General features: G+C 49.1%; 11 protein-coding genes and 1 pseudogene across 26 annotated transcripts; 6 read left to right on the top strand and 6 right to left on the bottom strand.

Annotated features, from left to right (window-relative positions):
• The first annotated feature begins 302 nt into the window (after positions 1 to 302).
• On the top strand, positions 303 to 24,245 carry KLHL22 (kelch like family member 22). The gene is made up of 6 exons (XM_016204337.2): positions 303 to 559; positions 4,137 to 4,302; positions 7,997 to 8,715; positions 14,201 to 14,393; positions 20,198 to 20,431; positions 23,278 to 24,245. Exons 1-6 carry the CDS (start codon positions 333 to 335, stop codon positions 23,638 to 23,640), a joined length of 1,902 nt encoding a protein of 633 aa, XP_016059823.2. The 5' UTR covers positions 303 to 332; the 3' UTR covers positions 23,641 to 24,245.
• Positions 24,246 to 28,008: 3,763 nt separating this feature from the next.
• On the top strand, positions 28,009 to 38,487 carry SCARF2 (scavenger receptor class F member 2). The gene is made up of 11 exons (XM_087828756.1): positions 28,009 to 28,184; positions 32,668 to 32,726; positions 32,832 to 32,933; positions 33,152 to 33,671; positions 33,782 to 34,000; positions 34,133 to 34,261; positions 34,819 to 34,922; positions 34,999 to 35,116; positions 35,338 to 35,453; positions 36,672 to 36,824; positions 37,580 to 38,487. Exons 1-11 carry the CDS (start codon positions 28,024 to 28,026, stop codon positions 38,485 to 38,487), a joined length of 2,589 nt encoding a protein of 862 aa, XP_087684882.1. The 5' UTR covers positions 28,009 to 28,023.
• A 10,103-nt stretch (positions 38,488 to 48,590) lies between these two features.
• ZNF74 (zinc finger protein 74) lies at positions 48,591 to 61,081 on the bottom strand. Of its 4 annotated transcripts, none has more exons than XM_016204340.2 (5): positions 60,894 to 61,081; positions 59,126 to 59,211; positions 57,222 to 57,348; positions 56,652 to 56,747; positions 48,591 to 54,970 (listed from the first exon to the last, which is right to left on the bottom strand). In XM_016204340.2, the coding sequence occupies exons 1-5, from the start codon at positions 61,039 to 61,041 to the stop codon at positions 53,304 to 53,306; spliced, it is 2,124 nt and encodes a 707-aa protein (XP_016059826.2). In that variant the 5' UTR covers positions 61,042 to 61,081; the 3' UTR covers positions 48,591 to 53,303. The 4 variants fall into 4 exon arrangements, with proteins under 4 accessions (XP_016059826.2, XP_016059827.2, XP_016059828.2 ...); XM_016204341.2 differs by lacking the exon at positions 60,894 to 61,081 and adding an exon at positions 59,608 to 60,169 and having other exon boundaries at positions 56,652 to 56,750; XM_016204342.2 differs by lacking the exon at positions 60,894 to 61,081 and adding an exon at positions 59,608 to 60,169.
• Positions 61,082 to 63,216: 2,135 nt separating this feature from the next.
• FAM246C (family with sequence similarity 246 member C) lies at positions 63,217 to 63,953 on the top strand. Its single transcript, XM_087828470.1, has one exon. The coding sequence runs from the start codon at positions 63,217 to 63,219 to the stop codon at positions 63,907 to 63,909; it is 693 nt and encodes a 230-aa protein (XP_087684596.1). The 3' UTR covers positions 63,910 to 63,953.
• Positions 63,954 to 65,326: 1,373 nt separating this feature from the next.
• Positions 65,327 to 118,614, bottom strand: DGCR2 (DiGeorge syndrome critical region gene 2). Of its 5 annotated transcripts, none has more exons than XM_087828466.1 (10): positions 118,233 to 118,614; positions 100,109 to 100,231; positions 88,045 to 88,170; positions 86,740 to 86,959; positions 84,554 to 84,630; positions 81,808 to 81,984; positions 76,718 to 76,921; positions 70,774 to 70,926; positions 69,635 to 69,871; positions 65,327 to 68,218 (listed from the first exon to the last, which is right to left on the bottom strand). In XM_087828466.1, the coding sequence occupies exons 1-10, from the start codon at positions 118,309 to 118,311 to the stop codon at positions 67,962 to 67,964; spliced, it is 1,653 nt and encodes a 550-aa protein (XP_087684592.1). In that variant the 5' UTR covers positions 118,312 to 118,614; the 3' UTR covers positions 65,327 to 67,961. The 5 variants fall into 5 exon arrangements, with proteins under 5 accessions (XP_087684592.1, XP_087684593.1, XP_087684594.1 ...); XM_087828467.1 differs by having other exon boundaries at positions 86,740 to 86,950; XM_087828468.1 differs by lacking the exon at positions 100,109 to 100,231.
• Positions 94,179 to 94,697, top strand: LOC107530553 (U1 small nuclear ribonucleoprotein C pseudogene; annotated as a pseudogene).
• A 3,577-nt stretch (positions 118,615 to 122,191) lies between the features above and the next one.
• Positions 122,192 to 123,301, top strand: TSSK1B (testis specific serine kinase 1B). The gene has a single exon (XM_016204265.2). The coding sequence runs from the start codon at positions 122,192 to 122,194 to the stop codon at positions 123,299 to 123,301; it is 1,110 nt and encodes a 369-aa protein (XP_016059751.1).
• A 4,660-nt stretch (positions 123,302 to 127,961) lies between these two features.
• Positions 127,962 to 129,053, top strand: TSSK2 (testis specific serine kinase 2). The gene has a single exon (XM_016204266.2). It carries the CDS (start codon positions 127,962 to 127,964, stop codon positions 129,051 to 129,053), a length of 1,092 nt encoding a protein of 363 aa, XP_016059752.1.
• Positions 129,054 to 130,929: 1,876 nt separating this feature from the next.
• ESS2 (ess-2 spliceosome associated protein) lies at positions 130,930 to 141,236 on the bottom strand. The gene is made up of 10 exons (XM_016204267.2): positions 141,098 to 141,236; positions 139,526 to 139,694; positions 139,332 to 139,433; positions 137,313 to 137,482; positions 137,082 to 137,199; positions 136,638 to 136,771; positions 135,725 to 135,827; positions 134,370 to 134,479; positions 131,989 to 132,104; positions 130,930 to 131,483 (listed from the first exon to the last, which is right to left on the bottom strand). The coding sequence occupies exons 1-10, from the start codon at positions 141,230 to 141,232 to the stop codon at positions 131,204 to 131,206; spliced, it is 1,437 nt and encodes a 478-aa protein (XP_016059753.1). The 5' UTR covers positions 141,233 to 141,236; the 3' UTR covers positions 130,930 to 131,203.
• A 3,171-nt stretch (positions 141,237 to 144,407) lies between these two features.
• Positions 144,408 to 145,807, bottom strand: GSC2 (goosecoid homeobox 2). The gene is made up of 3 exons (XM_087828600.1): positions 145,411 to 145,807; positions 145,056 to 145,309; positions 144,408 to 144,512 (listed from the first exon to the last, which is right to left on the bottom strand). The coding sequence occupies exons 1-3, from the start codon at positions 145,652 to 145,654 to the stop codon at positions 144,408 to 144,410; spliced, it is 603 nt and encodes a 200-aa protein (XP_087684726.1). The 5' UTR covers positions 145,655 to 145,807.
• Positions 145,808 to 155,341: 9,534 nt separating this feature from the next.
• SLC25A1 (solute carrier family 25 member 1) lies at positions 155,342 to 174,520 on the bottom strand. 5 transcript variants are annotated; one of them, XM_087828357.1, is made up of 14 exons: positions 174,442 to 174,520; positions 169,421 to 169,617; positions 168,462 to 168,619; positions 167,926 to 167,983; positions 162,720 to 162,949; positions 158,384 to 158,892; positions 157,996 to 158,103; positions 157,816 to 157,915; positions 157,591 to 157,729; positions 157,006 to 157,090; positions 156,734 to 156,838; positions 156,448 to 156,563; positions 156,293 to 156,366; positions 155,342 to 156,070 (listed from the first exon to the last, which is right to left on the bottom strand). In XM_087828357.1, exons 6-14 carry the CDS (start codon positions 158,469 to 158,471, stop codon positions 155,956 to 155,958), a joined length of 930 nt encoding a protein of 309 aa, XP_087684483.1. In that variant the 5' UTR covers positions 158,472 to 158,892; positions 162,720 to 162,949; positions 167,926 to 167,983; positions 168,462 to 168,619; positions 169,421 to 169,617; positions 174,442 to 174,520; the 3' UTR covers positions 155,342 to 155,955. The 5 variants fall into 5 exon arrangements, with proteins under 5 accessions (XP_087684483.1, XP_087684479.1, XP_087684481.1 ...); XM_087828353.1 differs by lacking the exon at positions 167,926 to 167,983; XM_087828355.1 differs by lacking the exon at positions 167,926 to 167,983 and having other exon boundaries at positions 158,384 to 158,785.
• A 4,797-nt stretch (positions 174,521 to 179,317) lies between these two features.
• On the bottom strand, positions 179,318 to 252,421 carry HIRA (histone cell cycle regulator). Of its 5 annotated transcripts, XM_016204349.2 has the most exons (25): positions 252,302 to 252,421; positions 234,163 to 234,225; positions 232,269 to 232,379; positions 230,931 to 231,021; positions 229,524 to 229,618; positions 221,907 to 222,002; positions 220,499 to 220,659; positions 219,241 to 219,408; positions 217,395 to 217,508; positions 215,419 to 215,489; positions 214,632 to 214,737; positions 212,395 to 212,610; positions 210,956 to 211,041; positions 204,931 to 205,128; positions 202,260 to 202,421; positions 198,129 to 198,333; positions 197,636 to 197,740; positions 195,857 to 196,005; positions 194,726 to 194,887; positions 194,069 to 194,127; positions 193,574 to 193,679; positions 192,147 to 192,269; positions 191,520 to 191,683; positions 189,301 to 189,389; positions 179,979 to 180,177 (listed from the first exon to the last, which is right to left on the bottom strand). In XM_016204349.2, the coding sequence occupies exons 1-25, from the start codon at positions 252,336 to 252,338 to the stop codon at positions 180,061 to 180,063; spliced, it is 3,054 nt and encodes a 1,017-aa protein (XP_016059835.2). In that variant the 5' UTR covers positions 252,339 to 252,421; the 3' UTR covers positions 179,979 to 180,060. The 5 variants fall into 5 exon arrangements, with proteins under 5 accessions (XP_016059834.2, XP_016059836.2, XP_016059838.2 ...); XM_016204348.2 differs by lacking the exon at positions 189,301 to 189,389 and having other exon boundaries at positions 179,318 to 180,177; XM_016204350.2 differs by lacking the exons at positions 189,301 to 189,389; positions 232,269 to 232,379; positions 234,163 to 234,225; positions 252,302 to 252,421 and adding an exon at positions 232,060 to 232,215 and having other exon boundaries at positions 179,318 to 180,177.
• Positions 252,422 to 253,076: the final 655 nt, after the last annotated feature.

Raw genomic sequence — 253,076 nt, 5'->3', positions numbered from 1 at the left:
CAGTCTGTCACCAGAACCCTTCTGTTTTACATGGATGCTGAAGGAGATAGAGAGGGATGAAGACTCTTGGCGATAAAGGGACACAGGTCATCATAAAAGGTCCCAAGTTTGGATAAGTGGTGGGAAGGAAGAGGGAATTAGAATTTTTGAGACCACAGGGAAAGCACAGGTAAGCTGGAGGCAGGAACAGGAGCTCAGTGAACAGCAGATGCTACTGGGAGCAGAGCTAGCCAGTTGTACATGGTATGGTGTTGCCTTCCTGGCTCATTCCCCATTCCCTCTTGTCTTGTCAGCTGACGGCCAAGGTGGTGAGGTCTGGTGTGGTGGTCAGAATGGCAGAGGAGCAAGAGTTCACCCAGCTGTGCAAGTTGCCCGCACAGCCCTCACACCCACACTGTGTCAACAACACTTACCGAAGTGCACAGCATTCCCAGGCCCTGCTCCGGGGGCTACTGGCTCTTCGGGACAGTGGCATCCTCTTTGATGTAGTCCTGGTGGTAGAGGGGAGACACATCGAAGCCCATCGCATCCTGCTGGCTGCTTCCTGTGATTACTTCAGGTGAGTTTCATACACATGTTCTTATAAGTAAAATAACAGGTAATCCCGGCTCCACTGGGCAGATGTTTTGGCACTGCCATGAATGGCTGGGAGGGACCAATCAGTACCTGCCAGGTGCCCCCTTCACCCTGAGCTGCTCTACTGCTTGTTTGGGGACTTGGTCTACAACAGGAGAGAAAGAAGGGGTCTTAGGGTTTGTTTTTCAGCCTTTTGTCTGTCTCTAAGGCATATTCTCTTTTCTTTTGAAGAGGATAAGCTTGGCTTTACTTGTAATATTACACTTTATAAAATGACTTTCCTACTATAAATACAATATTTTGTATAAAATAGATTTTCTTTCTACTTTACTCTGGCTTCCCAACATTTCATTTTGAAAAATTTCAAATCTGTGGGAAAGTTGAAAGAATAGTATTATGAACACCTGAATACCAGTTGTTAACATTTTGCTGTATTTGCTTTCTCTCTGCACATACACACACACATACTTTTTAAAAAGACATTGTGGCACTTTATCTCAGTCTTTCAGTGCCACATCTCTCCCCACTCCCCTCCCCATGGTGTTCTTGTAATACAGGCTGGAAGCTCACACATGAGCCCTGGTCACTTCTCAGGACCTGTGGTCCCTGTGGGCTGATGCTCAACCACTGAGCAATACCAGCCGAGGAGATTCTTTCTTAAGGTGATAAAATATGCCAGAGTCAATCCAAGTACCCACATCTTGTTTCAGGGGTGGGGGTCAGTGTCCCAGCATGGGCATCCCCACTGTTGTGGAAACATTAGGCCCACAATAGCACAGTCCTGGAAATTCCAGAAGACCCATTCAGACTGCCCCAAAAAGTGAGTCAAAGTACCTTGGAGTATGGGAAATCATCCTGAGAGACTGCATGTAGAGTAGAATGTCTAGAAATAACTGTGATGTACGTGTGTCAGGTCTATAGGGGGATGACCTGCAAGACCTCCAAAGAGACCCAGAGGCGAGCTTGATAGAGACAGACCCACTGTGTCCATTACAGAGATCCCGGGTCTCTCTATGTCAACCTAGATATTTAGTGTGTTGCCAGTAAAAATTCCAAGAGGATTTATTGGGGGAATCGCACAAACTGATTCTAAAGTCCAAATTTAAAACAAGCAATGGCCAGTTTTAGGTTCGATCTCTAGTCAGGGCCCATATAAGAAGCAACCAATGAATGCGTAAATAAGTGGAACAACAAATCCATGCTTCTCTCCCTACCTTCCTCTCTCTCTCCAAAAAAACAAAACAAAACAAGTTAAAACAGTGGTCAGTAAATTGTGGAAAACAAAGGTAATGAAAAGAGACTGGCCCTACCTATATTAATATATATTATAAAGTCAAAAGATTTGAGGTAGAAGTAAGAAATTCAACTCATCCAAAAAAGAGTGCTAAAAATTGACAAGACAGTATCTAATAGAAAATAGGCAAAGAATCTAGACTATTCAGAAGAGAATATAGAAATGGCTCTTAAACATTTGGTGAGATTATCTGTCCCATTGGTTATAAGATTTCTCCCTTGTAAGGTTGGTAACGTATGGGCAGTACTATCAAAGCAAAAATGTATATAAAGCCTTTGTCTCAGCAATTGCTTCAGTAGGAATTAATCCTTGCAGTTACATAAACAAAATGTTGTGGGGATAGGGCTATCCATTGGGTGAAAAAATGGAAGATTGGAAGTAACCCAAGCCCTAGCCTGTTTAGAGCTTAGTGGTTAGAGCTCAGCCTGCAGACTGAAGGGTCCCGGGTTTGATTCCGGCCAAGGGCACCTACATATCGGCTGTAGGCTTGATCCCCAGCCCCTGGTCAGGGTGCGTGAAGCAACCAATGGATGTCTCTCCCTCCCTCCCTACCTCTCTCTTGCTCTCTCTCTCTCTCTCTCTCTCTCTTCTTCCATTCTCTCTGAAAAGCAGTGGAAAAAATATCCTTCGGTGAAGATTATAAAAAAGGTAACCCAAGTGCACCCCAGCAGGAATGGGTTAAATCAATTATGGTAGCCTTTACAGGGAGAGGGGAAGCACTATGTATAACAATAAGGATCCATTTCCAAGGTGTATTAAGTCAAAACAGTGTAGATATGTGGACTTCCTCTGGTGATAGTGCTGCCCTGGGGAGGGGAACTGATGGCTTGGAGCAGAGGAGGGAGGGAGGCTTTCACCCTTTCATATATTTTAAGTTTTGTACTATGTATATGTATTAATCTAGTTGAAAAATAAACAAACTAAAAATAGCTACTCTATCATCTTCATGTTACTATCATATTTTAGTCCTGATTCCTTCCCTGACCACCAGCCTCTTCTCTCTCAACACCTAATTAACTCTCCACTGGGATGCCTCATGATCACATCACACTGATAGTACCATAATAGGACTCCCACTGTCTTCTCTGACCCTGTTCCTCTCAAGTCCCCATCTACCCAACTGGCTGCACCATAACCCCAACCAAGGCCTGATTCTTCCTGTGCTCTGCTAGATCCAGTCTGTCAGCATGTTCTCTCCAATCCTCTCCAGTGTAGTTTAAACTATAGCTCTCTAGCCACGTGGCCCTTGCCAGGCCTGGAGGAACCTTCCCACCTCTCCTCTAGCCCTTCCACTCTGGCCAATAGCACCTGAATTTGAAGAGTCAGTCAGCTCATGCCATCCTCCTGCATTAAGTTCCTCAACAGTATCTCATTATGCTTGGATTTAAATCCAAACTCTACCCTGTCCTGGGGATAGCAGGACCTCGCCCTGTGACTTATTTCCAGTTCACTTCCTCTTTGCCCTGGCTGCCTTGTGTGCCAAGCTTGTCCTTGCCCGGGGCTGGGGTTTTTATTTCCACCTGGAACACTACCCTGGTTGATGAGGTGCTGCCTAGACTCATTTCAGGTCCTCAGAGTGGACCCTCCCTGCCCCCATTGCTCTCCACCTGCTCTACTTTCCCAACCATGCTCTCCTCAATCAGATGCCCTGTTGAGTTCCTTTCCAGCATTCTCACAATCTGAAATACCTTGTTTCTTTCTTTTTTTTTCTTTTCCTTAAGTTGATCTGAGAAGTAGGGAGAGAGAGAGAGAGAAAACTCCGTGATGAATGAGAATCACCGATCGGCTGCCCCCTGCATGCCCCCTACTGAGGACCAACCCTGCAACCTGGGCATGTGCCCTGACCAGGACTAGAACCATGACCTCCTGGTTCATGGGTTGACGCTCAACTGCCGAGCCATGCTCGACCAGGCCCATTCATTCATTTTCATAATGTGCTCTGACCTGCTGCTGTGATCCAGGAAGTGTACTTAGTGGATGCAGCAGAAGGAAAGCTAGACATTGTCTCTGCCCCAGGAGACTCATGTGTAATTCTCTGGGGCACATGAAATCGGACACAGGGCAATTTCTAGGATGGTTGCCCAAACTTGGTAAGGAGCTTGTGGATGCCTTTTGTGGTGTGACTCAGTGCTCAGAGTGAGCCAGTGTCCTGTTGCACACTGATGCTGGGTCAGCCCTCTCCTTGCTCCAGATGCTCATGCTCTTTGCCTCCTGGGCTGGTGTCCTGATTAGTATAACTCCGCTGTCTTGTTTCTTCACTTTGCAGAGGAATGTTTGCTGGGGGATTGAAGGAAATGGAGCAGGAAGAGGTCCTAATCCACGGTGTGTCCTACAATGCCATGTGCCAAATCCTGCATTTCATTTATACTTCTGAGCTGGAGCTCAGCCTGAGCAATGTCCAGGAGACGCTGGTTGCTGCCTGTCAGCTTCAGGTGAGGCTTACCTCATTGGAGCAAGGCGGACACCCATACATAGGTATGGTTTCCTTGGGTGCCTGCAGGGAAGAGGTGTGAGGGTCACCAGGCAGGTGAGGACATGAGGCAGTAAGAGAGAGTGTGGAGCGAGGTGGAGGCTCCTGGGTAGTGCTTGGCTTGGCCAGCTCTGGGCACTGGAGCAGAGCTCTTCTGAAAGTCTCCAGGTCTAGGTTCTTCCTCTGCCATTGCCCTCTGCTTTTCTGCTGGTTCCTTTCCCTCTTCCTTGGTCTCCCTGCCACTGAAAAGGTCCCGCATGTAAACAAGTGGCCGAAGCTGAGCCTGTGACATCCTGTGGGTGCTGGCATCTGGCAAAGCTGAGCTTCCCCAAGTGTGGCTGCTTAGGCCCTGTCTGCCCATCCTCTCCACTTGGTCTTGTTGATCTCTGAAACTGCTTTCCCCTTTGTTGTTGAAATTTATTTATTTATTTATTTATTTATTTTTATTTATTTAATATATCTTTATTGATTTCAGATAGAGGAAGGGAGAGGGAGGGAGAGAGAGATAGAAACATCAATGATGAGAGAGTAGTCATTGATTGGCTGCCTCTACACTTCCCCAGCTGGGGATCCAGCCCACAACCTGGGTATGTGCCCTTACCGGGAATCAAACCAGGATGTCCTAGATCCTAGATCAACACTCAGCTGCTGAGCCACGCCCTGCCAGGCTGGTATTGAACTTTAAATACTTTTTTTCCTACAGCATTCAAAAAGTTTTCTGAGGCTTTGATAATGTCACTTATATTTTGGAAGACTGCACTGACTCTTGGCAATGTTGGTGTAGTTAAATAGGCTGGGCCTGCACATGCCTTTGCTCTTATTAAGAGCTGTCCATCAGACAGCCTGATTGGACTTGAAAGATATCTCTTCCCACATTTCTTGAAAGTGAAGTGAAATGCTACACTGAATTCATTATCCTGACCTTTTTTCGGGTTAGAGCACATTTGGGGCAGTCAGAAAAAACTCAAGTCATAGGAAAACCAACTTGTTGAGGGCATCTGAAGGCCCTACCCTGCGCTCCTTGTGTCATTACCCTCAGAGTGGTGAGTGGGAGGTACTGAACTCCTTGTTTGTTGGGTTGGTTTGAGTAAGGCTCTCCTGGCTATACCTGATGGGTAGGTGGAGTTGATCCCGGATGGCCTTTATGATGGAAGAATTTCCCCACCTTCTTTTATTCATAGGCCTCTTCTGTTCCCACATCCTGTTCATTGTTGCTTTGGGAACCGTATTCTAGTTCTTGCAACACCTAAGTTCCGTATTCAGCTTTCCACCCAGGGACTCACTATCAGCATTGTCTCCTCCTCACTGCGTGCTCCTCTCCCCGTTTCCCTGATCTCCGTCCCATGACCATTCTTCCAGAGCCTCCATGGCTCCTTGAGCCCTTCTATCTTCATTCCCTGTGTCCAAGTTTGGACTACTCATCCTTGTAAATATTACCTTTAGCTAGCTACCTCTGTTCTCTGTTACCCTGTCCTCATCTTTGTCCTGGCCTCCACCTCTCCATTTTCCAGCAGATCCCTGCCTTTTCTTTGAATCCATTATGTACACCGATACCAAACCGTCCTCCAAAACACCACTTTCCCTCTCCCTCCCATCAGCTTAGAGATCTGCCATCTCCCCAAGTCAGTTACAGCAGAGGTTTGGTCAGTGTTCCTTAGTGCCCCCGAGGCCATTCCTGGGGATGGCATGGGAGAGGGATCCCCAACTTCACCTTGAGCAACCCAGCTTTGTTTTTATTTTTATTTTTAATATATTGGTCTTCTGTGCAATGATGTTTTCAAAGCAAGTTTTACTTGGTATAACAGTTCCAAGTCCATAGGCCCATCAAATCATGTTTGTTCGTGTAGCCACTAGCTGTTGGTGGCTTGCCCCCACCCTACCCCCATGCGCTGTACCCTGTGTCTGAATTCCAGCAAGACCACCCCCACTGAGTCACCCCCAGCCAATGGGTTCCCTCCTCTGAGCCCTTCATGGGGCTCTTACATGGGGAGGGCCTGAGGTGATTGCTCTGAGATTCCGCCTGGCTGAGGGCCTGTTGCTCTGACAACGAGGATGGGAAGGAGAAGGCAACACAGTCTTTGTGTAGGAGGCTTTGATTCTCCAGGAGCTACTTCTCCAGGCCCACTGAGGGCAGTTTGCTTTCATCTTCTACCCAGAACCTGGTCCTCGATGTCCTCCCCATGACAAATCAGAAGTGGTAATTTTGGAAGAAGAAGCAAAGCTGAAGTGTGGGCTAAGAGAGAAAGTGATGGTTGAGTGAAGGATTTTGAGACCTAACAAAGCACTCTGGGGACTTTTCATGTGGGGAAATACCTGCCTGGAACTTTGCAGGTATTTCCATTCAGTCCTTAATATCACCTGGCAAGTACTAAATGCCTTGAATCAGACCAAATAAAAGTAAAACAATTTTAAACATTTATTTTAAGCTTCAGTGCCAGCAGAATTACTCTCTGTGCACTGGCCAATTTGTTGATGATGCTGGAAAAATGAGGTAGTCCTGTTTTTAGAGAAATTCCCAAATCCTGTTTTCCTAAAGAATTTAGCAGTACCTGGGCGGCTTTTCCTAGAGCCCTTCCTTCTGTCTCCTTTATTCTGTCATGCTTTGGTTATCTAATCTCAGGATGCCCTTTAACCCTGTGGCCCAGTTCTCACTTCCCACCTAAGTATTGTGCTCTCTTTTGCCCTCCTTCCAACCCACTGTACACAGTTGGGAAAGGGAAGGTGTAGGCTGGCTGGGAGCTCCCTTGATAATGAGTTGAGCAGGGCTCTGCCCAGTCAGGATGGCTTTCAGCTTCTTAAGAACTCTGGGTCAGGTTCCTAGGATGAGTGCTAGGTGGGTGTTTGCCCTGCTGGTAATTCTTTATTTTTAAATTGATTTTTTAGAGGAAGGGAGAGAGAAAGAAACATTGATGTGAGAGCAACAACATCGATTGGCTGCCTCCTGCATGCCCCCTACTGGGGATCGAGCCTGCAACTCGGACATGTGCCTTACTAGGAATTGAACTGACAACCTTTCAGTACACAGGATGATGCTGAACCAACTGAGCCACACCTTCCAGGGCCTGCTGGTGGTTCTTAGTGTGTGGGTACTTTGGGGCCTTTTTCCTGGGGCAGGTTTCCTTGGCCTGAGGCTTCAGCTAGGCTTCCAGTTGTGAGGGTTGTGGCAGGAGAAAGTAGCTGAGTGTCTTCTAGAGCTGGGGGTCCAGGTGGAGGTCCCAGGTGCATTTCAAACCAGGGACAGCCAACATGGTGGCCATTGTGCAGCTTCCAGCTTCTCTGGAGATCCAGTACTTTTTATCTAAAAGGCAACTGACATATATCAGGGTTCTACTCTGTGCAGGGAGTTACTGTGCATGATGTTATTTGTAATTATTCCTCTCCACTTTATCCCTATTTTATAGATGAGGAAACAGGCTCAACAAGGTTAAGAGCATTCCTTCTGAGTCAGGATTTAAACCCAGTCTATCTACAGTGAACCCCAGTTGTCTCTAGTGTTGGGGAAAGCGGCTGCACCAGTCTCTGCTCCAGGGAAGGTTGGCAATGGTTGAGGGGGGACCTGCTCAAAGGACAGCCACATAAGGCATGTAACCACCATCACTGTCTTCTGCGCCCAGACACCATTTCCCAGGCTTGAGTGGGTCTTGTTTTCTTCACAGATCCCAGAAATCATCCATTTCTGCTGTGATTTCCTCATGTCCTGGGTGGATGAGGAGAACATCCTTGATGTCTACCGGCTGGCAGAGCTATTTGACTTGAGCCGTCTGACCAAGCAGCTGGACACCTACATCCTCAAAAACTTTGTGGCCTTCTCAAGGACTGACAAGTACCGCCAGCTTCCGCTGGAGAAGGTCTATTCTCTCCTCAGCAGCAATCGCCTGGAGGTCTCCTGCGAGACCGAGGTGTATGAGGGTGCTCTGCTCTACCATTACACCCTTGAGCAGGTGCAGGCAGACCAGATTTCACTGCAGGAGCCCCCCAAGCTCCTTGAGACAGTGCGATTTCCCCTAATGGAACCTGAGGTCCTCCAACGGCTACATGACAAGCTGGACCCCAGCCCACTGAGAGACACAGTGGCCAATGCTCTCATGTACCACCAGAACGAGAGCCTGCAGCCCAGCCTACAGAGCCCACAGACGGAGCTGCGGTCGGACTTCCAATGTGTGGTGGGCTTTGGGGGCATTCACTCCACACCATCCACTGTTCTCAGTGACCAGGCCAAGTACCTGAACCCCCTGCTGGGAGAGTGGAAGCACTTCACCGCCTCCCTGGCCCCCCGGATGTCCAACCAGGGCATCGCAGTGCTCAACAACTTTGTGTACCTGATTGGAGGGGACAACAATGTCCAGGGATTCCGTGCTGAGTCCCGATGCTGGAGGTAAGAAGGGGCCTCTGGCTGTATCTCCATCTGTGGGTGATGCTGTAGTGTAGGAATCATGGTCTCAGAGGGCTGGTTATGGAGTGGGTTCTGCATGGACACATCACCATGGTCCAAGGCGGTCAGTCTTTAATATTAATCTTGTGCTTGGGGTACCCCTGTTTTGTGGAATAAATTTCAGGTTAATTTGGAGAATGCAGATGGCAGTGACGTAAGGAAAAGGGGACCTGGATTGCTTTCTTTCGCTCTTGTCCCCTTCTCAGAAGCATACTCACCTCAGACCAAACCCTGCTGTCTTGTCAGTGAGGGGCTGGGTTGTGACTTTGCACTTGTCTGAGCACAGGGGAGGGGAGCCTGTGGCAGGAAGGCTGGTTGGGCCTCAGAAAGAGGGGACCTAAGAGCTGGGAGCACTGGACTGGCAGTTAATCCTTCTGTCTTGCCCTCTCTTGAACTTTGACATGTGTCGTCCCAGCTTCCCTTTGCCTGCCTGCTTTGCCCTTCTGACCACAAGCCAGTGGTGGAGCATGGCTTCCTGTTGCTGCTGCTCCCTCAAGTTTCCTCAGCCCAGGGGAAGAGGAAAGGCCGACAGGCATCACTGAGCCTCATGCCAAATCCCTGCCCCTACCCCTACCCTTCACCCTGTTGTCAGCCATGTGCTGGGCATGAGGTCCCAGAGGAGACAGTTTTCTGAGAGGGGTTTTGTGGGTTGCAGTGGTCTACAGGAGGCTTTAGCTCTGTCAGTCTATGAGGCCTTGATTCCACAAATCCATTTCTTTGAGCAGAGGAAGGGAAGTAGGGCAAATCCCCATGGCCTCAGCTGACATTAGGTTTCCAGGGCCCTGTCCACTGTACTTTGATTTCTTGGGATTTGGTGCCTGTGGGAAATTTCCACCCCGCACAAACTGAAAGATGGTACTGCAGAGAGAGAGAAAGAGTTCCAACTGCTTCTGGAATCTGTGAGCTAGATGCAGACCAAGTTCATGTCCATGATTTTATCTTCTGGGGTAAGGGTGGGAGTCGGGTCTGTCCTGGCTATGCTTCTCAGAAGCATGGTAACCAGGACTGAGGAGGAGGTGACCATTTCTCAGCCACCTCTGATCTCTTGGCCCCAAGAAGTAATAACCTTTGTTAAACTGATGAGATCTAACGCCAGGAAACAATACTTTCACTCATACCAAATGCTTTCGCCAGTGGGTGTGGCAGCACCAGGTTCAAGCCTCCCTCTAGCTAAACCTTGAAGTTTCATTTTGGGGAGTTCAGTTTCCCAGTTGGAGATCCAAGGCCAGATTTCCCTGCTGAGGAACCCACAGACCTGTAAAGCAGATGTCTCTGGCCCTCAGCACATGGTAGGGTGGTTGGTTGCGTGCCTGCAGGGAGGCTACAGGGTGATAGGATGCTGCTGGCCCATAATCTGCCCTGTTATATGCAGTTTCACACAAGACTGGTCTAAATTCCCCTTTCTTGAACATGTGCTGTAAGACCCAAGCTGGACTCTGGAAAATGCTAATATCAGCCCCTGTGATTGACAACTACAGCCTCAAACTTTACTCAGGAAGTTGGGTCACTGGCAGTTGGGTTTGTGAGACTGGCCTGGTGGGAGCAGGCATCACTGAGGGCCTGGGGTTCAGAGCATCTGGCAAGGTGGCAGGGAGGGCTCCGAGGTCTGCCATCTCTACAGAGCGAATATTTCCTTAATCTTCCAGAGGATTCTTAAAGCTGCCAGATGGAAGATGGATCTTAATTTCAGTGTAATAAGAGTTTGATTCTCTTCCCTTTCCCCTTCCATACTTCACCAGCCTTAGAACCCATAGGCTCTCAGAATCTTCGGAAACAAGATTTTGCAGTGAATTAGGGTTTTCATTTTAAGGAGCTAGGGACTTACCAGGTTATATCTTAAAGCGTTGGTACAGAAAACTATATAAAAAGTTACCTCTTTTGGAGCAAATTGTATTTGCCTCCAAGATACCACTGTTTCTCTTTTCTTTCTTTGATTGCATCTATGTTAGCTACCTTCTGTGTTTGCACCTTTTCCATAGCTACAGCTCTGGGCTACTGAAAACTGACTGCATGCCTTACCTGGTAGTAGCTGGTCTCATGTTGCTACATGCCCTGACCCTACTTATAATAATAACTTGTCTTTTTCCTTGGGCATTCCCATGACTATTAATCTTTTAAAGTATATTTCAAAAAATGTTTTAATTGTAATGGACTTTATTAATAGTCATAAGAATGCTTAAGTCATGGAAATACTGAAGGAAAAAGGTGTACTAAATTTAGCGAGGACCCCAGAACATATTTGCACCAACTTCTGAATTTGCAGTTGGATGATCCACAATCTGCATTAAAGTGATTAAAACTGATTATATCCTTATATGCAATAATAAAGCTTATTTTTATTTGAAAAAGAATATTACTTGGGGATTTATTCTGACAAAGTGGAAAATTAATCCAATAAAGAGGAAAATGTGGAATATAGGACACAGTGGGAAGATAAGAAATCAGTGAAACTGTGGTTATCTTTAAATTATTGATTTGTGGTGTATGTCTGTGTGTGTTTCCTTAAATCTGAAACCACAAATCTTAGTGAACTCTGCCTAGGAAGCTGTGAGGGCAGGAGACCAGAAGGAAGGAAGCAGAAGCATCTGGAGGGTCTTGTCTCACTCTAGTGGAAGATGCTGACTTGTGCTTGACTCCCAGTTGGGAAGAAGAGGATGTGAGGGTGATATGGCTGTGACATCTGTCACCCCATTTCTCACCAGGGTTGATTTGGCTGATCTGGCTGGCTAGGCGGGGGTCCCCTTCCTCCCCCACTGCTCCATGTGCATCCCTCCAGAAGCTGCACGCTCAGTCGAAGAGGAAAATAAGTAAATACTTAAACAAATAAATAAAATTTTAAAAATAGAGAAGAAAAACCAAGTACATGAATGAGTGTCATGCACAGGAAAGGCAGTGGAAGGCACTATCCTAGACAGTTGGTGGGGACTCTGAATGGTGTACCCTGGACTGGAATGGCTGCCTGTTCCCAGCCCGACCTTCACCTGGCTGTGCCTCTGATCATTCATGTCTCAGATGTCACCTTCTTGGGAGGTCCTTCTTCATCTCCGCAAGAGAGCTTTGTTCTCCCCAGATCCCACTACCAGGTGGGTCACTCTCCTTACTTTATTATTACTATTTTTTGTGGTACCTTCATTATATTGAGCACTTGCTCACTCTGTTCTCTTCAGCTTGCTTCCCATTCTAATGGAAAGCAGGACCCAGTTTCCCCCTGTATCCCCAGCGCTGAGCACTGTGCCTGGTCCATGTTGGGTGGCCAATACATATCTGTAAAGTGAAGGAATGATTTCACTGCTGGTGCTCTTACTCCTTTATTAATTTATTCAGCAGACCCTGCATGATCTGTCCTGATCAGGTCCTACCCTGAGGTCTAGGAATACAGCCGTGAACCTTCGTCCTTTACAAACTTCCCTCGGGTTAACAAGGATCCTTTTTATATATGTTGTCCTTTATGATCCTTCATGATAGCTTTTCTTTTTTTTTTTTTTTTTTTTTTTAATTTGTCATTTTTGTTAAAAGTATTACAGATGTCTCCTTATGATAGCTTTTCTAGGCAGATGACCACCCCATTGGACAGGTACGGAAACTGAGTGAACACCAAGAGTAAAACTGATGCCTGGATGCGTCCAGCTAGACGGGCAGAGCTAGGATTCAGTGCTGCATCTGTGTGTGACCCAGGTGCATGTTCTGTTTCTCCTGGTAGCCCTGACTCCTGAAACAGCTTGTTTCCTGGAATTCCTGGCTGTCGGGGAGGGGCTAGCCAAATGACATGGGTAGAAAGAAGCGGCTGCAGAACGTGTCTGATTTGTGCTTTGGGGCAAAGGAAGCTTCTAATCTCTTCACCAACCAGCATATGACAGGCCAAAGAAAACTTTATTCACTCTTCTGAACCACTTGAAGTTTGGAGTTGGTTTTCCTATGTAGAAATAAAAACACTTATCTGGAAGAGGCTATATCTATGCATTGGCCGTTGAGCAAGGAGGCTTCAAGTGCAGGTGCCTGGGTGGATGGATGCCCAGGGAAAAGGCCCAGATGCTGGTCAGGGAAAGAGTGGGCTTTTGGCCTCAGGCTCACGGAGCCCTGGCCTCTTGAGGTTCTGTGGTCATCTGTATTCACCCAAGCAGCACACCTATCTGGGTGCCCCACATGGGCTCTGCAGGGCTCCAGTCCTGGGGCATGGAAAGAAGGGGTAGAGGCAATAGGAGGCCCCTTGGAAGTGGGGCAAGCCCGGGACAGGCTGTGGGTGCTGAGAAGTTGGGTATGGACTTGGGCTGTGAAGGACCTGGGTTATAGTGATTAGGATTTTGGAGAGTGAGCAGGAGCTTTGCTGGTGAGGATGGGTCAGTGGATAGAGGGCACATGGGATTCCTTTAGGACAGGTGAATAGCCAGCTGGAGATGGCTAGGAGGCAGTTTCAGTGTAGGTCCAAGATGCAGAAGAATGCAAGGGTTATAGTTGGTTGTTTTGGAATGGCTGAGCTCACCGGGGTTGAGAATTCAAAGCCCTTTGAAGGTAGAAGAGTGGGTGGGGTGGGCTTTGCGCAGGAGTGCTGCATGAAGCTGCTGCTTGGGGCCTAGACTTTTTTATAAAGGTTGATGGAGAAGGAAGGAGGGAGCAGGGCTGTGAGTTGGGGACAGCTGCATCTTCAGTGAAAAGGGTGTGAAAATGTCAGGAGAGCAAGTTATGGTAACAGGTAACAGTGCTCACATAGTGCTGGAGTTCAGCAGTAGCTCAGTAGAGGTTGGCTTTTTCTCCCAGTTGGCCCAGCAGTGCTCCTCCAGGCCAGGCTGACTCCTCCAGCTTCATGGGAGTGCCTGGAATCCCAGAGGATCCCACCCTTATGGTACCCACAGTCTAGTGTGGGAGATAGCACCCTGACTCTTGCAGAGAGGGAGACTTTGAGAAGTGGAGAGAGCACCCCAGCTGGGGAGGCTGGGAAAGCATGAGGTACATGAAGAGATGAAGTGGGCTGTGATGAAGGTGTGAGCACGTGTGGGCACTGTGCACATGGCAGGCTTGAGCAAATCACCCATGAGGGAGTGTTGGTGTTGGCTAGAGGCTGGGAGGCTGTTATGTCCGTCTATAATTTCATGGTCATCCTGAATGAATGGGGGCAGGTCTGTAGCGACCATGGGGTGAGGCAAGTGAGATGGAGGTGGCTGTAAGAACAGCTGTTGGGCAGCCTAGGGTGGATAGTGAAGTGGGCTAGAAACCACACCAGAGGTTACACCTGGAAGGGACTAGCTTCCTGGGCAGAAACCCAGGAGGCTTCTGACCACACCTCCTAGCTGTGTAGCAGCCTCCTGCCAGGGCTGTGAGTGGGTGTGTGCTAGTATATGGAGGCAGCTAGGGAGAGGGTTCAAGGGACATGGGCGGAGCAGGAGGTGCTGTCTCACCTGTCATTGATATACTGTCCTCATGTCCCTTAAAGGTACGACCCACGGCACAACCGCTGGTTCCAGATCCAGTCCCTGCAGCAGGAGCATGCCGACCTGTGTGTATGTGTTGTGGGCGGGTACATCTACGCTGTGGCTGGCCGTGACTACCACAATGACCTGAATGCTGTGGAGCGCTATGACCCTGCCACGAACTCCTGGGCCTATGTGGCCCCGCTCAAGAGGGAGGTAAAGAAGCCCCTCCAAGAGGGATTTTTCCCCACCTGCTTTCCTTTCTGGGGTGTATAGAGTGAGCCGAAGACCAGGCCAGGGAATCAGTGAGCAGAGTCCACGTCCCTCCAAAGACCCTGCACTGAGAGCAGAATGGAGGACCACTGAGGTTCTGCCAGCTGCCTGGGGAGAGCCTCATCAAGTGTCCAGACCTCATTCCCTAGAATTTCACCCCCTTCTTGGTCTTACCACTTTGGCCCCAGGAAGCTGTTTTAACTCTGAAGTTTAAATGTAGACAGAAACCTACCCCTCATCTCATCTGTCCTTTAGCACAGCTGAGATGAGCTAGGATGTGTTCAAAGATCTTAAAGAGAGATGAAGCCTCACTCTTCTCCCCTATAGGTCCCCTGGAGGGTGGGGCCTTTAAAACACCAAAAACACTTGAGATCTTATATTTTTCATGTTTGTTTAGATCATGTGCCTCCTACATAGTACCTTGGATTGTTCCAATTTGGAGATGTTTAAACTTAGGTTCATTGTGCAAAGGCAAAACTTTAGGGAGGTCCCTCTTTTGTCCTTTGGCTTTGGGGTACTTGGACTCTGGCCCCCAAACCAGATATGAGATCCCAGGGCAAGGAAGAGGCTTCCTGATTCCCCATGTCCCAGGTCTAAGCCTCTCATAGCAGGGCATGCACCCTGTTAATACCAACATTGTCATTTTCAGAGTACCTGTTACATACCTTTGGGGATCCCTGAGCACTTCAGGAGCAGGGGATGGCATGGGGAATGTGTGGGGCTCTGCCTTGGGCTCTGCTGAGCTAGCTCTGAGAGCTCTCCTGCCTTTCTGAACCTCTTTCCACACATCCCCTCTTTATCTCTCACCCTTCCCCAGTCCCGTAGGGCCTTAGGCTTTGACCCTTGGGAGCTAGGGGCCTCCCTGATGAGTCCAGATCTACTCCAAGGCCGGGGTCTCCCACCGTAGTTCCTTTCAGGCAGGTAAAGCTGGCATGCTCCTTGCTCCTCGGCTTCTTTGGGGAAGGGAGCACCTCTAGAAGGATACTCCCTATTCCCATTCTGGAGAAAGCAGATTTTGCACGGGAAATATCAGGACTCCTTGAGACTTGGTCGATGAGGGTGAACTCCTGAATTCTGCTCTGGAAGGCTGGGAGATGAGAGTGAGAGGGCCTCTTCCTGGGTGTGTGGGGGAGGGGCCTGAGGGGGGAAATCTTTGTTTGGGAAGCTGCAGTTCTCCAGTGTGGCCACAGAGGGGCAGCCTTGGCCTTCACTCAGCTTCTCCCTGACTGCTAATGTTCCTTCCTTCCTTTATACATTCATTCATTCATTCAGCAACTATTTATTTATTTATTTTTAATATGTCTTTATTGATTTCAGAGAGAGGAAGGGAGAGGGGGAGAGAGAGAGAGAGACAGAAACATCAATGATGAGAGAGTCATTGATCAGCTACCTCCTGCATGCCCCCCAACTGGGGATCGAGCCTGCAACCCGAGCGTGTTCCCTGACTAGGAATCTAACCATGATCTTCTGGATCGTGGGTTTACACTCAACCGCTGAGCCACACCAGCTGGGCCAGCAACTATTTATTAAGCACCTACCCTATTCCAAGACCTGGGGATGCACTGGGGACAAGAAATGACAAAGGTTTCCCCCATGATATTTACAGACTAACAGGAGAAACCACTCTTAACTACTAAACAAATCTGTAAAATAACTGCCAACTGTGGTAATTGCAATGAGGAAATTAGAAGAGGATTGAGCTAAACAGGGCCCAGGGAGGGGCTTTGGCAGGACAAATCTAGATAGACTGTATGGGGAAGGTCCATTTGAGGAGATGTCAGACTGAGGGAGGAAGGACCTTCTAGGCCAGGAGAGAACTTCACACTTACCCTGAAAAAGGCGAAGTGTGGGAGTGCTTGTGAAGAGAAGAGGGTTTCGAGAAGCAGGAGCAAGGACAGGAGTTCTGTGCTAGGGTGGAGGCTGTTGGAGAAAGAAAGAGATGGATGGATTTGAGGTATAGTTTGGAGGTAAACCGACCAGACTGTTGGAAACAAATAAGTAGCACACTTCTAAATAACCCAGCCCGGCTGGGCGTGGCTCAGCGGTTGAGCGTTGACCTGGGATCCAGGCGATCGGGGTTCGATTCCTGGTCAGGGCACATGCCCAGGTTGTGGGCTTGATCAATGACTCTCTCATCATTGATGTTTCTATCTCTCTCTCTCCCTCTCCTTTCCTCTCTCTGAAATCAATAAAGATCTATTTTAAAATAAATAAATAAATAAATAACCCATAGTTCAAAGGGGAATAATAAAAATACCTTGAGCTGAATGAAATGAAAAGACATGTCAAGATTTGTTGCGCCTAGCTGAAGTTCTGCCAGGAAATTTTGTAGCACTAAGAGCATACATTAGAGGGGGTGGGGGTGTCTCAAATCAATAATCTAAACTTCTACCTCAAAGACCTGGAAAAAGAAGAGCAAAATATACCCAAATCAGAAGAAAGAAAATAATAAAAAGAGCAGAAATTGGTGAAATTAGAAGTGGATAAACAGAGAAAATCAACCAAAGAACTGTTTTGGTTCCCCCCTACACACACACACACACAAGATCAATAAAATTGACAAACTTCTAGCAAGACTGACCGAAAAAAAGAGAAGGCATAATTTAAAATATCAAGAATGAAATTGGGCATTCCATCAAACCCTGCAGACATCAAAAGGGGTTATTACAAGCAACTCTACGCATGTAAATTTAACAACTTAGATGAAATGGACCAGTTCCTTAAACTTCAATCTCTTCAACTTGCACAATACAAAACAGATAAATTGAATAGCTCTGTACCTGTTGAGGAATGTCTAGACCGAGGTGATTTACATTTAAAGAAAAGTTGGCACCAGTTCTGCATGATTTGCCCTGCAGAAAATAGAGGAGGAGAGAATATGTCCCAATTCATCTTATGAAATTCAGTTATTTTAATTCACCATATTAAAATCATATGTCATATGGTCATAACAGTCATTGAAGAAAAAAAACACATTTGATAATAGGTATCCTTTCATGATCAAACTCAAAAAATAAGAATGGAGATGAATTTCCTCAACTTGATGAAGAGCATCTACAAAAATTCTGTCGATAACAGACTTAATGGTAAAAGACTGATTTGAGTGCTTTCCTCTAAGGTAGGGAACAGGATAAGGTGTCTGCTCTCACCACTCTTAATTCAACATAGTCCTAGAAGTTCTAGCTAGTGAAATAAGGCAACAAAAGAAAATAAAGGCATGCAAATTGAAAAGTAAGAAATAGCCCTGGCTGGTGTGGCTCAGTTGGTTGGGCATCATCCTGTGCACCACAGAAGGTTGCCCATTTGATTCACGGTCAGGGCACATGCCCAGCTTGTGGGCTCTATCCCTGGTAGGGGGCATGCAGGAGGCAGCCAATCGATATTTCACTATCACATTGATGTTTCTCTCTCTCTCCCTTCCTCTCGAAAAATCAATTTTAAAATCTTTAAAATAAATGAATAAGAAATAAAACTGACTCTGCAGGTGACAAATTGCCAAAAATCTGAAGCAATCTACCTGCTTAAAAAAGTCCAAACATAGCCCAGCCAGGCGTGGCTCAGCGGTTGAGCGTAGACCTAGGATCCAGGAGATTATGGTTCAATTCCTGATCAGGTCACATGCCTGGGTTGTGGGCTCAATCCCCAGTTGGGGGCGAACAGGAGGTAGCCTATCAGTGACGACTCTATCATCATTGATGTTTCTCTTCCTCTCCCTTCCTCTCTCTGAAATCAATAAAGATATATTTTTTAAAAAAAAGTTTACTTCTACCTACCACAAGACCCAGCAGTTGGCATTCTGGGCATTTACCCCGGAGAAACAAAAACTTCTCTGTACACAAATACTTATAGCAGCTTTATTGGTAATAGCCAGTAACTGGAAACATCAGCGGTCCTTCAACTGGTGAATCGCTAAGCAAACTGGCTGATACTGAGCATGGAGTACTACTTAGAAAGGAATAAACTATGAATACAAGGAGCAACATGGGTGAACCCGGTCTAGCATAGAAAGCCAATCTCAAAAGGTTATATGCTACATGACTCCATTCATATAGCACTTCTCAAATGACAAAGTGGGGGGTAGATTTGTGGTTGCCAGGGGTTTAGAAGAGGAATCAGGGCTGAAAGGCAGTGGGTGTGACTAAACAGGCAATAGGAGGGATCCTAGTGAAGATGGAGATGTCCTGTGTTTAACTGTGTCAATACCAGCATCCTGCTAATGATGTTATGCTATAGCTATACAAGCTCTTACCACTGGGGACTCTGAGTGGAGGGTTCATGGGGCCTGTATTATTTCTTATAAAGACATGTAAATCTACACTTACACATCAGAATGGAGTTTAACCTAAACCCACAAAACCTCCCTAGTCCTCCACCATTGATGGGCAAAGACCTGCCTACTGCTCTGTCCCCTGCTTTCTACTCTGCCTACCTCTCCAGCCACTTGCTGTGCCACCGTACAGCCTGAGTATTAGTGACTGTCCCTGGGCCAAACCCTGGAACCTCCACACCGTGTGGAGCTCCTCTCCCCTGAAACACACAGTGCCCTGCCTTGGGGCCCACCGGCACAGCAGGAGGGCCTTGCAGGTGGTAGGCATGGGATAGGAGGTCCTTGGGCAGTATGCACTAGCATGAGGGGTGCCTGTGGTGGGGGCTGGCTGGGTACCAGGGCACAATAGAAAGCACATGAAAGGCTGAGGGCCAAAATCAAAGGCAGGGTGGTGTATTCTCTTCCACACAAACCCATAACAAAAAATGACTCTTTAGGGAAAAAAATGTGTTTATTGATTTTTAGAGAGAGAGAAACATGGATCAGCTGCCTCCTTCACACCCCTGACCAGGGATCAAGCCTACAACCCGGGCATGTGCCCCAATTGAAAATCAAACCAGCAATGTCCTGGTGCATGGGTTGATGCTCAACCACTGAGACACACTGGCTGGGCTAAAAATTACCCTTTGTGTTTTATTATTTTATTATTATTATTATTGTTATTATCATTATTATTATTATTATTATTACTATTTTAAATCTTCACCTGAGGATATACTTACTGATTTTAGGGAAAGGGGAAGGGAGAGAGAGAAACATCAGTGTGAGAGAGAACACCGATTGGTTGCCTTTCATACACGCCCCACGGGGATGGAACCTGCAGCCTAAGTATGTACCCTGACTGGGAATCGGACCCACAACCTTTGGTATACAGGACAATGTTCCAACCAACTGAGCCACACTGGCCAGGGCTTGGTGTTTGATTTTTTTTTTTACTTTTTCATCTCACTTTTTGCTCACTGTATCAGATATTATTTGCAAGCAAATATTTCGAAAGTGGGTTCAGCAGACTTGGAGGATTGGCTGGCCATTGGGAATGGAGGAAGCGATGGAGGCAGGCAACCAAGGGTGGATCAAGGGTACCCAGAACTGCTGTCCCTTCTCTTATGATGCTTCACTTTTCTTTGTGATTCCCAATGTGGATTTCTCCTTTAAGGGCAAGGGAAAGACAGATTCCATTCTTCCCTGGGGAAGCTCAAGTTCTGTAGAATCATTCCCCATTAGGAAAATGTCAGGGTTAGGTAAATCCCACAAAAATCCAGGGAGCTTCTTGTCAGAAGGTGAAGAGAAAGTCACTGAAGTCAGGAAGTGTCAGGCAGTTGTGGGGATGAGTGGCCTTGGCAAGGGCTGCTGGCTGCCCTCCCTCACTGCTCTTTTGCCTCCTCCCCACCTGCCCCTGTTCTCTTGGTGGCCCACATAGGTGTATGCCCATGCTGGCGCCACACTGGAGGGGAAGATGTACATTACCTGCGGCCGCAGAGGGGAGGACTATCTAAGGGAGACGCACTGCTATGACCCGGACAGCAACACCTGGAACACTCTGGCTGATGGGCCCGTGCGGCGGGCCTGGCACGGCATGGCTACTCTCCTGGACAAGCTGTACGTGATCGGGGGTAGCAACAATGATGCTGGCTACAGGAGGGATGTGCACCAGGTAAGTGGGGCCGGGCTGCCTTGCACACTTATTGTTATTCTGCCTCTTCCAATTGTTATGAATGAAAAACTAACATGTGCCCCTTTTTAATTTTTTATTTTATTTTTTTAAAGCAGTTACAGGTTCACATAAAAAAAATTTTAATTATTTTATTTTTCAGTTTGGTTCACAACAAAATTGAACAAACTAGATACAGCACAGAGGATTTTTAGAGCAATGAAAATACTTTGTATGAAATTATAATGATGGATACATGTCATTACACATTTGCCCAAACCCATAAAATGTGCAATACCAAGAGTTAGCCCTAAGGTAAACTATGGATTTGGGGTGATTTTATATCAGTATAGATTCATCAGTTGTAACAAATGTATCACATGTAGGAGTTGTTGATCCTGGGGGGAGTGGTGAATGTGTGGGAACAGGGAGTATATGGGAAATCTCTGTACCTTCTCAATTTTTGTTGTAAACCTAAAACTGCTCTAAAAAATAAATTGTTTTAAAAAATTGAACGGAAAGTACAGAGATTTTCCATATACCTCCATTGCCCTACATGCTCACTATGGACATCCCCTACCAGAGTGGGACATTTAGTGCAGTTGATGAACCCACAGTGACCATCATTGTCATCCTGAATCCGCAGTTTACATCAGGGTTCACTCTTGGTGGTGTACATTCTGTGAGTTTGGACAAATGTCTAATGACATGTGTCCACCATTATAGTACCGTGCAGAATAGTTTCACTTTTTATTATTATTAAAACTTTATAAAGTTAATATAACCACATTGCAGAGCCTTTAAATAATGGAGAAGGGTGAAGAAAAACACTCATAATCTAGCCCTATGCCACTATTTTTTTGATTCTTCTACCTATGCATGATTTCCATCCAATTATAGTTAAAGAACTTCTCATTTTGCTTCTGGATAAAGTTCATCGTGAGTGTTTTCCAGTTAATATTTGATCTCCATAGCCATAGCCACCCCTCACCCCTACCCCAGTGGCTATGCAGAATTCTGTCAGACTGGTGTGTCATTTGGGTTGGTATAAGTTTTAACTGTTCCAAATGACATATTTAGCTTATGGAGTTTTTTCAGGTATTTTGGATTATTTCCTCAGGCTAGAACAGTGGTTCTCAAAGTATGGTCCCTAGACAAGTAGCATTCATATCACCTTAGAACTCATTAGAAATGCAGGTTCTCAGGCCCCACCCCAGATGCACTGAGGAAGCTCTGGGGGTGGAGTGCAGCAATCTCTTTTTTTTTTTTAATCCTCACCTGAGGATTATTTTTTTCCATTGCTTTTCAAAGAGAGTGGAAGGGGGAGAGAGAGAGAGAAACATTGATGCAAGAGAGACACATTGATTGGTTGTCTTCTGCACTTGCCCTGTCCAGGGCTGGGGATCAAGCCAGCAACCGAAGTGTATGCCCTTGGCTGGAATCAAACCCGGGAACCTTCAGTCCACAGGCCAACACTCTAACCACGGAGCCAAACTGGCTAGGGTAGCAATCTGTGTTTTAACCACACCCCCCACCCCCAGTGGTGAGACCCATTGGACTCTAGTGTATTAGTTTCCTATTGCTGCCATGACAATTTACCACAAATTTAGCAATTTAAACAACATAAGTGTATTCTGACAGTTCTGTAGGTCATGAGTCCACATGGGTCACACCCGGATAAAATCCAGGTGTTGTCAGGGCACCTCTCCTTTATAGAGGCCCTAGGGGATAATCCATGCCCTTGTTCACTCAGGGTATTGGCAGATTCAGTTTTTTATGGTTGTAGGACTGAAGTCCCTGTTTCCTTGCTGGCTGTCAGCTAAAGGCCCTTTTTGGCTTCTAGAGACCTCTGCATTTCCTGGCACAGGGCCACTTCATCTTCAAAGCCAACAATGGCAGGTTATCCTTCTCATCCCTCCTGTCAAGCCTTCCCTTCTGCTTTCAAGGGCTTGTGCAACTAAGTGGTTCCATCCAGACAACCCAGGATAACCCCCCATCTCAGTGTTCATACCCTTAATCACATCTGCAAAGTCCCTTTTGTTATCTCAAGTAACACAAGTTCTAGAAATTAGGACATGGCCTTTGTAGGGCCAGTACTCTGCCTACCCCAGCTGGAGAACCAAAGCTGATTATTAAGTCAAAAAGGTAAGATTTGTATGGCTCTTAATACATATTGCCAAATTGCTTTTATCCTGGCTTGTCAGACAACTGCACACCAGTATAGCTTCACTATACCTTCACCAGCATGGATTTGGGTTTGGGTTATGGTTGCTGATTAATAGTTGACAATTATTCCTGATCATTTATTTTGCATTTCTTGAGTTACTAGTAGTTTGAACATTTTTCCATGTATTTGTTTACTGTTTGTGGTAATTTTGAAAACAAGAGAACATTGATGGTCATTAGTCAGCAAGTAGCTACTTCCACATTTTATTTGCGCTTTCACCTGGTGTAGGGTGCTGTTGGGGGAGGGGGGGGTAAAGATACTCCATGGGAACTGTGACCTCAGTCATTTTCAGTCTTATGGAGGGGAGAGAACCAGTACCACCAAACCATGGAAAATAATAGCATGCTAACTGGAAGACGCCCACACACCTGGGGGCCACAGGCTGACTGAGGGCCCTGGAGATGGAACAGAGTGTCAGCCTGGCCCTTAGACAGAATGTTTCAACACTAGCCCTGAGCCCTTCCTCCATGGGGGCAGGGTTTGCCCATAGCCCCACATGTCCTTCAGCTTTGGTTCAAATCCAGGGCCTGGCTGAGAGTGCTGCCCAGCCCAGCTGGTCTAGGCCAGGATGGCAGCCCCATCCCAGCAGGTGATCAGCTTTACTCCGGCCTTGACTTTGCAGGTGGCCTGCTACAGCTGCACATCTGGGCAGTGGTCATCTGTCTGCCCACTCCCAGCGGGGCATGGTGAGCCTGGCATTGCTGTGCTGGACAACAGGATCTATGTGCTGGGCGGCCGCTCACACAACCGTGGCAGCCGCACGGGCTACGTGCACATCTATGACGTGGAGAAAGACTGCTGGGAAGAGGGGCCCCAACTGGACAACTCCATCTCGGGCCTGGCAGCCTGTGTGCTCACCCTGCCCCGTTCCCTGCTCCTTGAGCCGTCCCGAGGGACCCCTGACCACCAGGCCGACGCGGACTTTGCCTCTGAGGTGATGAGTGTATCTGACTGGGAGGAGTTTGACAACTCCAGTGAAGACTAGGGCTCTGGGGCTCATGTCAGCAGGAAGGTAAGGGTGGCAGGAGCTCTGAGGGCAGCCCAGGTCAGAGCACTTTACCCTAGGCGTGAGACCCTTCTTTCTGGTACCCCCACTAGCTGGCTCCTGCCACCCTTCCTTCACGCCAGCCTATCTGCCAGCTTGCAGCAGGCATTTGTGGCGCTCTGTAGATCTCAGCTATGGATCACCATGTAGGGGGAAGTGCTCGAGAAGGCTCTGGTTCCCTGAAGGGGCTTACTAGGCCCACTGCTCCTTAGCTCAGACAATGTGTGCTGTCACCAGCTGTCTTGGACTCCCTGGTTCTGGTCCCTGCTGGGCTGAGAAGGTGTCCTTCTCCAAGGGGAACTGGGGACTGGCACCTGGGTGAAGGGGCTTAGGCATATTGAGCCCCCTCCTGTGGGCAGGGGTGGGGTGGGCCCCTTGCCTACCCAGCAGCCAGGGGCTTAAGCAATTGAGAGCTCCCAAGGGCTGGAGAGAGAGCAGAGATGCATAAGGTTGCTTGAGACTGGTTCTAGTGATAAGATCCCCTACGCTGGGCTTTTCTGACCCCATGTTGTTGATAAATGAAATAAATCATCTTACAAAAGGTATGAATTGTTCCTGTGGCCATGGCCTCAATTCCTTTCACAGCCTGTCCGAGGCTGCAGCACCGGGAAGCAGGGGTTCCCTTCCAGGGTGAAAGTTGCTGGGAGTACAGCTCTGGTGTGGGATTCAAGGCCAGAGCTGCTGCGTGGCAGTGGGAGGCCAAAACCCTGTCTCAAAGGCAAGAGCATAGTACACTCACCAGCTAGAAGGATGTTACCTGGAGACCCACCCCAGTCAGTGACAGGTGGTCACCTGGCCTGTTGGAGTACCTTCTTTGGAAAGAAGCTCCTCTCTGAACAGTTGGCAATATTTGGGTCCCAAGTAAAGCTCATCCTGAGGTTCAGGAAGGGGACTCCAGCACCTGGGGAGAAAGGCCCTGTCAGGATGGGCTCTTCCCTACTTCCTGGATCTGAGTGTGTGGCAGGAGAGGGAAGCTGCACGTCCTACAGGTTCACCAGGTGAGTTAACTTACCACATCAGCTCCCTGGTGCAGTGGCTAGAACCTCTCCAGGCCACCAACTTTGCCTCTACACATCAGAGCTTCCACCTGAACATGCTCCTCTCCTGCCTGCTGCAGGTTCTGCACCAGCAAACTTCTACCACAGGCCTCCCTACCAGCACCGCCCTGCAGATGATCTGTGACTTCTTAAGACTGTCCTCTCCCAGTCAGCTGGGCAGATCATGTCTGAGTCTTCTCTCTGTTACTTGGTGCCTTGCCCAGAGCCTTCTCTAACAGGCATCATGTCATGGATGGGAGGGGAGCAGAGAGAGGCAGTGTGAGCTACTTGGTGGGAGGAAGGGGTGGGGAGAGGGACAGGAAATCAGTTGCTTTGGGTTCTCCTTTCTGATGCCTTAAGGACTTGGGGGTGTGGGAGTTGCTTCCTGCTCCTCAGGGCCATGCATGTCTCTTGGAGCCGGGTACTTGTGAAGAAACATGCTCCCATTTCCTAACCATGTGACATCATCATTCCCACTTCAGGGTGGAAAGCTCAGTGTTGACCCTGGTAGGTCACTTCCAATAGGACAGGATGGCCACATTCTCCAGTGTCTTCTCCCCTGTTCCTGAGGGTAAAGTGTGAGAACATGGGCTCAGAGTAGGGAACCATCACTTCCTGTCTGCCACCACCTTGCAGACCAGGCTAGCAGTTTCTGCAGACCCCAAGCTTGGTGCTGTCTCCCCACCCAGAGACATCAAGGCTTGGCCATAACTTTACAAGAGACCTCTGGTCTGCAGGGGAGGAGGGAAGGGTCTTTGATGTTGTGAGCATGGGCTGGGGTAGCCTTGGAAGGAATTCTGAAAGCTGGGCAGCAACCTCGTCCTGCCACTGCAGCCTTGAGGCCCAGCCTGACATCTGTGGCCACACCTCCCACCACTTCCTGCCCCTGGGCCTCAGCGGTGCAGGCTCCCAGGCCCTGCGTTCATGCCTTCATTTGGCTTGTTGCTCATCCCTTTCTGCCTGCAAAATCCTCACCCTTTGAAGTTGACCTCCAGGAAGCCATCCTGGCCAGAGCTGGTCAGCTTGGGCTCTAGGCTCCCACAGTTTGCCTGTATGGTGGTCTTTGGGTGCCAGGGAACCCACAGCTTCCTCATCCTGGCGTTCACCTGGCACCAGGCCAGGCAGATGGATGATCATTCACTCTACCTGCACTTCTGAGTCTCCAGATAGCGGTGTGGTAGTGTCTAGGACAGATATGGGCCCTACCTTTGACACCAGATCTCGCCATCAACTGTGAGATGGCTGCAGTGGCGCACATGCAGAGGCTGTGGGTCTGAGAAAGAAGGCTGGGACAGTCCTTGTCCTGCGGGGGTGGGGGGGGAGACAGCCAGATAGAAGATTGGAAAGACTACTCTGGTTGGTACATAGATGGGGGTGGGTTGAGATTTGAGGCGTTGAGGAGTGGAGGCATTGTCCAGTGGTGTCTTTCACAGGTGGGGGTTTGGGGGTAAGGAGCAGTTGTGGGGGAAAGGGAAAGAAGGTGATGGAGTTTGACGTGCTTGTTCATGAATTCAGTCCAGCTGGGTGAGTGTTTCCAGCCCTGGGATCTGTGCCTCTAAAGCCAGGAGCAGGGCTGCCATGGGCTGCTGGGCAGTCACTGCAGCCACATAGACCTCTGCTGGCCTCTGTTGGTGGCAGCCAATGGGGGCCTCCATGGGAGGGGCCCTGGCACTGGGAGGACACTGCTGAGGTGAGGGCCATGCCCAGGAGGAGCTGCCCAGAACTGGTTTGGCCTGTTTACTTGTCTCCAAGAAGTGTTTGCATTCGTGATCACAGGGGGCAGGGGCTTGACTTCCCCTTCCAGTCCACCCAACTGTTACCAGCAAGACTGAGTGAGGGGCCCTAACCTCTGAAGCTCCCTACCCTGCGGCTTCCTATTCCAGCCTCCGCCAGCCTGCCCTGGTGATGTCCTCAGGCTTGGGCCTTTCAGTGGCCCTTGTTCCAAGCTGCCTCTTCCAGTCCCACCTTCCATCCTGACAGGTCTCCACATAACTAAGGAAAGATACCACTCCTCCCTCTTCAGGGGGTCTGTGTACAGCCTGCTTCCCAAGAGAAGGCAGGTATCCTCTTCCTGCTCAGGGCCTCCTGTCAACTCTTAAGTCCTCAAAACACATGATCGTCTTTACTGGGACCTGACTGATCCCCTTGTTCCATCTTCAGGCCTGCCCAACTACCTTGTTCCATGGGCCCTGGGGTTGGATCTGCCATCCCCCAAAACACCCAGCACCCCTCTGCTTTCCAGGTCCAGAGTTCCTCTTCCTTCCACTCCCCCTAGGCCCTGTTCCTCTCAATCTTGTTTCCCTTCCTCCTTACCTGCTACCCTGCTCCTGACCTGTCACCCCCTGCCCTCCTGATGCAGGAGTTCTCTTCAGCCTAATTCCTCCCTCTGGACTTTTCCCTCCGGTTATCCAGCAACCTTCTCAAGCAGAATCGCTCTCCCAGTCTACCTAGACCCTTTTCAACCCCTGATAAGGATTGCAGGGTCTCTGTCCTGGAGTTTTCCCACCAGCTTCCTAGGCCTTTACTCCCACATTCTGTGGGAGCCCATGGCTGGGCCATTCTACCTTCTGCCATCCCTCCAATCCATCCCTACAGAGATCCCCCGTCCAGGCCTCTGGTCCAGATCGAGTCTCTCAGGCCTCAGGCATCCTGCTCTGTCCACTGCAGGCTTTGCATTAAGCGTGCAGAAGGAGCTGACCACCGAGCTGGGCACCACAGGGCTTCAGGGAGTGAGGGTAGGGGGCCAGTGTAGCAGAGGCGGGCTTGCGGCCTTGACCTGGGTCGTCTGCGGGACACCCTCCCCTGGTCGATTTCAAGGCTCTGGGAGCTAGGCAGGGGCTTTGGTGCGTCGCGCCCTTGTCTCCCATCTCTCTTCCCGCCCTGGGCCTGGCCGCACAGTGAGCTCGCAGGGGTGGCTTCTCCAGAAGATCCGGTGAGGGAAATACGGGGGGACTGGGGATCCCTCGCGCTGGCCCCCGCTGCCCCACCCTCCCCCAACGCTGGGCGGGCCCCCTCCAAGTTCGCCCCAAGTTTGAGAGCAGCCGCGTGGGGGCGGGGGCCGCTCGGAGGGGCGGTGGCGCGGCCGGAGGGTGGGGTCTGGCGCGCGGGGCGGGCGCTGCCGCCTGGCCGGCCGCGGCTGGCCCGGGATCAGGGAGCCGATGTGGAATTTCCTGCCCGGCCCGGCGCCCCTCCTGCCGCCCCCCGCCCGGCCGCGCACTCCGCTTCCGGCCGCTCTCGCTGCGGCCGCACCCGCGCCCGCGCCCGCCCCGCGCCTGCCCCGCGCCGCATGGAGGGCGCAGGGCCCCGGGGGGCCGGGCCGGCGCGGCGCCGGGGAGCCGGGGGGCCGCTGCTGCCGCCCTTGCTGTTGCTGCTGCTCTGGTTGCTGCCGGGCCCCGCGGCGCCCCAGGAGCTGAACCCGCGCGGCCGCAACGTGTGCCGTGCGCCCGGGTAGGAGCCCGGCCTGGCTGGGGGAGGGGGGCCGAGGAGGACGCTCGGGGCCAGGGGAGATGGGATGCCCGGCCGTGAGGGGGGGGCATCCGGGACCTCCCTACGCCAAAAGCGCCGGCCCCTTCAGCCACCCTCGCTGACGCCGGCTCCGCTCCAGGCCGAGACCGGGCGCCGGGCCACGACGGAGCATCCGAGGATACCCCGACGAGAAGTCAGCCGAGGGGAGAACGGAGTGCAGTGGGCGCCAGGAGGGGTGACACACGGTGTCCGAGATTTCAGACCTAGAAAAAGGGACCCTTGGGCCGGGTTGTGAAGGCCGTAGGAAGAAGTGGGGCAGGGCATTCCAAACTGATGCAGTGGTCTGTGCAAAGGCCCGCGGCACGAGTGTGACTCAGTTAGAAAGAGGGAGATGAGGGTCGCGGGAGATGGAGCTGCGCTGCGGGGAGGTAGGAGCCGGGGAGGTCTCCAGGCGGTCGGGACTCGGAAGGACCCGTCTGTTTCTTAGAGCGGGCGCGGTTGGGAGAAGGCTGGTGATAGACGGGAGCACCGAGGAGCCTGCGCTCAGAGTGAACCTGAAGCGGGAATGGAAAGGACCCCCGGCGTGCACCGGGGTCGAGAGGATGTGGACCTCCCGGGTGGGGATACTGGGGCGCCCACGAGGAGCCGGCTGGGGAAGCCAGTGTGGGACAGGCCCTGCCGAAGGGCGGCTGGCCCAGGACCTTGCGCGGAGGGCGAAGATCAGAGGACAGGATGCTAGGATTGGTCACAGGGTTTGGAGGACCTGGGTGGGCCAGTCAGAGGCCACGGCGGGGTCAAGGGCATCTCCGCGCAGGGGCCCGGAGAGGGCGTGTGGGGGTGCCTGGGCGCGTGTGGGGAGGCAGCGTGCGGGCGCGAAGCTGGAGAAGCCGCCGCGGGGATCCCGGCTGGGTCCCGTCGGGGCGCCCTGGGCCGCAGAGCCCAGGGAGGCCGCGTCCGGGGGCTTGGCGGTCGCCCTAGACAAGGGGCTGTGAGGGGGCCGCGCGGGGTTTCCGAGCTTGGATCCCGAGGCGCGCAGACCCCTCCCCGCTGCGAGCCCCGCCTCCGGGGCGGGGGCCGGCCTGGCCCGCCATCTGCTTCGCATCGACGCCGACACAGCCTCCGGGGCCTCCCCGGCCCCAGGAATGCAGGGGTGGTGGCGGGCGGGGCCCTGCTGGAGAGGGGGAGGGCGCGATCGCCGGGGGCCCTGCCTATCTGCCTCTGCAGTTCTTCCCCTGGGGGTCGGTGCTGGGGGAACCGGTGGCAGGCTGGAGCTGTCGGAAGCCTGAGCCTTTCGCTCCCGCTCCCCGTTGCCCTGAGACCTCCCCCTTAGGCGGCCTTTTCTAGTAGCCAAGAGCCTGGGTTTGGGTTTCAGATCCTGTTGCTACTTCTCTCCCCGACCTCTGTGGCCCTGGGCAAGTCGGTTCACCTCTCTGGGCCGGTTTCCGCTTCGGTCAAATGGGATTGGTGGTAGAAAGTCCCTACCTCATGGAGTGGAGGGGGTGACTTCGGTCATGTGCGGAGCTGGTTCATGGGAAGGACAGCTACTTTGGCCACTGCCCACCTGGGGTCTGGGCTACCTCTTGTTATCCCCCCAAGACTCTTACCAGTTTTTCCCTTTCCCCAGAGGTAGGAGGACCAGGGGAAGGGAGCAAACGCCCAGCCAGCAAAATCCCATGCAACTCATGTGTGCCAAGCCTATAGCTGGTGCAGGGATACAACACCCCTGTCCTGGTGGTGGAGGAAGCTTACAGCAAGTCCTTTGACATCTAGCAAGTGCTGGGGAATGCTCTTTCCTTTAGGGTGATCTGGGACACCCACTGAGATGTGATAAGTGGACAGAGGCCCACAGGAGAGGAAGCAGAGCCCTGAGGTGTCTCGGGTGAGGCCCTGAGTGCAGAAGGCCTGCTGGAAGGCCCACGGGGACTGGACAGAGTGAGGGTGGATAACCACAGAGGGGTCTGCCCACTGCTCTGAGGACTTGGATTTTTTGTCTGAGGACCATGGGAATCCCCAAGGGCTTTGCACAGAGGAGGGATGGGATCTGACAAGGGTTGGCTGTCAGGTGACAGAGGAACTGGGGGCAGAAGGCGGAGCCAGTTAGGGAGTCAGGAGAAATCAGGAAGAGCAGGGCTGGGGCAGAGCAGGGGAAAAGCGGCCTGTCCCATCCTAGATCTAGTTTGAGTGGCAGAGCCAATGGATGTGGTGTGTGCTGTGAGAGGGCAGAGTCAGGGGCATCTCTGGGGATTCAGCCTCCCAGCCTGGAAGGACAGGGCTTCCCTGAGATGGGGGGAGGCTAGGAGTTCAGTATTAGGAGGGCCCCCTGGAGGGCTCTGAGACATTGTCAGCGTCTTGATGGGACCCAGTGAGCTTTCAGAGAGGAGAGAAGGGGTGTCCAAGGAGACAGGAGAACTGGCAGGTATGGCAGCCTGAAGCCTGCTCAGGCTGAAGAATGAGCTAAAGTCTTGGCTGAGCTCTTAGTTTGTGCAAATGCTTGAGACATCTTGGCTTAATCTTCCTGCCAAGCCCATGGGCTCCATTCTACAGATAAGGTGCCTACAGCTCAGAGAGGTTAAATTCTATGCCCAAGGTCACACAGCAGGTGGCAGATGCAGGCATTAAATCCAGCTTACTGGGGCCCTAAAACTAAGCTCCTAACCACAGAACCCTGTGGCCAGGCAGAAGGTGGTCTTTGCTCCCAGGACCATCCCAGCAGGACATCTGGCAAGGCTGCCTGCAGGAGGACACCAGCAGAGGCTCTCCTCCCAGAGACTTGGGTTCAGAACTGGCAGAAGAGGGAGAGAGTGACGGACCTACAAACCTGGATCTTCCTTTAGATGGGCACCAGGAGCCCTGGGGAAGGCCTTGGGGAGGGGGAGGTTAAGACAATGAGGGACAGGAGAAGCCAGGCCTTTGTGTCCCCTGTCTTAGGTTTCCAGTTCTATTTGTGGAAAATAACCTGGGCACCATTCCTTCACTGTGAGATTTTTACGGGTCCTGTTCCCCAGGTCCTACATCTTTGGCCCCAGGAAGAGTCAAGCTCTTTGCGTGGGGTGAGGCCGCATCCAGGGTGTGCTGATGTCCTTGAGCTGGGGAATGGTTGGGAGCATCTTCTGAGGGGTGTGATGTGGGGCAGCTGCAGCCTTTCCCTTCCCAGACTGGCCTACTCTCCCAAGGTCCTTAGGGCCCCTCCCAACCTCTTCCCACCACCACATCCAGGTTCAGATCCTTCTGGAGAAGCACACTGTTTTTCTCTAGAATGTGAATGACTGCTGTGCGCCTTTAGGATTTGGATGAAGTTCTTCTAGTTTGTTGTTTTTTAAAAAATATGTCTTTATTGATCTCAGAGAGAGAGAGGGAGAGAGAGAGATAGAAACATCAATGATGAGAGAGCCGTTGATCGGCTGCCTCCTGCACGCCCCTAACTGGGGATCAAGCCCACAATCTGGGCATGTGCCCTGACCAGGAATCGAACTGTGACCTGGATCCTAGGTCCACAGATGCTCAACCGCTGAGCCATGCCCAGCCAGGTAAAGTTCTTGTAGGTTTGATGGTACCCTACGAACCTGTGCCTGAGCATCTGTTCCTTCTAAACCTCCTTTGCCCCCCAAATGTGGTCACACCCCATTTCAGCCATTGTGCACCCTCTCCAGTGGTTATGGCTTCACTCAGGCAGGGCCTCCAAACCTTCCTGCCTACATACCTCATTAGCCCATGTTTTGGATGCTGTACTAACCCAAAATGTGACAATTATAAATTATTTGCCTCCTACTGAGATGACATCATGTACCTTGTAAAGCCAAATAAAATTTAACAAGATTTTAAAAACATATAATAGATGCTTTAATATCTCCTTCCTCTACCTCAAGTCTTGCCCTGGTGCTCTGGAGACCTCACAGTTTTACTTCCTTACTCTTGTGGAGGACTCCCCAGGTGTGCCCTGCCCCTCTAGAAGGCACCTCACCCGAGTGGCCACCTCACTGTGTTCACACTCATCTCACCCAGAGGCTGCATATCTGCCTTGGCACTTAACTTCAACTGGCCATCCACGATGCCATGCTTGAGCAGGTCCCAGAGGTCTAGGGACCTCTCCCCAGCCCCTACCTCACTACTGTCCCTCCTGAAACAGGTAGGGTCTCTTTCTCAAGCCTAGTGGATGGGGGAGGAAGGTACAGGGAGTTAAGTGGGATGGGGAGAATGGGGAGCCTCCTTGTAGAGAGGACTGGGAAGTTCTTAGAAGTTACGTCTTTTGGTGGTCTGCCCTCTGCCACCTCCCAGTATCAGATGCTGGAGGGCTGGAATTTGTGTCTTATTTCCTGAGACTTTCCCAAACCTAGAATCTACAACAGTACCTGGCCCGGATACAAAGCAGGGCCCTGATAACCACCTCCCCAGGGCAGAGAGGACGTTGCAGGGAAGCCCCAGCAAAAGAGGGTATTGGGGCTCAGGCTCCTCTCTCTGCCTGCAGCTCCCAGGAGCCCACATGCTGTGCTGGCTGGAGGCAGCAGGGGGACGAGTGTGGGATCGGTGAGTGGGACATCTTGGGGACCCGGGCAGTGGGTTGGGGTGCGGAGAGGAGGGAACAGCGTGGGGGCTGGGCGCGCTGCAGCTCGGGGCCCCTCTCTTCCGCAGCGGTGTGCGAAGGCAACTCCACATGCTCCGAGAACGAGGTGTGCGTGCGGCCGGGCGAGTGCCGCTGCCGGCATGGCTACTTCGGAGCCAACTGCGACACCAGTGAGCGCGGAGCTCGGGCTCTGGGCAGTGGGGCTGGATACTGGAGAGATGGGCGGGGCCTGGGGGAGGGGCGGGGGCTGATCCGACGACCCGCCGGAGCTTGCGAAGCCGGTTCCCAGAAGCGGGGATGGGGTGGGGCTGGGACCGGGACAGGTTCAGGACGGGTCCCGGCTCCCTCGTGAGTGCCCTGGCCTCCCACTCTCCGCTCGCCCCTGTAGAGTGCCCGCGCCAGTTCTGGGGACCCGACTGTAAGGAGCTGTGTATCTGCCACCCGCATGGGCAGTGCGAGGACGTGACCGGCCAGTGTACGTGTCACGCGCGGCGCTGGGGAGCACGCTGCGAGCACGCGTGCCAGTGCCAGCACGGCGCGTGCCACCCGCGGAGCGGCGCGTGTCGCTGCGAGCCTGGCTGGTGGGGCGCCCAGTGTTCCAGCGCGTGCTACTGCAGCGCCACGTCGCGCTGCGACCCACAGACGGGCGCGTGCCTGTGCCACGCAGGCTGGTGGGGCCGCAGCTGCAACAATCAGTGCGCCTGCAACACGTCGCCTTGCGAGCAGCAGAGCGGCCGCTGCCAGTGCCGTGAGCGAACCTTCGGCGCGCGCTGCGAAAGCTACTGTCAGTGCTTCCACGGCCGCTGCCACCCCGTGGACGGCAGGTGCGCCTGCGAGCCGGGCTACCGCGGCAAGTACTGCCGGGAGCCGTGCCCTGCCGGCTTCTACGGCCTGGGCTGTCGCCGCCGGTAAGCGCGGGCCCCCGGCCCGGGAGGGGCGAGGAGGAAGGGCGGGCCTCCGGAGGGGGCGGGGGTTAGGCGGCTCCGGGTCCCGCCCTAGTCTCCCGCCCCTTCCTCAGATGCGGTCAGTGCAAGGGCCAGCAGCCATGCACCGTGGCGGACGGCCGCTGTCTGACCTGCGAGCCGGGCTGGAACGGCACCAAGTGCGACCAGCCGTGCACCACCGGCTTCTACGGCGAGGGCTGCAGCCACCGCTGCCCGCCCTGTCGCGATGGGCACGCCTGCAACCATGTCACTGGCAAGTGCACGCGCTGCAACGCGGGCTGGATCGGCGACCGGTGAGCAGCCTGTGCGGGAATCGGTCCCAGTCCCGCGGCCCCCCAGCCCCGCCTCCCCCATACTCTCTGTGGTACAGTGGGCTTGGCTTCCTTGGCTCCCACTTCCGCTGACGCTCCTCCCCGCGTTCCCAGGTGCGAGACCAAGTGCAGCAATGGCACTTATGGCGAGGACTGCGCATTCGTGTGCGCCGACTGCGGCAACGGCCACTGCGACTTCCAGTCGGGGAGATGCCTGTGTAGCCCTGGCGTCCACGGGCCCCAGTGAGTCCCCGAGAACCTAAAGGGAGTTGGGGGATACGAACCCGACACAGGGCTCCAGCCAGACCCCAAGTGCTATGTTGGTGGGACCAAGGCTTGACCCTTCAGCTTTGGCCCGCTTACCTTCGCTAAGGAGTGACAACAGGCTCTTTGGGCAACAGGCTCCTGGTGTGGAGCCTGCTCTTTGAGCCTGTGGTCAGTGGCCTCCTAAGGACTGCAGGACTGAGGTGACCCCGAATGGTGTAGAGCGAGCAGGAACCTCCACTGACAGCCAAGGGTCAGATCTGGCAGCCCCTCTTCCCACCCACACAAGAATCAGCCCAAGAGATGGGCACTGCGGCCCGTTGACCACTGGCCGGTCCCCCAGGCCCCTTCCCGTTGGTGTGCACCCACACATTCATTTCTAAAACACTGATCGCTGGGTGGGTGCCGGGAGGTGGAGGTGGGCATCAGTTCCTAGCGAATGGAGCTCCTGAACCGGGGTTGGCCGGCCGCGGGGGCGAGGCAGGGAGGCATCACGGAGGGTCGCTGTGGCCTCCCCTGAGCCTGCGCCTCCGTAGCTGTAACCTGACGTGCCCGCCGGGGCTCCACGGCGTGGATTGCGCCCAGGCTTGCAGCTGCCACGAAGACTCGTGCGACCCGGTCACTGGCGCCTGCCGCCTGGGTGAGTTGGGGATCGGGGAGTCCGGCTGAGGTATGCAGGGGATGCCGGCACCCTCGCTGAACCTAACACTCCACAGAGACCAACCAGCGCAAGGGCGTGATGGGTGCGGGCGCACTGCTCGCCCTGCTCCTGGGTCTGCTGCTCTCGCTGCTCGGCTGTTGCTGCGCTTGTCGCGGCAAGGACCCCGCGCGCAGGTGAGGCCCCACAGGTCCGGCTCTCCCCTGGGCTCCGGGCCCACCCTGTCACTGGCGCTGGGGGACCTTTCCCCACCAGCCCCGCCCTGGAGCGTGGCCCTGCCCTCTCTTTTGCTCAGGCCCCTCCCTTTCTGCTAAGGCTCTGCGGGAGACGGGACCTCCCTCTCCAGGCCCCTCCCCTCCCAGGCCCCGCCCCTCACCCAGGCCCCCGCCCCCCGCAGGGAGCTCTCCCTTGGCAGGAAAAAGGCGCCACAACGACTGTGCGGGCGGTTCAGCCGCATCAGCATGAAGCTGCCCCGGATCCCGCTCCGCAGGCAGAAGCTACCCAAGGTCGTAGGTAAAGATGCCGGCGCAGGGTCTCTGGGGGAACTCCTCGTCACGCAAGAGGCTGCTGGGAAATGGGTGTGAAAGTGTTGGTGCGGGGCAAATGCTGGGCCTTGAATGTTGGTGGGAGTGGGAGTGGAGAGGTTCGGCCTCAGGGGAGAGAGGGGATGCTGACACCGGCGAGCCCGGGGAGGAAGGTAGGAGGCCTAGGTGTGCAGGCAGGTGTGGGGCGTGTGTGGGAGGCCCTGGGCCCTGATTCTGTGTGAATGATTGTATCTGGGGTGCGGTGAAGGTGTGTGGACATCTAGGTCGGATAGGACCCCCCCCCCCCCCCAGTCTGTAGGAGGATAGCTAAGGCCTGGTGTGTTCACCTGGAGTTGCAGGTCAACTGTGGGGCACCTGTGCAAGGGAATTGCTGGCACCAGTTGACAGGAGGGCAGTCCTGCCTGGACTTCCTGCATTGCCCTGGAGCCTCCACCATACCAGAGGACGGGGGGGTGGGGGGGTGGGGGGTGCGTGCATGTGTGTGTGTGTGTGTTCTACTTCTCTCCATCTGCATTGACATACCAGGGTGGACTCTCTCTCTCTCTCCCACTTGTTTTCAAAGATGAGAGTGGAGAGGGAGACTCAGTCTTCTGGGAGGTAAAGGAAACAGCTGAGAAACCCCTTGTCCCACCCAGCAGAGTGAGATCTTTGGACACAGGTGTAGGGGACAGGTCCCACAACCCATCTGTGAAATGGGGGACAGCCAGCCAGCCTGTGGGATTCCTCCATTGCAGGGTCTGCATCTGTGGGGGCCATGCCTGGGGGTGCAGCCTGCTGAGATGGACTGAGCCAAAGGCAGCCTTGTACATTTGGGCTAAAAAAATGCTCCAAAGCTCCCTGTGTCCCATGAGGCAGGTTCTGAAGCCTGGCTTGGAGAAGACTCTGGCGGCCTGTCCCAGCCAGGTGTTCTCTCCTGCCTTATCTCTTTTCCCCACACTTCAGCCCAAACTTTTTCAGCTTTCCGGCTGCACACACTAGTTTTGCCCCTTTGAATATGTTCACTTTTCCTGGTTCACCACTACCCATTCTCCAGTCCTGGCCTAGTGTCACTGCCTGTTGAATTGCCGGTCCCACCCACAGTCTTAGGGTAGTGCTGGTGCTCCGTCATTTATGGCAGGAGGGCTATGGAAGGTGCAGGCTGGGGCAGGGCAGGGCCCCTGGCAGTTGTACCTCCTTCCTTCCCCAGTGGCCCATCACGACCTGGACAACACACTCAACTGCAGCTTCCTGGAGCCACCATCAGGGCTGGAGCAACCCTCACCATCATGGTCCTCACGGGCCTCTTTCTCTTCCTTTGACACCACGGACGAAGGCCCCGTGTACTGTGTGCCCCATGAGGGTGAGTACATGCTGCTTAAGCCTTGTGCCAGCCCCATGAAATGTTCCGGTTTAAAAGATCTCTATGCTCTGGAGTGTAGGCAGCATGGAGAGGGTGTGGTGATGCTGTTAACTGGGGGGCTGGACTCCCAGCTGAGGCTGCAGAGTGGGGGTTCTGTGCTGTCCAATGGGGAGGGTCTGGGGAGGTGGGTGGGCTCTCCTTTCTCTAACCACAGCCCAGGTTCATTCCTGGGGTACAGACCAGGCAGAGGGAAGGTTCTGACCCTGAGTAGGAAGTGGCAGAGTTGACAGGAGAGGTCTACAGGATATGGGTACACACCTGTGCCCACAAGCAGTAGAGAAGGAGCCTGACTGGCTAAGATTCTGGCTTCTTTCCTTCCCAGGCCATGCGCCTGGCCTGAGCCTCAGAAGCCCTATCTCTTAAAGAAGGGTAATTAATTCCCTTGCAGGTGTCAAAGGGTTACTTTTGATGACGGTGGCCTCCCGGCTGGGGATGGTGGTGGGGGAGGGGTTCGAGGCCGGGCTGAGGTTGGTTGGGGCTTTCCCTGGGAATGTGCTTTCCACCCCCCAGCACTCAGCCACAGCTCTGGGGCTAATGGGGCTCTGGATTTGTGGTTAATGCTGTAGATGCGCCAGCGAGGGCAGGAGGAGGGAGGGAGGGAGGGGGAGGGAGGAGGAAAGGTGAAGGGTTTCTACTGGAGCTAGACGGCCCGCGCACTTTCTGTTTGCGGTGACCATCGGCTCTTCCTTTGTCAGAGGCGGCGACTGAGAGCCGAGACCCTGAAGTTCCCGCTGCCCCTGCAGAGGCGCAGGCTTCATCCCCGGCGCTGGTGACCCCGCTGGCGTCGTCAGAGGAGGCGACGCCCCTCCCCGCGTCCTCTGACAGCGAGCGGTCCGCGTCGAGCGTGGACGGGCCTAGCGGGGCGCTGTATGCACGCGTGGCCCGGCGAGAGGCCCGGCCGGCCCGGGCCCCGGGAGAGGCTGGAGGCCTGTCGCTTTCGCCATCGCCAGAGCGCAAGAAACCGCCGCCACCCGACCCCGCCACCAAGCCCAAGGTGTCTTGGATCCACAGCAAGCACGGCGCCGCTGGCGCTGCCCGTGCGCCTTCACCACCACTCCTGGGCCTTGAGGTGGCGCCCAGCCCCAGCAAGAGGAAACGGACGCCCAGCGACACATCCCCTCGGCCAGAGGTGCCCAGCAGCCCCCGGACCCAGGACCCGACGCCACGGCCCCCGGGGCTGGCCGAGGAGGAGCCAGCCCTCGCCGCGCCCTCACCACCTCGAGCTCGGGCGCGGGGCCGCGGCCCTGGCTTCTCGGAGCCCACGGACACCAGCGGTCCCCCGCGCAGCGCGCCCGAGGCCGCTTCCATGCTGGCCGCCGAGCTGCGCGACAAGACTCGCAGCCTGAGCCGCGCCGAGGGGACCGCGGGCACACAGGGTCCCCGGGAGAAGCCGGCGCCGCCGCAGAAGGCCAAGCGCTCCGTGCTGCCCTCGTCGCCCGCCTGCACGCCCCCCGCGCCGGAGGCCCCAGGTCCCGATAAGGCGGTGGCCGGCGCCCCCGTGCCCGACACGCCCCGGAAGAAGACTCCCATCCAGAAGCCACCTCGCAAGAAGAGCCGGGAAGCGGCGGGCGAGCTGGGCCGGGCGGGCGCGCCCACCCTGTAGCCGCCGGCGGCCCGGCCGCGCCCGCAGCTTACGCGGCTTCGCAGCGCTGCTTGCCACGCCGAGCCCGCGCCGCCCGGCGTCTCCCGCGGCGGCCTCGCGGGAGCCGAAGCCTCGCGGGAACGGAGGGAGCCTGCGTCTCATTGGCGCAGACCCCTGGCGGCGGCTCCCATTGGTCAAGGCCCGACCGGCGCTTAGCTGGCGACTCCCTTCGCATTGGCCGAGTTCCGTAAGCTCAGGCCCGCCCGGGTCTCCGAGGCCCGACCCCGGGTTCTGCCCGGAGACCCCTCCCGCTGGCCCCGCGTGCCCTGGGCTGGCCTGCCTGCTCCCGGCCGAGGCCAGAAGCACTTCTGCCCCGTCTGCCTCTCGCTGCCAGGGCCTGGCGCCTCTGGCTGGAGGCTCCTTTCCTTTACTGCAGCCCCAGGCTATTTCCCCTGGCTGGGCTCCGGGGTATCTCGGCGACCTGAGCCTGGGGAGGAGGGCTGGTCTCTGCTCCCCAGGAGTCTCAGCACCCGGGGCTCAATTCCTCCCACCCGCCCCTCCCTGCTCCCCCTGCCCCAGCCCTCCCAGCCTTGGCCCCTTAGCTGTCAGCTGGTTTTGATGGCCTCCCACCGCACCACACACTGCTGGGAATCCCAGGGGCACTCCAGTAGCCTGAGGAGACATATTTATAGGCCCCCAACCGGGCTGCTCCCACCTCATCCGGGTGCCCCAGGATGGGCTCCTCCCGGCAGGGGCTTGGCCAAAGCTTTCTTAATAAAGTGCCTTTCTCCCCTCTGTGCCCTGACTGTTTCCTATCTGTGGAGGCACCCCCCCCCCAAATTGTGTGTTACCTCTTCCAGGGGGCACTCATCCCCCCTGGATCCCTCAACCTAAGCAGAGCCTGGGAGTCCAAGTGTGGGTCTCCCACGGCCACATTGGAAGAGGGTTGTGTCCATCTGCCCATCATTCGTTTATCTAGTTAATTTCGCACCCACCTTGGCCCACCCGGTCCTGGACTGGCTGCCCAGCATGGAGAATGGGTCGGAACAAATCGAGTGGAGTCCTTCGACTATGAGGAGTGGGTGGGTGGGGCTGCATCTGACCTGTGCTTTCCCCGCTGGCCACTGTTGTTAAACTTGGGGGCTCCTAGCTGTTTGGTGTGGGTAGTAGGTCAGGTCAGAGGCTGGGGCCAGGGGGCAGTGGGCCACGGGCACAGCCTCCAGCCTGGCCTCATTTGGCACAAACAAGACTGCCTGGCACTGCACAGAGCCCCGCTGTCCGCCTCAATGGGCTCCTTGTCCTCGGCCGGAAGCTCTCACCCGCCAGTCCTCGGGTGGTGGGGGTAGAGGGAGGGAAGTGGGCCTGGCTCAGAGCCCTGGCTGGCCTCCAAGGCAGCCCCCTACTCTGGCCTGGCCTATCTCACAGTTTGTCCCCCAGTGTCCACTGCTCTGGCCTTCGGGCAGGCCTCCCAAGTGACCTTCCTGAGCCATATTTTTCTGTGGTGCCCACTGTCCTCCATTTATCTGGGCTCCTATCTCCCTGCCTCTGCCTAGTGGGCCTCTTCCCCATCTTTTGATGCCTAGCACTTTTGATCAGGAGATTCTGCCAGGGTTCTCCAAACATCTCCCACCCCCAACCTGCAGACCATGGCACCACATGAGTCTGACCAATGCTGGCACCTCAGGGATCTCACCTGGCAACTCTCTGGCCTTCTGGCAGGATACCACATTGAGGTCAACTTCAGTGACCCATACAGGGACATCTGAGTGGAGATGGCCTCATGCCACGGATGGGACATCTGGCAGGGCCTGCATGAACACAGTCCCTGCTTCTGGCCTGTTTAGGCAGCACATGAGCTCCATATCTCCAGGACACGCTGCTTCCCTCGGGCCAGCTGGGTATCTTCACATCCACGGCCCTGCGGCTGGCTGGCCTCTGATTCATCTGTGCTTGAGGCCATGCTAGCTGCTGGGACTGAGAACACTGGTTCAAAGTCTGCCAGGAGGGACAGATGCCTAGCTGGGCCCAGTGAGGGCAGGGCAGTGACTGAGGGGGTGGGGGTGGGCAGTGCAGTGGCTCAGGCCACACTCTTACTGTACCCCCCCTCCAGCACCACCACTCATCACACTGTGCCTCCTGACCCCTCACCCCTAGTTACCTCTAACTCTCCCTCTACCCTCAGCCTGGACTAGTAGTGGTCACATCAACTAGGCCTTTCCTGGGATCTCTCCTCCCTCTGCTCTGGGAGACTTCCAGATGTCCCAGTGTCCCAGATCCCAACCATCAGGAACCCCTCTGTGTGGGTGCCTCCCAGAAGATAAGGGACATTTCCTGAACTTTCAGCTGCCAACCTTTGCTGTTTGCCTCTGTGTGGGTCAGATGCTGTGGCCTGGAGGCCAAGCAGGACCTAGGCTAAGAAGACCAGGATGATCCTGGTGGCCATCTGGGTTAGGACCTGCTGGGACCCCTCAAAACCCCCCTGTCCCACATGCACTCCCTCCCCACCCCCTCGGGCCTGCAGCAGTGCCAGCTCCCAGTGCAGGCGCCACAGAAGAGAACCGCGGCTGCTGGAACCTCTGTTGCCATGGGGACCGGGACCACAGGACCCACATCTGGTAGCGATTGAGGAGGAAAAATTATGAGTCGTGGAAAACGCAAATATTTTTTGTAGCAGAGCACAAAGGAGCGGGAGGAATGTGGGACTGGAGAAGGCCTGAGCCCGGCCAGGTTCCAAACAGGAACACAGCACACACACACAGTTACACACACACGCACCGCCAGACTCACAGAAACTCTGAAAGAGACACCGCAACACAGTAACATGCCACCAGCTCCACAGAAACACCGAGACTGACACACTCACTACAACATATACCCACACACACAACCAGACCCAAAGAAACACTCCCTCTCTGCCACAAACACACAATCCACCACACACAGAAACACCCACCAACACATCCTGCAACTCTGCACACACGCACCAAAAGGACCGAACACCAGGAGAGATGTGCGCTGCAGTGAACACACATGTACAGCCGGCCCACAGGAGGAGGAGGCATTCTCATCCCACAAGACACACACAGCCCAGATGATGGATGCACAGAAGAGAAGAAACACAAAGACAGACACACAAAGAAGCACACACATCCCAGGACAAACAGAAACAGGAACAGATAGCCCGCCTGCAACAGCCACGCATAGCCCACCAGACCCAGCTAAATGCCGAGACAGGCCCTCACCCTGACACGCACACGCACACACACCGCACACTCCACTAGAAACACAGAGGAGTTCTACGCGTGCCCTGCACATGCGCAGGCGCACCTCCAGACATGCAGAGCAGCAAGACAGACACCCACGGTGGAAGCACACACGCAACCCACCGAGCACTCAGAAGCTGACGGTACTGAGATTTCCCTGAGCCCGTGCTCAGGAGAAGCGGTGATGGTTGAGTGACCCTGCACGCTCTGGGCTGAGACCCCGCTGGGCTGACGGCCACCTGGCCCCCGCTCTTCCGTAGGACGCCCTTGTTTACCTGTCTCTAGAGAAACCCAAGCCCTTCCTTTCCTTGCAGACATTCCTAGTTAGTGAACTTTCTTCCTGTTGCTGTAGTCTGAATAAAATCACCTCCCTAAATGTCTGCCTTGTTTCCCCCATGGTTCTGGGGCCCCCACTTGGCATGGACTGAATGTTGCCTCTGGGTCCCCATTCATTCCCTCTAGGTAGTGGGCCCCTGGCAGGCCTCCTGTGCGACTCCTGACTGTGGGCCTGGGCCCCCCAGGCGGCCCCACTCTGGTCCTGCGCTCCGGGCTCTCGTTCATCATTACACGGTTAGAATAGGATTTTCATTCTTTTCTGAGGACTTGTTGATTTTTGGTACCAGGCTTTCTCGGTTTCGTGATCTGACTGATTGGTCGTGTATCTGTTAGTCTTGTTTGTTTGTTTGTCTGTTTTGAACTTGAGTCTGTTAAGAGTTTATATCTGCTGGGAAAAAGATGATTTGGAGACTTGGCCAGGGAGTGAAAAGAGTTGTGCTGTTAGAAAGTTTCCCTAAGAGCTGTCAGAGGGGCTGTAATATGAACAGGTAAGCGAGTGGGTGCTTGTGACTTGTCCGACGGTTGGTTCACTTTGGTGAAGCTCCTGGGAGGGCAGTGGTATAAGGGTTGGGGTTAGGAGAGCGGAGGTCTGCGAAGCTGAGAGCCAGGCTTAAAAGACAGGTGAGCGTGGGGCCCACGAGGAGGAAGAGGAGGGTGAGTGGGAGAGGAAGAGAAAGTCTAGGTGGAGGTGACATCTGATGGGGTGCAGTGGGGCGTGGACCGGGGATGATCGCACCTGGGACCATCATCAGGGACAGTCCATCTTCTGGTGAGATCCAGGTGCAGGGCTGAGGTCACCCGGTTTAGTCAAGAAGTTGGTTAGTTCTACAATAGCTAATATGTGGAAGCAACCCAGCGTCCCTTAACCAGAATGTAGTACATCCATACAATGGAATATTATGCAGCCTTAAAAAGGAAGGAAATTCCGCCCTGGCCAGTGTGTGGCTTAGTTGCTCGGATGTTGTCCTGTGCACCAAAGTGTTGCCAGTTTCATTCCCAGTCAGGGCACATGCCCAGGTTGTGGGTTCGGTCCCCGGTCAGGGTGCGTATGGGAGGCAACCAATTGATGTGTCTCTCTTAGAGAGGTGTTTCTCTCCCTCCCTCTCCCTTCCTCTTTCTCTAAGGAAATCAATAAAAAACTGAAAAAAAAAAAAAAAAGAAAATTCTGACACATGCTACAACATGGATGAACCTTGAGGATATTATGCTAAATAAAACAATTACGTTACAAATGGATATTGTATGATCCCACTTATATGAGATACTGAAAGTAGTCAAAATCATAGAGACAGAAAGTAGGATGGTGGTTGCCAGGGGCTGGGGGGAGGGGAGGACGGGCCGCAGTCCTTTCAGTTTTACAAAGTGAAAGACGTTATGGGGATAGATGTTGTGATGGCTGCACAGGAGCATGAACGCATTTACTACCACTGAACTGCACACTTAAAATGGCTAAGATGGTAAATTTTCTGCTACGTGTAGTTTAACACAACTACAACAACAAAAAGAAGTTGGTTAGAGGGAGGTCAGTAGCCACATTCGGTCTGTAATGACCTTGGGCTGACTACTGGACCTGGAGGCAGTCCCGGGTCCAGGAGTCATGGAAATGTAGTCTGTAGTCGTGGAGTGACAGCGAGGGGCACGGGGGCAATAGAGAAGGTCACTGTAGGGGATTTGATCTTCCCAACGGTGCCTGTTGTATACATCCTCATGTGAGACATTCCAGTGGCTTGTTTTTCCCACTTCAAATTAAATGTTAAATGTTCAACCTATTTGTGAAAGTGAGTAGTCAGATATTAACGAAAATGTCAATTGATATGCCTGAGAGTATTATTGGTAGGGCTCAACGGATTCGATTTAACAGTAATTTCTTGCAATTATAGAACTTTTAGTCAGGAGTTCAAGGATGCCTGAAATTATGTAAAATCAGATGCTCAGCTTTTTGGCCTTCCAAGGCCAAGGTCAAAGCTAAGTGGCAGAATACAGTTTAATAGGACGACAGAGAACAAACTTTAGCCCTTCAGTTTTCATTATACCATAATGAAAGTTCATATTTTCTCTGTCAATTTTTTTTGAAAGTGTTCTCCTTTTCACCTTCATTTACTTTATTTTAAAAAAAATAGATTTCATTTTTTTAGAACAGTTTTTGGTTCATAGCAAAATTGAACAGAAAGTACAGAGGGGCCCCATATACTCCCTGCCTCCCATCACAGCTTCCCCCACTATCAACATCCCCCGGTAAGTGGGACATTTGTTATAATCGATGAACCCACAGTGACACATGATAATCACCCAAAATCCATAGTTTACCTTAGGGTGCACTCTTGGCGTTGTACATTCTGTGGGTTTGGACAAGTGTGTAATGAAATGTGTCCACCATTATAGTATCGTACAGACCAGTTTCACTGCCCTGAAAATCCTCTCTGCTGAATATTCATCCCTCCTTTCCCACTAACCCCTGGCAACCACTGATCTTTTTACTGTCCCCATAGTTTTGCATTTTTCAGAATGTCATATAGTTGGAATCATACAATATGTAGGTTTTTCAGATTGGCTTAATTCACTTAGTAATACGCACTTAGGCTTCTTCCATGTCTTTTCATGGCTTGAGAGCTCATTTCTTTTTTCTTTTTTTAATATGTCTTTATTGATTTCAGAGAGAGGAAGGGAGAGGAGGAGAGAGTGAGAAACATCAATGATGAGAGGGTCATCAATGGGCTGTTTCCTGCACGCCCCCTATTGGGGATCGAGCCCAAAACCCGGGCGTGTGCCCTGACCGGGATAGAACTGCCATCACCTGGATCCTAGGTCGATGCTCAGCTGCTGAGCCACGCGGGCAGGGCGGTAGCTCGTAGCTCATTTCTTTTTAGCACTGAGTAACATTCCGTTGTCGCGATGTACCACAGTTCACTATCCACTCACCTCCTGGACACCTTGGTTACTTCCAGTGGCTTTTTATTAATGGTCTGACATGCGTTTTGAGAGATGAGGTGTGAGCATGGATGACCAGTCCTAACAGTGGGCATTCTGAGTCATGTGCTGCCTTCTGGGGCGGGCTCCCTGGTGTATTTAGAAGAGTCTGCAGAGCTGCCTTCTACGCCGCGGAGCAGTTTGCCCCCCAGGTAGGAGTGGGACAATGGTGCCATCTAGTGGTTAGCTGTGGCAGCACAGCGAAAGCCCGAATCAGCATGGACGGCAGCCCAGCTGAGACAGGCTCTCCTGTTGTCAATACATAATTTAAAAAAATCACAACGTGCCCTAGCTGGTTTGGCTCAGTGGTTAGAGTGTTGGCCCGCAGACTGAAGGGCCCCGGGTTTGATCCCACCCAAGGGTGTATACCTCGGTTGCAGGTTCAATCCCCGGCCCCGCTCAGGGCTTGCGAAGCAGCCAATCAATGAGTCTCTCTCACATTGATGTTTCTCTCTCTCCCTCTCCCTCTCTCTCTCTTCCTTCCACTCTCTCTGAAAAGCAGTGGGAAAAAATATCCGCAGGTGAAGAGTAAAAAAAAACAAGTCACAATGTCCCAATAAGGGGTGAATTGAAATAATGTCAGATTTTGTTTTTGATGTTTGATCACTGAGAGTGGTCAAGTCCTACTTTCCTTCTGCCTCACAAGGCACTCCCATTGCACCTGTGGAACTTCAAACCTGGGACCCCAGCCCTCATCTGAGAATGTGTCCTAATCCCACCCCAGGCCAGTATGAAGGCCTGACAGGAGCCGCTTTTGTCCACCTGCTCTTCTCACTGAGTCCCTTGTGTGATTAACAAGCTTCTTTCAGATATTCTTGTTGCGTGGAATGTCATCAGAACCGAGTCCATCGCATTTTCATGGGTGACCACAAAACAATTGCCAAACACTTGGGGTGGTCCAGGCTGGGACTGCCGTCTTCTGAGATCTTTCTTTTCTTGCTCTTGCTCACGGAGTAGGAGCCTCGGCTTGTGGTGAGTGAATTGGTCCCCCGCTTCCTGGATGAGCTTGCCTGTCGCACTGAGCTGTGTTCCACCCTCTGGTCCCTCCTGAGCCTGTTATGAATTTACCAGCTGAGTCACTTGATTGGGGCCTCCCTGATCAGCATAATGCTTCAGGGGAAGGTCTCAGTCTGTGAGTGCTGGTTGTGTGTCTCAACCGGGAGTGATCTCCATTCTATAGGGCCCTCAGGGGAAAGCTGATACCCTGTGCAACACAGGACCATTGGGTGGTGGCTGTGTGGTGTGAAGACCACCAGCAGCCAGGTAACATGCTCAGGTCCATACTTAAGAAGAGATGGCTCATTGGGCCCCTCCGAGGCCTAAGGCCTTTGCAGTTGCTGCTGCCCCCCAAGCCTGTGCTATTTCAAGATTCTAATTCTCAGCATAAGTAAAAATGTGCAAGGTGTCTGGTGGCACCAATACTTAGAAAAAAATGGCCCTAAATGTTTTCCACTGGGCCCTCCTCAAGGGCAGAGGGCACATGGGCAGGAAATGACTCAGCAGGACTGGGTTGCTCAAACCCCACACATTCCTAAGGCAGGCCTGCTTTTAAGTCACCTTTGAGCTTCTGGATTGTTCTACCGGCAAGAACGTTTTTGTGCCTGAGGCCTGTGCAGATTTGAATCTGTATCCTTTCAGGGTAATAGACTGTACCTGTTTCTGAGTCCCGTGAGTCCTAGTGAATCATCAAGCCTGAGGTGGTTTGGGGACCCTGATGCACTATAAGGTGATGGGGATCACTACAAGCCAGACCAGTGGTGACTATGGGTCCTCTGCCGTGCTGCTGCAGATAAACATGCTAAAGGAAGCGTTAGATGGGCCATGTACAGAAACCCAGGTGCAGAAACTCACCAGGGCAGGAAGCCCCTGATGCCTAGCAAGGGGCAAAACTGGGAACACAGCCCTGGCCAGTTTGGCTCAGTGGTTAGAGCATCAGCCCATGGACTGAAGCGTCCTGGGTTTGATTCCGGCCAAGGGCGCCTACCCTGGTTGCAGGCTCATCCCCCGCCCTGGACATGCGTGGGAGGCAGCCAATCGATGTGTCTCTCTCACATGGATGTTGCTCTCTCTCTCTGAAAAGCAATGGAAAAAATATCCTCCAGTGAGGATTAAAAAACAACAAACAGACAAAAAAACTGGAAAAACAAGAACTTTGTCCCCAGGGTAACCTTTCCTCCCCCCACATATTGCTGGTCATGCTAGCAGTTTAGACCCCCTACACATTTCTTCCCTAAAGATAACATTTAGGTCTCAGTTTTGTTTCAGCTGCAGGCCCAGAAAAGCAGCAAAACTAGACAAGCGGCACCATGGCTGCCTCAGGACCAGCTCCACTGACTAATGACCCCCTGCCCGGCACCGACCCCCCCCATCAGTAGAGACTATGATCCTGAAAGAGCGCACCTGGAGAGCTCATGAATATCCTATTGAGACCCTCCCCTGAGACCTCCCCTAAGATCTCCACCTGCAAGAAAGAGCTAAATATGCTCAGCTGGTGTGGCTCAGCAGTTGAGCGTCGACCTAGGATCCAGGAGATCAAGGTTTGATTCCTGGTCGGGGCACATGCCCAGGGCTATGGGCTCGGTCCCCAGTAGGGGACAAGCAGGAGGCAGCCAATCAATGACTCTCTCATCATTGATGTTTTTCTCTCTCTCTCTCCCTCTCCCTTCCTCTCTCTCTGAAATCAATAAAAATATATTTTTAAAAAAAGAGAGAGAAACATGCTCAGGCAAGACCCAGAGCCATCTCCTCCCCCCTTCTTCCCTCCGAGGGGACCCCACAAGTCTTGCAACCAGGGGAGCAGTGGGCAGCAGCAGCCAGTCCTGGGCTCGCCCCCTGAGGCCCCCTCCTCTCTCCGAGTTCCTAGCGAGCCAAAGCAGCCTGGCCTCGGCTCTCCTGTTGCTGCATCTGTGCTCTTCCTGGTCTCACTGTCCCAAGTATACTTTTGCTGCCATCATGGATTCAGTGCTGTGTAGCCCTTCCCTTTAGTATTCCCCCCATTCCCTTTCCTTAAATAAATTCAATTTTCCTTTATTCACCATCTGAGATGGTATCTAGCCTGCCCACGCACCACCAACCTGAACCTTTCAGACAGGAAAAACTCGTTCGGGAGCAAGTATCATAGGAAGAGAGGAAGAGTGACAGGCCCTGTATGTTACTGGTCAAAGTGGAAATTGCTTATTGTACTGATTACAAGAGCAGTAAGTATCTGTCGTTTCCATGATTCAGAGATGAAGTCAGTCCTAACCCATCATCTAGAAAGCAACAGCATCTAGTGCATTTCCTCGCGGGTGCCCCATATAAGGGGATCCTCCCGGCCACCATGCCATGTTCTGGGGGAGGCCTCCCACCTCATTTATTTTATTTTTTGAGTAAGCAGGAGGACAATCCTATTGATGAAGCCCCACGTCTAAGGAGTTGGCTTCACCCTTCCGCCTGGGTACAGTCACAGGTGATTTATTTTCAGGCCAAGCCAGAGTGAAATCTTGGGTTCACTGTTGGGCAGTTCTGCTTTTTGCACCCCAAGCTCTAGGAAAGACAGTCCACACGAGTAAACAATGCACCATTGCTAAATGGGGTTTATTCCAATAATACAAAGATGATAGGTTAGAAAATCTCTTTATAAATCCAACTGTATCTCCACAAGGAAGGAAACCCATATAATCATTTCTGAGGTATGCCAAGAAAGTTTGGTCAAATTCAGCATCGAATCCTGATTTTTCAAAGTCTTAGCAGCCCTGGCCGGGTAGCTCAGTTGGTTAGAGCATCATCCTGATATGCCAAGGTTGCGGGTTCGATCCCTGGTCAGGGCATATATAAGAATCAACCAACGAATGCATAAGTAAGTGGAACAACAAATAGATATTTCTCTCTCCCTCCCCCTCTTCCTCTCTCTAAAATCAGTAAGTAAGCCCTGGCTGGTGCGGCTCAGTTAGTTGGGCAGCATCCCGGGCACCGGGGCTGGTTCGATCTCCAGTCAGGGCCCATGCCCAGGGTTTTCGGCTTTACCCCAGCCGGGGGCGTGCAGGAGGCAGCTGATTGATGTTCCGCTCTCATAATGATGCCTCTCTCCCTCTCCCTTCCTTTCTCTCTAAAAAAATCTTAATAAATTTTTAAAAAGTCTTAGCAAACTAGGCCTATACAGATAATTCATTAATGTGATAGACAAGCAGTCATGGCCAAGGGCTGGTATTTTCCTAAGAGTGGAATACTAGCCGTCTCCCTTCAAGTCAGAAGAAAGGCCCGATGCTGTACCAGTGAGGAGCGAAACAACTGTGAGGAGTGACAAATGGACTGAAGCTGTTTGTTTTCTTACAGAGCAAGAGCTCAGGGAGTCGAATGTCGGTGGCTGAAACAGCTGCTCAAAAATTTCATCCAAGGCCTAGGGTCCTAATATTTTTCCATTCCACTGTGTGTGGCTTTTGTTCCCAATTGTCTCATGGTTGCAAGATGGCTATGACACCCCTGGGGACTGCATCCGAGTTCCAGCCGGGAAGAAGGGAGGGAGGAAGGAACAACATTCCTATTAGGAAAGCAAAGACTTTTTAAAAATCTCTGGCAGGTCTGCACTTGAGCTTCATGGGTCAGAACTGAGCCGCATGCCCACCTCTGCTACAACTGAGTCTTAGAGGCCGAAGTGTTCTGAGATGGACACGCATCTGCCACAGATGACCACTGCCAACAACACTGAGTGATGCTCTGAAGTGCTGGCCAATATGAGTGGGGTTTTTTCTTAAAGGTTTTATTTTAAAAAATGATTTTAAAGAGAGAGACAAAGAAACACCATTTGTTGTGCCATTTACTTATGCATTTTTGGCTGATTCCTGTATGTGCCCTGACCGGGGATCGAACCTGCAACCTTGGTGTATCAGGATGACACTCTAACCTACTGAGCTACCGAGCCAGAGCCCAATGTGGGTTTTAAAAAGAAATTAAATAAAAGGCTATCTATATGGAAAGGAGAGGCAAGCTTTTTATTTCCAACTGATATGACTGTTTACCTATAAAACCCAATAAACTAAGAAGCTGTGAGAGACCTTAGAATAACTCAGTATAGTTGATAGGTATAAAACAAATCACAAGAAGATATATATACAATCCACAGTGGTCCTATATATCTTATAACAGAAAAATCCAATTTACAAAACCCACGAAATCAGAATGAACTAAAGAATAAATGTAAGAACATTTATGAAAAAAACTATAAAAGTTTCCTGATGATTAGAGGTAGGTTTGAATGAACAGTTATCTACCACATTCTTGGATGCGAAGATTTAATATAACATGGAACTTAATTTTTCACAAACTAATAAAAATCCCTATGAGATATGCAGGGGAATGAAGAAGTTAAGTTCTGGAAAAATGATTCCTGGTCCACCTGGAAGAACAGATAAAACAACAAGAATTTTTTTAAAACTACAGAAAATGTGGGCCTGGTTTCACCATATGTTGAAGTGAATATGGAGCTACGACAATAGGGAAGACAGCTGTATAAACAGTGAGGAATGCAACTCAAGGACGATGCAGGGACCTTGAATTTTACACCCCAAATAGATGGAGGATTTAAGAGTTAAATATAGCCTGGCCCACATGGCTCAGCGGTTGAGCATGGACCTAGGATCCAGGAGATCACGGTTCGATTCCTGGTCAGGGTACATGCCCGGGTTGCGGGCTCGATCCCCAGCAGGGGGCGTGCAGGAGGCAGCCGATCAATGACTCATCGTTGATGTTTCTCTCTCTCCCTCTCCCTTCCTCTCTCTGAAATCAATAAAGACATATATGTATTTTTTAAAGTGAGAAGATAATGCCAAGTGTTGGCAAAGGTGTGGAGAAGCTGGCCCTCTCAGGACCCTTGTGAGAGTATAAACTGCGACTGTCGCAGACGCTGGATCCACCCTGGAACCAACGGCTTTGCAAAGTTAGTGATCTCCGCTCCTAACTCCACTTCTAAGAACTTATTCTGAGGAAATATTCAAAGATGGGCATACAGGTACAGATAATCTTGATGTTCAACAATAAAGGAACAGATAAATCATGATACAACTATAAGACAGAAAATGATGAAGCTATCAATGTTTTTGAAAATATTTTATAGTATGGAAATGTGCATCACAAAATGTTAAATGGAAAGGATAACAGGGACATGCTAAGTATGGATCAAGTTTGTTTTTAAAGAAAAAGCACATGTTCACATGTGCACAAAAACAAACTGGAAGGAAACGCATCTCCAGGTAACGGACCCATGAACTAACACTGAGGCCATTTTTATTCTTAGAACTTTCTGATTCCCCCCCCCCCAGATTTCTTCAATACATCTGTATTATTCATATAATCAGAAAAGAAAGTTTATATGCAAATAAAAGAAAAACACCAAGATTCCAATAGGAAGAAGGCCAAAGGGTAGAATCAAGTAATTTTCAGGAAGAAAGACTAATAAAAATGTGTTCAATATTCAGTCTCATTAGTTATCAAAGTAGCGAAGTAAAGCAACAGTGCCACTCAGCTGAGCCCATCAACAGCACTGCAGGGCACAGAGTAGACATGGGCTTCACGACCCATAAAGATGGTTTGATTTTCTTTTAAAGTAAAAAGGAAAATTAGGATGACAATAATGAATGAAGCCTAGAATATATGTCTTTTCCCAATGTAGTTGTGAAATAGAACTTTTCCTATTTGTCACGGAGAAAGGGCCCGTGACTGCCATGATGTGGCCCTGGGGACTGCATGAATGCCAGGCCAACTCACAGACACTCGGAAAGAAAGCAATGGAACAGCAGGTACCCAGGTTGACTGCTGTGTTGTCACCATGTCCTGAACCAAGACCATCCGGACATCCACTCTGAACAGTGCCTGCGTCCAGGAGACGGGGGTGCAAGGGGTGTTCCTACGTGACAGCGCTGCTGATCGGTTTCTTCATAACGGAACAGTATTACTTTGCAAACACACAACCGAAAACATACTGAGAGGATTCCTTAAGCTATTCATTTCCTTTATCTCAAAGTTTTCACTTCTAGAAACCTACTCTAAGAAAATGCTAAAGAAGTATAATGCAAAAGATGTCCATGAAGAATGATTTATAATAGTGAAAAACCTGGAAATAACCTTAACATCCAACAAAAGAATATCTAAGAGAATATGCTTCCAACTAGAGTTATGACTCCAAAAACAGTGCAGTCACTTGGGAAAAAGTTCTCTGCAGGTAAGTGGGGAAGAAAGATTAAAATGATATCTACTGTGTTTAAAGTGATGTAAAAATGCATTATGAAAAAAAGCAGAAGTAATGTATCAAAGTGCAAAATGCAGTTTTATTAAGAATTATGGGTGTTTTCTCTCCTTTATTCCACATTTTCTGAAATGTGGTTATTTTGTCTCCATAATTTAAAAAGTATACGAAAAAGCATTTCATAAACTATAGCACTCTATACAAATGTAAAGTATTATCACTGAGAAGGCATCTTGTACTTGCTTAGAACTGAGTAGAAATAACATTAATTCCAGATGAATGCGGTCCTCCTGTTCCTGCAGGGAGCCTGGGGACGGTCTCGGTGGTGGGGCTTCTCCCTCGGGCTTGCACTGATGAGCTGAACTACACGGTGGGTGGGGAGGCCCTGCAGGCAGCGCCAGCTTGAGGTGAAGGTGCGCTCGCAGACACGTCTATCCCAACACTGCACCCATCTTCCCAGGAGGCACTGGGCACCGCCTGTGTGCTCGCAGTCTTCCACCACGGACCAGGTGGCCAGGCGTGAGGCTAGAATGTCAGGACCTGGCTACTGTGATGCTGGTCTGTGCTTCTGTGACGTCTGTGCCGCCTCTAACAAATGACTCTGCAGTAGAGCCACTTAAGTGAGGTGAGTCCAGGAAATCCACATTTTCCCAAACTCCCACCATCCAAGATTATTTTCCCCTCCAGGAATATAATAGTGTTTGCTTGGAGGTAAAACTGTTCATAGTTCTGGTTTTTAAAAAAATTCATATTATGCTAAACGTAACAGTTCACAGATGAAATTCTTGATGGGAATTATGCCAGGAGCCTGAGAACACAATGACTGACATACCTTTTTATCTGCAGGAGAGATCTATCCCCCTGGTCAGTGACTTCCAAACTCATCAAAGGAAACAGGACCATGGGATATCCTCAAATGGCCCTCAACTCTACTCTCCTACAGTGTATCCCTTCCCGGGGAGGGGAGGACCACTAATAAGAGGGCGCACCTACACGCCACTGTGCTTTCCCACTTCACCCTGGGGAAGAAGCCAGATGACAAACACACCACGTTAATTTCCAGGTTTGCTGCCCAGAGGGAAGTTCCTGCTGGCTGAGGGCTGAACCACACACAGGAGCTTTGCCATATCCAGGGAGTTTATGGGGTCCACACTGCTCACACTCGCATCCAGCAGGCTGCTGGGAACATAGTACGTGCTCAGCAAATGCTTGTTGAACTGGATGGCAAAGGGCTTTTCTTCACTGTGTATTCTCTGGTGCTCAGTGAGGTGGGCGCTCCAGTTGAACATTTCGCCACATTCGTTACATTTAAAGGATTTCTCCCTGGAGTGGATTTTCTGATGTTTAATGAGACAGTGGTTCTGGCTGAACGCTTTGCCACACTGGCTGCATTTATAGGGCTTCTCTCCAGTGTGGATCCGCTGATGCACGATGAGGGAAGAGTGGCAGCTGAAGGCCTTCCAGCACCGACTGCAGTCAAACGGCTTCTCCCCTGTGTGGACCCTCTGGTGCACAATGAGGTAGGAGTGGGAGTTGAAGGCTTTCCCACACTCGTTGCACTTGAAGGGCTTCTCGCCGCTGTGGATCCGCTGGTGCACGACCAGGTAGGAGTGGCAGCTGAAGCCCTTTCCGCAATCGCCGCACTTGAAGGGCTTCTCTCCCGTGTGAATCCTCTGGTGCAGAGTGAGGCGTGAGCGGTTATTGAAGGCCTTCGCACAGTCGCCGCATTTAAATGGCTTGTCTCCGTTGTGGATTTTCTCGTGCACGGTCAGGGACGAGTGGCAAGTGAAGGCCTTCCCGCACTCGTCACACTTGTACGGCTTCTCTCCCGTGTGGATTCTGTGGTGCCGTGTCAGGTGCGTCCTCTGGTTGAAGGCCTTCCCACACTCGCTGCATTTGTAGGGCTTCTCCCCGGTGTGGACCCGGAGGTGCATGTTCAGCAGCGAGCTGCAGCTGAAGGCCTTCTCGCAGGCATTGCACTTGTAGGGCCTCTCGCCGGTGTGGATCCTGTGGTGCACATTCAGTGAAGAGTGGCAGCTGAAGGCTTTCCCACACTCGCCACAGAGGAAGGGCTTCTCCCCGGTGTGGATTCTCTGGTGCTCGATGAGGTTGGTCCTCCAGGTGAAGGCCTTGCCACACTCGTTACACCTGTAGGCCTTCTCCCGTGCGTGCCATCGCTGGTGCAGGGTGAGGGACGAGCTCTGGTGGAAGGCTTTCCCACACTGGCCACACACGAAGAGACCCTCCCCGGCACCAGCATCCTGACGCCTGTTCGCGGGTGGAGGTTTTCCGTGTTCACTGGACTTGTAATTGTTTCTCCCTGCGCACATTCTCTGGGGCTGGGTTACAGCCTCCCTGGACTGGAAATTCTCAGTGTGTCCGTGAGGGGACTCTCCCTCTGTAGAAATGACAGTTCCTTTGCTCTGCTGGGCAGAGAGGGTGCACCTGAGGGGCAAAGCCTCCTCAGACGCCTCATGTTCCTGCCAGTGCTCCTCTGTGGAAACCTCCCCACAGCCAGTGGGCGAGCACCTCCAGAGCACAGCCTCACCTCTCGACAGAGCAGCCACTGGGCCCTCCCAGGCCCACCCATTGCCTGGACCGGGGCTGTGGAAACCAGACCTCGCCAGCCCCTCCACAATCAACTCCTGTGATGGCTCTTCTTTGTAGACGCCCTGCTGCTGACACAAATCCTCCTTCATCTCAGGCCTGGGCTCCCATTCTGGAAGAAGCGGAAATACAATCTTCTGTGAGCAGGCGGAGGCGTGGCACTGGGATTCAGACTTGAGATCCGACCCAGAGGTGCAGGTAAGCAAAGAAAAGAGAGCCGAGACTAACAGAGCGAGGGAGCTCGAAAGCAGAGATGGAGAGGGGTGCATGCAGGGTGAGACAGGCAAACAAGCTGCAAGAAGGCAAGAGGAGAAAGAAACAGGGCAAGGAGCCCCTGAAGGGAATTCCGAAAAGAGCTAGGGGGCCAAGGGCTCATGGATCCCATTCACTTAGGAAGCAACTACTGAGAGACTGCGGCGTGTCAGAACTGGGCCGGTGCTGGCCGGGATAAATACAAGTCCAAAAATAATAATTACATTTAAAATGCCCTGCCCCCTGCCCTAGCTGGTTTGGCTCAGCGGTTAGAGCACCAGCCCATGGACGGAAGGGCCCCAGGTTGGATTCCAGCCGAGGGGATGTGCCTCAGCTGCAGGCTCCATCCCCGGCCCAGTCGAGGGGCATGGGGGAGGCAACCAGTCGATGTGTGTCTCTCATATCACTGTCTCTCTCTCACTCCCTTCTACTTTCTCTGAAAAAGCAATGGAAAAAATATCCTTGGGTGAGGATTGAAAAAAAAGAAATTTATAAAATGTCCCGCCCAGGCCAGGTTGGTTAGAGTGTTGTCTCTGGTTTGATCTCTGGTGAGAACACATACAAGAAGCAACCCATGAATGCATAAATAAGTGGAACAACAAATCAATGTTTCTCTCTCTCTCAAGCTAATAAATAAATTTTTAAAAAGAGACTAATTTACTTCATACTCTATAAAAAAAGAAAAGAAAAAAATTAAAATGTCCCTTGTTCCGAGGGGGAAAAAACTCCCCACTCCACCTCTCTTTAGCATTTCCTTTAGAACACTTGAACCGGTAGGTGCATTCTCTGTCCCTGAGATGTACACACATCTCTTTAAAAGCTAAGTAAGCCTGTCTGGCGTGGCTCAGTGGTTAATCTATAATCCAGAAGATCGAGGTTAGATTCCCAGTCAGAGCACATGCCCCGGGTTGTGGGGTCGATCCCCAGTAAGGGGCGTGCAGGGGGCAGCTGATCAATGATTCTCTCATCATTGATGTTTCTCTCTCTCCCCCTCTCGCTTCCTCTCTCAAATCAGTAAAGACATATTTAAAAGCTAAATAAGCCTCCGCCAGCTTCACATCCCAGAAGGGACGTCTTCCTTGGAGCCGCCTCTCTGAATTGTCTCTCTGTCTCTCCCCACCCCCGGGCTGACTCTGCTCTTTTCTCAATGAGCAAAGCCCTGACCTCAGTTCCACATAGTCCCACCCCGTCCTGATTAATTTTTCTTGTTGCCATCTGACGGTTGCCTCTAGTTAAATAAATACAGAAATAATTTCTATACATGTAGAAATTACTTCTGTCTCCTGCCAACAGAAGGCAGATGTCTTTGCCCATTTTCCTGCTGTATTCCCAGCACAGTTTCTGGCCCACAGCCAGAGCTCAATGTGTGTGTTGAAGGAAGGGAAGAGGGAAGGTTCTAGAAGGGGCACTGAGCAGGCGCAGATGGAGCTAGGGCAGTGGGCTGCGGAAGGAAACCAGCTGTGATGGGAGGGCCACACAGGGTGGTGGGAGGGGTGTTGGGAGCCGGGGTCGCACATCCTTCCACTGCGTCCCCCTCTCACCTGGATGAGCCATTCCAGGGACTCCTCTGGGCACCTGCCATGGTTCTTCACCTCGTTCCAGATGGGAGATCACATCTGGCTTACAGACAGGAGGCCCTGCTTGTGGGAACAAAGCGGCATGGCTCTGTGTGCTGTGGCATTCCAGAACCAGCCAATAGAACAGGACAGTCCCCAGAACAGCATGAGCTGGCACTGAGAGGTATGTGCTATTCCCAAGGATGAGGGTCTCAGAATCAGAGCCCAAATTAAGGCATGCATTCTGAGGTATCCATGGATTTGGACCCCACCCCCACCACGGTCTCCCTTGGAAAGCTCCAGGGCAGGCTGGGCTTCCAGGACCCCATCCACCCCCTCCCTCCCATTCTGGCTCGCCTTGTGTCCAGTCACACCTCCAGGCAAGGATGCCAGTGGCACCGCAGAGCTCTGCCACAAGGGCCTGGGCACAGAGACCACACCTCCATACCCTGCTGAGCCCAGCACCAGGGCTGACGCTGAAGGCAGACTCAGTAATACCTACGGCGTGGCAGAATGCCCAGACCGCAGACTCCAAGCCTCGGGGAACCATCTTACCCAGGGCAAGAAGGTTCTGGTAGTTCTCCAGCATCACGTCCCGGTATAGGGCCCTCTGAGGAGAGTCCAGCTGGCCCCACTCCTCCTGGGTGAAGTCTATGGCCACATCCTTGAAAGTCACCGATTCCTGGGATGACATGCACGTTCTCAGTCATCCAGGATGGGAGCGATTCCGATTGCATTCATGCTTCCGAGGGAGTTAAGGGTTAGCCTCAGTGACCTTCTCCCAAGCGTAGATGCCATCTGTTTTACCGCACCAGGTGCACACCACAGATGGACCAGGAATCACCATTTAGACCTGGCCTTCTGAACCTGAAGGCCCGACTAACTGGGCAGCCCATGTGCACATGCCGTGATGGACAGAAAGCCGCGGTGGTAAGTGCTGGGTAAGATGCTATGCTTACCAGGGTCAAGAATGTCAAACTTAGAGAAAGTGAAAGAATAGCACAAAAACCCCAGAAACCCTGTTCAAAGCTCACCACTGCACAAGGACCTGACCTTAGGCAGAAAGCCATGATTACACCCTAAGGAAGGAAACCCTGCACTCATCAGCAAGTTCTGTGCCTAAGAGGACAAAGGAACCATTCCATGTCCCTCCTGCCTGCCCTTCATTCCTTCTCCCTGGAACTCCTGCTCCCCTGCCCTCCTCCAGGCCTGAGTCCTGGGCCATCCCACCCCCTCCAATGCTGGTCACTGACTGCAGGATAGCCCCTTCACCCACTTGGTCACTTTAGTTCCAAGTGTCACAAATGCCCCAAATGACTCCACTTGTACTCCTGCTCTCAAATCCTAGGCTCTTCTGCTGTTTGGGGTTCCCCACCCCCTCCAGAACCTCCAGGCTGTCACCCCCAACAGTCTCCACACAATCACAGAGCCATCATCACAACCAATAAATTTAATATTGATACCATATGACCTAAGATACAATCCATTTTCATATTTCTTCAATTGTCCCAAACTGCCTTTGATGGAATTTTTGGATCTGTGATGCATCAAGGGTCATGTATTGCATTTGCTTGTCATGTCTCTTGAGTGTTTTACAGAATTATAGAGCATTCTAACTCATTACAGAAGCTGGGTACATCTCACAATATGTGTTTAACAGCTATTTCTATCTGTCTGTAATCAGACTTCATCTCTTTCAAGTGGGAGATTAACAGAATCACAAAAACCTAAAAAAGTCAATCCTCCAGACCTATTCACTACCCCACAATCTCCTTAAAACCATATCCTTCTAAAGATTATGATGAGTATGGATAGTTTAGGTGGTAAACAAAACCCCAAGTCTGTAAAAGGAGGGATTTGGGCCCTGCTTAGCTGCAGAAGTGGCCCCAGGGCCAATTCCTTACTGAGCCCCCAGATCCTCTAAAACTCCAGGTTTTACATGAAGGACCCATGTCAGGGACCCAGTACAGAGGAAAAGCGCACAGGGACGTACCCCCTACCATCACTCTTACCCCAGCACTGCAACACAGCCCTTCCTTTAGCTGTTCCATACCAGATTCCATGCCAGAAAACTGCCCCAAACAAGGACTAACCCCCACCAACATCACCTGGGTCTTCATGTGGAGATGAGCAAAGTGATCACATGTGACCTACTTGCTGGAGATCCACTAAGACCACTCTTCAGAGCTCCTGGCACAGTGTAGGCATACAGGTCCTGGGCAACTGAACAACCGGTTGGAATGAATTGGGCTGGAGGGGACACTCATCTTGAGGGCACCCCTGGGGCACCACCTGGAGCTGATCGCACACCCAGAGCTTTCTGAGGACGGGAGAGCAGGCCCCCAGATGGGGCGTCCTTGGATGACTGAAGATCCTGGGCACGGGAAGGAAGTTGCCAACCCTCTTCATAAAAAAACAAACAAACAGATGCTCAGAAAGAAGAAAAGACAGCCACTCACCTCAGACCTGGCTTCCGGGAGACCCTGACCCCATTGAGCCTCTGGATTCTCTTTGAGAGGAAAAGCAGGGTCCTGGGAGGACAGAGCTGGGAAGGAAAAATGAGTAATGGGGGAGCTGTTCAGCCATAGCCCCCAGGTGCACTGACTGAGCTAAAAAATCACTGCACCCCTGGAACCCGGGAGAACCAGGGGAGTCAGGAGCCGCCCCCGCAGATGGGGTGGAGAGCCAGCCCCAATATCTGGCACAATCTGGTACAGCATCAGGGGTTAATTCTGCCACTCAGTGTCAGACACTCCAACTAAAAAGGAAAAACAATGCCATTCCCTTCCTCTCATCAACATGTTGGAGACAGTGGGATCAAATGGTTGTGCACGGTAAAGAGGCAGGAAGCCTGGCTGTGCTGGTGCTGCGGGCAACTAGCCTGACCTCTCTGAGCGTCTCAACTGCAAACCCAGACCCACTGACTGAAAACCAATTGTACCTGTCTCCCGGGGCTTCGGGGCAGGGGTCTCCATGGTGGCCCTTGGCAGCGTCCCCCGGAGGCGTGGGCAGCTCTGCAGCCACCTGGCCCAGAGGAGCGGGTCCTGCTCCTGGGGCTCAGGGACAGCGGCCTGTGGGGGAGCCCCGCGGGGTCGCACACGCACTGCCGGCTGCACCGTCACACCGGCCCCGCGCCTCGCCGAGGTCGGGGCCAGGCAGACTCAGCAGGAGCCCCGCACCCCCGGCTGTGCTCACAGCCCATCGCCGCGCCACTCGCAACCGGTCACACACTCCTGCCCCGACCGCGCGCGGGGCCAGGCAGGCCTGAGATTCAGCCGCCCGGAGCCAACGGGCGCGGAGCGCGGCTGGCAGACAGGCCCCGGGGCGGACGGACAGATGGCCCGACTGGCCGACGGATACGCGAGCGAGCCCACCGGCTTCCCACAAAAGGACAACGGCCACCACAAAGGAGCAGCCTGGCGGCGCCGTGGAAAAGTGCGCCTGCGTGGACAGGACGCAAACTACTGCTCCCCAGAGGCTTTGTACCGAGCAGGCAGTGTACTCCATTTCCCAGAGGGCGTCAGGGCACCAGGGCTGGCTCTTCTGACGTCCGAGACCGGACCGGCGTGTAGCACAGCCTTCTGGGAAATGTAGTTCTGGGCCAGACCCCGCCTCCCCCGCGCGCGCTAAGGTGGTGAGTGGGCCGTCAATGGGTTTTCCAGGGGCCTGTCTAAGGACCCTGCCCCTTCTGGAGAGAGGTACTTGGGGGACCCCCCTGGGGGGAAAGAGAGGGGGAGGAGGAGGTAAAGTTCCAGGTCTTCTCTCAGACCAAGTGACTCTCTCTCTCCCCCCCTTCCTCTCTCTTTCTAAAATCAATAAATACAAATGTAAAAGCCAGGCCATCTGCAGACAGTCCAGACAGCAGAGCCTTCCAGAGTAAACAGACCTGCCCTTTAGGTCACAGGCCTCCCCCTGCCACGCACATCCTCTCAGCCTCTGTCACCTCTGCTGCCTTTATCATCTCCTGGTGCCAGTCTCATCCTGGGATCTGAGAGGCAGAAAAACTGAGGTGAGGCAACAGGAGTTGCCAGAGGTGGGACAGGAAGAACTAACTCAGAACAGAATCTTGAGTAATAGCTCGAGTCAGACCTTCTGGCTTAGTTGGCTGAGGCCCTGCTATATGTCCTGCACTTTGGGGACCCAAAGGGCACAATAGCCTTCCCTTCCTAAGAGTCCAGTGCCCAGGGTCCAGGCCCTAGCCAATCCCACCTCATTCCATTCGCTCACCCTCCAAAGGTCCAGCCAGTCCAGTTTCTGGAGTGAGCACCACAGTTGTCTTATCAGTGGAAGTGGAGTTCTTGGGGTTCCTCGAGGAAATGAATTGCCTGGGTCCCCCATGGGAGGATAGGGTTTTGTGGAAAGCATTACTGATCATGTAAAATTAAAGAGATTCCCCTCCAAGGTCCCATCTGTGCCCCTCCTGGCACTCATAGCCACATCTGCTGGTCTCCCACAGCCACATCTGCTGCTCAGCAAATCTGGAGTCTCTCCCCAGCCCTCTCCCCACACTTCCGGCTTCCTTGTTGACTTCTCCTGGGAATCTTAGGGGTCTCCTTTATTTCACAGAAGAGAAGTAAATTTGAGCTCAGAGAGGGCAGAGCCCACAGGTCACAGCCTGGATCCCACAGGCTGGGGAGGGAATCCAGGGCTTTTTTGTCAGTAGTATTTTAATTACTCAGGGAGGGGGCAGTGGATGGTTAATGAGGCTCAAGGGATCAGCAGAACCAGATGCTGGAGGTCCCAGCAGACCAGGTGAGTCAGCAGGAATGGGGCCACCTGAGGGGTTGACAAAAGGCCAAGTTCTCACCTCCCCTGCACCTTTCAGGCAGACAAGCTGCAATAAACAAATGAGTGAATGAATGAACTAACAAAAAGGGGACCCAGGCCTCTTTACAGTGGCTGGGTCCAGATCTGCCAGCGAACAGGGTCCACAGCAACCGCCCCCCCCCCCCCCATACATGAAGTTGCATAGAGGCTAGGCCCCTATGGGCCCTGGGATCCCAGTCCAGCCTGGATCCACGCCAGGCCCTCTCTTCACAATTTGCTGGGGAGGCCCCATGGCACCCAGAGTCCTAACTAGCCCCTAGGGTGCAGTGAGAACAACATGCTGCGTGGGGATGCTGCCTTCCAGAGGGACCCACAGTGCACTGTCCATGGCCCTGCAATGGGCAGCACTGCACGCGTGAGGGCACCAGGCACTGGAGTGAGAACGGACCAGGTGCAGTGGTGAGGGGCTCTCAAAGAAGGTGGCTGGGACAGGAAAGGCAGCAGGGATGGCCATAAGGGCCTCAAATGCCAGGTGGAGGAAGTACACAGGCCACCCTGGGTGGGTGGGGAAGGGGGTGAGGAGGCCCGTCCCACAGAGGACCGTCAGCCCTAGACTCCTTCACCCAGCTACTCCTTCACCCAACATTCAGCATGATTAGCACCACTGAGCACCATGAGATCCAGCCCTGTGCTCAGGAACCCTTCTGTGGATCCAGGTGGACAGAACAGAAAGCCATTTAAACTGACTGAGAGGTGCTGTGGGGAGGCGCCTGAGTTACCTGGTTGGTGTGGGGTGGTCAAGGCAGGCTGCCATGCAAAAGTGGGATTAATGAGATTGGCCAGGCACGTGCGGGGGAGAGGACATTCCAGGCAGGAGAAGGGGCCTAAGCAAAGGCCCAAAGGGGTGGAGAAGGTTGTTGGGTTAGAGGAGGTTTAAAAAGATGTGGCCACAGCTGGAGTGGCTCAGTGGTTGAGCATCCATCCATGAATCAAGAGGTCCCCAGTTCATTCTGTCAGGGCCCAGGCCCAGGCCCAGGTTGCAGCTGGGTCCCCAGTAGGGGGTGTGCAGGAGGCAGCTGATCTATGATTCTCTCTCTCCCTTTCCCTTCCTCTTTCGAAAAAATCATATTTTTAAAAAAATGTGGCCAAACTGTGAGATGGGCTGTGACCTCCATCGCCTCCTGAGGGCAGGGCACAGCAGAGCAATGGAGACCCCTTAAGAGTTTGAACGGAAGTGTCCATGACAAGGATGGATTCCTGCAGCTGTGTGTGGGCTGTGGGGGACAGAGTAGGGAGATAGTAGTGGCCTGGACTACGATATGGAAGGAGGTGGCTCTAGCCAGAGAGGAGGGCTGCTGGGTCCATGGCCACACCTGGTTTCCCCTGACTATGATGCAGAGGACGTGAGCTCTGTTTCTAACTCTGGTCTCAACACCTGGGCTTCTGCAACCATTGCTCTACGCCCTGTCACCTCTGCCCAGAAGCTGGTACAAGCCCTTTGTTGGGACCCACCAACAGAGTGTCCCCGCCGGCAATTCCAGCACACTGAAGCGTGCGGGGTGCCCCGCCCCCAGCCTCCTGCGGCCCCGCCACTCGGGTCTCCGCCTTGCCAGGGTTCTCCCGGCCCCAGGCAGGATCCCTCGCGGCCTCGGATGTTCCCACAGCTGTCCCCGTGGCCCTCTCCACTGCGCGTTGCCCGGGCCCCAGCAGTCGCTAGGCTGCGCACTGGGGCTCCCAGCCAAGCCTGGCGCGGGTGGGGCTGGCGGTGGCGGCCACAGTGCGCATGGCGGCGGAGTCCGGGCGCCCGTGGGCGCAGGTTCGCAGCGCGTACGGTGCGAGCGAGGCCCTGCGGCGCGGAGTGGGCCGCTCGCGGGACCCCGGGCTTCAGCCCAATGGGCCGGGCCCTGAAGAAACCCGCGGCCCGGGGCGCCTGGCTCGCCTGCGGGGCCAGCTCCGGGCTGAGGCGGGGGCGCGGACCGACGCTCCCCGGCTGCTGCGGCTGGTGGAGCGTGCGGGGGCAGCGGCGGGGGCAGGAGAGGTTGGGGCCGGGGAGCGGGCGGACACGCGCAGCCGAGGCTCTGTGTGCTCGGTGTGCGGGGAGCCACGCGCCGGGGCCACCTACCCAGCCGGCGTCCTGGAGGTGAGCGAGCGGCGGCTGCAGGAGGGCCTGGCGGCCGTGCGTGCGGAGCTGGGAGCAGGGCTCGAGGCGCTGCGCATAGAGCTGCGGGCTGAACTGGACGCCCTGCGGGCGCTGCTACCGCCGCCGCTTCCTGCCCGCCGCGAGCCCCGCGCCGCGCCCCGCGGCCCGGCCCTGCTGCGGGCACTCGGCACTGTGAACGCCCTGGCCGCGGTCACCAGGCCCACCGACGACGCCTCGGACGGCCCCGCCAACGGCGGCGCGACCCGGGCCCCTGTCCGGAAGAACCTCAAGAAGACGCCGGTGCCCCCTGGGGCCCCTCAGGGCGGTGGGGATTGAGGGCTGCCACCGAGGGTGGGCCAGGAGCAGTGCTGGAGGCCCCACTGGCCTGAGGGGCGAACCGACAGATCTGCCCCCTCCTGGACCTGGCTCCGAGAGGAAGGGCCCTCCGACGCTGCCCGCTGGCCCTCCGGTATTGGGGTGCGGCGGCTGGGATGGCACAGTGCAGCCAGCGATAACTTCTGGATGCTGAGTCTGGGCTAGAGGAGGTGTAGAGCCCCTTTTGGCCTTAGAGCTGGGGACGATTTGGTCCTGGGGTATGTCAGCCTTCCGGGAGAGCCAAGAGCTTGCAGCAGGTGGGACTCCTTGGCTAGGAGGAGGGGGTTGAAGGGTGTTGTTTTTGTTTTGTTTTGTTTTTAAGGGTCTTGGGGAAGAGGCCGGGCCTTTATTCACTGGGATAAACACTGTGACTCACACACCAGCCAGCAAACACCAGGGACACATGGGCTGCTTGGACACTGTCATCTGGACGCAGTACCGCTCAGATCAGTCACCCAGATATACAAGCACATTCCACAGGACACAACTGCACAGCAGCCTGACTCTAGCCAGCTTCAGTCTGACTACTGACCACCAGACCCAGCCTCCCATAGGACAGCGTGGCCTGTGTGCATCCCCTCTGGTCAGCAGCCACACCTGCACTATTAGCTTCACCTTGGACAGTGACAGCCCTTCACTTAGCCTCACCACAGGGAGTCACCTGGGTGCCAGTGTCTCTTCAGAAAGTGTCATGGATACCCAGACTCCACAGCCTAACCTCCCAGAGTGTCACCAGGCTGCTGTTTGACCAGCTCTCCCCGTCACCAAGACCCACCCACCCAGGGCAGCCTGCAGTGGAACTGAAACCACCTCCTGGCCTCCAGGAAACATTACATGGAATCTTCATGTTAACCACTCACAGTGACCTGAGTTCGGTGCCAGCTCATTTTAGAAATAAAATGTGTAATCTTAGGCTTTAGCAGGTGGTGGTGTTTTGTTTTATTGTATTTATTTAATCCTCACCCGAGGATATGTTTTTATTGATTTTTAGAGACAAACATTGATCTGTTGCCTTCCATATGCTCCCAAATAGGAGATTGAGCCAGCAACCTAGGTATGTGCCCTGACAGGGCATGAAGCCCACAACCTTTTGGAACAGGACCACGCTCCAACCAGCGAGCCACCTGGCCAGGGCAGGTGGTAATTTTAGAATCCGCTAGTTTTTCCATTTGACCAGGGATTCAGACATAATGTGTAGGTTGGGAGTGGGGGTGACCTCTCCCTTTGAGATCTGGATGGAGCTCTGAGACTGGCTCTGGTAGAGTAGTGGAGGGTGGCTCAGGGGTTTCCCCCTTGTATGAATAGGCACATAAAGGCCCCAACTTGGCCAGAGCCTCCCACCCCCAACATGGGTCACACAAAGGACTGACTATGCCTCTTCCAGAACACAAATTTATTTGGCATTTGGATGAAATGGTTCTCACAGCATCTTAAGGATTAGTGTCAACCCAATCAAAAATAAACCCAAACTAAAAACCCTTAGTAAAAGGAAAACACAAAAAACAGGCGTTGAGACAATGTACAGATTTGACTCCCACCTCCTCCAGGCAGGTCAGGTCCCAGGGGAGGAGGCCTCCCAAGACCTTGGCCTGTCCCTCTGAAGGCCCCATGTGTATGGGATGGGGAGCCCTCCTCTCACAGGAACACAAGTGTCTCAGCCAGGGTTGGACCATGGAGCACACTCAGATCTTACAAAGGGTGGTGACTGGTCAGGAGACCAAGGTCAGGGGGCCGACCGTAACTTTCTCCTCAATGCCCTCAAAACAGCCTTCAAGCAGAGCTTAGCTCCTGGAGACACTGCGCAGCAGCCAGCCTACTGCCCAGCCCAAGGATGCCAGTGGGATGAACACACTTGGACAGACCCCCGGACAGCCAGAAGCAGGCCCATCCTCTGCAGGCCCCATGATCTGATTCAGGCCACCCTCTCCTTAGTACCTCCTGCGTGCCTGTTCCCAGCAGTCCTTTGGTTGGCAAAAGAAGTCCCCCAGCCCCACACATCTAATGCCAGCCACTGCCCTGTACACACAATTTGAGGCCTGAGCCAGAAACACTGGGATAGGGAGACCCTGTGTTGTCGGGGCCAGAACCTACAGGGCTCCACGGGGGTGGTCATTTCAAAGCAGGCCTGCTCAGGACCCTACCCCAACACCAACAAGGCCTGTGACTGTTGCTGTGGAACTTGGCTGCCCTGTGCCCAGCATGCACTGGAGGCACCACACGCTTCCTGCTTTGTTTTTAGCAGCCAGCACGGGGCACATGTGCCCAGGATGCCATTCTCAAAGTAGCAATCTTTTGGCAAGGGGAGCACACACTCTGCCTCTGCAGGCCAAACCCAAGGACAGGCTGTGCAGTGACAAAACACACACCTCTGGCAGTCTTGTGGGGCAACTCAACAACTTCAGTTTCCAACTGCAGTGTGAAAATATGCCTAGAATTGGACTGTGCCTCCGAAGTCTGTCACCAGAACACCATGGAAGCACCCACTTCAAGTCAGCTCTCCCCCTGCTGCATGCTGGTATAGAAACATTGAAAGGGGGACCAGGAGCCAGGCTCTGCATTCTCAGAAGAGGCACAGACCCAGCCATGCTTCAGTGCCACCCAAAAGGCCATATTGGCCCAGGAAATTGAAGACTGAGTTCCCATGTACCAACACCACCACCTGCAAACACATGGACATATACGTACATACGTACGTACATACGTACACACACACACACACACACAGACACAGGCACACAAAAAAGATCTAGACATTGAACGTAGAAAAGATATGGATGTGCTAAAAAATCGCACAGAACCCGCTTAATCTCCAAACCTCAGAAATGCTAAAAGCCTGGTGTCAGGAGACAAGACCACTGCCCAGGAGTAGGCAACAGGGTCCCTCAGTCAAAAGGCCCCTGGGCAGGGTACCCAGCACCCTGTGCTGCTAAGGAGGACAGGAAGGTGGCATGCAGCCACCAGGCACTCGGCTCTAGTGGTGGTGATGTGCAAGAAGTGGACTTTCAGGAGGTGGACAAAGCCCAGGATGTTAATTTCAGCCCCCCCACCCCAAAGAAACAACCCTTTATGGCACAATAAAAGGAGGTGAGGGCAGGCCAGGCCCAGGTGCAAATTCAACAGGAGGGGGGACTCCAGAGGGTAATAGAGAGGAGCCGGCTTAGCCCCCAAGCCCCAGAGGATGACCCAGGGCCGGGACACTCATGCATGGCTAAGGGCCTCAACCCAGCTCCAGAGCTGCCTCCTGGGGGGGCCATGCACAGCAATGTTAGGAAGAAATCCAACGGACTAGGGATAGGGCTTTCTGGCAAAGAACTGGACTTCGCAAAGCCCAGCTGGAAAGTGTGGAGAGTTCAACCTTCAAGGTCCCCTTCTCAGGGCCTTGGGTACCAGAGCTCCAGATCAGCCTCCAGCCTGGACAGGATCACCCTCAATGTTCAAGCTGGACCTGTGGGGGGGCCATCCCCAGAGTAGCCATTGTAGCAACCTTCTAGGCCATCTGCCCTGAAGCAGACCCATTGCCCAGAGAATCCTGACAGTCCACAAACACTGGTGCCCAGAAGTGCCTTCCTGAGCAGTTGCCAGTGAGGTGCACCTGGCAGCTCTGGGGCTTGGGGGTGGGGTGGCAGGCTCCTCTGGATATGCTGCCATGAGCAAGCCACCAAAGCCTGGTGTGGTTTGGCCTTCACCCAGGCCCACAGTGGCTTCTTTGTTCCCTATTTCTGAAACGTGTGGTATAAACAAACTTTGTCATTCTTCTGTCATTTAAAAACAAAAAGACAGTGACCCAAAGCTATACATGTTTTTGAAGCCCTCAAGGAGACTCGGTCCAGGTGCTCGCTCCCTTGGGAGGCTCGTGCAGTCTAAACGCACATGCACACCTTCAGAATTGTGCAGCAGTGCAGCTGAGTCCAGGCTCACATAGGGGCCGGCCCTTCAAGTCTCCACGGGAATCAGAGTTTCCTTGACAGCAAACAGGTGCTCCATGCCCCTTGGGGCCCTGGGCTGGGCATCCTCTACACCACGGTATTGAGGGAACTGCGGCTGTGGCAACCGCCCCCTGGGAGTGCCTCTGTGGCTGAGGGGGTTCCGCTGCGGGCAGGGTCGGGGGGCACAAGAAGGGTGCTGCTGCTGTTCGCTGAGTCTTCCAGGTCTGCCAGGGAGACTCCTGCGGCAGGCAGAGGCTGCTCCAGGCACCGGGGCGATGCACCTTCACTGTCACCATCCCCTGGGGTCGGCGGGCTGGCCTCTGCTGGCTCAAAAGCATCGTCGTCTATAGAAGGAGAAAGAGGGCTGTCAGGGGGGGTAGTAGGCCTGGCACAAGGGTAGGGGGTAGGGAGACAGAACAGGGGGATGTTTCTCTTGCCTGAATACTCCCACCAAAGCTGGGGCTCTGCTGTGCTCACCCCTCACCCTCACCACGGTTGCAGCTGTGGTGGTGCAGGGGGACAGTAATGAGCAAGCTCCAGCGTAGGATTGGGGTACACACTTTGACAGAGTCAGAACAAAGGTAGGGGATGAGGACACCCTCAGACTCAGTGGGGGCTGAATCAGGGCCCACCCGACATTAGGGCATTACTGGGATGCAGGTGGAGAGGCGGAACAGTGTTCACAACCCCAGATCAGGAGCTCCAGCTGGAACTTTTGGGACAAGAGCATGAAAGTGAGAGACAGGGCCAGAGCAGGCAGCCCAGCAAACTGCACAGGGCGCTGCAGAAGGCTCGGGTCTGAGAGCTGCTCTGTGGCAGCGCACTCTTTTGTGACTGCTCCCTATCACTACAGGCTTTCAGCTCAGGGCCCAGGGCCTAGTATGTGCCCCTCTCCTGGCTGACTCCCCACTGCCCCAGCAGTTCCGCTGCCCTGCCCAGGGATCATTTGCTCCGCTGCAGCCTGGTCCATGAAGGTGCATCCCTAGTAGGAAGCTTGTTCTACCCTGGTCCCCTTGGCAGCAGGTGGCAACAATCTGTCCCTAGGGCCGGGGTCAAATCCAAATTTCTGCTCACACAGACCAGGAGCAGTACTAGCTGACCAAATGGATGAATGGGACAAAGGACACAGCAGTGCCGGCCTCATGACGCTACCCTGCTGTGCTGTGTATGCAAAGAGTCAACGGGGGTGGGGGCACAGGCACTGCCTGCAATGTACAGCAGGGGTATGCATGTGTGTTACAGGGGGGAAAGGATGGGAAATCTGCACTACACACCAGGGACAGGGATGAGCCAGGCAATGGGCAAGGCACCTGCAATTCCTTCTTTGCTACACAGCCCTGGGAGGAACATACTCAGGTAACTGGTCTAACATCACAGAGGCAATGTTTTCTTCCCGTGTCACAAAGCTGCCTCAGGACATGAGGGAATGTCACAGTGGTGTCTCTTCAGCTCACCACACGTGCATGTCTTTACATCCCAGCAGTTGGCTCTGGGCCAGTCCTGTCCCCATGACTGCCAATACCCGATTCCCATCTGTTTGCTAATAGGTGTTCCCAGGAGGGAGGCAAGGAGCAGCACCCTGGGAAGAGTCTGTCCACCAACAGGTGGCAGTTCCACCTCAAAGGGAAAACCAGAGATAGTAATAGGAGGCTAGGAAGTGGAATTCACAGCCCAGTGCACTGGGGAGGACCCCTGGGCCTCTGGCCCTGCAGGCCAGGTGGTTGGTCACAGGTTGCTCCCTCTCCCTGTGGGGGAAGCACCTGCAGGGTCGTAGAACACACTGTCGGGGTTGATGGAGGCCTCATAGGGTGGTGGTGGGTCATCAGGCTGGTCAATGTCTGGGTACTTGTATGCAGTGTAGGGGGGCGGAGGGTCATGGAAGTGGAAAGTCCCGCCTTCTCCATCATCAGAAAGGTGTAGTGGCGTGAGGCCTGTGCCGAACCCATCTGGACCATAATCAAAGCCGGGGATCCTCCGGCCAAGGTTGAAGTGATGCACTAGACAATGGAAGTGAGAAACAGGCAACAACAGGGTCATGTCACTGGAAGACGCACTGCTCAGCTCCTGAGCCCCGCCTCCCCCAGGCCGGGGGTGCCAGACATTCCAACTGTCACACTTCTGAAACTCAACCAGCACCACCACAGTCACCCACGTGTGCTCCAGCCCTTGCCACACCCCTCCAGCTCTAACATGTTTTTGGGTGTCTAGCCCACAATGGCCTTGTAGTTCCACCCACCCTGTATCTCAGTGAGAACTGAGGAAGGTCTTGTTGGCCCATACTGATGGGGGGACTTCACACCTGACCTGGGCTCTCTGGGGGGCACCAAAGGCCCCTAACTGAAGCTGGTGAGGTCCCTTAGCATTCTTGCTACCTTGACTCTGAATCATCTTCTGCCTGCCTGCACCTGTCCTACCCCACCCCACACAAGACTGGGGAGCCCTGGTTTGTTCACTGAGACAAGGAGTGATTTCAGCTCTATTGGGGGCATAGGCCACTGGAGGCAAATTGGACTGAGGAGGGTGAGCTGTACTTCCTAAGTTGCCTTATGACCACGGGCATTTGATGCTCCTCCTATCAGGAGGCCCACACTCATGGCCTGGGCCATTCTGCTTCAAAAGGCAAAGGGAACCCAGGGTCAGCTGGCACTGGAGGTATACCCTTTCTCCACGGGCCCATGATCTCTGATTTTGGGTACTGCGAAGAGGTCTAGTGTCACAGGTGTGCACAAAGCCCAGAAGCAGGTAGGTGGGTGGGATAGGGACATCTTTCAGTGCCCTCCATCATGTCCTCCATTTCCTTCCTGCCCCTTCTTGCTTCCTGTATCCCCATTCCCTCTGGGGACACAGCCAGGGGTAGGCCTGCACTGTAGCTGTCATAGGCAGGGGCTGGGGCACTCACGGTTTGCTCCAATCAGGGACTCAATGCGCTCCCGGCGCCTCTGGCGTAGCCGGTGGACCATGAAAAGCAGCAGGGACAGGATGAGAAAGGAGGAGATGCAGCTAACAATGAGACGCATCCCACTGGCCATGGAGTCGAACAGGCTATTCCCGTCTGTTAGAGGAGAAGGGAAGAAACCCGCTGCTCTTAGAAAAGGAGGTCTGGACCCCAGGTGCTCAGTGCTATGAGAAGGCCATGGCCCTCCACCACACAACTATGTGGACGAGGCAACTTAGTTCCCGATACAATCTTACGATGGCAGAAAGCAAGCTGAAAAATAAAGAATACTGTAATACCACCACAGAAGAGCAGTTGATGGGTCAGGAAAAAAACTTTATTGATTTCAGAGACAGGAAGGGGGAGAGAGATAGAAACATCAATGATGAGAGTCACTGATCAGCAGGCTACTGGGGATAGAGCCCACAATCTGGGCATGTACCCTCATCAGGAATGAAACCACGAGCTCCTGCTTCATAGGTTGAAGCTCAACCACTGAGCCACGCTGGCCAGGCTTCTTCTTAAAGAAAAGACCCTTTAACATTTCTTGTAATACTCATTTGGTAGTGGTGAACTCCTTTAGCTTTTTCTTTTCTGGGAAGTTTCTTATCCTTTGATTCTAAATGATAGCTTTGCTGGGTAACCTTGGCTGTAGGTCCTTGCTTTTCATCACTTTGAATATTTCTTGCCAGTCCCTTCTGGCCTACAAAGTTTCTGTTGAGAAATCAGCTGACAGTCTTATAGGAGCTCCCTTGTAGGTAGTAACTAAATGCTTTCCTCTTGCTGCTTTTAAGGTTCTCTTTGTCTTTAAACTTTGGCATTTTAATTATGATGTGTCTTGGTGTGGGCCTCTTTGGGTTCCTCCTTTGGGACTTTCTGTGTTTCCTGGACTTTTGTGTCTTTTTCACTCATCAGGTTAGGAAAGTTTTCCACCATTTTTTCAAATAGGCATTTAATTCCTTGTTCCCTCCCTCTCTTTCTCTCTCTCTCCTCCCTCCTCCTGGCACCCCCATGTTGCAAATATTGGTATGCTTGAAGTTGTCCCAGAGGTTCCTTAAACTATCCTCATTTTTTGGATTGTTTTCTTTCTGCTTTTCTGATTGGGCATTTTCTGCTTCCAAATCACTGATTTGACCCTCTGCTTCATCTACTCTACTTTTGGTTCCCGGTAATGTATGCTTCATTTCAGTTTTTGTACTCTGTTTTTCCGACTGGTTCTTTTTTGTGTTCTATCTCCATTTTTATGCTTCCTATCTCTATGTGAGAGTTCTCACTAAGTTCATCTACTCTTCCTCTAAGTTTGTTGAACATCTTTATAATCAGTGTTTTGAGCTCTGCATCTGGTAGGTTACCTGTCTCCATTTTGTTCTGTTCTTTTTCTGGAGTTTTGTTCTGTTCTTTCATTTGGGATGTTTCTTTGTCTCCTCATTTTGGCTGCCTCTCTGTGTTTGTATGTATTAGGTAGAGATGCTAGGTCTCCCCGTCTTGGTCAAGCAGCCTCATATAGTAGATGTGCTGCAGGGCACAGTGGTGCAGCCTCCCTGCCCCCCAAGTGGGGTACTCCAGGTGCGCCCCTAGCCCCATGTGGGCTGTGTGCACTTTCCTGCTGTAGTTGAGCCTTGACTGCTGTTGACACGTCAATGGGAGGGATTTATCCCCGGGCTGATCGGCTGTGAGGACTGGCCAAAACCACAGTAGAGGAATTGCTGTGCAGGGGCCCACCCCATGGAGCAGGACTCAAATGTGCAGTTCGTGGAGGTGGTTGGGTGGTGCTCTGGCTGAGGCTACCCCTATTGGATGTGCTGGCTATGGGGCTTCCAGGAAGTTGCAGGCCAAGGTCAGCCTGTGCCCTGCCCAGAGCCACCCAGCATGAACTACAAAATGATCTGCAAATGGTTACTACTTATGATGGGCCTAGAGGTGCCTGTGAGGGGCCAAGGTGGGAACCGAGGCCAGCTGCTGCTAGTGCTGGACTTGGGGCTGCTTAGCAAGATGTTTGAGGCATGCTGAAGCCAGATGCTGCTTGCTTGGAGTTTGTGGACCTTTGAGATTTTAGGAAAATCCACAGCATGAGCCAAAACAGGCCGTTTGTATGGAAAAGCTACTGGAAATGGCTTAGGTGGGCCCACAAGTTGGGTAGGGAATGGATCTCGGGGCATCACTAGGGTGGAGTGAACAGTGTTAGGTTGATGGAGGCTCAGACATGGCACTGGTCTGCTGGCTCTGTTGGGAGGGGGTTAGGGCAGGGCATAGCACTTCTGCCTGGTAGAAAGCTGCTCCTCCAGCCCCCACACCAAAGCCAGTCAACTCAGTTTGTTCCTAGTGCCTTTTGAGCCACTGCCCCAGTGCTGGAGCTCAGAGCAAGTAAGTCCAAGTAAGTCTGTGTGAGTCCTTTAAGAGGAATGCCTGGGATTCGAGAAGCCCGCCATCTCACTCAGCCATAATCCCCAGCTAGAAGGTTTGGAGACTTCTCTTCCTGGCAAAGGAACCCTGGGTTGGGGAGCCCGGTGTGGGTCTGGGACCCCTCATTTCTTGAGGGGACCTCTGAAGCTGAGATATCCCAATTTTTAACCATCACACGTGGGTGTGGGAACAGTCCATTTAGCACCTCTGCTCCTCCTACCAGTCTTGAAGTGGCTTCTTTATATCCTTAGTTATAAGCCTTCTCTCTAATGGTTGTTCTATAGTTTAGTTGTAATTTTGATGTTCTGGGAGGATGGAAGTACTGCATTTACTTACTCTGCAGTCTTCACTGGAAGCCCCTGAATGGTAGTTTGTTTTCTTATTGAGTTTTTAGAGTTCTTTATGTACTCTGAACACAAGACTCTTTGTCTGATTTGTGTTTTCCAAATACTTTTTCTTAGACGGTGGCTTATCTTTTCATGTCCTTAAGTTTCTGTCTCTAAAAAAGCAGAAATTTTTAATTTTAATGAAGTCTAATTTATCAGTTTTTCTTTTGTGAGTCATGCTTTTGATGTCCTATCTAAAAGTGTTGCCTGTGTACCTTTGTCAGATAGTTGACCATGTAAGTGAAGAAATATTTCTAGACTCTTTATTGTCCCACCGATCTATATGCCATTCTTTTGTGAATACCACAGTTTTGATTACTACAACTGCAAATCAGGTACCATAAAGCCAACTTTGTTCTTTTTAAAAACTGTTTTGGTATTCTAATTCCTTTGTCTTTCCACATGAATTTCAGAATCAGCTTTTCTTTTTTTTCCCCCTTTTTTAATATATCTTTATTGATTTCAGAGAGAGGAAGGGAGAGGGAGAGATAGAGATAGAAACATCAATGATGAGTCATTGATCAGCTGCAGCCCGAAACCCAGGAATGTGCTCTGACCATGAATTGAGCCCCGATCGATCTCCTGGATCCTAGGTCGATGCTCAACCGCTGAGCCATGCCTGGCTGGGCCAGAATCAGCTTTTCAATGTCTACAAAAAGTATGCTGGAATTTTGGTTACTAAATCTATAGATGATTTAGGGAGAATTCACCTCCTACTGATATTGACCATGGATATCTCTCCTTTTACTTATACCTTTGATTTTGTTCATCAGTGTATTATCATTTGTATTATACAGATAGTGCACATATTTTGTAAGATTTAGACCAAAGTATTTCAAAATTTGGTGCTATTTTAAATAGTACTCTTCTTAAAATTTCAATTTCCCACTGTTCATAGGTACTACAGGGTGGGGCAAAATTAGGTTTACAGTTGTTTGTATGGAAAATAATATATTAATAAATAATAATATAAGAATAAACCCTGTGGCCCGGCCGGACATGGCTCAGCCGTTGAACATTAACCTAGGATCCAGGAGATTGAGTTTCAGTTCCCGGTCAGGGCACATGCCCAGGTCGTGGGCTCGATCTCCAGTCGGGGGGGGTGCAGGAGGCAACTGATCAATGACAACTCTCTCATCATTGATGTTTCTCTCTCTCTCCCGCTCCCTTCCCCTCTCTGAAATCAATAAAGATATATTAAAATAAATAAACCCTGTGTTTGTGTACTCACGACTGTAAACCTACTTTTCCCCACCCGTACATATCAATACAATTAATTTTTTTAGTATCTTTTTAAATTGATTTCAGAGAGAGGAAGGGAGAGAGAAACATCAATGATGAGAAAGTCACTGATCAGCTGCCACCTGCATGCCTGCCCCCCTCCACTGGGGATTGAGCTCACAAACCAGGCATGTGCCCTGAGCGGGAATCGAACCATGATCTCCTGTATCATAGGTCGATGCTCAATCACTGAGCCATGCCAGCCAGGCTACAATGGATTTTTTATATTGACCCATCTGGACACCCTGCTAAACACACTTATTAGTTTCATGTAGATCCTCTGGAGTTTTCCATGCAGACAATCATGTTGTCTACAAAGAGAGATGACTTCACTTATTCCTTTCTGGTCTGGATGCCTTTTCATTTTCTGGTACTGCCCTTGATACCTTGTATAACAGTGAACAGAGTTGTGATAGCAGACACTCTTGCCTTGTTAAAAGGGACACTTTCCAAGTGTCTCCAGTTTTGGTGGCAGTATCTCTATCCCTGAGGCAGTGTGGGCACTTCCCAAGAGAAGGCATTGGACCTGGGAGGCTATAGTGAGCCTGCAGAAGCAAGGCTGAAGCAGGGAAAGGGACAGGGAAAGGCTCTGGCTAAGCTGCTCTGGCTACACAGGAGAGTGGCCTGCAGCAGTTCTGTGACCACCCAGTTGTCCTGAAGGCCCTGATCTCCTGAGAAGTCCGCAGAGCTGGGTGGGCTCCATAGGCCACACATGCCTGAAACTGGTTATCCTTGTATACACCTGGTCATTCATGGCCTCTGCACTATCTGCAGCAAACTGTGCACCTTATTGATTATGGGACACGTGCCAGAACATTCCCTTCTGCTGAACCTTAGGTAGCCTCTGACACTGCTCTGTCCTCTTGCTAGCAGCCTTCCTGGTGTACAAAACAATGACAACTCTCCACTCTGGAACAGTTCTTCTTGTTGTGGCCCTCATGTGCCAGTTCCAGTTCCCACTAGCACTAGGCAAACCAGCCTCTCTTCCGTGGGGGCCCCAGGGAATGGAGACAGCCACCATGTTCCACCCAAGCTGCTTTTCTGCAGGGTCTATGAGTCTGGGGCCTTTCACAAATCTCTGCCCATGTCACTCTCATACTGTGGCAGCCAAGAAAGAAAAGAAATTCATGCTTTTGATTTACATTTCTCCTGAGATCATGAATTCACACAGAGATGCCAACTGTACTAGTGTGGAGAACCATGAAGTTTGATGCATTCTAATGGTCCTATAGAGCAGGAGCCCCACCTGCTGGTGTTTTTTGAAAGTAGAAGGAATGCTACCCAGAAACTACATAGTGCCCACATGCAAAGCGCCATCTAGTGGGATGTTTTATAAAACTGAGGTTAATATTTAATCTTTTTCTTAAAGATTCTACAAATTAATGACTGTAACTAATGAAAATTGGTATTACCCACCACATCAACATACTCAGAAAACAGGAAGTGCTCAAAAGGAGACGTAAGTTGGAAGTCTTGCCCTTAGTCTTAAAGGAGAGGAGGACAGGTCTAAAGCCATAAGTTAAGTTGATCTGTGAATATACAGCCATACTCAAGTTCATCAGTAAATGATACCTGTTACCCAAGAGCTGAAATAAGCCAACCTGAGAGGTAGCAGTTAAGGAGGCAAGGTTGTGAGAGACACATGCTCATTAGAGTATTTGCCCATCAAAGCCTGTGAGACAGTTCTGTGGGCAAATGCTGCCATCACTGCTATGTCATGCTACGCCACATGACATAGCAGAGATGTCTCACAAGTCCCTGCCACCGAGGAAACAATGGGCCATGTAGTCTCTGATCCCGAATGGGGAGGCTTACTTGAGACCCACCATCTGTCTCACCTGGGTCCAGACACATGAACTTGCAGCACTCTTTGGGGTCCTTTCTGTACTGCTGGCAGCCCTGGGGCCGTTCGCAGAGGGCAGCCACGCACATCTCCGGCTCTCCGCCATGGCAGGTGCAGCTCAGGCATGGGTCATCTCCTTTGGGGGTGAAGTAGAACCCTTCATCCACCACGTTGTCCTTGATGTCAACACATGTTTGACCTGCAATAGGCGCACATAAACACAAACTGTTACCAGCAGAACCAGCCCTGACTCTCCACAAACATAATGACAGAGGAACTGAAAAGATCAACCTGAGAGTCCTCCTGCTAGTGGCTGTTCAAGAGAGGTCACTACAGCACTGTTAGGACAAAACACACCTGGCTAGGGCACACCTAGCCACGAGCCTGGACAGCTGGGACAGAGAATGTCAGATTCCAGGGGAAAGTCCATGGAAGTGTCTGCTTTTAAGGTGCCTAAGCAGTTTACTTTTGAGAGTTCCTCAATTCTAAGATGCACCTGTTGCATGTATTAACCATTTTAAAATCAGAATGTATTTGGAATAAGTCTCCCAAGAAGCTGCTGGTACTGCTTAGGTCCATTCAGTCCTTTACTGAGACACGCACAGTAAACTCTGTGCAGAGATGACCTGGGATTAGAAGAGGAATGATCGTGGCTAGAACCAGAAGTGAGCTGAGAACTCAGAGCCTTAAGCTGGCAGACATTACAGATGCCTGGGAAAGAGACTAGAGATAAGGGAGAAGTGGTCTCCAAAGGGAAGCATGCTCACTGAAAGATAAAGGGCCATGAAAAGGAAGTCAGCTCCTGTCTCTAAATAGGCTAGGAATGTCTACAACTCTTCAGAAATTCAACAACCACTGGGCTGTGCCTCACTTAGGATTGGAGTCAAATTTATATGACTCATGTGAGTCAGGAACTTCCAGGGCAAGAAATTCACAAAAAATTATTCTTTGCTAGAACAGAGAAGAAAAGAAAGAGGAGAAATGAGAGTACTGAGAGCAAAATGGGACACATTAAATGTACCAACATACACGAAATAGGAGGACCAACAGGAGAAGCGAGGGGAAGAAGCAGTTAAAAATATCTGGAGACAATGGCTAAAGACTTCTCAAATTCATCTAAAACTTACATCTGGGAAGTGTAACAAACTCCAACAGGATCACTGCAAAGAGCTAACAGAGCAGACACACACCACAGTAAAAATAATGAAAGACACCCAGCCAGGCGTGACTCAGCGGTTGAGCATTGACCTTGGATCCAGGCAATCGGGGTTCAAATCCTGGGCAGGGCACATGCCCGGGTTGTGGGCTTGATCAATGGCTCTCTCATCATTGATGTTTCTCCCTCTCTCTCTCTCTCTCTCCCTGTCTTTTCCTCTCTCTGAAATCATCAATAAAGATACATTAAAACAAAAACAAAATGATGACAGTCAAAGACAATGGGAAAATCTTAAAAATAACTAAGCAAAAAATGACTTGTTACTTATATAAGGAAACCCCAATAAGATTAACAGCTGACTTCTCAGCAGATAAAACAGAAGCCAAAGGAAGTGAGATAACATATTCAAAGTGTGTAAAGAAAAAAAACTGTCAACCAAGGAGCCTATATCCGTCAAGGTTATGTTTTAAAGAGTGAAGATAAAATACTTTCCCAGATAAACAAACACTAAGAGAACTTGTTGCTTTCAGACTCACCTTACAAGAAACACCAAAGGAAGTTCTTAAGGCTAAAAGGAAGTGACCCTCAGGGAGTATTGTGAATCCATACTCAAAACCAAAAAGCAACAGAAAAGGTAATTATGTAATTATAAAAGACAGTATAAATGAGTATTTTTTCTCCTTTATTTTCTTATCTTATTTAAAAATCAATTGCATCAAATAGTATGCATATAAAATAGTATTCAGCCTATAACATACAGAAATGTATACACATAATATATTTGTTAATAACAGCACAAAGAAGGTATATGCAAGCACAGGTGTATTAGGCTGAAGAAATGACTGCAAATGATAAAGTAATTACATCATTATATTGTTGGACTTGTAATACTAAGAGATCTAATGTGTCCAATAATAATATCACAAAAGAGCGAAAGGGAATAAAGGTATATAGAAGTAACATTTCCACATATCACTGCAATTAACCCAGTATAAATCTGAAGCTGATTAGAGTAAGATGTGTATGGCAAGATGTATATGTACACGGAATTAAATAGTGGTAATGGCTGCACGTGTCTGTGAATATATTAAAAAGCATTGAATGGTACGCTTAAATGGGTGAATTATACGCTTTGTGAATTATATCTCAATAAAGCTATTTCAAAAAGAGATAATGTCTGAGATTTTCCCATAATTAAACACACAAATCTCCAGGTATCCTAAAAGGATAAATAAATTGCTAGATGTGATAAAGCCTCAGTGTATCAACAAAGAAAAACTCTCAAAAGCAATGAGACAAAGATTACCTACTATTCTGTGTTCTTTTAGGTAAAGGTTAGTTGTGGCCACAGGAGAGACTCAAGAAAACAAAGTTTATTATAGGTCCTAGAGAGACAGTCACCACATACCCAGAGGGTCACACTGGAGGAGCACCAAGGGCACGGTTCAACCAAGTGGGTGGGAGCTGAGAGAGAAACAGAAACAATGAGAGAGAGAGAGAGAGGGAGGGAGGGAGGGAGGGAGGGAGGGAGGGAGGGAGAGGGAGAGAGAGAAAGAGCAAGCACATGCATGTACGAGAACCTGAAGCAAGTGCCTTTATCTGGGATCAGGGTGGAGTACACAACAATGGCAAAAGGGGATTTCAATGGAGCACTTGAATGTTACTAGGTCACAGTCAAGTGAAGGCAAGAAGGGGAACTTATGGCAAAAGCCAACCATATCACACTAGTACACATGGCCAGCCACTTGGGGGGAGTGCTCATAGCCTGTTTGTGGAGCAGGAAGGTATAAAGTTTTAAAATTTATAATACACCTACAAACCAAGGAAAGGCATATGAAAGTTCAGAGCAAGGAATAAACAGAAACAATAAAATATCTTCAAAATCTTGAGAAAAAGTAACTGTCAACAAACAAATCTATACCCAGCTAAACTAGCATTCAGGAAAAGAGGTAAAATATAGTTGATCATTAAACATCAAGGAGGTTAGGGGCACTGACTTGCTGCCCAGTAGAAAATCCATGTGTAGCTTAAGTTGGGCCTCCATATGTGTGGACTCCCAACTGTGGATGAAAACTATAGTCCATGTGTAAGTAGAACCATGAAGTCTAAACCCATGTTGTTCAAGGGTTAACTGTACAGGTTTTTCATACAGAGACAAAAGGGTATTGTACTAACTCATCTCAAGGAGCTCCTGAAGAATGCATTTGAGACATAAAACTGAACCCAAAAGGAAGAAGTGGGATACAAGAAGAATAAGCAAAAAACTGATAAACACGAGGGGAAATCTAAATAAATGACTTCATAAAACAAGTGATCCATTTGAGTGATGTGAAACAAAACAAAACTAAAATCCTGGACAACAATTATGTAAGTCAGAATCTGGAGAACTACTGGAGCTAAAACAATTTAAGGTCCTGGTATTAATCAGAAGGAAGTCAGACACACTATCTTTAGATTTGGGGGGGGGGGGGGGGGGGGGGGGAGAATCAATTATGCCCTTTAAAAAAATGAAAGAGTAACTACTAAAAGGATAGATATATATAATTTCTGAACTAGTATATAAGAAAAAAAGAAATACAGAAAAGTTGACTAATCCTTGATAGGAATAAGGAAAAGGAACTAAATCGGTATTAATAATCTATACCCAAGATCTATGCATACACACACGTGGGCATGCATGCATGCACACCCACATCTTAGCTTTGTTCACTGAGGTGTGGTAAAAGCAATGAGCATAGCTAGTGTGTAGGTCGTCCCTTGGAGAAAAAGGCTAATTCCAGAGAGTACAAGATGAACCTGGAAAAGCTCAAAGAACGATAGGGACATGTCAAAGGGAAAACTTAGAACTCAAAGGAGAAACGGACAATTTCACAATTCTATTTGTGGACTTCAACACCTCCCTTTCAACAAGCAAGAGAACTCCTAGACATAAGAACACTGGCAAAGATATAGACTATTTGAACACCACAATCAATCAACAGTATCTAATTCTCTCTCTCTCTCCCTCTCTCTCTCTCCCCCCTCCCCCCACACACACACAGTTGCTCTCACTCTTTCTCTTCCCAATCAACAGCAGAAGCCACATTTTTCTGAAGCATCCATGGAACATTTGCCAAGACAGACAGTAACCTGGAGGCATAAAACGTATCTCAACAAATTTAAAATAACTTATCACACAGAAGTTATTCTCTGACCATAAAGGAATCAAACTAGAAATCAATCAACCGATTAACAGGAAAATCTCTAAGCAGATGGAAATGGAATGAAAACCCACCTTGCTTCATAGGCTGCATCTGGGCATGACTCCATCCTCCACCTATGGCAGAGGAAACTAGGGGAGGCAAGGGAGCCCTCCCACAGTGCAACCCCCAAAGCTGGAGGGAAAATACCTTGATGTGGAATGTGGGTAAGAGAGCCGGCAGAGAGACACGTGACTGAAGAGGGGGAGCGATCCGGATAGGACAGAGAAGCAGAGTGAAGGGTCTTACAGAGACCGCAGAGAGGACGGGGAGGTGACCAAAGGAATCAGAGGCTCCTAGACACCACAATATCTGGCAAGTCCTGTCACCATTCCCATTTAGTCTCCTGACAACACCCAGGTGGGGAGGGCAGAAATTATCATCTCTATCCTGGGAAAAGAGAAATGAGGGCCAGAAATGTCAATTGCTGCCCAGGTCAAAGAACTAAGCAGCAGGCCAGCCAGGCTCACACCAGCCTTGGATCCCAGCCCAGGCTCTAGCCCTTACCTCCAAGGCACCTGTGCACCTTCAGAGTAAAGTGTGAGCCAGGCACAGTGTACCTGCTGCCCACTATAAAACAGGTAAGTCCACTCAAAGTCGACATCAAGGTCCGGAAATTAGAAAGCCACTTTCTCACAAGAAGCACCATTCTTGCAGCTCATTAAAGGAGTCATGTTCAAGGTGGCTTACTTCTTTTACAAAGAAATGAAGACTTCTCGTAGCAGTTCTCAGCATGCCAGCTGTGCAGGTCGTGGTTGCGGAGGGTGGGGAAGTGGAAGCACTGGAGCTGGGCGCAGAACACATTGTCACTTTCAGACATGGCTGAGGCGAAGATAGGGTCTGGGGGCAGGAACACCTCTGAGGATCCTGTAGGTGAAACAAAAGGGAAGGTTGGCCATTACAACATAATGTCAACATCCTAACCATGTGCAGTCTTCACAGGGACCAAGGCCTCCCCCTAAACTGGACCATCAATCAAAGAGCTCATAGACCATCAAGTGGAGCTGTATTGCAGTTATGGCATTCATTCACAACCTCTCTTAGCTCCACTGAGTGCAGGTTTCAGTACCAGGCTGAGGGTGTCATGCTCCTGTGGAGCCAGGGAGGCAAGCACATGAACAAATCATACTGGGCTGAGAGTCAGAGGATCACGCTTAGCAGGGGATGTTTAAAGGTAGAGCAACTACAAGAAGAGCGAAGCATGGGTTATAACATAATAATGAATATGTATGAGTTCAAAGGAAGAAAATGAATAAATAAATAGGGGAGAGGAAGGGAAAGCTCTCTCTTACAACAGAATATTGACTGGTAAATAGAGAAGGCCTGGAGAAGGAGCCCACTGCACCTGCTACAAATGTATAATTTAGGCAGAAACGTGGCTCCCACACCCACCAGGAGTATCAGCTGGCCTGGTGAACTCCTGGAAAGTGCTGGGTCCCTGGGACCCACTCCCAGCTCCAGGGAGACTCTGTCATCCACTCAGCTACTGCCTTCCAAGCTGGGAATCAGGCAATCAGAGACCATGCTACCCTTGCAGCCCAGGGTGGGAGTGCAGGGGTGTTGAGGGAGGGGGCCATGAGCCTCTAAGCCTCTTTTCTAAGTCCTAAGAATCTAACAGTCTCCTGATCATTCTCCCTTGAAATTTAATAAATATTGGCAAGCCATAATCCTGTGAACAGGCACTTGGGGTACACTGGGCAACAACTTGCCTTGTAGAGCTGACATTTGGGGGGGTGTAAATGGTAGAGACAGATGCTGAACAACAGAATAAGTATACATGTTGGAAGGTCATTGCTGCTACAGCAAAAAGAAAGCTGGAGCATAGAGGTGAAGGAATGCATCGAAAAAGAGAATGGAGGAAGAGGGGTACACTGACATTCCTGACACTGCTTGGGTTGGGGGTCTCACACCATCCACAGGCATGCTGCTTTGCTAGGACTGAAGGGACCCACATCTAGCTATAGTCATGGCTAAGATTTATTACAACAATGTAGCAAGATACACCAGAAGCAAGGGAAGGGACAGCTCAGGTAGAGTCTGGAAAAATACAGGCCAGGCTTCCCCAGCACTCATCTTCCAGGCAGGAAGGTGCCATGGAGTGGGCCGATGCCAACAGTACTGCAACACATTTCTGCTCAGAAAAGCCTGGATACCAACCTCTGGTTCACCGCAATACCAGACTTGCCAAGAGAAGCAGGTGTTTACCATAAATCCCCATTTGTGCAGTGCAGGCACCCTGGCACAGCAGGCTCCACTTAATTCCCATGTCGGTCCCAGACGCTAGCCAGGGACAGCCTAGCTATGCTGCCTTCTGCAATGCACTGGAATGGGAAGCCCTGAACCGGGAAGCAGTGGCTCAGAGAGGGCTTCAGTGGGAACAAAGGTGACCCATGGGAAGAATAGGTGAGAAGAGCAGGCATCCCTGTGGCTGAAGAGGAGGGCCAGGAGTGGTGGAAGGGAAGGCAGAAGGAAAGGGCACTGCAGGCCTCAGTGAGGACAGTGTCTTTGTGGGAGGAGAGTCACTAACAGCCAGAGGCAGAGGAGTAAAGCACCCTCGGTCAGCCATGTGAGGAGACTGAGGTGGGTGAGAGTGGGAGCAAGGAGATCAGGCTGGTAGCAGTGGCTGCAGTAATTTCGGTGAGTGACGACAGATCTGGCAACAAGTGACGAGATTCTAGACATGTCTGATAAGGCATGAGGAAAGAGAGAAGTCAGGGAGGACCCATATGTCTCTGGCTTGGGAATTAAAATATTCCTTTATTTTAATTCTATCTGCCTGACAGCTTTCCTTCAAGTTTGGGTTTCTGAACTTCTCTGTCCTAGAAAACTTGTCCCTCCCTCCCTGGCTCATGCCAGCTGCACATTTTGTATGCTCATTTTGATGCGCTAAAGTCCTTACCTGTAAAATGAGGATGGCTGGTCTAGAAATCTGGCAAAGTAAGAAGCAACCATGGGTTCCAGAAAAGGTCCTAGCCTGGAAGAGGGGCCTGCCCATGGGGTGCCTGACCGTCATCACAGCCCTCCCTGTGATGTGGGGCCCATTCCTATCCATGTACCTGCATCAGGTAGCCCTACAAGCCAGACACCACTGATGAGAGGGGGTCAGGGGAGGAGAGGAGACCCTAGCAATATACCCCTATTCTGGATGGTATACCTTGAATTCAAATTCAATAACTCTTCTGAAAAATCAGAAAGGCTTATCTTTTTTAAAATTTAATTTACTGATTTTTAGAGAGAGGAAGGGGGAGAGGGAGAGTGGGAGGGGGAGGGGAGGAGAAAGGGAGAGAGAAAGAGGAGCATGGATTTGTTCCACTTATTCATGCATTCACTGGTTGATTCTTGTATGTGCCCTGACTGAGGAATGAATGTGCAACCTTGGCATACAGGGACAAATCTAACCAACTGAACTACATGGCCAGGGCTCAGAAAGGCTTACCTTTGAATGCTACCTCCCAGTGGCCTTCTAAGGAGCGGTTCCGGCCAGTGACGACATACTGGTAGCCAACCCACAACCTGCAAGAGGGCAGAAATGCAGGGGACTTCAGCATGGCAGCAGGGAAGCAGTCACTGATTGTGCATGAGTATATTTTGAACTTCTAAAGTACTAATGATTTTTTAAAGTTTTTGATAATTTTAATAAAATTCTAAACAATAAATTCACAGATCAGAAAAAATTTTCTCTTGAGTGATTCTTGCCAAGGCTGCTCTTATTAGTTGATCCAATAAAGCTTTCATATTCTAAGCAAGACCAACCTTATTTGGGGTGGACACAGGAGCTCTGTGAATACAACTCTGAATACACTAAAGGCCCAGAAGAGTACCCTCTCTAAAGGAGTGAATTTTATAGTATGTGAATTAATCTCAATAAAAACTAAACCTGTTTAAGTATACACTACAGTGGTGGGTAAAAGCATGCTCATGGCCTCTAGCTGGGTTACCTGCTCAGAGCCAGCTTGCCAGAGCCTGCAGCTGCTTCCGAGAATACAAGTCACAGCACTGAGCGGTCTGTGCACTCAGATCACAGCCACCTGTTCAGTGTGCGTCCCTCACCCAAGACTTCTAGCCCAGCCCTGGAGATGCCTTCAGCAGGTACACTGCCACCAGGGGAGCCCTGGCATGGTGCTACTCTGCCCCTTCAGCCTACTGCCATGTACACGCCCGCCCACCTTGAGGAGACAGGGTACTTCCCCACCCGATGGGCTGAGCCCTCTTGCTTTTCCATGAACTTATAACCACCCTGTGAGCTGGGAGTTAGTTTTCTCACTTTGTAGCTGCAGAAGAAAAAAAAGCACTATCTCATGATTTGTCAATGTCATGGGGTATGATGATAGAGCCCAAACCCAGCTCTAGTCTTAAAATGAAGGCTCTCTGGCCCAGCCGGCGAGGCTCAGTGGTTGAGCATCAACCTATGATCCATGAAATCCCAGTTGATTCCCAGTCAGGGCACATGCCTGGGTTGCGGCCTCATCCTCAGTAGGGGGTGTGCAGGAGGCGGCCAATCAATGACTCTCTCATCATTGATGTTTCTCTCTCCCTCCCTCTCTCTGAAATCAATAAAATATCAATATATTTTTTAATAGATATATTTTTAAAAATGAAGGCTCTCCACCTGGCATGGTCATCTTCTTCCTATGGCAGCATGGCAGCCTGTGCCATCGCTGGGAGTGAGGGCTATCTGGTGACCTCTGCAATTCATACTCCTGCCCCCAGTAGTGTGGATGGGGCAGCACAAGGCCACACACCACAGGTCACAGCACATGCTTGCCCCCAGAACCCGGGGCTGGGAGATGCTGGCAGTTGGCCAGTTTCTACACTTTCTCCTCAATGCTACAGAGACTGGGAGGTCAAGAACCAGGCTCTGGAGCCAGATTGCATGGGTTGGAACACAGGCACACCCCAGCTATTGTGTACCCACGGTCACATGCTTGCCCGCCTAGGCCTCAGTCTTCTTCCCCACTGGCTTCCTGTGGTTTCTTGGAGGACTGAATGAGTGAGCCCATTGAAAGCACCTGAGCAGAGGGCCTGGCAGAGCCCACGTTCTCAGAAGGAACTACCACCCATCTGTGCACCCCTTGTGCTGGGCCCAGAAAGGCTCACAGTGAGCAGCCCCTCCTGATGTGGGCTGGATCCCCTTGCAGGTCAGCAGCTGCAGCTGAACTTACAGAGGAGGGACAACAAAATGGACTGGTCCAAGGTGGCAGCCCATCTCTGCCCTTATAGGAGAACCCACCTTGCCTGACCGGCATGGCTCAGTGGATGAGCATCAATCTATGACACAGGAGATTGTGGTTCGATTCCCTGTCAGGGCACATGCCCGGTTGTGGGCTCGATCCCCAGTAGAGGGCGTGCAGGAGGCAGTGATCAATGACTCTCGTCACTGATGTTTCTATTGCTCTCTCCCTCTCCCTTCCTCTAAAATCAATAAAAACATATTAAAAAAAAAAAAAAGGACGCACCTCATCTCAATGCCCACTCTAAACCCCTGAATCTCTATTTCCAGTGCTCTTTTCCAAAATGCTGGCTGCTGGCTATACCTTAGGACTGCCACAGTGGCCAAGAGGCTATGTGCTTAGTGGGCACTGGCCTGACCCCCAGGCCCCTGGGTCCCCATCCAGGACTCACTTGTGCTGGTCCTGCCAAGCAAAACTCCGCTCTGGCTGGTCCCATTCCTGGGCCAGGACAAAGCGCAGCTCCTGGTCAGTGGAGAAGGTGGCGAGGGAACCATTGACACGCTGGCAGGTCTGTGCAGCGTCCCAGTAGTTCTCCCCGCTCAGGTAGACCCTGTAGCAGCTGGCCGTTCCTTCATAGTGGTGCCACCCTGTCGGGCACTTCCCTAGGAAACATGAAGGACAGAAGGGGAGTTGTCCCCCCAAATTAGGATCCTCAATCCAAAACAAAATTATCTATGCTACTCAGAAATCACCCTAGAGAAATGGGGAAACTGAAGTTCAAGAGGAAAAGCTCTGCTACAAAGACCACGTACTTTGTGGAATATTCAAGTTTAAGATACAGATGCAACCTAAAGTACAAGTATATTCAGTGATTCCTCCCATTTCTATTAGGTCTTTAATTTACTTGGCAGTAAAGACTGGCTGCTGAATTCTTTCAATAAAGTGATGTTCATTCTCCGATTGTTTGGTTAACAAGATGGCAGAACTGCCCACGCCAGCTTACTGCAAGGCCTGGTAGGAGTGGGCAAGGAGGCTCCCTGCGCACTCTGTCCTGCCCAAATGCTGGCTCTCTGGCCACCCTGCCAGCAAGCCTGCAGCTTCCTGAGCCTACTCCTCCACTATCCTTCTCTCTTCACATGGGTGATGGCCAGTACTACCCTAAAACAGAAGCACAGGTGATCATAGCTGGAATTGTTGCACCCACTGAGATTGTGGGACCAACTCCTACCTCCTAAAGATGTGAATATAAGGCCCAGGTGGTTCCATGGTGGGCAGAAGCCAAGTAGCCAGCTGAAGTCAGAGTCTCCATTAGATGAGCTGGGCCAGATATCTCCTTGCCAGGTGGACCTGCCCCAAGGGTCGGCAAGACTCTGTACCATATGGCTGGCTTTAGGTAAGGGCAACCACCTGTTCTACAGGATCTATAACCTTCAAATACCTACCTCCTAACTAAGAGTACACTGATGAAGAGTAACACTTTTTTACAAAGCCAGTTAATGAAATGCAATTTTCTAATGCATCTACATCTTGTGGAACAGGTAAAACTTCTTAAAAACTGATGCTTGTGTTTTTATTATTCAGAACATGTGTGTAACTTATGAACAATGCAACTGAGATTACATGAGGGGAAAGATACCCTGAAGGGCTGTTTTAAAAAACACACTGCACCCCTTACACAGCCAAGCTGCACCAGGAGAGCCAGGGAACATGTGGGTTATAAGGGTTTAGTTACAAACAGAGCAGGTCTGCAACTTACTGCTGAAGCGAACGGGCTGTGCCACATTCACTGCATGGAAATGCGTGGGGTCGCCACCTCGGGCCCGCCCCTGCCTCGGATCCACAGCCTCCTTCTCATGGTAAGGACGCGAATCCCCAGTCACTTCTGAAAGCAAAAAGAGAAGTGGGCTATAAACACTGCTCTCACAGCAGCGTGGTCAGACTACCTGAAGCTGGGAAGACTGGAAGTGGGTGCAGCATATATTCCATTTATTCAGGTTTTCTTAAGAACTCTATAAAACGTTGCTCTTTGTATCAAATGGATCACATGCACATCTTATTAGCAGTCTTCATTTTTTTTTTACTACCAATGATCGTGAAATAAGGTCTCCCCTTCATTGCATTTTCTAACAGGCTACTGCTGGCACAGCACAAGGTCAGCCATTCCCGCTGAAAATCTCTCAGCAGCTCTAGCCCCATTGGGGGCTTCTTCCAGAGTCTAGGCGGCCCTCCTGCCCCCAGACTGCCTGGGAGCCTCCTGTTAGCATGAAGGCGCTGTGCATGACCCTCTTGGCACTGGGCCTGAGTTGCCATCTGTCCACCTCCCTGATAGTCCCTCTTACAGCCTCGAGGTTAGGGCCTCGGTAAATTCCTGCCTAGCTCCATGGTGCCTGGCATAGGCTCTGGCGTGCAGCAGGCCTTGATGCATGGCTGGAAGTGTGAACAGGAAGCTGAAGACGAGGAATAATTCCAGTTTTATGTATCATGGTTTAATAGTAATTTGCAGGTCAGTCCTTCCAGTCTCTTTTTAGGGTTCTTCAACCCCCTGTGAAAGGAGAACCATTCTCCCCCTTCTCAGAGAAGGGAGGAGATTTACCAAGGCACAGTGCAAGAAAGAGTCAGGGGCAATATCCCTCCTGAACCACCCTCCCCCCACTCTGCCTGCATGGGGGCACCTTGGTGCACAGTGAGGGATACCTGGTGCAAGGTCAGGACAGACAATGACACACTTGGTCTGCATGGCTACACAGACAGAACCACAGACATCCATCGGTGTGCTCAGCTGGCCTGAGGCAAAGGACACAGTGGGCATGGTTTGGCTTGGCAAGAAGCGTGGCGTGGTGTGGCATGGCATTCAGGGTGGAGGAACGTGGTAGATTAAGGGAAAGGGGTTGTAGGGCCGGGTAGTGTCCCACAAACCCACCTTCCTCGACTCTGTGGCTGGCAATTAGTCCCACTGACTAAAGCTTCTCCAGTCATCTGGTTCTCCTATTATCACAGACTCTGATATTGTTTTTTATTTCATAAATAATCTACTTTTTCTTATAAAATAACAACTATTCAATGTGAAATATTTGAAAAATATACAAGTTTGGGAAGATAAAACATATTAACCATTACTATGTTAGGGTCCCTCCTTCAGTCTCTTTTTTCCTACATAAATCCTTAAAAATACTGGGGCCACATCAAACACTGTATTTTAGGATTTGCTTTGTAAGCTTAAGACTATAAACTGCTTTCCATATTCTTTTTCTTTTTTTAAAAATATATCTTTATTGATTTCAGAGAGAGGAAAGGAGGGGGAGAGGGAGGGAGAGAGAGAGAGAGAAAAACATCAATGATGAGAGTCACTGATTGGCTGCCTAGCCCGCAACCCGGGCATGTGCCCTGACCTGGAATTGAACCCCAATCTCCTGGGATCGTAGGTTGATGCTTAACTGCTGAGCCACACCCGGCCAGGCTTTCCATATTCTTAAATAAACTAAAGATCACTTTAAATGGCTGCACAGTATTCTGTGAATGGATTTCTTTAATTACCACCATCTCGTATGGCACAAAGTTTAGGTTGTTTGCATTCTTACATTACTCTAAGAAGGGTTGCACTGAATGACTTGTACAGAAATCTGTTTGCGCCTCATCATTTCCTTTTGAGACCCTGGGCCTTACAAGATTTGGCTCTCTTCCCCACTAAGTACTGAGTGGAGTATTTCCAGCTTCTTCTCAGGCATGTGATGGGAATCAGGTGCCATATGATTGAGAATCATTCTAAAATATAAAATGTGCTACTAGTGGCTGAGATAAGCTCAACATAAGGCAAAGAACTCAAAAGGAGAAGCATCTACAAGGCTTTGGAGTGAGTGATCCTGCCACCAACACAACCGCCTCATTTGCTGCTGCCCCTGCGGAAGGTGGTCTGAGGTTGCAGCTGCTCTCTTCCAACACCCAGCCCTAGGGGCCAGCAACACCATCTCTCTAGGACTGGAGTGCCCCATGCACATACCCTGAACACCACTGCTCCAGGGAGGAGACTGACAGCTCTGGCACAAGGACAGCACTATGAAGCCTTCCTCCTCCCTTTCCCAGGCAGGCAGAGGATCAGGAAGATCCACACTGGCCTTCTCAGGGAGGGTGGACTTAGGATCAGGAGATGAGGGAAGGGAACAGAAGGGCTTCCTAGCAGAGGGCACTGCTTGGGCAAAGGCAGGCATGTCTGGGATAAGCTTGAGGACAAGTTTGGGTGTGGCAGAAGCTACACCTAAATTTCATATCTCCCTTCTGTCTGATCAAAGGAGCAAGACCTGTGATTCCACTTTGCATCTTGGCCTCTTCCCCAGACCAAGAACAGCATGTGGTCTATGCCAGGCCACAATGCTCACAGAAGGACAGATGGATTTAGGACAGTGATTTTCAACCTTTTTCATCTCATAGCACACGTAAACAAATTACTAAAATTTTGCGGCACACCAAAAAATATATTTTTTGCTAATCAGACAAAAAAAGGGCATAATTTGATTCATTCACAATGGACATTATTGTGGTATTTCCATTATATCATAGATGTTCTTTACATTGATTCTTTCCCCTCTCAGCTAGGGCCAGGGTGGATTCACTAAGTAGAATCTCACTGAGGATAAGGGTTTGCTAGCCCAGTGACAACCACCTTTGCTTCTATTTTATCGACGGTTTGAGACCTATGCTTCTGAAATACCAATATGAGCATTTTTGTTTTTCCACTTTACGCCCATGTGGACATATATAACACAACAGAGAATAACTGCAAAAAGACAGCCCTATAAGCTCCCAAATCTGCCTCCCTCCTGTTGCTTCTGGGTCCACAAATGTCTAGGCACAAGTTCCCAGAGGGAATGCCTTACCTTCTGCTACTGCCCCTAACAGGAGCTGAAGCCACCAGATAGAGTCCTATAATACTCAAACTGTAGCCTTGAGTCTCAACTGCCAGCAGAGATATAGAAGAACAGACTGACCTGGGCGGAACACCTTACCCAAGGTCTTAATTCCTACATATGCACATCACAAGATGAAACAGAAATCCCTGCTTTCCCTTCTCCCAGCCCCATTCCTATAACCCATTTCCCAGAGACAACTGATTTCTTCAGATACACTCACTGACTGAGCTAAACCACCCACAGTCAGGGGTCTCCGGGAGAGAAGGTTCCAAAATGACTCTGGCAGAGTATATGATAGATCTACAACTGAAGAGAAATCAGGAAAGAGGTCCTGCTAAGGACATTACCCAAAAAAACTACATTTATAGCCACTTTGGAAAAGAATTTGGCAATTTCTTAAAAAGTTAAACATAAATTTACAATCTGATCCAGAAATTCCACTCCTCTGTATTTGCCCAAGAGAAATGAAAGCATATGTCCCATCAAAGACGTGTGCACTAGCCCTGGTCAGGTAGTTCAGTTGGTTAAGACAGTCGTCCTGATACGCCAAGGTTGCAGGCCAAGGTTGCGGGTTCGATCCTTATCAAGGCACATACAAAAATCAATCAATGAATGAATAAGTGGAACAACAAATGGATGTTTCTCTTCCTCTCTCTCAAGTCAATTTAAAAAAAAAATGTGTACACTACTGTTCACAGTCGCTTTATTCACAAAGTGAAAGCAACTCCAATACCCATCAAATAATGAATGGTTAAACAAAATGTGGTATTATCCATACAAGGCAACAGTTGTTGAGGAAAAGCAACAACCTACTGACACATGGATGAACCTCACAAACACCCTAAGTGAATGAAGCCAGACGCAAAAGAGCACAAACTGTATAATTCATTTTATATGAAGTGTCCAGAAAAACAATTCTATAAGAGACAGAAAATACATTAATAGGTCCATGGGAATGGGGGAGGGAACAGGGAGTAACTCTAAATGGACATGGATCTCTTGGAGGTGATGGAAATGTTTTAAAATTACTACTGTGATGGATGACTGCAGAATTCTATTAATTTACCCAAAATCAATGACTTGTACACTTTTAAAACCAGTGAATCTTATGGTATATAAATTATATCAACACAACTGTTAAAAATTAAAAATCTAACAGGACACATGAAGTTTTTTTTTTTAAAGTACATACATAAGGTTTAAATAAAAGTAAAACAAAGAGAAAATGACATGAATGAACATTAAAAACATTATGCTAAGTAAAAGAAGCCAGACACAAAGGCCACATTTCTGACTCCATTTCTGTGAAATGAGCAGAAGAGGCAAATCCACAGAGACAGAGGTAGATTAGTGGTTGCCAAGGGCTGAGGCTTGAGAAGAAACAGAGAGTACTTGTTGATAGGTACCAGGTTTCATTTTGGGGTGACAAAAATGTTCTAAAATTGATTGTGGTGATGGTTGCACAGCTCTGTGAATATTCTAAAATCCATTGAAAACCATGTTAAATTGACAAATTATGAGACTTACATTTCAATAAAGCTGTTATCAAACAACAAAAAGAAGAAGTTGATGACAATGCAACTCTGTGGTAAGAACAAACTGTGCTAGCAAAAAGGAAATGGAATCCTCCACCATGGCCCAGCTAAGAGCACCTGCAGTGAGAGAGAACTCTGGGAGTGAAGAGGGAAGAGTCAGGCAACTTGTTTAGGGCAAGTCAATAGAGAATGCCTAAAAACCATGGAATTTGGAGACACAGTTAATACCAAGTGAAATAGCTAAAGTAATCTCAAGTATTTGCTTCTGAGAAGTAGAAACTGGAGGGGCCCACTGTGGATGCTATTTTTTCAATAAAAAATTACAGAACTATTTGAATACTCAAATTGTATGTGTAAAATAACTTGAAAAAAACTAAAACTAAAATTTTGATTGACAATTAAAATCAGTTGCTCCTCAGATCCAGCAGGCACTCATATCAGTGTTGCTGCTGAGACATAATGAATGGTTAAACAAAATGTGGTATTATCCATACAAGGCAACAGTTGTTGAGGAAAAGCCACAAACTACTGACACATGGATAAACCTCAAAAACATGCTACATGAATGAAGCCAGATACAAAAGAGTACAAACTGTATGATTCATTTTATATGAAGTGTCCAGAAAATATCAATGTCACACTGATTCCTGATATTTTCATGGTGACCTATGTTCTTCCTCTTTGGAGGCTGTAGCACTCTCTGTATTCCTGATGTGCAGCAATTACACAAGGAGGTATCTTGTCTAGGTCTTTTAAAAATTACTGTGCCCTTCTAATCCAAAGCTATATGACATCTTGCTAATTCCCTCCCCTCCCCTCTTTTGTCTTTCTTACTCAATTGTTCCTTTTCATAGCATTCTGTTCACATCTAGAAAAAAGACTGTATATATATACATATTCATTGCGGTAAAATATACACAACAAAGTTTTAGTCATTTTTTATTTCCTTTTTCTTTTTAAAGTATGTCTATTGATTTCAGAGAGAGGAAGGGAGAGAGACAGAAACATCAATGATGAGTCATTGATCGGCTGCCTCCTGCACGCCCCTGACTGGGGATCGAGCCCGCAACCCGGGCATGTGCTCTGACCAGGAATCGAACCCCGATCGCCCGGATCCTAGGTCGAAGCTCAACCGCTGAGCCACACCGGGCCGGGCAACACTTGTTTTGATAGCAGCCATCCTAATGGGTGTAAGGTGGTATCTCACTGCGGTTTTGATTTGTGTTGCGGTCCTGTGTTCTTAAGGCTCCATTACAAAGTCATGATTGCTTTAAGTCTTTGGCCTTTAGCGACTGAACTCAATCTCCATCTCTTCTCCTCTCCTGTAGGCGTGAAGGTGGGACTGAAAGTTCCAAACCTCTAATCCTATGGTTGGTTGTCTTGGCAACCAGCCCCAGGTGGGGCCTAAAAGTCACCGCACTGAAGGAATAGTAAATGGCCTGCAGAACAACATGCCTAAGTTTTATTGTGACTACTGTGAAACATACCTCACCCATGACTCTCCATCTGTGAGAAAGACACACTGCAGTAGTAGGAAACACAAAGAGTGAGAAAGATGCTATCAGAAATGGATGGAAGAGCAGGCTCAGAGTCTGACAAAACAATGGCAGCATTTCAGCAACGGAAGATACTTCCTACTCCATTCTCTGCTCCTCCTCTTGCAGGGGCAATGATCCCACCTCTCCCCAGTCTTCAGGGACCCCTCACCTCGGTATGATGCCAGCACCCCACATGGGGGGCCTCCGATGATGTCAATGATGGGTTCTCCTCCTCCTGGGATGATGCCAGTGGGACCTGCTCCTGGAATGAGGCCGCCTATGGGGGGACCCCCAATGATGAGACCTCCCTCCTGTCACATGATGGTGCTCACTTGACCAGGAATGACTCCACCAGACAGGGAGAAAGGAGAGGATCTTTCTATCAGTTTTATATTATTTGTTCTACTTCGCCAGGGGATTGTGATGCTGTGACTCTGGGTACTTTCTAATGACATGACAAGGAAGACTCCCTCCTTCTTCCTATCTAAGAGAGAATAATTTTAGAGGGGAGAAGCGGGATCAAAAAAGCAATTTTCATTTGTATTGCGAAATGTGAAAATAAAACTGCCACCTCTTTTGGTTAAAAAAATAAACAAATAAAGGTCACTTCATTAATAAAATAAAAGACACCTTTTATCATTCTCAACACTTAGAAATTCGAAGAGTTTTGGGAGCTGTGAGCCAAGAACTGTAGATAAAGATAAAATATCTTATAAATCATATCTCAGGGTCAGAGACCTAAATATAAGAGTTAAACTGTAAAACTCTTAGAAGAAACATAGGAGAAAAGTTTCATGACATTGGATTTGGCAATGATCTTTTACATGAGACACCCAAAACACAGGCAACAAAAGAAAAACTGGGCTATATCAAAATTAGAAACTTCTGTGCGTTAAATGAAACACTGAACAGAGTGAAAAGGCAGTCTACGAAGTGGGAGAAAATATTTGTAAATCATATCTGATCAGGGGTTAATATTCAGAATGTATAAAGAATATCTACAAGTCAACAACAAAAACACAAATAATCCAATTTTAAAATGGGCAAAGGATCTGAACTTCTCCAAAGAAGATATACCTTGCCTGGCCACTGTGGCTCAGTGGCTGAGCATCAACCCAGAAACCAAGAGGTAACAGTTCGATTCCCAGGCAGGGAATATGGCCTGGGTTTCAGGCTCGATCCTCAGTAGGGGGCATGCAGGAGGCAGCCGATCAATTACGTTTCTCATCAATGTTTCTCTCTCTCTAAAAATCAATTAGAAAAATACATATTCAAAGAAGGCACACATCATTCTTATTTTAGTTATGTGGACATCCTTCTTTTGTCAATCTAGCTAAAGGTTTGTCAATTTTGTGGCTCTTTGGTTTTATTGAGTTTTTCAATTGTTTTTCAATTCTCTATTTTCTGCTATCTTTGGGTTTAGTTTGTTCTTTTTCTAGTTCCTTAAGGTACACTGTTAGGTTGTTGATTTGAAATCTTTCTTTTTTAAAAATTTAAGTGTTTACAGCTATACATTTCTCTCTTAGCAATTTTCATTGCTTCCTATTAGTTTTGGTATGTTGTGTTTTCATTTCCATTTGTCTCAAGATATTTTCTAATTTCCTTTGTGATTTCTTCTTGATGCTGACTTTTTAAAGAGGGTGCTGGTGGCCCTGGCCAGTGTGGCTCAGTTGGTTGGGCATCCTCCTATGTACCGAAGGGTTGCTGGTTCCATTCCCTGTCAGGGCACAGGCCCAGGTTTTGGGCTCCATTCCCGGTGGGGGGCATGCAGAAGGCAGCTGATAGATTTTCACTCTCACATCAATGTTTCTCTCTCCCCCCACCCCTTCTTTTTTCTCTAAAAATCAATTAAAAAATCTTTTAAAAAAGTATGTTGGTGAATTTCTAGGTATTTGTGAATTTTCTAGCTTTCTTCTGTTGATTTCCAATTTCATTCCATTGTGATTAGAAAATATACTTTGTATGATTTCAATCTTTTAAATTTATTAAAGCTTGTTTTGTAGTCTAACATATGGTCTATCCTGGAGAATCTTCCATGTGCACTTGAGAAAAAAAGTGTATTCTGCTGTTGTTGGGTGATCCTGTAAGTGCCCAAGGCTCTGTTCACATTCTTTATTGCTACCTTTTGATAAATGGAAGATCTTAGGTATTCTAAACTAGCTTCTAGAAGTTTTTCTTTAATTAACCTGAGACTGATTTTCCTGATATGCTGTATGTTAGGGTTCCAATTTCCTTCTTTTCAGACTGTCACAGCACTACATACTGAAGAATCTAGTAACTTTTGCCCAGTGATATGTAATTCCACCTCTGCCATATATCAAGTTTCTCAGGTCTGTTTCTGGCAGCTCTTCTCTCCCACTGGCCAATTCATGCTACCCTGAGCCAATGGTAAAGTAAGCCTTGACACTGGTAAGGCAAGTGCTCACTCCTCACTCTTCTTCAAAGTGCCCTAACAATATTAGGAGATTCTTATTCTAAACATTTTAGAACTAAGTTGTCACATTTAAAAAAAAACCCTCTGGAGATGCACTGAGTCAACAGATCAATGTAAGAACAGGCAGCTTGACCACATTGAGTCTTCCTAGCCAAGAACATCCTGTCTCTTATTTTTTCAAGTCGTCTTTAATGACTCAATAAAGTTGTAAATTTTTCTCCATTAAAAATTTTACACATCTTCTGTTAGTTCCCATTTATATCAAAGCTGGTTCAGTTAGGAGAACAGAAACCATGCAAACTATTTCAAACACAAAGGGGTTTAATACAGGGAAGAAGTGCTTTCGAAACAACAGAAAAGGCGAGAGTTTAAGGAAAGTGGGCCACCTCTGTCTATTTCACCACTGCAGCTGCAGTCCAGAGTCAGGAAGCTGCTGTTGCCATTCACAGGTGAGGAAACTGCAGAAAACTGCTGCCAGATTGCAGCTGTCCTGCAGCCCTGAGACAGCTGGCCAGTGGGGAATGTGGAAGCCACTGTACTCGCTCACCTCAGTCTAGGCCACACACCCACACCAGAGCCAGAGGAAGGAGGATTTTTCTACCTATCTTCCACCTTCCAAACTTCATGGGAAGGATCTCATGGGCTAAATGATACCCTGGAGCCTACTGGCAGGGGGTCTGACTATTACAGCTCCAGCCTTCCAGCCCCAAAAGGCAGGGAATGTACTGAATGCCCAGACTATATCTAGCATATCACCCATTTTCTATTTTCCATAACCACGCTGAAATTACTGATCTACTGTTACATCTTTTCCCATTTTCTTTGACCCTGTGGTTTTATATCTTATTGTAATTTTAGCAGGCTTTTAGCAGGGCAATGAAATAATCTCACATGGTCATTCCAGAGTCCTAAAGTCTATGTTCAAAAACAAACTGACTAAGCATGGTTTAAATGCTCCCTACAAATAGGAAGGTCACAGCAAAGGTGATTATTAGCTAACTTCCTGTCCGCACCCCCCTCATATAGGTTAATGAGTACTTAATCTATATCCATGATTTTTACAAAAGTTAATTTCTTTTAAAATAAACTAGAAAGAAATATGACAAAATTTCAACAGTTATTAATTCAGGGACGTGAGAAACTTATTCTTTGTATATTATGATAATTTAAATTTCTCAGAATCCCAACTCTAAAACAATCAGAAATCAGTCTGCTATTCCACCTGGATCAGGGTGTGCCACTACACCAGAAGACAGGCACAGTAATGGGAGTCAACGGGAAAGCAGAGGTAGGCTAAGTGGTCCAACAGGGTCTCAGCCTTCTCCTTGAGCATACACGACTCTGTTAGGCCTCAGTGAGTTTGTGTTTGCACACTGTCATTGTCATCACGCCTTCAATGGTTGGGGACCGGAACACATCATCTACTCAGAACTCTGGGCTCCTGTAGGATAGACTTTATTTTTCTGTCTGGGGAGAAAATACAGGAACCTATGCAAGTCAACAGTTAGACTGAAGGGACTTGTAGCCCTCTGTGCCAACCATGTAACCCAAAGGAGAAATCAGATCTAGTCCCTGCCTTCAGTCCACAGTGCATTGATAGATGAAAAAGCTGAACCATGAGTGAGTATCATAGTTTTCAGTATCTGTAACAGGGCAGTTATTACACACAATCTTAAAAGCTAAGCCAAAAGGCCCTTTGAAAACAGCAGATAAACCATGCTTCCATTTTAAAGCAAGCCAAGAACCATTTGGTTCTTTGTTTGGAAAATTCTCTAGGAGGCTAGATATGAAGTCTCACCCCATAAGTCAGATGAGGGGAAGCTCCCAGGCACGATCACCCTCCCTTCTCCAGGCTGACACAGCACATAGAACTTACATCTGAAGTACTGGGAAGTTTACACTGTTTGGGTTGTGACCCAAGGAATGACTAGGTGGTCTCCCAAACACAGGGCTATCCCAGAGGCTCCTAACCCAGCCACCACCATTAAAACTCTCATTTGGAAAGGCAGATGCCTCAACCACAGACATACACACCCAATGAAGAAAGAACAGGCATAAGGGATGATTGAAAGGGGCCCCTTTACAGGCAAATAAGTCCAAACAGACCACCTCTATTTCTTATTTTGGAACGCTCCCTCAATGAACTGTCCTAAGCTCAAATGTCAAAATCTCCTTGATGTCCCATCTCATCCCCTGGTTGGAGTTAATCAGCACCTGGCCTATAGGAATTACAATACTCTTTTCACTTACTGAATGCTGAAAAGGGTCCCATCCTAGGCCAGGTCCCACTAAGGAAGAGGATAGGCCTCCTGTCCTCAGGGAATTCAGTCTGGAAGGAGATTAAGCATGGGCACAAGTGATGGTAAGAACTACCAGCGGTTCTACATGCTGTCAGAGAGGGACAGAGTAGGTGTTAGCAGAAGCCAACCTATAGCCAATGGGCCCAGAGATGCTTTCTTATTGTGGAATCATCTAGCCAAACCTTGAAGGATGGGTAGAATCTGTCCACACAGAAACAACACAAGAGGATTCCACGAAAAGAGAAAGGCATAAATGAAGTATGTGGCTATGAAATTCTTAATGGGCTGCGCCCAGGAAATAGCTTAGCTGAGTCACTGAAGGGAAGATAAAAAACTGGATTGGCAAAAAAACCAAACAAGCCAGCTTGTGAAGAAATTTGAATGCGAAGCCCAAGAGTTTAGGTCTGAGATTCCTTCCTCTTAGGGCATTTACCAGAACCACCCAGGTCTTGGACACATTAGCGTGTGTATGTGTGTGTGTCTCTCTCACACACACCTGCAGGAGTACATGCGAGACACTATACTGTCCACCCTAACCAAAGTTGAGTACCAGAGGTGTAGTGAACACCATTACTTATTGGGTGTGTAATATTCTTTGAGGGTGCTGGAACAGAAACCAGGTGGAGGACCAATGATTTAGACTTTCTGTGGCATTCTATGTCTTTATGAGAAGACACATCATCGTGAGAAAAACCCCAAGTGAAAGATTATACTAGTGACTGAGTGAGTAGGACAGATAGGAAAAGCCAGTCTAAATGTCCCTTGTCAGGATTCTAGTCAAGTCTCACAGACATCTACCTCCAAAGTCGGGCAAGAGAGGGGCAAGAAGCCACCACACTTCAGGCACTGCTCTCAGGGCCAGCAGCACCTCCCAAAATGTGGCATCATGGGAGCTTCTCTTGCCTCACCACAGATGGCCTGACCCTGGCATCTTACAAATTCTGAAATCTACCTGTCAAGAATCTATTTTTTAAAAAGATAAAGAGAGAGGGGAGGAGGAGCTCAAAATAATCTTCCAGCACAAGGATATAGCATGGGGTACCAGTTGACACCATCTCCCCGTAATGGGAAGCATGGGCCACGTGCATCTAACTGCCCGACACACTCACCTGGACAGTTGGCTTCGTCGCTCTCATCCTCACAAGTCACCCAGCCGTCACACTGCCAGGGGAGGGGGATGCACTGGATGGTGCCGCTGCGACAGGCAAACTGCCCAGGGTTGCACCGCAGCTCTGTGAAACCAAAGGGCAAGAGGCCGTTGAGGAAGTGGCAGTAGCAGCGGAGACCTGGAGCGGCCAGGCCTGTCACCGCCTGGTCCTGCCACGACCTGGTCCCCATGAGCGTGGGCCAGACACCAGGCAGCCTGCCTACAGCCTGCTTCCTTGGGGGCCTGCACGCATGCCCCAAGGAAGAGCCAAGAGCTGTACCCAAACTGCCACAAGTACCCAGAGCATCGCAACCCCCCAAAACATTGACCTTTATGCGCCACCCACTCAAACATATACTGCGGCATTTCTGCTCCACGTCAGGCTCTGCTGTGCACTGCAGAGGAGACAGAAACAAGAGGGCACACCTCTAACCTCCTGAGGGATTCTGGGTCAATAGAGAAAACACACATACGCTCGATAGACATATACGGACACACATACACACTCAGGTTTCTGACGAAGCACAAATGTATGCTAAAACAACATGAGAGAACTGCTCTGGATGCTTCTTAAAGAAGGTGGGGTGTGAACACGGTTCCCAAGGCAGGTTGATGGTTTCAGAAGTACATATAACATAATAGGAAGGGAAGAGCAATCCAGAAAAAGCAGGGCTTAAGAAAATATCAAAAGGCAGGGGAACATGCCAATTAGGCTGTGTGAGTTGACAGATGTGGAATCACTGGAGATAAGATTGGAAATGTAAGAAGGATCAGACTGTGGAGGCTTTGAGGGTAAGATAATTCTGACCTTTATCTGGTATGCTGTGGGGAGCCAATAAGTAATGTGATAAGATTCGTGTTTTAAGCAGATATCACTGGCAATGGTTTCTGGAAGCAATTAAAATAGGAGACCAGACAAAAACATTAAATAACTTAGCTAAGTAAGGTCTTGAACTGAGATAGGGGTTGGCAAATTACAGCCCATGGGCTAACTCCCACCCTTCCCACCATTTTTTAAAATAAACTTTTCTTGGAAAACAGCCACAAATATATACTGCCTATGGCTGCTTTTGAGCTACAACAGCAGAGCTGAGTAGTTGCATGAGAGACTGTATGACCTGCAAAGCCAAAAAACTTACTCTCTGGTCCTTGAAGAAAAAGGACCTCAGGGATCTCTGGCAGACTCCAGAACTGAGGTGGCAGCTGATAAATGGGCAAACCTTGGAACCAAGGGAAAACACTGAGGCATGAGGGATGAAGTCCTACACTGTAATGTGATGACACAGGAAGAATGGATGGAGTTACAGGAATGAGTGAACGGTCTACCTACAACTAAGGACAAAATATAACAAAACACCAGTTCTCCAGACACTGGATATTAGGCAACGAAGAACAGAGATCCCCAAGAGTCAGAAAACACACAAGCGAGCCTTGCTGCCTGAAGAACATTTCCAGGCTATAAAGCAGGGGGAGGGACTCTAGGACAGCCCAGAAGACTTGGAGATGAACGGATGCAGCTAAAAACTGAGGGAAACCAAGGCATGAAGAGCTCACAGGGCAGTGCCCTGGAGATCACCAGAGGAGAAAGAGCTGCACAAACAAGACTCTGGAGATGCACAGAGGGACCCCTGGGGAAAGAACCACCCTAAAGGGTAAGAAGGAAGAGTAACCAAAATTCAGCAGGGCTACACACAGTCCCCGTTCTGGAGCCAGACTGGAAAAACTCCTAATTCCTGGGGGCACCGAATCAAGTAAGTACTCAGAAGAGTCTTGCCTCATTCCTGGGGGCACTGAATCAAGTACTCAGAAGAGTCTTGCCTCATTAATGGGGGAAAATGAACTCCAGACTAAATGCTGCTCAGTCCTGCCTAACAAAGATTAAAAGCAAGAGCTAACAAAATCAAATTGTTTCGGAGTCACATCTTAGAACAAAGCTCAAGAATATTTATAGGAATGCAAAAATATGCAGCAGCCAAAAAGGCAAAATTCACAAAGTGTGGCATTCAATAAAAAATTACCAGCCATGCAAAGAACCAGGGAATTACAACCAAAATGAGAAAAAATTCAGTCGATCAAAACTGACTGAGAAATTGTACAAATGAGAATATACACAAGGACATTAAAAGTTATAACTGTAGCCCTGGCCAGTGCAGCTCAGTTGGTTGAGCGTCATCTGTGCACTGAAATGTTACTGGTTCCATTCCTGGTCAGGATACATACCCAGGTTTTGGGTTCAAGCCCCAGTCAGGGTGCATGTGGGAGGCAACTGATTGATGTTTCTCTCACATGGATGTTTCCCTCTCCCTTCCTCTCTTTCTTAAAAAAAAAAAAAAAAAATCAATAAAAACATTTTTTTAAAAAAGGATAAAGAACATAATAATCCTAAATGTTTATTAATCTATTGCAAAGCTTTAAAATACCTATGAAAAACTGCTATAACTGCTAAAAGACAAATTCACAATCATAGTCAGAGATTTTGCTCTCCTCCAGACAACCTGAACAACACTATCAACCAACTAGTCCAAACCAACACTTACAGAACACTCTCCACCCAAAAACAGGCGAATACACAATTATTTTCATATGCACACATAATATTGACCATAATAGAGAATATTATGGGCCATAAAACAAATCTCAGTGAGTTTATAATGACTGAAATTATACAGAGTATGTTGTTTGACCACAATTGAACTAAATTAAAAATAACAGCATAAAGATACCTGAGAAATCTAACTACATGGTAACAACTCACACACTTCTCAACAGCCTATAGGTAAAAGTAAAAATATGGGTCAAATAAGCACATTTAAAAAAAATTCCTTGAAAGGCACAAACTACTAAAGCTCACTCAAAAAGGAATCAATAACCTGAGTAGCCCTGTAGCTATAAAAGAAATTGAATTTTAGTTTAAAAACTTTGCACAAAGAAAACTCCAGACCCAGATGGCTTCACTGAAAAGTCCTACTAAATATTTAAGGAAGAAATAATATCAATTCCATACAAATTCTTCCAGAAATTTAAATATTTAAGAATTTCCATCACAATAGCATCAAAAACAGGAAACACTTAGGAATAAATATAATGATAGATATGCAAATTCTATACACTTGAAATTACAGAATATTGCTAACAGAAATTTTTTAAAGACCTAAAGTGCTCATGGATCAGTAAGCTCAGTACTATGGAGATATCAATTTTACACAAATCCATTACAGATTCAATGCAATCCCAATCAATATTCCAGCAGGCCTTTTTTTAGAAACTGTCAAACTGATTCCAAAATTCATATGGAAATGCAAAAGACTTAGGATACCCAAGACAACTGTGAAAAGTAAGAACAAAGCTGGAGGGCTCATACTACCTGAACTGAGCACTTATTAAAAGGTACAGTAATCAAGACAGTCTGGCATAAGCATCAAGACAGACATCAAGATCAACGAAACCAGAACAGTGTGTCCAGAAATAGGCGTAAGTGGGCAACTGATTTATGAGAAAGGTGCAAAGGCAATTCCCTGCAGAAAGAATCGTCCTTTCAACAAATGGTACCGGAACACCTGGATATCAATTTATTTAACTGATTTTTATAGAGAGAGGCAGAGAGAAGGAGAGAGAGAGAGAGAAACATCTATGTGAGAGCGGAACATAGATTGGTTGCCTCCTGCACATCCCCTACTGGGGATCGAGCCATCCAGCAACCTTTTGGTGCACAGGAAGATGCCCAAACAACTGAGCCCCACTGGTCAAGGCTGAATATCAACTTTTTAAAAAAGAACTTTGATCTATTCCGTGTAACAAAAATTAACTCAAAATTGATCACTGACCTAACTAGAAAACCTAAAATTATAAAATTTCTAGAAAACATAAGAAAATCTTTGTGACCCTGAGTAGGGCAAAGATTTCTTAGATACATATACCAGAAATCTGATCTCTAAAACAAAAAGTTGATAAACTGGACTTCATTAAAATTGAGAACTTTTCACTTTTCTGCCCTATCCAGTGTGGCTTAGTTGGTTGAGTGTTGTCCCGTGCACCAAAAAGTTGCCAGTTCGATTCCCACTCAGGGCACATGCCCAGGTTGTGGGCTCAATCCCCAGTAGGGGGCTTGTAGGAGGCAGAAGATCGATGTTCAGCTCTCACATCCATGTTTCTCTCTCCCCCCTTCCTCTTCTCTAAAAATCAATTTAAAAATATTAAGAACACTCAAATTTCAATAAGACAACCCACCCAGTTTTTATATTTATTCATTCATTTTTAAAATATGTCTTTATTGATTTCAGAGAGAGGGAGGGAGAGGGAGAGAGAGAGAAACATCAGTGATGAGAGAGTCATTGATTGGCTGCCTCCTGCATGCCTCCTACTGGGGATCAAGCCTGCAAGTGGGCATGTGACCTGACCAGGAAACGAACCTTGATCTCTTGGATCATAGGTTGATGCTCAACTGCTAAGCCACACTGGCCGGGCCATCCCACCCAGTTTTTAAAATGGGAAAAAGATTTTAATGGACACTTAAGAAGATATACAGATGGTAAATAAGCACATAAGGAAATTAAAACCATAATGAGATACCATTACATACTTATTAGTGGTAAAAAATAATAATAATAATACCAACTGCTGGCAAGTATGTGAAGTAACTCTCCTACATTGTTAATGGGAATGCAAAATGGTACAACTACTTTGAAAACAACTGGCAGTTTCTAAAAGCTTGAATATACACCTACCAGATAACCCAGTCACTCCACTCCTGGTTATTTACCCAAGAGAAATGAAAGTACATGTCCGTACAAAGACTTATTCAGAGTACTTTTATTTATAGTAGCCAAAAGCTGGAAACAACCCAAATGTCCAAAACAAATAAATGGACAAACTGCAGTATAGTCATACAATGGACTATTACTCACCAATAAAAAGGAATGAACCACTAATACATGCAGCAACATGTAAAACCAAAACAGAACAAAAACAAGAGGTCAGCTGCCAGCTGTAGTTTGCCAACCCATGTTCTAGAGCTTAAGTGTAGGGATAACACTTTACCCTCCACCCCAAAACCAACACCCAACAAAGGAAGGCACTCAATAAATGTCTGATGAACTGAACTGCTCAAAGATCTTCCTTTATTCTTTAAGTCTATAACAAAGTGTCATCAATCCTCTGATATCCTGGGGAAGGTTCTCTCCCTTCCTCAATCACCTGTAGTGTAGGGGCTGTTCTGAAATCAATACAACATGTGAGTCACTGGTAAACACATGTGAATCACTCATTCAAAAAATATTTACTGGTACTTACTTTGTGCCAGGCAACTCTCTAGATGACTGGGCCAGAGCAGTAAACAAAGCAGGTAAACCGAGGACTTGCATTGTGTGGGGCAGACTGATGCACAGTTAGCTGATTAGTACGTCAGCGAGTGATTCTGACGGCTCTAACTGGCATTACACTAGCTGTAAATCAACATTCCTTTCCCTTCTTCCTTAGTATCCCCTTGAGGCCCTTTGTTAAAGCATCCAGCACAATTTCTGTCTCAAGTTGCTCAAAGTCACCTCCTCTTCCCACTACTGGTTTTCCCAAGGCCCTGTCCCAAGGCCTTCTGTGGTGATGACTGTCCCCTGGGCGTAAAATGGAAGAGCTAAGCAGGCTCTTCCTAGTCCATGGATTGTTGATGTTTTTTGAAATAATCCATGCCCCACCATGTAAGTGCATGGCCACGATACCAAAACAAGAACTTATATTAGTTCTTCTCAAATTTTTTGCTCCCAAGACCCCTTTACGCTCTTAAAATTTCTGAGGACCCTAAAGATCTTTTATTTATGTGGGTTATACCTATTGACATTTACTGTATGAGAAAATAAAACTGAGAAATATTTGAGGGGGTGAGAGTGGGGGTAAGGGGGCCACTGGGGAGAAAAAGGGAACATCTGTAAAACTTTCAACAATAAAGATAAAATTTGAAAAACAACAACTGAGAAATGTTTTTAAACACAAGATTCCCAAGCATATGCTCAAAAGGTTAAATGCAGAATTGTTATATGTTTTAGCAATAGCACTCTTAGGTATATGTCCAAAAGATTGAAAGCAGGTACTCCAACACATACCCATACACTGATGTTCATAGCAGCATTACTCACAATAGCCAAGAAGTGGGAACAACCCAAGTGTTTATCGACAGATGAGTGGATAAACAAAATGTGGTACAGCCATACCATGGAATAAAAGGAAGGAAACTGACACATGCTACAAAATGGATGAATCTAAAGGACATTATGCTGGGTGAAATAAGCTAGACAGACAAGAAAAAATGCTGTATGATTCCATTTATATGAGGTCTGTAGTCAAATTAATAGAGATAGAAAGTAGAACATAGGTTGCCAGGGGCTGAGGGAGAGGTGATGGGGAGTTCCCTTTAAGGGGTACAGAGTTTCAGTTTGGGAAAATGAAAAAGTTCTGGAAATAAGCACTGGGTGATAGTTGCACAACACTGTCAATGTATTTAATGCCACTTAAGTGTATATATACTAAACAATGATTAAAGTGGTAAGTTTTATGTTATGTGTATTTTACCACAATTTTTAAAAATCCTATCAAGAAAAAAAAAAGAGAGAGAGGAGGAATCCCAAGCACACATCCCATTAGCCGTCAATACATGTCAAGTCGCCTCTGGAAATGCCACTGTGCACTTGTGAGAGAACGAGAGAGGGGGGCAGGTAACACCTCAGTATTATTATGAAAATAGTTTTGACCTCCTGAGCCCCTTCCCCTAGACTCCAGCCACAACTGAAGAACTGCTTTAAACAATGCATTGTGTGGGATTTACAGAATTCATGCCCTGTAGAAATGTACAAATCTCTGCAATAAAGTCTTTCTCCAGGTTCCATTTATTCTTTGTCTACAAGCTTTGGTTTCATTTTGAATTATGTAAATTGAGCTGTCTCAAATTACTGTGTGAAATTTAATATGCTGTCTAAATTATTTGGAATTGATTTCTCATTTGCCCACAAAGAAACAGAGGAAGACAGAGTATAGAAAAAGCACACACATCTAGTCACATTGCTCAGGAAACCAAGAATTTCCTGCCAACAAACGCAGGAGAGAATTCTACCCCACCTCTTCCCATTGCCCACATTCTACTACACTCCATGGCCTCCAGCAGTGGACGGAGATCCTCAGACACAGCCCCTATATCATGCTGGAGCGCCCACCCAGGACCAGGAGGTCCCAGCTTCCCTCCCAGTGGACAGTGTAACCTCCATCAGGTTGTTGTAATATTCTTCCTTGGAAAGCACTAACAGCTGCTTCCCAGCAGGACAGGATGTTCCCACGGGTTCTCATTCTGCCCCCTACACAGGGCAGTACTGGAACAGATATTTATACAGCATAACTCTTAGAACCAGAAGGGAGAGGATCTGAAAATAAGGGCGGGCTGGGCCCTACTATACAAGTGACATGACAACTCTAGGAGAATAGCTCCCATGGGATGTTGGATCCTATCTAGCACCACAGAACTTGGGACAGCTGTCTCTTCTCTGGAAACCTTTAAGAGGGGACAGAGACCACTGACAATAACACAGACCACTAAAAATACACAACAGAGGGCATCTCTACTAAATAGGCCTTCTAGAGAAGGGTTACCTGTGTCCTGAGATAAGAAGATGAGAATAAGGGGGTTGAACTAGGATGGGCAGCACCTGAACCACCAGCAAACATAGGGAAGGCCTACTAGCCAAGGGCTCAGCCTGGACAAGTGCCACCAAGCAGGAAAGGAGCACTTTGCTCGGCTGGGGCCCAGCGGGATTTAAGACCAAAAGGTATTGCAGGACCATATGGCATCACTGGTGCGCTATGACTCCGGGAGTGGATATCGCTGGCAGTGAAGGAGAGCCTCATCAGAACACCAATCAGCAGCAGGACAGAGAATGGACTTGGGAGAGCAGGACTAGGTGAGGGAAAGCATTACGAGGTAATCACAACAATCCACAGGAGATCATTCTAGAATAAACTCTGATTATGTTAAAAACTCCCTGCCTTCTCTATGGTGTTCTAAATGCCATTTGCCCTTTCATGAGGTGAAGGACCACCTTCAGATTTCCCCCAACAGCCCAGCCCCCTCAGGTTCTTGGGATCCCTGGCTTAGCAGTCCTTACAGCTCCCCCTGTAGTCCCTCTAGCCCTTTCCTAGTGACTGTCACTTCATGGCTCCAGCAGGCCTGCCTGTAACCTCCTTGCCCTGCAGTTTCCTGGCATAATGTATTAGCTTTGAAAGAGGTCCCAGTGACCTTTCCCCCAAAAAACTACAGGTCCCAGCTCCCAGCCCACAGTGAAGGCCCATATATAAGCCATGACACCTACTCAGCCTCTCTGGGCTTCATTCTTTCATCTGTGAAATAAGGGGTGATCATCCCTGTCCTGCTCTCCTAATTTTCAGGGTTGGGGTTGGGGATGGGGGGAAGGATCATAAGGCCCAAAGGAGAAATCCACTAAACGGTGCTTGGCTGCTGAACAGTCTCACGTATCCCATTCCTTGGAATGATTCTTGAGGGCCTCTGGAAAGGCAAGTGCCCACAGGGGGAAAGGAAAGGTGGGGACAAAGGCCACAGAACAGGGCCTTTGAACAGCATGGCTCGCCACTGGGTCTCAGCAGTGAAGCCCAGTTAAGGCTGCTGTTAACGGTAGACTCGAACATCCTTAGGCTCTGGCAGGCACCAGGGCTGCAGCAGGAAGGATGCAAGCATCTGAATTTCAAGCTTAAAGGAGCTCAGAGAACAGCTGGCCCCATGATTCTCATATGAGGGCCCAGAGCTCAGGAGGGAGTGAAACATGTGTGGCTCAGAGAAAACTAAAGGACTGAAGTTTTATTAGTAAAATTTAAAGGAAGGCCAAAGACTGCTATATTTATTGAGACATCTATCTATTCCAGTCAGCTTACTTCACAGAAGAGTCAACCCACCTGCTCCATGTCTAATGTCAAGTTGGCAGCAGTAGAACGGAACCCAGAAATCAGGCTCTGTGCTCTTTCACCCAAATCCTTGTCCCCAAAGCCTGCTCAGCTAAGTAGGAATGAGGTCAGGAATCTGGTCGGCCCGAGGACTGAAGGGTCTCGGGTTCAATTCTGGTTGGAATCAAAGCTACCCCTGCCAGGATGCCCTTTGTTCTGATTTGGAGTGTGGCCAACCCACCCTCCTTCAAAGTGCTGAGATTGTGGAGCAACTAGAACTCTTATACAATTATCGACGGGAATGTAAAATAGCACAATCACTGTGAAAATACATCTCCCAGTTTCTGATAATGTTCTAAATCTTTTTCTATTCAACACAATACTAGAAGCACTAGCTAGTGCAATTAGGCAAGAAAGAGGGAAAAAGGTATCCAAATTGAAAAGGAAGAAGTAAAATGACCTGTTTGTAGAGGACGTGATCTTTTATGTCATGTCTAAAGATTACACACATATGTACACACACAAACCCCACCATACCCCAAAACTGTTAGAATAAACAATCCGAGCAGAGTTGCAGGACACAAAAATCAGTTGCATTTCTACACACTAACAATGAAAACCCAAAAAGCTAATTAAAAAATAATAATTCCATTTACAATAGCACCAAAAAGAATAAAATACTTAGGGCTAAACTAATCAAGAAGGTGAAATAGTAGTACACTGAAAACTAACTACACTGTGAAGTTAAAGACGACACAAATAAATGTAAAGACACCCCATGTTCATGGGCTGAAAGACTTAAGATGTCAATACTGCTCAATCTACAGATTCCATGTAATCCTTATCAAAATGTCAATGACAATTTTTGCCAAAATAGAAAAATCCATCCTAAAATATGGAAACTAAAAGTACTCTGAAAACCCAAAACAATCTTGAGAAAGAAACTAACAAAGCTAGAGGCCTCACACTTCCTGATTTCAAAACATACTGAAAAGCTAGTTGCCCTAGCCAGTTTGGCTCAGTGGTTAGAGTGTCGGCTCGAGGACTGAAGGGTCTCGGGTTCAATTCTGGTCAAGGGCACGTACCTCGGTTGCAGGCTTGATCCTCGGCCTTGGGGCTTGTATGGGAGGCAACCAATCAATGTGTCTCTCTCACATTGATGTTTCTCTCTTTCACCCGCCCCTTCTACTCTCTCTGAAAAGCAATGGAAAAAAATGCCCTCTGGTGAGGATTAAAAAAATAAATTAAAAAAAGCTAGTAATCAAAAGAGTGTAGTACTGGCATAAACACAGATAAATAAGCAAATGGAACAGAATAGAAATAAACCTCACATATATGATCAAATGATTTTTGACAACGGTGCCAAGGCTACACAACTGGGAAAGAAAAGTCTCTACAACAAATAGTGCTGGGAAAACTGGCCATCCACTTGCAAAAGAAAGCAGTTGAACCATTACCTTACAGCATATACAAAATTAATTCAAAATAATCATTTTGATTAAGGACCTAAATGTAAGACCTGAAACTATAAAATTCCTAGAAGAATATATAGGAGAAAAGTTTCATGACATTGGACTTAGCAATGATTTCTTGGATATGACACCAAAAGCAAAGACAACAAAAGCAAGAACAGGCAAAGGGGAATACATCGAACTTAAAGAAACAACAAAGTGAAAAGGCAACCTACAGAGTAAGAGAAAATATTTGCAAATCATGTATCTGATGAGAGGTTAGTAACAGAATATATACAGAACTCCTAAAACTCAACAAACAAACCAATTCTAAAATGGGCAAAGGACTGCCTGGCTGGGCGTGGCTCAGCAGTTGAGCATCAATCTAGGATCCAGGAGATTGCGGTTCGATCCCCAGTCGGGGGCATGCAGGAGGCAGCCTATCAGTGATGACTCTCTCATCACTGATGTTTCTCTCTCTCTCTCTTTCCCTTCCTCTCTTTGAAATCAATATATATTTTTAAAAAATGGGCAAAGGACAAATAAACATTTCTCTGAGGATATCAAAATGACCAACATCACTATCACCAAGGAAATGCAAATTAAAACCACAAAGAGATGTTAATTACCTCATGCCCGTTAGAATGGACACTAACAAAAAAACAAACTAACAAGTTATCAAGAATACAGAGAAATTAGAATCCTCGCACACTATTGGTGGGATTATAGAATGGTACAGTCACCATGGAAAACATTATGGAAGTTCCTCAAAAAATTAAAAATATAATTACCACATGATCCAGCAATTCCAATTCTGGGTATGTGTCAAAAAGAATTTAAAAAGGGAATCTCACAGAGGTATTTGCACATCCATGCTCACTGTAGCCCTTATTTACAATGGCCAAGAGGTGGAAGCAATCTAAATGACTATCACAGATAAATGGGTAAAGAAAATACAGTATATTTACACAATGGAATATTACTCAGCATAAAACAGAAGGAAATTCTGCCATATAGCATGGATGAATGTAAGGATATTATGTTAAGTGAAATAAGCCAATCATAAAAAGACGAATACTACGATTCCACTTGTATGAGGTATCTAAGACAAACTCCTAGAAACAGAAAATAGAATAGTGTTGCCAGGGACTGGGGGAAGGGGGAATGGGGAGTTGTCCACTGGGTACTAAGTTTTAGTTTTTCAAGATGAAAAAGTTCTAGAGATCTGCATAAGTTGCGTATATAGTTAACACTATAGTATTATACACTTAAAAATGGTTAAGGTGGGCCTTGGTAAGCATGGCTCAGTTGGCTAGAGCATCATCACATACACTGAAAGGTTGCAGGTTCCACTCCTGGTCAGGTTACATACCTAGGTTGCAGGTTTGATACCTGGTTGGGAAGCCTATGGGAAGGCAACTCATCTATGTATCGTTTGCTCTCTCTCTATCCCTTCCCCTCTCCATAAAAAATAAAAATAAAAAATCAATAAGCATGTCCTTGGGTGAGGATTTTAAAAAAATGGTTAAGATGATATGTTTTATATTATGTCCTTTTCAGTACAATTAAAAAAAAAAAAATCTTTATTGATTTCAAAGAGAGGAAGGGAGAGGGAGAGAGAAAGAGAGAAACACTGATGATGAGAGTCATTGATCAGCTGCCTCCTGCACTCCCCCTGCTGGGGATCCAGCCTGCAACCCTGGCATGTGCCCTGACGAGGAATCAAACAGAGATCTCCTGGATCACAGGTTGATGCTCAACCGCTGAGCCATGCCTGGCCAGGCTTTACCACAATTTTAAAAATTAATGAAACAAACAAAAAACCCACTAAACCTTGTTTTCCTGGATCCATCAGCCAACAATCCTCCAAGGTCAGTTTTTTTAATCCTCACCTGAGGACATGCTTATGCTAGGGAGTGAGAGAAACATCTATGTGAGAGAAAAACATTGATCGGTTGTCCTCCATACATGGCCAGACGGTGAATCGAACTGGCATCTTTTGGTGCACAAGACACAAAACTCCAACCAACTGAACCAGCCAGCCAGGATGATGAAAAGTTGTCATAAGAGGTCTCTTATGAGAACCATACTCCAGAAACAAAACAAAACAAGATTGAGGAAAGTTCTCAGTCTTATTAAAGAAAAGAAAAAGAATGAGGCAACTTACAAAGATCCCCAAACACTGTCAAATGAAAATGTCAAAAAATTGTATAAAAAGTATTAATTCCATTTATGTAAAATATTCTGTTTATGAATGTTTTCCCAAATATCCTGGGCTTTCACTGTGGCTCACTATGCTGGTCTGCCATACATCCTTCACACCAATAGGGTAGAGGGGAATCTGAAGACTATTTCCCCCTCTCCAGGGATGGCCAACAAACCACTAAGGGCTACAGCAAAAGCCTGCCAGGGCCACAAGCCAGTCTCATCCCTTTCAGGTACTTCTAGTCCTCTTGTTCTGTCTTCTAAGACCACAAAGCTTTGCAGGTACTCTAACTGACCAGGGACCCTAGAAGTAGCCAGTGTACTCGAAAGGACTCTGCATCTTAGACTGACCTGATGTCAATCTAAGAGTGCAGGGAAGCTCATGTCTCCTGGCTGGCTCTCTGCAGTGGTTCCTGACCCTTGCCCAACACACTGGGCAGCCCCAAGCAGTTTCCTCCACAATGACGAACTCCAAAGGAAAGTTCCCCAGGGAACAAGGCTTCTGAGACATGGCAGGAACACAAGGTGGACCTGGAGGACAACTTGGTCCAGCACACCCAACTGGGCTCTTGTTCTCAGCTCTGTCCTAACATGGAGCAGTCAACAGCTGAGGCCAGACAGACAAGAAGCTGATCAAACGGATGGCTGGCTGCCAGGGATCCAGAAGTCAGCCTACAGAGAAGGGCCTGAAGGGATCGGGGTACTGACTAAGGAAAACAACTAATCCAGGTTCACTGAACCAGTCCAGGTTCACTGAAGTGACAGCCACACCAGACAGAGAAGAAGGGAAGAAGGCCAAGAGGCCAGGTCACTTCCTCATGCAGGGGGCAGTCGTCTTCTAAAGCATCAGTGTCAGGCAAGTCCATCAGAGAGGCAGCCAGGCCCTGAGGCTCCAAACTGCAGGTACTCCCAGCCCCTCCAAACCCTAGGCTTGGTGGCTGGTGAACTTCAGGTGAGGATCCACATTTGTGAGAAGCCCTCACCTCTCAGCTGTTAATATCTGCAGAAGCAAGCTTCCCCCAGTGTGAGGCCCAGGCCAGCTGGCTCTGCAGCACTAACCCCCTCAAGTCTTCCATAGGCATTCTTGCAGGCAGCCACAAGGTCCTTGTCCTCACCCCCCCCACCCCCGGGGCAGCTGCAAAACCCGCTGGCTAAGGGAGCTGTTGCTCTTTATGTCAAAATATAAATAGCCATTTGTGCATTTATTCAATAACTGATTTCTGAGTGCCCACTCTGTGCCAGACTAGGCCCAGGAGGCACAGCATGAATGTGACAAAGAGCAAAACATGTCAATATGAACAATCCTAGCCCTGTCCAAAGTGCTGCGGCTGTTTGGTGGGCTTTGCAAAAGCTATACCGCCCCACCACCCCGAACATCAAAAATGACTAGACTCATTCGGCTGTATATATCTGACACTGCTGAAAGCCACTGTGCTCTGCTGCCTGGGGGGGGGGGGGGGGGGGGGACGGACACACAGGACATGAACTGAACCCTCTCCTGATAAATATGCCCTTGTGTGTGTGCACGCAGAGTCCTGCTTACAGTTTAAGGTGATGTCCCTACACTCCCTGATGTACATTTATGAATAACATTTACAGTTGGCCTTTATGAAGCATTTGCTTTATATCAGACACTTCTTAGAACTTTACACCTAACCCATTTTAATTCTAACAACATCTCTATGAAGTTCTGTTGTTAAGTCCATGCACAGATAAGGAAACTGAGGCACAGAGAAGTCAGAGAGTGGGTAGAAGAGCAAGACCTGACACCAAGCAGTGTAGCTCTAGGGTCAAAGTTCTTAAACCACAAAGATGGATTTGCTTTGATCCAACCACAACTGTTCCTCTACAACTCATTTAAAGTAACACCAGAGCCCTGGCCAGGTGGCTCAGTTGGTTGGAGCATCGTCCCATACACCAAAAGATTTCAGGTTCGATTCCCGGTCAAGGCACATATTTAGGTTTAGGGCTCAATTCCTGGCTGAGGTGCACATGGAGGCAATCAATCAATATTTCCCTCTCACATTGATGTTTCTTTCTCTTTCTCTCTCCCCTTCCCTCCCTCCCTTCTTTCCTCTCTCTCTAACATCAATAAACATATCCTCGAGTAAGGATTAAAAAATAAAAATAAAGTAACACCAGACCTGGGGCGAGAGAGAGGAGAGAGACAGAGAGACAGAGAGAGAGAGAGAGAGAGAGAGAGAGCGCGCGACAGAGAGAGAGACAGAGAGAGAGAGAGAGAGAGTGAGTGTGTGTGTGTGTGTGTGTGTGTGTGTGTGTGTGTGTGTGTTAAGGACCGCAGGACATACACAAGCCCCTGGGAAAGGTGCATAATGGGTGTCAGGCCAGACTTCTAGGGCTAAATCTCATCTCAGCCACTTACCTTGATGAGCTCTCTCCATATTCCAATTTCCCCATCTGTAAATGGGGCTAATAACAGTATCTACCTTACAGGGAACACCTGAGTTAACCAATACATGTGATCAAGCCACATCAGACATGCATTTAAAAGAAACTTTGGCAAAGGGTCAGGTTCAACACTCTCATGTTGCCCATTGCCCCACTCTGTGAAAAGCCTTATGCCCTGGCCTGCATCAGAGAAAAGCCAAAAGTGGCTTCGTCCCTGTCCTCAAGGGTTCCACTTCGCAGAAATCAACACCCTCAGCACCCACCTGCTTGCCTGGCTGCCTCCTTCCCACTGGGAAACAGGTTCTGACTGGTGCCCTCTTCACACCCAAAAGTATGGGTCTAAGTCAGGATTCCAGCAGAAAGAATGTAGGCTAAGACCAAAGAAACGGCCCCTGAAAATGCCAGCCAGCAGATCCTGCCTGGAAGGATAAAGAGTACACACAGCACACAAGGAAAACATCTGACCCAGAGTGAGATGTGCCCTTGCTGCCCAAACAAAAAGTGAGGGAGCCAGTTGGTGTCCCCCAATTTTGCAGGGCAAGTCAAGATACCACTGGGGGCCTCTGCAAAGTTCTGATCTGGAGAGTCACGGAATGAAAAGGGTAACTTTGCTCCCTCTGACAGAGCTGCCTCCCTGACCCAGCTCACACCTAAGAGGGATGTCTTCTTTGAAGTCCTCCCCTGCTGCACAAGTACCAATGGTTGGCCACCTCTGACACCTGCCTGGGCTGCCACACTTAGTGGAACGAATTACACCTCAACTCTCCTTCCACACCTAAAGGGCACTCCCAGAGGGAGGAGTTTATTCTCTCCACTTGAGCATCCCTAGTGATGAGCAGGCATCGAGCACTCAGATGCTTGTTGAATTACTGCTGGCCAGTTGGAAGGATATGTGGACAGACAGAAAAGGAGCTGGGGACATTGATCACCTCTATCATCCAGGGAGGATATGCTGGACCTAGAACCAGAGGTACCCCAAGGAAAACAGGTGTGTACGTATAGTGCATGACTTCACTCCTCAGAGTCCAGTGACCTGATGTGCAAAACAGGGACCCAGGAGCCAGAACAGGACGATGACTCACTTCCCTACAGGTGAAGACATGTCTTCTAAGGACTTAATCACAACCACCCACAATCCACTGGCTCTGGTTCCCAAGAACCCATACAGTGCTCTCCTAGACAGGTGGCCCTTTTCCTGGCTTCTCTTCCTACCAAGGCTATCTCAGAACCAGTCACCCTGCTGTCCAGAGAATATCAAGAGCAGTGAGCACCAAGCTGTACTCAGGGAGCCCAGAGAAGTATCACTGGAGAGACTCCAGGTTGACCATGGGACTAGGGCGTTGGCCACTAGTTAGACATTAGGAAGTTGAGAGGTTCAGTGTCTGGGGTGGGAGCCTGGTTACAGCACGGTGGAGGGCTGCACACCACTGTGTTCCCCAGCCTGCCTTTACCCACTGAGGCCTGACAGTGCTCACAGAAGACAGCCCTAGCACATCCACGGACCCCTTTCTGCATTAAAATAACAACACATTAAGCTCTGGCCGTTTGTGGTTCAGTGGTTAGAGCGTTGGCCTGTGCACCGAAGGGTAGTGGGTTGAATTCCTGGTCAAGGGCACATACCTGGTTGCAGATTCCATCTCCACGCCCTCAGGGTGTACAGGAGGCAACCTGTCAATGTGTACACATAGATTTTTTTTTTCTCTCTTCCCCTCCCTTCCTTTTACTCTCTCTGAAAAGCAATGGAAAAAATATCCTCAGGTGAGGATTACCAAAAATAAAAATAAAAACAAAAACAAATAAATAAATACATGTTAAGAATTCTACTTTTTGCCCTGGCCAGGTGGCCCAGTTGGTTGGAGCATCCTCCCATACACCAAAAGGTTTCAGGTTTGATTCCCGGTCAGGGCAAATACCTCAGTTCAGTCTCTGGTCTGGGTGAGCACATGAGGCAACCAATGGGTGTTTCTCTCTCTCCCCCCCCTTCCTCTCTCTCTAAAATCAATAAAAACATATCCTCAGGTGAGAGTTAAAAATAAGAAAATTTTTTTAATTAAAAAAAGTCATACTTTTGAACTGCAGTTATAAAAATAAATGTCTGTATGTGTGCATTACATTCTCTCTGACCTAAATTTTTATTTTCCTGCTGATTTTAAAAGAAATCAAACATTTTCGCAGGCCCTATAAAAGCATTGTGGGCTGCCAGAATTGCGTCTCCTGTGCCTGTTAGATAAATTGGCCCTGTATTTGGGGATTTGATTTTCTTGCTGCAGTTCATAGTAGTAGTACACCAGAAACAGGTAGAGATTAAAAATTTGTCTGGGACCTACTAGCTGCCATGAATGATTCTGAACCCACACCACAGGCTTTTTTACAGAAACACAAGTTCCAAGGGGAGTTCCAAAGGCATTTAATCATCACATACAAGGAGCAGTCCTAAGTACCTGGCACTGTCCAGGCTCCCACGACTGCGACACACATGCGGGGCAGGGCGTCAGTCTCTGCCTCAGGACAGCCGGCGCGCGATGCTGGGCGGCCACCTCGGGTCCGGTCTCTGAACTGAGTACTTCTCAAGTGTAACACCTCACTGAGTAACAATAAGCGACACGGCTACTGCTTTCCGGACGAGGGGTTTCCAGGGCTGAGACGCTGGCATCAACCCACCGCTGGGCGGAAGCAAGGGAAACCAGGTGCCTCCACGAGCTGCTCTCTCGACCTAACCCCAGCCTAACCCCTGCTGCTGGACCAGCAAAGAGAGTGCAGCACCTCAGCGAAAGAAGTCCATCACTCTCGTTTCCATCAACCTCAAAGCATATAGTGCTCCACGGCCGTGTACCCAAAGGTAACATCCCTCGAGAACAAAGTTCCATGGTGTACGAAGAGCTGGAGCCCAGGTAAACTCACGGCACGGTCCCAGCGGTGCCCGCGCCGGGTACGCGGCGGATCGCCAGCAGGCCGAGGCCGGAGCCCTCCCGGGACGCGGCCCCACCAGGCAGAGGATGGTCCCAGGCGACCCCGGCCCCGCCGGCCCCGCCAGCCCCGCCCGCCCGGCCCAGGCCGCCCGCCCCGCCCCCCCGCGTCCTCCTCGCGACGCACCTGGTCGCAGCGGCTCGGTGACGGTGAGCACGAGCAGAAAGAGCAGCAAGAAGGCACCGCTGTCTGCCTTGGGCACCATTTATCCTCCGTTCATCGTCCCCGGGGCGGCCGCGTGACCCCGCGGGGAGGCCGAACCGGGCCTGGCTGAGGGTCGGGGGGCTGGGCCGGGGCCGGGTGCGAAGAGGCAGCGGGAGACTACTCCAGCTGGGCCGCGGCTGCACTGGGCCGCGGGCTCGCGCGCACACTCGGCCTCAGCCTCAGGTTCCGACTGCTGGCTCGCGCGCGCACTCAGCCACAGCCTAGGGTTCCGACTTGGGCTCCGCGCAAGATGGCGGCCGTCCTGTTCGGCTCCGCGACGCCCTTCCTCCCGCCCTCGACGCCGGCGCCGGCCAATGAGCGCTGAGGGGGGGCGGGGCCTGCAAGTTCCCAGTGCTTGCGGACCCTTAGCCGAGCTGGGGCGGAGCCTGGGCAGTATTGCCCGAAAGGGGAGAGGCCGACGGTCCGGACGGTGAGGGGCGGGCCCGACGGGAGTACGGGCCTGAAGGAGTGAAGCGTGCCATTGGCTAAATAGAGAGGTGGGGCTCGGGGGTGGAACCTGAGCAGTAGGGCCTCCTAATAACCTAGGATCCTAGGGTGCAGGGAAGGGGTGGTGGAAGAAGGGCACGGGGACCAAGTTGACACACACAGAAAGGGGCGGGCCCCGTGGGGCCGAAAGGTGAGGAGCAGAGGAGACGGGAGTGGCCTTGGGGGCAGAGGGAGCCAAGAGGGACTGGAACACAAAGTCTCACATCTTGCACACCTGCAGGACGAGGTGCGGTCCGTGGCCCAAGAGTGGGCCCTAAAGTGGCCTTTTCCAGCCCTAGCCGATTTGGCTCAGTGGTTAGAGCGCTGGCCGGAGGACTGAAGGGTCCCGGGTTCGATTCTGGCGAAGGGCACATACCCCTGTTGCAGGCTTGATCCTGGCACTGGTTGGGATGTATGTGGGAGGCAACCAATTGATGTGTCTCTCACATCGATGTTTCTCTCTCCCCGAAAAGCAATGGGGGAAATATATATACCTAGATAGATATGTGGCCTTTTCCAGAAGGGCTGTGCCATGGTGGGGTGGCCCAACTGGTTGGAGCATCCTCCTGAGCACCAAAAAAGTTGCCCTTCAATTCCAGGTCAGGGTACATACCTGGTTGCAGGTTCCATTCCTGGTCAGGGCCCTTATGGGAGGCAATAGATCAATGTTTCTCTTTCTCTCTCTCTCAAGTCAATAAACATATCCTCGAGTGAGGATAAAAAAAATAAAAATAAATTTTTAAAAAAAGGGCTGCAAAGAAAGGATGAGGAGAACTGGAAACACCCAGACCATCTTTGAGGAGGTGGGAAAGGAGGATTGATGCTGTCCAGCACAGGCAGGTGTAGCTTCACTGGTACACGCAACTGAAAATGAGTAAATAGCCTAAAGGAGTGTCATACAAGGAGAGCTGACAGGAAGCCTCGATTCTAGAGAGACCTGTAGTGAAGTAGGCCTCTGGAGGAAGGACCCTGCCTACACAATGGGGAGGAGGAACACCTGCATAGAGTAAAGCCACTGGAGACAATGCTTTAAGTACTGACTTCATACCTGTTATCAGGAACAAGAAGACCATGGGAGGAGACACAGAGATAAGGTGTTCTCAGCAGGGAGAGGAGCAAGCTGTCCAAAGGAAGGACTACCAGCCATACACACAAGGCCTGGCACAGGGTATCAGGGCTGGAAAAGAGGGTGAAGCACTGGTCACACCAGTGTGGCTCAGTTGATTGTTGGCCCATATACGGAGAAGTCACTGTTTTGATTCTTGGTCAGGGTACATGCCCAGGTTGTGGGTTTGACCCCTGGTTGGGGTGCATGTGGGAGGTGACCAATCAATGCTTCTCTGCCACATCGGTGTTTTTCTCTCCCTCTCTAAAAAAATCAATAAAAATATTAAAAAAAAAAAAAAAAGAGGGCCCTGGCCAGCTTTGCTCAGTGGTTACAGTGTCAGCCTGCAGACTGAAGGGTCCTGGGTTCGATTCCAACCAAGGGCACGTACCTCGGTTGCAGGCTTGATCCTGGTCCCAGTTGAGGCGTGTGCAGGAGGCAGCCAATTGATGTTTCTCTCACTTCGATGTTTCTCTTTCTCTCTCTCTCCCCCTTCCACTCTCTCTGAAAAGCAATGGAAAAAATATCCTCAGGTGAGGATTAAAAAAAAAAAAGAGGACCCAGCCGGGCGTGGCTCAGCAGTTGACCATCGACCTGAGATCCAGGCGATCGGGGTTCGATTCCCGGTCAGGGCACAAGCTCATGTTGTGGGCTCCGGCTGATCAATGACTCTCTCATCATTGATGTTTCTATCTCCCTCTCTCCCTCTCCTTTCCTTTCTCTGAAATCAATAAAAGATATATTTAAAAAAAAAAAAAAAAAAAAAGAGGGTGAAGGTGGGAGCAGAGGAGGGGGATGGGCCAAACAAGGCTAGGGAGGCTCCATCCAACGTGGCCCACCTCTAGCCCACCGACTCACTCCCTGGGCACAGTCCTCTCAAACTACCTCAAGGCATGGCTCTCCTTAATGTCCCTTAATTGTGGAACACTCGGGGTCATCTGAGAGGCACCCACTCCCTTGGGGTGGGTATAGCCAAGGTTAAACCCAATACTAGGCCAGACCTGCCTGCTCCAGCTCCTCAGGGCATGGCCCCCTGCAGGTACTAGACAAAGGGGTTGTCATAGCAGAGGGGCTCCACTGCTGGTAGAAGTTGGTCCCTGTCCAATGCTGACCTCTCCACTTGCACCATCCTCAGGGAGCATTCCGGGAGCAGCTGATGGCACTCAAAGCAGGATCCAGGTCCAGGTCCAGCTTCTGCCCCAGCCCTAGATCTGCCCTGGGAGCCCAGCCAAGGCTATGGTCTGGGCAGATCCCCAAGAAGGAACACACACCCAAGAGCAGAAATCCCTGCCAGTGGTCCCCTGCCAGAGCCACTGTCAGAGAAGCTGGCAAAGGTTTGGATGAGAAAAGAGAAGTACAGGGAAGTGAAGAGTCCAGCCAAACCATGCAGGAGAGGACAGAGCCCTGGCTTCATAAAGGCAATGACCCTGGGCCTGGAGTCTTTGCCCTTCCTGATCCACTTCCATTCTTCAGCATGCTGCATGGCCCGCAGGCCACCAGTGTGGTCACAGGCAAGGACTTCTAGGACTGAAGGGAAAGAAAATCAGGGACGTTTCTCCCCAGCTCCTTGCCTGTGGGGTCACTGTGGCCTCCACCTAAGGTCACTGCCTCTCTCAAGGTAGCCCTCTCTACACTACTCTTCCCAGGTTCCAGTGATCATCCTTCCCTTCTTTCAGGAGTGTGTGACTACTACTGGGGTTTCCTAGTAGATCATCCTTCCCTTCTTTCAGGAGTGTGTGACTACTATTGGGGTTTCCTACACTCTGCTCTTACCTTTGTAAACCCTCAGACTGCCTCAACTGGAGTATGTCTTGTTTCCTGCTGAGACCTGGACTGATACAACCATCTGCCCTGGATTTACCGGGTTACAGTAATCAGCCCCATCACTCGTCAAGCAGTCCTAGCTCAGCGTTTGGAGGCACTGGCAGATCAATGTGTCCCCATAGCCCCCTGCTACCTCAGCTCCCAGCCAAGTGTGAGGCCACTCTCAAGTGTGGGCCTTTGGTCTTCTCCAGCCCACTGGCCAGCCTTCCAGGAATCCGAGTCCAAGTGGCTCCAGGCAGAGCCTCATTCCCCCAGGGTACTCCTCCTTTATGACTTCACCCACTGCAGTCACCTGGGAGACAATGCTGAATGTTCCACCCCAGAGTATGGGCCTCTCAGAGGCAGGGACAGCAGGCCCGGCCAGCCTAGAGGACTCTCTGTCCACAGTGTAAATGAGGACACTGCTGGCCCATGTCTTGCAGGGATGTAGAGGGCAGCCTCAGAGGCACTGGGTGCTCCTGGCACCATGGATGATGCTGCCATCCTCAAGCGACGAGGCTATATCATGGGGATAAATTTGGGAGAGGGCTCATACGCAAAAGTCAAATCCGCTTACTCTGAGCGCCTAAAGTTCAATGTGGCAGTCAAGATCATCGACCGCAAAAAAGCCCCCACAGACTTCTTGGAGAAATTCCTTCCCCGGGAAATTGAGATTCTAACCTTGCTAAACCACCGCTCCATCGTCAAGACCTATGAGATCTTTGAGACATCAGATGGTAAGGTCTATATTGTCATGGAGCTAGGGGTCCAGGGTGACCTCCTTGAGTTCATCAAAACCCGGGGAGCCCTGCATGAAGATGATGCTCGAAAGAAGTTCCACCAGCTCTCCTCGGCCATCAAGTATTGCCATGACCTGGACATTGTCCACCGAGACCTCAAGTGTGAGAACCTCCTCCTTGACAAGGACTTCAACATCAAACTGTCAGACTTTGGCTTCTCTAAGCGTTGCCTGCGGGATGACAGCGGCCGACTGACACTGAGCAAGACCTTCTGTGGGTCAGCGGCATACGCAGCCCCCGAGGTCCTGCAGGGCATCCCCTACCAGCCCAAGGTCTATGACATCTGGAGCCTGGGCGTGATCCTCTACATCATGGTCTGTGGCTCCATGCCTTACGATGACTCCAATATCAAGAAGATGCTGCGCATCCAGAAGGAGCACCGCATTAACTTCCCGCGCTTCAAGAACCTGACGGGTGAGTGCAAGGACCTCATCTACCGCATGCTACAGCCGGATGTCAACCGGCGGCTGCATATCGATGAGATCCTCAGCCACTGCTGGGTGCAGCCCAAGGCTCGGGGCCTGTTCTCTGCAGCCACCATCAAGGATGGGGAGAGCTCTGGGGGCACTGATCCCTCATGGATCCCTGAGGCTGGCTCTGACAAGAAGTCTGTCACCAAGCTGGAGTCCCAGAAGGAGGCACACTCTGAGATTAAGCCTGAGTCACAACCAAAGGAGGAGATCCTGCAAGACAAGGTGTCGAAGCAGTTGGATATCGCAAGCCTTACCCTCACAGAGCAGCCGAGCAGGGAGACGGTGGAAGGGGGCTCCCTGAAGCATCCAGAGACACACACCTAGTAAGCCTCTCACATGGCCCAGGGGCTGTTAGGGAATCAGGCAGAGCTCACACCTTTGAGCCTGAGCTCCAAAAAAAGCCAAGTGACAAGCCATTGAAGGAAGACAGTCAGGGATGAGCCATTATTTTCGTCAGTTTCTTTTCCCTCCCTTTGAACTTGGTAACCCACATGGTAAAGAAGCAATAAATAACTATATTAGTGCAAGACTATAAGGTGAATGCCTTTGCCCCAGTTCACTGTGGTCACACAAGGAGATGATCCACCCCCCCACACACACACACCCCAAATTTGGAAGATATATCCTAATGTGCCCAGCCCTGACCATGACCTCAGGCCTGGACCAGAGCAGAGAGTTGAGTGAGGAAGATACTGCTTCAAGAGGGAGGCCATAAGTGTGGTGCTAGGGGAGAGGGGACACAGAGAGGACAGAACCAAGGAAGGCAAGGTGGCTTCCTGTAGAGGAGGGGTAGGAGGGGAACCCACAAAGTTACTGGTGGGGAGGGACCTGCAGAGGGCAGGTAAACCAGCTTCGCTCCCCACTCTGATGGGCAACTTAGTTTTTCTGCTCTGTCCACCAGGGATTCCCTTGTGTCCAGCCAGCTCCCAGTACTCAATGATTTGCTGAGTCATCCCACCCTGTGGTCATTCCCCAGGCCCAGAGGAAGCAGAGGGCTCTGCTGGACAGGCCAGCCACACTCTAGCCCGAATGTCCCACAACTGTGTGGCCTTGACCACACCCTGTTCCCTGGGAGTCCCAGTCTGTCCCTAGGGGTGATGCTCCCTGCCAGAGTAGATGAGCTGATACTGGTGAATAGGAGACAAGACAGGTGTCCTCACAATGCATGCCTGACCACTGCGGCCATCTGTGTCCCACAGAGGGAGCAGGCCTGTGTTTAGCATCACCAAGCATCATGCTCTGCAGGGCCTTGCCCACACTTTGTTATGCAGTCCTCACCTCTGCTGTGGCGGCCCTTTCTCTTCCTGCTCTGCACTCACTGACCACCTCTTGTGGACCTGCAGGGGTTAACACACCAAGAGGGTAAGTGCCTTCAGATTCACCCCTCCCCCACATCTCTGTTTTGGGAAAAATCTCAACCCCAACCTTCTGGAAGAAGTGAGACCCAGAGAGTTCCCCAGACCTGCCCACAGTTAGTCCACTGCTCTACCTGGCTCCTCCCTCCCCATAGCCACCTTTCACACAGACTGTGTTCTCATATGCCCTGCCATTGCCTCTCACAGCACCCAGTCTGGCTCCTTCTCTGACCGAGGGAGCCCAGTGCCTATACTTCAAGGTCCTCCCAGGTATGGCCCCTTCGTGGCCTCCTAGCCTTTTCCCTCACCTCCACACCCTACACACACGTTATAAACATCCCTGCAGACCTTGCCTCTCTCTCCAGGCTCAGCCAAGGGGCCATGGCCTCCACAAGGCCTTCTGGGGGCCCCAACAGCACTCAGCAGCTAGCCACTGAACTCCATCAGGGCAGGCCAGTGAGTGCCCAGGTCCAGGCACAGAACAGGCCTTGAGTAATACTGGAGCAGCCACCCAATTTTCTAGTGAAGACTGAAGGCTCCAGGAGCCCAGTTGTGCAGCTTGTCTGGTGGTAGAGTGGAATTGTAGAGCACAACCGAGTGGAATTGAGATTGGGATGTCCTGAGGAGAGGCTCATGAGTCTCCTCCTCTTGTCATCTCTGCAGCCTGTTGCAGTCCTCAGGGCAGTGGGCAGTGTGTGGCAAGAGGGCCTGGGAGTCGCACTGCAGCCCAGCTAAGAGGTAAGCCTGGGCAGGATTGGCCGTGGGAAGGAGCACTTACTGTGTGCTTCCCAGGTGGGGAGACAGCTCAGAGAGGGTAGAAGACTTCCTGAATCACACAGCATGGAGTAGCAGCCTGGTGACTGAAGCCACACCTCCCCAGGTGGCCTCATATGCTGGCCACTCCTGTGAGCTGCTCAACCCACTGGGCTCAGCCCTGGCTTAGACCTCTCCAGTGACCCCACAAAGGCTTTAGAATCACGACCCTCAACAAGGACACTGTGGCCCACAGTGCTCCCTCGCGCTCCTGCACACACTCCATGCACTGTCCACTCAGGCCATCATGTGCACTAGCAGCCCCCGTGCTGCTCCATGTGGCTAACTCCTAAGGCCTCAGCCTTGCCAGATTTCCCAGCCTCCCCAAGTCCAGTCCCCAGTTCTGTCCTCACAGCTCCATGTTCTCGGTGTCACAGCAGTCACTACTGGGAGTTCACACTCATTGGGACACTGTACCTCCCTGGCCTCTGGGCTCCAGGAAGGCATGAGTCCTTTCTAGTCCATCAGTGTAGCCCAGCACCTGGAACTGATCCTCAAATGCCTGTGGGGTGAAGAGACAAACGGGTGCCCAATTTGTGAAGAAAACCAAAGCTCAGAAGTGGCCTTCCCAGAGTCTGCAGGTCTCTGCTCCACAGAACTGCCTGTTGGGACTTCCACTGGAGGTCCTCTGCCCAATATAACACTCCTGCCTCCAACACACCAGGCGTCCCTGCCTCAGCATGCACATCCTGGGCAACACTGTTTGTTCCATATCCCTGTGGGATGCTAAGACCTGCCTCCTCTACCATGTCCTCCAAGAACTAAAGAGGCCACACTGTCCAGAAAAGAGCAGGGTAAGGGGGAGTAGAATCCATAAAATGGGACAGTGGAGTCACAAGAACAAAGACATGCAGGCACACCCCAGAGAAAACATTAGGGGCACAGGGGAAAGTGGGGGTGGAGTTATCCTCGCCCAGCTGTGAGGACAGAACTGGGTCCTGGTCTGCAAATCCTCACAGCTGGCCCCTTCTGAGATGCAAAGGAATAAAGTACTGGTCATTTAGGCCAAAAGGAGCCCCCAGGAGAAAGTGGGCCTCAGGGAGAAGGCGGGCCTTAGGAAGGGTTGGCTGCTGGAGGGCAGTTGCCTGCTGTGGGCCCACTCTGCTGGGACTAGTCACTCCAGCTTGGCACCTAGACTCAGGTTGTCCTGCCACTACCGTTTTCCACATGGACCTCCAGACACAGGGAGCGCCCCACATGCTCCAAGTGCATCCACACAGCCATGCTCTGGTCAACATGTTACATTGGCCTGCCATGTCTTGCCCCTTGTCAATCTGGTGGAGCCCTATTGATCCTCAGTACGCCAGCTCCACTCTCAGCCCCTGACCACCCACACAGAAGCAGGCCTTCCTCTCCCCTGAACAGAGTAAGTACATGGTACACCTGTCCTGACAACTTGCTACATGTGGGCAGAGAATGCCTGTGACAGAAAATAAATGAAGAGCAGGGTTTCCAAAGTTCCTAAGGAGCTGTATACAGGAGGCCATATTGTCCAAAGCAGAACTCCATACATGTGCCCTGAAATAGGGTTTTCACATTGTTTCTAGACACAGAGGCAGTTTGAGAGATGCAAACTACGTGCTTTCCCAGGGTTCCAATAGCTACTCCTCACAAAGGCCCAAACTGACACAATTTAGGACCCCTTCTCACCCAGGTGCTTGCTCTTAACAGCTGATGCTCTGGGTGCTGCTAGCCCTCAGCAACCCCAGGACCCCAGCACCCAGGCTCTACCCAAGGCTCTGTCCGATCACTGACCAGCACACTAGACACTGTAGTCTCCCTCTGTCACCCAGAACCCTGAGGCCCACCCTTGTCCAGGCTCCTATTGCCTGGTCATAGACAATGGCCACCACTCACCCCAAAGCCCATTCTCTATGCTGCCATCTTAAAATGTAACTTGGGCCACAGCTCTTCTTGCCCTGCAGCCTACAATGGCTGCCCATCACTCAGGGAAAAGCCCCCACTTACCTTTTCCCCCACCTCCCTCCTGTCTATGGGATTCAGCCATTCTCAGAACAAGCCCTCTCCCCTCCCAGGCTCTTCCCTACCTGAATGCCTATCACCTCCTCTACCTGACTGAATCTCGACCCATCCTCCAGGCCTGCCCCAGTCCTCAGAACACATCTGCCCGCCTGAGGCCCACAGCATCCCAGACCCCCGCCTGCCCTTCCACCCCACACACATCCTGCTTGCTGCAGCAGCGGTAGCACTCATCCACCCAGCTCTCTTCCCCAAACAGAAGCTGCTCTCATTCACGAAGCTTGGAACCACTGCCAACCTGGCCAGACCACAGCAGTCCCTCCCAGGCACCACCAGTTCTGAGGACACAAGCCCTATAGATGGAGTTTTCTTCACACCCCAAAGAAGCTGCAGGAAACTAACCCTCGTGAGATAGGAACCAATGCAGGGTCAGTCCCCACAGCCAGGAAAGGAAAACTAGCACCGGGCTGGCATTCCTGGGAAGCCCCCACCTTCGGCCTGACTTGTGACAGGGAAGCCACAGTGAGGAGGAACAGGGATGATTACCACAGTCCTAGGTGCTGGCTTCCTTACAGTGGGTGGGGAGTGGGCGTTCCTGCCAGGCCAGCCTGGCTTCCAGGGTTCCAGGGGCCCCGTTCCCCCCAGTCCAGTTCCCACTCCCGGCTGCCTGGCTTTATGACTTCACATGCTGAAGTCACGTGGAGATAATGCTGAGCATTCCACAAGTCCAGGCCAGCCCAGCCAGACGGCTCCCCACACTGTAAATGAGGACAATGCCTGCTGGCCCACGTGGGAAAGGGATGTAGAGGGCAGTGGCGCCGGCCACTCCTGGCACCATGGACGATGCCGCGGTCCTAAGGAAAAAGGGTTACATCGTGGGTATCAATCTTGGCAAGGGCTCCTACGCAAAAGTCAAATCAGCCTACTCTGAGCGCCTCAAGTTCAATGTGGCGGTCAAGATCATTGACCGCAAGAAAACGCCCTCCGACTTTGTGGAGAGATTCCTCCCTCGGGAGATGGACATCCTGGCAACTGTCAATCACCGCTCCATCATAAAGACCTATGAGATCTTCGAGACCTCGGATGGGCGCATCTACATCGTCATGGAGCTCGGGGTTCAGGGCGACCTCCTTGAGTTCATCAAGTGCCGGGGAGCCCTGCATGAGGATGTGGCACGCAAGATGTTTCGCCAGCTCTCCTCAGCCGTCAAGTACTGCCACGACCTGGACGTTGTCCACAGAGATCTCAAGTGCGAGAACCTTCTCCTTGACAAGGATTTCAACATCAAGTTGTCCGACTTCGGCTTCTCAAAGCGCTGCCTGCGGGACTGCAGCGGGCGCATCATCCTCAGCAAGACCTTCTGCGGGTCGGCGGCATACGCAGCCCCCGAGGTCCTGCAGGGCATCCCCTACCAGCCCAAGGTCTATGACATCTGGAGCCTGGGCGTGATCCTCTACATCATGGTCTGTGGCTCCATGCCCTACGACGACTCTGACATCAAGAAGATGCTGCGCATCCAGAAGGAGCACCGCGTGGACTTCCCGCGCTCCAAGAACCTGACGAGCGAGTGCAAGGACCTCATCTACCGCATCCTGCAGCCCGATGTCAACCGGCGGCTGCAGATCGACGAGATCCTCAGCCATTCGTGGCTGCAGCCCCCCAAGCCCAAAGCCATGTCTTCTGCCTCCTTCAAGAGGGAGGGTGAGGGCAAGTATCGGGCCGAGTGCAAACTAGACACCCGGCCAGGCTCATGCCCCGAACACCGGCCTGAGCATCGGCCTGATCACAAGCTGGGGACCAAAACCCAGCACCGGCTGCACGTGGTGCCCGAGAACGAGGACAAGATGGAGGACAGGCTGGCCGAGACCTCCAGGGCCAGGGACCACCACGTCTCCGGAGTTGAGGTGGGGAAGGCAGCAGGTACCTAGGCGCGGGGGCGGAGGGTGGCGCGCGGTGGCACCCAAGTAAACTAGGCAGGTAGGAGCTGAAGAAGGCACAGGTGCAAGGAACAAGTAAAATCTGTCAATTAAACCACTATTTTGATTACGTTCTATTAGCTTTCTTCCAGTTAGTAGCAAAGACATTAATTACTAACCACCAAATAAACCACAAAGTGTAAACAAGCATCAAGAGTGCCCCCTGAGGAGTCTTTTTCTCCAGGACTCAGTCAACTACCCTCCTTGTGGTGCAGGGGGGTCTCCAGCATAGGGGTCCAGGGACCGGTGCTCAGGCACAGGGACTCACAGAGAGGCCTTGTGGGCAAGGAGATCGCAACCACGGACCATCTGCCAGGCTCCCACTGGTCTCCTTCTGACTTGCCCATGCCCAGCGCCTCCAGAGCTTGCCGGGTACATGTGCCTCCCACGTGGGTTGCAGCACAGCCCACTCCAACCCCATCCCACACCCTCAGCTCTTCCTTAGAGTTCTCCTCCTCCATCCCCTCCCCTCCCCCCTGAGCATCCCCTTCATGCCCCAGGCAGGGACCCCAGCCAAGACCTCTGACCTGCACCCTCTCCACTGCACCCCGATCACCCCACATACAGAAGCCCTATTTTGTCACTTGTCACTCACTCCCCAAGGCACACTCCTAACAGGCTCAGCCAAGTGCTGGAAGTGGTCAGCACCTGGCCTTAGGTGGCCTTGACTGGACAGCATCTCTCTCTGCCTCCCCATTTCCTGAGGGCACCCTCAGGCCCAAGGCCACCCTTCCCTATGGGGGAAAAGCACCAAAAACCCCCACTTCCCAGTCCCAGCCTTGGTCCAAGCTCACCTGCTAAGCCCACCCCCAACCCCCTTGGTAGGTCACAGGGCACAGCCAGGACTCGGCCCCAGGGAGTTTGTAAGAACTCACTATTGAGGAATGCAGGCTAGCAGTGTCCAGGCAGGCAGCAGGCCCCGCACTGGCCTCTAGAGGATATCGGAACTCAGGGAGGGCAAGAGGAACAACGTGGTACACAAGACGGCCTAGCGCAGGGCTGGGTGTACTTGAAGCAAGACTCCAATCTGAGGGATCCCAGGTTGCCTCCCTGAGCAGCAAGCCCCCAGGGCACAATCTGACCCCACTTGAGGCCAGAAGAGATCCATTTGGCAAGCAGCCATGGTCTTGGGGACCCCTACCTCCATGTGAAGCAGATGGCTCTGGGCCTCCTGGGGATCAGGCACCAACACAATCAGGCTGCCGAGCAATGCTGGCTGGTTGTACAAATGGTGCTGTCAGGTCTGCATACAGCCAGGCCCCATTGCTTGACACTGTGGCCCAGGTTACTGTTACCCGGGGCGACTACTGGTAGGAGTGATGAGGTGAGATTGGTGACCCAGCAGCCTAAGACCAGCAGTACCTGGAGCACTGGGGGAAAAGGGCAGGAAGATAGAGACAGCTTGACCCACCTGAGCTGGAAACCAAGTGCTTGGTCATGGTAAGGCCACCGGGAAGGTACCTCATGCAGGAATGTGGCCTGACACCCATGTAGGACCGACCCACGCAGCCCTGTCACTAGCCAACCATGCAGGCCAGGCCTGGCTGGGGAGGCTGCAGACCTGAGCCCAGAGCCCCAGGTGAACCTTAGAGGCTGAACACCCAAGGGGTCCGTCCTTCCCTAAGAGGAACAGAACTTGGGATGGGGAGGCAAAGGGGACCAATATGCTGTGAGCTCAGTTCAGGTTTTAAGCCCAAGAGTGCCACAGAAAGTGATGCAGATGGTGACAGGAAAGGCGAGAAACCCTGGCCCTCGAAGGGTCACCCCATACAGCAGCTTCCTCCCATATTCCTGAGACCCCAATGCAGGATGAAGGGACAGCCCTGCAGACTGTGCTAGGTGTTCTTTAATTCCTGTTAAATAGAAATGGGCAGGGGTTCCATAGAAAAAAGTACCAGCAAAGCCCTGGGATGCACCCAAGGGCCATGGGGTGGGTCCTGTGCCAGGCTGGCTGTGACATGGCACCTTTTCTCCTGTGGCTCCTGGGACAGTCACTGCTTTTGGCCCGGGCCTGGGTCCCCAAAAGGCTGGAGTCCTCTGCTGAGTGGACAGCTGCCCTGCAGGCTCCACAAATATCCCATGAGCCCAGCCCGGGCCTGGCCCTAGAAGAAGTCTGAGGCTTTGCGCCGGGCAGGGAGCTGCAGCAGATTGTCTGTGATGGAGGCCGGGTCCTGGCTGAGGGGGGTGCGTGTGGCAGAGCCAGGAGCTGGTGTGCTCGTCGGGGTCTGGGGCCCGCCGGCCGGGGTCTTGAGGTGGGTTGAGCGTGCTGGGGATGGTGTGTAGCTGGCCCGCAGGGCCCGGTCTGTGTACTTGCTGGCTGTCCTGCTCACAAGGCGCTGCAGGGCTGGGGACATGGCTGGGCTCAGGCCTTTGGGGGTGAGGCTGGGGTAGAGGGGGTGAGCAAGAGAGGTAGGATTAGGCCTGATAGGGCACAGCCAGCAACAGGGCCTGCCACAGCTCCACAGAAAGACACATGGGAGACTCGTGGTCATTCTGGGCTGAGGACACCAGTGGCCTGACATATAGCAGTGTGGCCAAACTTGAGGTGGACTGCGGGTGCTGCTGCCCTTGGCCCTGGGGCTGGGGTGGACCCCAACTTTCTCTAATGGGAATGATGACACCCGTCTTCACAGGGCTGACAAAAGCTCATAGTGGGACAACAGGTTTTAAGGTACCTTTTAGGGATGTGCCTAAAAAGAGGCTGAAGAAAAGACGAAGGGGGCCTCCACATCCTGGTTCACACAGGGCCTCGCTCTGGACCAGAGGAGCTACCACAGGGCCCACTGAAGGACACGTGGGATTGCCATGCAGACTGAGTGTCCACACTCTGGGGGTGGGGCCCAACGGGAGCAGGAAGAAACCCCCACGAGTGTCAGGCACCACTTACCTGGCCAGGTTCTCTGTCACTCTCCGCAAGGCCTCCTGCTTCTTGGCCCGGTTCTTGGCAGCAGCCTCATTGGCCATCTTCAGCCCCAGCCGCTCCCTGCGGCCTGGCTCCAAGATCTACAAAGTAGGTGTGTGTGTGACCTGGGCCAGCTGGCCACTGAGCTGGGCAGTCCCTGGCTGCTGGAGGGGCTGACTCTTCACCTGGCCCCCATGATCCCAACAACCCAACATCACCCCCCCGAAAGTCCCTGAAGCCCCCAACCAGCTAGGCCGAGCTGCCCACCTGCAAGGGCCCAGCCTACCCCTGCCATCATGGTCCCCTCAAGGCCAGTACTGCTGAGTTAGGAACCTCATAATATTTTAGAAAAGAAGAGGTCTTGTTTTAATCTGCTTCTCTCTAATTATCATTCCAGTCTTTTTTTTTTTTTTTAATATATATTGACTTTAGAGAGGAAGGGAGAGGGAAAGAAAGAGACAGAAACATCAATGATGAGAGTCATTGATCTGCTGCCTCCTGCATGCCCTCCACTGGGGGTTGAGCCCGCAACCCGGGCATGTGCCCTGACCAGGAATCAAACCATGATCTGCTGGATCCTAGGTCGATGCTCAACAGCTGAGCCACGCCCAGCCTGCCTATCTTTCTGTCTTTATTGACCTTCTGTATTTCTTTTGAGAACTTTCCAAAATGTGTCTTTGGCCTATTTTTCTAACAAGGTCCTTACCTTGTCTTTTTTTGGTTTAGCTTTTTTTTTACTTATAGGAGCTTTACCTATATTGGTTATGTTAAGTTTTGCTATACAAATTTCTTTTCAGTTATTTGTTTTTAGTTTTACGTATATTTTCAGCTGTACTTCTGTTTGTCATTTCCATAGAGAGTAAGCTAGACATCATTTCCTTTGTCATTTCTTCCTTTGCTTTTATATTTACAAAGTCCTTTGTACCTTAAAATCAGGTTAAATGTTGACCACTATTTTCTTCTTATTGTCTTAAGCTTATTGTTTTTATATTTAACTTCTCCAAGTTCCTGGAATACATTCTGCTATACAAAGGACCTATTTACTTCATTTTCGAATTACTACTCAGCACATTTGAGTTACCATCCCTGACACATTCTAAATTCTGACTTGGACTGAGGTTTGTTTCAAAATTTTTCTTCTTTTCTATTGACCTGTAGGTTCTGGGACCAGTGGCACACTTCTGACATATCTATGGCTTTAGTATCAGACAGTACAGGCACCTCTCTGTCATTCCTCTTAAGTTGTTCTTGGTTTTCCTAGAAACCCAGACAAATTTCAGAACCAAGGTATGTGTATGTTCTGTCTGGACATATTACTTCTCTGAACTACTCAAGGCAGGACGAGCAGTACTACACTGGGGAGGCCACAGGGCAGGGCTCACACCCTTGGCGGGGGGCGCCAGTCAGTGGTATTCTCCTGTGGTTTCTTTGCAAAAGCTGAGTTATTCCTGGTTATTCTAAATTTCTGCTGCTACAATGAGTGACATCTCTTCTTCTGTTGCATTTCAAACTGATCACTGCCAGCATTTAAGGGACTGGTTCAAGATGACTGACCCAGCCTCCTAACACAGGCCCTCTGCATCAATCCCAGGCTCCAAGCCCAATTCTTCGGGGTTTAAGAGCATATGGACTAATCCTGCACCCTTTGTCTCTGTGACAACACCAACCTCTGTCTCCCTCAATCTCCCGGCACCCCACAGTTGGTACAGACAACAGCCTAGCAGCCGGACAACAGGACTGCATGCTCCCAACTTTTGGGGCCTCTCTTCCTCCTTTCACACCATGCCAGTCACTCAGTTTCCCCAACAAACTGCATGTAGACCCGAGCATTTCATCTTCCCAACACCTCTCTGGGGCCCTACCTGCCTGCCCACTTGCCCACACCATCCTGGGCCACCCCCATCTCTGAAAGAGGCCTCTCTGTGTAAGCACACAGTCCTTCTGAGGACACACACCACATCCCATGGAACGCTGGGGTTCTGAGACCCTTTCCAGCCCTCAGGCCTGCAGCACAGGTGGAGCCCTGGGTCTGCCTCTGAGACTACCCATCATCTTTGAGCAGCCCCATCCTCTGGGGCTGCAGGCTCAGAGAAGCGACAGCCATTCCTTGCCTTGGTGCCTTGACCCCACCCCAGCAGTTCCTCCTTGAAAAACCATCCATCCACCCACACCCGTCCTCACTGCCCTGGCCCCATTCAGAAGCACAGTGCCTGAGCAGGTGTACAGCCTACACATGGCTCGGCCCACTGGTCAGCTCTGCTTTGACCAGTGGCAGCTGGGCCATCCTCTGTGCACTGAGCTACAGGTGCTCAGGAGACCACACATCTTCTTGGGGTCCCATCTGTGCTCTCCTCACCATGACCCACCTTGAAGGCTGGCCCTGGTGTCCTGTCCACATAAGGGGTTTCTGATCCTTCGACTCTCACGGGTGTGTTCTCAACCTCTCCCCAGGTCATCAGCGGAGACTCGTTCACACCTGCAAATGGAGAACCCAGAACCACCTCAGGCTAGGGGGCCAAGGTGGGGGCACAGCCCAGGCCCTGCCACCCACTGCAACCATCCCCCACCCCTCATGCACACTCCAGCTAACAAAAATCAAGGCTGGCTGCTGGCCCTCTCCTTCCCCAGGACTCTGGAACCCTAGCATCTCTGCCCTTTGAGAGGGAAACACCGAGGCCCTATGGGCCCAAGGCAGGCCCAGGCCCCTATAGCCATGGGGCTTAGCTTGCAGGAGGGGAGCTCCCTAGAGAGGCTGGGCTGGGTCAGCGAGTCCCCCTTCTTGGCACAGGGTCAGGGGAGCGTCGTAGGTGTCACTGAGGGTACCCCACCCCAAGGGAAGACAAACTCAGGGGCTTCCAGAGCTGTCATATCTCCCAGGACTCTGGGCAAACCTGTGGTGCCTCCACATGCCCTAGCCGGTGTCATTGCAACCAGCTCCCCAGACCACAAGGGCCAGTGCATGGGTGGGCAGAGGGACAGCCTGTGTGCTATAAGACCGTCCAAAGGCTCACACACCTTCTGTGTGAGGAGATTCAGGGCTGAAGCCCAGAGACCCGTCCTTCCAGTGCTCTCTGGAATTAGGTTTGTCAGCACAGTACACCTGCTAACATGAGACCCAGAGCTAGGAAACATTACCCCAGGACTTAGGGGACATCAACCCCCAGTGCAGGCCAGTGACAGGAGGTGGGCGGCCTGAGAGAGGGCATATGATCCTGCAGCTCCCCCTGAGGCCTACCTTGCCCACCCACACAGGCCAGGCACGGCCTCTTGAGGCCCCAGGTATACCCAGCCTCACGGACAACAACTTGCCTTCCACGCATGTTGACATAGGAAGATGCCTGCCTACAGCCCACTGGACTACACTGCCCTCACTGCAAATCAGGCCCCAGGCCTCCCCCTGCACCCCTCAGCATGCTCACCACACCGGTCTATCCAGCAGAGCCCCAACACCCCTGGGTCCAACAAACTCAGTCTGAACTGCTCAGCTTAGGGCGAGGAACAGAGACCACCCAGCTAAACAGATCAGACCCCACACATCTCAGGTCGGGTCTGCCTGAGAGTCCAGCCCTGCCCTTGTGGATGGGACACTGGGTTCCTGAGTCACACAAGGTAAGGCGCAGACCCTAGGGGAGTGCTAAGAATGGCCAGGGCATTCTGAGCAGCCCACCTCCCCCCAGGCCATCCCATAGGTGGGCCCACTTGGCGTGGGCGCATTTCTCACCAGGGGCAGGAGAAGGGGTGGCAACAAATCCAAATCCGCCCACTCGAGGGGATTCCTGGGGGATCAGCTCCTTGCCATCAGGGCCCACCTTGCCCTGTTTGTGCTGGAACAAGCAGAGAGGCTAGTGTCAGGGGGCCCAAGACCATGCTCTCCCACTGGTGGATGGGCAGGTGCACAGGAACAAGGTGGAAACAATCCCCTCCCCTTCAGGGCAGAGCTGAGGCTCTGTGGCTGGTAGTCCCATTGGGGAAAGATAGAGAGGATCTGGTCCCTGCAAAGACCTTGAGGGCCTGTCAGAGCAGGTATCCAAAAAAGGAAGCTCCCCTCAGCCTCCCTCTCCATGCAGGGTGGGGTTCGGCCACACTCCACATGGAGTACTTTCAGGAGCTACTAACTTCAGGCCCCTCAGGGCGCTGCACTAACTATGGGTACCTGTGCTCTGATCTCTTCCCATAAGGCCCCTGTAAGAGCCTCCAGAGCAGCCTCCCCACCTCCTGTCTCCCATCTTCAACCCCATGACCACCAGAGGCACAGTCACATAGAAACTCCCAGGCTCGGAAATCTCTGCTGTTTGCCACACTGTGTCCCCCACCCCCAGCTCTGCCTGGTGCAGGAATGCAGGGTCTTGCCAGACTGGCCTGGCTCGTAGTATTTGACTTTGTCTCATACCCTTGCCCCCCAAGGGAGCTGGCACAGATTTGGACACCTGGAATGTGTCTGACAAAGCAGCGCTCCAATGGAAGACCACATGGGTCAAGAAGGCTCGGGACCCTGCCACACAGGGGCCCCAAGTACGTCTGAGCACTGCTGAGCTCCGTCAAGCCCAAGAACGGTCCTTACTTAGGAGAAATAGTCAAGATCAAAGAGGTCATTTCTGCCCACAGTCAGCCTGCTGTTGGCTCCTGTTACTCACTTGGGCATTGAGGGCAGCAGCCTGCTGCAGCTGAGACCTACTCAGGGCTTGGCTGAAGGGGTCCCTGAGGAAGCGAGTATTCTTATGCACCACCTGCCGGGGCTTCTTAAACAGCTGCTCCTCGTCAGGGACACCTGGAAGACCAAGGAGAGATGACAGCAGGTGTCAGAGGGATGGGTAGGCCCCACCTCCGCCCCATGCTCAGGGCGTGAGAGAGGCCAAGTCACTCCTTGCTAAACAGAAGCGCGGAGCCTACTTCAGTATCCACATCAGAGAACCTGAACAAAGCTGGGGAGGGCCTCACTCCCTCAATGACTTCACACACAGACCCACCTGCGCCAAGACAGACCAGGATCCCTCCAAGGCCCAGAATACAAGAGAACACAGACACACGCCTTGAAAGCCAGATCCAAACACACAGCCCCGCCCACACTGCCTGCTCACCCTCTGGGTAGTACATGAGGGAGTTCTTGGCCTTGTATTTCCAAGTCTCTACACCGGCCTGGCTGCTCTCAATGGCCTGGTGCTCTGCCGATGGGAGTGCAAGATTATCTTTCTGCCTCTGCATCGTGTAAGGAAAAGTGAGGGTCAGAGAGCCCCAGGCACTGTGTCCTGGCCCTGGGACCCTCTCCCACCCCCAGTAAAGGGTGCTTCTGCTCCTGTACCCAGGCACACCTTCTCAAACTCCTCTTCTGCCTGGTACAGCCAGGCATGGCGTGCCCTGCTCTTCTCCTTGGCCACCTCCATGATCTCCTGGAAGGAGGCGTTGTCCTCGCTTGTATACCGGCTCAGGAAGACATCCAGGCTGGGCAGGGGCTCCTTCTCCTCCTCCTCTCCAGCCTCTCCTGCTCAGGGGTACAGGTGGGGTGACACAGAACCATAAATGGCAGAAACACAACTTTGTAGTCTGTCAGTCCTGGGAACTGCACTTACCTACTCGCATCTGGTCCTGTGTCTGGTTGTGAGAGTCCACACTGCCAGACAACTCCCCACCTAGGGGCAGAATCAACCACCCCAACTGCCCAGGGAGCCCTCAGGGGCTCTCCTCAGCTGCTTGATGCTAAGTGAAGTGTGCAATCTGACTCAGACTGGAAGGGGAGCATCCAGGTGTTAGAGAGAGAGCAAGTGATCACAGAAGGTCTTCCCCCACCAAAACTGTGCCAGTCCTGTAGGACCTGCCTCCAAAGCCCAGGCTCCCCATCCATCCCTGGGATTTCCTTACCCCAACTGCTCCTCCCTTTCTGGTACCTGTGGTACAGGTGGGTGACTGTCACCTAAGTATCCTGACCTACTAGTGGACCTGATGGCAGAGACCCCATGTGACCTAGTGCTCTGGATGTGGCCTCACAGGCACTGGGCCACAAACCCAGCCGCCACTGAGGTGGTGCCATTGCACTGTGCTTGGCGGGGCAAACTTCAGCAAGGCTGTCAAGAGGAGAGCCTTTTCTTCCACTCTAGTGACAGTCTTGACCACCTACTACTACCCATCAGACTGTGCAAAGCACAGTGGGGTCAGAAAGATGAGGACCCAAACCCCATTCCACCATAACCAGCTCTGAGACTTGCAAAAGTTACTGCTTCCTGAGCTTCTATTTCCTCACCTCTCATTGTGAATGACGATGGTACCACTTAGGTTACTGAAAGGATTCCTGTATTTATCGACCACTAAGAGGTACTTAAAGAAAAAGTATCTGCAAATTGCCAGTGACTCATGTGCCATAGTGCAATGGAGAGTCACTCTCCAGGGATACAACACAATGGACTGTGTTCATGGCAGAAACAGCTAGGTTTTAAAGCAGAAAACATCACGTTTGTGTGGGCATACAGGGCACCTACGTTAGTACATCATACTGTAGACCAAAACCAAATAAAGAACAGCATCTTGTCCATCTGCACAGGCACTGACATCCTGCTACTGACGAAACCACTGAAAGACCCATGAGGAAGTCCTATAGCATGTGGTACACTAACAGGCAACAGGGCTCAGAATGCTCTGTCCCAGGAAGACACCCTCGTAAAGTTGAGATGTATCATACACAATTCAGTAAACGTGTTGAAGAAAAAAACTTATTCATTTGTCCTTCCTGTTTATGGAAGGCCGCAACACACCATGCACTGTTCTAGATGCAAAGTATATAGACATAAGCAAGACCAAGAACCTGTTCTCACGGAGGGGAGAGACAATAAACAAATAGCGATGAGAACACAAAGCCAGGAAAGCACAGAGCATCAGGTCAGGGGTGATGTGACTTTACACTGGGAGGTCAGGAAAGGGTTCCCCGAATGGGTAACATCTGAGCAGAGACCTGGAGAAAGAGAAGTGAACCATGCAGTTATCCAAGGGAAGTGGCCAACTTGGAAGAAACAAGTGCAGAGGCCCTGAGGCATCTTAAAGAGACAGCAAGGAAAAGAGCCCTCCGAGGCCCATGAAGCCTACCAGGCAGGGGCTGGCACACAGTAAGCAGGCTCGCAGAGGAAGCAAGATTCCCATACCACAGAGGACCAGAGGTTCAGTGACTACCCCGCATTTGGGAACTGGACCCAGATCTTCTTGGGACAGTGCTCTTTGACCTGATGGGTTGTCATTTAGGCAAGGAGACATTTCAGGTACAAGATGTGACCTGCCTCCAAACCACTCTCACAGGGTGAGATTGCCTGGCAATCCTGACTATGTGACAGAAAGAGAGCACTCACCATCACCATCCTCCAGGCCCCGGCCCCGGCCCCGGGGCTTGTGGCCCACCACTCCAGTGCCTGTATGCACCTCAGGGGTTTCAAATGTGGCTGGAGTCACATCTGGGGGAAGGGAGAGAATGGGGATTAGAGTGAGCTAGAGGCAACAGTTCAGTGGGTGTTCCCATCTCTGCCACCCACAGGAGTCCTCTTACAGGGCGGCGGGGGCTCTCGGGACATCTTGCCCAGAGCAGAGCCAAACTTGATGGCAATCTGGCGCATCCGTTCCAGGTCTCCATTCTCCTCAGCCTCCAGATATTCCTTCTGTGCCTGCAGCTTTTCCACATCAGGAAAGAAGTCCCTCTGGATGACTGTCTGGAGGCCCTGTCAGGAGAGATCAGAACAGGAGTCAGAGCTGTCATCTGGGTTCCCCCACCTCTGTCAACTGATGTACATGCTAAGGCCATTGCTGACCACCCACCCCCTAATGATCTCCAGAGCTTAGGGGCATTTTGTTTTTTTTATTAATCCTCACCCAAGGATATTTTTTCAATTGATTTTTAGAAAGAGTGGAAGGGAGGGAGAGAAGAGGGGGAGAGAGAAATACTGATGTGAGAGAGACACATTGGTTGGTTGCCTCCTGCACGTGCCCTAAGCAGGGCCAGGGATACTTGCCCTTGACTGGGAATCAAACCCGTGACCCTTCAGTGTGTGGGCCAATGCTCTAACTACTAAGCCAGCCACACTGACCAGGGTGGGGGCATTTTCTAATGAGTATAACATCCCTCCCTTGGCCAGTAGCTCAGTTGGTTGGAGCATCCTCCCAATGCACCAGGGTTGCAGATTTGATCCCTGGTCAAGACACATGCAGGAGTCAACCAGTGAATGTATAAATGGGTGGAACAACAAGACGATATTTCTCTCTCTCTCAAATCAATAAACAAAAATGTTTTAAAAAAACATTTTAAAAAAACAAACCACCATGGGGCCTTGCTGCAACATCTAACAACACTAAAATGCTCCTCTGATTTTCACGAAGCCCTTCTCTCTCCCCTCACCAACTGGTCATTCTCATTCTCATTTGCAGGCCCCACCTCCACACCAGCTGGACCAATGTGAGAGTTGCCACCTTCAGTCCAACAGCGACCTCCTATTTCCAATATAAACCCTTTACCTGGATGAATTCTGCCAGTCCCCCCCACCCCCACCCCCAGCTGAGATCCCCAACTCTCCAGCCAGACCTTGCTCCTCAGCTGCACATCTCTGCACCCAACTGTCCACTAGTGCCACTTGCCTGCTGTATAGCCTGGAGGCCTCCCAAACTTAACCAGTCCCAAACCACACTGACTTCCTCCAATCTCCGAGTCAGCTCCTCCTCCTGCCTGTGCGGTAGGATTAAGACCTATTTCAAGATGCTGTTACAATCGCAGCCTCTTTCCAGGATCCCCAGCCTTTGCACTTGCTATTACCGCTCTCTAAAAAGTTCTGTGCCACTAGCCTTCCAAACTTATTCAAGCTTTAATAAAATGTCTTGTTTTCCTAACCCCCCACCACATACGAGCAGAACCGCCTCCTCTCCCCCGACAACGCTGCTACCTCCATCAAAGACACCCACCCCCTTCTGCATTGTGCTTATTTGGCGTTCGTACAGTCCAAGCCCCAAGGGCAGGGAATCGGGCTGCTCCACCTCCGCGAGGGGACCAGAGTGCCACAACAGGTGAGCGGGTACCCGAGAGGAGCGCGCGGGGGGGTCCCCAAAGTCGCTAGCGTCCGCACCGAGGTCTTACCTCGATGTACTCTTCCTCGTCCAAAACCCGCTGCTTCCTCGTCGCAGCCCCGGCCTCCCCTGCCGCCCGCTTTCTCCCGGGCCCGGAAGCGGTGGAAATCGACAGGGCCCGGGGAGACGCACCGGGCGTCTCCATCGCTGTCCCAGGACTGCTCAGAAGGCGCGTCACTGCGTCAGAGGGGTGGGATTGTGCTGGCTGCACAGGCGCTTCCACCAGTTGGCCAATGGGAGAACTGCGCGTTTCGAAGGCCGACCCGCGCTCGGCAATGACGTCACTAAAAGCCCTAGTCCTGATGGGAATTGTAGTCTTCTACCCGCCCCTCGCTGTTCATGTGTACCTGCGCTGTGGGCACTAGGCGGCGCTGTGGTGGTTGTGGGGCGGTTAAGGGGCGTGTCATTCAGGCTAATCATAATAAGTTCCTGCACTGACTTAAGGCCTTGGAATTCCAATTTCTTGCAAGCAACCACTGCATATGCTTCTATATTATTAACAAAAAAACACTCTCCAGAAAAGTTTGTTATATATGCGTTTCATAGCTTTTATTCAAACTTTATGCAAGAAAAGAACCCTAAGACAATTGTTCCTTGATAGTTATCTAACAAAAAAAAGAAAAATATGATGGTTAGATAAATATCTAGTTAAAAATTATCAGGTCACTAAATGTCAGAGTGGGCTTCCCAGAAGAGGGTTAATTCTCACTGAAGTGGCCCAGAAAATTGCCTAAGCATTTTTCAGGACTGATCACTTATTCTCAAAAGGAGGTTGTAAATTATGTCATACAAGTAAGTGTGGCCCCAAAATGATTTAGTACAATAGACAGTCATTCCTTTATTCACTGGGGACTCCATGGTTGGAGTCCTGTCCTCATTGGGCTGACAGTCCAATGAGGAAGACAGACTTTGATTAGGTCATCCCATGAACAAGCTTAGAACTGCAGTTGACCGGAGCAAGAAAAGAGTTTGTACTTGAGGAATCTTAGCTAGAGGCAGTCAGGGGAAGTTTTCCTGGGCAGGACTTGATTGCAGATCCAGATGATGAACAGGCATTGATCAAGTGGAGAGGGAAAAGCATGGGCAAAGAGCAGCAGGAGGGAGAAGAACTTTGGATATGCAGAGTACAAGGAGCAGTGAGGTGTGAGTTGATGCCAGAGAGGCAGGCCAGGCTGCATGCAATGGAACCTTGTGGGTCATAGTGAGTTTTGTCTTTTCTGTAGGGGCAATGGGAAGCCTTTGGAGTGCTGTAGGCAGGGGAGAGGCAGGTTCAGACTTGCAGACTTTATGGAGAATGAATTAAAGAGGAACCAGAGTGAATAGAGGTAGCAAGACTGAAGGTGGCTGCAATGGTCAAGGTGCGAGATGGAGGTTTTCATTAGGTTGGTGCAATTGAAGCTGGTAGAAGGTAGATTCTGGGATTGCTTTTGGAAATGAGATCAATTTGCTGTTGGCCAGTGTCTGGTAGGTGAGTGAGAGGAGGGGGTGGGGTGATTGCCTACCTTCTAATTCATGCACAGGGGAAGAGCTCAATTTCCCAGGACAAGGTGACTTAGAGGAGCTGTGGGCTTCCAGGTAAAGTAGTCAAAGGAACAGTTGGACATAAATATCTAGTTCAGGGGAGAGGCCTGAGCTGGAGATGTAAATGTGGCAGCTGAGAATGGAAAAGATAAACCAGGGTGAGAATAGAGGGGAGAGCGGGGTGCCTGGGACTCAGCTTCAAGGACACCTATGTTAACGGCCAGCTGTGGAGGTGAGCCAGCCCAAGATCAGCTAAAGGGAAGGAGAAAAATCAATAGGGCAATGTAGCCACTGGTCCCTTGAAAGGGGAACTCTGATCCTGGCTGCCCCACACAAGGACAAATAACCATTCAGCTAAGGAGAGCAAGGGTCCTGGAACCCAGAGAGACGAGGGTGTCCCAGCCTGCAGGGGAACTCTGTGGGCAGACTGTGCAGTAGCCAAGGATAAGGCCAGGGTTCAGGGAAAAGAGCTTGGTGACAGCCAGAAGTGTGCATCCTGGGAGGTGAGGCAACAGCTGCTGTCTTGGAGGCATCTGGCAGTTTTAGGGCAGCCCTGGCTGGGAACACTATGCCTGCTGGGTGTTACTGAGCTGGCCAGCCTTGGACAGTCCCAAGAGCTGCAGCCCTGACTTCTGTGACTTTTATGGATGAACTGTGTCTCTTACCAGATACTCCTCCCAAACTCCCTCCAGGACCTGTGAGGAGACAGAACAAGGTCCTCAAGCCAGATGAGGGGAATGTTAGATTCCTTGGGCCCACTGTTTGGGTCTACTTGGGGAACTGAAGTCTTATTTCCACACTATCCTTCACCCCAGGTGCAGGATGATAGAAGGGATAAGAGACATTTTCCAAGGCAGTGTTGGGGGTAGGTCTCCCCAGTTGAGCCTCCTCTTGTCCTACAGGGTGGCAGAGATTGACTGCAGTAAGGGAGGCAGACACCACAGCATGGAAATCCCCACCCCTAGGGAGGAAGCCAAGGACCCCCCACCTACCCATAAAGCAGCACCCAGAGGCCAGTGCAGGCCCCCAGGGTGCCAGACCACTATTGGTGGGGCAGTCTGCTTTGCTGAGGGGCACCCTGGTGCAGGGACTGGGTACTCACTGGGCTGTGCTCCCCAAGACAATCTGGCCCCCCACTCCCTGGGAAGGAGCGAGTAGGGGCAGGTTCCGGCTGGGTGTGAGAGTGAAGCCAGGGCAGACTTCAGACTTCACTGCTTTTGTGGTGTTTTTTAGTTGCTGGTTTATTTTTCGTTATTGCGATAGGTTCATAGAAAAGGTCTGAACACGGAACCCAGTGCAGTACCTTCACGCTGGCAGCAACCCCAGGACGCACAGACTCCACCCACCCTGCCTTGGAAGGGTTGCAGGCCAGGTCCAGGCAGAAGAGAGGAGGGCGGCACGCTCGTCCAGGAAAGAAAGGAGGATTCTAGGTCCCCTACTGACAACGGTGGTTCCTGCCCTGGGGCAGGCGGGGTTAGTGCTTGGGAAGAGGGGTCCGGAGGCCCACCTGCTCTGTGCCCCACGCCCCTACCTCCCCGAGAAGCTTTCCGTCGTCCAGCCCTCTGGCCATTGGGGAAGGGAGCGCACCTTGGGACTCGGTGTTCTCTCCTTTCTCCATCAGGTGACGCAGGGACACACACGACCCTAAAGACGGGCTCCGGCGTCCAGCACTAGCTCCAGGGCACAGGAAGCTGCGCCGACGAGAAAAGGCGGTTCTCCCTCAACTCCTTTTCGGGCAGAACTGCCGACTCTCCGAGCCCGCCTGGACGCCGCCAAGCCCGGGGGTAGCTCGCAGGGGATCAGCAGCTCTCCTTGGGGGGCTTCTTGGCTCCGGGCAGGAGCCTCGCGGCCGCGGACGCTCGCTTCTGGTGTCGCCATTTGGCCCGGCGGTTCTTGAACCACACCTGAGGAGGAGGGAACTGCTCAGGCGGGACGGGCGTCCCGCCGCGGGGCTCCCACAGGTGCGGGTCCCGACGGGCGTGCGGGAGGACGAGGGCTACGAAGCCGGCCCTTGGTCGTGGGACCGGAACCCCTTTCCCACTCGGACCAGCCACCCCTTCCCCGCCCCTTCCCGCCCCCACCTCCGACCCGCGGCGCCCAGGGCGCCCCTCCTGCCGCTCTGCGCTCTTCTGAGCTTCCCAAATTCTGGAGCTGAAACGCGCGCCTCATTTGCCATCAGAGGAAACTAAAGTTTAAAACAAAGGAAAGGAAAACCAGCCTCACCTCCCCTCTAGTTCCAGCGATATCTTCCCACAGGTGCCTGTCCCCGCCCGTCCCTAGCAGCGGAACCCGCCCCTCGCCCCACTGCGGTGCGGGGGGCCTCCCGCCTCTCCTCCCGCCCCCGCCCCTGCCCCAGGGCCGTCCTTCCGGAAGGAGGAAGGGAGCCAGCCGGCGCGGACCCTCTGGGACCCTCTGGGACCCTCTGGCAGCCCCGCCGGCCCCCCCACCTCCACGCGCTCCTCGCGCAGGCGGATGCGGCCGGCCAGGCGCTCGCGCGTGCCCACGTCGGGGTACTGGTTCTGCACGAAAAGCGCCTCCAGCGCCTGCAGCTGCTCCTCGCTGAAGATGGTGCGGTGGCGCCGCGTGCGCCGCTGCGGGCCCGGGCCACCCGTGCCGGGCAGCGCCCCGGACCTTCCGGGCGGCAGGGCCAAGGCCAAGGGCGCAGACGGTCCCAGACTCAGCGGCCACGGCAGCCGCGCGCCTGCGGGGCGAGGGCGCGGTGAGGCGCGGGGCTGGGATCGCGCTGCGCAGCGACTCGCCGCCACCCCGGCCCTCCCACGCCCGCGGCCGGCGCCCACTCACCCAGCCCGGCGGCCGGCTCCGGGGGCCTGCGGGGACCGCAGCAGCAGCAGCAGGCGCAGGGGACAGCCTCGGGCGCCCCGGGCTCCCCGGGCTCCGCTGGGCTTTGGCGGCCGGCCGGCTGCGGGGGGCGGGCGGCCCGGGCCGGGGGACTCGGCTCCGGCAAGCTGGAGAGGATGTGCTCGATAGAGAAGGGGCAGGGCCGCCCGGGGCCCCTGCGGCTCGCCGCGCCCCGCGCCGCAGCCATGCCGGCTCGGCCCGGCCGCCGCCGCCGCCGGAATATATACGTCGGGGGGAGCGCGCCCTAATCCCCGCGCCGGGCGCCTGGTCCACGCGGGCTAATCCCGCCGCGTGGCCGGGAGCGCGCTAATCCCCGGCCGCGGCGGCGGGAAGCCCTGCCCCGCAAGGTTGCGTGGGGTGGGCCGAGCCTCGGGGAGGGGGCCCGCAGGAAGCCCTGGCCCCCAGGTGCGTCCTCCCGTCGGGCCATGGAGACGGCGCTGGGAAGGCACCGAGGGCGCCTGCCCCCGCCCGAGGGGCCTGGCCATCCTCGCCCTGCTGCCAGGGTGGCGGCCCGAGGACGCCCCGACCCCGGCAGCCCTACCCCCCGAGTTTGGCGGCGCCTCCTGGCCCGACGCTGGATCCCCTCCTCCTGTAGCCACGGCGGCCAGGGCCGCGCCTCCTCCTCCTCGGGGCCCTCCTGAGGATAACCACCGGGTCTGGAGACACCCACCCAAACTGCGCAGTCTCCTAGCCCCAAAACTGCTGGGCCCCAACCTCAAATGGGGCCGGGCACCATGGGGAACACCACGATCCCACCAAATTCTTGGGCCTCAAACCTCCCAGAGCTTCGCAGCCAGGTCTCAGCCTCCTGGGGGAAATAAGGGCGAGGGCAGGAGCGATGTCAGCTCATCACCAAACCCACAACCGCCTGGCCCCATTCCCCCAACTCGCTGCCTTCCCTCCTGGGTCAGGGGAGCCTCTACAAGCCCTAAATCACATGGCACTAGCTTTGGGACTGAACAGTGGGTGGGAGCTGGAAGGACCTGCTGAGACTGACAGACAGCGTGTCATAGAGGAAGGTGAGGGAAATGCCATTGGAACATGGAGGGAGGAAGACCCTTATTACAGAGCCGCAAGAATTTAGCAACACCTGCTAAGAGCAGGTAACAGAAAATTGAAAATGCACCTAATAAATTAGATGATCTAGCTAAGGAGTTGCCCAGAGGGGATGTTGAAGGAGCTGCCTGGCTTCTTCTAGTGAGTGGAGAGGAGAGAACTGAGCTGCAGAGGGAAAAGTTCAATACAAAGAAGCCAGCTTACTGATGTAAACACACCCCAACTGAACCCGCTGTCATAGTTTCTGTTTTGTGCCACTCTTACTGTGTTCCTGGTGAAAGCAGCCCCTCCAAGGCCCAGAACCTAAAGTCATGAGGATGTGAACACAGAACTCCGCTGGGTCCCTGGGAATACTGACAGACAGGGCTCCCCACCTCCACCCCTGCTCCAGACCCATGTTTTCCAGGAATTGGAAACCCAGCACCATGTCACACCGGTTCTCTAGGTGCCTCTTCCCTCAATTTCCTTGTCTCTGAAATTCTGTTCAGGTTGTCCAAGCCCCAGAGCCAACCCACTCAGCTGTTTGCTGCAGCTGAGGAGTTCCTGTCTCCCTTTCCTCAGCACTTATCCCTCCACACAACGTGGATGACGTGGTGCTCCCTAGAAGCCCTGCCCTTTGGGGACTTTCCCCTCACCGCTGCTGTTCAGGGCCCCCTGAGGTGTCAGAGGCCACATGGAGTGGCAGCCACTTGCTCATTCAGCTTGCTCGTGTCCTCTGGATTTGCTGGGAGCTGATCTTGGCAATGCCTCTTCTATTGTGTGACAGTACCTTAAGCTTTGGTGGCTCTGACAGTGCCCAGCTCTGATGAGCCATTTTGGCCACATGGTCACTTGATAGCCCAAGGTCAGATGCTCAGTTCCTGCCAAGGGCCAGTAACATGCCAGGAGCTGTTTTGCGAATGGTGTGTGGCATGGCCTCGTCCCAGAACCCTAGGAGTTTGCACTGCAGCTGTCCCACCAGAAACTACCTGAGACTCCACGCAAAATCTTTTTCTGCAGTAGGATTTGCCATGGACTCTGCCAGGTCACAGGCCAGGCACAGGGCTGCTTGTCTCAAAGCCTGGGCCTGCTGCAGACTCCTTTCCTGCTCTGAGCTTTACTCAGAGTTGGCATCCTCTGCCTCATCCAACAAATGGCTGGGGCGGTAGTTCCCAAGTTCAGAACATGCTGCCTCCAAAACCCAGAGAAGCCTCCCTGGAGCGTGTTCTTTCTCAGTGGTAAAGGTTCAGGGCACAATTACTTGTCCTTTACTTTGAGAGGATACTCTAGCATGGAACATGTAGCATAGGGCCCTGGACTTCTAACAACTTGGTTTATCTTTTTATTATTGAATTGTGAGAGTTCTTTATCTGTTCAAGATACGAGGCCTTATCAGATATAACACCTACAAATATTTTCTCCCATTCTATGGGTTGTTTTTCACTTTCTTCATAGTGTCCATTAAAACACAAAATTTTTAATTTTTTAATAAGGCAAATTAATTTTTTTTCCTTTGGTTGTTTTTGCTTTTGGTGTGATACTTAAGAGACATTACCAAGTCCAAGGTCATGAAGATTTGCCCCAATGCTTTACAGTTTTTGTTTTGTTTTTAAATATATCTTCATTGATTTCAGAGAGAGGGAAGGAGAAGGAGAGAGATAGAATCATCAGTGATGAGAGAGTCATTGATCAGCTGCCTTCTGCACACTCCCAACTGCAGGTCAAGACCACAACCCAGGCATGTGCCCTGACCTGGAATCGAACTGTGATCTCCTGGATTATAGGTAGATGCTCAACCACTGAGCCATGCCTGGCCAGCTACAGTTTTTTATAAACTACAGTTTTATAGTTTTAGCTCTTACATTGATACATTTTGAGTTAATTTTCATATATGATGTGAGGGTCAGCTGTCCATCTCCCTGGTCCCTCAGTCCTTGTACTCTGCCATCTTTGTCCATCTGCCCCATTGGGCCTCTCCTTCCTCTTTCTAGCTGCCCAGGCTCCAAGTGAGCTCCTCAATTTGCAAAGCTTACAGCCAACCTGGGTCCTCTTAGCCATCCTGGGGCTCAGCGTGGCGTCTGAAGATGGGCCCTCCCAGCTTACTCTACCTGCCCTCCACCCGAAGTCTCAGGCTCCTTCCTGCACAGGCTCACTGACAATCCTAGCTACCATCACTTCCGTTTCCCAGATTGAAGAGCAGGCCCAGATGCTTCAAGACTGGTCAAAGTGGGTCAGTGTCAAAAGGGAGGGGCAGGGCCTGTGGGGGTGGGTAGCTGGAAGGCCTGGGGGAGCATCAGGGGCCATGGAGGAATGGATATGCTGATGAGTTCTGAGAGACCACTGGCTTTGGACATTCAGAGACCAGGACAGAAAGGCAGGCCCAGCAAGGTCCAGGGTGGGTTTGGGGATTAGGCCCCAGCAAGTGGAGGGGTGAGGCTAGAGGGGAGTGGGGGGGCTGTCCCTCAGCATCCAGCTGAGATGGCAGCTAAGGTGGAGGTGGGGAAGGGGTACTGGGTGCAGCTCAGGGCTGGGGAAGGCAGACATGGGATGGAGGTGGGGCACTAAGGATGCCCTCTGCTCTTGGAGACCTCTTCCCTCCCTCTTCCCCTACCCCCCCTTGGGCCCTCTTTCCTGCCTTCGTCCCCGGCCTGCAGCAGGCGATGCCATCAGGATTCCCCTGATTGCTTTCTTTCATCCCGGCGCCTTTCTCTGCAGCAAACGCCTGCTAATGCCTCCTTTATCACGGAATTAGGGGATTTAGGACCTATCTCACAAAGAGGCCCTCGATAGCGGCCCTAATCAAACGCCAATCGGCCCGATCTCGAGCGGGGCTGGGAAGAAAGAGAGCGCTGGGGATTAGCGCCGACCAGCGGCCCGCCGGGCAGAGATAGCATCACCCAGCCGCAGGCTGAAGCGGCTGGGGAGGCCGGCACTGGCCACGGAGAAAGGCCTGAGAAAGGCCGGCTTAGCTGCTCGGCGCTGGGGATTCTGAAGCCATTAGTGGGGATTAGCACCCCGGTTAATCTGCTTTGGCTGCTGAATTGTCAGCAGGGAATGGGAGGTAGACACCTCAGTGGAGCAACCATGGGACCCTGCAGTCCAGGCCCTGGGGCTGTTCTCAGTTTCCCCCCTGCTGTCACCAGGCCAAGCCCAGTACTGAAGACCAAAGGAACACCATGGTTGGTCAGGCCAATGCTGATGTGTGGACCCAGACCACCAGGTGTAAGTAGAGCCTGGCTCTTGGTTCCAGCCTCTGCAAGCTCTGCCAGCCTTCCATGGAGATCAGAGATGCCTCTGCACCTCCACCCAGTCACTCTTCCCTTCTCCTGGCCAGCAGAAGGAAGGATACCTCCCTCTCCCCACTCCACCTTTGAGACTCTGGGTGTCAGCCTCCCCACTGAGCTTGGGTTCCTCAGCAAGGCACACACCCCTCCCCATCCCACACGGCCTAGAAGCAGGTCTCAGACTGGGGGTGCGGGATGATGACAGAGACCAGAACCAGAACGGAGCCACTGTTCGCAAACTGTCCATCTTTCCCTAAGGGGCATGTTAGTTGAGAACCTCTAAGGGTCACGTTCATTGATCCACTAGCTGACAGAGCTGATGTGATGCCATCTGCTGCCCTCCACCCTCACTTATCTCCAGCCACCTCTCACTAGGTGGGGCAGGGTGGGGCTGCGCAAGCCTGGGCCTCCATAGCTCCCAGATGGGTCCTTTGTCTGTGCCTAACTTTTCCATCTGAGAAATGGGGCTGGCTGAGAGGAGGAAAGGTTATCCAGGAGGTACCACGGTCCAGCTGTGCAGCCTGTGTCCACTGCTGCCTCCTGTAGGGGACACCCACCCAGCCCCTACTCCTCCTCTTGGGTGGCAAATGACAGACTCCCACAGTGGGGGACTCAGAGGGGTGACCCTGAACCATAGGGCTTCCCCGGCCTCCTCCTCCATGGGGATGTGGCAAGGCCACTGCGCCTTACATGAGCCCATGGAATGGCAACAGGTGGCTGGACTGGAGCTGGCCAGTCAGGCAGAATGGGGAGGGGTCAGCAGTGGAGAGAGGCTGATGGCGCCCTCTTGGCCCCTGGGCCTATCTCCTTTCCCATGGCTGAGACTGGGAACACGAGAGCAAAAGCTGCAGGGAAGGAAAAGACAGTGGGAAGTCCTCCCTTCATGTACTTAGCAGTGGCAGTGGCCAGCGACTCCCTAGCCCAGGCTCTGTGGAGGGACACGGGTGAGCCACAGACCAGGCACTGCTCTCTGAGAGCTTAGGTCTGAGGACACAGGAGAAGGGAACAAGCCCCCCACACCTGCACATATGTCCGGCAGGACCTGAAGGACATTAATTACAGGGTCGATGGTGAGAAAAAGTGTTGAGGGAGAAGGAACGGTGGTGCGCAGCGGTCTGGGGGAGAGGGCGGGCCGGCCTTGGGACACAGGCATCTCCAGGTGGGGGCGGTGCTGGGGCGGGGTGTCCGCTCGGGCTGGAGCATCAGGAGGGGCCCTTGGCAGCGCCCAGCGTGGGCAGCTGGTCATCGGGGCAGGACTCGGGGAGCGGGGCGTTGGGGGATTGCAGGTGAGGTGGGGGCGCTGGCGGTGAAACATGAGGACCAAGAGACTGGAGGCAGTGAGCGTAGAGGAGACCCGGCAACCCAGCCGCGCTGCCCAAGGGCCGAGCGCGCGCCCGTGACGTCATCAGTGCTCGCCGCGCCGACTTCCGGGTGAGTGCTTTGGCTTCCCCGGCTCCTCCCCGAGCGCAACACGCCTGGGGGAAGGCCCCGGAAATCCTTCTTCGGAAATGGGCCCGGGGAAGCCTCCTGGGTATCTCCCACGCCCACGGACCCCGGTCTCCGCACCTGTGAAGCCGGGGGCTGAGAGAGGCTCTGATGGTCTGCGGCCTTCAGCAGCTGGCCGGGGGGTGGCGACCCTCCCCTCAGTCCTGAGAGGCACAGCCCCTCTCCCGTGACCTGATCCAGCCCGCACGCTAAGCCCCCGGGTCACGATCGCGGGCAGTTGATTTACCTTCCCCTCATCACAACCCTCGGGGAGCCTCCTAGGCACCGGAGCAGGGTGCCTTGCCAGGTGACAGGCAGCGGGGTGGAGGGGCTCGGAGGTGCGGGCCGCCAGGGGCCAACTAGCAGGCTGGTCAGAGCTTCAGGGGCGGCAACCCGGTCAGCGTGCAGAAACTGCCCAAGGCCGCAGCAGCTTCCTGAGGCCGTGCTTTCCAGCCCGGGGTTGCGCAGCAGCCACTGCAGGCATCTGAGCAGTGCTTGGGGGCAGAGGGGGCGGCATGGTTTATCGCTTGAGGTCACTTCAGGAGATGACACCCCTGTGGCCAAGTGGGGCCTTCCAGGTCAGGCCCAGGCCAATGGAGGATTAAATGAGAGGCAGGTGTGGCCGACCAGGCAAGGAGACAAAGGTGACAACAGGGAGGGTCAGAGGTCAGGGCCTGGCCCAATTTGAACTGAGAGGAGGTTGCTTTCAGGGATATTTGCCAGGTGGGGGAGGGGAGCTACATGGCCACTCCGGGGACCACGGTATTTTCTATAAATCACCCACACTGTTAGCCTAGGCTGTGGATCTTGATTGTTCTCTGCGGTCCTCCCATGGTTCTTTGCAGCCAGTTTCCCACTGTGCCTGCATCTCTGCCCTTGTCCTGGTGTGCCTAGTCCCTGTTCCGAGGTTTTGTTTTTTTTTTTAAATATATCTTTATTGATTTCAGAGGAAAGGAGAGGGAGAGAGAGAGACAGAAACATCAACCATGAGAGTCACTGATCGGCTGCCCCCCGCATGCCCCCGACTGTGGATCCAGACCACAACCCGGCACGTGCCTTGACTGGGAATCAAATCCTGATCACCTGGATCCTAGGTCCACACTCAACTGCTGAGCCACGCCCGGCTGGGCTGTTCCGAGGTCTTGAGGCAGAAGCTCCTTAGGTCCCCCAATTTTGTGCCCCTTACACCGCCGTACCCCCTCCGCCCAGGGAATCTGAAAACACATAGGAAGTAGAAAGTCCAGAGGAAAATACTCTGGCATCCTCAGCTAAGATTGTGTTTGCTGTTAAGGCTGAAGGCACAACCTGAAAAATTCTTTTTGTTGGCTAAAATACCACAGACCATTTGTCAGGAGTGACTTTGTGTGTGTGTGTACGTACTAAGCTCTGATTGCCATTCATCACCTACACAAGGACATGGAAAAACCCAGGGGACACTTGTACAGTAGTGTCACCCAGTGAAGGAAGGGTTCAAGGAAGTTGGGGCGGGGGGCTGGAGGGCAGCTGCCTCAAGGCCTTTGCCTAGAGAGGCTAGCCACATAGTAGTGAGGAGAGGGCTGGAGGTTGGCCAAACCCTGCCCCAGAAGTGGTCACCATCCCACCCTCTACTCCTTTGTCCTGTCTCCGAGGCCATTGTCTTTCCTGAGCACATTCTGTGAGTCCAGGCTGGAGGCTCTGCCCAATGGTAAAGGCTGCCTGAGACCGAGTGGAGGCTGGCTGTGGCTTCCAGTTGGGTAGAGGCTCTGGTTGTGGGAGGATTATGGTGACCTGGGGTTTCCACACTCCTCAGCTCACATTTCTCCTGACAGGCAGACACAGCCGTCTCCTCCCTGACACTGGCCTATGACCAGGCTGGAAGTCTAGTCTGTTCTGCTTCCTGATTACTTGAAGATCTGCCCACATCTCTCTGCTCCTTTGCCTCCATTGTTGCAAGGACAGGCAATGGTTCTAGCCCTAGTGGTCCCTGCCATTGGCCTCTTCTCTGCAGCCTTTGGGGTCTTGGCTAAATGCAGCTGGGTTTTCTCCAGGACCCTGCCTTCTTCTCTAGCTGCTCTCATGCTCACTTCCCCAGCCCAGAGACACCACAAGCTCTTCCCTGTATGCAGAATACCCCTCCCTGCCCGCCTCCCTTCCCTCATGTCTCAGTTCCAAGAACTGAGGCTGCCTACTTCTTCAGGCAATGTCTGAACAGGGAGGTTCCAACAGGGCAGGTGGCAACTCCATGCTCACAACCCCAGAGGTCTCAGACCCAGCTCAAATTTTCTGGCTGGGCTATGTACTTTCTGCCCACATTGTGCTGTGAGGCATAGTAGGGGACCCTGGAGCTATGGCAGGGTTCCGGCCACTCCTGAGGACAGGTCCCCGTGCCCTGCTCTTAGCAAAGGGTAACCTCAGTCCCTTGATCCCAGTGAAGGGGGACATGGACAGGACTTGGGTGCGGTGAGCAGTGAGTGGATGCCATCCTTGGAGGTCAGGGTTCAGGGGCATTAAGTCCCCTCAGGACCCAGTTGCTGGACTTTGCCCACTCTAGGAACTACCTGGAACCCGAGAGAGACTACAAACTACCTCTTGCAACTCAAAGACAAAGCTACCACGTGTGGGCTTACTGTATTAAGCATTGTTCTAAGCACGTTACAGGGACATCATTTCATTCTCATAGCCTACTCGGTGGGTTCCTGTGTCACTCCATGTCACAGATTAGGAGATTGAAGGTAGGTGATTTGCCCAAGGTCACACAGTGAACAGATGAGGAGCCAGGGTTCTGCCCTCTCTTTGGTCACAGACACTGTGGCCTGGAAAGCAGGTTCCAGAGGGCTGTGTGCCCCTCTAGCCTCAGTAGCCTGTGCTGTGGATCAGTACTGCCCATCACCTGCTTTCATCCCCATAGCAAAGCTTGAGGCTGACCTGGTGGCCTGAGGTTTGAGGCCCCAGCCCTGGTGCTCCTCTAGGGTTCCTGCACACCCTGGTGTGTGTATGTGTGGGGGACAGCCCTTGGTTCCTGTGGGCAGGCAAGCTTTGCTGCTTGGCTCCTTTCTCATCCATCATGGCAAAGATTGGCGAGCCTCCTGTGAACATCAAGAGCACATGGCCCAACCCTTCAAAATCCTGTGTTCCCTTGCTCTCCAAGCCCACTTGGCCCTCACATCTACCCCAGATTTTTGGTATCTGGGTATTATATGAGGTTTCCGGTAGGGTACTCTCCCCAAAAAGCAGTTTCAGGGAGGGGACCTTCCCACTAAGAGGCTTCTGCTGGCAAGTTATTGCCCAGCCTGAGCTAAACCCTTTCATGACTTGCCCATGGAGTCACCTGGACAGGAAGGCACCTTCTGCCTCCACAGTCAGGGGTACTGGTTCATCCTATCCTGCTCTCAGTCTCGTCCACTTGGCTGATGGGTTGTGGTTCCCAGCTCCTAATCTGAGGGGGGTGGGAAGAGCCCTGGGGATCCTCTAGCTCAAGGCTCTGTGTCATCCTCCATGCCCTGTTGGGCTCCCACCTTCCACCTGTGCCTGGAACCTGGGATTCAGCAAGAGGGACACCTTCCTCTGAGGTTCAGGGCTGTGGGGTGAGGCACCCCTAGGGTCCTGGTCAGGCAGCTCCACCCATTCTTGCCCTAGGGCTCCCAGCCTGGGTGGAGTGAGGAAAGGCCTCATGCTCAGAGCCTCAGAGGACTAGAAACTAAATGCCCCACAAAGCACTTCATCTCAGACCATTTCACAGAAAAACCAGGAAGTAGAGAGGTGGGCCTAATCACAGGTTGAGGGACAAATAAGAGCCCAGGAGCATTGTAGCCCAGGCTCAACCAGCAGCATGGCGCAGCTCCCGACTCTGCCACTAAGTGTTTACTTCCAGGTGACCCTACAGGATCCTGGCCACAGGCCACAGGCCACAGGCCACAGGCAAGGCCTGGATGGAGCACAGATGTTCCTTGGCCTGATGTCAGTCTCTCAGAAGGTTGCCCACCAGCCTGCCTGCTGCTTGGCTTCCCTGTACCCCTGCCAGTACACTCGGAAGGGCTTGACTTTCACAGAGGCTTGGCCATCACTGCCCACCCACAGATGGAACCACACAGGGACAGTAGGCTGTGACAGGATCCGGTTTATTCTGCCTTGGGAGGTTGGTCCTGAGAGTGGTGGGTGCCACCCTGTCCCAGGCGGAGGGAGGGCCCAAGGGCCAGTTAAGGCCAGTGGCAGGAGAAGCAGGGGGCATGCCGCCCCTGGAATGCAGTGAGGCCAGGCTGAGGCCTGGAGGCAGCTGCGGTATGCCGGGGCAGGTGCACCTGCTGCCCAGGGTGGAAGGCACCGGGCTGGGACCGAGCCATGGACCCAGACTACACGGGTAGTACCCTGGGAAGCAGGACACAGGGTCATGGGACACAGAACATGAAACACAGGCACATGGCTCATGAATAAGCATATGGGCAAGTGGGCACAGATTCACAGGCCAGAGGAACACTCAGCCTCTGCTGAACATATGGACACAATGGTGGTGTTATTTGGACCACAAGGGACACAAGTACTATCAGATATATGGACTCAATGGATACAGGGAACAGGCCCAGGCCATGGAATGCAAGGAACAGGGGAATGGGGGCTTTTGGCACAACTGCACTGGAATCATGAGAAGAGGGCAGACGGGGCTGGTCTGAAGGTGCCCAAGGGCAGCCCCAATGCAGACCCTTAGGGCTCAGTCTGTCTTCCACACTTTGTTTAGCAGCTTTACCACTTCATCATAGATGATGAACACGATGGCCACATCTGCACAGACCCGACCCAGGCGGGGGACAGTGCCTTTGTAGAATCTGGGATTGGGTGGGAGAAAAAGGTAGGTGAGGAGGCAGAGGAAAGACAATGCCCCTGGACAGTAGGGGTGGGCCCAGATGTTGGAGGCAAGATCAGGGGCCTAAAGGTAAGGACTCCCTAGGGGATGGCCTGGGGTGGGCAGGGGGTTTGGGGTGAGGCCTAGGGAGAAGGCCAGGGAGGGCCTGGGGTGGGGACAGCAGCCCTGTCTCTCCCTCACTCACGCTTTGAGCCCCTCATTCCTCAGAATCTGCATGCCACAGTCCCACGTGTTCCGGTATTTGTGTGCCTCCAGGCCCTGCAAGACACCAGCACACCACAAGACTCAGCAGCCAGCCCCAGTCCTAAATTCTCCCCCCCCTTCCAAGCTCTACCCCACCTGCATCCGGGTTTTGATCACGTCCAGAGGAGTGTTCCCAAAGACACTGGCAGCACCCGCAATAGCTCCAAACGCCCCAGTGATCAGCGGGTTCATGGGCTTGTTGGGGTTGTCCCCTGGATGGGGGTGGGAGATGCAATCAGAAGGTGATGGGAAGGTAAAGGGGCCATCTCTGACAGCTGGGGAGGAACATGGACCAGGGCCTTAAAAGATGGGAGCCTCAAGGGGCAGGACTCTGGCACGAAAGCCCAATAGTGGAGGTGGGATCTTAGGGCAAGACACGCACCTCGATACCAGTTGCGCAGGGAGGTCATGACGAAGAAGCGAATGGCCTGGTTGGATCCTTGCTTTAGCACGGTGGCAGTAAGGCCCTGGTATGTCCCCTTCAGCCCTGGGAGCAGGCAGGCATGAGGGTTACACTTACACACAGGCCCCAGATGGGGATTGGGGGAAGCTGCACTCAGGAGTGCCAAGGCAGAAAAAGCAAGTGCACACAGGTTCTTTTCATCCTAGCTGAGGTCCCTGACCCTACCTGAGTAGGAAGGCCAAGTGGCTCACCTTGTTCCCGCACAATCTCCCTGACCCCATGGAAGAATCCTCTGTATTTAGGGTTGGGAGAGGTCTGGTCATGGATGAATTTCACCTGAGAGAGGAAACAGAGCAGCTGGCTCCCAGGGTGCCACAGGAAGGGCACACTTGGCCCCTTGGCTTGCAGGCCCAGACCCCACCAAGGTCAGGCCAGGGTTGGAGATACAGCTCTTTACTTGGAAACAGGGACAACCAAGGCCACTGTGGGACTTGAGGCCCAGGAGACAAGAGGACCTGCCCCACTAAGGAGCCTCCGCAGTCGTGTTTGTGATACTGCTGGTAGCTTAGGCAGCAAACACCCATTGTTTTCTGTTTATGAAAGTGTTTTTTAAAAATGTACCATCTTCCTAGTGCTTTCAGGACACAGACCAGCCTCCACAGGAGGCCCATCCTGCAGGCCTCCTGCACCCAGCTCCCCAGGCAGTTCTCCATGCACACCTTGCCCCCTCCTGCAAGACCCTCCCCACCTCAACATCTCCATTGGACACAGGATCACCCCAGGCTCCACCATCCCACTCCCCTCTGCATGCTTAGTCCCTACAGGAAACCTCCAACCTTGATGGTCTCCATTGGGCACACGACCACCACGGCCTCAGCCACGCCAGCGCCCAGGCCGCACAGCAGCCCTCGAGTGCTGTCCAGCCGTCCCTGGGCGTCCCGCATGTGGTTGCTGAGGAACTCAAACATCCCAAACCTTGGGGTGGAAGGCAGTGGGGTGAGAGGGGCGCCACTGCCCCTGACCCCCTCCCGAGGCCACCCCCACCCCGAGCCCCGTCTCACCTAACCGCCGCCTTGGGGATGGAGCCGTAGAGCAGGGAGCTGAGGCCTCGGTACAGGCCCAGGACGCCATGGCTGCGCACAGTTTGCCGCACGCAGTCCCCTGGGGGAGGGGGCGGTCAGCGACTCCAGCCGCCCCCGGGGCCCGCCCCCCGGGGCGCCCCGTAGCTGCCCCCTGCTCACCAATGCCCCGGTAGCGTGGCGGGTGCGAGCGCTCGTCCAGCTGCAGCTGCGTCTTCACGTACTCGGTGGGGAAGGTGATGCAAATTTCGATGCCGCCGGCCAAGCCGCCTGCGGGAACCCGGGACTCGTGGTCGGAGACCCTCGCCCGGCCGCCCCGCCCTCTGCCGCCCGGGCCCCTCCCCCGCCCGGGACTTTGTCCCGCCAGGTCCCCATACCCCACCCCCGTTGCCCTGGCGAGGCACGGAGGGGTGACACGCAGGGTGAACTGGAGACCAGTGCCGCGCCCCCCGCCCGACCCGGAAGTGGGGAGGGGCTTTCGCGTCCCGGGCCGGCCCGAAAACGCGGCGGGACCGGCGGGACGCGGAGTTCGAGCCCCCGAGGAGCCCACCTGCCAGGATAGCCTTCCCCGGGTGCGTCAGTTTGGCCTTTCCGGGTGCGGGTGCGGCGGCGGCCGCCAGAGCGCGGGGCGCCGCCATTGCGGGGTGGCGGTAGGCAAGAGGCGGGGCTCCCGGCGTTGGCCACGGGTCCGAGCTCCTGCGCTCAGAGCTGTCTGCCGAGGCGGCGGCGGCTGGTTATGTCCGGGGGCGGAGCGGTCGCGTCAGCCCCTGGGCTCCGCCCCGCGTGGTTCGAGCCGGGCCCCGCCCCCGGCCCGCCCCCTGCAGGCCGGGAAACTGAGGCCCGGGCACTGAGGCCGCTGCGAGGACAGCAACCCAGCCAATGGCCCAGCCTGTAACTCAGACGACCACGCTCGGCAGGGGTCCTTGGGAGGCGGTGCTGCGCCCGCGCAGAGCTGTGGGTCAAAGTGCAGTCTCCTGAGCCTGCCCGGGCATTGAGCACAGCTAGGCGCGGGTAGGAGCGGGCTCCGGGTCTGCACTTCTGCCGTGTGCGGCAGGACCCCTGAGATGACAGTGGAGAGACACGTGGGCTAGCCCCATCCTTACTGTTTGAGGACTTGGCCTTCCCACACCTATGGCCAGCACTTACCACTCTCCTTTCGGGATTTAGAACTCCAGGTACTGCACACCGTCAGGAAAAGATCCCAAATACACCTGACAGTACCCCCCAGGGCAGCTTCCCTGGGTGCAGGTCCCCCACCCCCAGAAGACCAAGCAAATCTCTTGCCCCCTCCTATCCACACCAGCACCAAGAACGGAAGCTTTGCCTTGATAAACAGACTTTTAATATTCATGATTGGCAGGAGGCTCAAAACCCTGTTAGTCTGTTCAACTGTGTGCAAAGTGACCGGGAGGAGGGCAGCTCCGCCGGTGAAGAGACGGTGCCCCTCCTCCTAGCGCTGGGTACTTATTGCAGACAAACACTCCCCAGGATGCTGGCTGAAGCTGGAGGGTATGGAGCCTTTAGTTGACCTCCCTGCCTGGTGGCTGGAGCTGGTCTTCTTAGGTAGTCAAGGGTTACTCTGACATCTCCAGGTTCTGGGAAGGCTCAGTGGCTGCTATCATTGGGTCTCAGCAAAAATAAGTAACACCCAGGGTCCTCTGTGCTCCTTGGGGAGGTTAGTAACTCTGTAAAGGGGATGTTACCACTGAGTGCCCACTACATACTGAAGCCCTACACAGGCGGCTGGGCAAAGGCGGGAGCAGCCATAGGGGAAGCTGGCAGGGGCCGGTTCTGTAGCAAGGCCTGCTGTCAGCATCAGCTGCTGACCTGCAGAGGGAGAAGCCTAGGGTGAGCAGGGCTCCTGCTGCCCCCAAGTGGCCAGGGGTCCACGGAGCAGGGCTACAAACCAGCCCTAACCATCCAGAGGCTGAGTGTCCTCCAAGAGCAGGGGCAGGAGGCAAGGGCTGTGGGAGCTGCTGTTGTGGGGCCAGCTCTAGAGGCTGGCCAGCCTAGAGGGTAAGCTTGTCCCCAAGTATAGGGCACTTACTTAGCTCAACTGGCTGGGTCTCACTGATGCCCATCAATACCTAAAAAACCCAAATTGACATTAATGGTGGGTGGGCACCATAACCCTCAAGGAGCACACAGTTGGGAGGCTCACATTACACCTCAGGCCTATGTTAGTCCCTCAAATGCACTCTAGGAAGCATCAGCCTCTGTGCAGTGGACACCAAGTGATCTGTCTACTGAACTGCCAGGCCAATCAGGCAGGCTCTCAAGTGCAAAGCCAACAAGAGCCTGTCAAGGGCCAGATAGGGCAGCACAGCAGTAGCTTGAGGCAGGGCAGTTACTAGGCACAAGGAATAGGCAGGAGCACCCCCCACCAGAAGGCAGTTGCCCTCAGAGCAGGGAGGACCGTGGTGGTGCCTCTTCAACATTCCTAGATCACTGAACTACCTTCTCTGCACCTGGCAGCCATTGTGGTCCTCATCCCCCACCCTATCCATTCCCACCCCAATCTGAAGCCCAGCCAGGGACAGGGGACAGGAGCTATGGGATGCCACCTACTAAAGAGGGGCAGGCTCTACCACATGCTTCTCTTGCACAGACTTTGAGGTGTCCAGTCTGTCCACCTGCAAAGAGGCAAGAGCATGTGAGTGCCCACCTTACAGGTCACATGCAGTAATGGCCTGGAGGTGAACTTGGGAGGCAAGCACATAGCCTTCAGGAGAGTTAGAGCTGAAGACAGGCACACAGACCACCACTGCACTGGCAGTGACCACCACCTCACTCCACAAAGTGAAGCCTCTCTAACCAGATGGAGATGTGAGTGCCCAGTGGGGCCCTGGTGAACCTCAGCTGCTGTTCCAGCCCAGTACTTTCCAAGTGGACACTTGACCACCAGGTGCACTGGAGCAGTGGGCTTTGAGTACAGCGTGACTCACAGGGCTGAGTCCTCCTCTGGACACAGGGACACTGCTGAGACAATGTAGTAGCTCCTTTTAGCCAGTCTGGGATGCTTACCCCTTCTAAGGGGACTGGTCACCTTACACCTGAGACCCTCCACCTGGCAGAGAGGATGCACCATCTGAGAGATAGGTGCTATGACAGCCATCTGAAGACAAACTGCACTTTGCCCTTCCTTGAGGTTTCACCAGGTGCAGTCCCCATAGGCTGAAGCAGATTGATGGATGGAGAGGAAACAGAGTGAGGTGATGCCATGGGGGATATAGGGCGGACAGCACTGTGCTAGTATGAGTGACAGCAACTGTGTATCTGGGACCACTCCCAAACAAGCACCTGGGTAAGAAAGAAGAAACAATTATGTGCCCTATGTGCACTCAGGTTTGGGAGAGCTTGGGCCAGGTACCAGAAACCTAGCAGAGACAGCTCTGATGCCAGCCCTGCACACTCCCTTTCCTCTTCCCCCCATGGGACCTGGACTGAGGTAAGGAAGGAGCATGGCAGCTCTCCTCTCACAGCCTGTCCTCTCTGCCTTCAGCTGCTGTACTGGGAGAGCCCTGGGGGGCAGAGGGTTCTCAGAGGGATGGGGCTTGAGCTTCCCAGATGAGTCAAGAGGCCCAGGACCAGGATTTCCAGTCAGGAATGGGCTGTGGCATTCCTGTCTGGATTACTCTGCCACACAGCAGTGTCCAGTTTGCTGGGCCTCATCCCAAGCCAAGAAACAACCTACACTCTTATCACTGCCAGAGAAATCCCTCGTGAGCACCCGCCTCTCCTCACCATATCAGGAACTTGGTTGGGTGCTAGCAGAGGCATGTGGGGCAGGATCGAGGGCAGGCGCCATGGCAGCTTCTGCCTTCCAGGACTAGGGAAGGTGTCTGGAGACCCTGGGCCAAGGAACAGGGTCCCTCCAGCAAGAAGGCACACTTTATGGGTCCCTCCTCCTGCAGCAGGGTAATGGCTTTGAATGGTCCCGGGATGGTCCAGAGGAAGCCCTTGCAGTCCAAAGCTGGTAGCACCAGACGCCACCCCCTCCCTGTTTCTTCCCTAACCCCCACACTAACGCTGGGAGGCTCCTCCCTTCCATGCACACTGAAAGCAGCCTTGGCTGTGGCTTCCTGGCATTGTGGGTCCTCCACCTGGCTGGAAGAAGGTATGGTATATGGCTGGATAGGCAAGTAGGCACTGCTGAGCCATTGCTTTTCTGCATACTTAGAAACAAAGCAGACCAGATGACATGGGTCTCTGGACAGTGGCTACAGCTAGGCCCTAGAAAGTGACTCCTAGGGCTTCGACACACAGGGAGTTGAAACTAGACACTGTCACCTTGTTAAACAGCTCATCAACCTGCAAAGAAAGCCAAAGTGGGACACCAAGTGACATCTGGAGTAACAGAAGCGAGATGCTAAGACATGAGTATAGCCCCTGGGCCAGGAAGACATGTGTCTAAGCCCCCACCCCCTTCATCTGTCAGCTTTGAACCTGAACCCCAGTGTCTGCAGCTGTAGAGGGGAAGACTGCCTCCATCATTAAGGTGTTAAAGGCTTAAATATGATTAACATTCCTATTAAGTGCTCCTCCAATTGCCCATAGCTGGTGCTGAGAGGTAAGTGGCCCACACCAGGTGTCCCTGGGCCTCCTGGTGGTGGACTAACACACTGCATGCCCCCTCACCCCCTGCCCCCGGCAATGTGTGGAACTGCTGCGAGGGCAAGTGCTCAGTTCTACCCAGCTCCCCACCACCCCATGGTGATTTTCTAGAAATAACAACACTGGACCTAAAATCAAGGCCTCTCCCAACAGCAGCCTGGGCTGGTTGGGCAATCTGGGCTGGCCTCTTAACTGGCCACAGTAGGACCTCTGCAGACCAGAGCCAGGGTCATAGCCAGGGGAAACAGAGCCACAGAAGGGCAGGTACTTACTTTGCTAGGGTACTCCCTCATCACCTGGATGAAGTAGGGCATGGCCAGGTCCACCAGGTTGTACCTCCAGGCCAGCTCCAACATCATATTCAGGGGGAAGTAGGTTGTAGCAGGTGAAGAGAGAGGCCGTGATGCCACTCCAGCTTGCCCTCCTCCAGGAACCACTGCAGCAACTTCTTGACCAGCTTGGTGTCCCTTGACTCTGCAGCGTGCTCCATGGTGTCCTGCAACTGAGGCAGATGCACTGCTTGGCCACCCTGCCTTTCTGGGCTGGCAGAGTGCAGGAGCAGTGCCAAGCTCCATGAAGGCCCTCCCCTCATCCCAGGAGGGTTCCCTGTGCTTCAGCTGCCTTCTGGCAGACAAAGTACCACCTCCAGGAGAAATGAGAGGAGCTTGTCTTGTTAACTGCCCAGAGGGGGGTGACACACACAGTGCAGGTGCTATGGGAGATGGGTTCCAGCCTCAGGGCCTGACAACATGAAGAGGGAGTGCATGGGCACTGAAGGGGATGGTGACAGCGCCAGCAGGGCCTGTTGTGAAGGCCAGAGTTACTGGGCTCAGGCCAATAGCCAGCACTATCCTTCCACATTCAACATGATTCAGCTACGAGGGACATGGCTAGTGCTCAAGAAATAGGGATTTGCCCTTTCTTCCTGACATAAAAAAGTCCCTGATCACTTCTTAGTCTAAAGCAATTTAAAAAATCATACCCGCCCAGTGATTAGCCATCAGTAAATTAGCAATTTCTCTATCCATCCTCTATTTTCTAGCCGCATGGCAAGAAGAGAAGAACCCAGGTAGCCAATGTGTCAGCTTCCTCATCCTCCACAACCACCCTCTGCACACTCAGCTGATGAAAGGCACAGCTGGTGTCGAATGCAGTCTGGTTGCCCACTAACGGTGACTGCCACTATGCAGAGACAACTGTTGGCCACTGCTGCAGTTACTGTTCCTCGAGCTCACTTGGTCACCTCCAACATGAGGCTCTCATGTCCTAGAGACTGACATGAGACTCAAAGCCCTGTATGCTAGCATGTGGCACACCCTTTTGGTCCTCCTCCAGGAAGGATTCTGTCCCACCTGCTTGCTGCTTTGGGTGCCAAGTCCTGTCTTGTCCCCACTATTCCTACCAAGGGAACAGGTCTCTCTTTTTTTCTTCTTACTGTCAAAAACAGTGGAGACTCAAATGAAAGCTCCTTCAGGTCATGTCTCCCCAGACATTGGAGAATGTGTACACCTCCAGGTGGTCATCCCTGACAACTGACTGCTCACCATGCTTTTACACTCACCTTGGCAATTTGGAAAGCATGCTTCTTGCTGCTCTGCGCATGTCCGAGGAGCCAGCAGTAGCCACTCACCATCCTTGGGGTGGCATGCTGTGACCTACTCTCCCAGGACTTCTACTCAGTAGAGACCCCCCCTCCCCCCAGGGCACTGCTGACACCTGCTGTGCATTGTGGGCTCTTTAGCACTACCACCCGTCTCCACCTACTAGACGTAGCACTGCAGCACTCTCAGGTGTGACAACCAAATGTCCTTTGGGGGTCAAAATCATCCCTGGCTGAGAACCACTGTGCTGCAAAGTATGCTAACCACTTTCTGCCTGTGGCTTTGCTCTCCTGGGCTCTCTTCCTGGCACACACTGCCCTGAGTGGCACTAATGTTGGAGGAGAACAGACACCCCTCTGGCAGTGCTCACAGCATCGTTTTCTCACTCACTTCCTGCCCCCATTTGTGAGGAACCTGTGCATTTAAGACCTTGGCATACCACTAGCAGGACAGAGCAGCTGTGACCCTTTTAGTGGGGGCAGTTTCCCTCTGGTGTGTCAGAGCCCCGCTGCCACCTTCCAGGGCCAGCACCTCAACCCCTTGACGTGAGGTTCCAAAGCTTCTACAACATTTCCTCTTAGCCCTCTACAGGGGCCCTGTCAGCATCCCAGGAAGGACCACAAGCACTGTCACCAAGGGCGAGGAAGAGGTCACATAACAGTCCCAAACTGGAGGTGACAACTTGGGGAGCAGCTCAATGTGCCCTGATGTTAAGGGTCTTTGGCATCAGCCCATGTGCTGTAAGAGGGCGGTGCCTGTGCTGGGCAGAGGGTGGCAGCTATCTGTGTTCCAGGAAGGTCCTCAGGAGTGCTGAGGACAGCTCTGGGAGTAACACCATTAGTTCAAGCTCTCGGCTCCTAGGGGCTCCTGAGACACGGAACCCTGTGAAATCAGCTCAGCCATGCAGCATATTACACAAAGGCCTTGTTGGGTAACTGCACTTTACCCCACTGGGACACGCCAGGTAGAGCGATGGCAATGCCTTGCGGGCGTGGGAACTCTCCAGCAGCACACCCTGAGCAGCAGATGCCTGGACATGGATCCAAACCGAGGGGTGGTGCCAAGCCACTGCTCAAAGGCAGAAACAAGTATTTTGAATGTGATTTTAATTTAGGTGTTTTTAATTCCCTAAATCTTGATAGAAAGCAATGTAGGTGCCAAGAGAGTGCTGCCACACTATGTTTAGGGAGAGTGAAACTCACAAATAACTGCTGGGAAAAGAATTAACTGCATGAATGCAAGTCTTTCAATCCAAATAACTTCTGAAGGCTATATGTTAACAACAGAGATTTATCCTCTAGATTCCAGTGCCAACACCCGCCTCTCCCCACAGTTCCCTCTTTGGCTTCAACTCCAAGCTCTCTGGAGTTTGGCCACCTCAGTACTGCTCCTGCAACCTACCCAAACACTCCCTCTTCCCAGGGCCCTGGCACTGTTGGTCCTCTGCTCTTGGAGAGATGCAGACTCAAGCACTCCCCTCTGGGACACCTTCCCCACCGTGCTGTCTGGAATGGCACTGCTCACCTTCACACTCATTGCTCGCTGTGGCTCTGCCTACCCCTCCCTGCTGCACTTTACTCCTTTACACGTACACCTAACACACTATAGATTTCTTTTTTTTTTTTTAGAATATTCATCCTTGGTAACATGAATTGATTTTATTTATTTATTTTTTAATCCTCACCCGAGGGTATTTTTTCCATTGGTTTTTAGAGAGTGTGGAAGAGGGGGAGAGAGAGAGAGACAGAAATATTGATGTGAGAGAGACACATTGACTGGTTGCCTCCCACTTGAGCACCGACCAGGGCAGGGGATCGAGCCTGTAACTGAGGTACGTGCGTGCCCTTGGCTTGAATCACACCCGAGAACCTTTTAGTCTGTGGATGGATGCTCTAATCACTGAGCCAAACTGGACAGGGCTAGACTTCTTGAGTGGGCAAAAATTTGACTACTATTTTCACTTGTGCATCCACAGCCCCTATCCTGGCACAAGCTAGATGCTTGATGAAAGTTTGTTGAATAGATAAAGTATTGTATCAAAGGATATACAAAGAATTGACAGGAAACACAGGGAAAATGAATGACAGCATGGAGCTGCAGTCAACAGAAGCCGGACTGTGGGAAACATACAAACAAGCGGCGGACTGCATCTGGCTGAAATGTGCTGACCCTGGAGGACTGTAGGAGGTTGGGAGCAGGCCAGGCCTCCCTCGGTGTGCCACCTGCCTGGGGAAGAACAAGACAAGCTGTCTGCGCTTCCCAGTCCGCCCAGTCTCAGGTGGGATTTAACTTGCATAATCCAGGGCAGCTCTGTATTTAATCCTCTCTCCCATCAGGAGAGTCCTGTTCTGAATTCAGAGGGAGATTTGGGGCAAGGTTTCATTTTCTAACATTAATGTTTTCATTATAAAGTTAATTTTAAAAGTGTGCTCACTGATTGAAAAAAGAACTTGGCTAACTCAGGCAAGTAAAAGGAAAATAGTATGATATTGCCCAATTTCATATCTCAAAGTTTTCACTGTCCCTATCTTGGGCGTTTTTCTAGGTTTATATGTTCATTATATTGTACGTGCAGGTTTTCACTCTGCTGAAACTTACTCTGAAAGGTTTTTCTATCACAAATAAGTATTTGTAATGGCTATATTATATTCCATTGATGAATGCTGTTTATTTCCTTTTGTTGGACATTGGCTTTCAATTTTTATTAGTATAAGTCATACTGAAATGATTAAATATCTTTATATAAAGCTATCTGGACCTTTTCTACTTTCTTGGGATGTATTTTTACATCTAGACTGAGGAAGCCCAGGATAAGGAATACAGTAGTTCCTTTTTATCCATGGGGGATATGTCCAAGACCCCCAGCGGATGCCTGAAACCATGGACAGTACTGAAATCTATATATGCTATGTTTTCCCCTATATATACATATCTATAATAAAGTTTAATTTATAAATTAGGCACAGTAAGAGATTAGTAACTACTAATAAAATAGAACAATTATAACAATATACTCTAATAAATGTTATGTAAATATGGTCTCTCTCAAATATCTTGTACTGTACCCACTTTTCTTCTTTTGATAATGTGAAACGATACAATGCCTATGTGATGAGGTGAGGTGCTCAGAATTGAGCACAATATAAAACTTATGAATTAGGCTCTCTCTCCTGGGAGCACTCCTGCGCCCCCCGCCACCACCAGTCATGTTTCCATTAGCTTCCTCATTCCCAAGCACCAAGGGCCCTTCCTCTGCCTCTATAACTTGTTTCCTAAGCCCATTTCTTCTAGGAATTACTTTTTCTACCTCTGTGGTTAACGAAATAAATGTTCTCTTACAGTTTGGGTCTTGGCTCTGAATTCTTTCCAAGCTAGAACCCAAGTACCGAGGTTGCTGAACCCAAGTCTGGTCTGACCCCACTGGACTAACACCCAGTGCTGTTCCCACTGCTCACAACATAATAGTGCCATGACTTAGATTGTTTCCAACACTGGTAAAAAATAATAATAATAATAAACAAAACAAAAAAACCTTATGAATAGTTTATTTCTGGAATTTTCTATTTAATATTTTGGAACCACAGTTGACCATGGGTAACTGAAACTGTGGAAAGCGAAATCACAGATAAGGGGGGGAATTACTGCACATATATACTTAAAAGTTTTATGCATTATGTGAATGCAGTAAATTACTTTCCCTTGTGGTTTCTTCCACTGCTTATATGCTTACAAACTCCTTCCTCACACGAAGATTAAATAAATATTTAAAAATTTTAAATATTTCATCTAGAATTTAATTTTGTTTACAAAATTATGTGATAAACTTTTTACCCCTTTCAAAACTGTCACCTAATTCCAACAGTTAACTGAAACTTACTTTGAAATACAAATATCCAAAGTCCACTTGTTATTTATTTCAATGAAGTGAGTGTGTTCTGTCAAGAGCACACATGCAATTACTGTAGAGTTAGAATATATTCCATTACCCCTTCATCTCTATCACTTTTCCCAGGCGTAACATTTTAACCCTGGAAATGGCAAACTTTATAATTATTTAGATCTTTCATTTAAGGTTTTTAAAAAACACTTGATTTTATTCCTACATAAAAAGGAATTTTCCCCCATTATGTTATCTGATAATTGCTGACATATGGAAAAATGATTAATTTTTAACGTATCTCTTTCATCTGACTAGTTACTCAGTTCAGTTTGTTCTCAGGGGTAACAGAGCATTTGCATGTAGTCCTGACACCTTTTCTAGCAGAATCATTCTGACCTGCATAGCCAGCGGCCTCAACAAGGGACTTAATCACCCTTGTGGCTTGTTTCTCACCATCCCAAATCTGTGCCACTCTAGGGAGTGATCCCTGAACCAGCCTACAACAATTCACATTCCCCAGGGGCATGGCCTACCTGCTGAATGTGGACATTGTTGGGTCCATTAACACAATCTTCTAGCTCAGAGAGACAGCTAGTTTTAGCCAAGGCAAAAATAAGTTCTGTCTCTGTGTAGGAACTGTGGCCCTTTCCCCTGGCCATCTGTAGGAATTTAACCAGATCTTCCCAATTGTCTAAAGATAGAAAACAAAAAGAGGTAAGACAGGCAGGTGTGGCTCAGATGTTGAGTGTTGACCTATTAACCAGGGGGTCATGGTTAGATTCCCCGTCAGGGCACATGCTCAGGTTTTGGGCTTGATCCCCAGTAGGGGCGTGCAGGGGGCAGCAGATCAATGACTCTCTCATCATTGATGTTTCTCTCTCTCTCTCTTCCTCTCTCTGAAATGAATACTAATAAAAAACGTATTTAAAAATATGTTAACCCAGAGCTGCTGTTTAACCAGGGGCTCAGTTCCTCCCAACCTGTTCTCAGTCAGGATGCTGACCTATCAGCTCTGCCTCAGGTGGGCTCTGGCTCTTGGAAAGATCTAGAAGGTCTTGGACATGCTTGCCAAGCAGACTGCTGAGCAGAGTCCTAACCTAGGTGGGGGAAGGAAAAGAGGCAGAACCCAAAGGAGCTGCCCTGGGGGACAGGAACCTCAATAGGGAATGTGGTGCTTATTCCAGCCACTGAAGGAATTGTCGCCACAACCAACTAGAATGGCAAGAAGAAACTCTGGGTTTAAAATTGTGATAGTGATACCCACTGTGCTTAAAATAAATTTAGTCTGTACAAGAGGGTAAGAGTCAACTGAAGAGCTACTGTCATTAACCAAATAACATTTATCTCAGATTCTCTCAGAAAACTTTCACTCAGTTGTGTCTTCTTATCTCTAAGTGCAGAGCACGTGCGGATTCCCAGCAGGGCCATACCCTTCCCTCGCTGGGCGGGCTTCACCCAGTGAGAAGCAGAGCCCCAAGGAGAGGAGGTTTACCTACTGCTCCTGATGGCTGCCTGGATATTCTTCAGGTAAGAGGGAAGGTTGATAGCTCTGATGTAGGAGTTGATGGCTTTCTTCACCAGGTCTTTCTGGAGCTGGGCATGGGCCAGCTGACTCCACACAGCAGGCTCACTTCATCTCTCTGCAAACTCAAATGCTCGGTCTAGGTTTCCAATGTGCTCAACCAGGACCTAGGGGTTAAAAGAGAAATCTCATTTTCTGCAACACTCAGTCAGCTCCAGGGAGCAGACGGATTTTTGTTCAGTTCTATATTCTGTCTAAAATTGCATGACCATTTCAGTTAAGTCCAAAACAAACTGTGCATTAAGTATTTCTCAGATGAATGAATAGGAAGGCGAAGAACTGCATAACAGGGAGGAGTATGATAGAGAACAGACACTTCAACAAAGAAGGAGACAGCATAAAGGAAGGAGACAACCAGGCTAAGATTATTATTTAATATGAAAAAAAAATTATTTTTCAATTACAGTTTACATTCAATATTATTTTGTATTAGTTTCAAGTACACAGCATAGTTACACAGTCATATACTTCACAAAGTATTCCCCCTAATATGTCCAGTATCCACCTGGCACCATACATAGTTACTATAATATTATTGACTATATTCCCTATGCTGTACTTTACAGCCCATGACTATTTTATAACTAACAATTTGTACTTCTTAATCCCTTCACCTTTTTTACCCTGTCCCTCAACACCCCTCCCCTCTGGAAACCATCAGTCTGTTCTCTGTATCTATGCATCTGTTTGTTTGTTTATATTGTTCATTAGTTTCCACATACATGTGAAATCATATGGTACTTGTCCTTATCTGACTGACTTATTTCACTTAGCATAATACCCTCTAGGTCCCATCCACTGCTGTTGCAAATGGTAAGATCTCATTTTTTTTTTGACATTCAAATTCATTCAGCTTTATTAATGAAAATAATATAAAGTTCAAACATAGCCTAAATAAAGCATGACAAACCTACTGTGTGACTATTTGTCAAAACACAGATGACAAACATTCAGGTGTTCCTGTTCTTCTGATATAACGATCTGAGCTGTGTTGGTTTTTTGGTTTTCAGAATAGAGGCTAATTATTTAATCAACATGGATGTACAATAATTTTATTCAATAATCAATGAGTTAGCTGGCTGGTGTTGGCTCAGTGGTTGAGTCTACCCATGGACCAGGCCATCATGGTTTGATTCCTGGTCAGGCACATGCCTGGGTTGCGGGCTCCATCCCCAGTAGGGGGCGTGCAAGAGGCAGTCAATGGATGATTCTCATCATTGATGTTTCTATCTCTCCCTCTCCCTTCCTCTCTCTCAAAAATCAATAAAAACATATTAAAAAAAATTGATGAGTTATCTATACTTTCTCAGATATATCTCTGAAGACTATTTCAACCACATCTACTAATATTCATCACACCTATATATGGCTACTATGAAGATACATCATAATTTTAATAATCTGCCCATTATTTTCATTAAAGACCAATTGGTAACAAGAGTTAAAATTCAGAATGTTCCCCTCTCACACTGATGCAAAGAATGTTGCTCTAAACGCCTCCTTTATGGTGACTAACTTAAATAAATGTTCTAAGTCAGGCATGGGAACCTTTTTTCTGTTAAGGGCCATTTGGATATTTATATCATCATTTGTGGGCCATACAAAATTATCAACTTAAAAATTAGCCTGTTATATTTGGTCAAACATTTAATTAACTCACCCCTAACGTGATGGCTGGAACGGCTTCTCTTTTGTGAGGCCTTGGCAGGGCCAGACCTAAAGTAACCACAAAGGATGGTCTGAAATGAAAACGTTTTAACTAAAAGAAGTTTATGGCAGGTAGTTATGTCCTAGGCTAGAATCTTCTCTGATGTCTATTGTCTTTTGAATCTATGATAACATTCTTTTGGAATTTCTGGGTAACTCTCCTTTTCCCAGACCCCTCAGGGCACAACCAATGTACCACGCCAAAGATCATAAATCCTCTCACTGTTACTGTTATCATGTTATCGTTGACTGTTAACTATTCTCTGCTCCATCTAGGCAAAATATATATGTATCTATCATTTTACTTTTCATCCAATCCCAGAGGTGTCCCCCCCACCCCCTGCCTTTGCTTTCTCCCACCTCTCTAATCTATCACCAATGGATTTCATGTAACCTACTTGCATCTTCACTTTTGATTGTAATGTAAAATAAGGTGCAAAACTGCCATTCTCCGGAGCATCATCTCAATGCGTTGAGATTTTGATTCCCAGGAACTGTTGACAGTTTGGTTCAAACAAGCTCACAAAAATTCTTTACAGGTTTGAATGTTTCTTATGATGACAAGGCTTTGCCACATATTCCACATTTGTAAGCCTTCTGTCAGTTATAAATTCTGTTTAGTAATATTTGAATGATGATTAAAGAACTTCCCATATTGCTTAATTACATTTGTAAGGCTTCCCTCCAGTATAAATGATCTCATGTTTAGTAACATGTGAATGCTGATTAAAGGCTTTTCCATATATTTCACATTTGTAAGGCTTCTCTCCAGTGTGAATTACTTGACTTTTCATTTAAGTCTAAAGAAACATTTCAGGCCCCCAAATAAAAACACGGGGGCAAGACAATACCTCTTCGAAGCATTTATCTGAAGAAATCCAAAATAATAATTTGAAAAGATATACGCATCCCTATGTTCACTGCAGCATTATTTACAACAGCTAATGGACAGAAGCAACCTCAGTGCCCATCAACAGACAATCAGATAAAGATGCAATACATATATACAATGCAGTATTACGTGGCCATAAAAAAGAATGAAATCTTACCATTTGTCACAACATGGATGGACCTAGAAGATATTATGCTAAATGAAATAAGTAGACAGAGAAAGACAAGTGCCATATAATTTCACTTATATGTGGCATCTAAAAATACCAAAATAAACAAACAAAACAGAAATAGATGCATAAATACAGAGAACAAACTTATAGTTGCCAGATGGGAAGGGGGTTGGGAGGTTGGGTGGAAATGGTAAAGGGGTTAAGAAGTACAAATTGACAGTTACAAGACAGTCACAGGGATGGATATATATATATATATATATTTTAAGTTTTATTATTGTTTAAAATATTACAGATGTCCCTTTTTCTCCCCAATGACCCGTTCCACCCCGTTCCTTCCCCCTCCCCGTCACAGGGATATTAAAGTACAGACTGCATAGGGAATATAGTCAGTGATATTATAATAACTATATATGGTGTTAGGTGAGTACAAGATCTATCAGGGGGATCACTTTGTAAAGTACAGTATATGATTGTCTAACTACTATGCTGTACACTTGAAACTAATACAAAATAAGACTGAATGTAACCTATAATTGAAAAATAAAAAATAAACTTATGAGTCATTAAAAATAATCAGACACTTGGAAAAATCTAAAAAGAAATTACTCATTTGACAATCCTATGATTGTTCTAAGGGGCTTAGGGACAGTAGTAGTCTGAGTTACAGCTGTGTTTACACAAGACTTTTAGTGAAAACACCAATTGCCTGTATCAAAGAGTCAGAACACTCTAGGTGTACTGAACATCCCCATGTTTTCATGCCTCTGTGCCTTTGGAGATGCTAAGGATTTTTTCTTCTGTATCTATCTCCTTCTCAGGCTCATTCACAGCTTTATCCCAGTGCCCAGCACATGGAGGTTAAGTAATTCACTAGTAAAGAAGTTACTTGTCTTAGGCAGTCAGATTTAGTTTATCTGCAGATATAATTAAGAAAATATATTTTAAACTTACCAGCAAGCTTTTCCTAGCTCAGAGAGGGAGCTTTGTAAATGAGGTCCTACGAAGAATGATGACACCAAGGTCTTTTATAGAACTTAAAATTCTAGGACTAGGTTAGTTTAGGGTAGTTTAAAAACTACACTTGTATAGTGCTTTATAGAACCTCTCTCAAATTACACCACTTCTGCCCGGCTGGGCGTGGCTCAGTGGTTGAGCATCGACCTAGGATCCAGGCGATTGGGGTTTGATTCCTGGTCGGGGCACATGCCCGGGTTGCGGGCTCGATCAATGACTCTCTCATCATTGATGTTTCTATCTCTCTCTCTCCCTTTACTTTCCTCTCTCTGAAATCAATGAAGATATATAAAAAAAATAAAATAAAAAAATTACACCACTTCAGGTTTTCTGTATTTTAAAACCAATGCATAAGATCCTATATTTATCCCTGTTAAATGTCAACTAGCTGGATTCCAGCCTGTAAAGAAACATCTGTTCAGATTCTAATTTTGTCACTGAACTTTGCTATCCCAGCTCTGTGGCATCCTTGTTTAACCAGCCAAGAGTGATGGTAATCTCTCCCTGGCATGGAGGCCACTAGCAGGCCTCAAGCAAGAGAAGCAGCAGAAGAAAATGTAGAAGAGACTGAATACAGTAGATAGGGTGAAGCAGCAGGGAAATAAATATGGGAAGACCAGGGGAAGCAAAGAAATACTTACAGGATGACAACTATAGCCCCAGGAGGATAGTAATAAACAATACTGTCAAATAGATGCTGTGATCTGCATGTGATCCTAAAAGAAAGATCTTCAAACTGTTACAAAAGCAAAAGGCAGAAGAATATTCATAGTAGGATCCTTTTAATAATTTTTTGAAAAATACATTGGTGTCTACTGGGGAGAGAAACCCAGTGTTTGAACAGGAAAACTTTAATTTTAATTTATACTTTCTGTATGGGGCCATTCCCCTATGTATATGCATCACTTGAAAGTCTGTTCCAGACAGACTTTTGCCCCAGCTACAGAATGCTTAAGAACTGGTGGAGAGGAACATTGATAAAGATTCTCCTAGGACTTGATAACTCTTTCAACCCAATTAACTCAAAAAATACTGGGAATCTTATGAAGTTTGGGGATTTTGAACATTTAAACATGTTAGATAGTGATGATTTGTTTTTCCAAGGAACTCCTATTAAAATTCATTTAACATTTGGTCACTTACCATGTCACTGTTGTGGGCACTCTCACAAAGGCTCACCCTCCCACACACCCTCAGTGAGAAGGTGGTTACTTTCCTCACTTTGTAAATAAGAAAGTCAAAAGGTAAATGACTGGCTCCGTATCTTTTTCCAGAACAAGGATCATAAGTCTGCCAATAGGCAACATTTCACAGCTTACACAAGACCTTTAAAAAAGTTTTACACAGGTGTACAACAATTTTAGGACATAATGAGCCTACTATTGTTTGTTTCAGTATGTCAAAAACCATTTCACAAAATGAGATGGCTACAAACATATACTGGGCTGTGGGTACAGTGTCCCCTTTCAGACTGACTTCCCAGGGGCCTCTACAGCAGACACAGGTGCTCATGAACTGCTTTCAGTTCAAGCTCAACCTACTCCTTAGAGTTCTGCCTTCCCTACTAACATGTAAAAGGCTTCAAATATCAATCTCTTTCTTTAATTATGAATAATGACCAACATCTAGATGACTGGTTCAACCCAGCTGCATGTGAGACTCTCCTGACAAGAATGCCAAAGTCCCACTCTCACCTCTTAGGAATTCTGATTTAACATTTGATGTAGGTGTCTGCCTAGGTGTTATTTTTAAAAAATATTTTAAATCCTCACCAGAGGATATTTTTTCCATTGCTTTTCCGAGAGAGAGAGAAACATCAATATAAGAGAGAGACATCGATTGGTTGCCTCCCACATGTACCCAGACCAGGGCCAGGGATGCAGCATACAACCGAGGTAGATGCCCTTGGCCAGAATTGACCCCAGGCTCATGCAGAAGAGGTGCCTACAAATGAGACTAGAGTATGGGCACAGAAGTAGGAGAAACCCTGGGGGACTGTGGTACCACCAAAAGCAGCAGAGAAAGGTCCTGAGGAGGCAATAAAGTGCAGTGTCAAATATAGCTGGAAAGCCATGGAAGATGTTTGTGATGCTGGGGTTTGAGTTTATTTTTTATAGCAGGGAGTCAAACTATAGGCTGTTTTTGTATGGCCCAATTAAAAATGGGTTTTACATTTTTAGAAGGTCAAACAAAAAAGGAAGAATATGTAACAGTATGTGGCCCTCAAAGCTGAATATATATACTATCTGGTTCTTTACCAAAAAAAAAAAAAGTTTGCATGATGACTTGTGACCTTGGCAAGAACAGACACAGGGGAACAGTGGGGACAAAAAACAGACTGGGGGTTACTGAGGAACATAAGGGAAGTGATGGAGAGAGAACGCAATTCTTTCCAGATGTCTGGCCGTGAAGGTAAGAAAGAGCTTCAAGGGGACAAGGGAGAGGGAAGAGTCTGCTGTAAAGATGGAAGAGATATGAGCACGGTTAAACAAAAACAGGAAAAAATCACCAAAAGGACATGGATAAAAATGAGAGAGAGAAGATGCTACTGAGCAAGGCCCTGTTAAAGGGGGAAGGATGTCAGATCTAGAACACAGACAAGAGAAAGAACCCCACTTAAGGGGGAAAGGCAGGAAATGGCAACTGCAGACAGGTTTGTAAGGCTGCATGCATGAAAGTAAGCAACACCTCAGTTTACACCTTCTGTTTCTCCAATCATCTGCTGGCAGCAAGAGGGAGTGGCAGGGTCAGGGATTTCAGAAAAAGGCAGAAGTTCTGAAACATCTGTAGGGAAGGGAGATTGTTGAGACTAGAGAAACAAGGAGAGCAGTGTGCAGCCTCAGCACTTGCTTGATCAGTGCTAGAAACCGGAACCCATAGATTTCCATTCACATGGCTTGTGTGCCACAGCCACAAATACTTCCCAGATAATAGAATATATTCCTTCAAGGCACTACGAACTTTGATGGGAATTTAAAATGCCTTACTGCTTACTGGCCTTTTGAAGACAACAGATTTAGACAGTGCCTAAATCTGCTTTTGGTGTCAGACACCCGGATTAGAACCCAAGCTCTGTCACTTACTGTGTAATTTACTTGAATTACTTTGCCTCAGTTATCAAGAGGATTAAATGAAATGAGATTTATAAAGTACATAGTATAGTGGTCAGCAAGAGAAATGACTCAACAAATAACTATATTTTTATAATTATAATAAGCTGCAGTAGTAGTATTTTGCTAGTCCCAACTAACAGGCAACAGGCTCAATTTAGCGGTAGAATGGAGCCCCAAAAGGAGGTAATTACTGTTCAGAAGACTTCCACCTCTACACGACCCGTCCCCCCGTCCCCTCCGCCCACTGTCGCCGCAGAATAACCGTTTCCCCCGACCAGCACACCTGGCGGTCCGCAGGCGCGGCCATCGCGTCCTGACCCAGAGCCGCCCGCCCCAGCCCACCGGGCTCTGCGCCGTCTCCGCCCCGGTCAGGTTGAGGGGCGGGGGCGGGCCAGCGGCGAGCCCAGGTCCCCAGGGAGACCGCGGGCGCGGCTGACAGGACGGAGCGCGCGACCAGCCCCAGAGCCCGCCGGATCTCGAGGCAGAGCCCCGGTGCTCACCTGGAAGTGCCCCCGGGAGCGAGCGGGGCGGACCTGCGCCGAGGCGGGCGCGGAGCTGAGGCGGCCGCGGCGGCGGCCCCGCCGGTCGGCGGACGCGCTGACGGCGGCGGCGGCGCAGGCGCACTGACTCGGACCCGCCGCAACGCTCCTGTGCGTGCGGGGTCGCGGAATCCCTTCGCCCTCCTCCCGAGGGTCGGCCAAAAGTAGTCCGCGCGTAGCCGCGCTTTCGAACCCTCTACGGGAAGGAGAGTGGGCGCGGACCCGAGCAGAGTCCTGGAGAGAGTGTGCCAGAGGCGGGGCCATGGTCTTGCCGCGAGTGAGCGTGGACGCGAGACTAGGCGTGGGCTGCCCTCAGGAAATTCTGAGTGATGGGGTTTTCAGGAGAGAGGTAAACAACGTTACCAGCTGCCCTTGCCTGGAGCTTGCATATGTACAGAAATTCTACCTCAGTTGCGTTCAGGGACAGTTGAGTTCAGGGACAGTTTCTAAAATTCAATCAGAGGTGTGCCCAAAACAGCATAAAAGGAGGCTTCCAAGTGTGTGTGACAGATGTGTTCCTGCCTAAGGCTCAGCACCTGCTCCCTTGGGAAACATCCTTCATGGCCGATGCGATTTCTAGAGAAAACTGTGGCAGAAGAGCAGTGGGAGGAGTCTGCAAAGATCGCCCTTGGCAGCAGATGACCAACCAAGGGCCACTGCGGGTCACCAGGATTGCTTGTGGCCACACAATACATAGTAGTAGCAGGTCCCAAAGTAGAATGCACGCCTTTGCCCAGCGGCCGTTTGTTTTCAGATGGGCCGTTTGAAGATGTGTTTTGAACGCAGATGGATCAACTGCATGAAAGACGCTTGTCCGGGAAGGGAAGCCTTTGGCATCCTGGTTGGCACTCCCACAGAGTAACTGCTGCTCTTCTTTACTCTTCAGGTCGCTCCCTGGTTATTTTCCACCTTGAATAACACAGCGGTGATGTAATTATTTGCATTTGCACAATAGCTTTACAGTCTAGTAACCAAAAATGTTGAGAGAACAGACTTCACTTTCGAATGAAAATTGTTTTCCCTGTAGTACCTTTGTAGACGGCCCTTTCAGCATCTGTGTAGCCTCATGACCTAACAATAGAGCTGGTTTTTGCCGTGGGTAGCACTACATTTCCCAGATCCATCAGTCAGATTGACTCTTCTCATTTTGGATTGTGTTCCCTCTTCTTTGTATGCCTGGTAATCTTTGAAGGCCAGATGTTGTGAACTTTACCTTGTTGGATGTTGCCTATTTTTGTATTCTTACACATTCTCTTGAACTTCGCTTTGCAATGTAATTACTTGAAAACAGCTTTTGGGTCTTGGTTTTATTTTTTGTCAGATCAATCTGGAGTAGTGCTTTAATTATTCTCCAATATTGAGGCAAGTCTTTCCGAGTTCTCTATCCCAAGCCTGGGAGTTTTTTTAGTCTAGCTGGTAGGAACAGGTGCTATTTCCAGCCCTGGGTGATAATTAGGCAGTTTTTATTCTAATCTTTTCAGATGGTTCTTTGCCTAGCCTTGGCTCTTTTCTCATGTGCATGCACTGATCAGTACTCAGGTGCTCCCCCTGCTGAGTTCCAGGGTTCTCTCCATGGAGCTTTCTCTTGGGTGTTCTGTTGTGTGAACTCTAGCTGCCTTAGTTTCAATGGGCTTCATTTCTTCAACGCAAGTAGTCAGCTGGGCTCTGCCTCAGCTTCCCCTCCCTTTGCCAAATCCTAGAAATGTGATAGTAAGCCAGGGCAGTCCTTGGGCTCATCTTGTTTGTTTTCCACCTCCCAGGGATCACTGTCCTTTGTTTTCTGATAACCAGTGTCTTGAGACCCTTGTTTCATGTATTTTGACCGGTTCCTTTGGTTGTTTCAGACAAGAGGGTCAATTGGGCCTGTTACCCATCTTGACTGAAAACAGAAGTCTCCAACTTTCTGCTTGTCTTCCTTTCCTCTCCAAATAGTAGAGTAAAAACTACTGAAGTTTTCAACAGAGCATTTACCAACTGCCAGGACTTTGCCTTCATGATCCCAGTTAGTTCTCACACCCATGCAGGTTTTTTTTCTTTTTAATTTTTTAAATTTATCTTTATTGTTGAAAGTATTACAAATGTTCCCCATCCACAACCAAGGGCTTCAATGTGTGGGTTGGGAGGAGAATCATGCAAGGTGACTGCCCAAGAGCCCCAGCTCTGCCTAAGATGCTGCATGACCAGGGAAGTGACCTCCACCCTGAAAAATGAATTTCTGCATAGAGGGGCTGGGGCTGGTGGTGGTGGGATTAGATAACATCAAAGATCCATTCTGGCTATGATGTTCTGTTATTTCCCACTTCAAGAGGGATCCACAGTTGGGGGAGAAAGAAGTTAGAAGAAAAAAGGCAGGGGATAACAGGACGATTTGGTATCCAATGTGTGTTCATTTATTTTACACTTACAAAAGAAATCGCCCACCCTCTGCCCCATCCCCCCCCAAACAGTCTCTTTTTACAAACATTTAAAAATTAAAACCAAATGAAGATAGACAAGTTAATTTCAGTACAATTATTTTTCAATGTAGCTGTCATAATTAGAGTTTAAATTTTTTCCTACAAGTAACCAATGTCCAAGTGACTTATAGGGAAATCCTGATTATTGGCCAAAAGGAAAATTCCATATTACAAGTTAGCAAATTCTAGTACAAAAATAGTCTTTGTGTTGGAATAGCCTTTCCTTTTACATAGGTCTCGGGTCAGTCTACTGACTGCATAATACACTAACATTTCAGGGCTCTCTTTCACAAATGGCTCATTTGTCATAGCTGAAGCAGCACGGCACCTGCAGTGGCAGGGGCTAGTGTCCACCTCTGGACCGTGCTGAAGACGGTACATCTGGGAGTGCCTCACTGACCCCAGGGCAGCAGGGCAGAGCCCTAGCCCCTGCTCCACACGGGGGTCCTGGAGGAAGGGATGAGTTGCAGACAGAGCTGCCCCCTTCCAAGAGAGCAGCAACAGACCCAGGGCACGGGAGACGTCTACCCAGGGAGCTGGGCTGGTGCTGGTGCAGGACAGCCCATCTCCGGCCAGTGTCTCCTCCTCCTACTGTAGCCCGACAAGGTGAGAGGTGGCTCTGCCCTTGCTGTAGTTGGGGCAGATGCAGGCAGGCTACTTGTCCCTTAGGATGTCGAGCTGTTCCTGACACTCGGTGAAGAGGCGCTGGAAGCGGAGGTTCTGCCCAATGACTGGCAGCAGTTCCTTCAATAGCTCCCTCTTCCGCAGACCCTGTGGGCATAGAAATGAACGCTCAGTGCAAGTGTCAGTGAGGAGACCTAGACTGTGGGTGGCTTTCCTGGACTAAAAGAGATCCTTGTGTCTGCCCATGTGACCCCTAGGCACTCCTTAGAGAATCCAGAGATGGATGAGAAAAATTTCTCAGCATGCTAAGAAGCCCTGGGAGAGCTGAAAGGCTAACCTGGGGTGTGTGGGGTGGAGTGGCAGGACACAGTGCAGAGATACTGCAGAGAAAACCATGGTAGGCCCGTAACCCCTAAGTCTGCTGGCACAGTCACCACTAGCCTTCAACTGCACTGCACTGGAAGGTAGCTTGGCCTTCCAGAGCAGGATGAAAGTAGAATATCAGGGCAGAGGGACAGGTGGATGGCTCCTGGGAGGGGCTGCTCCCTCATGCATATGCTCTCTAGGGACCTGAGGTCAAGCCCAGGGGTTAGGCAGTACCTGGGGGGGCAATGACTGGCACTGGTTTTATAGTCCCGGGGGACGGTGTCTACCCTTGGCTCTTGCCCACACCTCGTCCATGCCTGGGTGCATTGGCACCAAGGTCTGCCTAGGCCCTTTTGCAACATGCACTGCCAGGCAGGGTCTTTTCTGCACAGAACCCTGAGAAGCACAACTGCTACAAAGGAAAAACCACCAACCGACAACACTGACCACTAGATGAGAAAGCCCAAGATGTTAAAATCAGCAAGGTAACAAGACAAGGAATTACAGGAAAGAACAAAGTGTAGGTATTAAGTTTGAGCAACACTGTGGTTGAAAGAGATGGAATTAGCAGGAGAATGAACACTGCTACAGACCAAGTCAAGTGGGTCAGATGGAAGACCAGGCAATGCTTGAGCAGAGAGGTTTGCCGAGGAAAAACTGTAAGAGAAGAGACTGTATAAAGCAAGGGGAGATGAAGTATGGCAGATGGGCCCAACACCTACATGAGTCCCAAAGGAGAGAGACAGAGAACAGAGAAGGAAAATTTGAAGAAATAATATGGATAGATTTCACATAATTAAAGAAAAAGGAATTGCCTTAGGTTGAAAGGCTCCATTGAGTGCTGATGAAGATATGAAGAAAAAAAAAAAAAAAAGGTCTTTAGACACATCAGAATGAAATATACAGAATCTATGGTTACTGAACACAAAAAAATTTCTGAAACTTTATAAAAAACAACAGCATATCACCTACAAAGGAAGAGATACCAAGAATCACAATAAAGTAGTATTTTAAGTATATTGGGGAAAAAACCTCATAATCTACTTTTTCATCCAACAAACAGTTATTCATATAAGAGGATGTAGTAAAAATATTATTAGGCTTGTAAGACCTCAGAATGTTTATCATAGTAAAGATCCACCTAAAAATGTTCTGGAAAATACTCAAAGTAAGAAGAAATAAATAGAGATGATGCTAAGAGAGATATGAAAAACAATGTGATCAATCTATTGCTAAAATTTATGTTGGTCTTAAAAAAAAAATTAAACAAAAAATGTAAATGGTTTCACCTTGTGATTAAAAACAAAAACAAATACCAGCTTGCCAGATTAAACAAAAGCCAGAAATGTGATGCTGGCAAAAAACACATAAACATGGGTACAGAAATGTTAAAAGTTAAAGATGTAGAAAAATGTTAGTAAATAAAAAAGGAAAGCCTGTGTTTTACAATTATCAGACAAAGTAGAATTTGAAATGTAAACATCATTGGAGAAGGAGAAAGTAAGGAGAGGGATAAACCACACTCCTGAGGAGATTTTAATACACATCCATCAGTGGTAGGCCCAGAAGGCAAAAGCATTTCTATAAAGCAGAAGGAAGATGATGATAAAAAGTTGAAATCAGTGAAATTGAAAACAAACGTTCAATAGAATAGATGAATAAGGAAAAAAATCATTTTTAAAAAGACAAAAAAAGACAAACCTCTAGCAACATTAATCAAGACACAGAGAGAAAACTCAAAGAACTAATATTACAAATAAGAAAGGGAGATATAGAGGAGATAAAGAGTACTATCAACAGCTTTATGACAACAAATTTGAACATTTAGAGAAACAGACTAATACCTAGAAAACTATAATTTTTCTAAACTGCCTCAAAAAGAAATAGAAAATAGGAGTTAAACCTTACAAAGAAAGCATCAGGTATACTACAGTTTTAAACTGATGTCTAGGAAACTTCCAAGGAACAGATTTTTCCAATCTTAGACAAACTCAGAGGATAAAAAAAGAACTACCCCTAACACATTCTATGAGGCAAATAAACCTTGATTCTAAAACCAGACAAGAACAGAATGAGAATGGAAGATCCCGGCCAACTTCACCCATGAAATCAGATGTATAAATCCTCTATAAATTATTAGCAATCAATTCTAACAGTGAATAAAATAATGATAAGTTTGACCAAGTTGAGTTTATTCAGGAAAGCAAGGAGACTTTAATGTTATAAAACTTGTAAGTATAATTTATTAATAGATAGATTTTAGTATTATGAACAAACAAGGCATGAGACTTGGAAAATAGGAAATAAAATGATTATTTGAGATGATCTGATTGCTTACTCCACACAGTGTGAAAACAGAACTGTTGACAAATTAATAAAAAAACCAAAGTCAGCCCAGCCGGCCGGGTGTGGCTTAGCGGTTGAGCGTCGACCTAGGATCCAGGCGATTGGGTTTCGATTCCCAATCAGGGCACATGCCCGGGTTGCGGGCTCAATCCCCAGTTGGGGGTGAGCAAGAGGCAGCCCATCAATGATTCTCTCATCATTGATGTTTCTATCTCTCTCCCTCCCTACCCTTTCCTCTCTCTGAAATCAATAAAGATATATTAAAAACAAAACAAAACAAAACAAAAGTCAAATGCATTTATATATGCAGCTATGAATAATTAGAAAAAATAAACAAAACACTATCATTTAGAATAGTTACAATAATAAAATATCTAAGAGTAAATCTAACAAAAGATGTGCATGGCCTATGTGCTGAAAATTCTAAAACGTTACTGAAGAAATTAAGAAAAACCTAAATGAATAAAGAGTGCTGATGTGAAGAGTGGCAAGAAAAGAAAATGGAAAAATTTTCAGGATAGAGGCTGCAAAAGGCAGTGGTGGCCACTAATGTGTGTGAGAGCTGCAGGGGAATTGCAGACCCATGGGTGTGTGGGGGCAAGAGATTATGGGTAGGATACAAAAGAACATCTAAGGTTGTAGAAAGAAGCAACAGAGAGGCTTTTAAGAAAATAAAAAACATTAAAAGCAGCTGTATATATGGGGAAATGGGGAAAAAAGCACATGTAAAGGTCTGGGAAAGATACATCCCCAGAAAAGGCTTGAGAGGACCATGAGCTTTCCTGATGGGCTGAGTAGTGAAGCCAGTCTGCAAAGACTTGGGAAAGATGGCTATCTTTTTTTTCTCAAATGCCCAATACTCAACAAAGGTCATAAGGCATACAAAGAAACAGGGAAACCAGGCCCATTCAAAGGAACAAAATAAATCTCCAGAAACTCACCCTAAAGAAACACAGGCCTGGCACTTACATGACAAAGATTTTAAAACAGCTTTCTTAAATATGCTAAAAGTGAACATGGATAGACACCTAAATGAAATCAGGAAAACAATATGTAAACAAAGTGAGATTATCAACAAGATAGAAATTATAAAAAAGAGCCAAACAAATTCTGAAGCTTAAAAATACAAAAATTGAACAGAAAAATTCACTAGAGGGGTTCAACATGCAACAAAAGCAAGAATCAGTGAATGCTATATGGTTATTTGAAATGATCAAGTCTGAAAAGCAACGTGAAAATAGAATGAAGAAAAGTGAAAATAGCCTAAGGGACTTATAGGACACTGTCAACCTGACCAATATATGCATTATGCAAGTCCAAAAACAGTAAGAGAGAGAGAAAGGGGAAGAAAGTTTATTTGGAGAAATAATGACTGAAAACTTCCCATGTTTGAGGAAAGACATGGATCTACAAATCTGAGAAGCTCAACAAACATTCCAAATAGAAAAGACTCAAAGGAACCCATTCTGTGACACAGGGGAAAATCAAACTGGAAAGTAAAGGACAAAGAGAGAATCTTGAAAGAAGAAAAGTGACTAGTATGTAAAAGGGATCCTCATAAGATAATTAGGGATTTCTCAGCAGAAACACTGAAGGCCAGAAGGTAGTGGGATAACATATTTAAAGTGCTGAAAGAAAAACTGACATCTGAGAATACTGTATCTGGCAAAACTGTCCTTCAAAAGTAAGGGAGAAATTAAGACATTCCCAGATAAAAACCGACAGAATTTATTACCATTAGATCTGCTCTACAAGAAATGCTAAAGGGAGTCCTTCAAGTCAAAATGAAAGAACACTAGACAATAAAATATAAAGCTTTCTGGTAAAGGTAAATATATGGACAAAAATAAAAACCCAAATTATGTAATTTTGTTTAATAACCCCATTTTAAATTCTTTCATAGGGTTTAAAAACAAAAGCATAGAAATCTATGTTAATGGTTACACAATATATAAAGATATAATTTGTGACTTCAAAAACATAAAGTGCGTCCCGGCCAGGCGTGGCTAAACAGTTGAGCATCGACCTACGATCCAGGAGATCATGGTTCGATTCCTGGTTAGGGCATATGCTCGGGTTGTGGGCTCAATCCTCAGTGGGGTGTGTGTGGAGGCAGCTGATCAATTACTCTCTCATCCCTGATGTTTCTGTCTCTCTCCCTCTTCCTTCCTCTCTCTGAAATCAATGAAGATATATAAGACAAACAAACAAAAAACATAAAGTATGCAGAGTGGAGCTATAAAGGATATGCAATGTTTTTGTATGCAATTGAAATTAAATTATTAGTTGGAAATAAACTTATTTTAGAATGTTTTTGTTATCCCCATGGTTACCAAAAAGAAAACATCTAGAGAATATACACAAAAAGGAATGAGAAGGGAATCAAAACATATCATTAAAAAAGTCAAGTAAACATAAAGACAGATAAGAGAGAAAGTGAGCGACAAAAAAGCTATAAAATATACAGAAAACAAATAACAAAATGGCAACATTAAGTCTTTACCTGTCAGTAATTACTTTAAATGTAAATGAATTATACTCCCTAATCAAAAACTGGATTAAAAAAAACAGAACCCAACTATATCTTGCTTACAAGGAACTCAATTTAGATCTAAGAACACAAATAGATTGAAAGTAAAAGGATAGAAAAAGATAGCCTATATAAATAGTAACCAAGCTAGAGAAGGGATGGCTACACTAGTAATAGATAAGATAGATTTTACATCAAAAAATGTTACAAGAGACCAAAAAGATCACTGTATAATGATAAAAGGGTCAATTCACCAAGAAAATGCAAAAGTTATGGACATATATGCACCAAATATTAGAGCTCCTAAATATATAAAGCAAACATTGTCTAACTTGAAAGGAGAAATAGTTAGCTCTACAATAATTGTAGGAGACTTCAATATTCCATTTTTCATAATGGGTAGAACCACCAGACAAAAGATCAATATGGAAACAGAAGATCTGAAAAACAGTATAGACCAATTGAACCTAATGAACATATATACAGCACTCCCCCCAACAACAGCAAAATACAGATTTTTCTTACGTGCACATGGAACATTCTGCAGGGCAGATCATATAATAGGCCAAAAAACAAGTGTCAGTTTTGAAAGACTGAAATCAAAAAGGATTTTTGCCCTAGCCGGTTTGGCTCAGTGGTTGGAGCACTGGCCAGAGGACTGAAGGATCCTAGGTTCGATTCTGGTGAGGGGCACGCGCCTCGGTTGCAGGCTTGATGCCTGGCCCAGATCAGGGCAGGTGCGGGAGATGGCGGGTCGATGTGTCTCTCTCACAGCACCTCCCCCTCCCCCCCGCCCTGCCAACTCTCTCTGAAAAGAAATGGAAAAAATATCCTCAGGTGAGGATTGGGGAAAAAAAAAAAAAGTATCTTTTCCACTAGAAATCAATAGCAGAAGGAAAGTTGAAAAATTCACAATTATGTGGAAATTAAACAACACATTGTTAAGCAACCAATGACTTAAAGAAGAAATCACAAGAGAAATTAGAAAATATCCTGAGACAAATGAAAATAAAAACACAACAAAACAAAAATTATGGGATGTAGCAAAAACATTGGTTAAAGAGAAAATTATAACTGTAAGAATCTACACAGATCTCAAATTAATAACACAACCTTCCATCTTAAGAAACTAGAAAAATAAAAGCAAACTAAACCCAAAGCAAGCAGAAGCAAGAAAGCCATACATAATAGAGCAAAAATAGAGAATAGAAAAAAAAGAGAAAATGAAACCAAAAATGAATTCTTTGAAAAGGTCATCAAAGTTGACAAACCTTTAGCTAGATGGACTAAGAAAAAAGAGAAGACTAAATGACAGCTCTGTTCTCACAGGTAATTCGGAAGAACTTTCCCCATTGAGAAAGGCTGTAGATAAAGCTGGATGAATAGAAACAGACCTCAGAGAGCTCATGTGCTAGTGATGAAAGACTGAGCTGGAGTGTGGAGAAGGTAGAAATCCAGAGAGAGACACCTTTGCCTTGGGAATTTTTATTGATGAAGAAGAGGCTGAGCAGAGCTTCTACCAGACTTGGGGGGCTGGGGGACCAAAGCAGGGCTCATGAAAAGTGGGGTCGCTGGTAAAACACCCTTCCATTGTGCTAACACTACAAAGAAATGCACTCTAGAATAAAGGTAAATTGGTAGTAACCAGTCCCTGCACTAATTAGTACCTAGCTTTGAGTCAATCCCTGAACTGGGTTGAGGGGGCCTGGTAGGGCTGGGGCCAAAAGCTAGTAGCAGCAAATAAAAGTACTGTTGAAGAAGGTAACATCACTGAGGCTTCAAACCACTTCTACAAATAATTTTTCAAATACCAAGTCTAGCTGACAGTCAGAACTAACCAGATGCCTAAGGAGATGAAACAATATAAATGAGAACTAGCAGAAACATTTATAGGAAATAGGTACAGATCTACAAGGGCTCCTGACAGAACTATACTCAAGCAGATAAAAGACTAAATTGAAAATATGGGGGAGAACTGAAACTATAAAAATAATACAACAGATTCCAAAAAGAGGATATTTTATCTTTCATGATGGGGAAAATGGAAGGGAATATAATCAAAGAGAACTTAGGAAAATACACAGAATGAATGAAAGAGAGCTTTGTGAAACTTCAAAACACTAAGAAAGGATCCGGAAAGAACTTAGAAAACAATGGAAATCAGATTTGTGGCAGTTTTTAAAATATATTTTTATTAATTTTAGAGAGAGAGAAGGTTGAGGAATAGATAGATAGAAACATGAAAGAGAAACACTGATTGGCTGCCTCCAGCATGCCCTACTGGTGGATGGAGCCTGCAACCTGGGCACACCGAGAATCGAAAGGGTGACCTCTTGGTTCATGGGTCAACGCTCAACCACTAAGCCACACCAGCTGGGCAGGTTTGTGGCAGTTTTTAGCAACAATGATGGATGCTAAAAGTCTGTGGCACAATGTATTCAGATCTCCAAGGGGAACTGATTTTGAATCTAAGATTTTGTTAACCAACCAAATTAACATCTATTCCAACAAAATAAAAATGGAAGAAAAAACAGGAGGCCAAGTACACACCAAGGCCTTCAGAGCCTTGTGAGACTGACCCTCCACTGACACTCTGCTCAGCTGTTCCTTTTATACTGCAAGACCCCCCACCCCACTCCAACCTCAGGGCCTTTGTACTTGCTGTTCCCTCTGCCTGGATATTCTTTTCCCAAATATCTGTGGGGGCTTCATCCCTCACCTTTTCTGGCCTCTGCTCAGTAAATTAGGTCTTCCTTGATCATCCAGTATAAAATAGTATCTGGTGAGTACTTCCTACCGCCCTGCCCTATATTTTTCTCACGGCATCCATCCCCACCCAACACATGTTCATTTGCTTTGAATCTGCATCTCTCCACAAGAATGAAGATCCATAAAGGTGGGGCCCGTCAGCCTTAGTCACTGCTGCCTGTGCTGTGCTTAGACTACACCTGGCCAGAGAAGGTGCTCCGTCAGTCTTTGCAGTGACTGAAGGAAGTGCTGGAGCTACCTTTTGGACCCACAACTTCTCCCACCCCTCACCAACCTGCTCCTTTTCCAGTTCGATCAACACACTAGCCAAAAGGACCTGGGGGTGACCACATGTTCTTATTCTCTTTGCCTCACCTACTCCACATCAACCACCCATACACTAAGTCTTTTTCATTCTGTCTCCAAAATACATCTTGAATCTGTCTTCTTTCCCCTCTCGATAGCCATCACATTGATCCACGTCACCTGCATCTATTGCCGGAACTGTGGAAAAAACTGGCCCTGACTAGTTTTCTATGTTGGTTCATGTCACCTCTACTGACTGGTCTTCCATGTCAGGTCACGTCACATCTGTGTAAAATGTTCAATAGCTCCTGCTGCCTAAACTAAATCTCGGGCTCCTCACAATACTTCCATGATCTGCTTCCCACTCACTTCTTTTGCATCTTTTCGTACCACCCTCTCCTCTGCCTATATCCCAGTCACAGCGGCCTCAATGTACCAAGCCCTCTTTGCATCCACTACCACCCCCACCAAGAACCTCCCCAGGGCTCTGAAGAGCTGGCTCATTCTTAACCTCAGGCTTCATCCTCAAAGTCTTCTTCCAAGGTCTTCCCTGGTCTCACTCTTTCCCAGGCACACTTGTCTTACTGATGTGCTTATTTCTTCTTAGCATAATTTAGTCAAACCTATCTTACTGACCAAATTGCTTACTTGTTGCCTCTCTACCAGACTGTAAGCTCCATGAGGGCAGAGAAGGATCTTTCATCTTGACTACTGAACAAACCCACAGCCCTGGGCAGGTAGTTTTCCTCAGCACAAGTGCATGGCTGAATACTCCCTAGGCGTGATGCCGAGGGCCCAGCTTCTGCTAGACTGTGCAGTGCAGGCATCTCACTTGCTCACTGACGCTAGGACCCAAGGCAGTGTGCTGGAGACATCTAATAAGGAAGAAATTCAAAGCACTTTGGCTTACTTTTTAAATCTTCACTTTCACTTTTCAAGAGAATTCTTGTGGCAAGAATGAAAGAAGCACCTACCACTACTGTTGACTCCCACTGGCTTCCAGTGGAGTAGTGAACCGGACCCAGTAAGTCCTTGCATATTTCTCGGAGTCGGTATTCAAACCCTAATTACAGAAAAAAAGAAAAGAACAAAAACAAAACAAAACAAAACAGAAATAGGAACACATTACAAAAAGAAATAAAAAATCAAGAATATGCTAAGTTGTTGGGTATATCAAAACAGAATGAACAAATGCTTATTTTGTTGCCTATGATGGGAAAAATGCCTTTTGCATGCCTCTCTCAGTCTGGGGCACTGAGACTCATAAGGACAAATTCTCACTCACTCACTCACCTACTCCCTTGACAATGCATGCAGCAGCCTGGCCCCTCTGTGTGCTGGACCAATGAGCAAAAATGAGATGTGGCAGCTTTGGGATGAAGTCCCCAAGGTTATAGGAAAATGTGGGAAATTCTAGAAGGAGGGGAGAGGGCTACTCAGGCTTGTTTGAGAGAAGACATCTTGGCAGCCAGTGTGAGAGATCAGCAGGGTCAGGAGGTAAGAGATGGCGAGGCTATGAGTTTAGATTGCGGGGTGGTGACTAAGCAGAGACAGGAGAAGCAGGCATGAGCCTATTAACTCAAGGGTTATGGGCACAGCCAAGTGGTATGCCAGAAGTGCTAGAGGCAGGTCTGGGGTCTGTCGGCACAGGGAGCAGCTGAAGCCATAGGGAATGGATGAAATCAATCAAAGATGAGAGTGGAAATAAGAGGATGAAGCTAGAATCTGAGGAATTTCAGGAATGGGGGTCTCTTTTTAAAACTTGAGTCCTTTTACAGTTAGGAAGCAAGGACTAGAGAGAGGAGGTGACTTATGTGTGGACACTGGAACAGACATGTGAAAGATGAAGAGAAGCAAGCGGCAGAAGTGATTTTATAAATAGATGCAGGCCCCAGAGGAGGCAGCGACTTTATGCAGGGCATCAGGGTGAGTCCTGATCAACAGCCAAGATGAAGGAAACCAGAGGAGCCAGAGGAGGGGTTTCCCCAGCAGAATGGGGTGTGAGGCCCATGTTATTGTTGCATCCCAGAAAAGGGGGGGGGGAGTAGGGAAGAATGGATATTTAGAAATGCCAGTGACCACACATGCTAGGAGACCACACAGACTGGGCAGGAAGAGTAAACATCAAACTCATTACTGGAGTTTGCTGGGGAAGGGGCTTCGAGTTGGTCAGTCATGCTTGTTGTCATCAGAGATGTATACATATTCCAAGGTGTACATGTACATATAGTTGCACCAGAGGCAACGTGACATATACGAGTTCTGAGAGTGACTTTGTAGGGGTTTAACATGTTTTTCTCCCTGTCTTTTCTATACTTCATTTTTTTCTCTAAATCATAAAAATGGAAACGGTGATGTCAAAAGCAAAGCAAGGCCAGGAGAGGCTATGGGGGAGGCTGCTCAGTAACCTGCATGGTGACACAGGGAGAACTTTGGGAAGGTCAGTCCCAAGGCCACAGCCCTGGAGGCCAAGTTCAAGTGGACAGAAGACTGGTAAGACAGACTCCATGCTTGCCTAGCAGAGAGGATGAGAGGCTTTGGAGGTCATCCTAAGAATAGGACGGTCACCTCTTGCAACACACCTAGCTTTTTGTTGTACAACAGGAAAAGTGTGAGGGGGGGTATATTGGGAAGGAGACACAGTTGCCAAGAGCCCTGGCAGGAAAGCTAGGCTGGAGGGACAAGAGGAGGTGCTGGACAGCAGGCCAGCCCTTCCAAGGCATGTGGGGACTCAGAAAAGGAAGAGGAGTGCAAGCATACTGGGTGCTGCAAGAAGACACCCTCCCCTGGGTCCGACTTTCTGACCACTGATGCTCCAAGGGTGTGAGGGGAGGGCAGAAGTCTGAGCATAACATTTGCATGTCTTTCCACATATCCTCTGCTCTCACCCCCTCCTGCTGCCAACCCTTCTGGCCCTCAGGGCAACTCCATTTAGGGGCTGTAATAGGGCTGGGTGCCTGCTAAGCTGTCCTGATTACAGCTCAGGCTAGGAGATGGGGGGCTGAGGGCCCACCATGCTGAAGGGGGAGCTGGAGGCCAGGGCCTCTGTGATGACCACTGCAAACCGGGAGAAGAGTGTAGAGAGCCCCAGGCCACTGCACCTCTGCCCTGATTCACAGGCTTTCAGGAGGGTTGTGTTGGGACAGGGATTGAGCTGTGCCCAGGAGAATGGAGAAACCACCAGGAACCTCACCTTCATTCACGAGGTACCGTGCGTAGAGGAGAAGCCAATGGCGATACTCATGGCTGGACTGCAGGGTGAGTGCTGCTGCGACCTGGTTCTCTAGGTAGGCCAGGGTAGTCTCCTGCTGGACCACGTGAGGCACCGAGAAAAGCCGGGCTGCCTGCCTCCCTGAACTGTAAAAACACATCATAAGGCAGTGGCTACTGTGTGGGGCAGGAGGCTGCCACCGTGTGCCCAGGGCACCAGCAAGAAGCCAGCAGGGGGGCAGATGTCAGACTCCACACTGGTCCACTCTTCCCCACGTTCCAGCTGTAGACCTCCTGGGGCTCTAGCACCCTGGGTTACCTCACTCTGCACCCGCCATTTAGACCCCTGAGGTGACAGGCCAGAGGCCCAGACCCCTTGAGTGCCCATGACCTGTGGCACCTCAGATTGCCATTTGGGCCCTGAAGTAACAGGGCTTGCATCCAGAACCCTGAGATATTGTCTGATGTGGGCCCCAAACTCTTGGCACCTATAGCCTGCCTGTGCTGAGCAGCAGCTGGGCACAGGGGACAGCAGGCAGAGAGCTGGCCTGCCTGGGTGGGACTATACTTGCACGACCCAGCCACCTCTCCCGGCACTCAGGTCACCTACGTGGAGACACGGCCCTGGACTATGGCTAAGGGTCCCGAGCACAGCATGGCGTCCTGGGGAGGCAGGCTGCTCCTGAAGTCCGCACACTGGGCCAGGGAGTCTTGCTTGTCAGAAACCAGGTTCCTGGGAAGGCAAAGACAAGAGCTGAGCTCAGAAAAACTAGGAGGTCCAGCAGAGTAGGCTGGCAGTGAGGCCGCCGAGGAGCCTGTTACCTGAACACCTCATGACCTGTTACCAGAACACCAGTGAAGGCTGAGTGTCATTGCATTCTCACCATAGGCCTCTCACAGACAGGTTTCATTATAAGGGAACAGTAATGACAGTGAAGGTCAGTGATAAGGCTCTTGGGACCGGGAGACCTATGTGTGAAGTGTGCCAGAAATGCTCACATGGCCTGGCCCTTAGAAACTTTGAGGAATGCCAGAGCTCCAGCCTTCCTGTGTTTCCACAGCATCCGAGGCAGTGAGCTCTTTCACCTTCTCCACACCCTTCACATCTTTGTGAAAACTTTCTTCACACACTTTAAAAACAGCCAGGTGCCTTTGTAAACATGCCCAAAATATAAAGGGTAAACATATCCCTTCTTAAATACCCAGGTTGTTTCCATCATTTCAGTAATCACATATAATACACAACATTTTGCAATATGTAAAAGCAGGCAGTGGGGAGTTTTTGGGTTGTTTTGTTTTTTTAACTCAGGAAAGAGACCTCAGTATGGGATAAACTTGTGCCTGGCAACTCTGAACACAAAAGTGCTGGAAGACTTGGGTCTGAGGGATGAAAGGTGCAAGCAGAAGGATTTCTCAGAGTGGCTGGTATACAATGCACACAGTTTACATGTTGGGTTGAGATCTCTGATGTAGAAAGGGATTTTACAAATATAGAAAAGGGCTCCAAATTCCAAAATAGGCAGAGGAAAGGTATAGACCGTTACATGTGATGGTGCAACCTTACTAATTCACAAAGTTGAAACTGCTACTTGACTTCAAAAACTGACATGTGCTGGAGAAGCTATTGTGAAGCTAACTCAACTATGCTGATGATGGCTGAGGAAGCCAGGCTGGAAATACATATTTGCAACCACAAAATTTTTCAAATGTCTATTCCAAACAAAGTGACCTCAGAGAACAATGCAGACAAAGGAAAGTGCCCCTACACAAGGGCTCTGAGAGCAGAGAGGCTGTGGGCCACCAGCCTCTTACAGGGACAGTAGGGCCTATACAGGCCGGTTTGAGCTCTGTCTCCTCCAGAAGACGAAGCTCACCAAAGCTGTTCCTGTGGCTTCTACTCCAGGGCCCAACTCTCAGGAGAAGCCACGCTAGGCAGGGCTGACCACCAGGACCAGGAGCCTTTGTTGGCTGCTCTGGGTTCCAGCTGAGATGGACACTCTCCCTTGGTGCTGGGCCAGGGAATGGTGGCTTGCTTACCATGTAGAAAGTGATGGATTAAAGCAGTACGCCTTCCCGTCGGAAAGGTTCATCACTGGGATTCCATGCTGTGTAAGCAAGATCTGGGACACCGTCATATCACTTCCTGGGGAGACACCGTAAGAATGGGTTCTGCGTGTGTTCTGATCAGCAAGAGCTTGTGCATGCACCAAAGGAGAAATCTGAACCATGGTGCCTAGTCCCAGCAACAGATGACTTAATGCTGACTCAGCAACTAGGGAGTCTCTTCTCTGTGAGTGCTGTTTTCACTGCCACCCACCAAGTTCTTTGTCACCTCTCAAGGAACCAATAAAATGTGTCTCAGAGAGGGTGCATCTCCCTGCAACATAACTGTGACCCCTGCCACCCTGAATACCTTGGGCTGAGTCCAGAGGCTGGCTCTGGCTCTCTGTCTAGGCTGGGTGGAACCTGGGACTTGAGCTGCTCTGCACCCCTCCCCCATTAGGGCATCAGGGGCAGCCCACTGCCGGTTACCTGCCAGGATGGAGTGTAGAGATTCTTCTTTTACCACAACCACCTGTCTGTGAACATCCCTAGGAGGGAGATAGGAACCAGCTTACTCTTCAATTTGGGTAAATGCATCAGAGTATGCCTCGGTGCTCAGACCCCTACTCCGGGGTCTCTAGGGTACACCCTGCCCTGGCTTCCTGAGAGGAGCTCTGGGCCACAAGTGGCTTCTGCTCCCCATGAGCCACTTCACTTCCTCCACAAAAGTCTCAGACAACAGAGCTGTGGGGCTCGCCACTAATGCCAAATCAACTTTGGGAGAAGCATGGCCTTGCTGTGGCAATTTCTGATGAACCCCATATAAGGACCCTGGCACATGCAAGTAGGCTTTGTGTTTTGTCATATGGTTTGCTCCTATAAAAGTGGCAGCAGAGGTAGGTAGCCTGCCCCACTTCCGCTTGCACACTGCCCCCACCACACACACATGTGCACGGTGGCCATTACAAGCAGTGTCCAACTGTTTGGGAACTCTTGGGCTGTTAAGACTCCCATGCTAGCAGGGCCCAAGGGCATGCCTGCCAGGTGGCCTCCTCCACTGCCTTCCCTGTTCCTGCAGTGAAGAGAAACCTGCACAGCCCTACTTGCCCTGCCTGGAGTCCACCTCACCCCAGGCCTGTCTCTCACCAGACAGATAATGTGGCTGCAGCAGTGAGCGCCATGACGTAGGAGCCTGTGCAATGCAATGTGGAGATTGGGGATGACAGGAGGATGGGAGGGAGGAGGCGGCGACCACAGGCGGAGAACACTGACAGCATCCTCTTTTCACAGGCGACACATACCACATCACTGAGAAGGCAGAGAAGGGATAGGTGTCACGATGATCAGGTGCTGTGGCAGAGGTAGGAGCCCCAAAATGCAGAGCCTTCCCTCTACCTGGGCCTGAGCCTGAGTGGGTGCAGCAGAACTGACATAACCTGAGACCTCTCATTACAGACTATGTTCTCTTCCCCCACTAGGCTGCTCAAGTGTCTCTGAGCTCACCCTAATGCTAATCCGGGGGGATGGGGGTTTCAGAGGACCACTGATGGTGACCCAAAAACACACCTCACTTGTCATATGAGGCCACATAGTGCCCACTCAATAGTCCCCTGGTTACAACTAGCCAGACTAGTCCTGAGAAGGCCTCTGCCAAGAAAGGCCACAAGTGTGGGAACGATGGAGCATGTTTCCATAGGGGACACCAATTGTGTGCTCAGAAAGCCTTTTTGGCTAGGGTGGAGGTGGTGCATACAGGGATAGCTTCAAAGGATAGAGGCCCAGAAGTCCATGGTAAGACACTGGGTGACTAACAATGACTTAAGATCTCCCCTTGAAGTACAGAATCTCAAAGGGCTGGGCTGGGAACTCGGGACGTCAAAAATCTATCCTGACCTCCCTGGATTAAAATCTGGGATTCAGAGAAAGAACCTGCCCAAGTCAGAGCCAGGAAGAGCTGACCCTGGGACCTGAAACTTCAGGAATCTGGCCAGACAAGGGAATCAGAACATCTGGGTAAAAAGTCCTGGCATGGGTGAGCCTCTAGGACTCAGTTTTCCCACATGTACCATGGAGATAATGACACCAACTTCACTGGGTGTTGCAGGGACCGATGGTAGATGCACAAACTCAGCCCAGAGTAAGACCTGGTGCAGGCCTCCATGGGAGCTAGCACTTGGGGGCAGTGCATCTCCTCAAACAGCACCAGCACTACACCACACCACACATGGTGCTTGCTTTACATGAAATGCTGGGCCAGGTGAAGACCCTCACCCTTACCAGCTACCAGCAGCAGTGAGGATCCGGCTGGTGAGTACTGTCTCCCACTCCTTCCCTTCCCGGTTACACTTCAAGCGGCTCAGCTTCACTCCCCCAACAGCTGTCACTTCATTCTCCACCTCAATGTACATGGAGGGGTCGGAGCTCACCTGAGTGGAGGAAGGCAAGCACAATGTTCTTTTCAGGTAATAGACCAAACTTGCGTCATGGACAGGGGAGATATCAGAGGCCCACAGCCCTGGGCCCTGAGGCAGGGGTAAGACACAAGAGACAGAGCTGGCTGGCCAACAGAAGGGTGGTGGTGAGGGCAGTAACAGGGTTGGGGACAAGAGGGCTGGATGTATGGCCTACTAGGGCAAGGAGAATGTTGAAAGCTGGTTTGTGCCTTGTCATCCATGTAGATGTGCAGATAAATGGTGTCAGAGCTAAAGGCTCCAGAGCCTCCTAACCCCACCACTTCCTCTCACAGGGAGCATGCAGAGAAGGCATGTAACTTGTCTAAGAGCACACTGCAAGTGAGGCCCACAGCCAGCTGGGGACAGAGCTGGGAGTGAAGTGTGGCTCCTAGTTGAAGGTCTTCAAAGATTGCAGTGCTTGGCAATAACAGAGTCTGTGCCGGCATCTGAAGGAAAAGTCTAGAAAACCCAAAGTCCTCTCTAGTTCCTTTGGACATGCACCTAAGGTCTGCTCATCTGAAACCAACTTCACAGGAATGTCCCCAAAAGAGCATGAGTAGAAGTGCCTAGTTCAGTGCCTGGCTCCACATGGGCTCAGCCTCTTCTTTTGTGTCTGGGGAGATGACTGATAACCCATATGGGAAACCAGGCAGAATGGATGAATAGTTTGCACTCCTGTAGCCACACGAGTGGGCGACCTGGGGTAGAGGGCCATATAGAAACCGAGAACAGCCCCAAGAAGCACTCAGTGGTGAAACCTTCAGGGGAAGCTGGAGGAGTTTGGGAAAGGGGGTTGTGCTCCCTTGTCTCTGCTCATATCAGCAACAAGAACAAACCATGTGGGTCCCTACCCTTAGGCTCAGAAGGTCCTATGGCAGAAAGGGCTGACACCCCATGAGGACCAGCCTGGGTTGGGGGTGTGTGGAAAGTGACCTGCATATGGGGTCTTAAAAGGTTTTCTAATGACATGCGCCTAAGGTACAAAGGGCATGAGGTTACAGGGTGTGCAAAGGTCTGGCATGGGTTCTAGACTGAGTGATTGCATATAAAGGATTACTTACTCTATAATAGTAAGTTTTAAAACTGTGTTTTGAACATGTACATGGTTACAAGCTTCCACTTGGAGAGCTCAAGTAGCTCTGATAAAAACTCTGTGCTGGGCCCTGGGAAGTGAAGAGGGCCAGGGGGCTGGTCGGGAGAGAGACCACTACCACATAGTCCAATGGGGACTGGGTGAGAGGCTGATCAGGACCAAGCATCGAACTAAGGAGGTTTCCAGGAGAAGGGACACCCAAGACAATTCTGGAAGGAACTGGGCATCCAGCATATGGCAGCAGGGACTGAGGGGGCAAAGCCACATAAGAGAAAGAAGCATGGTGATGGTGGTAGGGGGAAGGGTAAAGGGAGCTCCTGGAGAAGAGACTAGGGATCTTACTATTAAGATTGGTGGTTGCCCTGATCAACTACAAGTTCCCCCAAAAGGTGATGGAGAACCACTGGGAAGCAGCCCTCTCTATTTACACTGGGGGGTGGGGGGGTGGGGAAGAAGTGGGGGGAGAGAGAGAGAACACACTTGTGAGGGAGAGGCAGGAGGCCTGCTCACCTGGAGGGTGAATGCTCTCTGGGGGCCCGGCATGGGCAGCTTCAGTGCAGGCGCTGGTACAGACAAACACACAGTGTCCTTTTCTGCGGTCAGAGCAGCTGGGGACTGCAAGAGCAGAAATCTCCCTGAGCCCCTCCCCAGCACTGTAGGGCAGTGTCAGGTGAAGGTGAGTCACCTGGAGGTGAGGCCAGGCCAGTTCCCGAGGCATTTCCACCCACTCTGGAGGACAGTATAGATAAATGCTGCAGCGATCCCACTTGACAGATGAGGTAGCTGACGCCAAAGAGCTGCTCAAAGACTCTGGGTGGGTGGAGGGCAAGACTGAGGTGGAGTGTGGCCTCCATGCTACCTCCAGGGGAGTGCATGTCTAAGCCAACGCTGATGAGGCACTGTGGTGTGCAGGGCCTCCCTTCTCCTGCTTGGGTACATGCAAGCTCCAGCAATGAGCTCAGGAAGTGGGCTGGGGAAGGTAGCCCAGGCCTGCTGGCCTCACCTGGACAGACAGAGACATGGGCATGAGCCGCGAGTCCTTCCGAGGGCGCCCTTTCTTCTTCTTCTCCACTGTCTCCACCTCGAGCTCCAGTTTTCGCTTAGAGAGTGAGGAGGGCTTGGCCACAGGGACCTTCTCATCGCTATCACTGCTGCTCTCCAGGAGGTCCCGGGGCCTCAGCTCTTTCACAAGGTTCTGCTCTTTCAACCTGCACAAACACAGATACCTCTGGCTTTTTCCATATGATTATTAATTTATAATAACCAATAAAACCCCCCAAAGCTGACATATTAAAAAAGTAGGTGAGGACCTCTGGTTTCTGTTCCAACATGCAAAGAGCCTGGAAGTCATCATTCTCATCCTCAGAATAAGAGGAAAGCTGAAAAACTGACAACCAACAGCTCTTCTTAGAGCCACCAGAGAAGTGAGGACATAGGGCAAATTGCCACCCTGAAAACTGGAGAGACAGGCGAAGACAAAAACACCAGAGCTCATCTGGAACAGAAGCCCCTGGAGTCCTGACGGGCAGGAAGACTTAAAAAGGTAGAATAACTGATACATTGTTGGAGGCCAAGTTTAGGCTGGCCTGTGAGTTAAAACTCCTGGCCGCCCAGTAGTGTGAGGGTACCGACACTTTTGTCAGTTTTACCTCCAGGAGTGTCACCAAGTTCTCATGGGTGAAGATCAGGGATGGAGTGCTCCCCTTGAGTGCTTTGAGCTGGGGGTTGGGGGGAAACGAACTATTTTGAAACACACCCAGAGTTCTGTTCTCCTTAACAAAAAGCCTTCCCTTAGGAAAACTACTTTACTAGAGCTTTATGGTACCTGGGGGAAGGGCAATTAACCAACTCAGGCCTAGCTTTACACATGCACACACACTAAGAAACTCTTCTGAAGGTCACTGCCCAGGGACTCTGATCCAACAAAAAAAATAAGAGATTTAATTATGAGATTATAGAATGCTTCTCCTTCCCAATACCTTACCACCAAATCAACAGGGCTTCAGTATAATAACAGAAGATTACAATTAAGAGAGCTAAAAGACACAGACTCTATTTAACAAGGAGTTTCTAGGGTAATTCAAAGACGGAGAAAAACAAAAAAAGGACACTGGAGGAAATTTAAGCCTCTGACCCCTAAGCTATAGGAAGCAGTAAACACGGCCTAACTCTTACTCAGATAAACAAAACCTCATACTAAAGAACTTTTTACCTGTTCCTATTACTCAGTACATTACACCCAGTTTTAAACAAAAAAATACAAGACATGATAAAAGAAAAAACAAACTAAAAATAAAAAAACAAAAAAACCCCCAAAGCCTCAGGAGACGAAGCAAGCATCAGAAACAGTTGGATGCAGTAGAGATTTTGGAATTATCAGGTTAAGATTTTATTTTTAAAAAATGTATCTTTATTGATTTCAAAGAGAGGAAGGGAGAGGGAGAGGGAGAGGGAGAGAGAGAGACAGAAACATCAATGATGAGAGAGTCATTGATCGGCTGCCTCCTGCATGCCCCCGACTGGGAATTGAACCACAATCTCCTGGATCCTAGGTTGATGCTCAACCTCTGAGCCACACCCAGCTGGGCCATCAGGCTAAGATTTTAAATAACTATGATTAATATGCTAAGGGCCCTTAGGAGAAAAAAATTAATAATATTGATAATAGCTGAGAATAATAATATGATAATAACTGAGAATTTTTCAAAATTAATAAAACATACCAAACCACAGATCTGAGTTGCTCAGAGACCAAATAGAATACTCAAAAATCTATACCTATACATAACATACTCCAAATGCAGAAGACCAGAGAGAAAGAAAAATCTTAAAAGAAGCCAGAGAAAAAAGAACACCTTTACCTATAAAGGCCAAGAAAAAGAATTAAATCAAACTTCTCTTCAGAAAGCATTCAAGCAAAAAACAAGTGGGGTGAAATATTTAAAGCGTTTAAAAACAAACCACCAATCTTGAATTCTGTACCCAGTGAAATTGTACTCCAAAAGGCAAAAGAAAAAACGATTTTCTCATACAAAAACAAACAAAAGAACACCAGATGGCATTTGCTGCCAGCAGACCAGCCTTGCAAGAAATGTTAAAAGAAGTTCTTCAGAGAGAAGGAAAATGATATATAGGTTAGAAACTCCAATCTGTAGGAAGAAATGGAGAGTATCAGAGAAGGAGTAAATGAACATAAAACTTTTATTTTTCTTATTCTTAATTAAAAGAAATAACTTTTGTTCAAACTAGTAACAGCAACAATGCAATGGATGATTATAGCTTATGAATAAGTGAAATACATAAATAGTAACAATATTATAAGGCATGGAAAGGAAAAACTGGGAATAGTCTGTTATAAGGTACCTGTACTACATTAAGTGGTAAATGTTACTTGAAAGTGTATTTAGATTAGTTCTAAATGTTTATAGAAAATTGTAGGGCAACTACTAAAATAAATTTAAAATCAGTATGATATGCTGAGAGATAATATAAGAGACACATTATCTGTGCATCTAAGATACTCTAAAATAATGCTAAGAGAATGTGAAAGAAGAAAGGAAACAGAATCATATAAAAATTGCTCAATTAAAACCAGACAAAGCAGAAAAAGAGAGGGAGATTTAAAAAAAGAAAGAACAAGTACAATGACTAAAACAGTTAAAAATATGGTAGATATTAATTCAACTATATCAATAAGCACTTTTTTTGGTTTTTAAAATCCTCACCTGAGGATATTTTTTTCATTGCTTTTCAGAGAGTAGCTGGGAGGGAGGGAGGGAGGGAGGAAGGGGGAGAGAGAGAGAGAGAGAGAGAGAGAGAGAGAGAAACATCGATGTGAGAGAGACACATTGACTGGCTGCCTCCCACACACTCCCTGACTGGAGCCAGGGATTGAGCCTGCAACCGAGGTATGTGTCCTTGACCAGAATCGAATCTGAGACCCTTCAGTCCATGGGCTGATGCTCTAACCACTGAGCCAAACTGGCTAGGGCCGAATAGCCTATAGCTCTTAAGAAAGCACCATGCCTAGACAGTTTTAGTGGTGAATTCTACTGAACATTTAAGCAAGATATTATACCAATTCTCTACAATCTGTTTCAGAAAATAGAAGCAGAGGAAATAAATCCTAACTCCTATGAGACTAGCATAACCCTAATACTAAAACCAAATAAAGATATTACAAGAAAGAAAAACTACAGACCAAAATCTTTCATGAACATAAATGCAAAATCAATAAAATATTAACAAATTGAATACCACAAGGTACAAAAATAATTGTACACAATGACCAAATTACATTTATTCCAGGTATACATACTGGTTCAACATTCAAAACTGATTAATAAAATCCATCACATCCAACAAGGCTAAAGAAAAAAATTTTATAATAAAGAGATGCAGAAAAAGTATAATATGACAAAATTCAAAAATCTAGACATGATAAAACCTACAGTTAACAAAGACATGGAGGTTTGTTTCTAGATTCTTACTTCTGTTCTTTTCAGCTTGTCTATCCTTGTGTCAAAACCACAACGTCATGATTATTTCTGCTTTGTACTTAGGTTTGAAAATGGGAAGTGAGAGCCCTCCAACTTTGCTTTCTTTTTCTCTCTTTTTCCAAGACTGGCTACTTTGGGGCTCCTGAGTTTCCACATGAATTTTAGGATTAGTTTGTCAATGTCTAAAAGAAAAAAAGAGGCCAGGGAATTCTGAAAAGCATTGGAGGTGCAGACAATAGGCAAGTGGCAGACGGCCTGCAAGAGCTCAACCACAGTGCAACAGTATCAAAGCCTTCCATTTCTCCAACCAACCTCCTGCTCCTCTTCTGGGCAAACTCTGGGCTCCATTCAAACAAAGCTATTCTCAGCACATCTTCCACACTGATCAGCTGTCATGCAGTTGCCCTAGTTGTCCTTGTGCAGAGTTGCTCTGTCCACCCCACGGCTCCTTCCAGCAACCTTCCCACTTGAAGCAGCCACTCTTTTCTCCTTAAAACAAGGGCTCCCAAGTATAGAGAGACCGGAATCTGCTCCCCTAGGGAGGGCAAGCTGCTTGATAGGAGAGAGGCTGCTGCACTGTTGGCCTGAGACTGCACTTATCCAGTCTCTCTGAGCCCCACACAGCCGCAACCTACCTTTCTACGACTGTTGGAGTCACACTCGTCAAGGCAGGAGCACCAGGTGTGGCTTTGGACCGCTCTGTGAACCGGGAGTCAAACGCTTTCATGGGTTCGATCTTGGATGGGGTTGTTAACACAGAGGGGGATGATGCAGCAGGAGTCGAGGTAGCGTTCACACTGGGGTGGGCGAAGAAGATGGGAGAGCATGTCAAGCACAATTCATTAAGAACTTGGGAATTTGGGTTACTTGGAGCCAAGTGAAAGGGGCACAAATATCAAACTTCTAAATACACAAAAATTTCAAAATATAATCTACTATTCCTGACTATTTTACAAATATTTTCGTGTGTTAAAATTCTGGAAGTTTGCGATGGCTGGGTGGCTCAGTTGGTTAGAGTTTTCCCAATGTGCCAAGGTTGCCAGTTTGATCCCCGCTTGGCACATATAAGAAGCAACCAAGGAATGCATAAAACAGTGGAACAAATTGACTTTCTTTCTCTCTCAAATAAATCAATAAATAAAAATGATAAAATGAAAACAGTAAACACTTATAAAAAAAAAATTCTGCCCCAGGCGGTGTGGCTCAGAGGTTGAGTATCGACCCATGAACCAGGAGGACACCAGTTCGATTCCCAGTCAGGGCCCATGCCAGGGTTGGGGGCTAGATCCCCAGCAGGGGCGGTACAAGAGGCAGCAGATCCATGTTGATGTTTCTATCTCTCTCTCCCTCCCTTTCACTCTCTCTAAAAATCAATAAAACCATATTAAAAAAAAAATCCTGGAAGTTTGGCGATCAGAGAAGATCATGAGAAAACACACTCACATTTGCCCCACTGCATTGTTCTGAGAGCTTCTGGGGCTAGCATGAGGCCTAGAAAATGATTCTTACCACTCTTTTTTCTCACCACATGGTCCTATCTCCACAACTTGAACACAGCAATCCAAACCACTCCAACCACCAGCTTTTCCCACTTGACAATGGTGTGATGAGAAAAGCCCTACCTGGGGTCCTGAAGCTACTGACTAGTCCTGCCCTTCAACCTCCTGCCCGGGTGACCCCTCCCACCTCAATGTGCAACTGCATTCTTCACACTCTCCTCCAAGTGCTCACCCCATAGCCCTTCCTTCTACTCAACAGAGAAAGGAGAGAAAGGTGAACCCAACCATGAGCCGCCAACTTCCCCACATATCCCTCACGCTGGGCTCCCAAACAACTGGGTCCCTAATGACCAAAGGCACTGGACTAGACCCCACGCGAGATGCCTGGCAGGTATCCTGGATGGCCTTCTCCTCCTCTCCAGGGAACTCCAGGACAAATTGTTGAAACATTTCACAGATCTGGAGCTTTCTGTTCTTCCCCAGACACCCTTCCTCCCCAGATGCTCTGCTTTCTAAGTGGTCAAGCTGCTCCATCTCCTCTTCCTATCCACCCTCACACTTCCCTCAGACAAGTGACACAACACCTGGTGCATGCCTCCACGACCATGACATCAGAGCCCAGGAAGTAGGAGGCGGCAATAACACATGACCCTGTCCCCACCAATGGAAAATCAGTCTAACAGTAATAGTTTTGTGTGCTAGGGTGGCAGCTACATTTGGGCACCAATGCCTCCTGGAATGATCCTCTTAAGGTGCAAGTCCAGAGCCTTGCCCAGCATACTTGATTCAGCATAGAAGCCCAGCTTTCTCCCCCTTTACTGCGACTCTGTTCAGACTTGGGGTTCTGCTCTTGCTACTGTCCCCTCCCTCTTCCCTGGGGGACTGTATGGGCCCTGGGTAGGGAACCCTCTAATAAGCCTTCCTGAGACCTGCCCACCAACTCCTCCCTGCTTTTGATTGTCTATCCATTTCTACCCAGGAGGCAACCCTATGCCTCTGTGTTTGCCCCTTTCTCCACCAGCCTACGTACTCCCTGGGGACAAGAACCCATCAATCAACCCCCTGTGGGCGTCTGGGCTGTAGCAGTGTGTAATCAGAGCAGTTGCTGGGCAAATGTTCACTGAGTGAATGGCTTCTGGTTCTTACTGACTTCTAATTTGGTTTCCCGGAAATGGTTGGTGAAGACACAGGCTCCCCGAGCACACATATTTCTGAGAGTGCAAGAGGACTGTGGCCCCTGCCTGAGATGACTGGTATGGTGATGCTACCAATGGGGCAGGGAGGAGGACCCCCAGTGTATACTGGCCAGAAGGTGAGGCCGATCCTGTGGCACAGGGGAGGGAACATCTGGATCAGGGGCCATATTAGGCCTGAGAAATCATTTGGTCTGGCCCTGCCAAGTCAAGTGCAGGTGGGACTCAAAATTCAATAAATCTAGAAGCTTTATTAATAGCTAATTTTTAGGTTGATAATTTTGTATGGCCAGGGAATGATGTTATAAATATCCAAATGGCCCTTGGCAGAAAAAAGGTTCCCCACCTCTGCTGTGGCAGGTGATGTGTCCTTGGCTGGTTCCCATCCTTAGAAGACCAATCCTAGGACTACACCTTCCCCCAGGACGTGAAGTCCTCATAGCCCTGTACATCAGAGACACACTTGAATAAGGCCTTCCATCCGAGTAGGCCTTCATCTGAAATCCAGCATCCCTTTTCTTTCTTTCTTTTTGAAGGGGCCATGAAGTGTCCTGAAACTGCGTCTAAATCTGAACTTTCCCCAGGGATAGCAGGAAGCCTTGGTATGTACTCACCTGTCCTTATTGACAGAACTGCCCCCAGGCCTGGTGCCGGCTGCTGCCATGGGTTCCGTGGAAGGCTTTGAGGCACCAAAGGAGTTGGGGGTACTGGAGTCCAGTGGCAGTAGCTGTGGACTGCTATGAGAGGAAAGCATGCTGCCTGCCAGGGAGCCTGAGAGTGGGATGCTGTTAAAGAACGCCGTGGAGAAGTCCCTATGGTCAAGAACAACAAAGTCAGCCTCGTGAACTAGATACCACATCAAGTACTTTATACATTCTAAGTAACTTTTTTTCTGGATCCAAAGGTAATATATTTTCATGGAAGAAAATTTGCAAAATTACAGAACTGAAAATCATTCCATACACTCTGTTTAATTGACTCTAAGGTGAACTGATACTTTATGTACCACTAAGAAAAAACTGTTACCAAATATAACTATCAGATGTACCCTGATTTTAGAGGTGTAAAAATGTGCAAACATGTGTCTCAGAACTAATGAAATATAGCATATAGAGCAGGCCTCCCTTTCATTATGGGTTATATGTATGCACCATAATTTACCTAACCAGTCTCTACTGTGGAACAACCAGGCTGAGCTGTCTCCCAGCCTGTTCAGTAATGGACACTGCTGCAAGATAGTATCTTGCAACAGGGGGCAAGATACTGCAGTGTTAACACTGAGGGCCCTGGGCCAAACCAGCCAGGTTTCACCTCTCTGCCATGCACCAGCTCTGGGACCTTGGGTACTTCAACCACTCTGTGATTCAGGTTCCTATCTGCAAAAAAGAAAGTGACAGGACCCTCCCCATGAGGTTGCTGTCAGGACTAAACTTGTTAGTGTAGCAAACATGTAGAATACATAGTAGCTGCTCAAAAAAGCCCAGTCTTATAACTGTCATCACACCTGTTTCACACTTTACATGAGATAAATTCCTAGAAGTGGAATTGCAGCAGCGAATGAAATGTTCATTAATGACTTTTGACGTACCCTCCTTAGAGGTTTAAAGTGCAACCTGTGTATTAGAGTGACTATAACCCTCACCAACAATTGTTATCAAATTTCTTGATACTTGATACTGATAGATAAAAAATAGTATCTTACTATAGTTTTAATTTGCAATTATTTTTATGTAAGATTGAAATTTTTTCATATAGAAACATCTGATTTCTTGTGAAACGTTTGTTCATACTCTTTGTTTACTGTTCCATTTGGTTATTGGTCTTCATTGTCGATTTTAAGACTACTTACATATAAAATAATTCCTTACATGAGCAGAAAATGTTTTCCCAAGAATATTGTGTTTTAACTCTTTGTTGTGTAATTTTCCTTGCCACTCCCATGTTATTATTATTATTCTTTAAAATATACCTTTATTGATTTCAGAGAGAGGAAGGGAGAGGGAGAGAGAGACAGAAACATCAATGATGAGAGAGGCGGATTGAGTGGAAGCTACACTGAAACTCTCCCAGGACCAAACTGGAATGACAACTAAAATATAGAAAAATCATCCTGAATAATCAACTGAAGACTAACTGAAGAGCACCCTAATAATCAAGGACATAAAGAGGAAACCACGTAAAGACTGGTAGGAAATGTGGAGGCACGAGAGGGCTGGCTGGGTTCCCACAGGCAGCAGCTGAAGTTCCTGAGGGATATCTCAGCTGTGGGGGGGTTCCCATTGAGAACTTTGGAGCCTAACCCCAAGCTGGGCTTCTCAGCCCAGAGCACCAGAGCTGAGAAAGGTGCCCACATAACATCTGGCTGTGAAAAGCAGCCGGGTTTCTGTCTGCCAGGGAGAGACGGCTGGAAATGCAGGTATCGTCTTAAAAGGCCAACGCACAAAGTTTCATGTGCAGCCACTCACCTTGGGCTCTGGTGGAGGGCAGAGTGGACTAGAGCTGTGTGAGGAGAAGCTAGGGGTGCTGGCTCTGGGGATAGAGCACAGAGAGCAGCCATCTGGATTCCTGTGCTTAGTCATTCCCCAATATGGCAGAGGACATCTTTCTCAGGCAGACATTTACCATGCAAACAGCTTTTGTCTGGGGGGAAGCAACTGCCTTGGCCTGTTGGAAAACCTCTCATCCCATCCTGTGGAGTTTCTACAGCCTGAGGCTCATTAAGGGACTGAATAACAATCAGCCTCTGGGTGCTTTGTGTTTTTGCCTGATTTGCTCCTGGACCCAGGGTTTGGGAAAGCAGACCTTGGTGTGCATCTTGGTCCTTTCCAAATGCACTCAGCCCCTAGCAGAGGAGCCACAAGCTGTGGAGCATGGAAAGCTTCAAACAGGGTATTAAAGGCCAGTCATAAACAGCATCTGACACTGGCCTGCACCAGAGACTATCCAAAAGATGTGAGTCCTAGGAGATCTACCTAATACATAGAAAGAAATCCAAACAGACAGCCAAAATGGGGAGACAAAAAAATAAGCCCCAAATGAAAGACTTCTGCAGAAGAAGAGCTAAATGAAATGGAGATAAGCAATCTATCAGATATAGAGTTCAGAATACTGATAATAAGGATGTTCAATAGCATGAGAAAAGAAATGGAAACTATGAAGGAAATTAAGAATGACAGTAAAAATATAAAACACTGGAAGGAATAAACAGGAGATTAGGGGAAGCTGAGGATCGGATCAGCGAATTAGAAGATAGAGTAAAAAAAAAAATCACTCAATCAGAGAACCAAAAAGAAAAAACAATTAAAAAACAGGAGAGTTTAAGGAAGCTCTGGGACAACGTGAAACGTAATAATATGCACATCACAGGAGTGCCAGAGGAGGTAGAAAGTAAGCAAGGGTTAGAGAACCTGTTTGAAGAAATAATGGCAGAAAACTTCCCTAACCTGGTGAAGGGAAAAGCCATACAAGTTCAGGAAGCACACAAAGTCACAAACAAGAAGAACCCAAAGAGGCCCATGCCCAGACACAAAAATAATTAAAATGCCCAAAATTCAAGACAAAGAGAGAATCTTATAGGTGGCAAGAGAAAAGCAATCTGTTACCTATGAAGGAACTCCCATAAAGCTGTCAGCTGATTTATCATCAGAAACTCTACAGGTCAGAAGGAAATGGCATGAAGTATTCAAGGTAATAAAAAGCAAGGATCTGAAACCAAGAATACTCTATCCAAAAGGCTATCATTTAAAATAGATGGTGAAATAAAGAGCTTTCCAGACAAAAAAAAGGCTAAAAGAGTTTATCACCACCAAACCAGCACTGCAGGAAATGTTAAAGGGACTGCTGTAATAAGAAGTTGAAAAAGAGAGAATGAGAAACATAGGCATAAAGAAATAAAATGGCAATAAGTACCTATCAATAATAACCTTAAGTATAAATGGATTAAATGCCCCAATCAAAAGATATAGGGTAGCTGAATGGATAAGAAAACAAGACCCAAATATATGCTGTCTACAAGAGACCCAACTCAGAACAAAAGGCTCATATAGGCTGAAAAAAGAAAAAACAACAAAAACTTCTGGAGGACTTTAAGGGAGAGATTGAAAGCAACACAATCATGGTAGAGGACTTTAACACCCCAGTGACTCTACTGGATAGATCTTCCAGACAAAAAAAATCAAGGAAACAGTGACTCTAAATGACACACTTGATCAGATTACAGAACATTTCACCCCAAAGCTGCAGAATATACATTCTCCTCAAGTGCACATGGGACATTCTCAACCACATGTTAGGACACAAAACAAGTCTCTACAAGTACAATAAGATTAAAATCATATTAAGCATCTTCTCAGACATTTACACCCTGGAATACTATGCAGCTGTAAAAACGAAGGATCCCTTACCCTTTGAGACAGCATGGTGAGAACTGGAGAGTATTATGCTAAGCGAAATAAGCCAGTAAGAGAAAGACAAGTTTCACATGATCTTACTCATCTGTGGAATCTAATGAACAAAATAAACCGATGAACAAAACAGATCCAGAGACATAGAAGCATGGAACAGACTGACGAATCTCAGAGGGAAGGTGGGAGTGGGTGGGAAGAGATTAACCTAAGAACTTATATGTATATATGCATAACCCATGGCCACAGACAATAGTATGGTGAAGACCTGGGGTGGCGGGGTGGTGGTGTGCAGGGTGGAGGGGATCAATGGAGGAAAAAAGGGGACATTTGTAATACTTTCAACAATAAAGATAAGTTAAAACATAAAAATAAAAAGATTTTGTAAGCTTTCTTTCCTTTTCTATGCACTAGAATATTTTCAATAGTATTAGAATAATCTGTTCCTTAAAAATCTTAGAATTTCCCTGTGAAGCCTTCTTAGTCTGGTGGCTTTTGGCAGATTAACTTTGGGACAGTGTCCTCTATTTCTTCTATAATAATTCATCTGTACAGATTTTTTCAGTTTGCTAATTTTATTTTCCTCAAAAACCATCCACTTTCAAATTTATTTGCACAGAGTTCAGCAAACAAGCCTTTCATCCTTTTGATTTATTTTTTATCTGTAGTTATTTCCCACTTATTTCTACTTTAAATATTTGTGCTTTACCTTTTCTTTCTTGATTAGCTAAGCTAATAATTAGCCATTCTGTTGCTACTTGTTTTAACATGGGTATCAGAAGGGCCAAAAAGCCTTGGAGACCAAGAGAATCAAGTTCTGGTGCCAGAAAATGAGCCCTATGGCAGAAAGCTCACTCAAGTCCAGGCAGGAAGCCATCTACTCCCTCTGCCTCCTCACTAGGTGAGGCCTGGAGGGATCTGCAGAACAAAAGTGCCACCACCACCACCCTCACCACTTCCACGACCCTCACTCTCACAAGTCCTGCAGTGTCACATACTTGGTCTGATTTGGTCCTAAAAAAAGGTAGGCAGCAGTGGCATTACGCCCTACAGGTTCACAAAGGGGAAAAAGGCTTGATCAAAGGAAAACCACTCTCTGGGAGGAGCCAGGAAACTGGTACTGGCTCCAGCTGGTCAAATCTTTGCCCTCCAGGGCCTCAGTGCCCAAACACCTAACATGAGGGGGTCAATTGGCACATCATATGACTTTAGACTTCTAAGAAGATTTGGAACAGCTTATGGATGAGCAACTGCGAAGTGCAGAGGACTACTGTGTGTGGTCGCCCTGAGCAGACTGACTGCATGAGTATGACCCAGAGTGAATCACCCTGACAGGAGAGGGAATCTATTTCTTTCACACAGCGCTTTATGATTCTTTGAAACATATACTGTTTGGGGGAGAATGACCCATACTAAAGCAAGCTTGGCTATAGATGCTGAAACAGAGCAAATGGTGACTGAGTCCACTTTCCCCCTCTCTGCCTTCTTAGGGAAATGTGCCTCAGAGTCCCACTCTCCACCCAACAATTCCACTTCTGGGAAGTAGCCTGAAGTAACAGTCACAAGTGTGCTCAGAGATTCACTTACAAAACAAACTACAAACCCACAGTTAAGGGGCTGGTTAAATAAATCATGGTGCATTCACAGGATGGGAACCTGGAAAATCAGCAAGCCGACACTTCAGAGGACTATTTATTAAAATGGAGGCAAGGTCAAGATATAGGAACAAGTCGGGAAGGGAGACTGGAGATGCAGATACCAAAATGTTAACACTGATTATATCTGAGAGACTGAATTACGGGTAATGTTTATGTCTTTCTTTGGGCTTTTACTATTTTCAACAATAAAAAATGGCAGCTATACAAGGGGAAAAAGAAACAGAAAAAAAAATCAGTCCAACTTCTCTACCTTGTGTCTTCCAATGCTGTGCCAAGAATGAAGCAGGGCTGGCTGTGTAGACACGCTGGCCCTGTGAGGGTGCTCTTGGCCGCTGGCCTGTCACAGGCTCCTCCCAGCCCACCTTCAGCATGAGATAAGTTTGCATAAGGGCTCTATGGGGAGCACTGGACTTTGAAGCTAGTGGGAGGCTGGGCTCAATTCCCTCACTTCCAGATTCTATGGGTCAGATCTGCCCAAGAGCCTGTGAAGACCCTGATTATGAACGTGTTAACTGGTGAAAGGTGAGAGTAAGATCTCCCAAATAAGGCCACAGAAAGCTGGGTGAATGAATGAGTACCCGGTGTCCAGCTGTGCTATGCAGAGAGGTGTGATTCTTCTCCGACCATCTGCCGTCCGAGTCTCAACTTGTTTCTTCAAAAGATTCTGGCAAAGTAGAGTGATATAAGTGAATGGAAAAGTTATGCCATCATCTCTAATTATCAAATAAGAAGGTTTCTAAGGAAATGTATTCTAACTTCCCTATCTATAGACTTTTGATCCAACTAAACTAAGCCACCCAATCAAAGAACAAACGTTTTTATCAGGGTATGCGCTCTACTTCCTGCACAGTATACGAGAAAGGGCAGAAAAAACTCCCAGCTGAACCAGCTCTAGCCCCTTCCTCTCCATCACCAATATACAGCCTGGCCAGATTCCAGGATAAAGTGAGGCTATGGGGATCAAGAAGGGAACTAACAGATGAGACCTGCACCCACGAGCCACATTCTTGCCTCTAAGCTGTGGTTTGCAAACTTTCTTCCACTAAAGGCTAATAACCAAGGGTCACACATTGTATCTGAATCACCTGGGGAGGTTCATCACCCTTCATAAACTCCTGAGGTGGTTTAAGCATCCTAGGTAATTCTAACCTTCCTGCTCTGTTCCCGCCCTATCTCTACCCTCCACCCTCAGTGAGAAGAAAGGAGAGCCCACAGATGTCTCCTAAGGGCAGAGACTGAAGCCTAATGTTCTCAGTACAGTAAATCCTCACTTAATGTCATCGACAGGGTCTTGGAAACTGGGACTTAAAGTGGAACAACATATAAGGAAACCAATTTTCCCATAGGCTAATTGATATAAACAAGAGTTAAGTTCATACAACATATTTCTGTTCACAAAAAACCACCAAACTTCTAAATAAAGACACAAAATACTTCTAATATTAAACATTGAAATATAGGTGAGCTATACATACGTTTAAGGAAGATTAATTAAAAACAAGTAAGATGATTATTTTCTGACCTATTTATTCCAGTCCCGGGTGGCTGGCACCTATCCCAGCAGCTCAGGGCACACCCTGGACAGTAAACCTATCATGCACATCTTTGGGATATGGGAGAAAACATGGGGAAAACATGCCAACAGACAGTGGCCCCAGCCAAGAATCAATTTTTAATTTTTTCATCAATGTTTTAATGACAAAGTGACATTATTCAAGGACTAATAGTATAGAGAATTTCCTAGAAAGGCCAAATTCCTGTAAGAAATGACTCCTCTAGAGCTTCTTGGGGCAAAAAGGCCTTTGATAAAGGTGGATTAAGCCCCACTATTACCTTATGCAGTTGAGGGTAATGGGCCAAGTGGGCCCAAGCTGGCTTACCCCTGGGTCCTACACCAGATGCAGCACACACCCAGCTCCCCACCACTCGTGTGTGTGCCCTCTCCAGACTGCCTGTTCCCCTTGCTCTGTCCCTGGGCATGTGCTGTTTTCTCAGTGCCACTGGGTCAAGCCCTAACCTTTCTGATGTCTTCCAGACTCTCCCCATTGACGACACCAGCGACTGAGGCAGCTGAGCCTGTCTCTCTGGCCACCACACTCTTCTGGTCCAGCTGCTGCTGTTGCTGCCTCCGCTGGTACTTGAGCATCTCAGGGTTCTCGATGACAGCTGTAGAGAGCTGGGCCTCGGTCATGATAGCCAAGCTTTTGCCATAGGTGGATTGGTGAATGTGGCTCTAGAGAAGTTGAGAAAAGTACAATAAACCAGCTGTGAGCAGCCAAGTGATAGATGCAGCCCACCAGGGTGAGCTGCATGTTGGCTTTCCTGGCTCTGAGAGCAGAAAGGACCCTGAGCAGGGCTCCCAGAGAACCAGATGCCAGCTCTTCATTGCCTCCCACCCTATTCTGCCTGTTACCAATTAGATGACTCTGGGGTAGTCTTGTATCTTCCCTAGATGTTTATAGCCTTCTGTGTTATCTATAGCTGGGGATGAAAGTGAATGCATATCCACTAGAAAACACCTATGACATGTCTGATGCAGAACAAATGGCAAATGTTTGTTAAACTGAAGTTAAGACACTCAAATTGCTAACTTAAGCCTCTTAAATCACTCCAAGGACCCCAAACACTCTTTGGGAAACAGATACTGAAACCAGAGTCTACTTTTACTGCTCTTATCTGCAGCCATCAGCTCCATGTGGTTGGAAGTCGTCATGGGCTGCTTACAGTGTTTCTAAGAACAAGGGAAGGCTTGGCATAGCAAACCTAGGGAAATCCTTCTCTGTCCCTGATGTCCTGATCCTTCTGAGCAGGGCATCTCTCTCTATGTTCCCAAGTCTCGTTAGTCCCATGCCACAACAAACCAGACAGGACCCCACAAGGGCAGGGATGATGTCCCCAGAACACTGGAGTGACTGGTGCAAGAAAGAACAGATTCACATAAGGATGTGCTATGATCAATGTAAAGGTCAGGAGGACATCTGCCTCACAGAACAGGATGTTGGGCAGGGAAGTGGCGCCATGGAACCCACTTCTGCAGGGTCCGCTATGCCTATATGTGGCCAGGAATCTCCCTCCCTTACTACCCTGGCTCCTGTCCCCTCTCCCCTGAATCACTCCCTTGGAACCTCGAGGCAGAATTCAGAGTTTGGCCAATGTTTCCCTAGTGTTCTTCATACATGGGGTCCCTGCCTGTCATCTGGGAAATGGTAAGCTATATAGGTTATTACAAAAGTGCACAGCAGACCCCAGTTTACCTGATGACAGCGAAAAGGTGGAAAGAAGACCTGATGGTAAGACACTCATCCTTTCATTGACAAGAGACTTCCAGGGTGCCAGGTCCTATTCTAGGTGCTGTCAACAAGTCAGACTCCTACCACCAAAAGGTTTACATCATAGTTGGGGGAGGTCCCCACAGTAGCTCAAGAGGGAGCTTCCACTAGCAATGGAATCACCGAGGGGAGTGCTGCCCACCTGCTGAGCTTTCACAGGGCTCCTTTCAGACAAACCAGTACCGGTAAAGGCCCATTTATAGAAACACTGGTTCTAAGTCTACAGTAGTTAGAGAAGAGCCTTTCCTGAAGCCATTGAGGAAGGGCTCACAGGCCACATTGTCCTGGACAGAGCACAGGAAGGCACAAAGGCAGCAGGTCTGGGTCAGGCTTCTGTTCTTGCATCAAAAGGTCACACAGGGTCTCGGCAAAGGGCCATACTATTTTCCATGGCTTAGTTACCTCACTGATGAAACGAGTAAGCCCTACCTTAAAGTGTTTTGTGTATTTTAAATGACATAACATGTGCAAACATATGGTCCAGAATCTGGTATATAATAAGTGCTGAGAAATGGTCAATATTACTATTTAGTTGCTGTTCCATGGCAACTGTGTCGGTACAAGACAGTGGGGACAGTGATGTGAGTAGGGACCCTTGGGATCTCTCTCTCCGGTTCCCTCTCAGGGTGAAACCTCACAGTGAGTGGCTAATTATCAGTTCAGGATGAGGTGCCCAAAATCACTCCTGAACTGATTTCTGACATGAACAGAGACTCATTTTTAAATTAACTTATTTTCTAAAGAAGACAAGGATTACAATCTATAAGACGAACACCCAATAATATGTTAAGAAACAATGTATCTGTGTATGTCACAAGAAGAGGGTCCAGTTGAAGGGGCCTCTCAGAGCTATCAGGGCCATTTCTGTGGCCCCAGAGCACATGCAGCACATGGGTCAATAGCTGGCAGCGTGTCATTCTCCTACCTTCTCCTCCTCACTCAGAGGGTCTCCAAGCTCATCCTGGGAGAAATCTAGGAATGCCACAGAGCCATCCATGGAGCACACCAGGATGCCCAGCCCGTTCAGAGTCCTGAAAGAGATGACCATTAGCAGCCTGAGAGCAAGTCCTGTGGTGCCCATGTGTGCTTCAGTGGTTGGTGGGGGAGGATAGCAGGGCAAGGCTCTAGGAAGATGCTGAGAATCTCTGATTCCCTTTTGTGGCCTTGTGGGCATAGGGATAGGGTGGACAACAGTCTCAGAAGGTTCTGGCACCCTTTAGTTCTAAGCACATGCACAAAGTATCTCTCATCACACGTTTGGTAAGAATTTAATTTTTATTTATCTTACTTTTGAAACCATTAAAAAAAACCACGTGGGGGAGTATAAATCTAAACGAGGTCACTAAGAGGCAGAATGTGTCTCCACACCTATGCTAATCTGGTTCACCCAAGGACAGAGTGAAGTGGAACCAGGATCACAGCATTCTCCTTTTCCTAAATACCAGTCTGTTGTAGAAGGAATTTTCCAGGGGCAAATCCCAAAAGAGCAAGTAGCACAGCAGCAGACACTCTCCCAAAAGCAGGACAAAGCTGCTCTTTCTTGAATCATGTGCAAATAGTACCCTGGGGTCTGTCTGCTCCACTGGCAAAACCTGGGGTGGCTGTGGTTGGGTCCCTGGCTAACCTGACCCTAATCACACCCAGGGGTCTCGTGTCCCAGTGTGTGGCTTCTCCTTTCCTAGCCTGCGCATCATTATAGGAATCCATCTTACCAGGAAATATCCATGATGGATTTGTCAAACAGCTCATGGATGACAACCAAAGGACGTTTCAGACATGTGAGCTGGAAAGAAAGCAGCAGCAAAGGTTAACAAAATGAATGAAAATCACTTTTAGTTCAGTCAGCTTAGTTAACACTACCAGTCCTAGAAGCCTTGGTCAGAATTTCAAACAGCAACCACCAAGATCCCAAACTGCAGAAAACAAGGCTTGCTGAAATATGCAAACTAGAGTAGCCCCTGTCTGAAGGGCTCATTGTGATCTGGTGGGGTAGATGACTTCATACACGGACAACCGACAACGGAGTAGGGGGCTCTGGAAGGGCCAGGACCTGAGCAGAGAGGGTCTGCCAAGCAGGGGATGGCATGCCAAAGCCTTGGCAGGATGAGGCAGCAAAGGCAGCTCCCAAGACAGGAAAATAGCCCTGGAGAAAACCCAGTACATTGTCTCTGGGCCCAAGGAATTCTGGTACACATTTGTATGAGGCTTGGTGTAACTGGCACATATGTCACACAGGCTCATTCTACACTGTGTGTGGACAGTCCAGGAACACACAGAAACAGTTTATGTTGTCTTAGTTCAGATCCAAAGTTAACCACTATTAATGCTTGGATGAGTTATATTCTTCTGGTTGACAAAATAAGGCACATGGTTGTGCCTGCTTGTTCATTTAATACCTACTGAGCATGTCATTAAATATCCTGTAAAATCTGTTTTTGATAACTGCATAACATTCATAAGTGCATGTTCATTATCTAATCACTCTAATGTTGGGCCCTGCACAGTCTGCATGTTCCCACAGTTTCAGTGAGATCCATCTCTCATACACTAGTGTCTGACTTCCTGCTGACAGGTCCTGGGGCCACAGGCTGGGTGGGAACACCCTTCTGCAGGGCTCCCACTAGGTACTGTGGAAGCTACCAGGGGGCTGGGACTGTTTTTGCGGAAAAGGAGTTGCTTCAGCAACCTAGTCCTGAGGAGAGGGCTAGAATCTGAGCTACCTGGAATCCACACGAAGAATCTTGTCCCTACTCTAACTGCACTTTCAGAAAAAAGAGCCCTGCCCCTCCTCCCAAAAATGTGTCTACAGACCCCTCAGAAATCTGGACCTGTGTGAGCAACTGACCTCAATTTTATAAGAAACATGAGCACACGATCAGTGATGTTTTGGTCAAAGCACCATGAATGGAGCCCCAGGCCAGGAGAAGCCCAGGACGACATGCCTGGAACTGCCTATGATGGCACTAGGGTTCAGGTTCTGGAATGGATGTAACATGAATACTGGGCCTGAAAAAATCACAGTGTACACAGCAATCAATTTCTCTGTGACAAACGACAATAAATGCAGCCAGAGGATCGCCTTCAAACCTACAACTTCAAATCCACTCTGCTTATGGGGAAATCAATAACAAGGAATAAACTATTGTTAAATGTAATAACATGAACCCCAACAACACTGTGCTGAGTGAAAGCAACACAAGAAAAAGTAAACACTGCACAACTCCATTTAAATAAAGTTTAAGAACAGGCAAAACTCATCCATGTGACAGGCGTCATTAGAGTGGTTGCCTTGGCAGAGTGGGGTTTGGGGGATGGGGTGCTGACTGGGCAGGGACAGGGAACGTTCTGAGGTGGCAGTTACATGTGTAAACATGTTAGGACAATGCACCAGGCTGTATACTTCTTGTAGGTTATATGTCGATACAGGGTTTTTAAAATGAAGCAAACACAACATGCCAAATATGGCACCAACCACTATGGGTGTTCCCTGAGTCTGGACATAAGAGCTGCCCTGGCTGGGCTGAGGCCCGGTCTCCAGTGCTTCCTTCAGGGGTAATAGGAGGGTGTGACCCCCACACAGGGTGGAAGCAGGGGTCCCTTTTCTTCTAGGCCTCCAGCCTCCAAACTTTCACCAGCCCTGTCTCCCGTCACCCTTCAGGAGAGCAAGAGCTCATCATGGGGGGCTCACCCAGACAGAGAGAGAGCGGTCCTTGCTGCCAACAGCACAGCAACAGTATGGGCAGCTGGGCTTCGCAGAACTCCCATTCTTCTGCTTCTTTTTGAAGATTTTTGGGTTGAATTTCTGAAGTCAAATAACAAATGCTACAATAATTGATCAAGCATCAAGCATGTACCCCATGCCAAGTATTACAAATATACCACAATTGTAGCCCACCGGTGGGAGCCCCACATGGACATCTTCCCCAGCCTCAGGCACTGAACAAATGTTACCTGATCTTCACAGCTACCTAGGAGGCATTTTGCTGAGGCTGAAGTGAGATTCAGAGAGGCAAGACAACATGCGCTGAGTCACCAAATAAGTGGTGAAAGAGGATTTGAAACAGGCTCTACCAACTCTCCAGTCTGGGACCTACAGTCAGGTCAATGGCAGGGGAGATACTGAATCTCTCCTGGCCTGGGCAGGGCCAGCTGTAGGACCTGGGCTTTAGGAACAAGGTCCTGAGGGGAGGCTACTCCAGTATTCCTCTCCCCTCACTTTATTTCTTGATCAGTCAATACTGTCTTATGGCAACTGATTTCACAAACAGAGATGATGGTTATGGACAGGGACAATGGCTATGAACAGGGATGATGCTACGTCAGGCTAAGGTCAGCTCAGTGGCTACACCAGTATAACCTGGGCATCATTTTTGGAAAGGCTGGAAGCACACACTAAAGTCCTTGCTGCTTTCCTGGATTGTAAAGGGTTGGGAGCTCTAGACTCAGAGTTGAAATCCACAAGCCAGGTGAACTGAAAAGGGTGTTAGGTGGTCCAGAAGGGTTCTAATCCCAGAGGGCAGGCAAGAATAGCCAGGGGTGCACAGAGACTGGAGAACATGGAACCCCGAGGCATGTATCCTGGGTCTGAATCTTCACAACCATCTCACAGAGCTGCTCTATGAGGATCACTAGAGAGAGTCATGTGGAAGCACGATGCTAACTACGAAGCAGTGACTTTCAAACATTTTAACAACATGGTCCTGGTTTCAAACAAAATCTTACATGGGCTCCAACACAAAAAATTAAAGCAGTGGTATTTTATTTGTATAAATTTAAGTCATAATATATGATATTTATTACCAACTTAAACAATGGGACGGAGAAGCTGATTATGATAAATAAAAAAACTGAGATCAGGGGCCTGGGTGATCCTTCACTTCCATCAGCCTTAGCCCGTCACTCTATTGACTTTATTGTGGTGCCCAGTGTCGAGGAAATCCTCAACACTCACAGGCTGTTTGCCTTGGGCACTCTCAAGACACTCTTCAATGAAAGTCATCCAAAAGCATGAAAGGAGTGGCTGAGACGCTCTGAAGCCTGAGAGAGTAACAGCAGCCCACATAGCCTGGCACCCTTCTCCGCTCCACATCAAGATTGGGTGGACAGCTCTGGACTCAGACAAGCACTCCAGTGATCCAAAGCATAGCCTTGAAGCTACAACTGGCCATTGCTGGGGCTCCAGGACAAGCACACGTGTCCTCCAGGGCCTGGTGAGCGAGGCACTTGTCAGGACCACCATGCTTGAGCCATGAACAGATCCGGATGTGTAAAAAGGCTAGTGCAGAGCTAGTGTTACTAATCAAAGGCTGGTTTTGGTGATATTCATCATGTTAAAGCTTGCCAATAAAACACATGAGTATGTATTCTATTTTGTAAATTTAATTTCTAAACATTGAAACATAAGTATTTAAAATGAAACAAGAACATGACATGTGCTGAATCTTGGAGCCCACGATCTCAGTCCCACACATGACCCAGCCTTGGTGAGCACAGCACTGCCCAGACTCTGAGGGTTCCACTCTGAGCACACTCACCACAACGGTCACAGCTTTTCGGTGTCCGACAAAGTCCATGTTGGTTTTCCAGCCCTCCCGTTCAATGATCTGGGCGGTGGGGCCAGAGTTGTTCATGGCATGGGCAGACACCAGGTAATGCCCATCAGGTGACCAGCTGAGCCGCAACACATGGGTTGTCCCTCCACACTGAAAGAAATATCTGTGCTTAAAAGGAAATCAAGGCCAACCTTGTGACCAAAACTGACCTCAAAAATAAAGTTGAACTCTGATTTACAAATGTATTAGGGTGGAGTGTGCACCCAAGCTTCCGGCTACACGGACAGCTGTAACTCTAGTCTCTCCAGAGGACACAACTAAAAAGGCTATGTCAGAAGAGATTTGCAGCTATAGTATACTACACTCCCACAGGAGCTGAGCACAGCACAGTGGTATAGGCCCTGAGGGGATCTGCAGGACAGACATCAATTTTAACCATCAACAGTATGGGTCAAATCTACCTGGCCAGCACCTTTGAATTCCACTACATGAGGTCTGCAGAGCATTTACTGCAACAGAGAAAGGGAGAAATAATCCTGCTGACCCTCAGAACCCCTCTCTGTGATACCCGCCTGAAGCCTAGTGATACTACCAGCAAAAGAGAAGAGGTTCATAAAGTCTGAATAAGCCACTTTACTTAAGAAATGTCTAATGAATAATGGTGAGCTTGAGTGCTGATCCTATATAAAGTGAGAACACAAATAGAAGAGACAGTAAAATATTACACAAACCACTGCAGTCCAACCTCCAGACATTTTGCAAACTGTACTGATAACTCTACCCAAGAAAGTCAGTTGGCCTGCAGTGGAGGAAGTCAGTGAGCAAAGCCAGAGCACAGTCAGAAAAAATACAAGAGAGCCACCTCCATCCCCTTGTCCTCCCATATATCCCATGGGGCAGTGCAATTTAAATGCCACATGGAGAGAAACAGTTTCATCCACGTCTGTGGAAGCCAGCTGTGTGGCACAAGGTTGTGAGGGTATCTCTAAGGTTCTCCTCAGCTTTAAAACTTATTAATCCTTTTCACTCCAAAGCTGGACATTTGATAGCATCTGAGAAATGAAAGATTTTCATCATCTGACTCTTCTGGCCAGAGTCCCGGCCCCAGAGAACCCTGACCAGTCTCCTCAGGCCACCGGACTCTGCATTCATGCACAAGGCCCCGGCCCCAGCCAGCTCCTCCTCCGTGAACGGAGGCCAGGAAGGATGCTGGGCCGAGCTCTATAGGCTGTCTCGTTACCTCATCAAAAGGCTTGGTGATGCTGGTCTCCAACTGCCAGTCCAGCGTCCTCCACACTTTCAGGCTGCGGTCATCAGCTTGAGAGGCAATATATTTACCAACAGGGTCCCAAGTCAACCCCTTTACCAGGCCAGAATGACCTCTCAGAGTAGCAAGAATTTCTGTGAAGAAAAATGAGAGATTGGGAAAGTGTTACCAAGGGGAAAACTCTATACAGAAACATGAGCTATACAATCCATGGGCTGTGGAATGGCTAATCAAGAGAAGGGACTTCAGGAGTGCACTATGGCCAGCCTCTGCCCCTGGGCACAAGCAGAAGAGCCCCCCAATGTGATTTCCACTAAGGCAAAACCAACCTGAAGAAATGACTGCACCAAGGAGGCAGGCATCACAATTCTCTTCACTCACAGCTAACACTTGTGGGTTGAGGCTGCATATGCCCATGGAGGGGCAGACAATCAGGGGCCTAGGATTGGGCCAGAGCCAAATTCTGCTCCCTTATCTTGTCTGCAGCTGGGGGGGGGGGGGTCTAGCCTGTGCTTTGCCTTTCTGAACAGAAGCCCACACTCACCTGGGCTGTGACACTGGCATTTCTGATGTGAGCCTCCCTGGCAGCTCAGGGGACTAGGCACTGCACTGAGTCCTCTGTAAGTCACCACTGAGGACAAAGTGTGTGAGACAGTACCTCCTAGAAATCGGCAACCAAAATGTCACTCCAGCTTCTAAATCTGCCACTTGGTGACCAGGCTGTGTCACCATACATACTGGTGGCTTATAGGGAGAAAATGACTTGGATCAAGTCCATGGACGATGCTTTTCAGCCCATGAGGAAAACATACTCCAGATATGAAGCAGGAACAAAAGTATCTTACTAGTTATGAACTGCAGTGCTATGACAGGTTATGCCATCTGTCATGACTTTAAACTCATTCATAAGAACAATTAATCTTTTGCAAAACTGATTTGTTAGCCCGCATCTACTCAAGGGTGTCACAGAGGAGATGGCAACTGACCTTGAGGCCAGAGCCCAGTGTTGGAAGGGCTACCCTTGAGGGTACGTGTGGAGATGCTGGGGTGCACAAGAAGGCAGAGCACAGGTGTGGGTGTCAGGTGTCAGGGCAAGCTGAGCACAGCTGGGCAAGGTCCCCAATTCCAGTTGTAAATATACCACCCTCATGATTTGTGGCACATCCATGTTTAGCACTCAGTTACTATTTTTCTTTAACATAAATCTCTTTTAAAACCTTAAACAAATATAACTGATGAAGAAAAAAGAAATGAATTACTGACAAGACACACGAATTCCTGTCTACTGTGAGACAGAGCCCACCCTGCTCCAGACACCGCCAGGCAGCACTGCTGATGAGCAACGCATTGCTGCCACCACCCAGCCAGAGGAGGTCCAGACCTGGGAACTTCACTGCATTCCAGATGACGACAGTGTTATCGACGCTGCACGAGGCCAGCCAGGCGTCATGAGGAGACCATGCTACGTCCATCACATCTGGAAGACAGAGGGCTGGCGTGAATCTCTTACCTGGTGTGCAGACTTGGCAAGGGGGGCACGCAGTACCACCTGTCTGCCAGCTGGGCAAGCTGGTGTCATGTTTGAGGAGATGACCTGGGACCATCATAACTAGCCTCTTTTTGTAAACAATCTGAAAAATTTCCCCACTAAGGTCTTTCAATTGGTCCTAAAATCTGAAGGATCTAACTGCTCCTACCCTATTCCTTTCACAGACAAAGCAACTAGGGGCACGACTGAAAGCTTGGTGCCTTGTGGCATTGCACCCATGTATTAGAACCAAGGCTCTGATACCTACTGGACCTGTAGCCTGGGGCTTGCTCTTCAACCCCGCTAAGCTTGCTTCTCCCATTCTAACTGGGCCTTCCTCACACAGCCCTTTGAACATTATAGGTTCTGCACTTAGCAGAATGCCTGGCACTCAGTCAGAGCTCAACAGCTGCTAACTGAATGAGTGCAAAGTCATCTTCAGACCCTTTTCCTCATGAATTGGATCTCATCTCTAAGACCCTGACAGGAGTACCCCTTCCCTACTGAACCCCCAAACACAGTTAATCATGCTCATTTCTTTGTGACTCAGTTTTCACATCTGTAAAATGAGGATTTAAAAAAGCACCTACCCTCAGAGGGTTGCTGTTAATGATTAAACATGAGAAACTGCTGTAGGGCAATGTTAGGCACACTCCAATGCATCTATAAAGGTCAACGTGATGGTGACAACACCCATCTCACCATGCAGGTGTGATAGGTACGGTCTTACTGCTTGTTCTAACCTCCCTGCCTGATACAGTGCTAGGTTCATACAGAAGAACGGCTGGTGAGATGAAGAGAAGCACAGCAGCAAGTTATCAGCTATGGAGTCCTTCCTTATAGGATTTTTAAAGAAGTGTGAGCAAAATATTCAAAATTTCTATTGTGCTTTTTTCTAGTTTTCAAAAAATCTTTAGTGATAGCTGGATGAATTTTTCCACATTGTACTAGCATTTGTATTTCATGCCACATATGCACAGATATGCTGCATGTAATATTCTAACAGTGTATGTAATCTCCAGGGCTTCTGATTTGTTCTGCACGCTATATTGTTGAGAGCATTTACTCTCATAAACAGACCTGATTTAACAGTGAACTTTGACTGGGTTCCAGTTTTTCATGATAATGAGCACATGGGTATGTGTCACTCTCCATATCCTGGATCATTTCTTTGAGACTGATATCCCAAAGTGGGAATCTGGGAAGGCCTGAACATTTTCATAAGTTTGGAGTCTCTTAAAACTGCAGAAGGCTTTTCAAAGGCCTCTATGACTTCACACTGCTATACGCAGAATGTCCATTTCAAGACCCCTAACAGCTTGAGGATTACAGTCTTTTCCCTTCTAACTTATTAAATATATTCTTATATTTAAAAATTTACTTTGGGCCCGGCCGGGCGTGGCTCAGCGGTTGAGAGTCGACCTAGGATCCAGGAGATCAGGGTTCGATTCCCGGTCAGGGCACATGCCCGGGTTGCGGGCTCGATCAATGACTCTCTCATCATTGATGTTTCTATCTCTCTCTCCCTCTCCTTTCCTCTCTCTGAAATCAATAAATATATATTAAAAAAAAAAAAATTTCCTTTGGTTAGTAGTGAAAGTGAAGGTTTTCCATGTTTGTCTTGAGTTGTCTTATTTATTGAATTTTGAGTCCCACCTGCGGTTGCCTTGGCAGAGCCAGACCAAATGATTTCGCTGGCTGGACAGTCCCCACCCTGGCTGGAGATTTATGTAGTTAAGTCTGTTCTCCCTTGTGACGTCTTTTATTGCCTGTTAACCCTGAAAAACATTCCCTCTGCTAAAGCTTTGATACATATTCAATTCTGTTTTTCTCCTGCTTTATTTAGAATGTTTCCCTCTTTAATACCTGAAGTTTATTTTGGTGTATGCTCTAGTGAGCTCTGAATGACTTTCCCCTCACTCACGAACTGCTAACGGTTACTCTACCCCAGCTCTCCATTAGGTACACTGCAGCCTACATTTCAATGTTGTTTGTTTTACCCAGAAACTCACACTGTGACAAACACTGTAGCTTTGAATGGCTTCTTCCACAACCTTACTTATCCTTTCAGATGCCCTTTCGAGTCAGGGCTGAGATCTGCAGTAAATTCGCATGTGACATAATTTTTTCCCTAAACCCCAGTTTTGCAGCTTCTGTTTTAAATCTTTACCATCCCCTTTTCTTCTCATTGCAGATCTGCATGCACATGACACCCTCCTTGCACCTGAAGATTTAAGTTTCTAGTCACTGTCATTCCTGCCACCACTCCCACCATCACTCTTGGTGATTCCACGAGGATACTTTTTCTAACATCCAAGGCTCTTGGATCCTTATATTCCTCCTCCAATGACCTTGGCTTCCACCACTACCGCAGCCATTCCTTCCTAAGGTCATGCCCAGAGGCCCTTCCTGTTCTCAATTCCATCCCTCCCATGCTTCTACCATCAATTTGGTGCTTACAGCTCACTCTCAACTCCTGATGCTACAGGCCTTCCACCATCTGTCTCCATATGCAGCTCAGAGTCCACCATCCATTGGCTACACCATCCCATCTGCTCTTCTCCTGTATCTTCAGAGGTACCTGATAAATCTCAGCCTGGTTCAACCCTGCTGTATCCTCTCCTTGGTCTCTCTTGAGCCCCTCCAATTAGGCTTTCACCCAGCTACACTAACATGACGACACTTGCCAAAGCCACCTGGGACCTCCATGTTGTCAGGTTCAATGGTCAACCCTCAGTCCTCCCTTGCTTTTATGCAATGTGTGACACATTGCTCACCCCCTTCTCCTTCAAAAGCTCTCTCCACTATCTTAAGTGGCCTCTGTGTCTCAGCCTCTTTTGCTTGTTCTACATCTCCCCAAGCCCCAGGCTCCATCCTTGGCCTCTGTTCCCACCTACACTTCTCCCCTGTACTCAAGACTCACATATCCAAATGCCTACACAGCAGGTCCATTTACACTGCTGCTAGGCAATGAAACAACATGCCCAAAACCCAACTCCTAAACATTTTCCCCAGCAAACAGTTCTGTCCCACCCCCACACCTCCCATCTCAAGTAATGGCAACTGCATCTTTCCCACTGTTCAGACCATGTTCTGGTCCCATCCTGATTCCTCTGCTTATCTTATACCCTATATCCCACCCACCAGGAAATCTGCATTTGACAACTTCTCCTGACTTTCTCCATATGACCTAGGTCCAAACCGCCATGTCCCTAACCTAGACTGTCAGTGACCTCCACAATGGTCTCCCTAGTGCTGCCCTTTAGACCGCACAATATGAACTCCATACAGCTGCCACAGGCCTCCCCACTCCTCTGCTCAAAACCCTGCCTAGCCTTCCTGTCTCACTCAGAGAAGAGCCCTCATCATAACCCATGCTCCCCACCGCTTTCACTCTCTATAGCCTAGCTCCGTGTTTCCCTGAACACACTAAGCACACATCTACACTTCAAGGCTGTTGCTCTGGCTGTTTTCTTTATCTGGAAAATTCTTTGGAAGACCACACAATTATCCTCTCACCTCCATCTGATCTCCCTTGGATGGCACTTTCTCAGCAAGGGCCTCCTGAACCCTGGGTGAAATGGCACTTATCTTCTAGTTTCTTACATAACTAGTTTATTATCTGTCTCTCTTACAAGAACATAAACTCCCTAAGGTAGAAGAGCACCTGGAACATACAAGGTGCTCAATAATATTTGTTAAATAAATACTAATTTGGGAAAAGTCATGTCTTTATTTTAGTCTTTCCATTTATGAAGTGGTCAGTTTTTATCTCTCAAAAAAGGTTTGTGGTTTAAGTCTTAGAGATATCATACACTTCTTGGTAAGATTACTCCCGAGTATTTACCATTTTTGATCCTACTGTATAAGAGTTCTCCTTTTATCATTATTCTACTAGGATATTACTAGTAAAAGATAAACGATTAAAATTTTTCTTATATGAGGCCAATTCAATTAACTCATTTTTATTAGTCCCAAGAAGTTTTCCATGTGTTATGAGTTCTAAGAGCTTTTATTTCTTTGGGTTTTCTTGATTTACAAGACCATCCTCATATCATTTCACTTTTGTCTTATTTTCCAGTATGTTTACCTCCTTTGGATTTGCTTCATTGTGTCACAGAAATTCCAAAGTAACAAATTAAATGATAGCACCCATCCTCTTTTCTCAATATAAATGGGATCAAGGCTCAATTGTGAATTTGTAGTATTGCCATTGGTTTGCAAATGATATGATAAAGTACTCTATCATGTTAAGGAAATAACTTTCTATGGTCATTTTTTAAAAAGCATTTTTATTAGGAAATGATGCTGATTTATCTAATATTTCTTTCAGAACACCTCATCAAATGACTCTGCTTTTTCTCACTTAATCTCTTAGTATGTTGTTATACTAACAGATTTCCTTTATACAAAATTCTTCCATTATAAATCATATTTAGTCAAAATGAATTAGTTTTCAAATGTTATCAAATCTATGAGTATGCTGTTTCTGATTTTTCTATTTTTATTCTTATTTGTCTATGCTTTTATTTCACTGTTATTTTAATTAAGTTTGGAAACAGGGTTAGAGCTTCCTTTAAAGAATAAGTATTTCTACGTTCCAGAGTAATTATTCTTAAAAGTTTATTTTTTATTTATTTTAAATATATCTTTATTGATTTCAGAGAGAGGAAGGGAGAGGGAGAGAGAGAGATAGAAACATCAATGATGAGAGAGTCACTGGTTGAGCCCGCAACCCCGGCATGTGCACTGACCGGGAATCGAACCCCTATCGCCTGGATCCTAGGTCGACTCTCAACCGCTGAGCCACGCCTGGCCAGGCTCTTAAAAGTTTAAAACAAAGCATCAAAAATAAGTTAGGATCCAGAACCATTTCTGAAGGTAGTTTCCAACTTCTTCATTGGTTACTACTTTGTTCAGTTTCTCCTAACCTTATGGTATCAATTTTGAAAACTTGTATTTTCTAGAAAATTATATTTCTCTTAGTATTTTGTTTTAATATATATATTTTTTACTACATTTTGCACTTTTTGATGATATTCTTCCTCTAGGTTAAATGTGTTGTTTTTTTTTAATTCTCACCCAAGGATATGTTCTACTGATTTTTTGAGAGAGAGGAAGGAGGAGAGGGAGGGAGGGAGAGAGACAGAGAGAGAAACATCAACCGGTTGCCTCCTGCACTTGCCCTGACTAGGGATCAAACCCACAACCTAGGTATATACCTTGACTAGGAATCGAAACCTCAACCTTTTGGTGCATGGGACAACGCTCCAACCAACTAAATCACCAAGCCACGGCTAAGTTAATAAATACTTGGCCAGGCGTGGCTCAGCAGTTGAGCGTCAACCTAGGATCCTAGGTGATCGGGGTTCGATTCCTGGTCAGGGCACATGCCTGGGTTGAGGGCTCGATCCTCAGTCAGGGGCGTGCAAGAGGAAGCCGATCAATGACTCATCATTGATGTTTCTATCTCTCTCCCTCTCCTTTCCTCTCTCTGATGTCAATAAAGATATAGTTAAAAAAAAAAAAAAAAGCTTTTCTAGACCTTTTACTTCTAATTTCATGTAGGTTTTCTTTCCTACTCCCTGATTAAATATGCCAAGTATATGTTTTTCACACTTTGCTTTCAAAGACCCAGTGCTTTCATTTATTTCTTTTTCACAAATTTTCTTCTTAAATGGTTCCACCCATATCTACTATCAGGACCACTAAATAATAAGTAGCAGGTACCCCTGTTGAAGGTGGGCAACCCTACCTGCCTGGTAAAGGAGAATCCTGGGGCATTGGGCCAGGAGAAAAGTCGAGGCTATGGCTCAGTCTGAGTCTCAGGTTAGGAGCCCCCATAAAAGTTCTCACTGAGGCCTCACCCCATGCTTGAATACCCTCATAGACATAGGTGCCAAGTTCCAGAAGCCCATCTAGACTCTACTGTGAGCAGCTGTGAACAGTAAGTTACATATTTTTCCTGTTATCAACAATAACACATGCCCGGCCGGGCGTGGCTCAGCAGTTGAGTGTCGACCTAGGATCCAGGCAATCAGGGTTCGATTCCCAGTCAGGGCACATGCCTGGGTTGTGGGCTTGATCAATGACTCTCTCATCATTGATGTTTCTCTCTCTCTCTCCCTCTCCTTTCCTCTCTCTTAAATCAATAAAGATATATTAAAAAACCCCACAATAACACAATGCTACTGTCAGCTTTCACAAATTTAGAATCAATCTGGTTACCAAGAGGTGGGCTTGTTCACCTTTCAAAGTGTCTGCAGACAGAGTGTCTGCCAGGCATATACTGCCAATGGATTACAGCTGATGCCTTCCAAACCTCTCACTCCTACCCTATCTTCCCCCAGAGCTCCAGGCTCAATTCCAACAGTCTCTTGACATTCTCTCCCCAACCCCCTCAAACTCAGCATATCCCACAATAAATTGGTGTCCATCCTAATAAGACTATTGTTCTTATGGTTGCAGTAGAGGATGCCACCGGCTGTTCATATACCCAGCCAGGACTTTACTTCATCCCACCTCTTGCTCTGTCCTAAGAATTTCCAAATCATCTCTTCCTCTCTAAATTATCATAGGACTAGTTCAGGCCCTTGAAGTTTTCATCTGAGCCACTGAAACAACCTCCTTTTCCCCACAGCTGTCAGAATGATCTCCCTCTTGGGCTTCAAAGCTTTTAATGGCTCCCTGTCTCTTCCACAATTAAGGACACCCTCATTAAAAGTGAGCATGAGCCTTCCATGACCTTAGTCCCTGTACATGCATCCAGCCCCACTCTGTGCTGCTTCCTGCCTTGTATATAAAGATCCAACAGTGGTGAAGTGCTGCCAACTCATCATTCACAGCAAATCTATCTCGCTTCTGCTGTCGTCCCTACCTGGGAAACCATTCAGGCCATTCCTGGGCTAGACCACAGGTTTTCTGAGGTATGACTAAGTTGTATTCACTCTGGTATCCCTAGCACCTAACTAAGGGTACAGCACATGGTTTTAGACTGCTATTGACTGACTGACCCTCCTCCTCTTCAGTCCAAATTGGCAAAATGTGTCTTTCCATTCCAAGTCTATTTACAACACTTTGCAAATATACTTAAGGTCAAGTATAAAACTTTTCATTGGGCCCCTGTGTTCTAGTTTCTGTGGAATAAATAAAGTGTGCTTACGGACTTAGTGATCCATTGATGAAGGTAGTGATTCAGTTCACCAGGATAAACAGCAGAACGTGGGGAGTTCTACATTAAAGATATAAACATATACCCCATGAGGGCAGGAGTGGGGGCACTGAATGCAGCTGGAGGCAGGCAGTGGGAACGATGACTGCACAGACCTTGAGGGACAGGCAAGGTATGACTAATGGTGATGGGGTGGAGTTTCTTTAAGGACCAAAACAGTCCGCAGAGGCGGTGGAGGTACTGCTGCTGGTCTCAGACAGTTGCAGGGGCCGCCCACCCCAGCGGGCAGCCCCACTCACCGCCTGAGTGGCTGCGGAGGATGGAGACACATCGCCACTGCTCCACGTTGGCCAGCTTACCGCTGGAGCCGAAGACGGTGCTGGGGCCGATGTACCTGTGCGAAAGAGGAGTCAGGCAGGCACTCCGGGAGTGCTCTGGCGCCACACAGATGCTCACTGCAGCATGGCTTCTCGCAGCACACAGAACGAAGCAAAACCAGACAACACTGGAAAGCACTGAACTGTTCAATAGCAAGAGCCGACTACGTAAATTATTTGCATTTCATGAAATACTACACAGTCATCACAAATTTGTGGTAAAAGACTATCTAGTGCACGGGGAAATGTTCACAATATATAATTAAGTGAAAAAAGCAGGCCACAGGACAGCATATACAATATATCACTATGTAATAAAAAAATTACATGTATGTATGGAAAATGGGTCAGAAGGACACATGTAAAAAACACCAAAATATTAACCACAACTTCCTTTAGGTGGTGGGATGATGATATTTTTCTTTTATATTTTTTAGTTTTTCAAATTATACACTAAATATTATTTATGTTGGCTAAAGCAGCAAAATCAACAGTATTTTTTTAAGTCCTCTTATAATAATAAATTGAAGGCCTCTGCCTTAACACCTGAGGCAGAGAAAGTATTCGAACCATAGGTACTAGCTCCTGGCATTGGCGCAGTTAGCGCAGAGCCTCTGTTAAAAGCCTTCAACCCTGTAGAAGTTTTCACAAACCCATAGAAAGAGCTTGCTGAGGCAGCTGAGTGGGACAGCATGCCTCTGCTCTCAAAGCCATGGCCATAGGGTCACTGTGGCTGAACAGTGGGGTAGGTCTGAGCTCCCAGCTTGACTGGCCCACGTCATCTGGGGAGCTGGTTATGGAAGAGTTTGCAGAGTCCACTCTGAAAGACTCTGCCTAGGTGTAAAGAAGAGTTGTCTAGGTGATGGTTAGTTCACTATTAGTGCAGAGAAAGGGCTTTCAAGTGAGGACTCCTTAGAGGCCAGGGTTCAGTCAGAATATGAGGTGAATGGCTAAGAGTACAGGCTCTGGACCCCTGCCCCAGATTCCATCAGAGCACCTTGACTTTTAACCACATTGCATGTCGGGAAATTTCATTTGAAAAACAAAACAAAGAAGCCACCAATGTCAGTACTGGAAGGGATTTGCCCTTCCTTTTTAGGTGTAAACCCTGCAGCCCTGCGAGGCACAGTTGAGCAGGTAACTAGGGAGGCGGGTGGCCTCTCAGCTCCCTGGTCAGGCCCCAGCTGCTCCTGGTTTATGTGTGCTTCCTGCTCCTTATGAATTTGGGACTCTGGGGACTTCAGTGCCAGGGTAGAGAAAGTGACTATGATAAAGACCAGCAAAAAAGCTCCTAAAAACAAAACGTGAAGGAAGGAAAATGATGCTTACGTAGCCCGCTTCCACACCATAATCAGTTTGTCATCTCCCCCAGAAGCTAAATACATCCCACTGTTTGACCACCGCACACAGTTCACACATGCTGGGAAGAAAAAAAAGAAGGTGATGAAAATCCAGTAGTCATTTGTGTTACAAAGAGCTTGGCGAGATGCAAAGGGTTTATAAAATCTGATCGATCTGATCTACTCAAGGCATCTACTGTGAGAGCCCTAGAAGAGTAATTCCATTCAAGCACTAACCTACTTGTGCTATAATAACAAATTACCAGAACAGAGTCTGGAGGGGAAAAGGCTACATAACCTGAGAAATAAATGTTAGTGTTGGATGAAGTAGTCATAGTCACTAGGAGAAGGCTCATTGCCATGAAAGCTGGTAAATAGCTACATCTCATTATTTAAAAAGGGCTGTCTAATGCGGAGACATATTTCTGAATAGGGATAACTCTTAATAGGAAGGCATGTACTAAACAGGCCAAGACACCTTCTCTAGAACTTTCAGGGGAGGAGCTTGGTAAAGTATAAAACTCTGACTTTATTCCACCTGTCAGCAATTAAATTCGGATTTTCTAAACTCATTAGTACTGCAGATGGATTGATTCTGCACTCATAAACAGAGAACAACAGAAATCTCCCTTGGAACCCATTGGGCTGGAGCCTCTGGGAGCACTCACAGCTCAGCCTTTGGGAGCCCTGCAATACAAGGGACACTATACAGGTTGTGGCCCACACATGGCTTGTGAATGACTTGCACTCCAAGTTGGAGGACACCGGGAGACATGTTGGGAGAGCAAGAACATACAGAGCAAAGGTAGGGGGTGTAACTATTAATAGAGCATCTCAGGGGAAGCAGCTAGGTCAGAAACCAGAGCCAGGTACAGTCACCCTGATGCTCAGGGGCAGGAAACTAAGGCATTAACGCAGAAAAGAAAACCACAACACTGCCCAGCAGCCAAAAGGGTCCTGGCAGAGGGCCTCCAAGTGACACAGTGGCAATCTGAGACATTTGGTAGGTTGTCCTTTACACACCCTTCCCCAGAACCCTACTGCTTCCAGGTCGCTGGCCCCAAAGCCCCATGGAATCAGGCAGTAACGACTCATGAGCAGGAAATCACCAGAGGTACCTGCAGACTGTCCAAAGATGGTTCTGTGGGCGGGCCGAGTCTTCTGCCGAATAACTCACCCAGGTGTGCAGCCAACATCTGTGCCTTCAGACAGCAGGCCGAGGGGAGTTACCGCCGCACGGGGCCTTATCTTTCTAATTACAAACACATGTGCTAACCTTGGGCACTCTGCCAACACGAAAAGCCTGCAAAGGGCCACTCTGTAATACCTAAGTGATTGTCCATCTGGCAAAGCATCTTGGGAATATTTTCATCCTTCTCGTCATCCTCCTGGAGGACTGGAGACATATTCCAGATCACAACCTTCCCAGAATCCTGTCCTGGAATGAAGGGGCAGAGATAATTCAATGCACAAGGAGCAGACTATTAACTATGAGACAAAGTCCTCACCTAGCTTTCATAAATCATGACTGACTAGATGGGGGGGAGTGAATTTGAATTACTAATATAAGCCACAGAAACGATGAAGAAAAACAAGTGCTGATGGGGATTCAAAAAGTGTGGATTTAGTAGTATGCTGAGGCTGAGGCCAACCTGACTTTATGAAAAGAACTTGGGAGTAGAATCAGGGGAGGACGGAGCTCTGGTCTGCCTCTAACACAGATCCACCTGGGGCCCCTAAAGGTCCTCATTCCTGTCCAGGACCCAAACCCCTCATCTGTAAATGAGACTGGACAAGCCCATGCCCCAGCACCCTTTCAGGTCTTTGCATGGGCTCCCTATCAACCAAGAACAGTACAGGGCTTTCCCTCCTTCCCATGGACTGTGTGCAGTCCATGACTGTTCTCACATGGGTGCTTTGAGACCCTAGTCTGAAATGTGTCTTAAACACTGGAAAAGGTGCTTATTACCTCACCTGACCTTTGCCATCATCTACAGATGAGAGATCAACCAAAAGAGGGCATTTAGGGTTCCTGTGGTCGTAAGCTAATGTAGTATTGGGCTAAAAAATGTATCTATGCATTTCAGTAATGATTTCTCATTCTAAGATTTCCATTACCAATAACTAACAAAAGTCCAGTCCCTCATTTAACCTTCTGTCACAGAGGGGCAAAAACCAATAAACACTTGGAAATAAACATGTCAAAATTACTATAAGGTATGCTTGCAATTGTCTCTTGGCCAAAATGTAAAATATTTACTAATCGGCTCTTCTAGAGTGTCCTATGCCGAGGAGGTCAGGAAGGTATGCCTCTTCTTGTGGCTGAAGAGAAAACTCTGTTACCCCAGCTAAGTCCAGTGGTCCTAGGTGACGCCTGTGGCACCTCTTGGGTGCAGCCCGCAGCACGCTTCAAGGAGATCAAGGCTTCCCTGCAAGCCCCCGCAGCAGGAAGGCTTCAGACAACCTCCTCTGCAGCACCTGGCCCGGGGACCTGGAACTCACAGAGGCCACTCACTCTCCAAGTCTTGTCCAGGGAGGCCTCAGCCAGAGGGAGACCCTGCTCGGGGGGTGAAGCTGCCAGGAGACTGGGCTCTGTGGGAATGCTACTGTGTGTGACCTTATATACATCTTGGTGTCCTGTCCTCAAAAGTGATTTTGTCTTTCTGAACAGAACTGTTACTGCAATACTGCAGAAGACACTGGATAAAACACACAGACAATACCATGGATCATATATTTTCAAATGGTGTGTGCATTTGTACTTGCCCTCTAACCCAGTTGAACTGCTCTGAGCCCAGAGAATGGGCCTAATAACTACATGACTGACCCTGGGGGCTAACCATCTCCTCCCCCTTTCAGATGAGAAAATACTGCCAGAGCCAAGATGAGGACCAAGTGCCCTCACCTCTGAGGCTGGGGCTTTGTCTATGGGACCGCCTGCCACTCTCCACGCTCAATAATCTTGGGCTCGGATATGCAAATTGATTTTAATACTAACCCAATAAACAGAAATTAGAAAGAGAAACCTGCCAGAAACCTGCTGTCTCTATAGAGAGCACAATCTAGTGCAAAAAAAGGATTTTGACGTGACTTGTTTAGACTTAAAGTGAGTCACATCCATACTGAAAACAGCAAATATTCTTTCTATAGCTCAGTAGGTAACCAGGAGAAGCAAAGCTAGGCACAGGGCTGTAAGCATCCCCATTATTCCGTGAACATACCTTGTCCTCCAGTTGCGAACTTGGTCCCGTCAGGGTGAATATCAACTGAAAATATTGGCTTTCCTGGAAACAAAGAAAACACACACACAAAATCTGCTTTGGCTTTTTAAATTTATTTTTAAATTTTTTTTATTAAAAAAAAAAATTTTTTTAAAAAATATATCTTTATTGATTTCAGATTGCGGAAAGGAGAGGCAGAGAGAGAGATAGAAACATCAATGATGAGAGAGTCATTGATCGAGCCCACAACCCGGGCATGTGCCCTGACCGGGAATTGAACCCTGATCGCCTGGATCCTAGGCCGATGCTCAACCGCTGAGCCACGCCCGGTCGGGCTGCTTTGGCTTTTATTCGTGGAAGAACAGCAACAGACTCAAACTTTTAAAATATTGGTTATACAAATAATATCTCTAATCACAGATCCGAGGAAAAAATAATATACTACCAATGTCCACTTACTTGTGAGGGTAAATTAACTTTTAAAGTATAAACTGATAGAAGACTCTCCAAGTGACATTAAATAGCTGAAAGTCTAAAAGTGGGACAAAGCGTTTCGTCCCTAGAATGACTGAGCCCACAGGTCACCTGGGCATTCACAGAGGTCCACTGGATAAGAGCCTGATACCTTCCAGGGATGCATGTCTGTAAAGGATCATGACAACAGCTCTGAGTCACAGGGGCTATACACATCCAGCCATTTTCCTATCCCATCAATCAGCCTGACATGGGAAGCATGCTCTGGCTTTTCTGTCTGTCTGAGAGCTGGGTAGGGCCAGTGGCTGTCCATAACACACCGCTTCTCTCATCATGCTTCTGCTTCCAAAAAGCTTCGCCCCTATACATTTGTGCTGCATCAAAGTCAATGGAGAGTCTGCCTTCTCGGGATCTCCTCTTGCTCACCCTCCTCCATGGTATGTGCTCTATGTTCAAATAAATGTTCAGTCCCTCCTAGGGAAAGAGCTATGGCAACTAGCTCTTGGAGTCCCCACAGCGTCCAGTAAGAGCCCAGGACCACACCAGAAGCCCATGAAGCGAGATGGCTAGCTGGGTAAGTCAGACTAACAAAGGCACCATAAGAACTCAAAACCCAGCAGACAGTGGGAGTAATCCTGGGGCCTGTGCCAGACGACTTTGTCTAGCTCCCTGGTCTGCCTGCAGACTCAGAGTGTCATGTCAATAGCTGTTGAGTTCATCACCACATCCTCAGCTTCTAGCACAGGCCTGGTGAGTGGTAGCCTAGTAATACTTGTTCAGGGACAAATTTAGATGGCATGACAATGAACTGAGCACCAGCAATTGCTGATACAAAGGACTGTTGCCAAAGAGTTTCTTAGTCAAGGATGCACTGTCTCTGTCACCCACGGAGAGGTGGCATGGACACTAGGACAAGAGTTACCAGCTCTAGAATTACAAGGTGGCAAGTGTGGGCAGTGGCTGCCTAAGGGCTGAAAGTCCTGCCAGGGCTCCCATCCAAGTGTGGAAAATCAATTGCTGGTACCCCAAAGGCAATGGCCAGCATTGGCCCCAGGCAGCACCCAGCTTCTCTCGTCATCTTCTGGAGAGCCATGCCCTTACAGTCTAATCAAGCATGAGCTTCCACAAGGCAAGGGGAAATGTGCACCCCTTTTTAGTGGCCGTTACGTGGTAGTGGGAGACACAGCCATGCAAGGCCACGAGCAAGCAGGTATAAATACCTATTTTGTCTTAGGAGCAAGTAGAAATCTAGGAAAATCTGAAAATCACACCACATGTTATCTTCAGTACTTACTGAATTCCAAAATAACAAAGGCTACCACAACTGGCCATGCTAGCAGTCCCTGAGCCCTTGGGTCACCTCCAGGGCCACATAGAGCCAGAGTTCTATAGTGACAGGTGAAGTTCAGCCAAGTAGCTGCTGACCGCACTCCTGGAATACTGTAATGTGCTCAAAGATATTTCAGTCCTAGTCTGCTCTGAGCTTTCATTCCAAAAGTTCATAAGACAAGCCCCAACACAGCTTGGTACTTTATAATCTCTGAAGGAACCAAACCCAGCAGTGCAATGCACTGACAGAGACCTAAAGAGGCAGCTTGCAAGTTCTCCTCCCATAGCCTGGCCAGGGCAGACCCTGATCACTCCCACCTTCATCTTCAAGCAAGGACTCCAGAAAACTATAGAGTGGGCGAAAAGAGGCAGGTGCTGAGAACACAGGTGAGGACTGAATGTGCTCCAACTGGTCCTTCCCTGCATGTGCACTCAGGCCCATGCTGGCACACCCATACCCTTCCTGGGCTCGGTGGTTGCCATGTGTGATAAGCCAGAGTCCCACATGCTGCTGTTGAGAATGTGCCTCCCTTTCTCATAGGCTGAGGGCCTGGGAGAGAAGCAGTTGTGGGTTTCTTGCCCATCTGGCTGCGAGAAGTGCCTCAAAGGAAAGCCTCAAGAAACAAGAAAGGACAATTGGGGCTGTGGGCCCAGCCTCGAGTAGTGCACATGCCGCTGCTCCAAAGGCTGTAAGAAATGGAGAGACCATGACACCTAGTGCTATGACTGAGGCTTGGACAGTGACCAATTAGCACCACTAGGAGCCTTGTGAACTTCAAAAGAGCAGATACCTCTAAGAATAATGAGGACAGTGGCAGGGAAGCCTTGACCCCATCAGTGCTACGATTTTTACTCGGGGCCTCCTGGGGAATCTGTAGCAGGCTGGCCCTTGAAGGTGCCAGCTAGCCACTCCTTCCAGGAGAGCCAGAACCATGCTGCGGTATGTCCCATGGAGCTCTGCTTTTCAAGGCCAGACCCTCCCCTCCTCCACCCATGACATGCTCTTGAGTAACTGAGGGCTGAGGTGAATACTTCTGACATCCTAATTTTACCATGAGAGGGAAACTGAGGCATACAGAGGTTAAAAAAATTGTCCAAGGCCACAGAGCTGCCTGGTAGAGTCCAGGTATCTGGCTCCAGAACCCAAAGCGTTAAATACTGTGCTTTGCTGCCTCTCTAGGTGAAGCTGGGAGGTGGCATGCCTGGGGCTGCTATGAGGGTCAGGATGACACTGCTGGGAGGAAACTGATGCAAAGTCAATGGGTGAAATGCATATAAGGAAACAAGAGCCAGAGTGAGAGCCAGAGCTAGAGTGTGTGCATACGCATGCAATGGGTCCTGATGACCTGGTCTGGGCCCTTGGACTTGCTATGCTGAGCATTACCCTGAACACCTCAGTCCCGTGGGCCCGTGTGCCTCCCTCCCATTGAATTTGGGCTGGCCACTGTGACATGTTTTAACAGAATATGACAGAAGCAACACTGCTCTAGTTCTAGGCTTAAGCCTACAAAAGGTCAGCAATGGCTTTCTGAAGAAAGCCAACTGCCATGTAAGAAGTCCAACTACCCTGAGAACACTGTGCTGAGAGGAGGGAGAATTGGTCACATGGAGATAAGCAAAGAACCCAGATAACAGTGAGACTCAAGGACCCAACACAGGAGCCAAGGTGAGCTGCCCCTCCTGAGACCTGCCAAGTTTCAGTATCACAGATAATAAAATGGTTGTTGTTTTAAGCCAGCAAGTTTTGGGGTACTTTGTTATGCAAGAGATAACCAAAAATGCCAATTCGTTCACTTTTCTACTTAAGCCAAGCTGAGCTGGGCATTTGTCATTTTAACCAAAAAAGTTCTAGCTGTCTCAGCATCAGTATGGAGTAGGCCATCAGAAAGGAACCTAGCCCTCAGATGCTTTCCACCATTCCTTAAGTCTGTGAGACACTGTATTATATATCCCCTCAAGAACTACACCAAAATCACTTACCTCTAAGTCACAGGTTAGCCTGACTCCCCAAAAGCACACACAGATTCACTTCTAAGGATGTCTACTATGAGCCTGATACTAGGCTAAGCAGTGAGAAAGTAAAGACAGAAGGCTTAGCTGTGGCTGGTGTGGCTCAGTTGGTTGGAGTGTCAGCCTGTACACCGAAAGGTAGCAGGTTCAGTTCCTGGTCAGGGCACATACCCAGGTTGGGGGTTCGATATCTGGTTGGGGTATGTGCAGAGGGCAGCCGATTAATGTTTCTCTCACCATTGATTTTTCTCTTTCTCTCTCTCTCCCATCAATTTTTAAAATTAAAAGATAAATAAAAGAAAAAGAAGAAAGGCTCAGCCCTGCCCTCAGGAAGCTCCAGAATGCAGACCCTCATAGAAACCTCACTGGTGTGGTGACACTTGTCCGCACAGGTAGAAAGCCACCTAACTCAGCCTGGAGCTTCCTTCAGAGGAGGAGGAGTCAGCCAGAAGAGTCAGGGAGGAGAATTTCAGGTAGAGGAGACAAGGCATGGCCTCAAGGATGAGCCTGGCAAGCTACTGTAAAGGAGAGTGGGGAGAGAAGAGACTGGAGAGACAGGCAGGGCAGGGCAAGGCACCTCTGGGGAGTGTAGCCCTTCCTCTACAGCTACCTCCTAACCAGGAAAATGCCAAGGTAAGATTCACATTTTGGCTCCACACAACTATGTCGAGCATGGGCTTTGGCTGTTAAGCCTGGAAGGGAATTGCTAAGCTGGAGGGTGCCTCCAGGTTCCAGGGGAAGCAGAGATGAGGGTTGGGTACGGGTTTTAGCATTAAACACTTCTGGGTTGAATCCTCAGCCCTGACACAGCCTTGGGTAAGTTATTTAATCTCTCTAAACTCCAGTTCCCTAATCTGTAAAATGGGAGGACACATTCACCCTGACGAGCAACTATGAGAAAGATTAAGATGCTGTGTCACATTGCTTCTAAGATGTATGTTTCATATGCGGACCTTTCTGAAATCAGGACATACCCTGGTGGAAGAGGTGACTGGTATAACTATCACTCTGTAACTTCTGTAGTGATGTGCCATAGGTTAGATGAAATATGATAGTGGACCTGCACAAAGCCACCAGGGTGGTGCTGGCTCCCCACCTCCTTTCAACACTAGGCTTTTCAGTCCTAAGGAAAATAATAGCTCACATTCCCTCAGTAGGAACAGACCTCTTTTTCCAAAGGGGTCTTTGATGGAGAGGTGAGGAAAAGGATCTTATGGCTAGACTAGAGAACTTTTCCTGTGGCACTGCATAATGACAAAGATGAGCTCCCAACTTCCTCTAGCACTTGGTTTTTCTTTGTATAGAGACAGCAACAAAAGATAAACTAACACACTCCCTGTTCCCTAGAGCCACCAGGCAATGTCATATCCTCTGGAAGATGGCCAGCATGTTCTCCCTGCAAACCCACCACAGCCATTCTCCTTGGGGCTCTGCCTCCAGGTCACCCCTCCCAGACACCTTCCTGGACCTGTCCTTAGTCCACACATAGTACCCTGCTGTCGCTTTCTCCACAGAGCCACAACAGTTGGTCACCTGTCTGGGGGTTGCTGACCTGACGACTGCAGCATGAATGCTCTTCATCTGGCAGGAATAAAGAATACATTATGAAAGCTGGGTTTCAATGGGATGCAGTCAGGTGGAATCCTCCCTCACACCAGGGTTGAAAGACTCAGGGAGGAGGCCCAAATGTGTCCAGAGGATGCTGGGAAGAGAGAAGGGAGGGCACAAACAAGAGTAGCCAGCCCTCTCAATGGCCAAGGACCTTTGATTTGTGCTCCCTTTACACTCAACAGCTCACAGGGCAGGTCCAACTGGAACATCCGTGAGCACGTTTCCCTGGAATGGAAGTTTGGGGGAGCTGAGGCCTTTGCCCGTTGCATACTCCTGGGAACACTTTTCTCTACAGCCCAATAATACTTGGTATTAACAAGTTTTGGTAAATTTGTAATTTAAAATGAAACATGGAAAAAACCTGAAACATTTATTAACTGAAAAAAGTTACAAAACAATAGTAAAATATAAGGTGGATACAAAAGACATGATCTTATATGTAGAAAATCCTAAAGATTCCACAGAATAAACAAATTTGGTAAAGTTGAAGGATACACATGCAACAAACATCAGTTGCACTTCTATAGGCTAACAGTAAAAAAAAAAAAAAAAAAAAAATTTAAGAAAACAATTCCATTTAAAATAGAATCAAAAAGAAAAATTACTTAGAAATAAACTTAACCAAGGCAGCCAAAACTTGTACACTGAAAACTAGAATTGGAAGGCTTGATATCGTTAAGATGTTACTAATACCCAAAGCGCTACAGATTTAACACAATCCCAATAAAAACTACAATGATATTTATTGCAGAAATAGAAAAATCCATCTTAAAACTCATGCAATCTCAGGGGATCTTGAATAGTCAAAAGAATCTTGAAACAGAACAAAAATGGAGGTCTCAAATTTCTTGATTTCAAAACTTTCCACAAAACTACAGTAATCAAAACAGTGTGGTCATGGCACAAAGACAGACATACAGATCAATTCAATAGAATAGAGAGCCCAGAAATAATTGCACGCGTGGTCAAGTGATTTTTGACAAGGGTAAAAAGACTATTAAATGGGAAAGGACAGATTCTTCAACAAATGGTGCTGGGAAAACAACACCCACATGCAAAAGAATGGAGTTGGACCCTTACCTAACACCATATATAAAAACTAACTCAAAATGGATCAAAGACCCAAATATAAAACCTAACACTATAAAACTCTTAGAAGAAAACAAGGGAAAAGCTTCACAACATTGGATTTGGCAAAGATTTCTTACATATGATACCAAATGCTCAGGCATTAAGAGAAAAAATAGACAAACTGAACATCTTAAAAATTAAAAACTTTTATCCATCAAAGGATGCTAAAACAGAATAAAGGCAACCCAAAGAATGGGAGAAAATATCTGCAAATCAAACATCTGAGAAGAGATTAATGCCCAGAACATATAGAGAACTCCTAAAATTTAATAGCAAAAAAAACAAACAAAAAAAGTCAATTAAAAAATGGGCAAAGGACTTGACTAGACATTTCTCCAAAGAAGATATATAAAATGGCCAACATGCATATGAAAAGATGCTCATCATCATTAACTACCAAGGAAATTCAAGTCAAAACCAGAATGAGATATTATCTTACACCCATTAGGATGGGTACTATCAAAAGAAGAAAAAAGAAAACAAGTACTGGTGGATGCAGAGTAATTGGAAGGCTTATCCATTGCTAGTAGGAATGTAAAATGGTGCAGCCATTATGGAAAACAGTATGGTGGTTCCTCAAAAAATTAAAAACAGAATTACCTATGATCCAGCAATTCCACTTCTGGGTATATATTCGAAAGAATTGAAAGTAGGGTCTCAAAGACGTACTTGTACACCCATGTTGATAATATCATTATTCACAATAGCTAAGAGGGAGAAGCAATCAAAGTGTCCACTGATGGATGAATAGATAAGCAAGTTCTGGTATATCCATATAAAGAAATATTATTCAGCCTTAAAAAGGAAAGTAAATTCTTGAACCTTAAAGGTATTATGCTAATTGACATAAGCCAGTCACAAAAGCACAGATACTATATGATTCCACTTATAAGAGGTCGCTATAGTAGTCAAATTCATAGGGACAGAGAGTACAATAGTGGGTGCCAGGAGCTGGGGAAGGGAATATGGAGAGTTGTTGCTTAATTGGTATATAGTTTCAGTTTGGCAAGATGAAAAGTTCTGGAGATATTTTGCACAACAGTGTGAATAAACATAACATTATTGAATTATTAACTCAAAAGATTAAGATGATACATTTTAAGATATATGTATTTTACTATAACTTAAAAAAATGCTAATCAAAACCAAACCAAACATATATTTATAAGATAGAGGAGCATGGAAGGGAGGTGGATGTGGTTGTAGAAGGTGTTGGAACTGCTCAGTGTCTTGACTGTGGTGGTGAATACGTGGACCTAGACAGGTAGAAAATTGTATAGAACTAAATACCCACATACACACAAATGAGTACAAATAAAAGTGGAGAAATCTGAATAAGATAGGTGGATTGTGTCAATGTCAATGTGGTATTTTACTATAGTTTTGTAAAATGTTACCACTGGGAAAAAATGGACAAAGTGTACAAAAGATCTCTCTTTCATTATTTCATTCAACTGCATGTAAATCTACAATTACTTCAATGAGAAACACATATACAAATGGTCTGTTTTTAAAAAACTATATATATTTATGTGTGTGTGTGATAACATTAAGGTAATAAAGGTAAATATCAAAACACCTGTGGCTCTCATAACAAAACAGATTCTTTTCTTGTGCAGGTGATAACATGCATACTCTACAACCAGCAGTCTCTCTGGAGAAACTTTTGTACCTAAGTACTCTAAATATGCAGGTAACTCCTCTATCCAGCAGCCTACCAGACCTCTCTCATCCTTAACTTCTCCCAGCAGAGATCTCCTGATCTGCACACCCATACCTGCTCTACTGGCTGTCTGCCCATCAGAGTTAAGGCCATGTGCTAGTCAGAAGAAGCCAATAGGCTAGGCACAGCAGCCACACTGCCTATGACTTTTCTGGCCTCATTTCCTGGTTCCTTTCTCTCCAATCACTGGTCCAGTCCCTGGCCTCCTTTCTGTTCCTAGGCTGCAGTGGGCACACTCCCACCCAGAGTCCTGCCCTGGATCTTTCCTCAGCTGGAAGTTCTCCCAGATAGTACAGACCATGGCTCCTTCCTTGCCCCCTTCTAGTCTTCACTCAATGTCCCCCTCTCACTGAGGCCTACCCTAACCATCCTACTTGAAAGTTACTTTCCCCAACCTGGCACAACCAATCCCTCTAATACTGATCTATTTTTTTCTTAGCAATTTATTAGTTTATAATTTCCTTTATTGTATGTCTGTCCATCCTGCCCACCAGAATGTAAACTCCAAGAGCTCAGAAATTTTTATCTGTTTTAGTCATGGAGTTTTTTCCAGCTGTGGCTTGGCACTTAGCAAGCACCTAATAAATACTTGCTGTTGTTAATAGCTGGAGAAAGCCCACAGCAAAGGCCCAAAATTCAAACACACCTTCACAGTGTCACTAGCATCCTAGTCTTTGGAAGGTAGGCTCCTCATCTCCTGAAGAGGGGAAACAGATGTCACCAACCACCTCACAGAGCCACCTGCTGCTATTATCTCTACTGCTTTCAACCACAAAAACGTCTCCAGCCTTAAGTAAGCAGTACCACAATGACATCTAATAGGTGTCAGGTGGCTGAGAGATTCAAAACACAGCACAGGAAGGAAGCTGTAGCAATCATGAAACCGCCACCCCCCCTCCCCCCCAAATAAAGTAGAGAGTGACAGGTATATCATTTATAGACCTTAATCACTTCTCCTGCAGCATTTGCCAACACATAATCAAGTTTTGGTAACAGTCACTATCTGTTTCTTCATACTCTTTTCTAATTTTGCAGAACATAAATATTCCTCAAAAATGATCTGCAAAATAGACTTCTATAAATTTAATCATCTCTTCCACCCAGTTCCATTAGAAAATTAAGAGCAATTAAGAACCACATTTCCATTGTGGGGCAGGGATATCTGTTAGCTTAACAACCACAGTTAAGAAAATAATACTATAGTTAATACTGTGTTGCATATTTGAAAGAAGCTTAGAGGGTAAATTGCAAACGTTCTCATCACAGAAAAAAAAATTTTGTAACTATGTTTGGTGCCAAATGTTAACTAGATATTTGGTAATCATTTTGCAATATTTAGAAATACTGAATCATTATGTTGTACACTTGACACTGATATAATGTATTTCAATTATACCTCAACTTAAAAAAAAGAAAATAACAAACCAATGATATTAAATGGAAACTGCATGGCAACATGTTAGCTATTCCAGTTATATGTGCAATGCAAGGCCTGAAGGAGGCTACACAATAAAAACACTGGATTTGCTGAGGTGCCAGGGATTTGGCTAAGGTCTTGAAAAATTTAGATACTTTTTAAACAAACAAAAAATTCAGATACTCTTATCATGTGGTATGTACAGTAAATAAAATGTGTGTGTTTTTTTAGAAAAAGGCACCAAGTCACCAGTTATTCTTTTCCAAATGGTCTGAAAGACAAGTTTTAACAATGTATTTTCCTTTTTGCATTTTCTAATTTTCTAAATTAAATAGGTATTACTTCTATAATAAAAAAATTTTACATTTTACAAACTAAAAATACAAAATCACAATATGCTTCATTCTCCACATTCACACATATACCATAAAAAGTAGCCTAGTATAATTATATATGGCAATTGTCACTAGCCAAAAATAACGGTATTTGTCCTATTCCTTAAAGCTCTAGAATGGAGCTCTAGCATTTTCTAAAGGGAGAAGGCAGAGAGGCTACTCACCAAACAGGTGCTTGGGGAAGGCCCTATGTGGTGGTCTCACTGTCTAATTGAATCTGGGCTCTAGCTGCTCCTTTCACAGTCTTACTGATCCCAGTGGACAGCACAGGAGTCACCCTTCAGCCTTCCTCCCTTATCTCACACTCCACATTCTACCTCAGCAATATATCTGTAACTCAAACTTTCTAGGAGGTGCAAATGTTCCATAGCTTGAGTGGGGAACAGGTTACAGAGTGTATTTGTTTGTAAAAATTCATCAAATTGTACACCCTAGGCCTGTGCATTTCACTATGTAAGTTATACCTAAAAAGTAATGTATGTGTGGCTCTGGCCAGGTAACTTGGTTGGAATAACAAATCGATGTCTTTCTCTCAAATCAATATTTAAAAAAAGGCTTTTAAAAAAGTAATGTATGTGTGTATTACACACACACACACTCAGAATCCAACTATTTCTCACCACCACCATCACCTCCGTCACCACCCTGGTCCAAACTATGGTCATCTCTTGCCTAGATCATTGTGACAGCCTCTTATCAGGCCTCCCTTACTCCCAATCCCAACCTAGTCCCCAAGCAGGGTGAGGAAGATCTCCAAGACCCAAGTCAGACCCTCTGTTTCCATCCCACAGAGAATCAAAACCTTCTAACAGCCCACCAGGTCCTCCCAGTCAGTTCATTGTTCTTCCTCTGGCCTCACCTCTTGGTGCTCTTGCCCTTGTGTTGCTCTAGTCTCACTCAAATCATAAGACATCCTTGCTGTTCCTCAAACCCACCAAGCTGTTCTCTATTCCTGGAATGCTCCTCCCTCAGATGGCAGCCTTCCTTCCCTCCATCAGGTCTGCTGTGAGCAGATACAGTGGTACCCTGTCCAGGTCCCCTCCCTCCGGGAATGAAGCACACTCCCACAGCTGCAAAGTGTGCTTTTTTCTCTCTCTCTACACCATTTGCTATCTATTCTGTTTCATCTATTCCCTTTCCTAAAATGGAAAGCTCTAAGACACAATTATATAAATAGGTTCCTTGGGTAAAGACTTGGGCAGAATGCTTCCCTCTCGTTGTTGGAACTCCCAGCAAATTCTACCAGATAGTCTGATCTATCAGAGGAGCCAGCCAGGATGAACAGGAAGTTTGCTGAAGCAAGTCAACTCTACTAGCCAAGGGTGGCAGACACTGTGGGCTGCCCATCCACCAGCCACCTTCCATCACCCTCCACCCTTCCTCCAATATTCAACACTCACTTGACATTTACTGGGTGCCTACCTTGGTGTGTGCCAAGCACTGTCCAAGGCTCTGGGAATACAGCATTAGCAAAGACAAAGCCTCTGCCCTTCAAGAGCTTACTTTTGGTTGGGAGGTCTCTAGCAGAACCCCAATTTTAGCCAGGTATTTCCCCCTCCCCTATGTAAACCAGCAGGCAATGGTGATAACTGTAAGAGAAGGCAATGAGGAAGACTCAAAGTCCACGACTGGGGCACAGGCCCCTTCCTAAAAGCATTCTGTTGATACCCCATGACTGAAGAGCTCTTGAAAATCAAATGCTAGAGAAGGCTCGCCAAGCATACCTCAAGAGTAATTTGCCAGGTTAGAAGCCTCAGGGCCCTGAGTGGCTACAAAAGCAGCTGTAGGACAACAATATTCAAGCACAAAGGGACTCCTGGTACCAAGCTATATCATGTGGTCTCTGAAAGCTCTTTCCAAGGAGGAAAAGGGTACGCTACCTCTCCAGCACAGAGGTGCCCAGCACAGAGACAGACCAACACTTGGTAATTAGGAGCGAACCTGGGCTCTGGCTGGAGTCTGGGTGTGACACCTAACTCACCCCCTTTACATCTAGTGTAATTCTGGGTAGGTCACCTCATCTTACGCAGCCTATTTCCACCTGCAATTGTACTGGTAGGGATGTTTTCTTTCTACTGCAAGTCAGAGAATTTCAAGGGTAATCTATATATAACAAGTCCTGAGATGCGTCAGCTTCCGGTGTGTTAATTTAGCAGCTTAAGGAGCCACATCCTTCCACCCACCTCTCCTGTAACCCTCAGTGTGAGCCTTGTTCTTATGGTGACAGGCTGACTGCCACATGCATACCTAGTGAAGTCCAGCAGGAGAGAGAAGGACCTCTCACATATCTCTTCTTACCCAATTCCCAGCAGACATCCCCTCTCAGTCTTATTGGCTAGAATGGCATCAAATGGCTGTTCCCCAATGGCTGGCACTCACCCACATACTAGCTTTGGGCTATCAAGACTTGCCCCTGCAGTCTGGCCTGCAGAAGAGGACAGACACCGGAAAAACACTGGGATTCTGCATGAAAGAAATAAGGGGCAGGCAACCCATAATATTTGCAATGCTCCCTATTTCCTATTTAATAATGTGGACACCAACCATGGCCCCACTCACCTCTTTAGGTGTTGCTGCTCATCTTGGTAGGATAATAAAATGTACTTGCATCAATTTTTGGTCCCAGGGCTCATTCCAGACCTGTTTCATGTGCTAGACACCTACGCAGTCTATAGGCAAAAACTCTGGATAAATGAAACAGCCTAGCAATCTCTGGGGAAAAGAGAGGTCAAGGGAGATATAGTCCTCTCTCCATGGTCACTGACAGGACCCAAGATCAATGCAATGGCAGCAGATCCCCTCAGAGGCCAGAGGTCCCTCCAAGCTGTAAACTACAATTCTGTTCATGGAGGGAAAACATCTTTTTGACTACTTCTTAGATAAAAACAAATGTTTAAGAAAACCCCATTTTCAAGCGCCCTCATTCTTAGTCTTTCTCCAGCATACTAAAGAAATAAACTCAGACGCCTGGCTGGGTGTGGCTCAGTGGTTGAGCATCAACCTAGGATCTAGGAGATCGCGCTTCAATTCCTGGTCAGGGCCCATGCCCCAGTTAAGGGCTCGATCCCCAGTCAGGGGCGTGCAAGAGGCAGCCGATCAATGATGCCTCTCTAATCATTGATGTTTCTATCTCTCTCTCTCTCTCCCTTCCTCTCTCTGAAATCAATAAAGATATATTTTAAAAAAGAAAAAAAGAAATAAACTCAGAGAGTGACTCAAATCTACAGTCACCTGCCCCTCTGTTTTCAGTGTCTATCCATCCCTTACCTCCACTACCACCGACCTGTCTCCCTCATCATCTCTCGACTCGGGGAACTGCCTCTGAACTCCTTTGGCGCCTTCTGTAGACACAAGTTGGGTGTCATATCCAGCCTGCTCAGAAACCTCAACTTGCCCCTCCCCTACCCCCCTAAAAGGACATCTAAGCTTCTACCAAGGTGCTTTAGGCTCCACCTACCAGCCCATTCTCCCCTTCACCTGCTCAGTCATGCCCTAACATGCTGTCTCCTCTTAAATGCTCTCAACCCTCCCACAGCAGCGGGGCCTTTTCCACGATCACAGTCCTCCCGTGGTCAAGGCTCAGCCCAAGGGCACACCACAAACCAGGCTCCCCAGGCTGCGGCCAAGGCAGCTCACCCATTTAGTTGCATTCTAGCATGTGGGGTAGGTCCCTCTCCCACCTACTGCACAGCTTTATACACAGGGATACCTTATGCTCCTCTGATCCCCATAAACTTCTCTCCAGAAGGGTCCAATGTTTGGTGTATAAATCAGTTGAAAATCCACATGTGTACCATCCAAGGCAAAATCCCACCCAGTTTTCTTCTGAATCCTCTTCCATATTCTGGTTATTTTCTTAAATCGACCTACAGTCATCAGGCATGAGTCAGTGAGAGACAGTGTAGAGAGAACTCACATTTCCTGAGTCTTCGCAGGTAGAGGGGAGGCAGGTGTTATTGGCTTCATTTAACAGATCAGGAAAAGAAATCAAAAGAAACTTCCCTGACACATTTGGTGAGCAGCAGAGCAGAGATTCAAGAACAAGACTGACTCTAAAATAAAAGGCAAAACTCCTGTCCTCAAGAGACAGATACACAAAAAGGCAAAAAACAGTAAAGATATTCTTATCTAGAGCAGGGTTTCTCAACCCTGGCACTTTGCTGTGGGTGTATATCCTATACACTACAGGGTGCTCAGCAGCAGTGCTGTGCTCTACCCACTAAATGCCAGTAGCTCTCCAACCCCCTCAGTTGTGAAAACCAAAAATGTCTTCAGACATTGTCCTGTTTGAGAACCCCTTATCTAGAGCAACTACAAAGTTTACCTTAACAACCACTGTGATCATAAAATATTTCCATTAGGATCCCTCCCAGCCTACTCTGAGAGAGAGGTCTGTGGTAGTCCTCCAGTAGCTGTGCAGAACCTTTCCATACCCAGTCCTGAATTCATTACTGTACCATCTTCCCCTTCAAACTGACTTATTTTCACTCAGATGCAGAATGTCTCAATAGGATGTCTTAAAATCCTTTCTGGAATGAGACAGGGTAGGGGGAAAAATAATGCAATCACAGGACAGGAGAGAAAACACACCACAATGCAATGTGATTAACTGACAAATTGTCCTATTACTGAAAAATTTCCAAACACCTTTTACAACACTGCCATCAAAGCAGTGTTGAGCCAGAGGCCAAAGGGGGATGAGAATTCTTTCTGTCCTGGTCCTTCTGGTTAGAATGGGTTTCACTGAAGAGCTGAGCAGGAATACTATCTGTCCAGAGGTGAGAATTCCAGAAAAAACTCTAAGGAACAAAGGCCAAGTTATAGGAAGAACCCATCTCAATGAAATTTCCTAAACACTCAAATACAAATTGGGATTTTTCTATAACCAAAATCTCAATCACTTTCACTTTCTAACCAATATATGGATATAACATAACTATGAAATGAACCTTATTTTAGCCAAGCCTAAAATAAAATATAAAGACTACTATAGCTAAGAACAGAGAGTAAAACATGTGTGTATGAACAGTGCCTGGTACCTAACTTCTATATGTTATAAATATTATTAGCTATTATATACGTTAAGGCACTCTTTGGGTCCAGGGTGAAATGATAGGGGTGAGTTTTTATATTTACTCAACTTTACCAAGGTCCAGAAGTGGAATCAATCACAAGAATTTACAGTTAGTAAACGATGGCATCTTGAACCCAATCTGATTTCATTTTCAAGACACATTTCACTGTGATATGACAACTTCAAATTTATTAACTTATTGATTGATCACCATAGAGCAAAGATTCTCAACTGAGGGTGATTCTGGCCACCAGGGGACATTGTCAATGTCTGGATAAATTTTTGGTTGTCACAACTGAGTGTTTATAGGTGGATATGCACCACTGACATCTGATGGGTAGTGGCCAGGGATGCTAACATTCTACAACACACAGAACAATTATATGGTCAACAGTGCTGAGGCTGAGAAACCTTACCTTAGAGGAAAGGTCTTACCACTATTACCAGCCAGGAAAATGAAGACTGAAAGTATGCCTACACCCCAATATATACTTCTTGCTTTGCTTTAAACCTGCCCTATTCTAGCTGCCCTTTCCACCCTGTCTGAATGGATCCCACCATCACAGAGAAACTGCTGGGCTCTCTTGCTCTATCCCTCATTGGACTCTCAGACACCAGAAAAAGTATGTTCAAGCTACATAACAAGTTAGGAGACATAAATACAGAGTAAGGAAGCCAGAAAGTCAACTGATGCAATGTCCAAAGCACCATGGTCTTTTTGGTTTAATCCAAAGTAAGCACCCACCACTCTGGCTTCTGGCTAAGCAGTTCCTACCCCAGCAGCTCTCAGTTTTCACGAGTTTTTAAAGGACTGATCAATAGGACTGGCTAATGATCCAGACAGTTATCATTTCCTTCAAGATAGTGGTAATTTACCCTAACAGGTCTTCTGAACGCTTGATAAGACAAAGGTTGATTTCAGAAGATTTTAAAAGAAAGGAAATTTAACAAAGAACAAGTTTAAAAGAAGTTAAATTCCATTCAGCCACAGTCTCAGTTTTTAAAATTTTTAATTACGTCTTAGATTTCTAAAGCATTTTACAGTCTGGGGTGCACTTCTGTACCTACCTTCCCGATCAAACATCACAATTGTACTGTGAAGAAGGCAGAGCAGATATAATCAAGTTCCATCCTAGGACTATGGATAGCCCACAGCAACAAGGGGCCCAGGCCTACTGCTCTGCCTACTCTGCCAGGCTGGGATGTTGGCTGCTGGCCCAACTATAGACTCTCACTCGTCTGTGCCTAGATAATCACTTAAGAATCCTGACTGATTCTTACACAGGACAGAACTTGTGTCCTACAAAGGAGCCTGTCACAAAGTTAGAAAATATATGGCAGAAGGCTGAAGAGAGACTGGAAAGGATAGACTGACTATACACACACAGTGATCTACGCAAAATTTTATTTTAAAATAAAAATTCCTTCAGATCACTTACACAACGAACTAGTTCATAACGAAATCTTTCCTTTTCTGATTCACAAGCACCATAATTTATAATTACTGAACATTTGCCCAGTTCTCCAGGAAAAGATCTACACTCTACACATCAAGAAATGCTCTTGGAAATCAACACAGGAGAAATGAAACTAAAGTTCACAGCTTTTGCTTTCATGTACAGTAAACCTAGTTGTGTCTTCATAAATTACAGAAATCTCATCTTTCTTACCTGTTTTAGCCAACATATCCTTTATGTGGAAGACATTGCTAAGTGTGGCAGGGAATACAGAGGGAAATGAGGCAGTCCCCATCCTGGGGGTATATGGAAAGTACACCAACAGGGACAGAGCACATCTAGTGGAGTAACTCAGGAGGAATGGTAACAAAAGGAAAAGGTGACCTCACCTGAGCCCTGAAAAATGAGAAAGATATTACAGAAAGGAGAGCACTTCTGACTGAAAGAACACAGATGTTCAGTTCACAGCAACCCCCGGATCAGGTTCAAAACTGAAAAGTTCTATGTACAAAAAAGGAAAAAGCATCTACTCTACTTGCTCTAAAAGAAAACTGTAGCTCCTTGTAGCTGCACTGCAAAGTAGAAATGAGGAACAAGGGGTGACCCTTTGCCTATCAGTAGCCAGAGACAGGCTGGAATCAGGACTACAGGCCTTATGCTGGGGGAATGCTCCCTGGGCTTCAGTGCTGTCAGCATGGGGATGGGGGCTCTCTTCCCTCATCTTCCTGGGGGCCTGGGGGTAGGGGAACCAACTCCTGCAGTTGTGTCAACAGGCAGAACTACGACAAAACTGCTGGTTACCAAAGGCTCTCTGTACCACACAGTCTGTTCTCAACCAGAGGACTGGAAGAATCAGTTCCCCCAGGGTATGCTTTGGAGCCACAGAACTAAGGAAGCCCCTCTCCTAGAACACACTGGTGCCTGATGGGCCCCAACGCAAGTCACCCTGTTACCCCAGCTCAAAATAAACGGGGTTCCTTCGGCTGGGGGACCTCAGCCCTGAGCCACATCCCCCCAACTGGGGGCATTGTCACCAGATCCAGGCCTCAGCCGGAGCATTAACAGCCCCTCCAGTATGGCAGAGATGTGCAGATTTCAGGTATTCACCCCACCAATTAAAGGCTACAAGGGGGGTTGCGCCCAGGTTTCACACATGGAACCATGTGAGCACATCCTGGCTGATGCAGACGAGTGGCAGGAACTGGCTGGCGCCCAAGAGCCGCTCCCCAAAGCCAGGCCGCGGCGCCTCCACGGACCACGGGTGGGCGGCTGAGGGCTCAGCGCAAGTGCTGGGGCGGAGGCGGAGGCAGACTTCGCCGCAACCAAGCGGAGCACGTGCCGGAGCTCGCCGGTCTCCCCGCTCCGAGGACAAAGTCCGTTACCTCCGGCTCCGCGACTCTGGCACCGGGCACCAGGCGTCCGGAGGGAGGCGGGCATGGCCCGCGCGCGGCTCCAACCCGACTCCGGATCCCGATCTGACGCCAGGCTCGGCCTCCCGCGACCCCTGCGTTCACTCACCATTGTGGTTGACCCAGGTCGGCTTCAGGAGCTTCATTGTTCGGCCGCCGCCGCCGCCGGGCTGAGGCGAGAGCCCCGTCCTTCAACGCGCGCGGGCCATGGAGCCACCGCCGCCGCTTCCTCCCGCGCCGCCCGCCCTCCAGCCGCCGCCCGCTCCGCGCCCTCAATGCCGCCACGCCATCGCCGGCTCGCGCCCTAGGCCGCCGCCACAGCCGCCCCCCGCGCTCGGCCGCCACCGCCGCCGCCACAGCCGCATCCCCTGCGCCGCTCCTCCTCCGGCGGCTCCCGGGCAACGCCGGAAGTCACGGCGCGCACCTGCCAAATCGCCCCGGCGGGAAACCGCTCCCCGCGCGGACGGGGCCGCCCAGGCTCCTCTGCGGGCAGGGGCAGCGCAGGGCTGCTCCGCTTCGGGTGCCAGCCCTGGCGCAGCGGCGGACGAGGGGGAGGGTTGGCTGGGACCTCCACGGAAGAGCGGGGCCTCGATTTGCAGCCCAGGCCAGCTGTGCCAGACAGGGTCGGAGTACCGTTGACCGCCTCTCTCTAGCTCTACAGCGCTGGTTACCAGTCCGACAGATTAACTAGCTTCCGTCACTCATCAACACGCGTTTACTGAGCATCTCGCGAGCGCCAGGCCACGTGCGGGCGCCCGGGTACAGCCGCCGGCAGGCGGGCGGCCGCGGTCCCGAGCTTGAACGAATGCAGGGGATAACCCAGCCTCGGGGAGGGTCACGGTGGAAGCCGAGGCGGTGTGTTTATTGGAAGATCGGGACCGTTT

This window comes from Miniopterus natalensis, chromosome 20 (assembly GCF_054644295.1).
Source record: "Miniopterus natalensis isolate mMinNat1 chromosome 20, mMinNat1.hap1, whole genome shotgun sequence".
Classification (NCBI taxonomy): domain Eukaryota; kingdom Metazoa; phylum Chordata; class Mammalia; order Chiroptera; family Miniopteridae; genus Miniopterus; species Miniopterus natalensis.
This window is presented reverse-complemented; position numbering and strand designations above follow the sequence as displayed.

Bases quoted from the DNA above. Each gene is read 5' to 3' on its own strand.
- GSC2 (XM_087828600.1), bottom strand. From the start codon at position 145,654: ATGGCTGCGGCGCGGGGCGCGGCGAGCCGCAGGGGCCCCGGGCGGCCC. The intron at 145,310-145,410 runs GTGAGTGGGCGC...CTCGCCCCGCAG, and splicing joins GGAGCCGGCCGCCGGGCTGG to GCGCGCGGCTGCCGTGGCCG. The intron at 144,513-145,055 runs GTGGGGGGGCCG...CCTCCTCCTCAG, and splicing joins TGCGCGAGGAGCGCGTGGAG to GTGTGGTTCAAGAACCGCCG.
- SLC25A1 (XM_087828357.1), bottom strand. From the start codon at position 158,471: ATGGCGGCGCCCCGCGCTCTGGCGGCCGCCGCCGCACCCGCACCCGGA. The intron at 157,091-157,590 runs GTTGGAGGTTTC...TTCCTCTCTCAG, and splicing joins GCCCAATGGAGACCATCAAG to GTGAAATTCATCCATGACCA. The intron at 156,071-156,292 runs GTGAGTGAGGGA...ACCCAATCCCAG, and splicing joins AGGAATGAGGGGCTCAAAGC to ATTCTACAAAGGCACTGTCC.
- DGCR2 (XM_016204344.2), bottom strand. From the start codon at position 100,337: ATGGGGACCAGGTCGTGGCAGGACCAGGCGGTGACAGGCCTGGCCGCT. The intron at 81,985-84,553 runs GTAAGCCTTTCT...TTTCACCTACAG, and splicing joins CTGGGAGGTAGCATTCAAAG to GATCCTCAGAGGTGTTCCTG. The intron at 69,872-70,773 runs GTGAGTGCCCCA...TCCATTGTCTAG, and splicing joins GTCCCTGATTGGAGCAAACC to TGCATCACTTCAACCTTGGC.
- HIRA (XM_016204348.2), bottom strand. From the start codon at position 252,338: ATGAAGCTCCTGAAGCCGACCTGGGTCAACCACAATG. The intron at 222,003-229,523 runs GTGAGTGGGGCT...TCTGTCTTCCAG, and splicing joins CCTCCGCAGCCACTCAGGCG to ATGTGATGGACGTAGCATGG. The intron at 212,611-214,631 runs GTAGGAGAATGA...CAACTTCTCTAG, and splicing joins CTCTGAGTGAGGAGGAGAAG to AGCCACATTCACCAATCCAC.
- TSSK1B (XM_016204265.2), top strand. From the start codon at position 122,192: ATGGATGATGCTGCCATCCTCAAGCGACGAGGCTATATCATGGGGATA.
- ZNF74 (XM_016204340.2), bottom strand. From the start codon at position 61,041: ATGATCAGTAATGCTTTCCACAAAACCCTATCCTCCCATGGGGGACCC. The intron at 57,349-59,125 runs GTGAGTGGCTGT...ATGTCATCCCAG, and splicing joins TCCCGGAAGCCAGGTCTGAG to GAATCGGTGACTTTCAAGGA. The intron at 54,971-56,651 runs GTGAGAGGGGGA...CGCTTCTTCCAG, and splicing joins CCCTGGAATGGCTCATCCAG to AATGGGAGCCCAGGCCTGAG.
- TSSK2 (XM_016204266.2), top strand. From the start codon at position 127,962: ATGGACGATGCCGCGGTCCTAAGGAAAAAGGGTTACATCGTGGGTATC.
- SCARF2 (XM_087828756.1), top strand. From the start codon at position 28,024: ATGGAGGGCGCAGGGCCCCGGGGGGCCGGGCCGGCGCGGCGCCGGGGA. The intron at 35,117-35,337 runs GTGAGGCCCCAC...CGCCCCCCGCAG, and splicing joins GGCAAGGACCCCGCGCGCAG to GGAGCTCTCCCTTGGCAGGA. The intron at 36,825-37,579 runs GTGAGTACATGC...TTCCTTTGTCAG, and splicing joins GTACTGTGTGCCCCATGAGG to AGGCGGCGACTGAGAGCCGA.
- ESS2 (XM_016204267.2), bottom strand. From the start codon at position 141,232: ATGGAGACGCCCGGTGCGTCTCCCCGGGCCCTGTCGATTTCCACCGCT. The intron at 139,695-141,097 runs GTAAGACCTCGG...CTCTCCTGACAG, and splicing joins ACGAGGAAGAGTACATCGAG to GGCCTCCAGACAGTCATCCA. The intron at 136,772-137,081 runs GTGAGCAGGCAG...TTGGTCTTCCAG, and splicing joins CCTCATGTACTACCCAGAGG to GTGTCCCTGACGAGGAGCAG.
- KLHL22 (XM_016204337.2), top strand. From the start codon at position 333: ATGGCAGAGGAGCAAGAGTTCACCCAGCTGTGCAAGTTGCCCGCACAG. The intron at 14,394-20,197 runs GTAAAGAAGCCC...TGGCCCACATAG, and splicing joins TGGCCCCGCTCAAGAGGGAG to GTGTATGCCCATGCTGGCGC. The intron at 20,432-23,277 runs GTAAGTGGGGCC...TTGACTTTGCAG, and splicing joins ACAGGAGGGATGTGCACCAG to GTGGCCTGCTACAGCTGCAC.
- FAM246C (XM_087828470.1), top strand. From the start codon at position 63,217: ATGGCGGCGGAGTCCGGGCGCCCGTGGGCGCAGGTTCGCAGCGCGTAC.